Source organism: Engystomops pustulosus, chromosome 3 (assembly GCF_040894005.1).
Source record: "Engystomops pustulosus chromosome 3, aEngPut4.maternal, whole genome shotgun sequence".
Lineage (NCBI taxonomy): Eukaryota > Metazoa > Chordata > Amphibia > Anura > Leptodactylidae > Engystomops > Engystomops pustulosus.
In genome coordinates this window covers 94,074,739-94,305,140 of record NC_092413.1, presented here as the reverse complement: position 1 = coordinate 94,305,140, position 230,402 = coordinate 94,074,739, and the positions used below count along the sequence as shown (strand labels likewise).

Sequence of the window (230,402 nt, the reverse complement as noted above, 5' to 3'; positions counted from 1 at the left end):
CTCGCTCAAGTTGAAGCTATAGTAGAATGAAAATAATATAACTTTCAACAGAATTTCATATGTTTTCTTTAATACACATGAAGTCCTCTGTCAAGGTCCCCCTCCCTTCCACCCAGTCCATCTAAATGTTCACTTGCACAATAAAAAAGACTCCACAACCCAGACCCAATTCCATTCCACCATCTTCCTCATCTCTTGGAGCAGAAACAAGAAGTGCTAGCAGCTCGATTTAAACCACACATTTAAAGGACATCTAGCACCAGGATGAAGGATTGTAAACCAGGCACACTGACATACTGGTGTGCGCACCTCCTGGCAGGATCTGCTCTTTTTTAAGCTTTCTATGCCCTTATTTTTAAGAAAAAAGGTTTTTAAAATTATGCAGAGGGGCTCCAGGCTGCATTAAAACCTATGGAACCCACTGCTCTTCAGGCTTGTTTGCATAATTTTAAAAGCCTTTTTTGTCAAAACCAGGGCATAAGACGCAAAAAGAAGAGCAGACTGGCAGAAGGGGCGCACACCAGTATGTAACTGTGCTTGGTTTACAAACCTTTTACAATCCTGAAAGTTATCAGCTCTGAAGTTCCTATGAAACGAATTAGACAAACCATGGAATAACATTAACCCTACTGGTTTTAAAGACTATACATATCTTACATCATGTTATTTACCTGTTTTATGCATGTTGTTATGTATGTTCCCCACCCCTATAATATATGTTGCCCATCCTTATGGGATTGTCTCAGTTGTGCTTGGTGTTTCAGATCAGCCAGATTCACTTGAAATGGGCTAAACTGCTTGCAGAACATGTGAAAAATATTTATGACAACACTTTCCTATAAGGGGAAAGCAGTGTTAATGTTGAGCTTAAGTTGATTATCTATCCTAAGAAAACCTGAGCAACCCCTTTAAGGGCCTGTTTACATTTGCACTTGGTGTCTTAGTCTCAAGTACTGTCAGATCAGAATGGAAGAATGCAATGTAACTTTTTGGATAAATATCTTTGTCACTGGCTTATAAGTATTAGGCACAAAGCAGATGTAAACAAAACCTAAAACATGCAGGCCTACATTTACCAAACACAGTGAAAATGGCGCTATGTGAAGTTTGCCTGTGTAGAGTGTGCCAGATTCTGGCGCATGTTCCTCATGAATCTTGCGCCCTCTGCGCTGCCCTGATACAGTTCACCAGTTTTTTTTTGGTGAACCTTTAACATAGGGTGTGCTACACATTTCTATCTGACTTTGTATGTTAAATTTGGCGCACGGTCCAACTGATGAAATTCAGTCACCGTCCATTTCAGCGATGTGGCACGCCACATAACGGTCGCATGCGACACAAATGTGCACTCCTTAAATGCCTTTGCAAGCAGTTTGCACTGAAAAGAACGTGCACACAGCCCTTAGTAAATGTAGACCATAGTGTTAGGACTTTACTATGTAAAATGTATTCCTAAGAAATGCTGTTTACATTTCCTGGTTTGATTTCCATAAGGAGCAGTATTGTCATGGAGAAATTGAGCGGCTTATCTACACAAATTATGCACAAGTTCCCCTGGCTTATATAGTGATTGACAGCTGAGTGTTTGTTTGTGGAGACATCATCATTGTCCACGCAAGGTTACCATGACAGTATGTTGCATCGATAAAAGTTAGATCAATTAGCTCAGAATTTACCACTAATGCAACATCAAAGGCCTGTACCTCCAATGATGTCAAGCATAGATGCATGAAGAGAATAGAATACTGAAGAGAGATTTAAAAGCTTTCTTCTGGTAGGTCTTCTATAAAAGGGGCTGTCTTAGAAAAATCAAACTGGGAGAGCACTCCACAGGGTAAGTCATAAGCTGCCCATCGACTTCAAGTGATTATCTGATTGACAACTTATTGGTCCTGGAAGCTGCTGTGGTCCTTGAATCATCACTGCCAGGGGTGGATATGGTATTTTCGGGCCACAAGAAAAATTATTTCTGGATGACTCCCCAACTTATAACGCAGCTCTAAATATATCATATACAGTAGCTCCCTGATCTGCTGTACTTTTCCCAGTCAAACCTAGAAATAAAGAAAGACACTTGAAAATGTCCAGGTTTTTACTCGGTAATGTCTTATTTTGTTTGAATATGTACTCCATAAATTGTAAATCACTTCAAATATAATGGCACTATATAAAGATTTACTGTTATTGTTACTGTGTATTGTATAGTTTTTAGGCCATATTCCCATGACAGTGAAAAACATCCATGTGCAGTCATTTTTTAATGGACACATGACCACACTATATGCAATTATCTTTAATAAAACAATATATACAGCCCTTTTATTAACTTATTTTGTGTCCCTAATGTTAAACAGCAGAGCATATGCAAAATCCCCCACAGGGGCCTAGCCTTTCCTTGGGACCTGGAGGCAGCTGGGGCCCAGAATATCGAAGTGGGTGGAAATTGCGGCCTAGGCACGCTTGGTATGGGGACCGGAGGGCTGTCCTACAGCCTGGTAGGTCTCCAGCAGGTGGTGTGTGCAAGAAATATGGAGGGAGAGGCTTATGTCCTGGGGCAACCCCTAAGTGTGTCTAGAATGAGTTCCTGGGTAATGGATGGGAATCCTGTGGTGGTAACAGCCGTATCCAGGGATCAGACGGAGGCAACGTTGTGCAAAATAACTCACTTTTTTAATTGAACAACAGCAGGCAACGGGCCTTAACGGTCTCACACTGTCTCTCACAGAGACCCAATGGGTCCTGACAGATAGAAGGCTTTATTCGCAACTACTCCCTTGCCTACACATTGGCAGGGGTGTTGCACATGTCCTAATCTGAACAGTATTTTATGGTTCTATAGTTTAAAATATAGTTTTTGAGGATCCCTGAAAAATGAATGGCACAAAAATGTAATCGGCCATGAAAATTCAACCTTACAGTTACAAGTTGCAAAATTGACCAATTCTAATCAAACTTACATTTATGCAAATCCCATCCATAAAATAAAGAATATTTGTCAATCTCTCTCTAATTATTGCAGTGAATTCTGGGTACAACAGAAAAACTGGACATCCTGCAGCAATTCTGACCCATTTTCCCATCTTTAGGCCTCAAGCCCATTAAAGGAAATCTATCACCAGATCAAGGATTGTAAACCAAGCATACCGCCATACTGGTGTTTGTCCCCTCTGGCAAGATCTGCTCTTCTTTTAGCTTCTTATTCCCACTTTCTTTCTATTTGCATCATGTCCACGGCCAGGGTTTCCATAGCCCTGTGCATGAACCAGCTGCTCGAGCCACAAAAGGGCAGGCCAGGGCAGTCTTTTTCTATTATAATTGGGAGGTAAGTGGTACCCACCAGCTAATAAAGAGGAATCAGGTCAGTAAACAGTGCACGTTTGTGTGCATGAAGTCTTAGACTACATTCACACTGCTGTGTGCTCGCCCGGGCCATTGTATAGTGCTGTAGAGGCGGGGTGATGAGTGCTGCTTACTACTCCTCTCTCCATAGTGATGCACGGCGCACGGCTGTGAACACGGGTAAAATAGAGCATGCTCTGTCTTTTTATTGTGCACAGTACGGTACAGTGCCACACCTGTCTGTGCACCGTACCTTAGCTGGGTGCCATAACGTTTATGGGGACATATATTTGTATATACCTCCGCACACAGCCAGTGTGAAAGGGGCCTTTTCATCTGCGATACCTAGAGTATACTTTTTTAGTACTTTTTGAATTCTGTAACAGAATAAAAACATCCAAATGTTTGAACTGATGATTTTCTGTCACCTTACACAGCTCGGTACACCTAAGTATAAAAAAGGCCTGAGAGTCCTCACTGTATTTCTGCAATAATGCTAATAGTATGTAATAACACGATGATCATCACTAAGGTGTTAAGAAATTAAACAATAGAATCAGAATCACATTGGAGATAAATATCCCATTTATGACACATCCAGTAGGAAAACTGATGGTACTTCACCCACATGGAAATATGATTAGTTTATATGTGATTGAGGAGTTAAAAGGCTGGTGGGGGGCAGCTGTAGCCTGTGTGTGCTTGTATCACCTCATTCATTCTTTCTCTATTCCTGGGTGAGGGAACTGCATGAGTGCGGAGGACTGACACAGGCTGCAGCTGGCCTCCCTTCAATAGGACTCACCACATGCTGCTGGCATGGAGCTAGGTAATGTGAAATAAACTTATATGAACTACTGAAATTATTCAGAATTCACTTCTATCTGTTATGTGAAACTTTAAGAAATCTTGTTCACGACATCTGCATAGAAAAGCACATGTCTATGTAAATAGGCCAATGGTGCAATTTGTTTTTAATAATTGTATATCTACCATTAGGAATATACTAAATTAGTAGATCCTGATGGTAGATTCCTCAAATATGGTTCTTTTCTAAACAGTTTTTATATTTATCTAAACTGTACCCTAACTTTACTTCATGTTTATGCTATCCAGGGACGTGAATTCCAGGGCTAAGGCCCAAGTGGGCTGTGCCACCATGTTCAAAGGTGCATGGAGGCGCAGTGGGCAGTTCTTTCAGATGCTACTCAAAGCGTGGAGTAGCCTTAGCCCTGGAGTTCTATGCCCTGAGAAGCTTCTACCAGTTATAAGCATAGACATGAAATAAAGTTTAAAAACAGGGTGCTTTTTAGAAAATAATAAAAACTGTTTAGGGATGGGACACATTTGGTGTATCTATTGTCAGATTCCTGAGAGTAGATTTCCTTTTTATGGAAAACACTTACGGTAATAAAAATGTACCACCCTAATACTTTCCTACTGAGTCTAGATCTTCAATGTTTCAGAGCTGTGGGAACATAGCCTAAGGACAGCTTCACATAGTTTATGCGGTTCAGCATTTTACATTAGTATTTAAGTCAAAAGTGGGAGTGGATGATACACAGAAAAAGTATGATTTTTAACTCTTTTGTGTTTAGGATTTTTTTCAGCTCATTTCAACTTCCAAATACTGATGTAAAATACTGAGCAGAGTGCTGCAGAGTGGAGCTGTCCTAACATAAATACAGAGCGGTGTTGTAGTGTGTTAAGTAGAAGCTACGTAGCCCACAGTATAAACAGATGATAGAGTGGATTCCCTCTGTGACCACGACCAGGATAATCCTGCAGGGTTATATAGATGGTGTTCGGGATTATATATGAAAAAGTAAGACAAGATTACAGTCACATTCCAATATGAATGTTTAATTTGGACCTGTTAGCCATAAAAAGGCACTAGGAGCTGCTTACTAAAATATGCAGCAAATAACGTTACCTCAGAGGTAGCATTGTTACACTGCTAGCAGTGGCGTGCCGACCGCCACTGGCAGTCGGGCAGGGGCCTCTGTTCGTCCGGACAGGAAGCTCCTGCCCGTCCCTGTATAGCGCCCGATGCGGCCGTTTCCGGCCGCTCGAGCACTATAACTGGAGCGATGTGGCCGGAAGACAACCCCGGCGCACATCGCTCCATGAACTAGGATGCGCGGCCGCATGATGACGTCATCACGCTGCCGCGCACCCCTTCCTGCCCGCCCGCGGCAATAAGATAGAAGACACGGGACCCGCTGTCAGAGGAGAGTATAGTGTTTTTTTTTTTAAAGGGGCTTATTGTATAAAATCATTAATTTGATCTGATAACTCATTGTGTGTGTGTGTGTGGGGGGGGGGGGGGTTGGGCAAGAATATGTAATTAATTGTGGTGGTGAATATCTAATAATTCATTGTGGGGGGGGGAGAATATGTAATAATTAATTGGGGGGGGCAGAATGTGTAATAATTAATTGTGTGGGGGGAGAATATGTAATTAATTGTGGGGGGGGGTATGTAATAATTCATTGTGGGGGGGCAGAATATTTAATAATTCATTGTGGGGGGAGATAATATGTAATTCATTGGGGGGGCAGAATATTAAATAATTAATTGTTGGGGGGCAGAATATGTAATTATTCATTGTGGGGGGGGGGCAGAATATGTAATTATTCATTGTGGGGGGGAACAGAATATTAAATAATTCATTGTGGGGGGCAGAATATTTAATAATTCATTGTGGGGGTGCAGAATATGTTATAATTCATTGGGGGGGCAGAATAGGAAATAATTAATTGTGGGGGAGAGAATATGTAATAATCACTGAAATATCGGTTAGCAGAAAGGGTTTTGATGGGTTTTTTTAGGTATAATTGGGTGGGGGGCCCCATTAGGAATTTTGTCCTGGGGCCCAGTGGACTCTAGTTACGCCACTGACTAGAGTTATCGGAACCCTCTGAGAAAGCTAGCAGACACTGCCTTGCTGTACAATAGGATTGCCATATTCATGAGGGGGCGGGATTAGGAAGTGGTGACTGACCCATGACCACAGCAGTCACCCCCAACCTATGGAGTGGGAGGGTTGGTCCGGGGGAGAAGCAGCTTGGTCCGGTGTTTTGAGCCAAAGGCGCGGCAGTGTCTGCTAGCTTTATCGGAGGGTTCTGATAAAGCTAGAAGTGTAACACTTCTGCATCTGAGGTAGTGCTAGGAGCTGCTTACTTTAGCCTTTTTATGGGTGACAGGTCCTTTTAAAAGTAATTTAAAATACATTAGTTCCAAGCAACTGCAGAAACATGCAAAACTTTAGTTATATGTATTCTCAACAATAACTATGAGGTCCAGCCCGGACCTATGTCACGGGTACCCCCGCGATCCATGCTGCGGGTACACCCATGCTACGCTATATGGCGTGCCTCATCCCCGGACCTGTACTCACCTCTCCCCACTCCTGGTCCCAGGGTTCTTTGTCCTGGCTCCTGCTCCCGTCCAGGACTAGGCCCGCGTACGTCCCGGCTCTCTAGGGCGCACGCGCTGCCTTAGATTTAAAGGGCCAGCGTCCTTCCGATTGGTGCTGGCTAATCCGGCTCGCCCTTATAATCCGGCACCTCCATTCACTCTCTGCCGAATCTTCAAGTCATTTCCCTGAAGTGAAAGCCCTACTGTGTTTCCTAGTGTTTCAACGTTCCCAGGATTCCTCTGTGTGTCTGTACTCCAGTGTTCCTGTATCCCTGTGGCATTCCTGCATCCCTGTGGCAGTCCCGCATCCCTGTGATGGTCCTGCATTCCTGTGGCGGTCCTGCCGACGTCCTGCCATCCTGCCAAGGTCCTGCCATCCTGCCAAGGACCTGCCATCCTGCCAAGGTCCTGCCATCCTGAGATCTGTTCCTTTGTCTCCTGTGGTACGTCTGTATGGTTCCTACTTCGGTAATCTGTCCCTATGGTTTCCGTGCCATCGTGTGGTTCCTGCTTCCCTACCTTGGCTGCCACTGCGGGCCTAGTCGCACCCGTGGAACGACCTGGTGGCACCCCGCTGCAGCAAGACAATCCCGCTTTGCAGCAGGCTCTGCCGCAGACCAGGGACCACTTAGACTCCGGTCCCAAGTTGCGGCTAGTACCATCATTCCCTGCGGTGGTCCAGAGGGTCCATAGACTCTTTCCACAGTGACTCTCTGACAGTCGCCCAGCCAAAACGTGACAGTAAGATCATGAGTCCTGCCAAAGCCATGGTCAGAGCCAAGGATCCATACCAGCTTTTGGCTGACCCTCCCAGCAGTATCGCCCAGCAGTCTCAAGAGATTGCTGTCCAAAAGGAACTTCTAGACAAACTAGCTGCCACTCTTCAACGGATGATTGCCTTCCAGCAGCAGGGTCTCACGACTCCTCCTCCTGTTGCTCCAGTCACCCTGCCATGTTTTTCGGCAGTAGAGTCTCTACTCTAATTTTTTATGCCTAACAAATTTGATGACAACCCCAATTTTTGCAGGAACTTTGTTTCCCAGTACTTGCTACACTAACTAATGTCTTCCCAGTTTGCCACGAACACTCTAATGTGGCATTTGTCTTTTGTTTGCTCTCTGGAAAAACCCTGGCCTGGGCTACTCCTCTGTGGGATAGTGGTGACCCGGTCACGACTACCCATACCACGTTCCTGAAGAAATCTGGTCCGTGTTCGAGCAACCTCAAGTCCTGCACCCAAGGCTGCCCTCCCAATCTCCGGTGTGCCAAGAGCCGCTCCAGTCTCCGGTGTGCCAAGAGCCACTCCAGTCTTCGGTGTGCCAAGAACCGCACCAGTCTCCGGTGTGCCAAGAGCCGCTCCAGCCTGCGGCTTCCCAAGAGTCGTTCCAGCCTGCGGCTTCCCAAGAGTCGCTCCAGCCTGCGGCTTCCCAAGAGTCGCTCCAGCCTGCGGCTTCCCAAGAGTCGCTCCAGCCTGCGGCTTCCCAAGAGTCACTCCAGCCTGCGGCTTCCCAAGAGATGCTCCAGCCTGCGGCTTCCCAAGAGTCGCTCCAGCCTGCGGCTTCCCAAGAGTCGCTCCAACCTCCGCAGTCTCCTGGCGCTGTTCCAGCTTTCCAAGGGCCGTTCCAGCCAAAGGATGCCCCAGACGTCTCCAGAATATCCTAAACCTGTTCCCTGTCAGGTCCAAGCACTTCATTGGTGTTTGTCCTGTCTTCACTGTTAATGCTCTCCTCCTCGGCTGTCCTGTCACTGAGAAAAATTGGTGGAGGCGGAGAAAGAAGAAGAGGGGGTTGAAGAAGAAGAGGGGCCCTAAAAGTGGGGTACTGTCACGGTGACCCCGCGATCCATGTCTCAGATTGCAGCTGCACCTGTGTTCCGCTGCCACGCGGCTCCCCCGGCCCAGATCCATGTTGCGGATCGCGGGTACCCCGTCCCCGGACCTGCACTCACCTCTCCCGACTCCTGGTTCGGCTCTGGTCCCGGTGTTCCTTGTCCTGGCTTCCGCTCCCGTCCAGGACTAGGACCGTGCACGTTCCCCCTCTCTAGGGTGAGCGCAGGGATACTCTGTGGCTTAAAGGGCCAGCATCCTTCTGATTGGCACTGGCTAATCCGTCTCGCCCTTATAATCCGGCACCTCCATTCACTCTCTGCCGAATCTTCAAGTCATTTCCCTGAAGTGAAAGCCCTCCTGTGTTTCCTAGTGTTCCTGCGTTCCCAGGATTCCTCTGTGTGTCTGTACTTCAGTGTTCCTGTATTCCTGTGGCGTTCCTGCGTCCCTGTGGCATTCCTGCATCTCTGTGGCGGTCCTGCATCCCTGTGGCGGTCCTGCATACCTGTGGGGGTTCTGCATTCTGGTGGTCATCTCGAGGTCTGCCTTCCCGAGGTCCTGCCATCCTGCCGAAGTTCTGCCATCCTGCCGAGGTTCTGCCATCCTGTCATGGTCCTGCCATCCTGAGGTCTGTTCCTGTGTCCAGCTCCGGTGGTCCGTCTGTGTGGTTCCTACTCTGGTGATCCGTCCCTGTGGTTCCTGTGCCATCCTATGGTTCCAGTTTCCTGCTTCCCTACCTTGGCTGCCACCGCGAGCCTAGTCGCACCGCTGGAACGACCTGGTGGCTCTGGTGAAGACCAGGGGTCGCTTAGACTCCGGTCCCAGGATGCGGATCATACCATCATTCCCTGCGGTGGTGCAGAGGGTCCACAGACTCTTTCTACCGAGACTCTCTGACGGTTCGTTCAGCCGAACTGTGACATTAACACGTTTTAAAGCAGATTAAGTTTGTCACAAAGCAATTTGATTGCAGCATATGTTTAAAATAGGAGTGTCTAAGACAATAGCAGACAATACATTGTATACAGGTTACTAAAGGAATAGTAACTAGAGAACTGAAATAAATCTGTCCACAACGGCACAGAGCTTAATATTGTTTATTCATTTATTCAGTTACCTTATCTAGAAGGATAAGTTATTTCCTGGTAGTGTCATTGGGACTTAAAAGCATAGGGGATATTTATCAGGCATACAAGCCATGAAATAGATGCAATTCCTAGCACAATACCTGAAATTGCAATTATTACCCTCTTTACGCCACCTCTATGGTAAGTGAGCATGGAAGGGTGTGAAGGGGGGTGAGCATGTCTGGGGTTGGAGTGAGTGGTGTTCCTGCCCCCACGCCTGCACACTGCCTGTGGCTTATAGCACAGGATAAAGCACAATTCTACACAGGGCAGGGGCCTCCTAATATATCTAGTAGGCAGGCGGGTGCACAGTATGCCAGTGTATGATAGAGAGTAGATAAGGTCTGAAAAAATACTCTGGCCAAGGTACGGGCATATATTTATGATCAGGGTGAGGACCAGTTTTACATGGTCTGTATTTGTAATCCAAATTAAGTAGTTTATCCTACAAAGAGAATGTATTATAGGGAGATCTTAGTACATCTTTGTGTTTTTGACCAACTTTTGGTATTGGCTTACAAATATTTTTCAAAATACTGACCAAAAATTTGCTGTGTGAAACTTGCCTATGACTGGTTCTAAATAAGCTTCTGTGGTCCACCTTTTCTACCTTTATCTCTTACATCACCAAAGTAGCAACCACAAACATTTTGACTCTCCTACAACTCTTCATAAAATTAAGCTGAAACTGCTGATGCCTACAACACCACTATTATCTCAACCCTCGACCATACAGCCCCCCTCACCCTTATTACAACTAAAAGAACCAGAACAGGCAAGTTAGAACACCACCATAATGAAAAAAAGCTGCCAGGATTGCTGAAGTGCCAGGATTTCTGGAATAATTGGAATATTGGATCATCATTGGAATAATGCCTCCTCCAAGTCATGTTACTGTTAATCTTTTATCTTCTCTATCACACAATACCAGACAATTATATAATAAATGAAACTCCCTACTCTGTTCTCCTGAACCCCCATTCACTTTTCTCATTTCTGTCGAGAACTTTGCCACACACACTTAAAAAATAAAATTGACAGGAACAGCTTCAATCTCCAATCTCTGCAACTCCCCAAAGCTACATAGTGCCTCTCATGCGTTGCCAATTTCTTACACCTCACAACTTTTGCCCTCGCCCTTGTTCCCCAATCTCACCACTCTGCATTAGTAGTGGATTAAGTGTCCCATGATAAGCAAATAAAAAATTTAAAAAATGCCAGCTCACCCTCGAGGTATACTTCGAGTCAGCAATCCTCCCTGTGCACGGACCACCGTGTAAGCCTTCCACGGAGCAGCAAGGCTGTTTTCACTAGACCATGACTAAGTCAGTATGATGAAACGCGTAGGTCTGATGTGTGCCGTTTTCACTTTGCTGTATTATGGATTTTAAAGCATGGAAGTAAAGAATCATTGATTTTATCTGCTTCTCCCATGAAAGTGCTGGATTTGTTCTTGGATGCTATACTAAGTGTCCCATGGACACTGGGCTGTTCACACTACTTGGGCCACCCACAGCATCCAAACCAACATGTGCACGGATGGTAGGACTTAAAGGACATCTTCCACCAGATTTACTGGTCAGAGACTCTCACCAATGATATGCTTGTTATCTTGGGGGCTAAGTGGCACTGTTTTTTTTTATCTTTCAGGATGAAGTGTAAAACAACTTTATAAAAATTTGTTAATGAACCGGAGGCGCTCAGGCTTATGTAAGGCGAGTACCTCCTGGCTCTGTCTGCAAATAAATTATGCATGCACGCATTATATATATATATTAATCCCTAGTGCCGTCTGCAAGCACAGCAGACAGCTGGTGTCTGCAATTCCTGCGCATGCACAGTAACACTTGCGTTGCACAGCCGGCTGGAGACCAGTGCAGCTACGCAAGGAAACCTTGCATGCGCTGGACTTGCAGAAAGTCGGGTGGTGATTTTTTAAGAAGAGGGCATGCATAATTTATTGGCAGATGGAGCCAGGAGGCGCTCGGCTGATGTAGGCTATAGCGCCTCAGTCTCATTAGCATTTTTATATCAGTGTAAGGGACGTCCCAAAAGATAAGAAAACCGGTGCCACTTAACCACTTTAGTAACGAGCATATCATTGGTGACAGTCTACCACCAGTAAACTTGGTGGCAGTTCTACTCTGTATCCTCTATGTATTTTATATCCTTAATGTTGTACTCTTCATAAAACTAATTTAATGATAAACTTCAAAACATAGTAACGGTTATTCTCAGCGTTTAACCCCGTAATGGAAAATAGGCTCTACAGTTATAAAAATGGTAGCATTGACAAAGTCATCAAAAGTCATAAAAATTATACCACCCACAGCTACTTACACTGAAATATGAAAAAGTTATTAGCGTCACAAGATGGCAAGATGAAGATTTTTTTTTTTGGACAGGAGGTATTAATTTTTGTAAATTTGGTATCCCTGTGATCGCACCGACACAAAGAATAAAGTAGACCTGTCATTTGGGGAGCACAGAGAAAGGTGTAATATACAAGCCCCCAAGAATACAGCGCAAATACATTTTTTCACCATTTGCACTGCATTTGGAATTTTTCCCGTTTCACAGTACATGGAATGAAATATTAAATACTGTCTCTATGAAGGGCAATTTGTTTCACAGAAAACAAGCCCTTTTACAGCTCTTTACATGGAAAAATTATAGATTTTTGAAGGTGGGGAGTAAAAAATGGAAACGCAAAAGCGAAAAAGGGCAACGGCGGGAATGGGCTGATAAAATGTACAAAACAGAGCCCCCCTTTAATGAAATGTCAACAGCTGAGACCGCCTTTAATGAAATGTCTACAGCTGAGGCCCCCTTTAATGAAGACTTTTAGAAATATGCTAATTAGCCTTAGGTAACCCATGTATGTCACACACAGGCAAGAATCAGCTATAGAGGCTACTCTTGATGTACCATGCTGCGCAAGAGCAGCGGCGAAGCTACCAGGACCCCGGCAGATACTCTTGATGTATTGGGCTGCACAAGAGCAGCAACGGGGCTATAATATGCCAGCGCATGAGCGCCAATGTATGATAAATATCCCCCATTGTGTTGGTTAGAGGACAGTAGGAAGGAGAAGATATGGATACATTAAGAGCCAAACATGTTTGTTTAACCCCTTCAAGACCAAGTTTTTAAACCTCGAGTCGCCATATTCCGACAACTGTAACTTTTATACTTCAGTGTATGGAACTGTGTAAGGAGTCATTGTTTTCACGAAATGTGATGATGTTTTTATTTATACCATTTCAAACTGTACAATCTTTTGGTCACTTTTTATTAGAATAATTGTTTTAATATTTTGATAGATCAGATGTTTTGTGATGCAGCGATACTTAACATGTTTATGATTTCACTTTTAATGCTGTAGGTGTGATGATGTGGCAGTATTAATTCGGCCTTCTATAGTTTGTTAAACAACGGTGGCTGTAATTTAGTGAGAAAGCAAGTTCATAAAGTTCAGGTGGTAAAGTGCTGTCCAAGTAGGCCACCACCTGCTGGTGCAGGGTCTGCTCCATGTCCTGCTGCTGCTGGTGGCGGCTACCCTCCTCACTAGGCGGGTGAAGGGAGTTGCTCATTAAGGAATCCAGACTTAAGCTGCTGCTTATGGAGCTGCTACTGCTCCTACACCCCCAGCAGCAGCCCTGGCAGTAGTACGTGAGCAATGGCTGCCAGGAATCCCCCGGTCAGACCTGACAGAGGATGGACAATGGCACACATAGGCAGCGGCCAACTGTGTGCACGATATTTCTCTAGAGTATGCCAGGTGTTCCTCCCTCAGCAGCTGGAAAAAGTCGCCCATTTATGACCAGTTGCGAGGGTCCAAGAGTGGAGAGCCAAAAGTCATCCCTTTGCTGGATGTTGACTATTCGGCTGTCACTAGATAGGCAAAGCAGCATGCTGCGGGCCATCTCTGCAAATGACTCTGAGGGACTCCCGGCCTCCATCTCCACTGTATACCGCCACAGTGCTTCTGGGTCATCTTCAGTGAAAAAACCACTGATTTCACCAGACTCTGCTTGTGCTCCAATGTCCTCCTCCTCCTCCAGTTCAGCCCCCACCGGACTCATGTGGCCATGAGATGTAGTCTCCACTTCTCCAGTGCTCAGACCAGACAGATTTTGCAGCATGAGTTCCAGGACATGAAGCAGTGAAATGACGTTATTCATTCCGCAGTCCTGGCGACTGACAAATAATGTGGTCTCTTCAAAGGGCCTGAGCAATCGGCAGGTGTCACACATGAGCTGCCAGTGGCTGACATCAAAGTTATACTGGGGAGTACTTTGTTCCGCTTGCGTCATCAAAAAATCATTAATGGCTTTTCTTTGTTCATACAGACGGTCTAACATATGGAGGCTGGAATTCCAACGGTGAAAACATCTCATATCAGACTATGTTGGGGGAGGCCGTTCTGACACTGCAACTCAAGGAGGTTGTGCTTGGCTTTGTAAGAATGGCTGAAGCTCATGCATAGTTTCCTGGCCATTTTTAGATTGTCTTGCAGATGGGTGGAAGATTTGAGGAATCTGTTGACAACCAGATTGAACACATGTTCCTCCCATTGTCTGTCACCATGGTTCAGATTTTTAGTTGTCATGGAGAAAGCCACACATTGATTTCTTGTTGCATGATGCGGAACAGTTCCTCCTGTGTGTGACTTTGTTCGCCCAGGCAAACCAGGTGTAGAACTGCGTGACACCGCTGTGCCTTGCACATGTGGTATGGTGGAGCAGCACTTGTGGAGGCTGAGGTGGTGGTGGAGAAGGAGGAGTAGGAGAAGGTGGACACTGGCGCAGCAGTTTGATAACGTGGAGGAGAAAGCTGCGTCTCTTGTGGAAGTTGTTGGTGTGGTTGGGTGGGAAGCATATTCACCTAGTGGGCTGTAAAGGACATGTACTAGCCCTGACCGTAGTTACAGCTCCACACGTCCACGCTGCCGTGCACCTTGGAAGAAACTGATATGCTCAAGGACTGGCCCGCCTTCTGTTGTACATATTGGTGAAGGGCTGGCAGTGCCTTATCGGAAAAAAAAATTGCGGCTTGGAAATCTCCACCTCGGTTCGGCACAAGCCATTAGTTCTCTGAAGGGTGCATACAGTTGTCTCTTTGTAATGCCTTCTTTCAACGATTGCTGGCGCCATGCGTAACAAGGAGTGGGAGATGATGTCAAAGACAAACAGATCCCTTCGGCAGAGGTGCTGGAGCCTTGACTGGCTGAAATGGCATGTGTGCCACTAGGTTCTTCTGCAGCTGTTGCTGCGGCGGCAGGATGGACCTCCACATATGTTCCATGTTTCTCCCAGGCCATTGGATGGTGACGCTGCATGTGTTGACTCAGGGCCATGGTGCAAACGTTAGCTCTCTGGCCATGCTTCACTTTCTGCCCGCAGATTCTACATATACACACGCTCGGCTCCTCTGGTGTGTCACAATCTCAGGGAAATAGTCAGTGGACTCCCTGGACCACCACGGGGGATAACAACACTAGCCGCAACCCGGGAGCGGAGACTAAGTGAACTCCTGGTCTTTGCCAGAGCCTGGCGCAAAGCGGGATGGCATTGTTGCGGCGGGGAGTCACCAGGTCGCTCCGCGGGTTCGTCTAGTACCGCGGTGGCAGCCAAGGTAGGGACACGGGGACTACGGAAAGGCAGGACCACGGGAAGGCAGAACCATGGGTGGCTGGCAGGACCTCGGACTGCCACAGGATACCAGGACCGCCACAAGATACCAGGACCGCCACAGGATACCAGGACTGCCACAGGATACCAGGACCCCCACAGGACAACAGGAACGCAACAGGATACAAGGAGCGTCACAGGATAACAGGACCGCCACAGGACACCAGTACCACCACAGGACACCAGGGCCGCCACAGGACTGTCTTCGCCAGAGCCCGCCGCAAAGCGGGATGGTCTTGCTGCGGCAGAGAGTCACCAGGTCGCTCTGCGGTTGCGACTAGGCCTGCGGTGGCAGCCAAGGTGGGGACCACGGAAAGGCAGGACCACAAGAAGGCAGGACCACGGGAAGGCAGGACCTCGGATGGCTGGCAGGACCTCGGACCAGGATACCAGGACTGCCACAGGATACCAGGACCGCCACAGGATACCAGGACCGCCACAGGATACCAGGACCGCCACAGGATACCAGGAACGCCACAGGACAACAGGACCGCCACAGGATACCAGGACCGTCACAGGATAACAGGACCGCCACAGGACACCAGGACCTCCACAGGACACCAGGACCGCCACAGGACAAAGGAACACCAGGGAACACCACAGAACACGGGAATCACAGAATCCACAGAGGCGTCTGGGAACGCTCGGGAACACTGAGGACTTTCTCTTCAGTAACAGGACATGAAGATCCGGCCGGGGATCCGGGGAGTAGCCAGGCTATATAGCAGAGCCAGGAATGCCAGCGCCAATAAGGAAGATGCTGGCCCTTTAAATTCTTAGAGAGTAGGCGCGCGAGTGCCCTAGCGGCGGGAGCGCGCGGCCTACATAGGAGACAGACCTGCAGCCTGGACGGGACCGCGATGGAGCCATCAGGAGCCAGGACAGGTAAGTACTGACCCGGGGGGAACGGGGCAGCGGCAGCAGAGCATGGGTGCACCCGCGATCCGCAACATAGATCGCGGGGACACCCGTGACGGAAGTAGACCGGGGACATGGTGTGAAATGGTGTCTTAACAAAAAAAAAGCACACCACTGAGGTGGTGATTTTACTGCCAACACTTCTAACGCAGCTGCCTCGTTAAGCCCCTGCTTACTTGGACCTCACTTACTTGTTGCTCTCAACTTTAGTAACAAAAAAGTATTGGAATTTGCGTTATACAGATACCCCACAATAAACACTCTGTAATTGGAGTGAAAAATCACTCTATAAACTATGTGGATTTGACACTTATTTTTTGTTCTGAAATTCGCATTATACAGATACCCCACAACGAGCACACTGTAATTGGAGCGAAAATTACTCTATAAACAACGTGGATATGACATGTAAATCTTGCTCTAAACTTTAACAACAAAAAGTATTGGAATTTGCGTTATACAGATACCCCACAACGGACACCCTGTAATTGTAGTGAAAATCACCCTATAAAGAACGTGTATTTGACACTTATTTGTTGTTCTAAACTTTAGCAATAAAAAGTATTGGAATCTGCGTTATACAGCTACCTCACAATGGACAACCTGTAATTTGAGCAAAAATTGCTCTATAAAGTACGTGAATTTGACACGTATTTCTTGCTCTGAACTTTAGCAAAAAAAGTATTAGAATTTGTGTTATACAGGTACCCAGGGGCGGACTGGCCATAAGACCCACCGGGAAAAATCCCGGTGGGCCGATTAGTTTTGGGCCGGTCTGGGGTGCCGGTCTGGGACTGGTGGGGCTGGTGGAAAAATAAAAACACATGAACTCACCTCTCCGACGCTCTGACGCTGCTCCCCTGCTTAATCCCAGTCTGGCCGCGGTGACAACAACGTAGGCGTCGGTGTCGCACAGACCATGACGTCGGCAAGCAGCTGACGTCATGTTGTGTGCGACGCCAGCTATGGGACTGGGGCTATGGGCTGGCTGGCTGTATACTGGGGCAGGGGCTGTATACTGGGGATATGGGCTGGCTGTATACTGGGGCAGGGGCTGTATACTGGGGATATGGGCTGGCAGGTTGTATTGTACTGGGGGGGATGCTGGCTACTAGTAATAGTAGCTATATTCCTGTACATAGGGGGTAGTGTTGTAGTAGTTATATTCTTGTACATAAGGGGTAGTGTTGTAGTAGTTATATTCTTGTACATAAGGGGCAGTATTATATGAGTTATATTTTTGTGCATAGGGGGCAGGATTATAGGAGTTATATTCTTGTGCATAGGGGGCAGGATTATATGAGTTATATTTTTGTGCATAGGGGGCAGGATTATAGGAGTTATATTCTTGTGCATAGGGGGCAGGATTATAGGAGTTATATTCTTGTGCATAGGGGGCAGGATTATAGGAGTTATATTCTTGTGCATAGGGGGCAGGATTATAGGAGTTCTATTCTTGTGCATAGGGGGGCAGGATTATAGTAGTTATATTCTCGTACATAGGGGGCAGGATTATAGGAGTTATATTCTTGTGCATAGGGGGCAGGATTATAGGAGTTATATTCTTGTGCATAGGGGGCAGGATTATAGGAGTTATATTCTTGTGCATAGGGGGCAGGATTAAAGGAGTTATATTTTTGTGCATAGGGGGGCAGGATTATAGTAGTTATATTCTCGTACATAGGGGGCAGTATTATAGTAGTTATTTTCTTGTACATAGGGGAAGTATTATAGGAGTTATGTTCTTGTACATAGGGGAAGTATTATAGTAGTTATAGTCTTGTACATAGGGGGCAGTATTATAGTAGTTATATTCTTGTATATAGGGGCAGTATTATAGGAGTTATATTCTTGTACATAGGGGGCAGTATTATAGTAGTTATATTCTTGTATATAGGGGCAGTATTATAGTAGTTATAGTCTTGTACATAGGGGGCAGTATTATAGTAGTTATATTCTTGTATATAGGGGCAGTATTATAGGAGTTATATTCTTGTACATAGGGGGCAGTATTATAGTAGTTATATTCTTGTACATAGGGTGCAGTATTATAGGAGTTATATTCTTGTACATAGGGGGGCAGTATTACAATATATTTTACTTAGGGGCAGTAGTATTATAGTAGTTACATTCTTGTTTATTGGAGAAGGTATTGTAATATGTTTTTAGTGTACATATATGGCAGTATTAAGTTGTGTGCTCTTAAAATAAAAGTATTATTCCTTTACAAGGAGGCAGTATGAGTCTCTTTCTCTGCGGTGTACATGTTGATTTAGACCATCTATTAACAGTTTGTATGGAGTTTAGTAACGCCACCCACATCACAAGGCCACGCCTACTTGTTTTGACCCCGCCCACAGAATGGGGCCACTTTTACAGTTTTTTCCAGGGCCACTTTAAATTCCCAGTCCGCCGCTGCAGGTGCCCCACAACGGACACCCTGTAATTGGAGCGAAAATCACTCTATAAAGTACATGGATTTGACACTTATTTGTTGTTCAGAACATTAGCAACAAAAAGTATTGGAATTTGCATTATACAGGTACCCCACAGTGGACACCCTGCAATTGGAGTGAAAATAAATTGATAAACTATGTGAATTTGACACTTATTTGTTGATGTGAACTTTAGCAACAAAAAGTATTGGAATTTGCATTATACAGATACCCCACAGTGGACACCCTGTAATTGGAGCGAAAATCACTCTATAAAGTACATGGATTTGACACTTATTTGTTGTTCTGAACATTAGCAACAAAAAGTATTGGAATTTGCATTATACAGATATCCCACAATGCACACCCTGGGGAGCAGAAATCACTGTATAAACTAGGTAGATGTGACAGGTATTTCTTGCTCTCAACTTTAGCAACAAAAAATTATTGTAGTTTGCGTTATACAGATGCCCCAAAACGCACACCCTGAGAGTGGTCCACAAATCACTACAGCAGCTGTGTGGATATGAAACAGATTTCTTCCTACTGGATTCAGTAACTAAAAAGAACTGCTATTTGGGTTATACCGATCCCCCGAAACGCACACCGTGGGAGAGGGGCAGAAATCAATACAGCAGCTGTGTGGATATGAAACTGATTTCTTCCTATTGGATTCAGTAACTAAAAATGAACTGCTATTTGGGGTATACAGATCCCCCTAAACGCACACCCTGGGATTGGAGCAGCAATCGTTACGTCACAGTACAGTAAAAGCAGCTAGACACTACAGACAGCCCATGCAGTGTGGAATGCCGAGATTGCAAATGGCTGACAGTTTTTATAGGGCTGTCACATAGGGGCATCACAGTTTTTATAGGCTGACAGTTTTTATAGGGCTGTTTTTATAGGGACATCATATAAGCTGATTGGCTTACAGGTCTCCAGATGTCATCGAGGGTGTTCCTTTCTCCTTCCCAGAGTTCTCTGTCCCATGCAACACGTTGTGCTCGTGCCCAATTAGCTAAAAAAAAGGGGGGGGGGATTCGTTCCCACGAATCAGTGCAAACTTAGGGTTCCTGACTAAACGAATTTTCCGTGAAATTCGTATCGAATTCCACTTCATTCGAATCGATTCACCCATCTTTAGTTACGACTAACTGCCAGGACAATATGTGTGCATTGTACCAGTTTCCACAACTCCTATAATCTCTTTTGCCATGCCAGTGTGTAGACAGTGAAAATTAGGCAAGAAACTAGTATGATATTCAATCAGCACTTCAGTAATTCTATAAGTTTACTTTGTTTGTTGGAACATAGTTTAATAAATATATCAACAGAAACTGCAAGTAGCAACATGTTTTAATAGAAAAGCCTCTTAGTCAAAGGTAATCACATAGATTACCAAGCAACATGTAAGTATACAACATGCACCATTTGCTTTACTTTTAGTGTTTAGTTGAAATCAGTGCCATATGCAGAATTGTGTTAATAGGGTATTTCAGAGACGTATGTAAGTGTTAATATTTTTACCAGTTAGTGCTCACACAACATTTGCAGCTATAGTTACCGCCCCAATAACAATTATTTCTAAAGCTATTTTCTCAATAACAACACACAATATGAGTGAATGGTATTGGATTGTAAGATACCATCAATGGTAACTGTATTAGCAGTGACTGCAAACTTGTGAGTAATGGTAGATTCAGATCTCCACTTTTGCGCTAAGGTTTTTCTTGTCTGCATTACAAGACCAGCTCAGTCACACTACAGACACAGTAGTAATGGGAAGTCAGGCTCTTATGAGTGATCTGGCTCATTAAGCACAGCTCCCTATTAAATGTATAATAGGGAGCCTTAGGCCAGTCACCCCTCTCCACACCACTTTTAACCCAATTATTATCTGGCTAAAGGGAGCGCAGTGAACTTGGGGTTAAAGGGGTTTGTCCATGAAAGAAAATTTTCAAATTTCAATCTCCGGAAGTTTATCTTACCTGTTGGGATCGTCCTAGTCCTACCACCGTTGTCCGGTTGCTGATTCCTCTAAGGACTAATTTACCTTAACGATATGGCCATGATGGGGTTACTCTCCCTTGTGCGCATGTCAGTGTTTCCCGAGACTCTAGCCCTTAGCGGAAGCCGCAATGTGCGGCGATGCTCCGCTGTGACTTGGCGATCGGAGTTAACCCGTATTAGTCCCTGATTGGATTACACAGGGGTGTGTTTACAGGGAACTAAAACCCGTTTTCTTTATCACGGAGTACTGCTTCATCGTTTGCTACAACTACTCTCTTGTCTGCAGTAAGTGCACCAAAAGTACATTGCATACCGCATCCTCTCCTCCTCATTGAAGGCAAGATTAACTTCTCCCATTTCCCCACCCATCCCCATTACTAGATAGTCTAGTTCTACAAACAATTTTATTGTTCATGTTAACAATATATGTACCTACGTTTTCTCACTGTGTATGTTCTACTGGAAGAATATTTGCCAAGCTAATGGTAAATTGCTTTATATATATACAGTATGCAGAGATGCTCTTCTGTCTACCTTGATCACTTTGACTGTTACCCAATAAAGTTTGTTGTATTCTATATTGATACTGTTTACTGCGATATAAAATTTAAAAAAAAAAACAATAAAAAGATTTTAAATTTAAAATTTGATTAATCTCATGATAGCCAGGAAGCTGGTGCTGTTTCTGGGTCCAACTAAATTTTGCAGCCAGATCTTGTTGCAGTGAGCTCTGCAGATTTTGTGGCAGATAACCTTTAAAAAAAGCATCAGAAAAGCGAGTGTGGGAACTTGGTGGCGAGTGTGCATTGATCCGAAGTGTGTGCAGTGTCTTAAGTGTGACTTAGGTTTAAGGGAAGGAGTACTTTTTGGATCCAGTAACAGATAGATAAGTGCATCTACATTTTTATTTCCTGATATTCATTGTGTGATCTTTATTGCAACCAAGTAGATCTGAAGGTATTTTACTTGCATAATCTGTATATTGTGTGGGGGGTATAGGGAGGCATTCACCTTGCTTATCTAGACAGTATAGTCACAGGTGCTGCCTAATTAATAGTGGGGTGTGGCTATCTAATTAGCAGCCTTTATATACTTTTGTGGTCAGTTTGTTTGGTGGTTTGCAGCCAGATCTTGTTGCAGTGAGCTCTGCAGGTTTTTGTGGCAGATAAGCTTTAAAAAAAAGCATCAGAAAAGCGAGTGTGGGAGCTTGGTGGCGAGTGTGCATTGATCTGAAGTGTGTGCAGTGTCTTAAGTGTGACTTACGTTTAAGGGACTTAAGTTTGAGGGGCTTTAGCAGGTAACTGCTGTATTTTGTGTTACTTTGACTGTAAATTCTTTTTTCTGTGCATATTTCTATTGTAATCACCATTAGAACAATGGACTCCATAAGTGGCATTGCTACACAGTGTACATCCTGTGCCATGTATGCTTTCCTTGAACAGCCGTTCGAGGGGGAATACTGCTGTGTGGGATGTGTGAAAATTGCTCATCTGAAAGCCCAAATTCTGGATCTAAATGAGCAAGTTTCAAGGCTGCAGGCAATTGACAATATGGAGCGAAGTTTGCTGCTCCTGGAGCACAAACTCTCTGGGGAAGATGGGTGTGGGGAGGGAAGTATGGAGGTGCAAAGTAAGGGGGCAGCTAGTTGGGTAACATGTAGAAGGCGGGGTAGAGGGAAGAGTTGTAGGGAGTCTAGTCCTGATCTGGTGCACCCCAATAAGTTTGCCAGGCTGGCGGATGAGGGGGATATCAGCTCTGGGGTAGCAATGCAGCAGCAAGACATGGGGGGTCATTTACTAAGGGCCCGATTCGCGTTTTCCCGACGTGTTACCCGAATATTTCCGATTTGCGCCGATTGTACCTGAATTGCCCCGGGTTTTTGGCGCACGCGATCGGAATTTGGCGCATCGGCGCTGGTATGCATGCGACGGAAATCGGGGTGGCGTGGCCAAACGAAAACCCGACGTATTCGGAAAAACCGCCGCATTTAAAAAAAAAATTGTGTCGCGAAAATTTCACTCACCTTCATCCTGGATAGGCCGGTGTATTTCGAGGCATTCCAGCGGACTTCAGCGCAGCAGCGCCACCTGGTGGACGTCGGAGGAACTGCTTTGATGAATCCCGTCCGGACCCGAATCCAGTGCAGAGAACGTGCCGCTGGATCGCGAACGGACCGGGTAAGTAAATCTGCCCCATGGTCTCTAGCGACCAGGGGACTGTCTGCTCCAGTAAGAAGGGTAATGGGAGCACAGGCAAGATCAGACAGGTGCTGGTAGTGGGAGATTCGATTATTAGGGGAACACACAGGGCAATCTGTCACAAAGACTGTGCATACCGAACAGTGTGCTGTTTGCCGGGTGCTCGGGTTCGGCATGTTGCGGATCGGGTTAACGGATTACTGGGAGGGGCTGGTGAGGAACCAGCGATCATGGTCCACATTGGCACTAATGACAAAGTAAGAGGTAGGTGGAAGGTCCTTAAAAATGATTTCAGGGATTTAGGCCATAAGCTCAGGGCAAGGACCTCAAAGGTAGTTTTCTCAGAAATTCTGCCTGTACCACGTGCCACACCAGAAAGGCAGCGGGAGATCATGGAGGTAAATAAGTGGCTCAAAAGTTGGTGTAGGAAGGAGGGTTTTGAGTTCATGGAGAACTGGGCTGACTTTTCTGTCGGCTACAGGCTCTACAGTAGGGATGGGCTGCACCTCAATGGTGCAGGGTAAATAGACAGTGTAGATAGAGAGCTGGGAAAAGTCGTAGTCCATGGGGGAGGAAGGGGGGCTGGAATGAGATTGGGGAATAAGAACAAAAGGAATACGGACAGGGAAAACCATATAAAGTGTATGTACACAAATGCCAGAAGCCTCACAAACAAAATGGAGGAACTGGAACTCTTGATGTTGGAGCGGAAATATGATATAGTGGGTATCAGCGATACATGGCTGGACAGTAGCTATGACTGGGCGGTTACTATAGATGGTTATAGTCTTTTTAGAAAGGATCGTATAAATAAAAAAGGGAGAGGGGTTTGTTTATATGTGAATTTTTGCCTCAAGCCTGTCTTGCGAGATGACATCAGTAACGCAAATGCAAATGTGGAGTCCCTATGGGTGGAGATAAGGGGAGGGAAAAAGAATAATAAAATATTACTAGGGGTTTGTTATAAGGCTCCAAATATAATGGAGGCAGCAGAGGAAATGCTGATAAGTGAAATGGATGGGAATTACCCAGATATTGACTGGGGGGCAGAAACCTGCAGGTCCTTCAAAGGTAGCAGGTTCTTGTCAACAACAAAAGACAATTACCTGTCGCAACTAGTCCTGGAGCCAACAAGAGAGGGGGCACTGCTGGACCTTATCCTTACCAACAGACCTGATAGGGTATCAAAACTACAGGTTGGGGGGAACCTGGGGAATAGTGATCATAATATCATTGATTTTGTATTACACTTTACTAAGAGTGTTAGTGAAGGCGCAACCAGCACTCTAAACTTCAGGAGGGCAAATTTTCAGCAACTAAGGGAAGACCTTAAAGGCATAGACTGGGATAATGTTCTCAAAGACAAAAGCCCCCCCAAAAATGGGACTTTTTCTCATATATTCTGAAAAAGTCCTGTGAGAAACACATACCTTATGGGAAAAAGCATAAAAGGAACAAGAAAAAGCCTATGTGGCTAACTAGTCTTGTAAGGAAAGCAATAAGCGAGAAAGATAAGGCGTTTAAGGTGCTAAAACGTGAAGGTAGCGATGAGGCATTACAGGATTATAGAGAGAAAAATAAATCATGTAAAAAGCAGATAAAGGCCGCAAAAATAGAGACTGAGAGAAATATTGCCAGGGAGAGCAAAAATAATCCCAAATTATTTTTCAAGTATATAAATGATAAGAAACTAAAAACAGAGAGTGTGGGTCCCCTTAGAAATAACATGGGGGTCATGGTGGAAGGAGATGAGGAAAGGGCCAATCTACTGAATGTCACCTTCTCAACTGTCTTTACCCAGGAAAATCCCCTGGTGGAAGACACAATGAGGAATAATGTCAATTCTTTTTGGAATGTCAACAGTTTAACCCAGGAAGAGGTACGGCGCCGCCTCGCAACCACTAAGATAGATAAATCACCGGGGCCAGATGGCATACACCCCCGGGTTCTGCATGAATTATGTATGGTGATAGACAGACCATTATTTTTAATATTTGAAGATTCACTGAGGACTGGCGCATAGCAAATGTGGTACCAATATACAAAAAAGGATCAAATAGCGATCCTGGAAACAACAGACCCGTGAGTCTAACTGCTGTGGTGGGGAAAATATTTGAGGGGTTTGATAGAGATGCTATCCTGGAGTATCTCACTGTGCACAACCTTATATCCAGCGTCAGCATGGGTTTATGAGAGATCGGTCCTGTCAGACTAATCTGATTGGTTTATACGAGGAGGTAAGTTCAAGACTGGATCTGGGGGACGCTGTGGATGTTGTATATCTGGACTTTTCAAAGGCATTTTACACCGTGCCACAAAAAAGGTTGGTATATAAAATGAGACTGCTGGAAATAGGAGAAAATCTGTGTATTTGGGTAAGTAATTGGCTTAGTGATAGAAAACAGAGGGTGGTCATTAATGGCACATTCTCAGATTGGGTTGATGTCACCAGTGGAGTGCCACAGGGGTCAATATTGGGGACACTTCTTTTTAATATTTTTATTAATGACCTTGTAGTGGGTTTACACAGTCAAGTTTCAATATTTGCAGATGATGCTAAGCTGTGTAAAGTAATAAATACTGAGGTCGATAGTTTAGCATTAGAGAGGGATTTGTGGAAGCTTGAGGAGTGGGCAGAGAAATGGTTGCTGAGGTTTAATGTAGATAAATGTAAAGTTATGCACTTGGGCCATGGAAACAAAAAGTATAATTATGTTCTAAATGGTCAATTACTTAGTAAAACTGGAGCTGAAAAGGACTTGGGGGTATTGGTGGATGGTAAACTTAATTTTAGTGACCAGAGCCAGGCGGCTGCTGCTAAAGCAAATAAAATTATGGGATGTATCAAGAGAGGAATAGATTCTCATGATAAAGCCATAGTTTTGCCCTTATACAAATCCCTGGTCAGACCACACATGGAATATTGTGTACAGTTTTGGGTACCAGTGTATAAAAAGGATATAGTAAAGCTGGAACAGGTGCAGAGGAGAGCAACCAGGATTATTAGGGGAATGGAGGGATTAGAATACAATGACAGATTACAAAATTTGGGATTATTCAGTTTAGAAAAAAGACGACTGAGGGGAGACCTCATTACAATGTACAAATACCTGAACGGACAGTACAAGGATCTCTCCAAAGATCTTTTTATACCTAGGCCTGTGACCAGGACAAGGGGGCATCCTCTACGCCTAGAGGAGAGGCGATTTTTACCATCAACATAGACAAAGGTTCTTTACTGTACGAGCAGTGAGGCTATGGAACTCTCTGCCGCAGGAAGTTGTTATGGCCGACTCTATGTACATGTTCAAGAGAGGCCTGGATACCTTTCTGGAGAGAAAAAATATCACGGGTTATGGGGATAAAACATTTATTTAATTCTTAAATGTTGGACTTGATGGACTATGAAGTTCGTCACAAATAAATGAAAGCTAATGGTCAGCAGCAAATGTGTATTTCAGCATGTGTCACCATATTTTGATGTAATTAAGGAGATAATAAAAAGCATTAGGCACAATAGTAAAGATTACATTTGCAGAGATAATGACACTGATACTAAATAGCAATAAAAGCTTACAACAATTATTCCTTTTGATCACATTCAGAAATAATCTTTCATTTTCTTATGCAAACACAAAACAGTGCAATAAAGTATCTTAGTTGTATCTCAGTTGTAAAATTATATTATGTAACAGAATGATTGATATTCTAACACATAATCAGGTCATATTAATGAAATAATATGGTACTAGCTAATAGAAACAATGAACTTGAAGAGTGCGGTAGAGGAAACAGAAAAGGCAATTAATTCTAATAATAATTTTTTACATAGAATACGTGGATTGAGGGTATTATATTGTCATTTGTTTTTACAAATTCATAATTGTTTCATTTTTAATCCGGATTAACATATCTAGGGCTGAGTTACCTTGAGCTTTTTAACCCTTTATAAGGACGCAAGTTTTTTTCGTTAATTTATCACTCTCCTCCTTTAAAAATCCATAACTTTTTCATTTTTCGTGTACAGAGCTGTGTGAGGGCTTATTTTCTGCATAACAAATTTTACTTCCCAGTGACGTTATTTATTATTCCATGCCGTGTACTGGGAAGCTGGAAAAAAAATTCCAAATGTGGTGTAAAACGCTTTTGCTTCAATTTCTTGTTGGCTCAGATTTTAGGACTTTCCCTGTGCGCTCCAAATAACAACTCTGCTTTTTCCTTTGTTTCGGTACGATCATGGTGATGCCAACTTTATATAGGTTTTATTGTGTTTTAATAAATTTGCAAAAATGAAACAAATGTGTATGAAAATTTTTTTTTTCACCAACTTCGGACGCTAATAACTTTTCCATACTATGGCGTACGGAGCTGATGTTTTCATTGCTACCATTTTGAGGACTGTACAACCTTTTGATTACTTTCTATTACATTTTTTATGTGATGTAAAATGGTGTAAAAGTAACATTCGGACATTAGGGTGCTATTTTTGTGTTATGGGGTTCACCGTTGTCAATAACCGTTTTTATATTTTGATAGATCAGGCACTTTGAGATGCAGCGAAACCTAACATGTTTGGGATTTTTACTGTTTATTACGTTTTATATCAGATCTAGCAAAAGGGGGGTGATTTGAATTTTTAAGTTTTATATTTGGGATTTTTAAAAAGACTTTTTAAAAACTTTTTTTAAACTATTTTTTAGACCCTCTAGGATCCTTTAACGCTAGATGGTCTGATTGTTCCTACCATATACTGCAATATTTCTGTATTGCATTTCAAATAAACGTGAGACACAAGATAAACCGGCACTACCTCGATCTGGTTCTCCCGTCTAAAATACAATTCCTACACACACCATGGGCTGTACGCTGTAGGTCCGAATCCAGGCAATGCAATCAAGCAGAAGATAAAAAGTAGAGCAGCACTCACCAAATGTGTTTTTCACAGCCTTTATTAGCAGAATAGTAATACGGACATGAAGCAGACCGTGACAGGCTATTGTATTACAGTGTATGGCATTTGTACAGAGTATTTATTACAATGAGCCACTGGCACATTGCAACAAAACTGCATATGCCATGTAGCCTTTGGTCTGATGAAGACCAGAGGCTGACATGGCAACTGATCGCCACTCCCCGGTGACGTTCCATGGAGTTAAGATCAGAACAAATATGGCAGCGCCCACATGCATTGGAAGGGTTAATAGCGGTATGAAGAGGGCTCACCATGTACCTGCACCTAAGAACATGAATGATGATCCGGCCCTGTGTGGATCACAGCGGAGCCAGGACCTGAGAGCTCTTGTGCTCCACTGTAACAAACAGTCTGCAGAGCAGGGAGGGGCAGATGTGCACATTTTTTATAAACGATCTACCTCTCTTCCTGGCAACCCCCTGCTGACCACCTTAGGCACTGTGTCCACAGTTCCTAATGTAAAATAATTTTTAGGTTTTATATTTTGGATTTTTTTAAAACTTTTTTTTTCACTATTTTTTAGACCCTCTAGGATACTTTAACGCTAGATGGTCTGATTGTTCCTACTGCAACACCCTCGCCGATGCAATGGCGAGGGAGTGTTTGCGAATACGTCCCACCTGCATGTACTCACATTACATTACATGGTCCTGATAGGACATAGGGATATTGCAGTGGTGAATCCTGCCTGGCAAGGCAGAGGTTAAGTATTTTGTATGATGCAAGATGCTGTTGTCCAATGATTTGTGTTACATCCTGTGCTCTGTAAGCTGAGATGTGATTGGAGGAGCAGCCACCATCTGACTAAGGGAAGGTAATAAAACCCCCTGGCCAGGAATGTTCTGGAGAGGATTCCAGTATGATTATTCTAGTGTGGAATCCTAGGAGAATCAGTGAGTGAGTGAGTAATCTCTGTCTAGCCCATACCAGAGCAGGAAGAGCTTAGCCCCTGCCTCTGAAGAGTGGAGCATCAGACTAGAGTTAGTGTAGTGAGGAAAAGGGGTATCATCTTACCTTTAAAGGTGATACCTGAAGCCATACAGGACAAGCTGAAGCTTCCTACCAGGACACAGCTGCCTCCCAGCCTGCCCTCTACATCCAGGCTGGTGAACTATCTCCTGAGGCTCCCTCCAACTCACATCTCAGCACTCCATCTACTTGTTAAAGGCACGTTGCTGCGGTTCCTGCGGTTCAAATAAAGAACTGTAAGTTGTTTTCTTCAACTTCTGTCTCCGTCTGGTCCCTGCTAATACGGCTGCCTTCATCACCGGCACCCTGTCCATCACACAGAGACTCACACTCGGGACATTAAGGGGTTGCCCCAGGGAGATCCGCTATAGCAGCCTCTCCCTCATCTTTTCTTGCCAACACCACCCTGCTGGAGACCTGCCAGGCTGTAGGACAGCCCTCCGGTTCCCCCGTACCAAGCACCGTGACAATAGCGTGCTTAGGCCGCAACCGCCAGCCACTCCGGTACCGCGGGCCCCGGCTGTCACCAGGCCTCACCTCAAAGGGCTAGGCCCCGGTGGGGGATGTTGCAAGTGGCGTCACGAACAGGATTGATACTTCTGTGCCTTATTACGGCATTAAAGACTTTCCTTTATTAAAAAGACTGTGCTGCCTAACCCTGCTGCCATTCGGGTTTAGGCCCAAGTATTTGTGTGTTTCTACATTGAACTTTATACTGCTGCCACGTGCTGTCGAGCGCCGCTCCAGCACTCAAGAGGTTAATTCCTGCAAGGACTGTGTCAGCTCTGCTACATCCGGCGCTGCTGCGCCTGAAGCATTTACCTCAGAGGCGTGTGGCGCAGCAAGGATTTCCAGCCCGCCAAACCCTCACTGGCGGGAACTCCAGAGGCGTCACAAGGCTCCGCCCCCTGCGCGAGTGGTGCGAACTACCGTGGAGGAGGAGCTGGAGCGAGTGCGGCCGGCAACGAAGAGGGTTAATCGGCCATCTTGGATTTCAGCGCAGGCCGCGCCTGAAGCCTGCCAGCAGTGTGCGCCTCATCCGGAGTTCCGGCGCACGTGTCCTGCGACTGGAGGAGAACACCGCTGAGCATCACCGAGCCCCTGCTGCCTGCCGGACATTGGGAACGGAGTCCTTCATGCACCGGAGCTGTCCTGTCACCGCGGCTGATCCTGAGTGAGTACCGCTGGGGAAGTTAAAGGGGGGTAGAGATTGTTTCCGATGCTAGGTTATTGGCTCACCTCCCAGGGAATAGTGACTGTGTCTTAAAGTGCCCACGTCCCATTCTAGCCATCGCCCATAGCAACGGACATTGTGTAACCCTACAGGCTTCCCTCAGCTAGGCCAGTCATGTCCACCCAGGACGAAGATACGGGACTGACGCAAGTCCCGTCCCCTGGTCCCTCCTCAGGGTACCGGAGCATGTTAAGTCCTCCAGAGAGTCCCTTCAGCCCTGCTACAGCTAGTGTCCCTGGGACTCCCACCATGATGCCTCTGACTATGCCCTACTATCTGGGGGCCCCCTGGTTACCCTACTACGAGGGAGAATCACATACTCTCCCTGAATTCAGGGACAAGTTGTTAGCCACCTTCGCCTTGCTCCCATTCACAGAGGGCAGCCTTGCTGGCATCCTCATCGGGCAGTTGAAAGGACCCGCTCTCCGGGAAGTCAAGTCTTGGCCCCGAGCACAGTGTCAGAATGTGGTCCAAATTCTTGATAGGCTACGCAACACCTTTGACAAGTGTACTGTCTCTGAGTTGAAGCAGAAATTCTTCGGGAAAAGACAGAAGCCCCAAGAGTCCCTCCGAGACTTTGCCCTCTCCCTACAGGAGACATGGAAGGCCATCACCTGCCTTGAGCCCAAAGACGCTGAAACCTCTGACCAAACCTTAAGGGAACAATTTATCAATGGACTTGTTGATAGAAATCAAAGGTGTCAACTAAAGATCATCTCTTCTCAACATGCCCAGGCCTCTTTCCTTGAGTTTAAGGAAATTGCCATTGACATATTAGGAGACCGACCACCTACTGGACTGCAGAAAGAGCCTGAATCCGTGGAAATGGAAGAATCTGCTCTCGCTTGCCATCCCACGCAGTCAGCATCACCTACTCCTGCGGCTATGGAAGTTACTGGCATAACTGGACCGGTCCCTAATCTGGCGGACACCCTGCATAAAATCCTCGATCGGTTGACCCAGTTGGAAGTGACTGTCTCCGCTATGAGGAGGAAACCTCCAGAGAACCCGGTACGGTCAGCTACTCCTCGTGAATCTCCGACTAAACAGCGCCCAAAAGAAGCGAAGTCGTTAAGCACCTGGAGTCAGAAGAAACCCCGTCAGCGGTGCAGCTACTGCCATAAATATGGGCATGAAGAGAATGACTGTCGTCAGTTAAACGACAAACCCTTGGAGCTAAGGGACGACCTCCAAGGGAAGAACTTGTAAGTCCCCGAGATGCTAACTGGATGCCCAGGTTCGTGGGGACTCGCCCCATGGTTCATGTAACCATCAATGGAGTTACCCTACCGGCCTTAATTGATACCGGCTCTCAAGTGACCACCCTCCGGAGTGCTGCCTTCGAGAAATGCAGAGGAAAAGCATCCTTAGTCCAGCCTCCAAAGGCTTACTTGAACATTATTGCTACGAACGGAAAACCCGTACCCATCCGCGGCTACTGGGAGCCCACGCTAACCATTGGAGACACTGAGTTAACCAGACAGGGCGTAGTGGTGACCCGTGTGCCCGAAAAACGGTAACTTCTCCCTGGTACTGGGTACCAATGTCCTCCGCAATTGCTACCCTGAAGTGCTGAAGGCTCTCCACGACTCCCTGCCAACAGTGCCCAACGGTTCCCGGAAGGTAATTCAGGAGACTATGCAGGTTCTAGCGGCGCAACAGAAGTTTGCTGGCCCTAATGGAGAAATCTGCAGAGCCCGGATCAAGGATCCCCAACCTGTCCGCCTTCAACCTGGGACTGAGACGCTAGTATGGTGTCGAGCCTGCATGGGCGTCCAAGGTCAAGACTACCAGGCGATAGTAGAACCTCTACCAGCTGATGAAGACCTGCCCATTCTAGCCGCCAGGAGCCTAGTCACGGTATCCCGAGGACAAGTACCCATTCGACTACTAAATGTGGGAGACTCCCCAGTGGACCTGAGAAAGTATCAAGCCGTAGCCACTCTCTTCAGTGTCCATCCTGAAGACTTGGTGGAAACCTCTCTGTCTGCCTCCCAACAGTTGGAAGTGAAGCAAGGTGATGAAGATGAGCCTGCCGAGCAATCCTGGTGGCTTGAGCTCAATATTGGAGACGACGATTTTACTCCTGCAGACCAAGTACAAGGTGTCCTGGATGTCGTTATGAAGCACCACCGGGCCTTCAGCAAACACCCACTGGATTTTGGGCAGACTACTCTGATCCAACACACCATCCCTACTGGCTCTCATCCTCCTGTCAAGGAACGATACCGGCCCATACCTCCAGCCCGTTACCAAGAGGTGAAAAAGCTGGTACAAGAGATGAAGACAGCCAACGTTATCCGGGAGAGTCACAGCCCATGGGCTGCCCCGCTGGTCCTTGTGAAGAAGAAGGATGGAACCCTTCGATTCTGTGTTGACTATAGGAAGATCAACAATATCACCCACAAGGACGCCTATCCTCTGCCTCGAATCGAGGAATCCCTCGCAGCCCTAGGGTCAGCTGCCTACTTCTCTACCCTGGACCTGACCAGTGGCTACTGGCAAGTGGCCATGGCGCCGGAAGACAGAGAGAAGACGGCTTTCACTACCCCAATGGGCCTGTTCGAGTTCAACAACATGCCGTTCGGGCTATGCAACGCCCCAGGCACATTTCAACGGCTGATGGAGAGATGTTTGGGTTATCGCAACTTTGAGACCGTCCTGCTATATTTGGACGACATCATCATCTACTCCAAGACTTATGAAGACCACCTCCACCATTTGGCTGAAGTCTTCCAAATCCTGACCCAACATGGGTTGAAGGTCAAGCCATCCAAGTGCCACCTGCTACAACCTAGCGTCAAGTACCTGGGACATGTGGTGAGCGCTCATGGAATTGAGCCAGATCCAGAGAAGATTGCAGCTGTCTACGACTGGCCTACCCCATCCACCGTACGGGACATCAAAAGCTTCCTGGGATTTGCCAGTTATTACAGGCGTTTCATCCCGAAGTTTGCCCAGCTGGCGGCTCCCCTGCAAGAGCTTCTAAGGGGCCTGCCAAAAGAGAGCCAACGTTCCCGAGTATCCATTGAGTGGACGGCCGAACGAGAAGCTGCCTTCCAGATGCTCAAGCAACGGCTGACTGAACCTCCGGTGTTGGGGTATCCAGACTATAGTCTGCCTTTCACCCTATACACTGATGCCAGCAAGCAAGGTCTAGGGGCGGTATTATCCCAGCTCCAAAACGGAACTGAAAGGGTCATAGCCTACGCCAGCCGTTCCCTCCGAGAACCGGAGCAAAACGACCAGAACTATAGTTCCTTCAAGTTGGAGTTTCTGGCGTTAGTCTGGGCTGTGACCGAAAAGTTCAAGGACTATCTAGCTGCATCATCTTTCACTGTCTTCACAGACAATAATCCTTTGGCGCATCTGAACACCGCACGTCTTGGAGCACTGGAACAATGGTGGGCCTCCAGACTTGCCAACTTCAACTTTACCATCAAGTACCGGGCTGGTAAGACCAATGACAACGCCGACGCTCTGTCCCGTCTCCCTGACCAGTGGGAGGGACCCTCCACGGATGCTCAGTGGGAAGATGTCGAGATGCCAGCATTCTATGCCCGGTTTGTGCGTCAAGATGCCCAGAGAGTTTACTCCCTACCGACAGAGGCAGCGCCAGCTACTCCCCAAGAAGAGTCAGAGCCCCCTGCGGAAAAGGACCTCTGGATGAGTCTTCAGGCTGATAGCCGTGCCATAGGAGAAGTAATGGACTATCTCTCTAGTGGGCGAGTGCCTGAAAGAATCCGGCGCAGAAGAGCTGATGGAGAACTGTCTCAATTGTGGCGCCAGAGAAAGACTCTGAGCATGCACCAGGGTCTGTTAAAGAGAAGAACTCTGGACCCTATCACTTATGACCGGCTGTACCAGATTGTGATTCCCAGGAGGGACGCCAAGATAGTACTGGAAATGTACCATGACCAGTCCGGACACTTTGGCGCTCAGAAGACTGAAGCCACCCTCCGAAGGCGATTCTTCTGGGTCAACATGAAGTCCGACATTGAAGCCTGGTGTCGAGAATGCCCAGCCTGCGCCATCGCTCGAGGAGAGCGACACAATCAAAGGGCCCCTCTACGTCCCATTGTGAGCCAACGGCCCTTGGAGATCCTGGCATTGGACCACGTGAAGTTGGAGCCCAGCAGATCCGGTCACAGTTATGCTCTTACGATCATCGACCACTATACCAAATTTGTGGTTGCAGTACCTGTCAGAGATCTGTCTGCAAGGACTACCGCAGCGGCCCTGTGGAAAAGCTTCATCCTCCCCTATGGCTGTCCGGACCAGATCCTTACAGACCAAGGAACAGCATTTGAGTCCCAAGTCTTCCAGGAGCTGTGCACTCTATATGGCTGCAAGAAGCTGAGGACCACAGCTTATCATCCCCAAGGCAACGGGCTGTGTGAAAAGATGAATCAGACTCTAATCAATATGCTGAGGACTCTGACCCCTGCAAAAAGGGCTGACTGGCCAAAACTATTGCCCGAATTAGTGTACCTGTACAACAATACCACTCATTGCTCCACAGGATACACCCCGTATTATCTGATGTTCGGGAGACACGGCCATCTCCCTGCTGATATGACCTGGGACATGGAGTCCCCTGATTCCCAGTCTTTACTCCCTCAGACTGACTGGGTTCACGAACACCAGAGGCGCCTGGCGGATGCCAGAGAAGTTGTGGATCTGCGGTTGGAAGAGGCCCGAGAGAAACAAAAAAGGGACTTCGATCGTAATGCCTGTGCTGAGCCTTTTGCCCCAGGAGATCGAGTGTGGCTGCGCAACAACCATCCTACCAGTAAGCTAGATGGGCGTTGGGAGCGTGAGCCATACCTAGTTAGGGACAGTCTCTCCCCTGAAGTCTACGAGATTTCAAGAGGAGACCGTCCACCACTCCGGGTACATAGGAACCGGCTGAAGAGATGTCTTCGTCCTTTTGCCCCTATGTCTACACCTCTCACTTCGACCCCCGACTTACAGACCTCCTTGTGTTCGCCTACCCCCAGTTTCTTGGAACTTGTGACTGTGCCTCAATTCTGTTTTGTTTCCACTCCAGTAAGAGGTACCTCGGAGAGACCATCATCCCCACCGCAGTCTCCAATACTGCTGCCTGTGGAGGATGATCCGGCTCCAGTGTCTGCAACCCCTGAAGCATCAGAGGCAGCTGAGACTCCGACTCCAGCGCTTGACTCAGAGGAGGACGATGAGGAGGTTGTTATCTTCTCCAGGCCGGAACTTCGAAGGTCTCAAAGGGAAACAAAAGGTAAAGCTCCTGCGTACCTGCAGGAGAACCAGCTGGTGACACGCAGAAGCAGGAGGCAGGTACGCTTTTCTGACACCGAAGTACTTACCACCGAAGAAGATGCAGAGTAACCCCTGAAGGGCTGTAGCCCACTTCAGGTACTGTACATATTGTGTATATTTCTGTCCTTACCCCAAAGAGCCAGAGACTTTCCTGAGACTCTCACCCTTATTTATCTCAGTCAAGAGACATACCTTGAACTGATTATTGGCCTGTGCTATGATAGCACCCTTCCTCTGCCACAGCAGAGATTCCTACCAAAGGACTCTGTCCCTCTACACAAAGAGGAGACCCTTTGCTTCTCAGTGCACTTTTCCCCACATCAAGGGCTGTACCCAGAAGATGGACTTTGTCATTAGAGACCTTCTGTGAGACTTTTGCCAGATTCTACCAGGAAAAGTTGCCATTTAATTTATTATCATTTTGCACTTAATGCCTTCCTTTTTAGGTACGGACATTCTGTTTGCACTTCCATGCCGTTTCTTTGCAGGAAAAGAGACATTTACTACCGTGCTACCCTGAGTAGCCTATCTACCTCTGTAACGTTTGTAACGTTCAAGATGTGTACCCATTGGGCTCCTAAGTCAATGTGATTTTACCAAATGTTTGCACACTGTCATATATGCCAGTAGTTTGCATTAACCCTTTTATAGGCTTTTCAGGTTGTAGTGTGGCTGTGTCGGACCGTCTTTTTGTGTAAAACACTGACCGCTACCTGATCCCTCAAACTGAGGTTTGCACGTGGGGGTAGTCCGTAAACTGCGGGTCCTAAGGGGACCGGGGGTGTTACAGAGTTAGCACCTGGATGCCACCCATACATGGGTAAGGATGCCAGTCAGGAGGTACTCGTGTCACATATGCTAACGCAATGCAGATATACACACTATATAATTGCCGCCAGGGAAGAAGCGTTGATAAAACAAATATACAGGCCTTGGTGCAAGGAGTGGATTACAGGACATGACACCACACCTTTCCTACTGTACAGTTCGGTTTAATGGCGTCAGCGACCAACTGTCATACAGCTACATGTTTTGTCTTAGTCCGACACCAACCCAGGTGCCTGTCTCCAGGACCATGGGCGGTTTGTCCCTACACCTCACATAGCCTGCACTTCCTAGAAGTGCCCTTAGCCCCTCTGTGCCCCAAAACATCTATAGTCGAGCCGAGGGCGGCTCTTTCAATTGCCCCCGGGGTATGCAACACCCTCGCCGATGCAATGGCGAGGGAGTGTTTGCGAATACGTCCCACCTGCATGTACTCACATTACATTACATGGTCCTGATAGGACATAGGGATATTGCAGTGGTGAATCCTGCCTGGCAAGGCAGAGGTTAAGTATTTTGTATGATGCAAGATGCTGTTGTCCAATGATTTGTGTTACATCCTGTGCTCTGTAAGCTGAGATGTGATTGGAGGAGCAGCCACCACCTGACCAAGGGAAGGTAATAAAACCCCCTGGCCAGGAATGTTCTGGAGAGGATTCCAGTATGATTATTCTAGTGTGGAATCCTAGGAGAATCAGTGAGTGAGTGAGTAATCTCTGTCTAGCCCATACCAGAGCAGGAAGAGCTTAGCCCCTGCCTCTGAAGAGTGGAGCATCAGACTAGAGTTAGTGTAGTGAGGAAAAGGGGTATCATCTTACCTTTAAAGGTGATACCTGAAGCCCTACAGGACAAGCTGAAGCTTCCTACCAGGACACAGCTGCCTCCCAGCCTGCCCTCTACATCCAGGCTGGTGAACTATCTCCTGAGGCTCCCTCCAACTCACATCTCAGCACTCCATCTACTTGTTAAAGGCACGTTGCTGCGGTTCCTGCGGTTCAAATAAAGAACTGTAAGTTGTTTTCTTCAACTTCTGTCTCCGTCTGGTCCCTGCTAATACGGCTGCCTTCATCACCGGCACCCTGTCCATCACACAGAGACTCACACTCGGGACATTAAGGGGTTTCCCCAGGGAGATCCGCTATAGCAGCCTCTCCCTCATCTTTTCTTGCCAACACCACCCTGCTGGAGACCTGCCAGGCTGTAGGACAGCCCTCCGGTTCCCCCGTACCAAGCACCGTGACAATAGCGTGCTTAGGCCGCAACCGCCAGCCACTCCGGTACCGCGGGCCCCGGCTGTCACCAGGCCTCACCTCAAAGGGCTAGGCCCCGGTGGGGGATGTTGCACTACCATATACTGCAATATTACTGTATTGCAGTTCAAATAAACCTGAAACACAAGATAAACCAGCACTACCTCGATCTGGTTCTCCTGTCTAGAATACAATTCCTACACACACCATGGGCTGTACTCTGTAGGTGCTCAGCTCCGAATCCAGGCAATGCAATCAAGCAGAAAAAGTAGAGCGGCACTCACCAAATGAGTTTTTCACAGCCTTTATTAGCAGAATAGCAATACGGACATGAAGTAGACTGTGACAGGCTATTGTATTGCAGTATATGGCACTTGTACAGAGTATTTATTACAATGAGCCATTGCAACAAAACTGCATATGCCATGTAGCCTTGGGTCTGACGAAGACCAGAGGCTGTCATGGAAACTGATCACCACTCCCCGATGGTGTTCCACGGAGTTACGATCAGAACAAAGATGGCAGCGCCCACAGGCATCAGAAGGGTTAATACCGGTATGAAGAGGGCTCACCATGTACCTGCACCTAAGAACATGAATGATGATCCGGCCCTGTGTGGATCACAGCGGAGCCGGGAGCTTGAGAGCTCTTTTGCTCCACTGTAACAAGCAGTCTGCAGAGCAGGGAGGGGCAGATGTGCACATTTTTTAAAAAAAATCTACCTCCCGTTCTGGCCACCCCCTGCTGACCACCTTAGGCACTGTGTCCATAGTGCCTAGTGGAAAATATTGCCTGGCTCAGTGACATTGTCATGTTTGATTACAGGCATGCACACCCCTGAGAACACGTTTGTATTTCTAGCTACTAATTCTCTCGTGTTGTGGACCTCATTCAATGGTATCCGCTATCCGTACCTCTTGTCAGGATTCGGGATGAGTGGATCCTATGGACCACCGTGGGAGGTGGTACTAGCCGACACCTGTGAACGGAATCTAAGTGGAACCTGGTCTTCACCAGAGAACGCCGCAAAGCGGGATGGTATTGCTGCGGCAGGGTACCACCAGGTCGTTCCACAGGTGCGACTAGCCAGTGGTGCCAGCCGAGTTTGAGGTACCTTAGCAGGAAAGAGTCTTGTGGTCAGTTCCAGGCACAGGGTCAGAGCAGGCGGCAGAGATGCAACGTCAAGTCCAATCCGGGGTCAGCAACGGGAGGTACAGGTAGATGGGAATGGGAACACAGGCACACGGGACACAGGAATGCAGAACACGGGAACTCCGGAGCAGGAACACACAGGAGCAGGAACTACGGGAACACACAGGAACGCTGTACACGGGAAAGCAAGAGACACAGGAATACAGGAATATCGCTCGGGAGCTTTCTAAGGTGTAGGAACAAAGATCCGGCAGGGTGTGATGGGAGAGGCAGGTTCAAATAACCTTCTGGGAAAATGGCCAGCCTCAATTCATGATGCGCTGGCCCTTTAAATTTCCTGAAGCCGGCATGGAGTGAGGACGAGATTCAGGAGCGGGGACAAGTGAGTGGCGCTGGCACTGCTTCTGTGGGCAGCGAGGGGCACGGGTGAGCAGAAATCTGACCATGGTCACTCAGGTGCACAACTCGTTAGTATCCTATGTAGCAATGCGCACGGTCGCGCGCATGGTAAGCGCCGAGCGCGTACCTCCCTGCGATACCGCGGTTTAAAACACTAACAAAAATAAGCTCCGGCACCAGCTCACCATGAGCTGGTGCCCGGTGTTTCCATCTGAAACCTGCCACTTCAAGTGGTAGGTTTCCTTTAAGTATTATTGTTATCCTTGCTACAAGTCATACTATTCTAATGTTATATTTATGTAACTATATGTAACATTTATACAAGCCATGTATCCATTGTTCTATTGTTAGGTCGATGTGAGTTTGCACATATAGTAATGTTTACTATATCTAGTTGATTATGTCACCTAGGTTGCTGTGAGCAACTCCTGTGGAACACCATCCAACAGCCACCTCTACCCAGTTAATTGTTGCCAGGTTCCTGAATAAATGAACTGTAAGTAGAATGATTGACATCACTCTCCGAGTGATCCCTGTGTAAGGCTGAGAACACCAAGGCTGATTCACCACCTGAGTACACCTACATCGCGGTTGCCCCAGGGAGAAACTTCTGATTCCTTTTATATATCAAAAAAGGAGAAAAAAAGGAAGGTTTCACCTCACCCTTAGAGGGTCTGTTAGTCCATTATGCAGGGATGACCGGGTGCTTAGAATCCACAGAAAACGCTGGTCTGGAAATCCAGAGCAGCACAAACAAAAAATTGAGCAGCACAAACCAGCACAAACGTAGCAGAATTGTTCGGCACCAGTTTGGTTTGGTTTGGGCAATGTGGGGGGCTGGTTGACCTCTGATGACCTCTGGAAACTTTCATGAATATCTTAAAAACGATAGCGGCACAAACGAAAATTTCTGCTGCACAAACCAGCACAAACGTAGCACAAACGTTTAACACCGATTTTGTTTGATTTGGACAAGGTGGGGGGGCCAACTTCACTCAGGTCTGACTTTTTCACGCCTGTCATTATTATATTTTGCACAGACCAACATGCCAAAGCTTATATGTTATTTAGTTAACTACTGTCATTGTATTATCTACAGTTTGCCACAAGATGGCCCCATATACATGCTGTTTACAAAGTAACACATATTAACTGTACAGTCTAAATCGAACATTGTAGCCTAGAAGACATACAAGACCAATTATGACTTAATATATGTTATTAAAAATTAGTTTTGCTATTTGGCAAATTGTGAGAAAAGGCACTTTCATTTAGCAACATTTGAGAATTTTATCAGTTTGCAAAGAAATGTACCACATAATAAATATTTTATTTTACTTTTGTTTTACATTTATGAAACTAAATATATACCATGTATATGCCATAGGTTTGAAGTGATTACTAATGTAATATTGTGACACGGTAATAAAATGACATGGTATGTTAAGAACAATGAATATCGCGGTCCTGATTCCAGTCCGCGGCCCGTGTGCACGTGCACCAGCTACAGGACCTTTAAAGTGCCAGGGCACCCTTAATTAGCACTGGCCATTTCCCAGAAATCTATTTAAATCTGCCTCTCCCTACACGCCCTGCCGGATCTTTGTGCTCAATGCCTAAGAGAAAGCTGTTCCCTGCAAGTTATTTCCGTGTTTTGACCTCCCGTTGTGACCTCAGACCTGCATCGACCTATTTCCTGTCCCCGACCATGAGATTGCCTGATGATTGTGTACCTTGACCTTGGCTGCCACCGCGGACAAGTCAAGCCCGTGGAACGACCTGGTGGTACCACACCGCAGCAAGACCAACCTGTGGCGGGCTTTGGCACGACATCTACCTAGCCTGGCTGCAGGTGCCAAAACTGAGGAGCACAGGAATAGTCAGAGGTGGAGAAGCTTTGCTTGCACCAAGGGACGCTTCCCCCAAGAATCCTAGGTGCTGGCGTTTCCCGGACTTAGGGGACGGACAGGACAAGCCCCAATGAAGTGCTCCGGACTGGCACAATACAGGCAGAGGTTCCCCTGATGTCTTCTGGTATGTTCCTGGGAGGAGAGTCTGGCTCTGTCCACCTGCACAGGCTCCTCTGCAGACGGTACAGCCGGAGGCTGGAGCGGCCTTTGGAAAGCAGAAGCCAGGCAAGGTAGATGTCGTGGACAGACTTGGGGTTTCTCTTGACATAACTCCTCGGCGCGCTACTTAAAAAAAAGCCCCTGCACAACTTGGGGTCTCCATCATACTTAGCCCTGATTGCCATCCGCATTTTAATGTACAGGAAGAGAGAGTTAACCAAACTCTGGGCTGTTCCTGTGGTAGAAGAGTTGGTGCAGCACCTCAGGTCTATTTGGGAACAGACTTGTTAGTCTCTACATCGGACGTCTGCCCGCACCAAAACCCAGGCCAATAAGAAACGCAGGCCTCCTCCAGTCTTCTCTCCAGTGTGACAAGGTGTGGCTTTCGTCCAATTATGTTGGGCTGAAAATCCCCAGCTACAAGCTAGGACCACATTTTTTGAGGCCTTTCGAGGTGGTGAAGCACATAAACCCTGTGTCATACAAACTTCGCCTTCCTCCCTTCATGCGCATCCCTAACTCCTTCCACGTCTCTCTCTTGAAGCCAGTCATACTGAACCGCTTCTCTCAGCAAGTGCCTCCTCCTGCTCCTGAGGCTGATTCCACCAAGGTCTTCAAGGTAAAGGAGATCCTGGATATGAAGACAGTGAGAGGTAAGCAGTTCTTCCTTGTTTACTGGAAGGGATTTGGGCCTGAGGAGAGATCATGGGAGCCCGAGGACAATATCCTGGACCATGGTCTCCTACAGAGATTTCTCCAGCCCAAGAAGAGGGGGAGGCCAAAGAGGGGGGTACTTTCACAGGGGTCACGGGTGTTCCCCATGCCCCTCTGTGTTTGCTAAAGTGCACATGCTGGCTTCAGGAAATTTAAAGGGCCAGCGCACTGTTAATTGCCGCTGGCCATATCCCAAAAATCTATTTAAATCTGCCTCTCACTGCATACCTTGCCAGACCTTTGTGCTCAATGCCTAAGAGAAAGCTGTTCCCTGCAAGTTATTTCCATGTATTGACCTCCTGTTGTGACCTCGGACCTGTTCCTGATTTCTCTCCTTTGCTGCCAGCCCTGACCTCTTGCTTCGTTTCTGACCTTGAACCTCTGCCGCCTGAATCGACCTATTGCATGTCCCCAACCACGAGATTGCCTGCCGATTGTGTACCTTGACCTAGGCTACCATCGTGGACAAGTCATACCTGTGGAATAACCTGGTGGTACCACACTGCAGCAAGACCAACTTGCTTTGCGGCAGGCTCTGGTGAAGACCGGGTGCCACTTAGATTCCAGTCCAAGGTGTTGGCTTGTGTCATCGTTTGCGGTGGTCCAGGGGGTTCACTGACCCCGAACCTTGACACTGTTCTGCTTTGGGCAATGCATGAAAATACACTGTTAATGCATGAAGATCAGGTAACTCTGTTCAGTTATTGCATTTACCATTTACTTTAATCCTTAGAGGCCTTAGAAGCCATTTTTAAATTAATTTGTTTCCATTTTTTAACCCCCACCTTTCAAAAGTATTGTTCTCTTGGCTAAACTTTCTATGTTAGTGCTGGTGCCAAGGCAGCTGTGAACATCTGACTGGTGGGAACCCGCAAATCAGAAATTGAGCTTGTACTTAGCTCTACTGACTTCTAGGCCACATACTTAAAGGAAATCTATCATCAGCAAGCTATATACACTAGTATGTCCCTATGGGGACAATAAAGTTTTCTATTGTATTTTATATGTCATGTCCTTGTAGAATCACAAACTCCCATAAAACTTTATTTTAGTTACATGCAAATTAGCTTTAAAGATTACTAGGTTATGGAGTATCATTCCCGAGTGGCGGGAGCTAAGGCTACTCCACTGTCCAGTTTAAAAGTACTGACAAGTCAGAAGCAGAAAATGTCAGAGAAACTACTATGGAGTACACATTGGCACACATTTACTAAGGTCCCTGCGCCAGTTTTCTGTCAGGCTTTGCACGTTATTTCAGTAACACCAAAACCTAATATATTGCATAAAAGAAGAGGGGAAAACCTTCTATGCAATCTTTATTATTTAATTAAAATAAAAATATATATCCAAGAAAGGATTGCATCCCACACTTAATATATATAACAAACCTAATATCAAATATAGTGAAAACCAGGGAAGTGTAGTGCAACATAAGCGAGGAACCCAGTGAAAACACATGACAGTGACAAGAAAAAATTAATATGAAATATGATAAAAAAAGATCAAATTATTTTATAACCCATAGAAAATATTAAACCCAAACAAATACTAAGCTGCTCCTCAAACTGACAAGTGAATTTCCTCTATTTACACACACACATGAGACTGCACTCCAAGGTAAATGTGAAAAAAACGGATGGGAGCTTTATTAGCCCCTGTTCAGGATCCTTTTTCAAGCAATGTGATAAATCAATCCAACACTCCATATATATGGACAACATCATAAGTCATGTGATCATATCAGGTGCATTTATAAAACAAAATTACACTTCAAAACATTCATATATGTGACACAGTGAACAGCTTCCATTGATATATCAAGAAACATCAGTAAATAACCCTGTGTAATAGCCCCATTTCTTTACCTTTTGTAACTTGGTGACAATAATACTATCTCCCTCAGCGTTCAGAAGTATAAAGGGCGCATGTGCGCGTGTCCCTATGACGTCAGGGAGCCATCTACCTATCATATACCCCACATTGTAACCGCCTCCTTCCTTCACAACACGCTGTGACACTTTTTGGCGCAGCCGCCTATTTCTGGCGCACACGCCATATTGTGGCGCATTCACTTACTATCTCATTCAACATCACTAAGCAGTTACCTAGGGTAACGATCACATGATCATTCCTACCAACGCCATTTTGTTTAAGGACAACTTGTCCATCAGTTCCACGGCTTATAGCCAAACATTACAATGCAATATAGAGTTGCATACAGTGTGTCATACTTTCGTACAGTACTCTCTGTAAAACTGCTGCGTACCTCATATCTTATGGCGGCAAAAAGAAAGAAAGAATGACCCCCTGCTCAACCAACACACATCCTCATGGAGGGATTTACTGTTAAAGGTTCATGGAATAGATGATAAAGTACATAGCCCCCATCTAAAATAACATAAATAAAAGAAACTATAGCGCCGTTGGAGATATTCATGTGTCTTCTTTGTGAATAACCCATAAGTGCTCTATACATATGTGACTTTTCTTCATGTGGTTTCTGTAAAAAACAAAATGAGAGTGTCAATTTCAATTTTTTCAATTTTTCACAAAATGGTACCGCCATGGGGTCCCATGTGGCCCCCACATATGCTAACATCTATATCCGGTACCTTGAGGAGCATGTCATCTATGTGTCGCCCCATTTTCAGAAGTTTCTGGAATGGCAGCGATACATAGATGATGTGTGTGTTATCTGGGTTGGTTCTGATACTGACTTATTGGCTTTTTTTGAGGAACTAAATACATTTGATCCCACTGTTAAGTTTACTCTAGTATATAGTGAGGGTTTGGAAACTGAGCTGTATCAAAAGCCTACTGATAGAAATAATCTCAAATTGTCTAAGAAGCTTTTCCCTCTGCATCAACGTCTTTCAGGTATTCAATGTAGATGTGGGACAGTACCTTAAATCTGGTAAGCGATGTAATAACAAGGTAAGATCATCAGGTTCTCCATGTGTCACTGGCTCTGCGATGTTCACGTGGATCCCATGTTTCCACTTGCGGTATGCAGCAGGCGGCTGTGTGAGTTACTATTTCCTCCAGATGGAAACTCGATCGCAGCCCTTTTGGTTCCGCTTTACTCCGTAGTGGTCCGTATAGGAAAGAAAGGGATACGGAAAAAATAGTGCAGCAGAGCTTCTATTTAGTGAAGAAAATGTTTTAATATTATACTCACAAAAGTAGATTAAAAAACAGGCCTTAAAAATAGATTGTGGTGCACGTTCGGCGTCAATACCCGACTCGAGTTTCGCCAGTAGCGGCTTCTTCCGGGGTGGCCGTCGTGCACAAGTTAGGATTTTTTATAGTTACCTATACCACACCCTTCCTTAAAGGGGAAGAGACATATATTACTATATACTCTGTGTGGTTACCTATACCACACCCTTCCTTAAAGGGGAAGAGACATGTATTACTATGTACTCTGTGTAGTTACCTATACCACACCCTTCCTTAAAGGGGAAGAGACATGTATTACTATATACTCTGTGTAAACCATTTTCGGAATTTCTATACCATTATGTGTAAAGTGTCAAATACAAAATATATACCACACCCTTCCTTAAAGGGGAAGAGACATATAGTAAGTATAGAAATATATAGTATAGCAATATATGTCTCTTCCCCTTTAAGGAAGGGTGTGGTATATATTTAGTATTTGACACTTTACACATAATGGTATAGAAATTCCGAAAATGGTTTACACAGAGTATATAGTAATACATGTCTCTTCCCCTTTAAGGAAGGGTGTGGTATAGGTAACTAAACAGAGTACATAGTAATACATGTCTCTTCCCCTTTAAGGAAGGGTGTGGTATAGGTAACCACACAGAGTATATAGTAATATATGTCTCTTCCCCTTTAAGGAAGGGTGTGGTATAGGTAACTATAAAAAATCCTAACTTGTGCACGACGGCCACCCCGGAAGAAGCCGCTACTGGCGAAACTCGAGTCGGGTATTGACGCCGAACGTGCACCACAATCTATTTTTAAGGCCTGTTTTTTAATCTACTTTTGTGAGTATAATATTAAAACATTTTCTTCACTAAATAGAAGCTCTGCTGCACTATTTTTTCCGTATCCCTTTCTTTCCTATACGGACCACTACGGAGTAAAGTGGAACCAAAAGGGCTGCGATCGAGTTTCCATCTGGAGGAAATAGTAACTCACACAGTCGCCTGCTGCATACCGCAAGTGGAAACATGGGATCCACGTGAACATCGCAGAGCCAGTGACACATGGAGAACCTGATGATCTTACCTTGTTATTACATCGCTTACCAGATTTAAGGTACTGTCCCACATCTACATTGAATACCTGAAAGACGTTGATGCAGAGGGAAAAGCTTCTTAGACAATTTGTGACTATAAGGAATACTGGACTCCCATTCCTTCCCTTCTCTCATTGCGCCGTCATTTCTGAACAACTAGCCTGATCTTTAGTTTCCAAAATCTTGTTTTATATGATAGAAATAATCTGTTGGATTTCTGTAGTGGACATCCAAGGAGCATGATACGGAGTCTCCCTAAAAGCCAGTTAATGAGGGTGAAAAGAATAGTAAGTAATGAAGAGAAGGTTGAAGAGGCCATGAATAATATGTGTATAAAATTTGAAGAGAGGAATTACCCCAAACTTCTTTTTCGACAAAAAGAGGTAGTAAAGGATATGGATAGACAAAAACTGATTGAAGTTAAAAAACGGGAGTCAGGTGGCTCTAAGCGAATTCGACTGGTGAGTACTTTCACAGAGGATAGTAACCGGATAGCCAGAATTGTAAGAAAGCATTGGCCCATATTGGGTAGTAATCATAATGACATACCAGAACTTAAAGAACCACCTCTTTTTTCATATCGGAGGGTGAAAAATATCCGTGACAGGGTTGTAAAAGCTGATGTGGGGCCAGGCAAAAAAAGTGTGCAGTCTTTTCTGAGCAAACCAAAAATGGGAAGTTTCCCCTGTGTTAGTTGTGTCAACTGCAGTCTGATGCTAAAAGGTAGTACCTTTATACATCCCACTGACAGAAGGGTATTTCATATAAGCCATTTCTTAACATGCTCCTCTGAGTATGTCATTTACATTCTTCAATGCCCCTGCAAATTAGTCTATGTTGGTGAGACTATTAATGAATTTAAAGGGGTTGTACGGGCGTTCAATGTAAAAATTAATCATCCTATCTTCTCTACTTAATGTTCCGCCTTTAATATAACCATGTCTTTGAATTTTCGGTGTATTAAATTTCATTTTTAAAATGTTTTAATACCTTTTATTGCTGGTGGCATGAATCAATGACTAAAGATGGCCGCCGCGCTCCGCATGAACACTTCACTTCCCATGATACCACACTCCCACGGCGAAGTGTTGTGCACGCCCACATTAGAAGCTGTTGTGCAATTGGCTGCGTTGCAGAGAAGCACAGCGTGCGCAGCGGGCGTCCACGCCATGTAGGTACAGCTAGTTCAATCTGGCCAGGCAGCGCAGCGTGAACATCACAGCATCGAACATGGTGAGTAGACGTGAAACACTCAAATTTACATGCATATATTCCTCCACCCAGTCAAACTTTTTTATTTGCATATAAAGTGCATTTATGTTTCTTTTATCCTGTCTGACACTCAATATAAGCATTATCCCCATATATAATCAAATCCATTGCCCGAGTATATAGCCAGCCAGCATTGCCCCAGTATATCTCAAGCCCACTGCCCCAGTATATATCCAGCCCACTGCCCCAGTATATAGCCAAACCCCTGCCCCAGTATATATCCTGCCCTTGCCCCAGTATATATCCAGCTCACTGCCCCAGTATATAGCAAGCCCCCTGCCCCAGTATAGCCAGCCCCTGCCCCAGTATAGACAGCCCCTGCCCCAGTATATATCCAGCCAACTGCCCCAGTATATATCCAGCCCACTGCCCCAGTATATAGCCAAACCCCTGCCCCAGTATATAGCCGAAACCCTGCCCCAGTATATATCCCACCCACTGCCCCAGTATATAACCTAACTGTATCACCCCAATATATAATCAACCTGCATCCCCCCAGTATATAACCAACCAGCATCCACCCAGTATATAACCAACCAGCATCCCCCCAGTTTATAACCAACCTGCATCCCCCCAGTATATATCCAACCTGCATCCCCCAGTATATAACCCACCAGCATCCACCCAGTATATAACCAACCAGCATCCACCCAGTATATAACCAACCAGCATCCACCCAGTATATAGCCAACCAGCATCCACCCAGTATATAACCAACCAGCATCCACCCAGTATATAACCAACCAGCATCCCCCCAGTACATAACCAACCAGCAAACCAGCATCCAAGCAGTATATAACCAACCTGCATCACCCCAGTATATAACCAACCAGCATCCCCCCAGTATATAACCATCCAGCAACCCCCCTGTATATAACCAACCTGCATCCCCCCAGTATATAACCAACCAACCAGCTTTCACCCAGTATATAACCAACCAGCATCCCCCAGTATATAACCAACCAGCATCCCCCCAGTATATAACCAACCAGCATCCCCCAGTATATAACCATCCAGCACCCCCCTGTATATAACCAACCTGCATCCCCCCAGTATATAACCAACCAGCTTTCACCCAGTATATAACCAATCAGCATCCCCCAGTATATAACCAACCAGCATCCACCCAGTATATAACCAACCAGCATCCCCCAGTATATAACCGACCTGCATCCCCCCAGTATATAACCCACCAGCATCCACCCAGTATATAACCAACCAGCATCCCCCCAGTATATAACCAACCAGCATCCCCCAGTATATAACCAACCAGCATCCCCCAGTATATAACCATCCAGCACCCCCCCCTGTATATAACCAACCTGCATCCCCCCAGTATATAACCAACCAGCATCCACCCAGTATATAACCAACCAGCATCCCCCAGTATATAACCAACCAGCATCCACCCAGTATATAACCAACCAGCATCCCCCAGTATATAACCAACCTGCATCCCCCCAGTATATAACCCACCAGCATCCCCCCAGTATATAACCAACCTGCATAAACAACCTTGCATCAAGAAATCTATATCATCTTTCAGATTTATCTTCTATCATCCATCTACTTATAATTTATTTCTTATAAATCCTCCAACAGTCACATATTACAGTCACATACCCGACGACTACTACACAAAGCGTTATTACAGTGTAGCGATCAAGGAGCTTTTTTTTTCATGTGTTTCTGAAAAACTTGGCATATTCACAAGTGCAGCCGGTATATGGCTATTGTGCCTGAATTTGTTATCCTTTGTAAGATAAGTGTATGATCGTTCATGGTTGTAAAATTGAAATAGCTAGGCCCCATGTTAGGCATTGAAATGTTTAAAACCGCACTGTAGCATTATTACAGGAATTTTATGATATGCAAATTAGCTTTTTGGACTCTTGTCTCCGGGCTCTGACTCTTCTCCTCTCTCTGGATGCCGGTGAACCATGCCACATTTATCTCTCTAAAGCTTTGAAATCCAGTCACACTGATTATGGATTAGAGTGAATGATATCTTTATTCAGCAGACAAATATAGTGACGTTTAGGGCGCCTTTATTCAAAATCGAGCGGTTAATCCGCCAATTCTCCAGCGCTGAACCTGCATAGCAGTCATGCATCTCCTATACTTTTGCAAACTGAGTCTGATGAAGGTCAGAGTTTGCCTGAAACGTCACTTTTTTGTTTGCTGAATAAAGATATAATTCACTTTAATTCATAATCAATGTGACTGGATTACACATCTTTATTTGCTTATGGGATTGGGTCCCTATCCAGAGCACCTGAATACACAAAGCCACTGGTGTGCGGTAGGACTCCTGGACAACATTTTTCTCTCTGCCAGCTCTACATCTCTTCAAATCATTGCTCTGCCTCCTTGCACTTATGGACATACAGTATAAACCTCTATGTTCCAATGGGAAATATTGTGCTCCTTTTTTTTTGTGTTACATCCATGACACGTGATTTGTGAGATCAATGCAGTTTAATCAGCATTAGAATAATTAAAAAATGTACATCATGTATGTGAGAACATGAAATCACAGCAGCCTCCATAGAGGATGAAGAGTAATATAAGTCCATGGAAGCTGCTATGACTACATGTGATAAGATCCATGTAGGAGGTACATTTTGCTATTGTTATGATGCAAAAATACCCAAGATTATGTCAATCTGGTCACATGACTTGAACTGTGACCAGTTAGGAGGCATAAGGCATGGGGAGGACTAGATGTGCGCAGACGACTGAGTAGGACACGCCCCCCTAAGATGCAAGGTATTATAAGACAAAAGGTGATTTATGCGGATCTAAGTCAAACCTTTTTAAATTATAATTTATTTCCCTCTACATTATCTAAAGGCTTCTGCTGCTTATTGCAATGATACTGAAGAATATATGTTAGAAGAAGATATCGTTTTAGTCACTGATGAGGTAAAAAAAAGATATAATATTTTAAAATATTTATGTTCTTTAAAATGTAATCTTTTATTAATAGCAATGTACAAATCTACTTTAAAATAGGTTAGTCAACCAGAGTCATAAGAAGAAGAAGTAGAAAAGGGTGACGGAGAAGTACCGACTACAGACAGAATCCACAGTGCGGTAAGAAAACTGTTGCCTGAACCCTGCCGAATATGTATCCAAACTATCTCAGATGTCGAACATGCATCAATAAACTTCCTTTTCCTTGATGCATACAACAAAATAGACTGTACAGCGCATTTTTAAAAAAGTGGAAAGTCATGTTTGTGTGGCTGCCTATTGGTACACACCTAAATATAAATTTTAGTTTATGTTATATTCATATATTTCGTTGTAATGTTTTATTAGGAAATCCAGGAATTGATTGAAGACTTGCGTTCCTCCATCTGATCCCAATACAGTGCAAATGACTTCTGCTTCACAAATGACCCCCAATGGGCACCAGGTGAAGAGAGACCACAGGACGACATGGACATCGAAGGCCGTCTGCTCAACACTGACTGGTGTCAGTGTACCAATTGCTCCCGAATGAATTCTGTGCCTGAATCCATTTTCTGCAGAGAGCCTGATGAACTGAGAGACCTCTTCAGTTCTGAGATTGACTGCATCACTCACCATGTTATGTTTCACAAGCGATGTCTTTCACAAGAACAACTGATACATACCTTATACCTAATAGGTACTTTTACTGGAAGGGTTCAAAATGTGCATGTTTAATTTTATGTGTGTTGTAAAATTATTATGTTCTACAAAATCTATTTTCCTATTTAAATTTTTTTTGTATTCTTCTTAGGGTGTTAATTTTTTCATAACATAATATAAATATGTAAACACTGTATCTACTAAAATATATGGCAAGTTTTTGATAAAAAAAAGTGCTCACAAAGCGTAGCTCGGTTTATACAAGAGTAAATGGAAAAAAAGTCAACTCACCTTCCAACGCCCCCCATCCGGCAGGTCCTTTTTTATCCATCATTGTCCCTAAATCATCTCCATCTACTTGTCCGTCACAAACACCGTGAGATCATCCGTGCACTGACATTATAATGTGTGTGCATGATTATACTATAGTCAATAGCAGTTACAAACTGTATTTGTTAAAAACAGGCTTCTTGGCTTATACTCATGTGATCTTTTAGTCGAGTATACATGGTATATATATATTTATCATTCTAAAATGTATTTATTTCTGTCTTTCTAGATCCTTACGTTATGCTGCATACAGATCCTACACTGCATGGGTACATGGACACCTTGGCAAGCATTACAGAATTCCCATTCCCTCTTGTGTGGTTTCTAAAATTCGTAATTCCTACCCTGAACAATCCGGACAATACACAGGTTTCCGTTATTACATGGATATGTCAATCAGTAACACCGAAGCAGAAATGAATTTTTTTAAAAAGTTGTAATGTTTTCAAATTTGTTATTTATGTTTATAAATATATTCTATTGTTATTTATTTGTTTTATGACAGATTTAGAGTTTGTCTAAATCTATGATCCTTTTGTACAATTGGTATTATTGTTCTGATTTATCAAGTTCGGCCTTATGCATCTAATCTGCATCTTTACCTAGCATTGTGTCTAGCCTACAGAATTTTTTATGTCGAATTTCTGTCCATAAAGCTTTCTTGTAATAAAACTGCTTGAAGATTTATCATTCTCTGGCTGTTGTAAATTTTATTAGCAATGATTCCTTTTTTCAATATTAGTGTTGTTCCCACGAGGATGTTTCTATACCTTTAATAATAGAAAACATTGGGGTGATGCGAGAAAGTAAAAAGCACAAAGATTTCCAAAAAGTGTATATAGATTTTTATTGGTTAATTTATCCGGATCAAACAAAAAAGCCACAATTGTGTTGTTAAAGCTTTATCACAAATCAAACTTTCTCACAAAAATATACGAACCTTTCTACTTAAAACATACAGGCAGAAAAAAAAAAATTATAGGGATAATATTCAACTCAGCAACACATATCTTGACATCCTCAGTCGTGAAAGGCTCTTTTTTTTTTCTAACAATCTTAGAACTATGGGCTATCACTATTTTTATGAATTGTTCTATAAACACATTTTTTTGGGGAGAATTTAAATTAAAAACGACTAAGGAATTTTTCAATCAATTCCTCTTTTGGGGGGCACGGTATTGGAGCAATATTTTTTGGTAGATTCACTGCTTCAGAATGCCATTCAAAATTTTTTTCACCAGCCAAGAACAATAGCACATCATTGTTGATAGCTCTCACAAACTGACTTGATTTTGGCTCATAAAGTACCTTGACTACCCACGCCTTACGAGCCTTGGAATATTCAATGCGATGTCTTTGTCGGTGTTGTTCTTCCGCTATTTCATTACCAAAACTGCCAGTCAGAGTCGCCAACATTTTCATTATGGTCTATAATGGCCAACTGCGTTCTTGCCACCATAGAATCATAAAAAAAATGCACCCTTTTTGGTCTATATTTTAAAACACTGGCATGAAATACTTCTAGGGCTCCAGTGTGACAGAAATTTGAGAGATGTCGAATATCCCTTAAAAGAAAACTATGTTCTATCACAGATTTAAATTTGACATGGGCTGCACTTTCTTCTTGTAGCCATTTAGTTGTATGGGGCAATGTAGGATGGCAACACTGATGGTATAGTTGGCCATCGGACCACTCATGTTTGTTTACCACATGTTTGCTTACTGATAGCCATTTTTCAACAAGTAGTTCTGGATTGCCCTCACAGTTTCTTGCACTCCACCACAAGTGATTTTTTACTGGGCCAATCCAGGCTGAAATTGATGAACATGATCTAACTTTAGAGGCAGCAAGCAATTTTTGACCAACAGATTTTGCCAAATGCCACACATCAAATTCATGAATAATGTGTGATAATTTTCTCGCACAAGTTTCCGAATTCCTACATGGCGATCCGTAGCTATTATTCCAACATTGACTCCTTGTTCTATCAAAGAGCATAAAGTCTTCTCAAAAGCTAGTTTTTCAAGTAAAACTGAGGTAGTGGGAGGTATTAGCTGTTCAACTGTAAATCCTACAATTTTTTGGCTTTTGACTTCCATCATTGTATAGATATTGTATTTAGTAGAAAAGCCAGGGCTGTCAGCCTGTCCATCTCCTGCTAAGAAAACAGCTTTGTTTCCATATGCGGATATAATGGTTTTTTGCTGATCCAAGCAATAATTATGTATTGGTGCATAAAGATATTTTCGTTGATGCTCATAGTATGTTGTATGTGATATCCCCAGTAAATTCAATATATGGAAGAAATTTGAAAATTACAACTGCTCATCAACACACTTGAAGAAATAAGAACATTGCCAGCTGGCACAGAGTTGATTGGAGGCTGACTACGTCATATACAGCTGATATGTCCACTCTGACATTGAACGTCAACTATAATTTGACTTCCGGACCTTCTTCTACGGAAATGGGTTAGTTTATCCTTAATTCGTTTTCTGTAAGGGCATGGAATCATAGAGATTAAATATTTTAAAGAACTTTTGAACACTATATATTTCTCTTCATCAGCATAACTCAATTCTGAAGAACCAAGCAATTCAAAGTTACTTGATGTTTCCACCAATGTATCATCAATCTCAGAAAAACAACTTTCTTCTTCACTCTCCTCTGCAATATTAGAAAGATGGAAGGAAGTATCCTGTTCGTGGGCACTGGGGAACGTTTCTTCAAGTAGATTTTTAAAGTCAGTTGAAATGTTTCTTAGTGATGAAGTACCCAAACTAACTTGGGGTTGTTCCTTGTTGGAGATGTCGCTTGTAACAATTGTCGTCATGGCCCTTTGTATGCCAATGCTACATTTTTTAATTTTCGAAAGGGACGGCCTATTATAAATATAAACTGGTTCAGTCATGACTGCACGTTCAGTGGTCTCTACAGATTTTGATGCTTGTTGCAGTATTGTTGGTATTCCTTGGATTGCAAGAGTTCCTGGATTTTGTTCCATTACCTCATGACACATTACAAAGGGCACTTCCACAATAATAGTGTCCCCCGCTTCTATCATAGTGGCTGGAACAGAGATTTGTTCCGGTGCTGAGAATTGGTAATTTTTTTAGTGGTGGTTATTTCTTGACTTTTGAGGCTTGAAGATGGAATTTGATCTGGAATGTGAAACAAAGTTGGAACCGCTTCTGGACGTAGTCTTCGCTTTGTTCCTTCGTAGAAATAACTATCATGTTCAAAGTGTTGTGAACACATCCTATACACATCAGTTTTTTTCCCCAAAATAATTTTTGCAACCCATGACTCAATGTTTTCAAAAAACTGTGGGGCTTGACGTAGCCATGCACGGATCTGTTCCTTGTCGTTTGGAAAGACGTGCATTATTTTTTTGTGGTTGGTAACGACCCATTTATGTGTGCATCCGGGTACTATGCAAGAATGCATACCGTTGGCACTGTTAAAAAATATATATATATATTAATTTTTAAACGACAAAATTTAAATTCTTAGCTTACTTAGTAGTACTACTACTATTACTACTATGAGTACTACTGCAAAGGTTCAAAATGGCAGCGAACAAAAAAAGAATTTGACATTCTATGACAAAGTCATAGTGATAGTGTGTGCAACAATTTTTCATTGTTAGTCTAAGGTATTGATTGCTTGAGTGGGCATACATATATAGATGCATTTGACCTTTTAAATTATTTATAAATTTATATTGTCAAGAATAATTATTTAATTTTGTTCAAAACTTACCATTGAACGACACTGAATATTGTCTCAGAATTTCAATCTCAGTAAGACAACCCGGGAAGATACAATATAAAAAGCCGACACCAATACAGTTGAGTTTACGTTGAGTTGAGTTTACGTAGACTGCAAAGCAATAAACATATTGTTTAATTAATTAGAATTTTTTATCATATAAATTTATAAAGACAAAAAAATATATATTTACATACACACCTACAGAAGACAACCCCCGGTAGAAGAGCTTTATCGTCCCCATTAGGAGAGTAGCTATTACAGGCAGGCTAGTAGAACAAGATCACAATGAAAGAAACTATATAAGATTGTAAGTCCGAGAAGGCCTTTCTGATATTCTGCAACAGTGTTCCATAGTCACATTAGCCCCAAGGATCATTGCATCATATATAGAGACACTATCCAATAGTCACATTAGCCACCAAGGATCCTTGCATCATATATATAGAGAGCCAGTCTACAATAGTCACATTAGCCCCAAGGATCCATGCATCATATATAGAGACACTATCCAATAGTCACATTAGCCCCAAGGATCTATGCATCATATATAGAGAGCCAGTCTCCAATAATCATATTAGCCACCAAGGATACTTGCATCATATATATAGAGACACTATCCAATAGTCACATTAGCCCCAAGGATCCATGCATCATATATAGAGACACTATCCAATAGTCACATTAGCCACCAAGGCTCCTTGCATCATATATAGAGACACTATCCAATAGTCACATTAGCCCCAAGGATCCATGCATCATATATAGAGAGCCAGTCTCCAATAATCACATTAGCCACCAAGGATACTTGCATCATATATATAGAGACACTATCCAATAGTCACATTAGCCCCAAGGATCCATGCATCATATATAGAGACACTATCCAATAGTCACATTATCCACCAAGGATCCTTGCATCATATATATAGAGACACTATCCAATAGTCACATTAGCCCCAAGGATCCATGCATCATATATAGAGACACTATCCAATAGTCACATTAGCCCCCAAGGATCCATGCTTTTTACTCAGAACCAGTCCACAGTAAAAAAAAAATTCAACACAGGTGGGTGCCTCACAATTGCTATTTGCCACTCTATAAGGTTATGGAGGAATATTAGCGAATAGTCCTGCTAGAAAATAAATGCTGAGTTGACAGTCACCTTTGCCCACCTGCCCAGTAGTCATCACAATCTGTGATGACTATAAAATAGATTGTTATGGCTAACAGGAGAATAAAAGGTTGCTTACCTCTCGGGACAGAGAAGGAGATGCTGGTAATAAAGTTCTTCCAGCTGCTCTGGCAGACAGTGCGGCTGTGTACCCACCCTGTACGCACAACCGCCCTGAACCAGAAAACTCACATGTGCGGCTAGCGTGCACGCACACACGCTGGCGAGTGCGAGCAGCATGCACTGCAGAGAGAGCCTTCTACGCATGCGCGTCGGAAGATGCTGGTCGTTACCTTAGAGATCAGTAAGTGTAAACAGCTTTGGTTTGGCAAACTAACAATTACATTATCTTAGAAATAATGAATTATTCGTAATAACTGTAAATTGGTGATTGCCAAATCTTTCTTTATTGCACCTTGTGGCTAGCAATGTCCGTGGCCATACAACCCCTTTAATGTGAGAATTAACCAGCATAGGTACACCATTAGAAAGGGAAGAGTGGATTTACCAGTTTCATCTCACTTTAAAGAAGGGAAACACAAAGAGAGGGATTTGAGATTCATGTTAATAGACCATGTCCCACCCCTGAGGAGAGGAAGAGGCAGGGAAAAAAAAATTAAAACAAAAAGAGCTACAGTGGATTAAGAGATTGGGAACGCTCAAACCAGGTGGCCTAAATGTAGACTATTCATTGAAACCAGTCCTATAAGACCGTCATCTAACATTGATACCAAATGATGACATCATCCAGAAAGTATAGCCATGTGATAAATCTATGAAATTTGTATAAGACATATTTTTAAAAAAAAATTGAAAAAATTTAAATTGACACTCTCATTTTGTTTTTTACAGAAACCACCTGAAGAAAAGTTACATATGTATAGAGCACTTATGGGTTATTCACAAAGAAGAAACATGAATATCTCCAACGGCGCTATAGTTTCTTTTATTTATGTTATTTTAGATGGGGGCTATGTACTTTATCATCTATTCCATGAACCTTTAACAGTAAAGGATGTGTGCTGGTTGAGCAGGGGGTCACTTTTTCTTTCTTTTTACCGCCATAAGATATGAGGTACGCAGCAGTTTTACAGAGAGCACGGAGTGCTGTACGAAAGTATGACGCACTGTATGCAACTCTATATTGCATTGTAATGTTTGGCTATAAGCCGTGGAACTGATGGGCAAGTTGCCCTTAAACAAAATGGCGTTGGTAGGAATGATCATGTGATCATGACCCTAGGTAACTGCTTAGTGATGTTGAATGAGATAGAAAGTGAATGCGCCAGAATATGGTGTGTGCGCTAGAAGGGTATAGAAATGGGGTTATTACACAGGGTTATTTACTGATGTTTCTTGATATATCAATGGAAGCTGTTCACTGTGTCACATATATGAATGTTTTGAATTGTAATTTTGTTTTATAAATGCACCTGATATGATCACATGACTTATGATGTTGTCCATATACATGGAGTGTTGTATTTATCACATTGCTTGAAAAAGGATCCTGAACAGGGTCTGAAACGTTGCACTTTTACCTTGGAGTGCAGTCTCATTTTTTTCTTGTATATAATCGTCTGGTGTGTCAAGACCAGGATATTGGGGTTTGCACCCACAAAGTTATTTGGCAATCTTGGTGCTGCTGGATTTTTCAAATGTTGTCTATATATATATATATATGTATATATATATATATAATATTAACACACGACATGTCTAATATAAATAAATATTTCATACTACTAAGCATATATTGTAGCATATAACTATTTTATAACTATTTTATTTTATAACAAAATGTATTAGTTTGAAGGATGTACTTTTGAATAGGGGGGTAATCATAGGGGGATACTAATAATTTTATATTTCAAACTCTTTTTTTTTATTTTAAAGCTTTATTAGTTACAACAGATTTACAAGTAATATAAAATTCAAAAATCAGAACAATTTTCTTAAAACAGTGTAAAATACATGGTTGTAGTCCAAATTTACCAATAAAGCATATTATTCCCCCTACCCACCTCCTGGCCCCCACACACCTAAACAAGGAGACTCAACAACAGAAGGAAAAACAAAAAAGAAACCAGGAACCAAAGGGATTTTCTTACAATAATATAATTATTGCTACCCTGTACATAACTATAGACCACCTTAACCGATAAATCTTATTATATTTCCTATCCCACCCACCCTGTACCTCCACCCACCCCTTCCCTGAAAAAGGAGAAAAAAAATTGTTATCAGAAAAGTTCATAATGCTTGAACAGAGCCAACACATCATATCTTTTTCCATTTCTCCAAATACCTGCGCACTTCTGCCAAAAATTCTTCAAAGGGCGGTGCCACTGGGCTACTCCACTTACATGCTATAATCAACCTAGCTAAGAAAAGGATTTTATGGACAACAAACTTTTTTCCCCCATTCTCCTTTTCTCAGTTCATAAAGACTAAGTCTGAAGACAAAGTCTGATCAGGGTGCGAACAGAGTTTGGTCAGTGGAAAACTGACATTTTTCATCAGAGTTCAATCAGTTTTCAGTCAGAGTTTGTTCAGTGTCTCAGTTTTTCATGCGCGTTTTCAATGCATTTTCGATGCAATTTCAATGCGTTTTTCACACGCAGATAATGCGCGTAAAAAGGACTCAGGACCGAGCTCTATCTTTTCTAAGGCAATTGATGGGTGAAAAACGCATTGCACTTGCAAGTGTCTCAGAGTGCAATACATTTTTGATGCGTCTACATAGACTTGTATGGTGCATTTTTCATGCGCGTGACTTGCAAAAGTAGAGCATGCTGAGATTTAAACGCGCGTTAAAAAAAATGTGCGTGTGTGTGTGAAAAAAAATGCAAGTCTGAAAAAGCCCCTTGATTACAATGGGTCAGAGTGCAATGCAAGTTCTGCGCATCAAAAGCACGCGCAGAACACGCGCGTTAAAAAACGCAAGTGTGGAAGGGGCCTATCCAATACACACTATCTGAAATTGATCTAAATTCACCAAAGTAAAAGTTTTCCCATATTGGGGAGAACCAAAAGATACCCTGAATACCCCTCATTTTTTTATACGCCTCCCCAACTTCTTTCAAGCAAACCTGCCATGTGAATTTTCCTATAATTATTAAACCTTAATTCTCCACTTTCCAACAAAGAAAAAATAGAGTCTCTAACACCCTTACTTAATTCAATTAATTTACCAAAAGCACTACAATTTCTCCGTGTAACTAAAAAAAGTAAGCCGTGCGGCCAAAAAGTAGCCAAAAAAATATGGAACCCCTAAGCCCCCTTCTTCAGGGGAGCAACAAAGACAAGAGATCCTAATCTTTACTCGTCTCTTCCCTTAGCATGTACTCAGCCTCTGGTAAGGAATGAACATGCACTCAGCCTCTGGTAAGTAATTAGTATGCACTCAGCCTCTGGTAAGTAGTTAGCGTGATCTCAGCCTCTGGTAAGTAATGAGCGTGCACTCAGCCTCTGGTATGTAATGAGCATGGCCTGTGTGTTATACCCTGTACCCACAGCCTCTATCTGGTGAAATGTGCAGGTATCTATGATCTGTATACATAGTGAAATAATGTAATAATGATGCAGAGCAGATGGATACCAGAATCTCTAAGTTCTGCTTCTATGTATGTTCTCCATAGTCTACATGAATGGCATTGGAGAGTGATCCTCTCATATCCAGGCAGCTCCTCATACAGTGATGTTGGCTGCATATGGCTTTTCTGTACACATCTTTACCTCATACTAATGTGTCCTTTGTGTTTTCACTAGACGTCCTCTCCTGTGCGGCTGTCACAGACCCCTATGAGAGGTGGAAAGAGGAGGAAAACTAGGCAGAGGTTATGTCCTCACTAGAGATGAGCGAACATGCTCGTCCGAGCTTGATGCTCGGTCGAGCATTAGGGTACTCGAAACTGCTCGTTACTCGGACGAATACTTCGCCCGCTCGAGAAAATGGCAGCTCCCGCCGTTTTGCTTTTTGGCGGCCAGAAACAGAGCCAATCACAAGCCAGGAGACTCTGCACTCCACCCAGCATGACGTGGTACCCTTACACGTCGATAGCAGTGGTTGGCTGGCCAGATCAGGTGACCCTGGGATAGACTAGCCGCTGGCCGCGCTGCTCGGATCATTCTGTCTCTGGATGCCGCTAGGGAGAGAGCTGCTGCTGCTCAGGGAAAGCGTTAGGGTGTTCTATTAGCTTACTGTTAGGCAGGAGTGATTCTCAAAGAACCCAACAGCCCTTCTTAGGGCTACAATAACGTTCTACTTTTTTTATTTTAATTTGCATCTTTTACCATTTTGTGAGGAATTAGCAGGGGGACTTGCTACCGTTGTGTTTAGCTCTTAGTGGCACACATATCCATAGCAAAGACCGAAGTGGGAAAATTCAGTAGGGGTTGGATTTCTATTAGGCAATAACTCAGTGTCATCTCATCTGGCATAGTAGTGTGCTTCCTTTGATACTTGGCTAGAAAATAGCCATAGGAGAATACAAACAGCTTCTTGAAGCCTACAGTAGCGTTCTATATATTTGATTTCTGGTTGATCTGCTGGTGGCTGTAGTTTCTGCAGTGCATGTACTTGCCAATTCTGAGCAATTTGTAGTGAGACTTGCGACCGCTGTGTTCTGCGCTTAGTGGCGCACATATCCATAGCAAAGGCTGAAGTGGCAAAATTCAGTAGGGGTTGGATTTCTATTAGGCAATAACTCAGTGTCATCTCATCTGGCATAGTACTGTGCTTCCATTGATACTTGGCTAGAAAATAGCCATAGGAGAATACAAACAGCTTCTTGAAGCCTACAGTAGCGTTCTATATATTTGATTTCTGGTTGATCTGCTGGTGGCTGTAGTTTCTGCAGTGCATGTACTTGCCAATTCTGAGCAATTTGTAGTGAGACTTGCGACCGCTGTGTTCTGCGCTTAGTGGCGCACATATCCATAGCAAAGGCTGAAGTGGCAAAATTAAGTAGGGGTTGGATTTCTATTAGGCAATAACTCAGTGTCATCTCATCTGGCATAGTACTGTGCTTCCTTTGATACTTGGCTAGAAAATAGCCATAGGAGAATACAAACAGCTTCTTGAAGCCTACAGTAGCGTTCTATATATTTGATTTCTGGTTGATCTGCTGGTGGCTGTAGTTTCTGCAGTGCATGTACTTGCCAATTCTGAGCAATATGTAGTGAGACTTGCGACCGCTGTGTTCTGCGCTTAGTGGCGCACATATCCATAGCAAAGGCCGAAGTGGCAAAATTCAGTAGGGGTTGGATTTCTATTAGGCAATAACTCAGTGTCATCTCATCTGGCATAGTACTGTGCTTCCTTTGATACTTGGCTAGAAAATAGCCATAGGAGAATACAAACAGCTTCTTGAAGCCTACAGTAGCGTTCTATATATTTGATTTCTGGTTGATCTGCTGGTGGCTGTAGTTTCTGCAGTGCATGTACTTGCCAATTCTGAGCAATTTGTAGTGAGACTTGCGACCGCTGTGTTCTGCGCTTAGTGGCGCACATATCCATAGCAAAGGCTGAAGTGGCAAAATTAAGTAGGGGTTGGATTTCTATTAGGCAATAACTCAGTGTCATCTCATCTGGCATAGTACTGTGCTTCCTTTGATACTTGGCTAGAAAAAAGCCATAGGAGAATACAAACAGCTTCTTGAAGCCTACAGTAGCGTTCTATATATTTGATTTCTGGTTGATCTGCTGGTGGCTGTAGTTTCTGCAGTGCATGTACTTGCCAATTCTGAGCAATTTGTAGTGGGACTTGCGACCGCTGTGTTCTGCGCTTAGTGGCGCACATATCCATAGCAAAGGCCGAAGTGGCAAAATTCAGTAGGGGTTGGATTTCTATTAGGCAATAACTCAGTGTCATCTCATCCGGCATAGTACTGTGCTTCCTTTGATACTTGGCTAGAAAATAGCCATAGGAGAATACAAACAGCTTCTTGATCTTGAAGCCTACAGTAGCGTTCTATATATTTGATTTCTGGTTGATCTGCTGGTGGCTGTAGTTTCTGCAGTGCATGTACTTGCCAATTCTGAGCAATTTGTAGTGAGACTTGCGACCGCTGTGTTCTGCGCTTAGTGGCGCACATATCCATAGCAAAGGCTGAAGTGGCAAAATTCAGTAGGGGTTGGATTTCTATTAGGCAATAACTCAGTGTCATCTCATCTGGCATAGTACTGTGCTTCCTTTGATACTTGGCTAGAAAATAGCCATAGGAGAATACAAACAGCTTCTTGAAGCCTACAGTAGCGTTCTATATATTTGATTTCTGGTTGATCTGCTGGTGGCTGTAGTTTCTGCAGTGCATGTACTTGCCAATTCTGAGCAATTTGTAGTGAGACTTGCGACCGCTGTGTTCTGCGCTTAGTGGCGCACATATCCATAGCAAAGGCCGAAGTGGCAAAATTCAGTAGGGGTTGGATTTCTATTAGGCAATAACTCAGTGTCATCTCATCTGGCATAGTACTGTGCTTCCTTTGATACTTGGCTAGAAAATAGCCATAGGAGAATACAAACAGCTTCTTGAAGCCTACAGTAGCGTTCTATATATTTGATTTCTGGTTGATCTGCTGGTGGCTGTAGTTTCTGCAGTGCATGTACTTGCCAATTCTGAGCAATTTGTAGTGGGACTTGCGACCGCTGTGTTCTGCGCTTAGTGGCGCACATATCCATAGCAAAGGCCGAAGTGGCAAAATTCAGTAGGGGTTGGATTTCTATTAGGCAATAACTCAGTGTCATCTCATCTGGCATAGTACTGTGCTTCCTTTGATACTTGGCTAGAAAATAGCCATAGCAATAGGATAGCATTGTTTGGTTTTAAAAACTCAAAAAAAAACAAAAAACACAAAAAAAAAAAAAAACACAAAAAAAAACAAAAAAAAGTAAAAAAAAAAATAAAGTTATAACTCTCATTTTAAAAATGTTTAACCCGAGGGCTAGGGGTAGAGGACGAGGGCGGGGACGTGGGCGTCCAACTACTGCAGGGGTCAGAGGCCGTGGTCCTGGGCGGGGTGAGACACCACCTGCTGATGAGGGAGCAGGGGAACGCCGCAGAGCTACACTCCCTAGGTTCATGTCTGAAGTTACTGGGACTCGTGGTAGAGCACTGTTGAGGCCAGAACAGTGCGAACAGGTGATGTCGTGGATTGCTGACAATGCTTCGAGCAATTTGTCCACCACCAGTCAGTCTTCCACGCAGTCCACCCATGTCACCGAAATCGCCACTCCTCCAGCTCCTGCACCTCAGCCTCCTCCCCCCCAGTCTGCCCCCTCCCAGGAAAATTTGGCATTTGAACCGGCATACTCTGAGGAACTGTTTTCTGGACCCTTCCCACAGTCACAAACCACTTGTCCGGTTGCTGCTGAGCAATTTTCCGATGCCCAGGTTTTCCACCAGTCACAGTCTGTGGGTGATGATGACCTTCTTGACGTAGTGGAAGTGTGTAAAGAGGTGTCCGACGATGAGGAGACACGGTTGTCAGACAGTGGGGAAGTTGTTGTCAGGGCAGGAAGTCCGAGGGGGGAGCAGACTGAGGGATCGGAGGATGATGAGGTGACAGACCCAAGCTGGGTTGAGAGGCCGGGTGAACACAGTGCTTCTGAGACGGAGGAGAGTCCTCGACCTGAACAGGTTGGAAGAGGCAGTGGTGGGGCCAGACGGAGAGGCAGGGCCAGAGCTGGTGCATCAGCGCCACTGTCAACTAGTGAAGCTCCCGTGGTGAGGGCTCTTGCGGCGAGGGCTAGATCTTCAGAAGTGTGGAGGTTCTTTAAGGAAACACCGGATGACCGACGGACTGTGGTGTGCAACATTTGCCAAACCAGGCTCAGCAGGGGTTCCACCACTACTAGCTTAACTACCACCAGTATGCGCAGGCATATGAATGCTAAGCACCCCACTCAGTGGCAACAAGCCCGTTCACCTCCGGCCGTGCACACCACTGCTCCTTCCCCTGTGTCAGCTGCTAGTCAGCCCCCTGCCCAGGACCCTGCCACAAAAACCCCATCGTCGCCTCCACGATCCTCCACAGCATCCACCAGCGTTCAGCTCTCCATACCCCAGACGCTGGAGCGGAAACGCAAATATAGTGCAACCCACCCGCACGCCCAAGCCCTTAATGTGCACATCTCCAGATTGCTTAGCCTGGAGATGCTGCCCTATAGGCTAGTAGAGACCGAGGCCTTTCGCAACCTCATGGCGGCGGCCGCCCCTCGGTATTCGGTCCCCAGCCGCCACTACTTTTCCCGATGTGCCGTCCCAGCCCTGCACCAGCACGTGTCAGACAACATCATCCGTGCCCTGACCAACGCCGTTTCTGACAAGGTCCACCTGACCACGGACACGTGGACGAGTGCTGCCGGGCAGGGCCACTATATATCGCTGACGGCACATTGGGTTAACTTGGTGGAGGCTGGGACCGAGTCTGACCCTGGGGCTGCTCATATACTGCCGACGCCGAGGATTGCGGGGCCTACCTCGGTCCAGGTGTTTCAGGCCTACTATGCCTCCTCCTCCTCCCACCCCTCCTCCACCTCCTCCTCCGAACTACCATCCGTGGGCACGGCGCCATCAGTCGGTAGCTCTAGGCACAGCAGCAGTGCCGTCGCTAAGCGACAGCAGGCGGTGCTCAAACTGCTGAGCCTAGGCGACAAAAGGCACACCGCCCAAGAGCTATTACAGGGCATCACGGCGCAGACTGATCTGTGGCTGGCACCGCTGAACCTCAAGCCGGGAATGGTTGTGTGTGACAACGGCCGTAACCTGGTGGCGGCTCTGCAACTCGGCAGACTGACACATGTGCCATGCCTGGCCCATGTGTTAAATCTGATAGTGCAGCGTTTCCTCAAGACATACCCCAATCTGTCTGATTTGCTCACGAAGGTGCGCCGCATCTGTGCGCATTTCAGGAAGTCCAGCCCAGATGCTGCCACTCTCAGGGCAGCGCAGCGCCGCCTCCAACTGCCCGCTCACCGACTGTTGTGCGACGTGCCCACGAGGTGGAATTCAACACTGACCATGTTATCCAGAGTTTACCAGCAGCGCAGAGCGATTGTAGACTGCCAGATGTCAACTTCCACCAGAACTGGTAGTCAGGTCAGTCAGCTTCCTCAAGTCTACAATGAGGAGTGGACGTGGATGTCTGATATCTGTCAGGTGCTGAGTAACTTTGAGGAGTCAACACAGATGGTCAGTGGCGATGCCGCCATCATCAGCCTCACCATCCCGCTGCTTGGCCTGTTGAAAAACTCTCTGGTCAGCATGAAGTCGGAAGCTTTGCGCTCGTCACAAGAGACGGGGGAAGAATATTCCCTTGTTGATAGCCAAAGCACCCTGAGGTCTGTTTCTCAGCGCATATCGGAGGAGGTGGAGGTGGAGGAGGATGAGGAGGAAGAGGAGGAGAATGTTGGCGAGACACAAGAGGGGACCATTGTTGAGTCCTTCACTGTTCAGCGTGTATGGGCAGAAGAAGAGGAGTTGGAGGAGTTGGAGGAGGAGGAAATGGACAGTCAGGCCAGTGAGGGGAGTGAATTCTTACGCGTTGGTACTCTGGCGCATATGGCAGATTTCATGCTAGGCTGCCTATCCCGTGACCCTCGCGTTCAAAGAATTTATTCCAGCACCGATTACTGGGTGTTCACTCTCCTGGACCCACGGTACAAGCAAAATCTTCCCACTCTCATCCCTGGAGAGGAAAGGAGTGTGAGAATGCATGAATACCAGCAGGCCCTGGTGCACAAGCTGAAACAGTATTTCCCTTCTGACAGCGCTAGCGGCAGAGTGCGTAGTTCTGCGGGACAAGTAGCGAGGGAGAGTAGGCGAGCAGGCAGCTTGTCCAGCACTGGCAAGGGTACGCTTTACAAGGCTTTTGCCAGCTTTATGTCACCCCAGCAAGACACTGTCACCTGTCCCCAGTCTCGGCAGAGTAGGGCTGATCTTTACAGAAAGATGGTGAGGGAGTACGTAGCTGACCATACCATCGTCCTAAATGATCACACAGCTCCCTACAACTACTGGGTTTCAAAGCTGGACATGTGGCACGAACTGGCGCTGTACGCCTTGGAGGTTCTTGCCTGCCCTGCCGCTAGCGTCTTGTCCGAGCGGGTTTTCAGTGCAGCTGGTGGCATCATCACCGATAAGCGTACACGCCTGTCGACTGACAGCGCTGACAGGCTGACGCTTATTAAAATGAATAAAGGCTGGATTTCTCAGAATTTCCAATCTCCACCAGGTGAAGGAAGCTCAACCTGAATAATTGATCCACTCCTCCTCCTCCTCCTCATTTTCCTCCTTCTCCTCCTCTTTGTACAGTAAAGCAGAGGAAACTGGCTATTTTTTGACAGGGCCCACTGGCTCTTGCTATAGTACTTCATGCATTTAATTTTTCTGGAGGGCCACCTACCCGGTCCTCTGTTTGAAACAATTTTTGTGAGTGCCACATACAGGCACTCAATCTATTCCATTTTACTGCAGGGCCACCTACCTGCACCTCTGGTTTGAACAATTTTTGGGACTGCCACATACAGGCACTCAATCTATTCCATTTTACTGCAGGGCCACCTACCTGCACCTCTGGTTTGAACAATTTTTGGGACTGCCACATACAGGCACTCAATCTATTCCATTTTACTGCAGGGCCACCTACCTGCTCCTCTGGTTTGAACAATTTTTGGGACTGCCACATACAGGCACTCAATCTATTCCATTTTACTGGAGGGCCACCTACCTGCTCCTCTGGTTTGAAACATTTTTGGGACTGCCACATACAGGCACTCAATCTATCCCATTTTACTGGAGGGCCACCTACCTGCTCCTCTGGTTTGAAAAATGTTTGGGACTGCCACATACAGGCACTATCCAAATTAAATTGTCTCCATAGCAGCCTCCACACGTTGTCTCCATTGCTACCTCCAAAAGTCGTCCATATAGCTGCCTCCATACATCGTCCCTTTATCAAACGAGGTGTGTCAGGCAGAAATTTGGGTTGTTTTCATGGATTCCACATCAAAGTTGTTAACTTTGTCGCCACCCTGCTGTGTTATCCACAAAATATACTGGCAAACTTTTACCATTTAGGGATATTATTTCAGCGCTTCTTGCGCATCTGTTTACATTCCCCTCACCCGGCATATCCTAAACTTATAAGAACGCTACTACACTTGATCTTATACAAAAGGTTCTTAGAAGTGCTGTTTGGGGAGTAGCCTAGAGACAGGGGCTTGGATTGGCGAAAGCTCGCCTGGCAGCGGAACGCCAGCTCCATGCGCATCATGCGCTTCTTGCGCATCTGTTTACATTCCCCTCACCCGCCATATCCCAAACTTATGAGAACGCTACTACACTTAACTTGGTGCAGGCTGGGACCGAGTCTGACCCTGGGGCTGGTCATATACTGCCGACGCAGAGAATTGCGGGGCCTACCTCGGTCCAGGTCTCAAAGGCCTACTATACCTCCTCCCACCCCTCCTCCACCTCCTCCTCCTCCGAATTACCATCCGTGGGCATGGCGCCATCAGTCGGTAGCTCTAGGCACAGCAGCAGTGCCGTCGCTAAGCGACAGCAGGCGGTGCTGAAACTGCTGAGCCTAGGCGATAAAAGGCACACCGCCCAAGAGCTATTACAGGGCATTCCACATCAAAGTTGTTAACTTTGTCGCCACCCTGCTGTGTAATCCCCAAAATATACTTGCAAACTTTTACCATTTAGGGATATTATTTCAGCGCTTCTTGCGCATCTGTTTACATTCCCCTCACCCGGCATATCCTAAACTTATAAGAACGCTACTACACTTGATCTTATACAAAAGGTTCTTAGAAGTGCTGTTTGGGGAGTAGCCTAGAGACAGGGGCTTGGATTGGCGAAAGCTCGCCTGGCAGCGGAACGCCAGCTCCATGCGCATCATGCGCTTCTTGCGCATCTGTTTACATTCCCCTCACCCGCCATATCCCAAACTTATGAGAACGCTACTACACTTAACTTGGTGCAGGCTGGGACCGAGTCTGACCCTGGGGCTGGTCATATACTGCCGACGCAGAGAATTGCGGGGCCTACCTCGGTCCAGGTCTCAAAGGCCTACTATACCTCCTCCCACCCCTCCTCCACCTCCTCCTCCTCCGAATTACCATCCGTGGGCATGGCGCCATCAGTCGGTAGCTCTAGGCACAGCAGCAGTGCCGTCGCTAAGCGACAGCAGGCGGTGCTGAAACTGCTGAGCCTAGGCGATAAAAGGCACACCGCCCAAGAGCTATTACAGGGCATTCCACATCAAAGTTGTTAACTTTGTCGCCACCCTGCTGTGTAATCCCCAAAATATACTTGCAAACTTTTACCATTTAGGGATATTATTTCAGCGCTTCTTGCGCATCTGTTTACATTCCCCTCACCCGGCATATCCTAAACTTATAAGAACGCTACTACACTTGATCTTATACAAAAGGTTCTTAGAAGTGCTGTTTGGGGAGTAGCCTAGAGACAGGGGCTTGGATTGGCGAAAGCTCGCCTGGCAGCGGAGCGCCAGCTCCATGCCAAGATCCAACTAACATAGTTTTAACTGCAGCACCTTTAATCTACTACTAGTTCACTGCCTCCATACATCGTCCCCTTATCAAACGAGCTGTGTCAGGCAGAATTTTGGGTTGTTTTCATGGCTTCCATGTTAACTTTGTCGCCACCCTGCTGTGTAATCCACAAAATATACTGGCAAACTTTTATCATGTACCGATATTATTTGAGCGCTTCTTGCTCACCTCCTTTGGTTCCTCTCTGCCACCCATTGGTTTGAAGCCTGAGTCCATTTAGGGTATGTCGCCATGACACTCTCTAGCCTGCTGCCGCTGCCTCTGCATGCCGTCCCCTATAGTGTCAGGGTCAATTATTGGATGTTTTAGATGCTATCTAGCTTCATTCTGTCACTCTGTCATGGCCATGCTGTTGCCCATAATTTTGGCATAATGGTGCGATTATGCAGCCTCAGAGGCATCCATGCATGCTGCCCCTGCTGTTTCCTGTCCATTTCCGTGGTGTTTCCATCCTTTTCTGAGGTTCCCAGGTGTTTGGCCAAGCTTCCCTGTGCAGAGCCTTGGTCCCCTTGAAAAATGCTCGAGTCTCCCATTGACTTCAATGGGGTTCGTTATTCGAGACGAGCACTCGAGCATCGGGAAAAGTTCGTCTCGAATAACGAGTACCCGAGCATTTTAGTGTTCGCTCATCTCTAGTCCTCACCCATTGTCTATTGAGAATGAGTCTTATATCTATTCTCCTGTGTTACCCCAGAATACAGATCCAGAGATCCACACAGATCCCAGATCGAAGCCTTCCTATCATGGATAATCTCCTTTTCTTCTAGATCTCCAGACATCATCCTCTATTGCAGATTCTAGTTTATAGGAATATTACATCTCAGAGATTAAATCTGATGACCCAGATCAGATCTTCCTTCTGAGGAAGGAGAATGTAACCACCAGTGCAATCAACTAAAGATCCTGAAGGGAAACCACAGGGAAAGCATGATTCTACTTTCCAGTCACTGATGATGACATCTTCCTTTCTCACCCAGTCCTGTCTATATATCTTCAGCGTGGATGGGCCACACCTGATAACGGCATTAGAGGTCCAGTGACCTATTGATCTAATCCTACAGTCTTTGCAACTACCGGCCATGTAATCTGTCACAATACCTATTTAATGCCTCTATTACCAGCATTAAGGATTCCTCTGAAGTCATGGTTGCTTTGGCAGTGGCAAAAAGAGCTGTATGGACAACCATAAATTATGCACGCTGTGTACCCAGGCGGGCTTGGCCCTATTGACCATGGCTGGCCCAGCCGCAATGCTAAGGGGACTCCCAGGCCTAGGAGGTGCGGTCCTGTCCCTCTATGTCCCTGTTGATGTCCATCCCTAGGCCTGCCTCGCCTGGCCAATCCACCTCTGTGTCAGGCAGTGGGCCGTCCTATCTTCTTCCTGCATGAAGACATGTGACATCACATGACACATCCCGGACAGCGCTGAGTAGAGGTCCAGGGTGCCTCCTCACAAAGGATACATCTGGCTCCACTAAAAGCCGAGGTCCAGGAGAATCCTCAAACCAGCCTATCATGTTCATGCTTGATGGTCAAAATATCGTCCAGGAGGACTGCAGGGCTCCAAGCACTGTACTTCAAGGATCATGTTACTTTCCTGCCCACCCTTCATCCAACGATTTCTACAGTCTTCAGAACAATTCTTTCAAACTATTTCATTTCAGAGAACTTTAAAAAGGGGGCAAATTGTCCACATGGATCATTGATTCCATGAGATGCTGCTGAGTCTGTCCGGTCATGAAGCTTCAGACTAGCTGAGAGCCAACTCTACATCAGCTTCTTTAGCTGAGCTCTGTCATGTCTATCAGTTCTACAGAGCAGCCACGTGGTCCTCTCCATCCTCATCTATAAATATCTGCAGGATGGACTTCTCTGCCTCCTAAGGTTCCAGCCTTACACAAGGTGGTGCTTCAGCAGGCGACTAAGATCCCTCCCCATAAGTACTGCTTGCTAAGTCCCATATGTGTGCTGCCGAACGGACGAAAAGGAAGGAGGAAATTTGCTTACCGAAATATTCCATTTCCTTTAGTCCATGAGGCAGCACAATGCTATTGCTATATACCATACAAGGGTTGTGTGTATGCTCCGGCTTTATATAGGTAGAGTCAGCCAAGACATGAATTGTTTCATTGTCTACTACTGCTTGTTAACCTGTTCTCTTCTGAGTTGTACCTAGGGGAAGAATCCCATATGTGTGCTGCTTCATGGACTAAAGGAAATGGACATTTCGGTAAGCAAATTTCCTCCATATACAGTATATAATGTGATCGTACTGACCTAAAGAATTAAGGGGACGTGTCATTTGGAACGCAGATATAACAACAAAGCCACCAAGAAAATGGTGCAACTGCTTTTCTATTTACCAATTCTACAACATTTGGATATTTTTCTTGCTTCCCAGTACACTGCACAGAATATTAAGTGATGCCACCAGAAAAATAAACGGAAAAATCATAAAGATGGAAACTCAAAAACCTGGACTTGAAAGGGTTAGCAAGTTATTGATAGCTTTTTTTATTACCAAGTTTTCTTACTTTTCACTGCAGTACTAACATTTTCCTGAAGGTGTTGCTCTAACATAACAAAAAAAAAAACTAAGCCAGAATAAGTAGAATGTTTTTATTAATATTGTGTCAAAATACACAATACTTTAGCATACACGTACAGGTACACAGTAAAACAATAGAAATATATAATATCAAAGAAAACCTATTTCCAGTGCATACATTAAACATTAATCGTAAATCACTATGTCTGCTATACTTATGGTCTAGATGAATGGTATAGTTATAGTATCTAATTTGTGTGTGAAACTGGAGACGATGGGACACATTTACTAAGGGCCGTGCGCCAGTTTTCTGTTGGTCTTTGCATGTTATTTTATGTGCAACCTGCACATTGTCTGCACCACATTTGTGTTACACGCAACCGTTTTGTGGCACGGCTGCACTATTCTTCACACGACACAGAGTTCTACACTGAAATGGCTTTCCGGTGTTCAGTTGGACCGTGTGCCAGATTTAACATGCAAAATCTGACAGAAATATGTTGCACGCCCCATGTTAATGGTTACACATTGAAGCTACTTTAACTATCCTGTTACCAGTGAATGTAATATTTGCCATTATTCTGTTGACACCAACATCTCAAGAATTTTGTAGAATCTGATAATCCCAAAAGTATGTATTTGGCTGTGATAAAATAATAAAATTTCCACACAAGACAGACAATAAAAGCATTACGTAATACCTATTAAGAAGAAATGTGTGGTAACACTACAGTACAGGGCATGGTCTTTGGAAAAGGTGCATGGCCTGGCAGAAAACAGTTTTTTTGGCGCAAAGAGTATCTGGTGTGCAACATTGTAAAAGCATGTCTAAAAAAAACACGACAGTCTTACAGTCATGTATCTGGCGCAGCACCAAACTAGCCAAAACAAGCTCTACACTGTTTGGGCCGGCAACACTTTAATAAATTCCACCCATTGTGCCAATGAGTTTCTCACTACTTGGACCAGGTACACAATAGTGACTACCACTCCATTCTACAATATGTTATAATGCTGATATCTCACAGTCCCACAGAAAATAATGGTTGCACACCACAGCTTCATTCACATTAAGGGACCTCAATTGATAAGATCCGTGGGCCACACAATTCAAACAGGTTAGGGCACAAGTGTTAAACCATCACACCATGTCTGTTTACTGCACAATATTTTCTATAATATTAATCTCCCATAAATATGAATAATGCCTTACTATTCAGGCAGAATGGCACTATTTAGGTACATGCTTGGATCACTGTGCGGTTAAAATGTCTAAAATTGCAAATCTGTTTTTGCCAAATTGTTCCCAATTCAACCCTAACATATGCATGTGCTGCTCACATGGAATGGAATACCTCGCTCTAATAATATAGATATAATCTAAAGATGAATAGTAATGACCACATTCAATAGTATGTTGGGCATGTTGAGATGTATAAAATATAGAAAACAGTAGCATCCATTACATGGTCATCTGATAAATGGGAAATATGAATTATCTAAAGTTTAGAAGGTATGATGAAAAAATGGAAGTAGTAAATGGAAGCATTGACTCAATTTATTAAATAGACTGTTATCATTGTAGGTTGAACAATTGTGTATACAGCATAATTTTACATGTATGGTTTGTAGTAACCTCACACAACCTGCAGATGTCACTGTTGTTAAAATAAACTGTAGACAGTGGTCCTTATTTATCAAAAACAGTACACACTAGTTTCCCTGTGTAGTGTGCAGATCAGTGATGGCTAACCTTTAAGAGCCTGAGTGCCCAAACTTCAACCAAAAGCCACTTATTTATTGCAAAGTGCCAGCACAGCACAGGTGAAAGGAGGAGGGCAAATTCGACTATCATTGTATTAACATTCTGCAGAAACATTCTTTGAGTCCTGTCTGGTGAACTTTATTCTGGGGTGATGGCTTGGGTGCCCACAGAGAGGGCTCCGAGTGCCACCTCTGGCACCCGTGCCATAGGTTCGCCACTACTGGTCTAGATTCATGAATTGTGATGCACGTTCTTTATGAATCTGGCGCTGCACTGCTCCAACATAGAGCACCAACATAGAGCATGATAATGCACACTGCAAGATAAATGTGGCACACTGTCTGAATGCAACCTTTCAGTGCAGAATTTTGTGTTGCATTGGGTATAGTGTATAATTACACGTGCAAGCAGTTTGCACTGAAAAGAATGTGCAAAATCAGACAGAAAACTGGTGCAGGGGCTTTAATAAATAAGAGCCAATGACCCAAATATAGGCCCAGATGTATTTTTCTGGCTGCCTCTGCACTGAAACGAACATCTTTGGAGCTTGCATATGTATTTAAGACACTGTGGCCCACATTTATTAAATCCCCTACACCAGTTTTCTGGCGGATTTTCCAGATTATTTTTAGTGCAAACTGCTTGTACATGTATTTAAGAAGTGTCTACGAGACACATTGGTGTCCCACACCCCATGTTAAAGGTGCAGCAAAAAAAGAAAGTCATGCACTCAGTCGGAGCTGTGCAGGGAGCGCCAGAAATCCGGAATCTGGGACCCTCTGCACTATACACGTGCACCTAAAGGGTGCTTATTCGGAGTTTGCAACACATTTTATACAGCAACTCAACAGAATTGTGTCACATGCTGTATGTTAAAGTCTTTGAAAAAATGGTTGCCATTTTCCAAGCAGTGCAAGGTGCGCCACATAATACCAGTATTCAATAATCTAGCGCCCTCTCCGCACATTCGAAAGGCAAACTGCACTTAATGCAGATAGTTCTACTTTCTATAAATCTGAACCAATATGGCTGCCTGTTCAATGAGTGAATATGGACAAATTGAGTGAAACAATGTTTTCTATCTACTCTACTAAATGACCACACATACCATACACCACAGATACAATCTAGTTGATTTATCAGATTTATCCTTCCATGACAGTTCAATGTATGTGTAAGCACATAATATCCATAATGTTTCTGCAGGAACGGCAAAATTATCTCATAAACACCCTGGTGGATTTGTGTCCTCACATAAAGACTAATGAATCAATTGGGTTGTGGTTATTGCTTTAAAGTCATATTTCTGTTACATCGCACATACATAAGCATCACAATAAAAGTAATAACACGTCAAGGGGTGGGATAATATTGTGTCACAGTTGTAATACTGTCTCGAAGACTCCTATCTTAAAACACCTAAAAGAGGCATGGCAGTGTTGTGGGGCCTGTTAGTCACAGCAGGAGGCAAACCTGGTTGTCCAAAAAGAGAATTCTGCCAGGTTAACGGATACATTATTGATTTTCTTGCAACACAAACTGGGAGGATCTCTAGTTAGAAAATGCTTCTAAATGAAATACTGTGTAATACAGCAGGTATGAAAGTGCTCTGTGTATAACAAACTGCACAAGAGCATGAGAGTTATGAGCAAAAAAGTATTATGGTTCAGTGTACCCGATATAGTATGAGGATAGGCTAGAATTATTAAATCAGCAGGGGCCCTCTTCATAGTTTACCACGCACAGATCAGGAGTGGTGGCTGCCATTACAGCTTTATATGCCTCAACCTTCTGGCCATGTGCAGTTCATCATTCGCATTGTATTTTTGGCTATTGCATGCAGTATACTTAGTGCATGGAGCATTACAACCATATCAGTTATGTTGGCTAAAGATACCATGCTTAAGTCTTCTGACGACAAGAGTTTGTATTCATGGTTTAAATGCCTATGGCTGCAGCTTCTAGGGCAGTGATGGAGAACCTTTTTGGGACAGTGCCGAAACTATAAGCTAAAGCCACACGTTTATGAAAGTGATAACCCCCTAACAGACTGAATCACAGGTCCGGAGAAGGGTCTACAACCATAATCCAGCTCTGTCCTTACCTCCTCGCTGCTCCTGCACTTCAAGTCACTTAAAAATAATGCTGAATTTTGTGCTGGGTGATTACCTCGGTACACACAGAGGGGGATCCAAGTGCCACTTCTGGCACCCGTGCCATAGGTTCACCATCACTGTTCTAGGGCATGTTGATTACACCTTTACCATTTAACAAGAAATTCTGTCTCATATCGACCTTAAAGCTTTATGGCCAGTTCCGTAGAAACAGGTGACTGCTGAAGTGTCACTAATCCAACAGCAATGTTGATATGCCGAAAGTTAATAGTCATGTCACAGATCTTTTGGGATTTAGCCCGTGTAAATATGCAGTATGGGATCCACGATCCCACTGGCTGCACACAGAGCACACACACAACTGGGCATAGGCCCAGTTGTACGGAAGTACCATCTTTGCATTAGATTTCTATATAAACGCAGGGCCTCCCATCCTCAGCCCGTGGGATCGTGCCACCATACGGCATGTTTACACAGGCCTCAGACGGTCATGTGAAACAGCCCTTAGCCAGATATCCTAGCTAAAGAAAAGCCATAAAATGCAGTGCTGTGAAGATGACCAGATGCAGCAGCCACCCAAAGTCATATGCCAAAGCCTTCACAACACAAGGTTGTCATCTGCTCCTGGTTGTAATTTAACTAAAGCTTCATTTATTATTTGTAGCAGGGATTTAAACACATTTTACATAAATTGAGTGCATAATCCCTCTAAACCATCCACTATGAAGAGTTGTACTAGGAACATGATTGTAAACTTATATTTATTACTTCTGCCAATACACCAATCTTCATGGAAGTCATCACTGTACTAACCACTTTATTGCTAAAATACTGTATTTGTCTGGATGTGTCATCTTTTTTAAGCAGATAGGAACAGTAGTGTTTTTTTAACTTTTATTGCAAACCCTTGGGTTTGGTCACAAAAAGGTACATTTCTCGTATTAATTACAGTACATTGGCATTATGGTTCATCTGTCAGTTTAAATATACAGCTCTTGTTTATATACAATATGCACAAAGATGGTCAGGAATGTCAAAAAATAAACATAAATAATGTATATTAAAACCACATATTACAGCTTTGAACCACTAACTGTGGGGCATTTTGGTCCATAAAACCGTTTCTAAAAATAGAAATCTGAATAGCAGCAAATGCTTTACTTCAAGCATTTAAAACAATGATCATTGCAAGCCCATGGCAATACACTCCATTAGTTCTATCTAGACAAAAACAAGATTTACATTAAGTTTAGCTTCCACATATGGAAGAAACAAAGTACAATGCCCCAGAATTAGCGTCACATTAACGTGTGAAAAACCACAGTCATACTGTGATAAGCATCACACTCATACCATTGTTCACTTGTAAAACCCAGAGTCGCCACTTAAGAACTTCCAGCTCATGTGAACAGTTCTCAAGCTACATGGGAGCTCTGAATCGAGAAAGGCACGTTGCAAAAAAATAAAAAAATGCTTCTTACAGATCCATCTCTTCATTTTCCTGTGTCTGCATTCACAAAGTCCTGGGCCTGCACTTGCATACAGGCTTTTAAGATGCTGACTCTACACAACCAAAAGCCATGCCCTTAATAAAGTCACTGGTTTCTCTTCTGACTAAGCTCCACTGTGCGTTCTTCCAGAAAAACTGGTGGTGTCAAAATTAAGGCTGTGATGCCGTCATGAAGGATGTGCAATTTTCTTTTCCTTTTCTTCTTGTAAAGGGAAAATTAAAACTGAAGTGACTCAAGATAACCATAGTAAGAATGTCCCTCAAAGAAAAGACTCCATAGGTGGGGCATAGGAGAAGCCCATAAAAGCATCTGCCGCCTCTTTAATGCTTGCTGTGATGAGGATGCTGTCAGGTGACTGGCCGATGGAATTTGGAACCGGTTCTTCCGTGAATTCAGGATCAAAGTGTTGCAAATCACTTGGGCCACTCTGAAAAACAATGATGGAGATGAGGCAGGATTAGAACCATGGACAAGCAAATTAATCTGACAAAACAAGATCATAGTTGTTACTAGAAACTTGCCAGCCATTTATTACAAGAAACCCCGACTATGTGAACAAGTTCAGTAATGGAAATCTGCACAACTGAAGAATACATTTGCATTTTCCAATATACACGCTATGTATTGTATCATTTATTTTTGCCTGCATCTGTACGGTAATTTGTAAAGTGCTGGCCCCGAGATGAAATCACAAACTATACACAATGGAAAAGTAAATTATGATGCACTTTATGTTGCAGATACAATGGCACCTAAAAACAAATTCTCCTATGTAAAAAGAAATATACTCACCACATTTGGGTTAAAAGGAGGAGTAATCTTCTTATTGATGAGATCATCCCAGTTAATTGGAGAGAAAAAGATGTGGGTCTTAATCTCCATCTGTTGGAGAAGGAGGAATTGGATTAGTCCAATCAGGAGTAATTAGACATGTGTCAGTGGCATGAGAATTTATATTTGGAATCTACTTACAAAGTCATTCTTGGCACCGAGTCTCTTAGTCCGATCCTTCTGCAGAAGGCCCTCCAGGAGGTTTCTGGCTGAATTGGTTATGTTTGGTTTCAGCTGTAGTGGCTTGTTCAAGATGTTATCATACATCTCAGCAGTGTTTCTGCTGTAGAATGGTGGCTATGGAGGGGAAAAAAAAAAAAAAATACTTAGGTTGGTACATTATAAAGAACCAAGTCAACTTAAAACTAGTTATCAACCATATTATTGCTAATGTGGATGTTCTACTCACCAAGCCATACAACATCTCATAGAGTACAGCTCCTAGGCACCACCAGTCAACTGTCCTATCATAAGGCTGTTTGTGTAGAACTTCAGGTGCAAGGTACTGTAAAGGAAGGAGTAACCATTAAGTAACATTGTATCAGACATGTCAGGGGTACAACTTCAAACAATGCACATGATAAGGAATAATCACAATACATACCTCAGGAGTACCACAGAAAGTAGAAGTTGTGCCATTGGGTTCTATATTCTCCTTGCAAAGTCCAAAATCAGTAAGTACAATGTGACCCTGTGAATCTAGTAATATGTTTTCAGGCTTCAAGTCTCTGCAAAAGACAGAAAAAAAAAAATGTACATGTATAAGATAAATGTTTTACACTGGTTAAAGTGACTGGACTAGCAGCGAGAAGTTATAAAAGGCAATTTTCTAAGATAGAAAGCATAGATTACCTGTAGACAATGTTCAGAGAATGCAAGTATCCCAGTGCACTGGCTATCTCAGCAGCATAAAAGCGAGCCCGGGGCTCCAGGAAGCAACGTTCCCTCTGGAGATGGTAGAATAGCTGCAAGAGAAACATAAGCAACAATTAAACTCAGGCAAGCAGCTGCACATACAACAATAGCTGGAAATCACTGGTTTGCCAACGACAGCTCGGACCTTGGCAGCCTTCAAGGAAGTCTAAATGTAGTAACTTTCCAGGACTATATTCTCTATCAGAAGAAGTGTATAATGAGCATGCTCCTTGTGACCTGCACTTACCTCTCCACCATTGATGTAGTCCAGAACAAAGTATAATCTGCTGGCCGTCTGGAAGGAGAAGTGCAGCCCGACCAAGAACGGGTGTTTCACATTCTTCAGCAGCACATTACGCTCCGACATTATATGTTTCTCCTGAAAGTAAAGGGAGGAATAAGGTTACCATTTCCAGACCAGATGCATTTCCAAAATAACTACAGCAAGTCACGGCATACAAGTAGAATTACCTCTTTTTTCTTTAAGATTGCTTTTTTCTGTAGGACTTTGACTGCATAAAACTTCTCATCAACATTGTGTCTTGCCAGTAGCACTTTTCCGAAGCTACCCTTCCCAATGATCTTCAGGAACTGGAAGTCAGATGGCTTGGCATGAGGATTGGATGAAGGTCCAAGGTTGATTTGTTGAGATGGACTGGGCTGCAAGAATGAAACACGCTGGTAACTACGGGTTCACAGCCAGACAGCAGTAAAGAATGTCGAAACTATAATATTTGCAAAACAATATTATAAATAAAGTGATAACATTTATCATTACTTACCGGAGGGGAGGAATTGCCATTTAGTAGTTCTGGCTCCTGTGGCTGTGAAATACTTAAGATATTTGGAACCTCAGGACTGGAGAAAGATAAAATCCCACCATTAGTAATAGCAGGCAGTGACCACTAGGGGGCAGATAAGTATTGCACAATATTACAGCTACAGCATTACTTTGAATGGAGAAAAACTTTGCTCCTTTCTTTGCATAGCTACAATGTAGCTGATAATCTAATACTATATCTACATTACATAAGTGCAGCATCTACTGTAAAGAATCAGTACTTACTGCTTGCAGGCATAGGAGTTGGTGGAGATCTTCTGAATGAAGTCATTCAGTCCCATTCTTCTCTGTTTCATGAAGGCTGAAAGATACAAAGAAAGAAGCTTTCAGTACAGCAGCCACAGCTCCATCTCCAGAATATCCTCCATAGCAGAAGCAGCCAGTGCACGGAGTGCAGTGCCCTCCACTCACCGATCAGTATTGCCACCATGCCCCTCATTTTAGAGTAAGTTAAAGTATTAGCCGGTGCGGTGTCAGACTGTACAGTCATAGCTGCTAGACTCCCTTCTCCTAGGATGGCTGACACTTTCTAGAGCTCTCTGAGCAGAGCGGGGCTTTATATAAGGGATGAGCTGCTGGGCGGGGCTAAGCACAATGAAAGAAACTTGGCACAGGTTCAAAGCGCCCAGATCCAGCCCGGGTCAGTCAGCCGGCGCCTGGTCATAGCCCCGCCCCTCGTGCGGGCATTGACGTCACACGGGCAGGGGGTGGGGGTGTGCGGTGTTCTCTCTCTCTCCAGAGGGGACGCGGGACTCTGTGTACGGCCTGTGCCGGGAAGATACAGGGCGCTAGTACTCTGCCTGCATAGTGCAAGGAGTAGCTACAGCCCCAGTACCGTACACAACACATTGTACTACAGCACAACATTACACTGGACGTGACTGGCAGAGTGTACCCCGCATATAAGCTATGACAAGCACAGGGCCAGGGGCGGACTGGCCATTGTACCCACCGGGAATTTTCCCGGTGGGCCGGTCGGTCCTGGGCCGGTCTGGGGCCGGTCCGGAGCTGGTGCGGGGCCGGTCCGCACTCCCTCCTTACAACTTTTAACATAATCTATAGTACCGGCATCGTACGATCGTACGATGCCGGTACTATTGATTAGTACACAGACGCAGCGCAGCACCGCTGCTTCTGCGTCTGTGTACACCCGCAGCTACACAGGTCGCGCAATTGACGTCATTGCGCGACCTGTGTAGCGTGGAGGAGGCTGACACTTACCCTGTCAGCTGTCCGGCCCTCCCTGCAGCTCCGCGGCTTGGTGTGGAGGCGCGAAGCAGTGACGTCACTAAACCCGCGCCTCTACACCAAGCCACCGAAGACCGAGGAAGCCACCGAAGAAACCTGCTCCAAAGAGGTGAGTATGATGTTTTTTTTGTTTTTTTTTAATGATAGAATGGGGCAATAATTATGTCTGGGGCGGGGGGTGCATTAGGGCTGGCAGGGGACATAAATTATATGTCTGGGGTGGGGGGGCATTAGGGCTGGCAGGGGGCATAAATTATATGTCTGGGGCAGGGGGGCATAAATTATATATCTGGGGCAGGGGGGCATTAATTATATGTCTGGTACGGGGGGGGCATTAGGGCTGGCAGGGGGCATAAATTATATGTCCGGGGTGGGGGGGCATTAGGGCTGGCAGGGGGCATAAATTATATGTCTGGGGCAGGGGGGCATAAATTATATATCTGGGGCGGGGGGGGGGTCATTAGAGCTGGCAGGGGGCATAAATTATATGTCTGGGGCGGGGGGGGGGTCATTAGAGCTGGCAGGGGGCATAAATTATATGTCTGGGGTGGGGGGGGGGGTCATTAGAGCTGGCAGGGGGCATAAATTATATGTCTGGGGCGGGGGGGGGGCATTAGGGCTGGCAGGGGGCATAAATTATATGTCTGGGGCAGGGGGGCATAAATTATATGTCTGGGGCGGGAGGTGGCATTAGGGCTGGCAGGGGGCATAAATTATATGTCTGGGGCAGGGGGGCATAAATTATATGTCTGGGGCAGGGGGGGGGCATTAGGGCTGGCAGGGGGCATAAATTATATGTCTGGGGCGGGGGGGCATTATTCTATATCTGGGGCTGGCAGGGGGCATTAATCTATATCTGGGGTAGGCTGGGAGTATAAACTCTATGTTTTGGGTAGGTTGGGGGCATAAATTCTATGTCTGGGGTAGGTTGGGGGCATAAATTCTATGTCTGGGGCAGGCTGGAGCCATTAATTCTTTTTCTGGGGTGGGATGGGGCCATTAATTCTATGTCTGGGGCAGGCTTGGGGCATTAATTTTATGACGGGGGTATGCTGGGGCCATTATTATTACACCTGGGTTATAGTCGGAGCTCTATCAATACTGGGGTGGGGGGGGGGGTAAAGGAGGTTTCAGGAGAGAATAGAAGAAATAAATTATCCTTACCATTACAGTTACATTATGGGGCACTATTTGTGTGGTACTAATATTCTTTGGGGCACAGTATTGGTGGTAGCAGAAGAAGGGACAATGGGAAAGTGCAGAACATAAGACGTCTGTTTGGTAAACTCTGCAGGAAAGCTGTGTACCTGGAGGAAGAGACAAGGAGATGGTGGAACTAATGGAGAAGATGAGGAACGAGAACAATCCGAGGAGACGTCACCTGATGTCACTGGATGCAAAAGGTGAGGATCTCATGTGTTTTCTGTAGCTGCATATGATACATACTGATTTTTTGCATGTTCGCTTCTGTGTATATATGTAGTATTATAGTAGTTATATTCCTGTACATTGGGGGCAGTATTATAGTAGTTATATTCTTGTATATAGGGGGCAGTATTATAGTAGTTATATTCCTGTACATAGGGGGCAGTATTATAGTAGTTATATTCTTGTACATAGGGGGCAGTATTATAGTAGTTATATTCCTGTACATAGGGGGCAGTATTATAGTAGTTATATTCCTGTACATAGGGGGCAGTATTATAGTAGTTATATTCTTGTACATAGGGGGCAGTATTATAGTAGTTATATTCTTGTACATAGGGGCAGTATTATAGTAGTTATATTCTTGTACATAGGGGGCAGTATTATAGTAGTTATATTCTTGTACATAGGGGGCAGTATTATAGTAGTTATATTCTTGTACATAGGGGCAGTATTATAGTAGTTATATTCTTGTACATAGGGGGCAGTATTATAGTAGTTATATTCTTGTACATAGGGGGCAGTATTATAGTAGTTATATTCTTGTACATAGGGGCAGTATTATAGTAGTTATATTCTTGTACATAGGGGGCAGTATTATAGTAGTTATATTCTTGTACATAGGGGGCAGTATTATAGTAGTTATATTCTTGTACATAGGGGGCAGTATTATAGTAGTTATATTCTTGTACATAGGGGGCAGTATTATAGTAGTTATATTCTTGTACATAGGGGGCAGTATTATAGTAGTTATATTCTTGTACATAGGGGGCAGTATTATAGTAGTTATATTCTTGTACATAGGGGGAGTATTATAGTAGTTATATTCCTGTACATAGGGGCAGTATTATAGTAGTTATATTCTTGTACATAGGGGGCAGTATTATAGTAGTTATATTCCTGTACATAGGGGGCAGTATTATAGTAGTTATATTCTTGTACATAGGGGGCAGTATTACAGTAGTTATATTCTTGTACATAGGGGGCAGTATTACAGTAGTTATATTCTTGTACATAGGGGCAGTATTATAGTAGTTGGCTTGTATATGGGAGAAGGTATTGTAGTAGTTTTATTTTGTATACAGAAGGCAGGATTGAATGGGTTATTCTAAATGTGTTATTGCAGCATTATTCTTGTACATAGGAGGCAGTATCAATATATTATATCTCTGAATTGTACATGTATGGCACAGGGGAAAGGTATATAAGGCTTATCGGGTCGTGTGTTTGCATCATTTACTGATCGACAGGTCACATTCTTTGCACATTAGATTCACTTACTAGCAAAACATGTTCTTGTTTTGCATTAAGGCCATCTACCAACAATTTGTCTGTTATAACCCCACCCACATTATATGACCACACCCACTTGTTTTGACTCCGCCCATAAAATGGGGCCACTTTTATAGTTTTTTCCAGGGCCGTTTTAAATTCCCAGTCCGCCCCTGCACAGGGCCCACGCTTCATGTCTACTTATTCCATGGCTGCCCCCACACAGTGCGGGTGGGAGGTAATGGCAGCTGCTACAGCCCACTCTCCCGGCTCATGTACGCAGCAGCCTCCTCCACACATGACACAGCGAGGATTCCCTGCTGGAGGAGGAACAGCTGTGCGCGGGAACACATCGCCCGGGGCTGCGCCTCAGGCACAATGTACAGCAAAGACAGTGAAAGACGTGCATAAGTCACTGCAGGAATCCTCCACCTATGTCATACTACAACATACTAACTCGGTCCTAGGTGATATTACAGCATATAGTCCTCTAACCCGGCCCTATGTGATAATACAGCATATAGTCCTCTAACCCGGCCCTATGTGATAATACAGCATATAGTCCGACCCTATGTGATAATACAGCACATAGTCCTGTAACCCGGCACTATGTGATAATACAACATATAGTCCACCCAATGTGATAATACAGCATATAGTCCTGTAACCCGGCCCTATGTAATACTACAACATATAGTCCTCTAACCCGGCCCTATGTGGTAATACAACATACAGTCCACCCTATGTGATAATACAGCACATAGTCCTGTAACCCGGCACTGTGATAATACAACATATAGTCCTGTAACCCGGCCCTATGTAATACTACAACATATAGTCCACCCTATGTGATAATACAGCATATAGTCCTCTAACCCGGCCCTATGTGGTAATACAACATATAGTCCTGTAACCCGGCCCTATGTAATACTACAACATATAGTCCACCCTATGTGATAATACAGCACATAGTCCTGTAACCCGACACTATGTGATAATACAACATATAGTCCGACCCTATGTGATAATAAGCATATAGTCCCCTAACACGGCCCTATGTGATAATACAACATATAGTCCACCCTATGTGATACTACAGCATATAGTCCTCTAACCCGGGCCTATGTGATAATTCAGGATATAGTCTGACCCAATGTAGCATATAGTCCTGTAATCAGGCCATATTTGATACTACAACATACAGGAATCTAGTCCACCCCTATATGGTACTACAGCATATAGATCGACCCTATGAAGAACTCGTTTATTTTCATTTAAACCGCAATACAGGCAGCAAGCAGACCTCTAGGGGGAGACAGGGAGTCGCACATTCTGCTCTCCATAGTCTCCAGGGAGGCTTTAGTTACACTTTCATACTTTTGGTTTGTTACAAAGTATTATTTTACATTCCTAAATGTAACAACGTTACTCTACATAGATCCTTCAGATATTCATTGTAACAAGTGAAAAGAGATCACTAGGCTTTACCATACCATCTAATACAATGTGAAATATACAGTTTATTACATTACTAGAATATGAACCCTCTTCTACACAGTCAGTAAAGAGCTGGCCACAGTAAATAACACATCCTCAATATGCAGATTGTAGTCTCCCCAGGTGTTAATCGCTTCTGTCCCATCAATCCGTCTCCATCTCCTCCCCTAGACCATGAAAGTTTGCTCAAGGCTCCCAGACAATACTAATCCAATAAAAGGATTAGCACATCAGACAGGTGGTGGATAGGTATATGACTTCCAGCAGGGTCAGCACAACACCAGCCCAACTTTCACTTGTGTACTAGAGTAGTCCCCCAGATCCTAGCTGCACTCCGTTACATCGATGCCCACATCCAAGATGCCAAGTAGCTATCCACAAGCTCTGTTCATGCTACATGAAGGAAAAGAACCTACCTTTAAGAGGCGACTTTTCTGTCTTAGTTCTCATGTTGGAATGCAGCTATGAAGTAGCAGTCATATAATCCACACAGTCTCCTTACTCCTCCCCTCAAGCCTCTGAATAAGATCCACAGAGTGGGGAAAGGGAGCCTCTGAAGAGCAGCCTGCTGCTTTATAGCACAGGGCAGATAAGTGTACAGGGAGAGATTGGCTGCCTACTACAGCATCACAGTCCAAAAGTCACCTCCACTGAGCGGCTCCTCTGCTCATATGGAAAGATGTAGGAACTGACACTTACACTGCAGGAAGAGGGAAGAGCTCAGGGGTCGCCTGTCCTCTCCTCTGGAGACTGCGCTGCAGCTATGTGGCGCCTGATGGTCACAGTCACTTGTGTCATCTGCATCAAAGTCAAGTTGTTGAGACTGGTTTTTCCTCCCGACCGGATACCTAGAGGGTGGAGCAGGCGCCCCCTGTTCAGCCCTGCCACCTACTAAGCATTTCCTCACAGGAAAAATACACTTTTCTGTAGTTTTTTTCTCATTTCCTTCCTCTCAGTGTAATCCTAGGCAATAACCCCTGCTATTAAAAGTTTGACACTCTCAGGAAAAGCTGAATGAAGTACAAAGCTACAACTACTTCATGAACACAACTACCACACTGAGCTGACTCCTGAACCTATAGATATAGAGTACGGAAGAAAATGAGAAGAGACATATTTATATATGAGAGGAGGAATGTGATATTGATGAATACATGAGGTGATATGAAACAAATCCATGGATAGAGAAATGAAAGAGGCCCGATCTAGAAAGAATGTCATATTGATGTATCGATAGTTTGATATGAAATAAATGGATATATTATTGAAAGGTATGCGTTAAATGGGAGATGGAAAAATAGTGATCAAGAAGGATGGATCGATAGGTAGATATGAAATAAATGGATATATTATAGAAGGGTATGCGCTAAATGGGAAATAAAAAAATAGTACTCTGGAAAGATGAATAGACGTTTTAGAATCCCAATCATAATGTTGAGGAATTTTACCAGAAATAACACTGATCAGTCAACCACAAGACCCCCATCCTTAGAAGAGAAGTGCAGAGCATCCTGTTCATCTAAACTTTTGTGTAAAAAAAAATAATTTATATATGTTGGCACAATACCAAGCCCAATGCTGTTTAACTCCTTTAGGCCAGGTTTTTCGGTCTTTTTGCGTTTCCGTTTTTTCACTAGCCGTAAATCTTTATTTTTTCATTTACATAGCTATATGAAGGCTTTATATCTGCAAGACAAATTGTATTTTTCTAGGGGCACCATTTAACACCTTACCAACATGTGTCGTAGTACTACGTCACGTGTCGGCTGTGGATGAATGGAGAGGGTTCACAGGCTTTTTCAGACTTGTATTTTTTGTTACGCACACACACGGGGTTTTTTTAACACACGTTTAAATCTCAGCATGCTCTACTTTTGCAAGTCACACACGTGAAAAACGCACCATATAAGTCTATGGAGTTGCATCAAAAACGCATTGCACTCTGAGACACATGCAAGTCCAATGCAAGTACAATGACTGAAAATTGATTGAACTCTGATGCAAAATGTCACTTTTTCACTGACCAAACCCTGATCGCACCCTGATCTTTTCTTTTCTTTATGGGATCCTCTCCAGATTTAGAGCTCATTCACACAGACATATCTGTTTTGAACCGGTTAAAAATGGATCCAATTGGTTCTGGTTCTATCTGCATATGTTTTTTCGCATCTATTTGTCATATGTTTTTCCTTTTATTCATGTCTGTGAAATACCTGATACATTAGTTGGAAGATATAATATTTGGTCTCCCAGGATCATCAGTGAAAAATAATGGCTGCACATAAATTTTTTTTGCGGACCCAAAAACTTCCATTGTAAACCATGATCTGCTAATGAAAAAAAAATGTTTCAAAGGACAATGGATCAGTTGAAAAAAAATGACATTTTAGAAAACATAGGAAAAAAGGTTTAGTTTGCTATCTGTGAAAATTTCAGATAAATCAAACTTATGTACAAATAAGCCCTTATTTACATCAAACCAGCACCAAAACTGCTATGTGTGAACAAGCCCTATTTAAGAGATCTTCCTCACTTTGTGGTAATTATTACAAGTGATAAGGAACAAAGCTGTGAAAATAATGAACATGACAATGGAAATGCTAATATCCAGGTGCCAGTTTCTCATTCCCAGAAATGTGATAAATACTGTACTATAGTAACATGAAGTAAAACAGGTTTCATTCTGAACATCAGGTAACACTGTTTCTTTCATTGTTTCTTTGCTGCAGGGGGGGCATGTGTCTGTGAAGTCAACCATTCATATCAATGTCACCCAAACCCACCAGTTTCCATGGGTTTGTTCAATAATATAATGTTACACATCTCCACTTTTTTTGCCATAATCCCAAAAATATACTGCACTGTCATAAATGTCTGTATCTCTAATCACATATACAAGACTTATATTACCCTATATGTGTGAGATATAGAAGTCAGACATATCAGGGAGATTTATCATATGCTGCTCCTCCATATTACCCTATATGTGTGAAATATAGAAGTCAGACATATCAGGGAGATTTATCATATGCTGCTCCTCCAGTGCCGTTGGATAAATCAAGACGCTTATGTCTCCTGCATGCAGACGCTAGCTGAAAGGCTATTGCATAAGCATTGGGCAGGAATTCCGTCCATGCGCACTTGGCATGGTGATGGCACAAAGGGCAAAGTTATCGCAATTACTGTTGTTTCACCAGTAATTTAAATTACTTCAGGGCTTCTACGCCAGTTTTATGTGTGAATTACTATAAAAAACAAAACTTTTCTAGGTTGTACTTATAGATGGGTATTTATCAGGGCTTCTGAGCCTAGACACTGGCATAGAAACCCTGAAATAATCGCAAATACTAGTTTAATGCTAGCATTTGCGATAATTTTCCCCAATCCGCCATCCCTCTCCCAGCAGGGAGTGGAAGGGCATGAAGGGGGGGGGGGGGCGGCTGGCGGGGCATGGGCTGTCACGTATGAAAAATTGCATGAGTGATGGCCTATGATAAATAACCCCCAAACACTGGTCTAGGATAACTTAAAGATCAACACATTGGCAGAGATTCATCAGAGATTTATTGTACACCAGTTTTATGGCATACAAGCCCTGAAACGCAATTACTTACTGGTGAACTGCCAGTATTTGTGATTATATCCCCCCTTTATGCCATCTCCGTGCCTATTGGAGCCAGGAGGTGAAGTGGGCACTTGTCTGCGCACTCGCTGTAGCTTGCATACATTTAGGTCTGAACATTCCAAAGCAGAATGGCGTAGAATTGTACACCAGCACAAGCCGCCCCTGTATGCATCAGGAGGCCGCAGTGGTATGATACATTCCCCCATTGCCCTTCTTTTTGTCGTGTATAGAGAGAATATAAATAGATTTTAAGAAATGGACATTTCAGCCAAGCTTACCTTTTTTTACACAACCGCTCATTGCCTTTGCCTGTAATTGTACTGTGGGTGGAAGTGCTGCTTAGAACCAGTGAATCATTTTTCTTGTTATTTAGTGAGGCTTAAGTCTTTTGATCACGAGCCTTGATAACTTAAAACTGCATATGTGAAAAACCTTTTTCCCTAGGTTCCACAAAATCTTGTAATTTACAATGCATACTTCTACTTGTGTTCTCTAGGTTCTGCAGGAAGATTATATTATACTGTACAAATCACCTTGTACTCCATGAACTCTGCACTGCTACATAGCTCTGGTTGCTGACCCTTGGTCTACATAACAGCAAGCTCAGAAAATGAGGAACCATTGTATTATTAATCTTGACCACAGTGATTAATGTGTGTTATTATTTATGTAACACCAATCCACTCACCTCACAAGAATGTGCAAAAAGTGAGTAAAAGAGGAGAAGAAAATGAAGGAGTTTTTTTTATCATTCTTGCACTTCAGAATTCTAGCTTCAATAATTTGGGCTCACTTGGACAAGAATGCTGTCTTTTTTTTTTTAATACAATCGGAAAGGGTATTCATCAGAGAAAATGACTTTACCCCAGTCCTCAGCAGTCCACTCCCTGTACCTTTTGCAGAATATCAGTCTGTCCCTGATGTTTTTTCTGGAGAGAAGTGGCTTCTTTGCTGCTCTGCTTGACCCCAGGCCTTGCTCCAAGAGTCTCCGCCTCACAGTGCGTGCAGAAGCACTCACACATGCCTGCTGCCATTCCTGAGTAAGCTCTGCACTGCTGGTAGCCCGAAGCTAAAACACTTTTAAGAGACGGTACTGGCGCTTGCTGGTCCTTCTTGGGCGCCCTGGAGCCTTTTTGGCAACAATGAACCTCTCTCCTTGAATTCCTTGATGATGCAATAGATTGTGAACTGAGGTGCAATCTTTCTAGCTGTGATACTCTTCCCTGTTAGGCCAGTTTTGTGCAGTGCAATGATGACTGCATGTGTTTCTTTAGAGATAACCATGGTTAACAGAAGAGAAACAATTATGCCAAGCACCAGCCTTCTTTTAAAGTGTCCAGTGGTGTGATTCTTACTTAATCATGACAGATTGATCTCCAGCCCTGTCCTCATCAACACTCACACCTGTGTTAATGGAGCAATCACTGAAACAATGTTAGCTGCTGCTTTTAAGGCAAGCCTGCAATGAAGTTGAAATGTGTTTTAGGGGAAAAAGTTCATTTTCTAATTGACTTTGCAATTAATTGCTGTTAAGCTGATCACTCATTTTGGAGTATATGCAAATTGCCATTATAAAACCTGATGCAGTAGACTTTGTAAAAATTAACATTCGTATCATTCTCAAAACTTTTCGGCCATGACTGTATATGTGTGTGTGTTTTAAAAAGGAAGATACAACAGGCCAATTTTAATTTACTCCACGTAAAAAATTATAACCAATTGGGTGATACTATGGTTGAATGGTTGAGAAATAAATGGAATGAAGAAGAAAACTGCAATAAAAAATGTGTAGTGTTGCATTAAAATCACTGACTCTCTTATATAGGGGTATGTATCTGAGTAAGATACATTTACCTAGCTAATATTTAGGACCAGTTCATGTTTGCAATTGCACATTGATACAGTTCATCCAGTGTATAACTGTTGCCAACAGGGGTGACTGACTTAAGGGACATTGTGTTATAGCAACTGCAAATCCAGCTAACAACAGAGTGGTTCCTTTCTGTCCTGGAGTTCACTGTCTGATAGCGGCCTATGGATAGGTTCATTGACCTAACTTTTTTAAGTATTTTCAGTACAAACAAATTTTGCACTTTTTGCCCAGTGTTTCCTAGTAATTGAAATAAGATGGTTAAATGACAGCAAGACATTTTTAATTACGGTAATAATTGTCCAGTAGTTTCCAAGTGAGTTATAAAGATTTACCAAAATATATTCTATGTAGAGCTATGGCTTCATAAACAATAAAGAGTTTCATGGCATGTTTTATGGCCAGAGTTCTTCATGTGTTACATTAATCTGTGTGCACTGAGCGCTTGGCTTTAACAGATTATTGTATTTTATTGTCCACATTGCATGGATAGTCATCTGAGGTGAGCATAATTTTATACATGAAATTATATCAATGGTAATTTAGTGTGTGGTCTAGTAAACCTCAATTTTCCAGTTCAATAGGCTTTTAAATACAGGTAGATGCCTTAAGATCCATTTTTCAATAGGCCTAAGCAGCAGTTTAGATAATGAAAATGTGTTTTCACCACCTGATTAGTGTGCAGTAATAGGCTACATTCACTCAACCTTGAGGGGGACGTATGTACATACATCCCCCATAAACGGCAAGAGCCGCATGGAACGATCTGGTGAGCACAACTTGTGCTCATCGTACCATTCCATAGCCGCAAAAAGTTTCACTCTTCTTCAGTCTGCATGTATTCTCATAGATTGCAAACTTTTTAGTCACGTTCAGTGTCACTGTTTGGTCTGTAGCCCTTTATTTAGCTCTTGATCACAAATCTAGGAAATATGCAAATACGTCTTCTAGCATGGCATTAGGAAGTGGTGGCGAACCTATGGCACGGGTGCCAGAGGCGGCAATCCAAGCCTTTCTGTGGGCATCCAGCCCATCACTCCAGCACACCAGATAGGACTCAAAGAATCTTGCTGCAGTTCCAAGCAACTTGGAAGCAAAGATGCTGCTTTCAGTCATATTTTGATACTAACTTGGCTACTTGGGACTGTAGGAAGAGGGAAAATGTGTAGACAGGGACGAATTATCTTTGGAGGACCTCCTGCTGGCCCTATGATTCTCTGTGTACAGAGGGAAACTGGAAAGATGTTAAAATGATGCAAAATTTCCCTCCTTCTTGCTACTCTGTTGCTGTCCTCAGGAGGCTAATATGATTGAAAGTTTTTCAGAACAGGGAGCAATAAGTTACTGCTTTAATTTTTGGTTGGCACCTCGCGATAAATCGAGGGTTTGGGGTTGCAGTTTGGGCACTCGGTCGCTAAAAGGTTTGCCATCGCTGGCATAAGGAAAACAATTCCTCTTTTAATTACCTTGTAAAGTAGCCACCTTACTCTCCCCAATGGAGCATCAATGACTGTGAGTATCCACAGGAGACCTAATTGGTAAAGCCTTTGTAAGGATAGCTCTTATTTCCTGACAATGATAACAAATTTAAAATGACATACCTTTTGATTAAGGTTTATAATGGTTGCTTGTAAAAATTCCCAGTCGTTTTTGTGTGTACATAGGGGCAGATTTATCAAGCTGTCCGAAAGTCAGAATATTCTTAGTTGCCCAGGTCAACCAATCACAGATCCCCTTTAAAATATTCATGAACACTGGTAAAATGAAAGCTGAGCTGTAATTGGTTGCCATGGGCAAATATGAATATTCTGACTTGATAAATCTGCCCCATAGTCTTTATTCTTTTATTCAGAATAAATTATGTAATTATCATAGATTTCTTAAACTGGACAAATACGTTACATAAATGTTAGGGGTGGGACCAGTATCTAATGTTTTTGGGGATTAACAGCCTTCTCTCTGATGAAAAAGGTTGGTCATGTTGGCAGTCTCTCTTTACCTCTCCCCATTGAGAAAACAACAGAGGTTACTTTATACTGGAGGGTCAGGAACATTTATAGGGTTAATAGTTATGTCAGTTGCATATCCATCCTTACTTGTGGGATCATAGAAATTTCAATCTCTTAAAAGGGGTTGTGTGAGGGGGGGCTGCTTAAAACGATAAACACTTACGCTTACTGCCTTGGCCCCACCCAGTGTCCAGCACCACGGTCTCCCAGACAGCTTCCGGTCAGCCCAACCCCTGTTCCAGAACTGTAACAGGTGGAAATTGGCTGAGGCATGGAGAAGCTGCGGCGTGGGACATCAGAAGGGACCGATGAAGTCAATACATGTTTTATTTTCAAGCATTAAGGCCACATTGCTGTTTTGTTATCTCTCTCGGACAACCCCTTTAATCATTGACAATTACTTCTCTATATTACAGTTTGTGAGTAATGTACAATACAATGAGATATATTGACCATTAAAGCTTTCCGACAAGGGGCATCAGCATGCAAATTGGAATATTTTACTTCCATGCTATTGTCATTTCCACCCCTTCTTCCTGACCAAGACACAACAAATGATTGTTTGCAAAGTTCCGATCTGAACAGATAACAGCAAATAAGGAACACAATGCATTGATGAGCAGCCTACACCAGTAGAGAACAATAAATTTAATTGTACTGAGAACATTTTCCTACATTTAAACAATGGTGTTTTATCTGTGTGGTAAATCATTCAATACTAAGGGACATGGAGTACTGGACACAGAACATTTCTGAAACGGAAATTCACATTTTTTATGTTATCCAGATAATTTAGTAAAATAAACATGCTTAAAATGTTTGGAAGCTATTACATTTTTTTTAATAACAAAATAACAGTAACTGGTTAAGGATTGTACATTTTCTCTGCAGACTAACAGGAGCTGAACGGCTATATGTTCCCCACCCTATAACTGTAGTTCTTATAATGACACCCACTGAATTTCATACACAGTTATTGTCAATATTTTATAATTTTATTATAACAAAAATAAGTGATAAAATTCTAAACAAGATAGAAAAGTATAAACTGTCCACTCTGACTGAAATTGCACCCATAACCAACCCAAGACTTTATATCTGTATCAAGTCACTGAAGCAAACTGAAGAGTCAACTTTATCTTCATCTGAATTTCCAATTTCTAATTAAAATTTACTTTTGTTTAACCCTTTCGCGATGACCTGTGACGTAACAACACGTCACGGGTCAGCCGCGGGTGCATGGAGAGGGCTCAAGGGTTGAGCCCTCTCCATAGCTGCTAAGTCTTTGCTGCATATCGCAAATGCGTTTTTTCGCCAATTTCACTGTATTTTAAATTTTTTTCCCGCTTCCCAGTACACGGCATGGAATAATAAATACCGTCACTATGAAGTGCAATTTGTTACGCAGAAAACAAGCTGTCACAGAGCTCTTTACGTGTAAAAAAAAAAAGTTATAGATTTTCGAATGTGGCGAGTGAAAAATGGAAATGAAAAAACAAAAAAGGGTGAGGTCCTTAAAGGGTTAACATATTTTGGTTGTTGGACAAATAAATACAATGGGCAGCTAAAATAGCACATAATGACATTTGCTAATACAGTCTAGTCATTTTGAACATTCTTGTTCATATTTAAAAACAACAAATCCGGTATCTTAACCCCTTAAGGACACAGACTGTTTGTACTTTAAGGCTCATCCCGTTTTTTTTTTTTTTTTAAATCTGACCAGTGTCTCTTCGTGTAGTAATAACTTATTAACGCTTTAAAGGGAACCTGTCACTAGGGACCTCATTTTCACTGTAAAAGGCCATGACACCTGCAGTGCAAACATGCCTTTCTGCCTTCTATAAGCTTTTGCATTACAGTATAATTGTGTGCTATAACTTACTCTTGCATCCTGACAAATTCCTGGGGTAGTCACAGGGGCTGGGCTTTAGTTCGGATGCATTTCAAAAAACAACATGCCAGTGCCCGGGGCTGCGCGACCTCCTCCGGCTGTAACACACTAAGCATTCGAAAATCAAGAATTTTTCCAAATTTTCACCAAATATCTGATTTTCTCATAAATAAATGCAAAACATACCACCAAAATTTTTCAACTAACATGAAGTACAAAGTGTCAAGAGAAAACAATTTTAAAATCACTTGGATATGTTAAAGCGTTTCAAAGTTATAACCATTTAAAGTGGCAGATTTGAAAAAATGGGCCGTGTCAGGAAGGTGAAAAGTGGCTTCGGCGTTAAGGGTGGTCATATTCAGGACAACATGGGACTACATTTATAGAACATTTTCTTCATACAAGAACATTTTTTAATTATGATTAAAGAAATGTATATATATATGGCAAATTATGCAATGCCCAGATAATAATGTCTACTGAAAATGTTCATACAGACTTCAAGAGACATTGACATGAGCCATTGACCTACTGTATCAGTTTAAAACTGAATAGGTTTTATTTATTATGGGAATATAGATTTCAGTCTGACTGCTGTTTATCTGACTGCTCTAGACAGATGCTCGACTCCAAAAACATGCAATGTAAACTTTAACTTAACTTATCAACTGACAATGTGTTTTTCTCACTGTATTAATTAGTCCATCCTCCCATACAGATTTATAACCCAAAACCAAACAAGGCCAAAGATTGCATCTTCTTTGTGCACAGTTACTTTTTTTGGGAAACGTGAAATCAGCAATCAAACATTCTTCCTCTCGTTCCCTAGAGTCTGGGTTATGCTTGCATTCCGAATCTGAAACACTAACTTGCAGCTCTCATGACTTTTATGGCATGCAATGTTTGTGGGGTTAATCCAGATAAATAGAACATTTTGATTACAATAGTAGACTCAAAAAAGTCACAGTAGGACACGAGATGATACTGTTAAGTATTATAGCCAAAATGAAGACGCTAATGGAATTACTGAAATCCTGAGATTTATTTCTAGTTTATTATTTATTTTATGTTTCGTGATCCATCTGCTGCTTGTGTTTGCCATCAACCATACATGGCAGAGTGATTGTTTTTCTTTCAGCTAAATATAAATTGTGACACACAAGCAAAGGGTATACTTCAGTTTAAAAACTACTTTCCAACTGCTGTACGACTATACTGCTCTGTGAGACGCTGTTACCTGTGACGGTCAGTATATAGTCAGCATCAAAGTGGCCTCTGCGCAAATTAACCATGTGATAGCTAGCCAATAGAAAAAAAGGCCTTCACAATCCATCATCTGCAACAGTTGTTCTAGGCCTTGGGCTGAGCTGAACTAGCAAAAAGATTATACAAATAGTATTGATATACACAGTGCAGGTATAGTGGGTATAGTTCCAAAAACTAGCACAGCTTCTGTGCCCTGTAAACAGGGGCATGGACCAGTGAAGTGGTGACAGAGGACATCAGAAGGGACAGCGGAGGTAAGTACAAGTTTATTTTTTTAAGCAGCCGTCAAAATTCATAAAGGTGCTATACGGGTACAACAATCAATTTAAAAGGACCTTAAATGGAACCTGTCAGCAGAAATTGACCTAATGAACCACTACCGATATGTTGTCATGCAGCTGAACACCTCCCAGGTCATGTTTCTTTAATGACTCAGTGTGGTGGCATCATCAAGAATATCTGCTTTGAAGTGGGATGTAAATTTATTGCTTAAAGTCAAGGAGGCAGAAATTTTAACACTGAAGTCAAGCTCCCTCTTCCTCTGGAAGCCCCCTTGATGGTCTTGAATCAAGAGACATCCCTAACCAGATCTCCAGAAGTCAGGTGCACTTCAGTGGTGTACTCCCCATCTCCTTGACTTTACACAGCCAATTTACAGCTCACTTCAAAGTTGATTTTCTGGATGATGCCACCACACAGTACCATGAAAGAAACTAGAAGGTGTTACGATGCTTGACAATACTCTGCTAGAGGTTTATTAGACCAATTGCTGACAGGTTTACTTTAAGTTAAAATGGAACTAAACATTTTAAGCAAATTTATGTAAATTCAGAAATAGTGCTAGCAAAAATAGTAAACAATATACCATAATTCAGTAAATCACCTCTCTTGAACACACATAAAAAAGTAAAATCACAAACATATTAGGTATTTCCACATCCAAAAATGTCTCATATATTAACCCCTTACCGGCATGTGACATAATAGTACGTTGCCTGCCGGGTGCGGGTGCATGGAGAGAGCTTATAATAAACCCCCCCCTAAAAATGAAATCACCCCCATTTCCTTAGAACTGATATAAATATAAATAAACAGTAAAAATCATAAACACATTATGTATCGCCATGTCCGGAGATGCCCAATCTATCAAAATATAATAACGGTTTTTGAATGTGTTTAAGCCTGTAACACAAAATAGCGACCAAAGACGAAAATGGCACTTTTTTGCCATTTTAAAAAATATTTAAAATTCAATAAAAAGTGATCAAAAGGTCATACATTCCTAAAAATGATAGCATTGAAAACATCATCAAAAGTCACAAAAAATGACACCACCCACAGCTCTGTACACCAAAGTTATTAGCGTCAGAAGATAGAAAAATATTTTTTTTTGTACAGGAGGTTTACATTTTTGTAAATGTACAAAAACATTATAAAACCTATACAAATAATTTGAAAAATGTTTTTTCGGCCAAAACACCTCTGTTCCTTGCCAATATAAGACCTTCCTTCCATTTGCATAACAACACCTGTCTAAAGGTATGTTTGCATTATACGCAATCTATGCAGATCGCATGCGCATAGCGGTCCCTGATGGAGCCAAGGAAGTGGAATCAGGGAGGCAGAAACAGCAGAGGTTACTGGGGCATGGAGTAGCTTTAGCTCCCGCTCACTGGAGAGGATACTCCAAGCCCATTTAGCCAGAAATGAGCATATTGGTTAGATAAACTAGTTTACTTTAGATAGTATACTAGGATGAGCGAAAGATAGATTAGGTTTAGAATGTAAGTGGGAACCTATCATCAGATCTACCTTAATAGATACCTTGGTAGTTTTCTGATGGTAGGTTTCCTCTAGTATGAACCTGAAGTGTTTCTTTAGGGAGTGAAGATTAGTTTGGATCTATACATGAAGTTCATGAACTTGAGAACTGGCTGAGATCACTTTCTCTTATCTAGCGAGGTAAATTAATTATCCCTTTATAAAACACACCTCTTCAACCTTGTACCAATCTGACCAGGTTAACCTGCACTGACAATTATATATGTGATATTTATCGCTGTGACTCTTCAAATTACTCACATTTCAAATTCTTTACATGCATCCATAAAAGTTTTGTCATCAAATGAATATAGCCTTACACTTCCCAGCATTATTTGACTTCCTGTTGAGGCTTAGTATTAAAATATCAATGAATCACAAATGTTCTGCTTTTATGTTGTCGTATTCAGAGGTCGCATTAACGCCTCACCACGCGTCATAGACGCGTGATAAGGCAACATTACCCCCCAAAATAATTGCCATGCGCGGTTTAGCGCGCGCTGCAAATGAGGTAAATGTCAGTAGCGCGATTACAGCGTGCGCCGAACAGCTCAGCAGGACATGTGACACAGTGATCAGTGTCAGGGGTGCGTCGGAGAGACCCCGAGTGAGAGCGCAGGCCCCGGGGGAGACATGTGGGCCCGAAGCTGCTGCTCCCCGTCCTGCTCCATCTCTACCTGCCCGCAGCTGCCTGCGTTTGTGATCGGCAGGACCTAAGAGCAGTGCTGTGTGAGTGTTCTGTGAGTGTAGCGTGTGCAGTGCTCTGTGAGTGTAGCGTGTGCAGTGTTCTGTGAGTGTAGCGTGTGCTGCGTGGTGAGCGTGTGCTGCGTGGTGAGCGTGTGCTGCGTGGTGAGCGTGTGCAGAGTGTGCTGTGTTGTGAGCGTGTGCAGTGTGTGCTGTGTTGTGAGCGGTGAGCGTGTGCAGTGTGTGCTGTGTTGTGCGCGGTGAGCGTTTGCAGTGTGTGCCGTGTTGTGAGCGTGTGCAGTGTGTGCTGTGAGCGGTGAGCGTGTGCAGTGTGTGCTGTGTTGTGAGCGGTGAGCATGTGCAGAGTGTGCTGTGTTGTGAGCGTGTGCAGTGTGTGCTGTTTTGTGAGCGTGTGCAGTGTGTGCCGTGTTGTGAGCGGTGAGCGTGTGCAGTGTGTGCCGTGTTGTGGGCGTGTTCAGTGTGTGCTGTGTTCTGAGCGTGTGCAGTGTGTGCTGTGTTGTGAGCGTGTGCAGTGTGTGCTGTGTTGTGAGCGGTGAGCGTGTGCAGTGTGTGCCGTGTTGTGAGCGGTGAGTGTGTGCAGTGTGTGCTGTGTTGTGAACGGTGAGTGTGTGCAGTGTGTGCTGTGTTGTGAGCGGTGAGTGTGTGCTGTGTTGTGAGCGTGTGCAGTGTGCGCTGTGTTGTGAGTGTGTGCAGTGTGTGCCTTGTTGTGAGCGGCGAGCGTGTGCAGTGTGTGCCGTGTTGTGAGCGTGTGCAGTGTGCGCTGTGTTGTGAGTGTGTGCAGTGTTGTGAGCGGTGAGTGTGTGCAGTGTGTGCTGTGTTGTGAGCGGTGAGTGTGTGCTGTATTACTGAAATTTTCATCCTCCTTGGGTAAAAATACTCCTCAAAAATGGTGAGAGGAGTATTTTTACCCTTCTGGAAAAACGTTAGTGCCACATTGATGTAAAATATATTCATTACATGTGTGTATTTTATCAGTGAGCAGTTGCTAAGAAATTTACTCAACAATACAAATCTCAAAAAGTGCCCCCAAAATCTATTTTTCCAAAACTGTGCCCACCCTCCCCTAAACAAAATACATTAAATGCTGTTCGTCCAGATACATTATAGAATTATAATTTAATCAGCTCCATCTCCTTGACTTACCACATACATTGCCCCCTTAAATTATATATAATTGGTCAGTAGATAAATATAGCACCTGAACCAAGATCAGTACATAAATACAGTATCAGAACATAGTTTAGTATATAAATACAGTACCATAAGCTGTCAAATAAATAGGTAGAAGGAGCAGCACTGTGGATAACCGGATTAAACCCAATGTGGGTGCAGGCTTCAAGGAACCCACTCAGGATCCCATATGCATACAAACTCCAAGGACGGAAGCAGCACTCCAAGATAAATAGTGAATGTTTATTCCACCAGTGGTAAGAGCTACGTTTCGGCTGACTCTATGCAGCCATTCTCAAGCATGCTTGAGAATGGCTGCATAGAGTCAGCCGAAACGTAGCTTTCCAGGGGCCTCGGTTATTACAGAAAGGGAACAACTCCATATGAAAGCCTATGAATTTAGAGTGAGATTTAATACAATGTGTGAGGAGTAACCCAGTACTTTTGTTTGTATATTTAATTGTATTTTTTGTGCGCCATTTACCAAACAGCAGTACCCCAAGACATTCACACAAAAGGACATTATACAAATTACATTATGTATATAGTATCTACATTGCATCCAGATACTATTATAACTATAGAAGACACAAATACACAACGAAGAGCTAGATTACATTGAAAAATCCAGCCCCACCTTGGCATTTTCACAAATATTGCTTGTTCAGACAATAATAAAAATAATAACAAGAAAGATTTAGAAAACTTTCGAAATAACTGAAGTAACGAAGAAGTCAGATTTCTGTCATATTTGTATGAACCCTCCAATTTTCATGTTTTTCCATCCCTGTTTTTTTTTATGTTCCAATTTCATTTGATATCTTGTAATATTCCCCTGGGAATAAATCATGTAAGTTCTGTAGCTGAGAATTCAGAGCTTCTAAGGTCTGTTTCATGTTCAAAAATATGTAGTTTCAAACCACAGATTTACAGAAATAGAGCAAAACTTTCCTTTACAGCTGCAACTGTTATATGAGTATAGAAAACACAACTTTCTTAAAGGGAATCTGTCAGGCATTTACTGTAGTGAGTTGCTCTGCATGATGAGTCAGCGACTCCTGTCAATTATAAAATGAAGCCATATGCTTACCATTGTAATCCTGTGAATTGAGTCATCCAGGTGTTCGTGAGCTGTCCTGAGTCAGGCTGCAGCACCACCTTCCTCCCCTGTCCTCTTGTAAACACGCCCCCTTCCACTTCTGCTCTTGTAAACACGCCACCTTCCTCCTCTGTCCTCTTGTAAACACACCACCTTCCTCCTCTGTCCTCTTGTAAACACGCCACCTTCCTCCTCTGTCCTCTTGTAAACACGCCACCTTCCTCCTCTGTTCTCTTGTAAACACGTCCCCTTCCTCCTCGGTCCTCTTGTAAACATTTCCCCTTCCACCTCTGTCCTCTTGTAAACACGTCCCCTTCCTCCTCTGTTCTCTTGTAAATACGTCCCCATCCTCCTCTGTTCTCTTGTAAACACGTCCCCTTCCTCCTCTTTTCTCTTGTAAACATGTCCCCTTCCTCCTCTGATCTCTTGTAAACACGTCCCCTTCCTCCTCTGTCCTCTTGTAAACACACCCCCTTCCTCCTCTGTCCTCTTGTAAACACGTCCCCTTCCTCCTCTGTTCTCTTGTAAACACGTCCCCTTCCTCCTCTGTCCTCTTGTAAACATGTCCCCTTCCACCTCTGTCCTCTTGTAAACACGTCCCCTTCCACCTCTGTTCTCTTGTAAACACCCCCCTTCCACTTCTGCTCTTGTAAACACGCCCCCTTCCACCTCTGTCCTCTTGTAAACACGCTACCTTCCTCCTCTGTCCTCTTGTAAACACGCCACCTTCCTCCTCTGTCCTCTTGTAAACACGTCCCCTTCCTCCTCTGTCCTCTTGTAAACACGTCCCCTTCCTCCTCTGTCCTCTTGTAAACACGTCCCCTTCCACCTCTGTCCTCTTGTAAACACGTCCCCTTCCTCCTCTGTTCTCTTGTAAACACGTCCCCATCCTCCTCTGTTCTCTTGTAAACACGTCCCCTTCCTCCTCTGTTCTCTTGTAAACATGCCCCCTTCCTCCTCTGATCTCTTGTAAACACGTCCCCTTCCTCCTCTGTCCTCTTGTAAACACATCCCCTTCCTCCTCTGTCCTCTTGTAAACACGTCCCCTTCCTCCTCTGTTCTCTTTTAAACACGTCCCCTTCCTCCTCTGTCCTCTTGTAAACATGTCCCCTTCCACCTCTGTCCTCTTGTAAACACGTCCCCTTCCTCCTCTGTTCTCTTGTAAACACATCCCCTTCCTCCTCTGTTCTCTTGTAAACACGTCCCCTTCCTCCTCTGTTCTCTTGTAAACACATCCCCTTCCTCCTCTGTTCTCTTGTAAACACGTCCGTTCCCTCCTCTGTCCTCTTGTAAACACGCCCCTTCCTCCTCTGTCCAATTGTAAACACATAAAATATAACACACAAAATATTGCCTTAATTAACCTCCTCTATACTGCCCATAAATTATATATGCTTCAGTCATAACTCTGAAAGGACATCCCTGTGTGTCCTGCAGGGTTAAGAATCTCCTCCTCTATGTAGAGATAGTGGGGAGCACAGAACAGTGTGGTCTCTGAATGTGACATTGTAGTGACAGTCTGTGACTGCAGCATTTAAGGGCCTATGGAAGTAAGGTCTTCCTCTGTAAGACAAAACCCTTTGTAGGACTCTGTGATATATTTATAACAAGCTTCTTGTTCATCATTCTGGGAAAAGTCCAAGGACTCTGTAACATATTAATCAGGATCTGCGTAAGAGCCTGGAGGTAATTAAGAAATAAAAAAGTCCATACTTGATATCTACTATTGGTCCATACTTCATATCTCCTATTGTTGGCAATAATTCTTATTCAAAATTGTGCATGTAACTATTTCTCCACTTTTGTGGCTTTGATCTAATGTTTTGTGTAATTCACCTAACAAATGTCACAAATTTTGAACTTCCGCTTTCATCTTATCAGTTTCTTATATTAACCAACAGGTTTACGAAAATGAATTATTCCTGCAATTAAGTTATTAAGTTATGTCATGGTCAGTTATACTGACTTATAGTGAGAGTTGCTCTTCAAACTAATAGAAAAGCAGGACCCCTTTTTACAGGATGATGGCTCTATTCCCTAACAAAAGGTATATCACAAGTTGTTTTCTGGAAGAAAAAAAAATATTTACTCTCTAGTTTAGGTCCTTAACCCCTTGGGGACTAAGCCTATTTTGGCCTCTAGGACGCGGCCCCATTTTTCAAATCTGCCCTGTGGTTATAGCTTTGGAACGGTAGAATATATCCAGGGGATTTTGAGATTGTTTTCTTGTGACACATTGTACTTCAAATTAGTTTGAAATTTTGGATGAAATCTTTTGTGTTTAGTTTTGAAAAAAATGAAATTTGGCAAAAATTTCTAAAACTTCTTTATTGTCAAAGTTCTAAATTCTCTACTCTTGATACAGATAGTCATAGCACCCAAATAAATTCATAACTTACATTTCCTAAATGTCTGCTTTATGTTGGCATGGTTTTTTAAGATTCCACATATTTTACTAAAATGTTATGAACCTCTACATGTGTCGGACATTAAGGCTCAGGGCGCGTTCACGCGTTCCGCTATCGTCGCGTTCATAACGCGACGCTAGCGCACAGTGGGCGGGGCTCGGGCCGATCGCATATGCGTTTCCCGGGAAACGCATGCGATTAATAACCCGATCGCATGCGTTTCTCTGGAAACGAATATGCGATCGCCCCAAACTCCGCCCCCTGTGCGATAGCATCACGTTATGATTGCGGCGCTAGCGGAACGTGTGAACACGCCCTTAATTCACATCATGTGTGAACTGCGTTTTAAAACACAGTTAAAAGGCTGCAGGGAGGGGCATGGTCGGATCACAGATGAGTCTCCTCTGAAATCAGGGACAGGTACCACGTGTTTTGCATGTAAACAATGCAATTCAAATGCTGCATGTAAAGGCACCCTAAAAGATAGTTCTCTGTCTACTAAGAATAAAAAAGAAGGACATAGATAACAAATATAAGTAGATTACCACAGTCACTGTGTCTGGATCTGTGAGCAAGTCTCCCTGGTTTATCATGCTGGATTTCTATGGTAGATTTCCCTTCATTTTGCTGGATTTCAGCTTGCATTACATGAGTGATTTTTCACTGTATATGCATGAATACAGGGTCCCATAACTGCCTCCAACACAGATGTGATTTCAGCCTTATTTTGATGTCATGCACAACTTCTAGTGGAGTCTACATTTATGCATAACATATACACATAAATTAATGAACATTAAAAAGAATAAGCACTAAAAAAAATATTTTTTGGAAGCAAATAATCACATTTAATACTAATAATGGGCTATGTAGGTACAGGTGCTAAAAGCTATACTATTAGTAACCTGTGATAAACCACATGCCCTGGTCCTACAGGGAATCAGCTGGATTTGTATCTAATGCTTCTAGGGATGGAAAAACCAACATGCCACATCCTTTACTATCACATTTCAAAGGTATCCGTCATCCACTAAGTATTTACTAATGCTTACACTGTGTAAAACTGTGATGTAAAATGTTTTACACCCTAATGCCTAATGTGCAAATGAGTGCAGCAGCTTGATTATGATTCATAGGCTGGCAAGAGAAGATGCCATATGTTGCATTTAACACAGCAATAATACACTATATAAGTAGGGGTGCAATGTTTTTCTGTGGCCGTTTCTGAGCTTAATATTTTTTAATTTTTTGGCACAAAAGTCATAGACCTCTCTAAATATGAAAAGATTGTTGTTTACCATTGCATTCTTTATACTGATATCTCCATGAATAAAGAGCATAGAAGATTGGAGCTAAGCATAGGACAGACTATACAGGCATACAGTATATAAAATTCCTTTCTTTCCTGCTATACCAAAACAGGTAGAATAAAATCATGGATGGAAATATTATTTTATCATGCACAGCCGCCTGTGACAGCCCTGATCAGAAAGCTTTATAACACAGATAACAACAGTTAGTTTTAGTATTGGTGCTAGAATGGTATCACAGGTCAGGGAAGTGATAGAACCATGGATATTATCTATAAGTAAAATTGCTATGCTTTGATAATAAAGCCAACCACTGGCCATACACTTTGGAATGTCTACTGCTGCATTCACATCTTGTTTTGCATATGTTACAATGACATGGTAGAGGGGATTCCCAATGTGTCCTTACAACAGGGCAAAGACGTATAAGCGGGATATGTTCTCCTGTGAACAGTGGCAGCAGGAAGTAATAGGCAATTACCAATGTTTAGGGTGTCTCCGAGCTGATGTCATTGTCCCAATATTGAGGGAAGTAGTACTGCTGCATTTGTCCCATAGACTTAAATGGCCTCCGCTGAGTGTACATGTCGCTCTGGTGCCTTCTGCTTCTATGGGTGCACACAGTGTTTACACCGGGAGGACAGGGCCGGTTCTAGATAAAGTGGGGCCCTGGGAAAAACTAAAAGTGTGGCCCCAAAATAAAACTATTTTATGACCAGTCACAGTCAGAAAGAGGCTCCCTTTCGTATGGTAAAACAAACTGTAATATGGGAGAATTTTATAGGAGATAGATGATGGGGAGATTGATGGGCAGCATCAATTTGTAAATATGTACAAATCCAGAATACTTACATAGAGAAAACATACTTTCCTAAAACAGTAAGATGTGAGGAGATCATACAGACCCCACATGTGTAGATTCACCAAAATATGCAGTAAAGGGAACGTTAAATCCAAAGGGAACACCAAACTGTGTGAGCGTCACACAGATCTATCATTGTATGTTCCCTTACACAATAGTAACCCAAATAATAACTATATATCCATAGCTAATGAGATAATAAAAGTAACGTTAATTGTGCGCCAATGTTCATCATATCAGTCAATTTTTGCAAAAAAAAAAAAAAATCCCGAAATAAAAGGCAATAAGAGAGAAAGCGTGTTCTTAAGTAGTTCTGCATAGAGAATGACTAAAAACATGAATATTAGTTGATATTATCCCTTCTCAAAATGTGGTAACATATAGGCCGCGGTCACACATATCGCTAGGCGTCCGTTCATAACGCGGTGCTAGCGCACAGGGGGAGGTCCTCGGCTCGAATGCACATGCGTTTCCAGAGAAACGCATGCGATTGGCTTATCGAACGCATGCGTTTCCCTGGAAACGCATGTGCATTCGGGCCGAGGACCTCCCCCTGTGCGCTAGCGCCGCGTTATGACGGACGTCTAGCGGTACGTGTGACCGCGGCCATAAAGTGAATATTTCCATCATCTGTGAGGTGCAGCATCTCCTGTGTGCAGCAAATTCTCCCTGCAGCCTTCTAGATAATAATCTGCAGAGGGGTACACTTCAGGGGGTTATATCTCTGGCTCTGTGACACATAGAACCTCACTTCTTTTTTCCTATGAAAGAAGAGAGTCTCCTATATGAATCTGAATACGAATCTTTTATATGAATCTAAATCTATGTTTCTAAGTGTCAGGAAAACAGAGATATTAACTGTTAAACTGCCGTTGGGAGATATATACAAATGTCACCTGATATTCTCACTTTAAACTGGAATATCTCTGAATCCATGGCACCTAGAAACAAGAAGAGATTCTCCTCTTTGCCCACCCATAGCGCCGGCCCTGCGGGAGGATAATGTGCGCACCTAACCAAAGTTAATTGATATCAGGGGAGGTCTAAATGACTAATCAGAAGCAAGTATATTGGGCCCAAAATGCCTACCAAACCAAAAGTTAGTGTTGGGAGGCGGAAACATAGCCTTGTGGCCACCAACAGTTGATGCAATGCAGATATTGGAATTTTAAAACAAAGTGCAAATGGGTGAGGATGTTTTGGTAGACTTGCTTACAGCTGGCAGAGGTTGAATATGTTATCAGTTGTATTTGTTAAGATGAATGGATGTATGGTTTGTGTATACTCCAGTATTAAAAAAAACATGTTAGGAATCTACAGGAAGAAGCAACAAGTTTCTTTTTTGAACCCAAAAACGGTTCCATTTTGTAACGTCTGTGCCTAAACGTCGCCCTATCCGTAGATGGCGGTTATTTGTGTGTGAACTGTGGCTTAGGCCGCGGTCACACGTACCGCTAGGCGTCCGTTCATAACTTGACGCTAGCGCACAGGGAGAGGTCCTCGGCCCGAACGCACATGCGTTTCCAGAGAAACGCATGCGATCGGCTTAACAATCGCATGTGTTTCCCTGGAAACGCATGTGCGTTCGGGCCGAAGACCTCCCCCTGTGCGCTAGCATCGCGTTAGTGCTTGTGTTTGGATTAACTGAGCCACACCCTGCTCCTTGCATTTCTGTCCTGCCCAGCAAGGGTTACTAGCCTGATGGACAGTTTCCCCAGTGTGCTGCTGGAGGCGTGTCCGGAAACGGCCTTCTATACCTGCCTATTCCCATCAGACCTTGCTGGTTATTTTTTAGTCTTGTCTTATCTGTGTATCTAGTTCAAGTCTTACCTGTGTATCTAGTGCTCTTGCTATCTTGTTTGGTGTTCTGTATCCGATTCTGTACCTTTGCAGCCATCTTGGTTTTGACCCGGTTTGTTTGTCTCCGCTTGTCTGCCTGTATCTGAACCAGACCTTTATATACCTGCTTGATCTTGACCTGACCTATGTATAATGTTGTTTGTCTCTCAGTATCGTTTACCACCTAGTGTTATCCCGCTCCTCCCGTCTCAGACCTGTGTTAGCATTCTGTGCACCAGTGTGAACACTGGTCTATTCCTGTATTCCGTTACCTGTCTGCTCCACCATCCAGCAGCTGCCAGATGAAGTAAGATTTCCTTGTCATCTTGTAGGGTCACTTTGGGACAATCAGTTAGGTTCCTGATAGTGGGTTCGCCACTAGGGCGGTTTATCTGCTTTAGGCAGGGCCTCAGCCCGCAGGGACGTCGCAGGGTGAGTCCACTACCACCTACCTAGTCTTACAGATTGTGCCAAGCTTGGTTGTGGTTGCGCAGTTGCACAAAGTACACTATAAGTGCATCTGTCTTAAACATCTGTTTGTGCATCTGTTCATAAACATGAATCAATATGCCCAAACTCACGTTTGTGAATTTTGTAAGTGAATGTAGCCTAATACTAATTTTTGGTCCTTTTTTAAGTCATTACTATGAGTCAGTATCATATGATTGCACTGTACCATATGATCCTATTGTGGGTGTAAGATTTCTCACTTGGTGTGCTAGGTCCTTTCCCTTGAAGCTTGTGTTCTAATCCGCCCTGAATTTCTAAAACACTAGAATTACATAGGTTGACTGTACAGTGGGGCTAAACTGTTAGTAGCCTATATGCTGTATGGTAAATCTGGCCAGTGGCATACAACCCTGGTGAATCCATCAATCATAGACCAGGCATTACCCAGATTTTAAGGACCACAGTGAAACTTTTTGTTTGCATTGACTAGTTCACAAATTTGTTATTGCATCAGTTTTTTGCATCAGTTACTGGGCCACATTGATTAAACTCTGCAACACAAAACTCTGCACCTAAATTGGCGTTTCAGTGCTGATTCACACCATGCGCTGCATTTTTGTGGAAAAACTTTAAGCACAATCGGTGCCTGCAAGGTGCGTAAGATTATTAAAGACCATGCACCAGTCTTTAATAAATCTGGCGCACTCTGCACATTATTGAGGCAAACTGCAGTCACAATAAATAAATGTGGCCCACTGTGAGGCAAAACCAGATGTGGTGAACACAAAGAGGAGGTGCACATCTTTCCATTTTACCTTATCTTTATGTAGTCTCCATTCATAGTCAGATTATGTCTTATTGTGTCTACAGCCTCATGATATCCACCACCAAATAAATTGACACTCTAACAAAACACCCAAACAATTGAGCCATATCTTAAAAATGTAAAAAATATATTATACCAGATCATTCTCATGTTGCTGGTTGTTTCTTTTTGTAAAATATTGAGGGTGCAGGCCTGTTCTAGACACGTGACGGAGCTATCTTGTGGATGACCCAGCGTTTATCAAATTTATTCAGAAATGCAGCAATCATGTAATAATGTAAATGACTCATTATATTTCAATTGATCCATTGTAAAGAGTTGGCTGCCAGTGAATATGATTAATGAAGTGAACTGCAAAAAAACGTGAACAAATGACAATTTTTATGATTTGTATGAATTCATTTCTCATAGCTTCTGTATCTTAAAAATCAGTATAATATTCATAATGCAGCTTCTCAATTTACTGCAATTAATTTGTTAACCATATATATACCGTACATAATAAAATATATATAAAAAACTCTGTGTATGTGAATGTATGCGTGAAAAAAAAATCTATAATCGTATATAGCAGGGGGACACATGTCTTTCTTGTACATCAGTGCCTTACACAAGTCACCACATGATAACTTATTTCACACCTCAAGCAGGCTCTGTTGTCTCGTGTGTATTATTTTGTCTAGTGTACCCAAATCCTGCTACGGACTGGGCTTGCATCTAATGAGAAGGGAGCAAACAAACAGGGCTCTGTTTCACTGAGGAAAGTAAAACGGTACAGTCAGCTTTTCAGGGCTGTGGGTGAGTGTTGTATCATACCGGAGGTTTGTGGACAACTCTATCTCACTTCCTGTGCCTTCCGGAACCCTTGGCTATGAAAACAATAACTAATTGACCTTGTCCTTAGGGAGTCTGGAATGTCACAGTTTATCACATTTCACATATAGTATATTCTGTGTCCTCATCATCACATAAAAGACAAATGCTTTATAGTTATACAAGGCAATTCATTTCATACTGATAGAACAAAGTTTCTTTCTTTGACTTTAATCAAGCACCATAAAGGACTTAGCCCAACTATTATCGACTGTGATCAGAAAACCTGCAATACCACTTACTAAGCCACTTAGGCAGGCAACATACAGTTGTTCCCCAGGACCTGCAAGCTAAGTCATGCAGTTTATCATTACCTTGCACACTCATACACCCTAGGGAAGCAATCTGTGTGTTAGTCATGATATAGCTGAGCTAAATCTATCTTAAAGGGGTTAAAAGTTTACCAGAAAAGTACAATACCCTAATAGTGTCACCCATATTGTGGTTGGTACAATTTAGGGTATCATACTTTTCTTTTCTTATTTGTGGCCAACCCTTTAAACATCTGGTTACACTATGTCAACTACTATTGAATAACAAACTACAGATTACCATGAAATTATTGCAATTACTGGAAGTTTGCCCCTTTATGTCACCTCCACCTCAAGCTGGCATGGAGATGCATGAAGGGAGTGCGGCCGGTGGTGGAGTGGACTGGCATGGGGTGTTTCCCTCCTGCATCTAAGCAATCACTACAGCATGGTCAACTTTCCAGAGTAAAAGTTTGTAGGCTGCGGCGCAATTCTACTTCAGCTAGTAGAATTGGCAGTAACAGTGTTAGGAGAAGTCATCAAATGCTGGTGCACAAGTTCTGCATATGATAAATGCCTCCCATATTTCCCATTTTCAGTAACCCAGGTTAAAAAAATTCCACATCTCTTTTTCCATACACAAGCTAAATTATATTTGTCCAACGAGGACGGGACTAGCACCACTAAGATAAATATAGTAAAGGTCAAACTCATACAAAATCAACCAAATATGGAATCAAAAGAAAAATTTTATTTGTACCATAGTACACCACAACACAAACAGACATATAAAAACATCTAAAAGTATGAAAAACACACAAACCCGTCCATACAGGAAGACCTAGCATATAATTGTGGGGGTCATCCTATCATACACCAGCTCCCCCTGCTATAAATAACAAGAGTGAAATAAGGTAAGCTCAGAACAATAGGAACAAAGCAGAGATAGTGTATGGATATATCATACCATAATGATCAATGCAAACCCATGCAGGGCTGTGAATCCTCTAGATATCTACCTGTAATGATGGAAAGTCTGGCAAAAAGAGGGGTAGGGGGAGCTGGGGAAGGAACCCTGCGTGTGTCGCCACTTCAGGAATGACCCCTGAGGAAGCCAGTTGGGTGGCGATACGAGTGGGAAGCACTGTTATTATGCAGTGTCTGCTATTTACATATATCTTAAAGGAGTTTGCCACTTTATAAGCAAAATTTCAAAACTAGTCGTATTGTAATAAGGCCCCCTAATATCGCAGTACCAGAAATAATAATTTTATGCTTACCATCGTTCTGCCTCTCACTGAAATATAGCTCTCAGCATTTCATAATCTATGCTTCGGCCATAAATGCCGTTTGTTGGGGAGTCACATAATGGGGCAGATTTATCAAGCTGTCTGAAATTCAGAATATTTCTAGTTGCCCATGGCAACCAATCACAACTCTGCTTTCATTTTACCAGTGCTCATGAATATTTTAAAGGGGAGCTGTGATTTGTTGCCATGGGCAACAAGAAATATTCTGACTTTCAGACAGCTTGATAAATCTGCCCCAATGTTCTTGTTTGGCAGTGTGCGCTTCTGCTCCTGTAATGAGTAACCCACCCGTGTATAGAGAGGAGGACATCCCGGCATCTGCAGCCATATGTAGTGAATGTGCAGAAACATGAAGTCAGTGTAGATGCCGGCATCTGAGCGCAGTCTGAATACAGAGAAATGCCCTGAATGGAAAGCATGTCCTCCTATCCAGTGCAGTCTGAATACAGAGAAATGCCCTGGATGGAAGGCATGTCCTCCTATCCAGCGCAGTCTGAATACAGAGAAATGCCCTGGATGGAAGGCATGTCCTCCTATCCAGCGCAGTATGAATACAGAGAAATGCCCTGGATGGAAAGCATGTCCTCCTATCCAGTGCAGTCTGAATACAGAGAAATGCCCTGGATGGAAGGCATGTCCTCCTATCCAGCGCAGTATGAATACAGAGAAATGCCCTGGATGGAAGGCATGTCCTCCTATCCAGCGCAGTATGAATACAGAGAAATGCCCTGGATGGAAGGCATGTCCTCCTATCCAGTGCAGTCTGAATACAGAGAAATGCCCTGGATGGAAGGCATGTCCTCCTATCCAGCGCAGTATGAATACAGAGAAATGCCCTGGATGGAAGGCATGTCCTCCTATCCAGCGCAGTATGAATACAGAGAAATGCCCTGGATGGAAGGCATGTCCTCCTATCCAGCGCAGTATGAATACAGAGAAATGCCCTGGATGGAAGGCATGTCCTCCTATCCAGCGCAGTATGAATACAGAGAAATGCCCTGGATGGAAGGCATGTCCTCCTATCCAGTGCAGTCTGAATACAGAGAAATGCCCTGGATGGAAGGCATGTCCTCCTATCCAGTGCAGTCTGAATACAGAGAAATGCTTTGGATGGAAGGCATGTCCTCCTATCCAGCGCAGTCTGAATACAGAGAAATGCCCTGGATGGAAGGCATGTCCTCCTATCCAGCGCAGTCTGAATACAGAGAAATGCCCTGGATGGAAGGCATGTCCTCCTATCCAGCGCAGTATGAATACAGAGAAATGCCCTGGATGGAAGGCATGTCCTCCTATCCAGTGCAGTCTGAATACAGAGAAATGCCCTCGATGGAAAGCATGTCCACCTATCCAGTGCAGTCTGAATACAGAGAAATGCCCTGGATGGAAGGCATGTCCTCCTATCCAGTGCAGTCTGAATACAGAGAAATGCCCTCGATGGAAAGCATGTCCACCTATCCAGTGCAGTCTGAATACAGAGAAATGCCCTGGATGGAAGGCATGTCCTCCTATCCAGCGCAGTCTGAATACAGAGAAATGCCCTGGATGGAAGGCATGTCCTCCTATCCAGTGCAGTCTGAATACAGAGAAATGCCCTGGATGGAAGGCATGTACTCCTATCCAGCGCAGTATGAATACAGAGAAATGCCCTGGATGGAAGGCATGTCCTCCTATCCAGCGCAGTCTGAATACAGAGAAATGCCCTGGATGGAAGGCATGTCCTCCTATCCAGTGCAGTCTGAATACAGAGAAATGCCCTGGATGGAAGGCATGTCCTCCTATCCAGCGCAGTCTGAATACAGAGAAATGCCCTGGATGGAAGGCATGTCCTCCTATCCAGCGCAGTCTGAATACAGAGAAATGCCCTGGATGGAAGGCATGTCCTCCTATCCAGCGCAGTCTGAATACAGAGAAATGCCCTGGATGGAAGGCATGTCCTCCTATCCAGTGCAGTCTGAATACAGAGAAATGCCCTGGATGGAAGGCATGTCCTCCTATCCAGCGCAGTCTGAATACAGAGAAATGCCCTGGATGGAAGGCATGTCCTCCTATCCAGCGCAGTATGAATACAGAGAAATGCCCTGGATGGAAGGCATGTACTCCTATCCAGTGCAGTCTGAATACAGAGAAATGCCCTGAATGGAAGGCATGTCCTCCTATCCAGCGCAGTCTGAATACAGAGAAATGCCCTGGATGGAAAGCATGTCCTCCTATCCAGTGCAGTCTGAATACAGAGAAATACTTTGGATGGAAAAGACATATCTACACTGACTGCATGTTCCTGCACATTCACTTCATATGATGCCGGCATGTCCTTCTCTCCATATACTGCTGGGCTTCTGCAAAGCCAGAGGCACTCACTGCCCCTGCGCTGCAGAGAAGTATAATAGAGCGTCTACAGGGGGAATCATGCACGTGCATAGCGCTTTACAAGAGCATCAGGTGACTCCCCAGCAGAAGCCATTTATGGACGGAGCAAAGATTATGAAATGTTGAGAGCTATATTTCAGTGGGAGGCAGAACCTATGATGGTAAGCATAACATGCCATTTTATGGGACTGGGTCATTAGGGGACTCTGTTACAATAACTTAGGACTAGTTTTGAAATTTTGCTTATAAAGTGGCCAACCCATTTAATTTACTGTTCAGGATTTGGAACTCTCCCACATTTAATAAAATAACTAAAACATAAATTTCTCTCCGTATCATTATTGATGTATGCTTTTAAAAATGAATTGTTACCCTTGAATAGTGTAATATTAGAAATTACTAGGTAATATGCCTGTGAGTTCCTGGCTTTTGCAGACAACCTTTCATTTACCGTGTTTGTATTCACCGCTTTTCACTTTACAAGATTGATATGTCAGACTTAGTCTCTATTGTTCATGGTAGTTCATTTCACGGTACATTAGTTGGAAAATTTCTCTGTCAATTATAGAAATATTGCAGCCGAGGCCTATCCTGTACAAATATCTTATAGTCCTATGTCCTGTGCAATAAAGAACAAATGTTGATCCATTCCGTTACATCCCCATCAGTCATAACATTATGCCATGGATGTGTCATGTGCTGCTGATTTGCTTTGATTATTTTAGGTTATTATATAGAGTTTCAGTTGCTTTGTTCATGTATGCTTATGGAAAATCTGGCATGTAGCTAATACATATTCTATTTATAATTGTGAGTTCTTATATGTTACCTTTCATGGTGGGAGAATGGTGGGAGATATGTGGGAGATGTATCAATTTGTCTAAGCGAGAAATTTGGAGTAATTTGCACCTGAAATGCTGTGCGCCACAATTATTGAAGGCCGGAAGCTGAACTTGGCCAGAGAGATGGTGGCGCAGGACACTGGAAGGGACCGTGGAGGTAAGAAAATGTTTTTTTTTTGAGCAGCCCCCTCCCAGCCACATATAATTTTTTTTCAGGTATCAGATAACTCTGTTCTGCCTCCTGTGTCCAGTATGTTTAACATTTTTCAATGGATTTCACCAAATGATACTGGGAAATAAAAAGTAAAGTTAACATGGACTTATGTGAGCAGGCCATAGACCATCTGAATGGTGCACCTTAAACAGATTTGTTGTGTTTCTAATAGACATACCCACAACTACAGGACAACGCAATTGTAAAATACTTAAAACATAAAAACATATGCAATGTAAAGAAGGCATATACCAGTGGAGTATAGACATTAAGACATTACTGAATGCGGATCGAATGAAAATGTATGATGACAAAAATAAAATTGATACAAAATAACAATAAAAATAGTAAATAAAAATAACAGCAGTAAGACAATCAAAATGTCAATAAAATTGCAGGGTGACATGTAAGGTAATCCAGATGTACAATCTAGGTAGACATTTCAGGCAACTATAGAATATTTAATTCTGTCATATAGCTATCATCAAAAATTATCTGAGTATAACCCGAAGAGAATACTTCATAGACAAAGGACTTCTCAAAATAATACAGATAGATAAGGTTCTGCAAGGGGAATGGGTAGGATCGGATTGGCTTGTACAAGAGCAACATATGTGCTGGATACAGACGGCAATATAGTGGTCCCCTAAATGAAACCACATCTGAATACAAAAAACAAATACCTCAATTTCGTCATTAAGTCCTTTCAGAGCCACAAACCCAAATTCACAAATTAGTTTAGATTCTCCTCCATCTTTCACCATCAAATGTAGTGCACAAAAACTAAATGAAGATGGATCTTTATAATGATATGTTAGAAAATGGTGGGATAGGGGAAGTTTTTTAACTCCATGTCTAATGTTATGCAAATCTTCTCCTACATCCCGTTTTAATGGTCTTATGGTAAAGGCTATATATTGTTTGGGCATTAACATTGTATAAAATAAATAGTTCCCTTACTATTTCATGTAAGAAGATACATTTTGTTTATGTTTGTGTGAGGTGGCTATGGAAGTTATTTCATGACTTCTAGGAAAAGATGTTTTTTTTTTACAAAACATGAATATACCACAGGGAAAAAAAATATGTTAAGTCCTGGGTCATCTGTCTTTCTGTTTCTTATTAGTGGGTGCAACTTAGAGGGCTATGTTTGGAGATTTTGTATAGATAATTGGTGGTTTACTGGGTAATATAGGGTTCAAATATCTGTCGCCTAATAGTTAATACCAATCAATCAATTTTATATTTGTATCGATAACTAAAGGTCATAGTTAACCGTTATCCGTTTGTTCCATGGATTGTTTACTTAATTATTTTCCTATCCAAATTCTTGGCTTTATGGTAAGCCACTTCCAACAGATTAGTATTGTTTGTCTGAAAATAGTTGAGTTATGTCTTTGGCCTCTTTGATGAACGTATCTATGTTGGTACAATTTTGTCTAAACCATCTAAATTGCCTGTAAAGGGTAGATGACAACTGCTGATTGGAATAAAGCTTTTTCTGGCTGTTGGTTTTTTGAATGTACTACACGTCTAAAAGGTAAATTTTTTTCAATGCTAATATTTGGTGTGAATTTTAGATTTGAATTAATGTTGTTTAGGCATATTATAAATTGTGTGTGCCCTCCATTCCAAATTAAGAAAATCTCCTCTGTATACCGCCTCTTGGACAGGATATTGGATTATTACTATAAATAGGTCAGCATAACTGGATACGAACAACCAGTTTTTAAAAGAAATTGGCTGCCAGATAAAATATAATTAGCGTGCCGATGCCATTACAATCGTCTACAACGGGACGCCGGAGATGGTAACAGAAAATACATGTCTCACATATAGCATGTAAAGTCTTCACATCTTCCAATATTTAGGTTACAACTATCAAAGAAGAAATGACATACCATATCTTCAAAACATTGTTAAGTTATCTACAAAACATTATTGTTATTATGTCAGGTAACATTCTGTACTGTGGTTCCAGAAAAAAAACCTCCACAACTTTCCATTGCAATTTTATACCATATTTTGTCTATTGATTTTATGTGTGCCGTTATCATGTGCATTAAGCTGGTGTCTGCAAAACTCAAACAAGGCAGGTACTGTACCCTAAGAAGCTTTCTGACACACAGTATATTTTCAACTCAAGACAAAACACTACTCATTTTGTAAGAATGGCATTATCAAGATCTATAATTATGATTAAAATTATTATGCATAGATGAATGATTACAAATTTATAAGAAAGAGACCTAGAACTACATCAATAACGGGAGACAGACTATTATATGCATATCCTTAGGACTGTAGGTCATATAATCATATGATGCTTTTTTTTACAAATATGATACATTAGTATCAGGGGCGCACCTGCCATGAGGCGAGTTGAGCGGGGCGGCATCGTGCTCCCTCCGGCCAGCACTGAGCTTCCGCATGCCGGACGGGACCACGTTGCAGCCCTCCGTCCGGCACCTTGCTCCCCGACGCTGCCGGCACCTTGCGCCCACCCCCAGCCACCGCCGGCACCTTGCGCCTGTCCCTCGCCGGCATTGAGCTTCCGGCTGGCATGCGGGAGTTTGGCTGGCATGCCAGCGCCACTTTCCAGCCGGGTACCGTGCTCCTGGCCGCCGTGCGACAATGTTCTCCCGCCCCCACTCCTCGCATACCTCCGCTCCCCGCTCCCCCTCCCTGCTCTGACTGCCCACGCTCAAGCTCCGGGCTCCCTACCCCCGCCCCGCCTCACCGGACTGGCTATCGAGTCTTCCCACTCCCGGCTTCCCCACCGTGCCACCGCCGGTGCAGGACAAAGCGCCGAACATAACAGAGAGGTATTTCTGTGTGTGTATATCTGTGTGTATAACTGTGTGTATATGTATCTGTGTGTATATGTGTATATCTGTGTATGTGTATATATATGTACATATGTGTGTATCTGTGTATCTGTGTATACATGTACATATGTGTGTATCTGTGTATATATATATCTGTGTATGTATCTGTGTATGTGTGTATCTGTATGTATCTGTGTATGTATGTATCTGTATATATCTGTGTATGTGTGTATCTGTATGTATCTGTGTATGTATGTATCTGTATATATCAGTGTATGTGTGTATCTGTGTATATATGTGTGTATCTGTGTATATATGTGTGTATATATGTGTGTATCTGTATGTATATATGTGTGTATATCTCTGTACATAAGTGTGTATATCTCTGTACATAAGTGTGTATCTATATGTATATATGTGTGTGTATGTTTATAAATGTGTGTGTGTGTGTGTGTATCTGTTTATATATGTGTGTGTATCTGTTTATATATGTGTGTGTATCTGTTTATATATGTGTGTGTATATGTTTATATGTGTGTATATATGTGTGTGTGTGTGTGTGTATATGTATATATGTGTGTGTGTATATGTTTATATGTGTGTGTGTATATGTCTATATATGTGTGTGTATATGTTTATATATGTGTGTGTATATGTGTGTGTATGTGTATATATGTGTGTGTGTATGTGTGTGTGTATATATATGTGTGTGTGTATGCTGTATCCACTGCTTGTATATGCAGCATTTGTGATATTTATCAGGGCTTCTATTTTGTACTACATGGCAGTACTCTGTATGCATTGTAAACTACTTGGTGGTACGCTGTATCTATTTTATACTACATGGTGGTATGCTGTATGCATTTTATACTTAATGGTGATATGCTGTATGCATTTTATACCACATGGCGGTACGCTGTATGCATTTTATACTTAATGGCGATATGCTGCATGCATTTTATACTACATGGTGGTACGCTGTATCCATTTTATACTACATGGTGGTATGCTGTATGCATTTTATGCTACATGGTGGTACGCTGTATTCATTTTATACCACATGGTGGTATGCTGTATGCATTTTATACTACATGGCGGTATGCTGTATGCATTTTATACTACATGGTGGTACGCTGTATCCATTTTATACTACATGGCGGTATGCTGTATGCATTTTATACTACATGGCGATACGCTGTATGCATTTTATACTACATGGCGGTACACTGTATGCATTTTATACTACATGGCGGTATGCTGTATGCATTTTATACTACATGGCAATACACTGTATCCATTTTATACTACATGGCACTACGCTGTATGCATTTTATACTATATGGTGGCACGCTGTATGCATTTTGCATTAATTTATTTTTACACCAAACCAATATGATGGATCTGGTTCTGATGCTCCCTGATATATTACTTAAGTTGTGTGTGGGGGGTGTCTCTCTATGGCTCGCACAATGGTTAGTAGACTTTTTTGGAGGTATTGCATAACTGTCACATAAGTCACATAACTGGGAAAACACCAGGACATAGGGGGACATTTCTTATACGCTGGCGCTGATGCGCCAGCATATCATTGCCCCGCCGCTGCATAATCGCAGCAGGATACATCAAGAGGCCGAACCCTCTTGATGTATCGGGGCAGGATTCTTCGCCGTGTTCATTTGACGCCAGGCAGAGAATGGCATAGAAATAAGCGCAGCTGGTAACTCCGCTTAGCCGGCCGTGCCCCCCCTCACGCCCCTTCACGCCACACTGCCGTGAAGGTGGCGGAGAGGGCTAAATAGTCGCTAGTCCTAGCAATAGGCTAGCATTTGTGATTTTTTTTCAGGGCCTCTGCTCCACTGACGTAGCGCAGAGGTCCTGCTAAATATGCCCCATACTCTGGGAAGAATGAAATCTATAGGTATGCTCTGGCCTACTAAGAAAGATTGAGTACTGGGCTCTTAACATGCATGTAAACGTTACTAAACAGTCTTGCAATCTGGGCCCGTATCAAGAATTTTTAAAAGTAATCTGTTGTAATTTGCTAAAAACAGCTTTCTAAAATGTTCTCCGCCGCATTTATCATAAGTTTAAAGGATATCTACCATCTATCAGATATTTCCATCTTTACAGAGCATGTTTACTACTTTCTATTTTAATCTGACAACCTAATAGATTATTTGTGATAAAACTCTTACAATACAATATAACTCAGTTTAAAGTAATTGCTTCTGAATCGGATTCTTTTCTAGTGGAGCTTTAGGACTATTTTTGTGTCGGAGCCTAGGCCCACTGGAGAATTCTCAAGCCTGATGCTTCAGTCCAAGCCTGGTTAATGGCTCCACAATTTGCCTACTTTAACAAGTCTGCTGCCTAAGAATAATTATTGACTCTGTCCATGCCAGCTCATTTTTATAATGCTGCCCTTTGTTGGGAAGGGCCTGAATTCTTTATTTATTTATTTTCATGAAATTGATAACATTATTGGGGATTCCTTGGGCCCACCAGAGATAATTATTTCGATGGTCCTTTCTCAATCTATACAAAGCATATTTATCGCTTTCTCTTTTAATGTAACAACCTGTTAGATTGTATGTGATAAAACCCTTAAGTCATACAATAGAGCTAACTTTGAAGTCATTGGGAGAGATTTGTCAGAAATGTCTGAGGTAAAACAGTTCTAGTTGCCCATCAGATCTCATCTATAATCTTATAAACAGCTGTGCAAAAATGAAAGCTGAGCTGATTGGTTGCCATGGGCAACTTGAACAGTTCTTCCCTCTGACCCCCATTGCTTCTAAACTTGGTTCTTTTCTAGTGGAACTTTAAGCGTATTTCTCTGTTGGAGTCAAAGCCCAACTTAGAATCCTCTAGTACCCTGCTTGCTCAGCCCAACACTGGTTATTGGATCCACAATTTGCCTAATCTAACAAGTCTGCTGCGAAAGAATAACTATTGAGTTGCAAGCCACATCCCACATTTCTCACCTCATCTCCTTCTTAAAAAAATCTTTGAATCTGCTTTATTTATGTAAATATAAGTCATGGTAATTTTATGTAAATATAGGCATAATTTTTTGCACATCCAACCACACAAAAAATACCGTAAATGATTAAAAAAGGTCACATTTACACCATCATGATACCATCTCTCCAAATAAGTTTTTATTCTGCAAAACTAGTCAAACATAAAAAATACCTATATACATTGGTAATATGATATATATACCATACAGTGTAAAGAACAAACAACTATAAAATTGATATTTTTTGTAACTCTCCCCCCCCCCTCCAAAAAGTTAACACAAGTTAATCAACCGGGTACTGCGACCCAAAAAATAATGTTACTGTATTCCTTTAAGGGTTAGTTTTCAAAATGGTGCTATTCTTTGGAGGTTTTTAATACGCTATTGTCTTAGTGGCTCAGCATTTATGACAAAGCATCTGGAAATCTGTTCCAGCAAAATCCACCCCCAAGATTCTCCTTCCCTTACAGTGCACTTCTACAGGAGTTACAGACCATGTGTGGGACTTTACTGCATTCTAGAGTAACAAATTATGGGTTGCATTTTCTTCTTTAATCTCTCCTGAAAATAAAAATTTGGAGGCCAAAGCAATTTCTTGCTTTACAAAATAAATCCCACTCAACCAATGCCAAGATTTTCTATGAGACATCTTCTTTTTATGAGACTTCTGTAGGGACAAAATGCCTGATAGATTCTCTGATTGGTGTATTGCCCAACTTGTGGGGGGTTTCAACTGTTCTGCACTGCTTTCTTGATATTAAAAGTGACTCCTCCTTAACTTACCTGGCTTCCCAGAATCCTGTGGTGTGCGCTGGGGTGTGCTCTGGTCTGGATGCATTTAAAAAAAAACTTGTGCCTTATCTGTGTTGCTCAATCACCCCTCAGCTCTCAGCTCCCACCTTTCTGCTTGTGTACAGCTCCTCCCTCCCCCACAGATGTCAGCTATGTCCATGTGTGAGTGAAGGAGCAGGAGGGAGGAGCAGAAAGGTGGGGGCTGAAATCTGAGGAGTGATTGAGCAGCACAGGCAAGACACATTTTTTATTTTTAAACCCGAGACTCACAACAGGATTCAGTCAGGAAGCTAGGTTAGTTAAAACACACAATTATATTGTAATGCAAATGCTCAGAGAAGGCAGAAAGGGATCTTTGCTATGCAGGTATAATGCTTCTGCTACCTGTCCCTTGTGACAGGTTCCCTTTAAGGGATTAAAGAAGAATGAAAAAAAAACAAATATTCATATGTAATTTTTTTTTACCTGAGTTATTACAACTGCAAAATGTCTTCTGATCTGTAGGGCTGAGAGCTTCTTTTTTGCATGATTTCATCACCTAAAACATAAAAATAAGAAGTATTATAATGTATACTTCTGACCAGTATTCCAATATGCAGATTAACTAACAAAAGTAAAAAAAAGTCATTCCAGGTAAGAAGAAGTCCTGTATAGTCAGGAAGTATACAAGCTCAGGCTGCAGAGAGAGGAAATATTATGCAGGACGGAGAGATGCTGGCCAACATCACATGCCCTATAGAGGATCCCTGCACTCTGCTTCTGCCACCTACTTGTGGACCTTAAAGGGAACCTTTCACCATATTTTCACCTGGCACCTTCTGTGTCAGGTTGTTTCACAGCCCCTCCCCTTTGCTCTGAATGAGAGCAGTAGAAGACTTCTGGTTAGATATTAAAACTGAGGTAAAGGGGTAGATAGCAATTGGGGATGCAGAGGTCTCAGAACACAGTAGTTTGAGGTAGATTAAGGAGACTCAGGATTGTGCTGGAAGTCCAGCCACAATCCTGGAATATAAGTGCATTTTTTACATAACAGCTGTTGCAGCTTAGCCTAAAAGTGTATAAGTTTCAGGTCTCTGTAACATTCCTTTCAGCTTAGACCTTCATAAAATAAAGACCCTTTCTTTGCCTTTACATAATGGTAGGGTTTAGTTTAGATTACATGTGTTTCATAAACTGTTTCTCACGGTTATTCAGGATGTTTATCGTTATTAAGAAGGCAGTCACCACATCATTTCTTCTTTTCTAAGAGCTGACTGTTTGCTTTTCCTTCATTTAGACATTTCAGATTTTTCCACAGTGTTAATAATGACGCAGTTAGGTCTATGTGATTTACACAATTGTTTAGCTTTTCAGTGTCCATGGAAAGGTTTTCCATATACAGAAGGCTATAGTAGGGGTCCACCCTACAATGAAACTTTTTACACTTCTCAATTTTGTAGAGTAAAATTGAAAACCCTATGGGAAGGATTCAATTATTTTCAGAAATGTTCTCAATGTAAGAAAGTCAAATGAATTAGCTTGATTTCATATATTGTATAATATAGCATCATTGCAGTGGAGTGGAGATCATGAGCCAGCTGTCAGTAACAGCCAAATTTCCCATAGAGAATAGACAATGGGGGTCATTTACTAAGGGCCCGATTCGCGTTTTCCCGATTGTCCCGATTTGTGCCGATTGTACCTGAATTGTCCTGGGATTTTGGCGCACGCGATCGGATTGTGGCGCATCGGCGCCGGCATGCGCACAACGGAAATCGGGGGGCGTGGCCGAACAAAAACCCGATGTATTCGGAAAAACCGCCGCATTTAAGAAAGGAAAATGTGTCGCTCAGGACGCGCTTACCTGCACTCAGCCGGCCTCTGCGAATTCCGGCGCGTTCAGATGCTTTTCGGCACAGCAGCGCCACCTGGTGGACGGCGGAGGAACTACCTTATTAAATCCCAGCCGGACCCGAATCCAGCGCAGGGAACGCGCCGCTGGATCGCGAATGGACCAGGTAAGTAAATCTGCCCCAATATGTTACCGTGTTGTGAAGTGGTAATAAAACAACAAAATGTGAAGAATGAAAAAACAATTACTCTATGCAAAAATTATTTGAAAATTAAATAAATATTTTTTTTTATTGCTTTACAAACCTAGTTTACTCAAAACCCTGAAAATATGTCAAGCATATTTGATAGTCAATGTATAGGTCATGTATCCCTATTAATGCGTTAAGCTGGGGGTTGGAATCTCAGGCTTCTTAAACACAAGGGAGTTTGATGTGTATAACTTGCATCAAATTTGTAGCGAGTTGGATGCATTAAACTCATCTTATAGTTTTATAGTTTATACGGTTGAAAAAAGACACTTGTCCATCAAGTTCAACCAAGGAAGGGTAGGGATTGGATGAGGAAGGGATTTAGGGGAAACAATACTATATAGCATAACAATCAATGTTATTTAGGTGTAAAAAGGCATCTAGACCCTTCTTGAAGCTCTCCGCTGTCCCTGCTGTGACCAGCTCCTGAGGCAAGCTATTCCACAGATTGACAGTTCTCATAGTAAAAAAGCCCTGTCGCCTCCGGTGATTAAACTTCGGTTTCTCTAAACGGAGACAGTGCCCCCTCGTCTTTTGATTTGATTCAATCTGGAACAATTTACCACCATATTTTTTGTATGGACCATTCATATATTTATATAAATTAATCATGTCCCCTCGTAGTCGTCTCTTTTCCAGACTAAATAAATCTAGTTGTTTTAATCTTTCCTCATAACTAAGACTCTCCATACCCCTTATCAGTTTTGTGGCTCTACGTTGAACCCTTTCCAGCTCCAGGGCATCCTTTTTATGGACCGGTGCCCAGAACTGGACAGCATATTCCAGGTGTGGCCGAACCAGTGCCTTGTATAGTGGTAATATTACATCCCTATCACGAGAGTCCATTCCACTTTTGATACATGACATGATCCTACTAGCTTTAGAGGCAGCTGATTGACATTGCATGCTGTTATTCAATTTATGATCTACTAGTACCCCCAGGTCCTTCTCAACAAGGGACTCTCCCAGATTTACTCCCCCAAGGACATATTTTGCCTTTGGATTATTGGCCCCCAGGTGCATAACATTACATTTATCCACATTAAACCTCATTTGCCAAGTGGATGACCAAACATTCAGTTTGTCCAAGTCACCCTGCAGCCCATGAACATCCTCCATAGACTGTATTACACTACACAGTTTGGTGTCATCTGCAAAAATAGACACAGTGCTATTAATTCCTACCTCTATATCATTAATAAATATATTAAATAGTAGAGGGCCAAGCACAGAACCCTGAGGTACACCACTCATAACTGGTGACCATTCCGAGTAGGAATCATTGACCACAACTCTCTGGATACGATCCTTCAGCCAGTTTTCAATCCAATTGCAAATGATTTCTGCCAAACCAACAGCCCTGATTTTACCCATCAGGCGTCTATGAGGGACAGTGTCAAATGCCTTTGCAAAGTCCAAGAACACAATATCCACAGCTGCTCCTCCATCCAGACACCTGCTCACCTCTTCATAGAAGCAGATAAGGTTAGTTTGACAACTTCTATTCTTAGTAAACCCATGCTGGTTATCACTTATTATTCTATTTGATGTCACATACTCCAGTATGTAGTCTTTTACTAACCCTTCCAACACTTTCCCCACAATGGAAGTTAAGCTTACAGGCCTGTAATTGCCTGGCGAAGTTCTAGAGCCCTTTTTATATATTGGCACCACATTTGCCTTGCGCCAGTCACTTGGCACCAAACCAGACATTACGGAATCCCTGAAGATTTTAGACAGTGGTACAGCAATAACAGAACTGAGTTCTTTAAGAACTCTGGGGTGTAACCCATCTGGTCCAGGAGCTTTGTACACATCGATTTTATTTAGCTTAGATTGGATAATGCCTACATTCAGCCAGTCTACTATATTACAGGGTGCATGACTCGCACTGGCACCACCCAAGTCAGAAGTTCTCTCTTCTATTGTATAAACGGAGCTAAAAAACCTATTAAGTATCTCCGCCTTCTCCTGGTCTCCAGTCACCGATGCCCCATTTTCAGAATAAAGGGGTCCAACCTGTTGTGACCCATTTCTATCGCAGTGTGAGCTGTAGGAACAAGGCCCGAACACCGAGCAACCAGAACTCATGTCACTTCGGTTCCGATTGTTCAGGGTTCCAGCATGGTTGTTTCAACCATTTCTACATACAAATGGGGGTTTCACTATCCGTATTGTGTGTATTGTAGCCCAAAGCTTCATAAAAAATACTGGTTTTGCACTGAAAAACCTATATTTTGCTCACTAAAGACTAGATATGCTATATGTGGAACAGTCCATAAGATGTATTAAAATAGATAAAATTAAACCTTAGCCTAAGATGGACAAATAGTAAACTCATATAAGGTTACTGCTTAGTGCTCATTTCTGGCAATATATTCCATGATATAGACATGCTTATTTCCATAGATGGCAGCCAGGGTAATTGGGACATACATGATGTGTGGCCACCTATTTTCTGCTGGTTCTTGCGAACACAAAGTGAAACAAAATGTAGGCACATGAGCAGGGAGCTCTCCCTATGGTATCAGGTGTATGGCTGCAAGCTTTTATGCCAAGGAGAAATAGATACATGGTGGAGGGATGAACTCAACATGCAATCCACACCGGGGGAGCTATTTTCAGTTGATTACATCCTGTGTCTAGGATTTTCCTCTCAATTTCACAACCAGAAAGGTACAATTGGCTCATTACTACTTGTACCATTTACAGCTGACGGGGGATATTCAGTCCATGTTAAATATCACTCTGCATAACCATGCTGAGCCATGCACAATAATAATATTCACTACTTAATAATTGCATTGACTGAAACTTCTTATATGCACAATTATGTGTATTTCTATTGGATCTATAAAAGCACAATCTACAAGTGTAATAAATCTACAAGTGTAATATGCTGAAAGCAGTAAAATCCTTTTCTGTCAAAATAATCTATAATGTACCAATTTACATGTTGCTATAATGTAGACTGTACTTGTCACCTATGGTTATACATTATTTATAGAGGACGCATATCTCAAAATCCTGGGAACTTTACGATTTACAGCATGATCTCTTTGTACAGGCGTTAGTGAAAGCTATGTAGAATTTACAGGGCAGATGTGCTGCATGCATAATGTGCTCCTGCCCCCACTTTTTTACCCCCAGCAGCCCACAGTTTTAGTTCCCCTCTCCTCCCTAGTCCCCCCCCTGCTGCCCCAGTTTTAGTTACCCTCTCCCCATAGTCCCCCCTGCTGCCCCAGTTCTAGTTCCCCCCCTGCAGCCTGCATTTCTAGTTCCCCTCTCCCCCCTAGTTCCCCCCTGCAGCCTGCAGTTCTAGTTCCCCTCTCCCCCCTAGCCCCCCCCAATGCCCCAGTTCTAGTTCCCCTCTCCCCTCCTAATCCTACCTGCTGCCCCAGTTCTAGTTCCCCTCTCCCCCAAGTCCCCCCGCTTCCCAGTTCTAGTTCTCTCCCCCTGCTCCCCCAGTTCTAGTTCCCTTCTCCCACACTAGTTCTAGTGCCCCCTCCCTCTCTAGTTCTAGTGCCCCCCTGCAGAACCTTGTTCTAGTTCCCCCCTGTTCTAGTTTCCCTCACCTTACTGTTAGCAGCTGTATTCCGCGGGAGTCTGTATAGAGGAGAAGCCGGAGGTCCTCCAGCTTCCCTTGTATACAGCAGGAAGGTCCTGCACACATCTTTTATTAACCCCTACGGGACTCAGATCTGGCCTGTGTCACTATAAGTGGTTATAGCTTTGGAACGCTATGAGATATCCAGGGAATAATGTAAATAAGATCTTGGCACTCCAAAATAAAATTAGTCCCCCTCTGTTGCCTCAGTTCTAGTTCCCCCTTCTGCCCCAGTTCTAGTGCCCCCTTCTGCCCCAGTTCTAGTTCCCCCTTCTGCCCCAGTTCTAGTTCCCCCTTCTGTCCCAGTTCTAGCTTCCCCCTCCCCTCCTGCCCCAGTTCTAGCTTCCTCCTCCCCTCCTGCCCCCACTTTTTTACCCCCAGCAGCCCGCAGTTTTAGTTCCCCTCTCCTCCCTAGTCCCCCCCCCTGCTGCCCCAGTTTTAGTTCCCCTCTCCCCATAGTCCACCCTGCTGCCCCAGTTCTAGTTCCCCCCCTGCAGCCTGCATTTCTAGTTCCCCTCTCCCCCCTAGTTCCCCCCTGCAGCCTGCAGCTCTAGTTCCCCTCTCCCCCCTAGCGCCCCCACTGCCCCGGTTCTAGTTCCCCTCTCCCCTCCTAATCCTACCTGCTGCCCCAGTTCTAGTTCCCCTCTCCCCCAAGTCCCCCCGCTTCCCAGTTCTAGTTCTCCCCCCCTGCTCCCCCAGTTCTAGTTCCCTTCTCCCACACTAGTTCTAGTGCCCCCTCCCCCTCTAGTTCTAGTGCCCCCCTGCAGAACCTTGTTCTAGTTCCCCCCTGTTTCCCTCACCTTACTGTTAGCAGCTGTATTCCGTGGGAGTCTGTATAAAGGAGAAGCCGGAGGTCCTCCAGCTTCCCTTGTATACAGCAGGAAGGTCCTGCACACATCTTTTATTAACCCCTACGGGACTCAGATCTGGCCTGTGTCACTATAAGTGGTTACAGCTTTGGAACGCTATGAGATATCCAGGGGATTTTGAGATTGTTTTCTCGTGACATATTGTACTTCAAATTAGTTTAAAAAATTGGATGAAATCTTTTGCGTTTAGTTATGAAAAAAAAAACTAAATTTGACAAAAATTTGGAAAAATTCCTTATTTTCAACGTTCTAAATTCTCTACTTTTGATGCAGATAGTTATAGCACCCAAATAAATTCATAACTTACATTTCCCAAATGTCTGCTTTATGTTGGAATAGTTTTTTAAGATTCCACTAGAATGTTATGAGGCTCAGAATTTAGGTATCATTTTTCCCATTTTTTGTAAAATCACCAGAACCCGTATTTAGATGGACCTGCTCAACTTCTAACTGACACTAAGAGGCCTAAATAATAGCTAGACTCATAAATTACCCCATTATGGAAACTACACCCCTCAACGTATGAAAAAACACTTTTAAGAAGTTTGTTAACCCTTTAGGTGTTTTATAGGGGTTAAAACAAAATGGAGGTGCAGTCTGCAAATTGTAATATTTTTTCACAATACACTCATTTTGGATGGAAAATTAAACATTTACAATGGATTAAATGAAAAAAGGCTCCACAAAGTTTGATACCCAATTCTTCCCGAGTACACCGATACCCTATATGTGGTGGTAACCTGCTGTATGGGCGCACGGCCGGGCATAGAAGAGAAGGAGGCGCCATGCAGAGCAGATCTGCTATGTCACATTGTACAGGCAATAATTTTTTTCTTTTTTTTATGTAGACCTATAGGGGATTATGTACCGCGGCTTGACCGTGGCGTGTAAGGGGTTAACTCCCGCAATCGGAGTCGGCTCCGATCGCGGGTGTTAGCGCAGGCTGTCAGCTGTGATAGACAGCTGACTGCCGCTGCTTCTGGTGCCGTGTGCTAAGCATGTAGCGCCGGGGACGCACTATAACATCCTGGTGCGCCTAGGGGTTAAATTTTTGCTGCGAATCGCAGTAAAAATTTAATAAATTCATGGTCCTTTGTCCCCTTCTCACCTGACAGGTGAGTTCCAGAGAGGACCCTGGATGCTGGCGGGACAAGATGCGCGGCCGCTAAATGACATGACACGGCCGCGCATCCTGGGTCAAAGTGTCCCGGCTGGGTTGCACTGTGACTTTCAATGGCATCGCCCATGTTCCAGGGGCCTCCTATCTGAACAGGATGGCTTGACACATGGAATATGACACCTGTAGCCCATGTTCTGCATACATCTGTGTGTGTAGAGGTTCTTGGAGTACTGACTCCAGCAGCAGTTTACTCCTCGTAAATCTCCCCCAAATTTTTGAGTGCAGTTATCCCAGTTGCCTGTGCACCTTTTTGTACCAAACTTTTTCCTTTCATTCAACTTTACATGAATATGCTTTGATACATTACTCTGTGAACAGCCAGCTCCATTAGCAATGACCTTTTGTGGCTTATCCTCCTTGTGGAGTGTGTCAATGACTGGCTTCTGGGCATCTGCCAAGTCTGCAGTCTTCCCCATGATTATGTTGCGTTTTGATTGCGTTTAACGCATTCTTTTTCAAACGCATCACAACAGCTGAAGAGGAGATTTGCCTAATTAAATGTTTTTCAACATTACATTTACAAAACACATACATTAACACGGTATTAAAGGAAACTTACCATTTAGAATGGCAGGGGTAAGCTGTAAGTACAGAGCACCAGCTCAATGTGAGCTGGTGCCGGTATTTACTTTCGTTAGTGTTATAAACCGCGGTATCGCGGTTTTAACACTTTTTAAACTTTAGAGCCGGAGAGGCTTCGGCGCTGCGCGCGACCATGCGCGCGCAACATCTCTGCTGTTTCCTCTGTAGGCGCGCGCACGATCGTGCGCAGCGCCAAAGCCTGTTCTGGTCTACAGTTTAAAAAGTGTTAAAACCGCGATACCGCCACAGCCTACCTGAGTATTGTTGCTGACCATGTCCATCCCTTTATGACCACAATGTACCCAACATCTGATGGCTACTTTCAGCAGGATAATGCGCCATGTCATAAAGCTGGAATCATCTCAGACTGGTTTCTTGAACATGACAATGAGTTCACTGTACTCAAATGGCCTCCACAGTCACCAGATCTCAATCCAATAGAGCTTCTTTGGGATGTGGTGGAACGGGAGATTCGCATCATGGATGTGCAGCCGACAAATCTGCGGCAGCTGTGTGATGCCATCATGTCAATATGGACTAAAATCTCTGAGGAATGCTTCCAGCACCTTGTTGAATCTATGCCACGAAGAATTGAGGCAGTTCTGAAGGCAAAAGGGGGTCCAACCCGTTACTAGCATGGTGTACCTAATAAAGTGGCCGGTGAGTGTACATGTTAACGTTGTGTTAACACATGCATTTTGTAAACACAATGCTGACAATAATGTAATTAATCAAATCTCCTCTTCAGCTGTTGCAATGCATTTGAAAACGCATGTGTTAAACACAAACACAACGTGTGAACACAGCCTATTTGGGACTTTGCAAAATGCTTAGGAAGTCTTTGCAGGTGTTTTGGTTTAATTACCGTATATACTCGTGTATAAGCTGAGTTTTTCAGCACAAAACATGTGCTGAAAACGTCCCCTCGGCTTATACACGAGTCAATATCGTCAAAAAATACTTAAAAAATAATAAACTTATATACTCATCCTCTGGTGGCCCTGATGTGCAGCGCTGCTCCCTGATGTCCGCGCCACTTGTCTTCAGGCGTCCGCGCCGATTGTCTTCCGTGCCCGTCTTCTTTCTTCTGCTGGGCGCCGCCATGTCTTTACCCCGGGCGGCGCCTAGTATGACGTCAGCAGCGGTGCGTCATACTAGCCGCTGGTCGGGAGAGAGCAATGGCGGCGCACAGCAGAAGAAAGAAGACGGGCGCGGAAGCCTGAAGACAAGCGGCGCGGAAGCCTGAAGACAAGCGGCGCAGACATCGGGGGAGCAGCGCTGCACATCGGGGCCACCGGAGGGTGAGTATATAAGTTTATTTTTTAATGCTGTTGGCAAGCTGTATACCACTGGGGGCAAGCTGTATACCACTGGGGGCAAGCTGTATACCACTGGGGGCAGGCTGTATACTACTGGGGGCAAACTGTATACTACTGGGGGCAAACTGTATACTACTGGGGGCAGGCTGTATACTACTGGGAGCAGGCTGTATACTACTGGGAGCAAGCTGTATAGTACTTGGGGAAGGCTGTATACTACTGGGGGCAAGCTGTATACTACTGAGGGCAGGCTGTATACTACTGAGGTCAGGCTGGGCTGGCTGTATACTATAGGGGGCTGGTTGGCTATATACTGGGGGGGGGGTCTGTGACCAATGCATTTCCCACCCTCGGCTTATACTCGAGTCAATAGTTTTTCCCAGTTTTTGGTGGTAAAATTAGGGGTCTCGGCTTATACTCAGGTCGGCTTATACTCGAGTGTATACGGTATTGTCATTTTCTGAGATAATGACTTATGGTGTTTCCTTGGCTGTTGGCTATAATCATCAACATAAATAAACACGTGAAAAAGTTCACTCTATAATGACTCAATATAATATATGGGTTTTACTTTTTGAATTGAATGCCCCCCCAAAAATTTCTGCTATTCTAATTTATTGAGAAGCGCTTGTGTATAGATAAATGTATATACTACTTACTCATATGTTTAGTCGCATTCAGAAATCAATGGTAGTTATGAGAAGAAATCATAAAAGAGGTAGCCAGTAGCAAATGAGTAAGATATCTTTAACAATAACTAGCAAAATACTTTTTCTGGTAAGACAGATGTAACAGCCACACACGCCAGACCACGATGGGCTAGCAGGGGCGAGTTCTTTTAGGATTCTGAGGGTGTGTAGTTTAGGGGATATAAGGCCCAGATAGATAAGCACATGTTCCACAGTCTCTTTGAACAGTTTATTCTCAACAGTATGAACATTTCACACAGCAACCACAGTAATAATAATCCAAGACAAGTTCTAGGGGCCGGGGCAGTGACTTCAGTACCTGATGTATGAGGCTGAGGTGTCTCTGCTCCAGTGTCCTCCCTCTGCAGATGTCTCTGGATCCTCTGTAGCTTCTGCAGTTACATATATTCTTTCTCTCTATCTTGTGCTTCCAGTTCTTTCTAATGTGCAACTAATGTGCAATCTCTTCCCAGCTTTGCTGAGGTGTTTCTGCTGCTACAGGTTCCTGCACTACAACCCAGACACTGGGCCTGGTCTGCACTGACCCAGACACAGGACCTGCTCTGCACAGATCTCTGCAAATGTAACAATATGATGTCACTACAGCAGCTCTGTTTAGTTAACTCTATAGTTGCTGTGTAGTAGTGTGATACACATGTGTATGTGCACAGTTTAGCTGTGTTTGTGAGGCAGGGATCTAGAGATCATGATACCCCTGTTTTCACTGGGCTACACAGAGAAGTATACAAACGTCTTTTCTAATTGCTGTGGAGAATAAAACGAATCTCTAGAAGATGTTTTATTAAATGCCTACTACACATGTTCATAAATAGTACAGCACAGCATCTTGGGAATTTAAATTGTTTCATTCTGCAATGGCAATTGTTATCTGCGCAATTCTCAACAATGCAGATGCACTTTTACAGGAAGAGTCTTGGATGGTAATAAATGCTGGCCCTAAAGAAAATCTACCATTTGATTTCATGTATTATGAACTAACCATACCTTGAGAATGCTATAGCTACACTGATGCAGAAAAATATCTTGTTTAATCCCTGAGCTGAGTGGTTTTGCTGGAAAAACAATTATAAAATTATGATAATGACGCTCTCTTGCTCCTTTGCCTGGCTTAGCGCTTTTCCTCTCACATTAGTTGTGCACTGCACAAGAGAATGATGTAATAACTGTGTTATCCCTGAGAGGCAGGAGTAATCAATTCCTGCACCATTCCCCAACTGCTGTGTATGAGTGATCCAGCTAAGGTTGATTACTTCTGTCTGGACTGTTCAGAAATCTCTGTGTGCTTCTGCATCAGTGTAGCTACAGCATTCTCAAGGTATGTTTGCTTCATAATGCTTGAAATTAAATGGTAGATTTCCTTTAAATAAATTGATTCTTAGTGCATGGCAGAGAAGAGACTGTTCATCCAACATCAATTTAGAATTCTATCTTTATGAATGAACAGAAATTGATCAGATATCTAAATGTAAGGGACACTTATGGCAATCACCCATAGACTATGGGGGAATTTATCAATTGATGGTATATTGTGCATCAGTGGTTGATGTTAACCCCACCCTATATCTCGAGAGGCTACAGCCTTCTGATTTATTTATGTAAAGGCTGCACAGCCAGATAATTCTTTGCCAGTTTCTGTATTTCTGCCTGTCAGGAACTGGCACAGCCTACTCTGCACCTATCCACACCCACTTGGCATGGAGGAGGCAAAAGGGGGGAAAGTTGCAATTCCTGATTGTGCACCTGAAATTGCAACTTTTTAAAGGCGTGTATGGCAGTAGAAGCCATAATAAATAAGGCAGATGTCACCTGGATGCGACTCCCCTGGACAACAGTTGACAGTTGTGTGAATATAGCCTAAGCATGCTTAATATGTACTGACGATCAATTTATTTCCAATTAGCCACTATTACGTTACAATAATCCATGTTATAAGGTCTTTTCTTTTATTCAGCTCCAAATATTACATTTTATGTTAAAATTGCTTTAACATGTAGATGTTCTCATGTACAAATTGAGACAAGCCAACACTGCCATTATCTGATTAAGTCTAGTTGTATTTATAGGGACAGTAGGTGACACAGTTCAACCTGACCTGCATGTGACATTCTTTAGGTTATCAGTAAGACACATATCACAAGCTGCGTTGCTATAGTGACTTAAAAACAAACTAGACAGCCATATGTCAGAGTTAACTTTTAATGACTGAGAAGTCAGCAAGTACATTGGAGGCCATTAATACAGAAGAATCAAGGTTGTTGACACAGTGAAGCAAAGCTTCACATGTTTTACATGAATCCATATAGACCTTGCTAACATTACATCTACATGGTTTCCATTATTGTAATAAATGTTGCAATATATTTTTTCAATGATAAAAGAGATTCTTTTCATACCATGCCCAATATAGAAGAATGCTGAAAGTGTTATTGGTTACTTCACGACTTACATAGATTCTGATGATTACTCAATAATGTAGTGTTGAAGAGGTTATAATAATAATTTGTACTTTTATAGCACCATCATATTCCATAGCACTTTACAAATCATGGGGGACATATACAAATAATAAAATAAGCCATTACAGAGTGAAAATATAGTCTAATGGAACAACAGAAGGGAGGACCGTGCTTGTAAGAGCTTACAGTCTATGATTATGAAGGGGGTGACACAAGAGGTATAAGAGCTTGTATAATGGTCCAGCCATTCTATATAATAGAACAATATAAAATAATTTAATAAATAAAAATGCTGCTGCTTAAACCAGCCATCAGCTGCCATGTTATATACAAAGTCCAAGGTCAATGGGGCTGCAGAGAAGCATGTAGTATTGTATTTGGTTTTTACTGTATAACAGATAGACATGGACAGGAGGCATACTGTACATGTAGCGCTTGTCTGAAAGACCAGCCTGGCTACTACATTAGGAATAGATTGTAGAGGAGAGAGTGGAAGACCGATTAGTAGGGAGTTACAGTAGTTTACATAAGAGTGAATCAGAGCGACAATTAGCATTTCAGAGGATACAATTGTAAGAAATGAACCAATTCTAAAGATGTTTTTGAGTTGCATGCAGCAAGAGCTTGCATGTGAATGAATATACAGGGCAGAGGAGAGGTCAGAGTCCAGCACAACCTCAGCACAGTGGGCCTTCTGCCTACCTATGGAAACACCTGCGATCGGGAATGAGATGTTTTGCGTTAATTTAATACAAAATACTGGCGGCTCATTCCCGATCGCAGGCGTTTCCATAGAAACACTGATGCGATCGGGCCGAGGCCCGCCCCGGTGGGCGCGACTTTGTCTGCGTTTGCGTTTGCAAGCGCAGACAAAGAGCAACGTGTGGCGCCGGTCTTAGGGTTTTGACGATACTAAAGACAGAAATGTAGAGGTCATGGTTGGGTCGGTTAGTCAATGGTGCAAAGAAGTTCAGTCTTAGAAAGATTAATTTTTAAAAAGAGACAGGACTTGTTAGAGAGAGCAGAGAGACAATCACTGGTGTTCTGAAGTTGGGCAGGGGTGATGTTACGTGCAAAAGTATTTAAACTGTTATCATCAGCATAAAGACGATACTGAAAACCAAATTTGCTGTTGGTTTGTCTGGCAAGGCAGTATAGAGGGAAAAGAGAAGAGGACCTAGGACTGAGCAATAAGGAACCCCGGCAGTAAATGCAGCTGAGAGATCCAAAAGAAGGAGAAGAGAATAGTGACCTTTGGATTTAGCAGTGAGGAGATCATTCGAGACTTTAGAAAGCTGTTTCAGTGGAGTACATAGTACAGAAACCAGATTGTAGGGGATCAAAGAGGGAGATAACGGGTCAGTCAAGAATAGACCATGTGTTCAATATGAAAGTGAGATTAGAGACTAGTCAGTAGTTAACAGCACTGGTTAAAGGGGTCTTCCCATTTTAGCAAATTAATCTGATTGTTTGCATTATAAATAGTTATACAACTTTCTAATATACTTTCTGTATCCATTGCTCACAGTTTCTAGATCTCTGCTTGGTGTTATTCTATAGAAAACTTCTATGTTTACTTCCAGTGGACAGAAATCTGACCATGATCACACAGGTGCACAGGTGCACAGCTCGTTATATCCCACAGCTCTGATTACTCAGTCATGCACCTCTATGACCATGGTCAGATTTCTGTCCACTGGAAGTAAACATAGAAGTTTTCTATGGAATGACAGCAAGCAGAGATCTAGAAAACTGTGAGTAATTGATACAGAAATTATATTGGAAAGTTGTGTAACTTTTTATAATACAAACAATAACATCAATTTGCTGAAATGGGAATACCCCTTTAACAGCCACTGATGCATGTAGTGGAGTGAGCAGAGGAAAGGAGCCTGGACACTTCTTCCTCTGTAACTGATTTAAAGGGAACCTATCACCAGGAGACCCATTTTTAGCACCCCCCCCCAGTCCCCACATAGTACATACACTGCCAAAGAGTTTTTTGTATGAGAAAAAAAAGATATGTTATATAGCACCACTCCTCCAGGTGTCCTTTTTAAATATATGAATAGCTCCCATCACTCACTAAGCTGAGTGATGGGCGTTTTCATATATTTGAAAAGGACAAATGGAAGAGTGGTTTCCCAACGGTGAGGGGGGGGGGGGTGCCAAGTGCCCGGTCACAGAGCACATGGCATTGAAAGGTGTTATAACATTTTTTCCTGTAAAACCTATTTTTTATACATATTTTTGGCAGTGTATGTACTATGCTCTGTGGGGACTGGTGGAGTGCTAAAAATGGGTCTCCTGGTGACATGTTCCCTTTAAAGGAAGAGAGTGAGGATGTGGTACTGGAAAGAAAGGAATTAATGAATTTAGTGGATTGTGAAATTTTTTCCAGGCGATTGTAGTCAATTTTATCTTTAAAGTAGGTGGCCATATCTTCAGTCCCAAGGCCTGTGACAGGTGGCTGCACCTTTGGTGTTAGTAAGGAGTGAAGAGCACCTTTTAGGGTTATTAGAGAGAGGGGTTATTAGATTAGTGAAACAGACCTGTTTGTTCATATGAAGGACAGAGTTATAGGTTTTAGTATAACTTTGTAGTGAATAAACTCTGCTGATGTGGGCATTTTCTCCAAAGATGGTTGGCACTCCTGGAGCACTGCGAAGGAAACGGTTTTGGGGATTGTGTCAAGGTTGCCGAAAAAGGTGTCAGGACATTAATATCATTGGTATATTTTTGGAGTGTAATTTGATTTTGACAGTTTACCTACAGCCCAGCTATTTGAGGGAATGAGGTGCTAAGACACACATTGAGGCAGATTTACTTACTCGGTCCATTCGCGATCCAGCGGAGCGTTCTCTGTGCTGGATTCGGGTCCGGCCGGGATTCATTAAAGTAGTTCCTCCGCTGTCCACCAGGTGGCGCTGCTGAGCTGAAAAGCATCGGAACGCGTTGGAGTTCACCGGGCCGGGCTGAGGGAAGGTAAGTGCAAGCTTTGCAACAGATTTTTTGTTTTAAATGCGGTGGTTTTTCCGAATCCGTTGGGTTTTCGTTCGGCACGCCCCCCGATTTCCGTCGCATGCATGCCAGCGCCGATGCGCCACAATCCGATCTCATGCGCCAAAATCCCAGGGCAATTCAGGGGAAATCGGCGCAAATCGGAAATATTCGGGTAACACGTCGAGAAAACGTGAATCGGACCCTTAGTTAATGACCCCCATTGTGACATCAGTGCCATACATTCTTGTGGTTGTATGTGGTACTGCACCTCCATCTGTTTAAGTGAATGTTAAAGGGACACATAGGTTAGGCTATGAAAACGAAGTCCTGGAAATTACCTTTAATTCTTTATTATCACTGATTACTGCTGTTAAATGAAATAGACGCTGTTATTAAAGAGTTTGCAGTAAATTATCTTCTAATTTACATTAGCTGCTGTTATTGTAGTCCTTGGCCCAGTAGTACTGAATCGCTAGAAATAACTTTAGAAATTAAAAGTTCCAATGGGAAATATTTTTTGTGCTTGATTGCTGATCAATAAATATTCATAACTACAAGACAAGTTAATTGAATTCAATATGGGTTTTTCAGACATGTGCCAGACACTTCTAATATCAGTACTGATAAGATCTTCTGTATCATCAATATGTACATTAATATACGGTGCTGAGTAATTATAAGTAATTCCAACAGGGTTACACATCTGCTACTTATTATTCATACTGGAAACAATAATGATTCCATAAAAATAATTGCATCAACACTATAAATTAAACAATTGTTTTTACTGTTACAGATGTTGGCATTGATCTGGTTCATAATCCATTGTCTTATTATAGTTAAGAGACCCTTGTACCATCAGTTCTAATTGAGTTTCCTTTAAAAGCCCCATCTTTCTATGCCAGGGAACACTACGACAGTGTTTTATTTATACATTTTCATAGGAAAAGCTTTGCTCTAAACTAATTACAGACATGAATGAATGCTATCGAGATGTCATTTGCAATGGGCTCATTCATATTAAGTTCTGATCATGCTCTCTTCTTGTTAAGATATTTTAGAACTGAATCAAATATATAACTGCTGAAAGGGAGCATTCAGTTACAGTAAGCCCTTGTTTAGTGCCTCCCTTTATGGAGTATAGATTGGAATACAAGTAAAAGCATTGTATATGTGATTATGTTACCAAGGATTGTAAGGTGGCTAGATTTTTCTTCCACTCTTTCTCTTCTATGATTTTAATGTAATTAATGCATGATACTAGCAGATAAAAGTTTTTGATACCTTTTATTGGCTAATAAAAAACGGATGATGACAATTGCAGGCTTGTGGAACTGTGTAGGTCTCTTCATCAGGCATGCCATAAGACAACATCTGAATAGAACACAAATTTATACACAAGTGGAAGCAGTAACATTATGGTTCATGAGACAAGTGATAAGAAACAGAACAGTGTAAGGAGAGAAGAGTAAACACTAGCAGTAAATACTGTAGCACTTGAGATTTGAGGTGGATTTATTTTCCTTTCATTGAGATCTGGTCCATAGTTGTGATGGCCATGCAGGTCCGATGAGAAGATTCCTTAAGAATCATAAAACCTTCTGTATGAGACTTGAAATTGTCTTTTAATATTAAGTACGTGCTTTAAAATTTTTGATTTTGTGGTGTAACATGGTCTCTCCATGTTTGCGTGGGTTTCCTCTAGGTCCTCCAGTTTCCTACCACAGTCCAAAACATACTGGTAGAGTGATTAGATTGTGAGCCCCATGGGGACAGGGACCCATTTGGCAAGTGCTGTGTAATCTGTGTGTGCTATATAAATAAAGGAATTATTTTTATTATTATCTTGTCTAATCTAAAAAGCCACATATAAATGTACAATGCATAAAATAGTTGAACCTGAGCCTACACTTTGTATCTTAATCTTACATGGGTAGTGACCGCAGAACAGTAACATATAATATCAAAACTAATATGTTGTTATCATCAATATTGCACACATATCATTGTACAGGAGAATGGGTATGTGTGCAATATGAATGAAAGCAACATATTATTGACTATGATTATTAATAAGGAAGAATCAGTATCTACCACTTTATGGTCACTGTATGGTAGAATACTGGTACACCTGGGTTGGGGGCCCTGGTGTGAAGCTATACTATCTGGAAAGTAGACAGCTCCATCCATAACATGTTCTGCAGGATGGTAGAACTGCAGATGCAGCTCTTATATATTTCAATAAGAGCTGCACCTGCAGTTCTTCCATCTGGTGTACTACACTGCTCTGTCCCCAGCAAGGTATCATACTCCCTGATCAACTGCTAATAATGTATCCCATTGTTAGTTCCTTATTAGGATCATTATAATAATAATTCTAGTATTTAGTGATAATAATTATCCTTATTTATATAGTCAAAGGAAACAATAGGAGTGAGGTCCCTGCTCGCAGGTGCTCACAACCTATGAGAAAGGAAGGTGACACAAGAGGTATGAGAGCCATATTTTTTATAAGAACAGAATTAAAATAATTGAATAAATAAATAAAGCTTCTGGGACCAGCCATTGGCTGCCATCTTAAATACAGAGTCCAAGATCAATGGGACTGCAGAGAAGCCTGTAGCTTTGGTATCTAGTATTTGCAGGGTTGAAAGACAGGAGGAGTAATCAGGGTATGTTAAAAATTTCCCTAATTTTCATGCAGTTAGGGAATGTGATAGGGGTGCCTGAACAGGTGGATTTGAAGAACATGTTTGACGCTTTGGTGGTTGGGTATAAGTCTGATAGACTGGGGTAGGAATTTCCAGAGAATTGGTGCAGCTCGGTCCTGGAGACATGCATGGGAGGTTCAAATTAAAGAGGAGAATAATCTAAGATCACGGTGGCTGAGTGGGTAGCACTTCTGCCCTGCAGCGCTATGGACTTGGGTTCTAGACCTGTATGTTCTCTTCGTGTTTGCATGGGTTTCCTCTGGGTCCTCCGGTTTCCTCCCATACTCCAAAACAGGTTGTTTAGATTGTGATCCCCATTGGGACAGGGACCAATTTGTCAAGCTTTGTGAAGTGCTGCGTAATCTGTAGGCGCTATATAAATGAAGAATTATTATTATTATTAAGAACACTGCGATGATTGAAGAGTGGGGTTTGGCTGAGATGAGAGGGGTGCAGCATTATGCAGATCTTTGTACTGTAGATAAACGTGATTAGTTTAAACTGTATTTGGAAGAAGTCGGGCAACCTGTACAGTGATTGGCACAGACTGGAAGTATCTGTATAGCGCCAGGCTGCTGAATTAAAATTAGATTGTAGAGGAGATAGTTTATTAAATGAGAGAGCGATTAGCGGGGCCTTATAGTAGGCTATACCAGAGTCAAGTAGCGTTTGAGAGGTTTCAATAGTAAGAAATGGGCAAATTATAGAAATGTTTTTGAGATGCATGCAGTAAGAGTATGCAAATGATTGAATATACAGGCAGTCCCCTGGTTACATACAAGATAGGGTCTGGAGGTTTGTTCTTAAGTTGAATTTGTATGTAAGTCGAAACTGTATATTTAATAATTGTAGATCCAGAAAAAAAAATTTGGCCCCAGTGACAATTGGAGTTTAAACATTTTTTGCTCTAATAGGACCAAGGATCAATAAATCTTCATTACAGACACCTTACAGCTGATCATTGTAGTCTGGAACTAAAGTAACATCCAGAGACCTTCACCAGAGGTCAGAGGGGTCTGTCTGTAACTATGGGTTGTCTGTAAGTCGGTTGTCCTTAAATAGGGGACCAAAGACAGTGGGCTTTCTGCCCCAGGTTATGGTGCTCCTACAGACAGAGTTGAGTTGGTTAGAAGATGGCAGAAATGCAAGAAGTTCTGTTTTGGCTAGATAAAGTTTCAAGAAAAGAGTAGACACAATGTTAAATACAACAGCTAGATAATCATTGTTGTGTAGTAAGGCAAGAGTGATGTTACGTGAATTAGTCTGGAGAGCCTACCCTCTGGAGTAAGAGCCAACTAGGTTTTATGCTTTAACAGCTATTTCCATTTTCACTACATTTATAAGTATGACTTTATAGAGTAAGAAAAGACCTTTCAAATGATGAAAGATTGCTGGAAAGAGATTTGATGTTGTAAGGATGAGATCATTAGGCCCTGACCTTCACATAAGTCGTTAGTATATACTGCAAAGCGAAGATAAATCAGCTGTATCCTCATATGTCTCCAAATACTGCTAAATGGTACTGTAACACTTATAGTTCTATCTACTCTAGGTCTATATACTGATAATTTCTGGAAAATAAAATCAAACATGACTAATCTATTCTGCACAAAGCTAAACTGGTACTTATTGACAAGAAAGGCCATGTAATTTCCCTGGATGTGCTACTTAACCGATTTTCTATCATTTTAGGTGAATAAACAATTTTAAGAATTTAATGTTTTTTACAATTTCACTGGAAAACCTGTGTGGGTAAAATTAATTTATCCTACTCCAGCTACATGTTGGCAGCCACAAAACTGAAGCTGCTAGTCCATTACCTCAGTGGTAACAGAAAAGGAATCGTTGTTGTTCAGAATTGTAGCTCTTTTTCTGTTTCTGTGACCACTGAGGCTATTGACGGTCCTAGTGGTCACATGTCTTTTGACAACTCTGGCCCAATTGCAGGCATAAGCAAAGAACAGAGAGGGGGCGTATTTTGGGCACAGACTAAGTACATATTTGCAACCTGCTCCTAGAGTTTTATTTTAGGGAAACTGAAAACCTCTTTAATGAGATAGAGGGATCTTCCAATATCAATGTTATATTCATTTGTGTCATATTCTGTTTTGGTTTTGAAGATAATGGCAGGTCTTGGGGGACAGTCCAAATATACTCAATTTCAATACAATATACAATATTTGATCTGATCATTAGCAATGTATACTTTTGTGCAATGTATTTTATATTTGTAGAGATACATTAAAATACTTATCTCATTTATATGTTGTCTGTTTTCAAGCGAGAAACTACAGGTTATGTCTTGCAGTTTGTATAAGCCAGCATCAATGTGCTCTGACAAACTACATGAAATGTTTGTGAAGTAGAAGCCTTACAGTAACTGGAACAATTATGTACATACAGACATGAGATTTTTCCTTTGTAAGACTATTATGATTATGTCTGTGAATCATCTTAGAAACCAAGGAGCAGCCAGTAAACAAAACAGTGATTATACTTCAATGATACTCGCACTGAGCGACACAATATAATTATCTGTCCTTATACCACCGCTGCACCTACTAACAGTTACTGTGCTCTATATTCTTGGAGATATGGATTGAAAGCCAGTTATGATACAAAAGAGGTATAATACAGTATGAATTAAGAAAAATCAATATAGCTACTTAATGGATTTAATTTTTACTGGATGAAACTGGATAGAATTCCAAGCATCTTTTGGCCATCATTGAATGAGCAGTGCTATGGATCTGCACAAAGGTTACTGACTCACATGGTAAACTGGTTTAATAAACCTACTCTGCTCTGACTTTATGTTATGGATCATGAGGGCCTTGGTAGTAGTAGGAAAACCTCTTATAGGCAATGGTGGTGGTGGTGGGGGGTTCCATTAAAGCAATGGGGTGGGGGTGGATTTACCATTAAGCAGGCTTCTTGCACCAGTTATATACTGCCTTAGGAGCTTTTTTGTATGTCAGATTTATCAATGTCTGCAAATTGGCACTTGAAACAATTGTGGGCCAATTTTACACCGGAAAACTGATGTAATTGCAATGATAAATTCCCCCCAAGGTACATGTATGAAAATATAGGCAGACCAGTAGGGCAGATTTTACTTATTGGGGTTGTTTGCACCTTTTCTTTACCCTCTTCTGGCAGTATGTAGCCGTATGGGAGAATGGAGGATCAGTACACTCAGCAGTGCACATAAATATTGCTGCTATTTTTTCTTAAATTGAAATTTTGACCACGCTTATCCAAATGGCACTTGTTCACTTTCCTACAATAATTACATTCTTGCCTGTTAAATTCAAGTCATACTATTCCTATTATTTCCTGGAACTCCTCCAAACCACACTGGAAAGGAGAGAACCAGGCCCAGAACTGCTTATGTTTGTGGATGTGCTATGTATTGGGGTATCTGCAGTGTGACAACACATGTATTATTAAAGACATCGATACATTTGCTTTTGTCCTTAGTGACTGTTCAGAGAAAGCAAATGTATCTGTCAGTGGAACAATAATCTTATTAATGTAAGTAATGCGCTTCTGTGTCAGGTTTCCTTTCTCTACGCTGCAGTGTGCTTGTTTTATTGCCAGCACATTCCACAACCCCTTTAAAAAGCGGGCATATCCTCTAAAGAATTACTTTTTAATGTCCTGTGGAAAGAATCCATTCTGAATGGAAAGAATGATGCTATGCAAAAAAAGGAAATCATAGTCTGATGTCCTCTGATGGCAATGGGTATGCATGTTGTGTTCTGTCTGCCAGTCATGCATTATAGATTATTGGTGTTACTCTGTCTAATGTAGAACATTTCTTGATTACATTTATATAATCAGCAATAGCATGTCTAAGAGAAAGAAGAATATATGGTAGGTGAAATTAATAAAAAGTTAACCAGAAATCATTTTTTAATAATTGCATTTCTATGCGCCAATATCGCAGGAGGAAATTGGACGGGCTTTACAATCCTTTGGCAAGGACACCTCACCGGGCCCTGATGGTATTCCATTTAGCCTCTATAAGAAGTACAGCAAAACACTCTTACCTATACTAACCAATGTTTTTGAAGAACTCATTTTAGAGGGAAACACGACAAACTCCATGGCAGAAGCTGGTATAGCCTTGATTTTAAAGAAAGATAAATGCCCTATGGATGCAGCCTCATACAGGCCAATCTCATTGTTAAATACAGATCTAAAAATCTTTTCAAAACTGCTGGCTTTAAGGCTGCAGAAAGTGATACCTGAAATAGTACATAGAGACCAAAATGGCTTTGTGCCGGGTCGTAAGACATGGTTCTGCATCCATAGGCTACAGGCGGCCATTGAGATGGGAGAGGGGGGACTCCGCTCCATCCTCTCAATAGACGCAATTAAAGCATTTGATAGGGTGGAGTGGAGTTTCCTTTGGGGCACAATGGGGAAATTTGGGCTAGGAGATAAATTTATTAATATGGTTAAAATCATGTATAAAGCCCCGACAGCTAGAATCAGAGTGGGAGAGAAAGAGTCAGAAATCTTTAGATTATCACGAGGTACGAGACAGGGCTGTCCTCTCTCCCCCCTTTTGTTTGCCCTGTACATCGAACCCTTAGCGACTAAAATTAGGAAATCGGGAGACATAATAGGCGGAGGAGCTGGTGGTCCTAGCGACAAAATCTGCCTCTACGCCTATGATGTAGTATTATATCTTCAGGATACCCCAGAAACAATACCAAAAGTTATATGCATGGTAGAAAGGTTCGGTGAGGTTTCCGGTTTAAGGGTAAATTGGGGCAAATCCAATATTATGCCCCTTGATAATATAGTGAAAGATTGGGTGAGTAAAGAGAGATATCTGACTTGCACTGACAGATTTAAATACCTAGGCATAGAGATTTCCAACAATATAGAGGAATTTTATCACCTTAATCTTGTCCCTTTAGTAAAAAATCTGAAGAATAGAATACAGAGCTGGAACGGACTTATGTTGTCTAAAGCAGATAAGATTGGCCTGATAAAAATGGTCCTCCTACCCCAGATTCTATACACCCTCTCCTCCGCACCTATATGGTTAGATCAATCCTTCTTCAGGTTAATTGAATCAATATTGAATGGATTAATATGGGGAAGAAAGCGAGTAAGAATGAAGATGGAGATGCTATATAAACCAATAGGGGAAGGAGGTCTTGGGATACCATTCCTACAAGGGTATTATTTGGCTGCACAGATAGGAAGATTAGTGGGATGGAAAGATAATCACTTGTTCCAAAAGTTGATTCGACTGTCTGAGAGTAAACCAGAATCCATGCTGGAACTACTAGAGAGCCCTCTTACGAAAGAGGAACCATATAAGAGCTGGGTAGCGGTAAAGACGCTAGTTAAAGCCTGGAAAAGTTTTTAAAAAATCTTGAGTATACAAGGATATATACAGGAAACTCCTCTTTGGACAACTGTAAGCTCTAAAGAGGAAGTGAGGATCTCAGATAGACTTTTCTGGTGGAAAGCCGGGGTTAGATATCTCTCTCAGGTTATGGAGGATGGCCACACTTTGCCTTTCACATCACTACAAATAAGATACGGTTTGAAAGAAGGGGACTGGCTACGTTACAGAGAATTAGATCATATAATTAAGAGTAAGACTCACCAATATAAGTTAAACTTAGAAACACACGAATGTTTGGAACTTATTAGAAGTACAAGTAATAGGAAAAGAATCATATAAAAAATATATAAATATATAAGAAATAGTTTCACTAGTCACTTGAAATATAAGGCACGAAATAAGTGGGAAAATGTTATAGGTGCACTGAATAAGAAAGAATGGAGTGAGATTCAAAAAAGTGTGAAGAAAAGTTCCATCAATTGGAATCATAGACTGATTAAATTTTTCTTTATTCACCAATTATATTATACACCGGCACAGTTATTTAAAATGGGTATTAGGAACAATGCAAATTGCTGGAAATGTCAGGCAGCAAATGCAGATTTTATTCACGTAATCTGGCTATGTCCCGTTATACAGGTTTATTGGGAAGAGATTTTTGAGAAAATATCAATATCCCTTGATATAAATCTTGAACCAACAATTACTACAGCTATTTTCGGGGTTGTGGACCAAGAACCGATTAAGACTCAATATGGAAAATTAATAATAAAATTGTTAAATGTGGCTTTAGTGTGTCTTGCCCGGAAATGGGGATCCCAGGACCAGCCTAAAATGGATAATTGGTTTAAACTTACTGGTCAAATTAAGAAATATGAACAAATTTGGATCAGTAATAAATCGTCTGAGAGACAGAGGGCTACAATATGGGACAAATGGTAATTTACGGGTCCTCTTCGTTTTGCTAGATTCCTAAAATTTTTTTTTTTTTTTTTCCTGCCAGCGGGGAAAGGGGATGGGTGGGGGAGATTGGCATAGTATGGGAAATATAATCCTTTTCTTTTTTTGTTTCTTTGTATATCTTCACGCGTAGGATAAATGATATAAAATACGTACATAAACATTTGGCTCTTTTTCATTCCTGAGCGTATGGTAAATGATGTAAAATATGTACTAAGATAATTTTTTTTTCTTTTTTGGATTCCCATACGTACGTTAAACGATGTAAAATATGTACATAGATATTCTTTTTCTTTTTTGTATCCTTACGTGTATGATAAACGATGTAATTTGGGTATACAGATTTAATGTCTGGTATTTAAAATGGGATTGTATGTATTTAATAAAGCTTTTCTAAAAAAAAAAATAAAAAAAATAATTGCATTTCTATCACACACATTTTAAAAAACGTAAAGAGTGTTCACTTGTTGTCAATAGGGAGAGAGGAGTATTCCACTGGAAGACAACTCTCCTGGAGGGTAATCCTACCTGAGAGCAAGAAAACAGGATGCTATATTGCAACATCACCTATTATTTGTTTTTTCCTGTATCAAACGTGAGAAGTCGCTGGCTGCGCTTATTTCTATACCAGGCCGAAGCCTCTGTCACTTTGTTGACATTTTAAATACTGTACTAACCATAGTATATAATGGTTTAAATTGCCAGGATTAGAGCTCATACATACACATTAAGGTGCCCAAAGGTTCAAAGATTGGATACACTTTATACAAGTTTACCCAATGCAGTTTAAAAAATTTTAGTGCACAAGTTCCATCAACTGTGAGACATTTACGTCCATCCTATTAAATTTCTTAAGCATCTGTTAAGCTGTAAAATGTTTATTTAAAAAAATATATAAAATAGACAAATATCTAATAAAAATTAAGATTAAAATATACTATTGAAGGGGTATTCCCACAAAGACAAGTTTCTTAAACAGACTCAGGATAACAAAATAACACATTCTCTAAATCACTGTTGTTAACAACAATACAGCATTTCACAGATATAAGTCCAACCTGTCTCTATCAGTCGTAGTGTACACAATTTCAGTAGCCCCTAGACACGACCCTGTAACTTCTGACTTAGGGTCGGCAGCCATCTTGCTTGAGGCTTCACGGAGCTAGTCTCTCTCTCTTCTTCTTGCACTCTAGCCATCGGCCATTGCATTGCAGGACGGACCTCACTCACTGATTCACACTCACTGACTTCCTGGCAGCATGTATACAGTATGAGGAGAACTACAAGCTACAGGCAGATACGATCTTTATCGTAGAGGGGGAGACATATTAAATGAACGTGTAGAAAACCCTTGTGCCTTCATAATCTAACCACATTCTCAGCTCACAGAGCTAGATGGATAATAATGTGTCTGCTTAAAGAGTGATAGGAGCAAAAACAGCAATAAAACTGAGAAATTTTGTAAAGTAAAGGCTAAAAAAATGATCTTTATTGTGTTGTGTAGGGGATTGCAATTTTCTGTAATGGGGAAAACCCTTTTTATTAGAATCATCTTTCTTCAGTGTTCTTTACTTTTCAAAATAACCAAAGAAAAAGGAGAGTTGAAAATTTAAATAGAAGTCTCCATTTTATTAAAGTTCCAATACACAAAATTCATAAAATTCATTTAACAGTGGATTGTATATTATAGCAGACCATATCTATTGGTTTCAGCCTTTTTGAGAGGTTTTCAAGAAGAAGATTTTCAGATGCAGATTTTGTGGTCCCATTGACCAAAGAGGCAGTTCCCATGCAGATTCTACTTCAAGATAGATAATTTAGCATTTTTTTTTTAGCAAGTGGAGTTTTCTAAGGGTTGAAATTAATGGGAGGGAGGGTATTGTAGCTGTATTTTTAGTGTCAAAATCCCCTTGTAAAGAAGCCTTAATGTGGCAAATGAAAGCAGTTGTCGTGCAACCCTTTTAATTTCATTGGAAAAGGCCTTTGGGACTAAAAAGGGGCAAGAACTTTTTCATTATTATTGTCTAAAAAAACAGGAACAAAAGTTACAATATATTTGTGATAAAAATGCTGATCACAGTAATAGCAATTGGCCAAAATGTTAAAACCACAATATTGCTTTACTTTCCCCCATTCACACACAAAAAAGTTGCCAATTTTAGGGGAACCTATTAACCATCATATTTGTATAGGGTGCTCCAACAACAGATAATGAATCAACCTATGGAAGTTGGAAGAGCTCTAACATGTATGGGCACTGTTGTTATACAATAGGGTGAAGGGTTACTGAATACTTTGCATGATGGATACTATTTATTTCAGATACGTTATCCATATATTACATTTACAATGTCTCAGGGTTGTCCTTAGATAACATGTGATAAGTACAGTAGCTGTTGGTGAGCATCAGCTGATGGTGACTTATACAGCTTTATTATTGAAAAAAGGACTTTGAACTTTGCCAGTTTTATGTAACATATGTACACACGGAAATATATAAGCTAAGGTCACTCAGTGATAAAGCCAGTATTTATAATGTGTTGGAATGTTCTGTATGATAAACTGCCAGGCATATGAATTTAAGGTTCTTAAATGGAACCTCTTAGGGTGATTTAAGGCACTAAACCACCCCCAAGTTATAGATAATACATCATATGCCCCCATTGAAGTTCCATTCCTTTCTATGAACTTAGGCTCAAAGCCAGGGTAAAAAAAAATGTGAAGCATTAGAATTGTTGGTCCCTTTTGATTTTTCTTGCAGTTGTCTTCACACAGGAATTGCTGCATACTTAGAGAACTATTCTCATCTGGGCATTGAAATTTGATTTAATTAATCTGTCATATGCATATATTTCTTCAATTTTATGTTATTTAAAGAAAATGACCTGTGTGAAGATAATTTCTAAGGGACAACATGGCTAGATTTATGGGAAATGATCTTCTCACAGGCGTATTTTTAAGAACATACAGTTGAAGAAATCTATGTATATGGCAGGTTAATTAAATGTCATATGAGAATACCTCTTTAACTTGTGTCCTATCCACAGGATCAGAAATCCCGATGGGCCAATCTGTTTGGGGCTGGTGGAGCCTGTCTGGGACTGGTCGAAAAATAAAAAAAATGTACTCACCTTTCCGACACTACCCCGCAGCTCCACTACTTAATGCTGTCTGGCAGTGACAGCATTGTGGGCGCTGGTGTTGCACAGCTGATGTCATAGTCTTGAGTTGTCACTACCGGCTGGACTGCATCAAGTAGCGGAGCTGCGGGGGAGTGTAGATTCCAATTTATGGGTTTTGCTTGGTTTACATTCCCTCATCCTGGTGGTAGATTTCCTTTAATAGAAATATCAATTTCTTTAATTTTTAGCACATTTGTTTTCACAATTTTATCCATTTGCATGTCTCTAGCGTGTGATATTTTGAAATAGCTTGTTAATAGTAATGTATGAGAAGAAAGTCAGCTGTAGAAATTGTGTGAATGTTCAAGAATTAGCTCAGCTTCCAGCATTTGGAAATGTGAACAATAATAGGAACTAAATGAACGTGCAGCTCTGCAAATGACATTCATCTTCACACAATATTTTCAGAAAAAAATATCACTACTACAATATTTTTTATGATTTCACTGATTTGTTTTTAGGAGTTTACCTACAAAACCGAAGTTAGTTGATAAAGAAATGAGCTACAATGGGACAATGAGACTACATACTATACATGTGGCGCTACACGTAGTCACTTACAGGTTGATATCTGATTGGAAATTATTTTATTATATGAGGGCGGTTCAATAAGTACCCGTGTTAGAAATGAAGTCATCATTTTTTTTTTAAATTTTATTTGATATTTCAACATAGTCCCCTTTTAGAAAGATACACTTCTCCCAACGTCCCTGACATTTTTTTAACCCCTCCAAAAAATAGGATTTGTTGAACTCTCCAAAATACGCCTCTGTCCTAGCGATGACTTCCTCGTTTGAGCTAAATTTTTTTCCCGCAAGCCATTTCTTCCTGTTAGGGAACAAGAAAAAGTCGCAGGGAGCCGGATTGGGTTAATACAGGGGGTGCGGCAGCAATTCATAACGCAATTCATGCAGTTTGGCGGCAACAACTCTGGATGAATGTGCTGATGCGTTATCGCGTTTAAACAGCACCTTCTTTTTCGCCAAATGCGGCCATGGCTCCTTCAATTTTTTTGTTGAAGCGGTCCAATAACTTGTGGATGTCCAGTGATCATTCTTCCTTTTTCTACAAAATCCATGAGGATGACGTTGCTTGCATCCCAAAAAATCGTCGCCATGACCTTTTTGGACGGTGGAACCGTCTCACCTTCTTTGGAGCAGATTCACCATGAGAAATCCTTTGTTTTGATTGTTGCTTAGTTTCTGGTGTGTAATGATGAATTCAGGTTTCATCAACTGTGACAACTCGACGCAAAAACTCCTCCGGATCTCGCTTAAATTGCTCCAAACACTGCTTCGAAGTTAACAGCCGCATCTGCTTGTTGTCCACCATGAGCAATCGCAGCACTCATCTGGCCAACAATTTTTTAATAGCTAACTTATCATGTAAAATATTAATTGCCGTTCCAGTCAACAAACCTATGGCCTCTGCTACTTCGCACACTTTCGTTCGTCGATCAGCGGGTATCATGTTGTGGACTTTTTGGATGGTTTCCTTGGTAACCACGTCTGCCGGGCACCCTGATAGATGGCAGCACACGATGATAACACCAACTTCCCTCAGGAATGCCCTCTTTCGTCAAACACAGGTACTTATTGAACCGCCCTCGTAGTAACATCTTGTGCATGTGCACATATTTATTGATTGTATAAATGAGGGGGAAGCAAAGTAAACAGTTGCACTCCTGTTCGGGTTCTTAAATGCAGGGGTCTCAAACTCGCGGCCCGCGGGCCAACTGCGGCCCGCGGGACAACATTTTGCGGCCCCCATCTAGAAAAGCACCGCCCGCCGTGTATTCACGGCGGCGGTCGGGAAGCGCTGCATGGAGAGGGCTCACGGGCTGAGCCCTCTCTATAGCCGGTAAGTCTTTGCTGCATATTGCAGCAAAGGCTTACCGGTAACACCCGCGATCGGTGCCAGCACCGATCGCGGGTGCTTTCACAGCGATGGCTGCCGGCAATGCTGCCGGCAGCCTCAAAAAGATAGCGGCGCATGGGCGCCGCCATCTTACCTGGGATCGCCGCTCCCCTTGACGTCATCGGGGGGGCGGCGATCTGTCTCCATGGTAGCCTCGGGTCTTCCGAAGACCCGAGGCTATTTCGTTTTAACCCCTTCATTACAATGTGCTGATAGCACATTGTAATGAATGAGGAGGAAAATCCCCATATACTGCCATACTGTAGTATGGCAGTATATGATAGGATCGATCAGACAACCTAGGGTTAAAGTACCCTAGGGAGTCTGAAAAATAGTATAAATAAAAAAAAAAAAAAGTTAAAAAAAAAAAATTATAATAAAAAAACATTAAATTTCAAATCACCCCCCTTTCCCTAGAACTGACATAAATATAAATAAACAGTAAAAATCATAAACACATCAGGTATCGACACGTCCGAAAATGCCCGATCTATCAAAATATGATAACGTTTTTTACAATGCGTTTAACCCCGTTACGGAAAATAGCGACCAAAGTCGAAAATGGCACTTTTTTGCCATTTTGAAAAATATAAGAAAATCTATAAAAAGTGATCAAAAGGTCGTACAGTCCTAAAAATGATATCATTGAACATATTATTAAATTTCGCAAAAAATGACACCACCCACAGCTCCGTACACCAAAGTATAAAAAAGTTATTAGCGCCAGAAGTTGGCAAAATCAAAAAAAATAATTTTTGTACAGGTTTTAATTTTTGTAAATGTATGAAAACATTATAAATCCTATACAAATTTGGTATCCCCTTAATCGTACCACCCAAAGAATAAAGTAGACATGTCATTTGGGGCGCTCAGTGAAAGACGTAATATCCAAGCCCACAAGAAAATGGCACGAATGCATTTTCATTGCATTTGGAATTTTTTTCCCGCTTCCGAGTACATGGCATGTAATATTTAATACCATCATTATGAAGTGCAATTTGTTACGCAGAAAACAAGCCCTCACACAGCTCTTTACGTGTAAAAATAAAAAAGTTATAGATTTTTGAAGGTGGGGAGTGAAAAATGGACATGAAAAAACAGGAAAGTGCCCGTAACCGGTTAATCCCCTTCCCTCCGGTACTTGAAGAAGATGAAGTCGCCGCTCTGAACGCACTTGGTGCAGGTCAGAGCGGCGACTTCATCTTCTTCGATGGGAGGGACACGGGGTGGCAAGTACCGGGGGGGAGGGGGGGATGGAGTGTCCCTGACTGGGCTCAGTGCGGTAGGAGCTTGGGACCCCTTGGTGCACAGGACACGTTCATAGAGAAAACACGTCTCCCCGCTCGGGGCTTTCCTTGCGCTGGGAGACGCCATGACATTTGAATCTGAATAATGATATTTTGTAAGCGCATTTTGTGTGGAAAACTTGATGCGGCCCAGCCTTACCCAGAATCTACCTCCAGCGGCCCCCAGGTAAATTGAGTTTGAGACCCCTGCTTAAATGGGTGTCTTTAGATATTGCTCATCAGTATCAGCTTATGAGGTTCAACACCAGACACCCCTACAATCATCTAATGTCAAAAGCCTTCAATATTTATTATATACAATTCATGTTGCTTGAATCAGATGGGTCTGTACACAGCCTTGTCATGATATTGTAGATCTAATCCCCCATTCAGGTAACCCAAAGAAAGGTCATAAATATCTGAAGTTTTTAAACCTCATTAAAGGAGCCCAAATGACCCTTTGTCATGTTGGTACTGCATAGTATCTTGTCGTTAAACTATGATCCTGTCCCTTGAAACCAGACTTTGTTGGCCCAGCAACCAATGAAAACTTAGTTCCTTTGTCTGACATTAAAAGGACAATCTTTAGGTTATACATTAGAAATAAGTTGGGTCTGAAATCCAGAGCATTTTCTTGGTAATTTTCACCATTAGGGTGAGTTAAAATATATACAAATACCCCCACAAATTAATTATTAAATAAAGAGTTGCCCCTTGTATATTACAGGAAATCTACCATTAATATTTAGTGGTATGAATGGTGCTAGAAAGCTTCCAGCAGTGTTATCACAGCACAAGATTTTTTCCTGTGCTTTAGGTATAAAATAAACTTAGATCTATTTAAATGAAGCAGAAGTGATTCAGGGACTTTGGAGCTCCATCCAGGCTCCAGGTTCTCTGTCTTCCACATGCCTCTTAAAGCACTTGTGACCTGCAATGGCCAGTGGCTTCATACATCCTTCTGGCTAGAAACAGATCATCAGATTGGTGCAGATGTTGGACTCCATGCCCCAGAAAGAAGCTGCTAAAAGTGAAACTGTAGTTGGGCTAGTGACAGAATGCAAAAATGGGTTATGTGTATTATATGATATGTCTGATTTTATGGGTGGTCTGAGTACCAAATAATCGTACAAGTCGACCCAAGTAAAACCAAGGCCCCTAATTTTGCTACAAATAACTGTGAAAACTTATTGACTCGAGTATTTGCCGAGTATTACTCCTCGAGTAATAAAATTCCCAAACCCACCATTGATGAAATGCCCTGCAGCCTGCCCCCCCCACTTATGAAATACCCTGCAGCCAGCCCCCCCCCACTTATGAAATGCCCTTCAGCCACCCACCTCCTATTGATGAATGGCACTGCAGCCAATGGGTGTACAAAAAAAAAACTTTCATATTCACCTTCTGGCACTGCCTGATGCCTCCCGTTCTTCTCGGCTCCCCGCGGCTCTTCTTTCATTCGGAGACGCGTCCAGATGCCCTCCAGCGCATCATAGTGTGCGCTGGCAGGAAGAGTGCATGGATGCATCTCTGCCTGCTTTGTTACAGATGAGAAGCTGAATGGAAGAGGAGCCGTAGGGAGCGGAGAAGCTGTAGGAACATTGGATAGTTATGGAAGTTTATTTTTTTATACACTCGTGTATAAGCCTGGGTGGTGTTTTTCAGCAGATTTTTTGTGCTGGAAAAACTCGACTTATACACAAGAATATACGGTATATTTTTTCAATTGTTTTTCTAGATAAGACCCATTATGTCCTTTGTATGGAGACCTTCACATCACCCTTTAAAAGATATAGTACAGATAAGTCTGCTTTTTTCACAAAACTAGCCCTATTCTGCTTATTTATGTGATGTCTGATGAAAAGGCAAGGCTTATTTGCCATATTAAAAATGGCATGTTCTGACAACAAATATATCACAAGGTATTCTCTACAGCAAAGTGCAATGTATGGAACTAGACTTTAACACTTAAAGGGATATTCCAGGAATCGGCATAATTCTTTTACAAATGGGTCCTTAAAATATAAGCTAATTTAGCAGAAAAATGCTGGCGACATAGACTGTAATGAAGATGGCCGCTGGTCACATGTCCACATCACATGTCCTGCACCTGCCTGGGCAGGTCATGTGAACACCACTATTTTGGCTGTAGTCGGTTGTTTGCAGTACATCCAGTATGGGCAGTGTTTTGGTGATGGCAGTTACACATCATTACTATGGTAACAGAGCTAGATAACCTGTTAGATCATCACTGGGAGCAGAGCATAAGAGGTGGGAGGAGTTACTGAGAACTAAAGGATCTTGGGACTTGTAGTTTCCAGTGGCAGCCATCTTGGTGAATCTGATTTAATGATTTGTGAATCATGAAATCAAACTGTTTAAACTTTATTTTGTGACTAATGACATTGAGCTTTGTTACATTCATTTATTTATAGCATTATGGGTTTTTGTATCAGACGTTCATATTCCCGGAATACCCCTTTAAAGCACGGACCCTTTTAGAATAGAGTAGAGCTAACATGTGGTTCCAGTCAAATTTATAACCATTCCTCACCTAATTATTGAAAGGTCAAGGATTTCACTCTGAAGCACCCTCCAAAGGAAGTCTGAAATATGATATGTAAGCAACTTGAATCCACCAGCAGTGTGTAGCTGGTAAATCCTGCCACTGACATAAAAAAGTATGTCAGTGTGCTTGGTTTACAATCCTTCATCCTACTGGTAGATGTCCTGCAACAAATATTGTCTTCTCTGAATTACTGAGATTTCATAAGGTCAGCCAATCATTTTTTTAAATCATAAATATAATATACACTAATCTACACAATTCTTTTAGTGGTCTCAATACCACAACTATGCCTATACTAAAATTGTCTCTTAGAAATAATACACTTACAGTGCTGCAGCATCTTTGGCTTTCCCAGTGGTGCATCTGTGATTCTTGAGAAGTTGTGTAGCTGGCAAACGAATGGCCATCTCGGTAGCTCTCACATTGTGAAAGCTCAGAATCCTCTGATGTCGGTGTTATATGCATCACAGTGGATCCAGGTGTGTATTTCAAGTGCTTATTTTGGTGTTTGTCCTTGCTAGATGATGACTTCTTAATCCATCGTCTTACCTAAAGAAGTTTCATAAAAAAATTTAATATTTCTATACGTTAGTTAATATATCATGCAAAAGATGAAACCAAACTAGTTTATGATAAAACAATTTTCAATACACTCGCCCAGATTTAACAAATGTGAAGCAAACTGCCTTACTGCATTTAAACAGGGTGCTGAAGTGCTGCGGCGTCATGATGTCAGTGCACGGCTGCTTCCTACTACCTCCGTCCCACAGCAATAAGAAGAGGATGTAGGAGCCGGTGAAGTTAATTAATTTTTTTGTTTAACTCCCTACATTGTACTGAACCGGGGCAGGGGATGGACAGTCAGTGGGCACCTGTAACTGTATTGGCCAGCGCAGGAGTTCCTGTGACTACTGGCAGGGCTCCTATGACTATATTGGACAATGCGGGGCTCCTATGACTATGATGGCCATGGGGGCTCCTTTCACTATATTGGCTACATTGGAGGCCCCTGTGACTATATTGATTACAGTGGGGGCCCCTGTGACTATATTGGTACAGTGGGGGCTCCTGTGACTATATTGACTATAGTGGGGGCTTCTGTTATTATATTAGCTACAGTGGGAGCTCCTGTGATTATATTAGCTACAGTGGGGGCTCCTGTAATTGTATTGGTAAGCATGGGGGCACCTGTGACTATATTGGCTACAGTGGGGGCTCCTGTGATTGTATTGGCCATGGTGGGGGTTCCTGTGACTATATTGGGTATTTTGGAGGCCCCTGTGATTATATTGGCTAGCGTGGGGGCATGTGTGCCTATATTGGCTGCAGTGGGGGATCTAAGCTTGTGCTAAGAAGGTGGAGCAGATGACGAGAGGAGCCTAAAATTGATGTGTTGCTATATCTGCAGAAGAAGCTGACATGGTGACCAGGTAGAAGAAGGAAATGAAAGAGACTCCTCCGATCAGACGTCATCTGTCACCAGATTCATAATTAGTGCTGGTATTATCTACGATGCAGGATCTCCCCTTTAGCTGTGTCTCCCAGCTACCTATATAAATACTATAGTGGAGCACGGAGGGAGTCCTCATTTTGGTATTAGTGTCCTATTACTCATTTTATAGCTCTTGTTTTAACTCATTTACAAGGCAAGTTCATACTTATCATCCTTATGATCACTGGCTATATGTGTGAATAATTGAGTACCACACTCATTGCAGACTTTCTACTCTTAAAACGTAAAGCATTCCCTTTCAAGCCTTCACAAGTCACATATACAATGTAACATGTGCAGACACATACATCCACTCACTTCTAAACCTAACTGCAGTGAGTAGAATTGCTACTGTGTGATCCAAGTAGCTTTGTTGGCTACGGAGCTGCTGATGTCAGTAGAATGCCTGTTATGTGTGTCTTAAAGATAGTAACACAGGGAAATGCAAATTCCAGCTATGTGACCTATTCTTGGCAATAATCCAAAAATATGATGAATTAATTGTAATAAATTGTAATATTCCAAGCAAAACTAAACCTTTAGAGCTATTTTTTTTCAGAAATATATAGTGCAGAATATAAAAAGAAATGTTCTTTTCAGCAGTCAGCAGTGTAAATAATAGATGTGTTCAAAGTCTAATACACAAAAGACTGATGGTATGAATTTACATAGCTAGAGAACATTTTACTTGACAATTCAGCTAAGTAAGGAGATAAGTTCCAGAGAGAAGCTCCAGAGTTTAAAGTGAGGCTCTGATGACAGCTGGACTGACTGCTCCTAAGAGCAGTGGACCAGTGGACCCCGTGACTGGGATCAGGGCCGCCGATAGGGCAGTACAACTGGTACTGCCCTATGGGGCCCGGACTCTAAGACACTAGGGGGGGGGGGGGGTCCGGCCGGTGGGCCGCAGACTGTGCGGTCTGTGCTGCACAATATGTGTGGGGTGGAGGCGCCGGGGGCCGCTGGTTAACCCCTTCCCGACGCGCGCCGTACTAGTACGGCGCGCGCCGGGTCCCGGTACATGGAGAGGGCTCGCGGGCCGAGCCCTCTCCATAGCCGGTAAGTCTTTGCTGCATATTGCAGCAAAGGCTTACCGGTAACACCCGCGATCGGTGCTAGCACCGATCGCGGGTGCTTTCACGGAGATCGCCGCCGGCAATGCTGCCGGAGGCTCCAAAAAGATGGCGCCGCATGGGCGCCGCCATCTTGCCGTGGATCGCCGCTCCCCGATGACATCACGGGGAGCGGTGATCCGTTGCCATGACAGATTCGGGTCTCACGAAGGCCCGAAGCAGTCTCGTTTTAACCCATTCATTACAATGTGCTATCAGCACATTGTAATGAATGAGGAGTAAAATCCCCATATACTGCCATATTGCAGTATGGCAGCATATGGTAGGATCGATCAGACAACTTAGGGTTAAAGTACCCTAGGGAGTCTGAAAAATAGTAAAAGTAAAAGTAAAAAAAAGTTTAAAAAAAAAAAAATTATAATAAAAAAACCTAAAAATTCAAATCACCCCCCTTTCCCTAGAACTGATATTAATATTAATAAACAGTAAAAATCATAAACACATTAGGTATCGCCGCGTCCGAAAATGTCCGATCTATCAAAATATAATTACGGTTTTTCACTGCGTTTAACCTCGTAACGGAAAATAGCGTCCAAAGTCAAAAATGACATTTTTTTGCCATTTTGGAAAATATAAAAAAATTAATAAAAAGTGATCAAAAGGTTGCACAGTCCTAAAAATGATAGCAATGAAAACGACATCAAAAGTCGCAAAAAATGACACCACCCACAGCTCCGTACACCAAAGTATGAAAAAGTTATTGCCGCCAGAAGTTGGCAAAATCAAAAAAAAAATTTTGTACAGGAGGTTTTAATTTTTTTAAATGTATGAAAACATTATAAAACCTATACAAATTTGGTATCCACGTGATCGTACCGACCCAAAGAATAAATTAGACATGTCATTTGTGGCACACAGTGAAAGCTGTAAAATCCAAGCCCACATGAAAGTGTTGCAAATGTGTTTTTTCACCATTTTCACTGCATTTGTAATTTTTTTCCCGCTTCCCAGTACGCGCCATGGAATATTGAATACCGTCACTGCAAAGTGCAATTTGTTACGCAGAAAATAAGCCATAACACAGCTCTTTATGTGGAAAAATAAAAAAGTTATAGATTTTTGAAGGTGGGGAGTGAAAAATGGAAGTGAAAAAACTAAAAAAGGCCAAGTCGTGAAGGGGTTAAGTGCGCAGTGCGCTGCGTACAGTTCTTTCATGCTTACCCTGCCGCCAGCGTCGCGTCGGTCTCTGCGCGCTTCCTCCTGGGCTGGCTGTGTGATCCCGCGAGATCCAGTGCTGGGTCACAGGTCTCGCGGGATCACACACTGTCTGCAGGAGAAGAAGGCGCGCGCAAGAGAACGAGAAGAAGACCGGAGCAGCCTTTTCCTTTTTGTAAATATATTTTGTGGCTGGGGCCAGAAGAGTGTGCCTTGTCGTAGCAACAGGCCTCAAACCCTGTTTGTGAAAGGTCACTGCGGGGGGCAGGAGGCTTGTTCGGTTTTGGGGTGTGTTGGGGCCCAGACACTTTTGCTGTATGGGGCCCCGAATTTCCTGATGGCTGCCCTGACTGGGATTGTCTACCTTCCAGCAGCTGAAGGAGCAGTTTCCCTTAGAAAAAATTCAGTGGAATTGCCATGAGGATTTATAGCAACACCTCCGTGACTGGAAGCCAAAACAAAGCCAAAGAAAACAGCCATTCTGGCAGAGGAGTATACAGGCCTGTTGACTCCACCCAGCATAGTGGGCAACAGCCCGAGGGGCAACCCGGTGGAAGAAACAAGGGGCATCTGAAGCCGCCCACTGCCCCCAGTAAGAAAAAATAGTACTCCCCTTCTGGCGCCCCCCGTGGCTCCTCTTCTATCTTCTGCAGGAGCGTGACCCAGCTCCAAGTACTGGGGCCATGGGCACACTATGACACGTCGCCCTAGTGACATTATAGTGTGTGTGCATGGGCCATGTGCAGGGAGCTGGGTCACGCTACTGCAAAAGTAACAAGAGGAACCACAGGGGGCACCGGAAGGTTAGTACTTAATTTTATTTTTTTAATGTGCTAGGGTTACATATATACAGGGGGAGGTGGCTGAAGTGTGTATGGACCACCTATTTCCTTGGAGGGGTGGCTGCAGTGTGCATGGGCTACATATATAGTAGGATTGGCTGCAGTATGCTGGGGAGGAAAGCTGCATTGTACTGGGGCTATATATATTGGGGGGCTGCAGTGTGCACAGGCTACATATATACTGGGGGGGGGGGTTGCATTGTGGTGGGGTGGGCTGTTTAAGGTAAAAACCGGGGATCATTGTATATATTTATTTACCCTGGGGGGGAAGGTGCGATTTTTGAGATTCTCCCTGTATAGCAAATTACCTAGAAACTGCTGTGAGTATACTAACCATTGCTGCTGTCACGGGGCCCACTAACAGCTGTTCTGAACAAGTGGCTGCCTGGTCAAGAGACAGACCAGCGGGAACTGAGAGAAAACATGGCAGTCTCTTCTATTCCATGCCATTCCATACTATATTCAGCAGTGATTCTGAAACTAGCCCGAAAGCTCTTAAGGAGCATGCAACACAGGACCAAGGATGGCTGTACTGGGTAGCAGTCCAGAAGGGTTCACCAGAGGTGTGGCCCAAGGGCTGACAGATAATGGCACAGGGAAATACAAAAGTTCTGCCCCCAAGTGCCCCAAGGGGTAGGTGTGATGAATATATAGAAGAATACAGGCAGTCCCCGGGTTACATACAAGATAGGGTCCGGAGGTTTTTCTTAAGTTGAATTTGTATGTAAGTCAAAACTGTATATTTTATCATTGAAGTTCTAGACAAATTTTTTCTTTTGTCCCAGTGACAATTGGAGTTTAAAAAATTTTGGTAATTGGTCCAAGGATTATCAATAAAGCTTCATTACAGACACCTTACAACTTATTATTGCAGTCTGGGGCTATAGTAAAGCATTCAGAGAGCTTCACTAGAGGTCACAGTGGGCAGAGGGGTCCGTCTGTAACTATGGGTTGTCTGTAAGTCGGGTGTCCTTAAGTAGGGGACCGCCTGTACAGCAGAGGGGCACTTGTCAGGCATTTTCATGTACATCAGTGCATTACACATGTCACTACTACCCCCCACCACACAGCCTTACCCTAAATTCAATCTTGATAGGGTAACTAAATCCATGGGGGGGGGGGTGCAAGTCTTTTTAGCTCTACAGTCTTTTCCCTCTATAAGTTCAAAGGATATATTTGTCTAGCATGCCCTTAAGGCAATAAAATGTATAAATTTAACCTGCATTGTTCTCTTATCTCAATTACAAAACCTCACCTCCGTGCAGGGCCGGCGCTATGGGTAGGCAAAATGGGCATTTGCGCAGCGCCCCCTGAAAGAGGAGAATCTCTTCTTTCAAATGAATCTAAAATTGTGTTTCTAGGTGCCATGATCCAGAGATATTCAAGTTTAAAGTGAGATGCCGTTGGCATTTTATCAGTTAACATCTCCATTTTCCTGACACTTAGGAACAAAAATTGAGATTCATATATCTTCTTTCATAGGAGAAAAGAAGTGAGGTTCTATGTGTAACAGAGCCAGAGATATAGCCCCCTAAAGTGTACCCCCCACCAGATTCTTAGCCAGCAGCATTTTGATAAGGGATAATATAAACTAATATTCATGTTTTTAACCATATCCAATCCGGAACTCTGTAAGAACACACTTTCTCTCTTATTGCCTTTTATTTTGTGATTTTTTGTGAAAATTGACTGATACAATGAACATTCAATCCTCTTTGCCTAATGTCGCTACATATTAACACCGCAATCTACAACATATCCATAAAGTTATATGTAACACCAAAAAACACACACATGTTCTGGAATAAAGTTTTCACACCATCCTCCATTACTTACACCTATGTTATGTTATGACGTTCTCACTCAAATTCTTATGAAGTATGAAGGGCTTTGTTATTGTGCTGCTCATACATTGGGGCACATCTAAAATTGATTTTTATTATCTCATTAGCTTGGTTTATGGATATATAGTTATTTATTTGTGGGAAGCACAGTGCAATTTTCGGCAAAAATAGTTTGGTGTCCCCTGTGGATGTAACGTTCCCTTTGCTGCATATTTTGGTGAATATACATGTGGGGTCTGTATGATCTCCTCACATCTTACTGTTTTAGGAAAGAATGTTTTCTTTATATAAGTATTCTGGTTTTGTACATATTTTAGAGGAAATTTTGAATTTCCGATGCTCAATGTGTGTCCAAGTAGCCATGTACAGAAGGCAGGCAAGCATGGTCAGACTTACCCCTGAGGAAGTCACCAGATAGGGGTTCGCTCCTCTTTCTCCCCCCCACGCTGACCATGCCTGCCTGCCTCCCGTACATGCCTACTTGGACGCACATTGGGTATCGTATATGTTAGGCTCATAGGCATTGTAGTAACAGGGCTGCTATTTTTTGCATTGGTCACTTTATCTGCTGTACTTATTTCATATATGCAGACTGTTCAAATTGTAGTCATACTTAACACCACATTATAAGTGTTTCTGACACTACTGTTCATCCAGTCAGTTTGGGAAAGGGAGCCCAGGGCAGACTTGGCCCTAGGAGGTCTAGTACACCGTGAGGGGTATACTTTTTAAGTGTTTTTATCTTCATGTTGTCTTGTTTACATTTTTGGTATATTCGATTCATTAATAAAGATTGTGTAGTATTTGGTCCATGATACGTATCCTACCTTGCCTTCTTTGTTGCCAGAATTTTTTGGGATAAGTGGACTACAGATTACTTCTGAATATTCGTAGTGCCTGTCCTATTTGCAGTTTGGTTATTATTCTGCATCAAGTCATTTCCCATGAGCAGGGCCGATTCCTGCATATTTGCTGCCTGAGGCGAATATTTTTTTTTTTAAATCAAAGATCATTTTATTAACGCAGATATCTCAGAGTAAATTACAGCTTTACATTTCAAGCATATTTCAAACTGCATCAAAGAGAAAATAATGATAATGCAATAAAACCCACCCCTTTTCCTCCCCAGAAACCTTTCCCTCCCTGTGATCTGGTCCACCGTTGCAATCTTCCTAACCCACTCCCTCCTGTCCCCACCTCCACTAGGATACCCCATCATTTCTAAACTCCTACCTCTCCCCCTGGTCTGGCCCGCATCCAGCTCCGCAACAATTCCTCCGATGCCATCCCCGGACATGCAAGCCACTTTCCCCACTGCTTCTCAAATTTATCCACCGCACCTCTTCTCACATACACCTTCAGCTCCAACCATATGGTATTATTCAATAATTTCTGCACTTCCCTCACCCTCGGCGGGGCAGCATCCAACCAGTGCATGGCAATAGATTTGCGCACCTGATATAACACCTTAGCAATCGCCAGCTGTTGTTTTTTATTAATCTCGAGCTCTCCCACAGACCCCAACATACACACTTTTGGATTCCTTGGCACCGCCACTTCAAACACCCTGTGTATCATTTCCAGCACTCTGTTCCACAGGTCATCCAACTCTCCACATGCCCAGAACATATGTAGATCGTCTGCATCCACCTCTGAACACCTCGGACAGCAGGCATCCCCCCTCAAACCCATCCTTTGCAACACCTGTGGCGTCCGGTATACTCTATGGAGTAAGAACAGCTGTGATCGCCTCTGTGCCACATTTATAGACAGCGTACTTGGAGATGACAATATTTCCCCCCATTCCTCGTCCTCCATGCTCCCGACTCTCTCCTCCCACTTTCTTCTAACCCCTGCCATTGGGTCCCCCAACACCTTATCCAGTAAGACCATATATAAAAGAGATATTAGCCCCCTCATATACTTAGCAGACACTACCCCCTGCATCACTTTGATGGAAGAAAACATCACTTCCTCAGGGCCGAATTGAGCCTGCACAGCGTGGCGAATCTGAAGGTACTGAAAGAACAACGAACGGGTTAGCTCAAATTCATCAACCAATTGCTGAAATGATTTCAGTACAGACTGGTCATATAATTGTGCAAGCATTTTTATTCCCTGCTGTTTCCACCCTTGCATACCTTCCAGCATATATATTTCCCCCAGGTATGGGTTATCCCATAAAGAGGTATATTTTGTAATGGGCCCTATTTCCATTATCTTCTTATAAGTTCCCCATATTTTCTGAACCAAGAGCACTGTCGGGTGTCCCCTAGCTACTCTCCCAAAGACCCCCGCCTCCAAAGCCGCCATTGGAGACAATGGACCACAGAAATGCTGCAGAACCCTCGGACACCATGACTCCGAGCCAGGCATATCCCACCCCCCGAGGTGCTGACATTGTGCTGCAAGGTAATATACCCATGTATTTGGGATTGCTAGACCTCCCTGGCCCTTAGGAAGCTGTAACTTTTCCAACTTAATTCTGGGGACCCCCTTCTTCCAAATCAAGTCTCTAAACAAGCTATGTATCCTTCGGAACCAAAACTTCGGAATCCAAACTGGTGCGTTGTGTAATATATAGAGTAATTGTGGCATTAAAATCATTTTAATGAGGTTGGATCGACCCAGCGCCGATAAGGGTAATTTATTCCACACCAACACTCGGGACCTCATTCTGCCCAACAGAGGGGCCAAATTCAAATCTATATAAGCCGCCAAAGATCTTGTGACCCATATGCCCAGGTACTTAAATTTCTCCACCACTGGTATCCCCCACCTCTGCATGCTGGTAGAACTAGATGCCCGTAAAGGTAGTAATGCTGACTTCGTCCAATTAATGCGCAGCCCTGAGAAGTCTCCAAATTGAGATAAGAGGTTCATTACCGTGGGCAAGCCTCGGTCTACTCCAGCCAGGAAAAGGAGCAAATCATCTGCATATAATGCGATCCATTCCTCCCCCCCGGTATATCTAAACCCTGTTAAGTCCGGGTGCTGTCTTATCAGGCAGGCCAAGGGCTCGATAGCCATAGCAAATAATAGTGGGGACAACGGGCATCCATGCCTCGTACCCCTTCGCAGGCACAGGCGTCCAGACACCATTCCATTAACTCGGACACAAGCCACGGGAGCCCTATATAACATCTGTACCCACTTTATAAAATGTGGCACAAAGCCCAGTTTCCTCAGCACTGCCCATAGGTACTCCCATTCTATACTATCAAAGGCTTTGGCGGCATCTAAAGATACCACCACCGCCGCCTCCTCCGCCACCTCCTGATGTACTTGTAGATTTAAAAACAAGCGACGTATATTAATAGCCGTGGATTTGAATGGGATAAATCCCGTTTGGTCGTGATGTACTACAGACCCTATTACCTTGCTCAGCCGAGTGGCTAATATTTTCGCCAGAATCTTAATATCAGACGTTAGCAAGGAGACCAGTCTATAGGATTCAGGTACTTGGGCCTCCTTCCCCTCCTTCAGAAGCACCACTATCAATGCCTCATAACATGAGGCAGGAAGACAGCCTTCCTCAAAGCATTCCTTTAGGGTTTCCCACCACTGAGGTAACAGGATATCCCCATACTCTTTATACATTTCAGCCGGTATGCCATCCATACCCGGGGCCTTCTCATTGGCCATGCCCATAGCCGCCTCCTCAAGTTCTTCCATTGTTATGGGTCCCTCTAACATATCCCGTGCCTCCAGTCCCAATCTGGGCATTGCAATCCCCCCCAAATATTCCTCCACTTGAGCCGTTGAATAGTTAACCCTGGATGCATATAATCTGGCATAGAAAGTTTCAAAGACTCCTAAGATACCCTTAGAGTCTGTAAGCAACTCCCCCTCCTCATTCTGCATACTATGCACAAAGTTATTTTCTTTTTGCCCCTGGGCCATCCTTGCCAACAACCTTCCCGTCTGTTCTCCTTCCGCATAGAATTGCTGCTTCAAGAACATACGTTTATTATCAGCTTGTTCTAAATGGAATTTTGTAAGCTGATGTTGTGCCTCCATCCACACTTTCTCAGTTTCCGGTGTACCACACATAATGTGATTCTCCTCTGACTCCACCACCCTTCTTTGTAAATCTGCGCCTATCTGCCTAGAAGTCTCCTTAACCTTTTTGATCTCGCTTTTACACCTGTCTCGCAAATATACCTTAAAATAATCCCACAATACCCGTCTAGGCACAGATCCTTCATTAAGGGCAAAGAACTCTCTCAGTTGTTCCTTCATTCGTACCCCTTCAAACAGTTTTAACCAAAACGCATTCAGTCTCCATACCCCACCATTCTTACTCACCACTTCCCTCTCTCCACTTCCATTTACCTGCATCACAACTGGGGAATGATCCGAAAGGGTTCTAGGCAAATACTTCACGTCCATCACTACCGGCAGCACCCTCTCAGAGCCCAGTATCATATCAATGCGCGACATAGTTCTATAAGTAGCAGAGGCACAAGAATACTGACGGACTCCCACGTGTCGTACCCGCCACAAGTCATGCATACCTAACTCTTCACACCACTAGGAAACCTGTCAATGCTTTCATCCAGTACGGCATTAAAATCTCCCATAATAATAAGTGGTGCCTCCGGTAAAGAGGACAAACGTTCCAATATGGCCCTCAGCGTTACGCTAGAGAAGGGTGGTGGAACATATACCACAACTATAATGCAATCCCAGCGGTATATTCTACAATGCACCCCCACAAATCGACCCTCAGGATCAGCAAAGGAAGCATGGCATCGGAAAGGTACTGATTGTTTGACCAACAAGCTCACTCCTCTCGAATAGGTAGAATGGAATGCGTGAAACCCGTGGCTAATCCACGAACGGTGCAGTACCGACACTGTATCCTTCGTTAAATGCGTTTCCTGTAACCCCATTATGGAAACTGAATGGTCTTTCATATTATTTAAAGATGGCCCTTTGTTTATTTGCAGCGCCTAAGCCCCGGACATTCCAGGACGCACAGTAGAAGATCTCACCCATCATATATGACCAGTACATAACTTCTTAGAGACCAGATCACATCCCTCCCCTTGCCCCCCCAACTTTCCCCCCCTAAACAGAACTGTAAACCTCCCCTCCGTAGAGGGTACGGGCTATCCTGTAGCCTCCTAGCCCTCAACCAGCCCACCAACAGTCTCCTCTTTCCTTTTTCCCGTAAGGTTACCCCTCTAACTGTCAGGGGTTCCCCCAGGGCAGAGTATATCGTCTTAACAGACAAATCACCCATTCTCATAACTGTAACTTAGCGGATCGCTCCTCCGCTTCAATTCCATTACCCCCCTGTACCTGTGAGAAAGAAGAAAAAAGGGGGCGGAATAATGCTAGATATAAGCAAAAACAATTATATAACAGCCTCTTCAAACTTCAGCAGCATTTTCCTCTCCACCCCACTCCAATTCAGATATTATAGAAGGTCCGCTTCCATGCCACAACACTGTCCAATGAATATTAAACCAAACGTATTAGTCCCCTGGTAGCGACCGTGAACCCCACACAGTTCCGTGTTCAGGCGTCCTCAGGATTCCCCACAGGTCTTCTCAGCCTTTGCTCATTGATGTCTAGCCAATGAAGTGCAGCTCCGGGTGTTTCAAAAAAATGTGTAGTGCCCAGGGCTACAACTCGTAATTTCGCCGGGTATAGCATTGAATATGGCACTGCGAGCGCCCGCAGGCATTTCTTTATATCCAGAAACTGCATCCGACGTCGTTGGACTTCCGCAGAGAAATCTTGAAAAAAGGCAATCCGGGCACCGTTTATCATTATATCCTGGCGCTCTCTGGCTTGGCGCAAGATTTTATCTCGATCTTTATAGTGTAGTAGTTTCACCAGCACAGGACGTGGTGGGCGGCCAGGCGGGCCTGGGCGAGTAGGGACTCTGTGTGCCCTTTCCACCGCAAACAGCGGTGTTAGATTCTCTCTGCCGAATGTTTCCAAGAGCCATTTCTCAAAGTAGTCATCCGGGTTCTGCCCCTCCACCCGTTCCGGCACCCCCAACTAGCCGCACATTATTTCCGCGCAGTCTATTCTCCAAATCATCCGCCTTTGCTTGAAGGAGCATAACTGCTTGGGAATGATCCCTCACCTCACGCTGTATTGGGGGAAACATCTCTTCCACTTCCAGCAATCGCCCTTCCACTGCTGTGGTGCGTTCTGCCACTTTATGCACATCATTTCTCAAAAGCAAGATGTCCTCTTTAAGGCCCCCCACTTGGCCAGTTAGCTTAAGCAGAGTAGCAGTATTCTGTTGCAGGGCCCTCATCACATCAGCAATCGTTGGTTCAGCAGTTTCCTCCCCTACCATGTGAGCTTCTCCTTGCTCCCCCATCTCCTCCTCACTCTCATCCTCCATCTCCTCCTCTGCCAGCGCTGCGTACCTGGACCCAAGAGCAGGGCTCCCCGGCTGTGGATCCGACCGCTTTCCAGGGGTTCTCTCCCCCGACTGCCTTGCAAAGCTGCCGAGGCGCGCTGCTGTCTCTGCACGCAATCCCCTAGTGCCTCCGCCTGGAGTCCGGGCGCCATCTTGGATCGTGCGCTCGGCATGTTTGTCGGCCGAGCGCTTATTTCGGGGACCCGTCATCTCCTCAATTCCCTGCTCCGCTTCTTCCGCAGGGCTCCCGGCACCGGATAAGCACTTTATCACCCAGGTACAGCGGGGTCAGAATGGGTGTTCAGGATACTTGCGGAGGAGCGCTCGTATCCCACGTCCTCCTACATCAAGCGCTAGGCCACGCCCCGCCTGAGGCGAATATTAAAATGCTAACACCCCACTAACAACTAACATCGCCAGAGGCATCTCCCTGACACTGTGTGACTGACTACAGGTTCTGGGAGGCATTAGTGACATGTAGTACCTTATAGATGACAATCTCTTCCATCAGGAGGACTTCATTCCGGATTCTCCAATCCATTACGTATCACTGGGGAGTTCACAGCCGGATATCTTCAGCTCCGTGCAGCACATCTCCACCCGGCGTCCCTAAAAATACCACAGTCACTTACAGTATAAAGTCTCCTGGATAACAACACTGCGCTCCTAAATATTATATACCCCTCACAGCACAACTGACCGCGCTCTCCCCACATATAAAATATCCCTTTATATATATATTTCTACTGGAATTATAGCGTGTATAGCACCAATCAATATACAACACCCCCAATTTATTAATACAGACACCCTAACATTTGGTTTAAATGATGCAAAGTAATCTATGGTATCCTATAACTAATATATCCCACCCTGTTATTATGTTACATGATTTTACATACAGTGCTCCCCTGACCAATGTGAATATATAGCACCCCCTAATATACAGCCCCCCAGCTTAGTAATATACTGTATCCCATATACAGCCCCCCAGCTGAAACCTGGCTCCATATAATATATACTGCATCCCCCCCCCAGTATAAAACAATTCTGGCCCCATAAAATATATACAGTAACCCCCCCCCCCCCAGTATAAAACAATTCTGGCCCCATAAAATATATACAGCACCCCCCCCCCAGTATAAAACAATTCTGGCCCCATAAAATATACACAGTACCCCCCCTCAGTATAAAACAATTCTGGCCCCATAAAATATATACAGTATCCCCCCCCCAGTATAAAACAATTCTGGCCCCATAAAATATATACAGTACCCCCCCCCCCAGTATAAAACAATTCTGGCCCCATAAAATATATACAGTACCCCCCCTCAGTATAAAACAATTCTGGTCCCATAATATCCATATAATGTATACAGCACCCCCCCACACAGTATGCAACAATTATGGCCACATAGAATGTATACTTTACTCCCCCCTCCCACGATAATGACACCTCCCCACTCCTCCTTATTGGCCACTTTTAATTAATGAAAGTACATGAAAAATAATAAAATCATACTCACCTGCAGGCAGCTGCTCCCTCGGCGCGCGGCTCCGGTCTTCACGCGTCGCTCCGCATATAAATTGCGCCTGTGTCTTAAAGAGACAGGCGCGATTTATTTAGCAGGTGGGCGATTCGGGCGTTAACGGCGCCCGAATCGCCCACTTTGGAGCGGCGAATTTCGCCGCCCTTTACAGGGATCCGCATTCTGCCGCCTGAGGCGAGATTTTCATCTTGCCTCATGGCAGATGCGGCCCTGCCCATGAGACTTTCCAGGGCAAAGACAGTTGAGTAGGAGACATTCAATAGATCCTCATCCCCCTCCATCATGACCCCAAAGTAATTCCTTAAAGGGCCCACACTCTTCACTTTTAAGTTTTTTACTATTTATATATTTGTAAAAGAATTTGGGATTATTTTTACTTATCGTGGCAATTGGATGACTACAATTGGAACAATTGAAAAGTCTTGTTATATGAATTACCATAATCATTAAAGTGGATTGAACCATGTATAAGAAGCGTGATATACAGCGAGAAGAACTCATCAGCACATGCCTTTAAGAAAGGTTGAACACCACAGCAATAACAGTGTAGCAACATTATTCCAACTCTGCAATACTTGACAAATTTGAACAAATTTAAAACATGTACTTGTGGGCATGAAAAAAATAAAAATAAATGTATCTGTCCTGTTTCAGTTCCTTTTTCCCCCATCACATCTCTGGTTAGTTTTACGATGCTCCCTGAACACGGAAAAACCTGTTAATATATCAGGACTGTGAAAGCCAACCTCTAGTAGTAAGGCTAGGTTCAGTTTATAGAAACAAATACTAAATAGAAGATCTCCCATCTCCCATCTGAAGCTCTCCTTTCAAGAAAAGGCTAGGTGCACACCATGTTTTATGTATACACTGAGTGTATATTCCAGGAAAGCTCCCAATGAATATGTATACATAGACATATACTAAGACATAAGTCATATACTGTGCAAAAAGCAGGATGGAAAGACATAGCAATCAACGTCTTTCCATCTTGCTGCCTCCTGCTAAGCACTCAACTCCTGGGAATTGGAAATTAGGTAAAGAATAACAATAGTATCAAGAAGTACATATGAGTAAATCAACCAAAACAAACAATGGAATTTAATGCAATCTTCAGAGTTTTCTGTGTGGTGTGGTGTAGTGTTTTGCATAGCACAAAAAGCACTTAATATTATTCCAATACATAATTGTGCCGATGGATCATTTTGTGTTTTGTTTTCATTCCAAAAATGTATTTTTTGTGTTCAATTAAAATAAAACAATAAGGGATCCACAAACCAGCACCCAGCTTGTTTCTCTTGTTTTACGTTTCCCTGCAGTTAGGAATAGATCTGTTCTTTGTTTAGTTTTCTTTGGAAGGAGAAATGTTTTACATAGACTTTTGTAGAGAAATTTTCCATGATGCATGCAAACGTGTTTCTGATTTTAAACTCAGATTTTTCTGTTTGGGCACTTTATACATTATGTTATCTTAGTTTCAAATAGTTCTCTGTGCACATTTTCATTTAATAGACACCTGTTTTTTTCCTGGATAAGATTGTATATACCATGTTCTATTATGCTGTGGTTTAAAGGGAACCTTTCATCAAGAGCCCATTTTCTAGCTCCACCTAGTTCTTATAGTAAAACAGGCTTTTTCCAAAAAAATGATAAGTTAGATCAAAGTTTACCTTTCTGTATGAAGAGCTGTGTCTTTAGTCCCATAAGAGTGTCCAGTAAGGAGTGGGGCAGACATGTATGACATCCTAAGTGGGAAAGGGATTGGAGGGTTTTTTATTTGAAATCAATGCATTATCGAGCGGTTTCCCGTTGGTGGTGGTAAACCATTCCTCACTGGTCACTCCCATGCGACTTAGGAAACAGCTCTGCATACAGAAAAGTAAACTTTGATCTAATTTATCTTTCTTTCCAAAAAAGCCAGTTTTACCATAAAAACTATTTGGCAATTTGTAAATTATTCCCTGGGGGGATGGGGGATGGCAGAAAAAGGGCTCCTTTTTTCAGGGCTGGGACTGTTTTGTATATCAAATTGCTGAAGGGTTTATACAAAGTACTTCCACCAATCAGATTATCGTGGCTGCCCTTGTTCTTTTAGTGCAAAAAACCCATCGGAAAACCCCTTTAAGCATAATGAAAATTATCAGAAGTTTTAGAACAGCCTAAGTCCTCATGCACAAGAAAGTGTGCTTAACCCCTTAAGGACCAGGCCCTTTTTCGTTCTTGCGTTTTTATTTTTCACTCCCCACCTTCAAAAATCTATAACTTTTTTATTTTTCCATGTACAGAGCTGTGTGATGTCTTATTTTCTGCGTAACAAATTGCACTTCGTAGTGATGGTATTAAATATTCCATGCCATGTACTGGGAAGCGGAAAAAAAATTCTAAATGCAGTGAAAATGATGAAAAAACACATTTGCGCCATTTCTTGTAGGCTTGGTTTTTACAGCTTTCACTCTGCGTCCCAAATGACATGTCTTCTTCATTCATTGGGTCAATACGATCACGGGGATACCAAATTTGTATAGGTTTTATAATGTTTTCATACATTTACAAAAATTAAAACCTCCTGTACAGAAAAACAATTCTTCATTTTACAGTGTTCTTGCGCTAATAACTTTTTCATACTTTAGTGTACAGAGCTGTGGGTGGTGTCATTTTTTGCGACTTCTGATGACATTTTCAACGCTTTTATTTTTAGGACTGTGCAACCTTTTGATCACTTTTTATAGAATTTTTTCTATTTTTCAAAATGGCAAAAAAATGCAATTTGCGACTTCGGGCGCTATTTTCCGCTACGGGGTAAAACGCAGTGAAAAACGGTTATTATATTTTGATAGATCGGGCATTTTCGGACGCGGCGATACCTAATATGTTTAGGATTTTTACTGTTTATTCATATTTATATCAGTTCTAGGGAAAGGGGGGTGATTTGAATTTTTATGTTTTTTTAATATAATTTTTTTTTTTTAACTTTTTTGAATTTTTTTTTTTTACTATTTTTCAGACTCCCTAGGGTACTTTAACCCAAGGTTGTCTGATTGATCCTATCATATACTGCCATACTGCAGTATGGCAGTATATGGGGATTTTGCATACCATCTATTACAATGTGCAGATCGCACATTGTAATAGATAGCCGAGATCATGATAGCCTCGGATCTTTATGTGATCCGAGGCTGTCATGACAACGGATCGTCACTCCCCGGTGACGTCACGGGGAGTGACGATCGGAGCCAAGATGGCGGCGCCCACGCGCCGCCGGCTCTTTAATGCCGCCGGCAGCTTTGCCGGCGGCAATCAAAGGGTTAACACCCGCGATCGGTGCAAGCACCGATCGCGGGTGTTAGCGACGGGCATTTGCTTCATCATGAAGCAAATGCCCGGTGAGTATGAAGAGGGCTCAGCCCGTGAGCCCTCTTCATACTCCCCCATGCGCAGCAAGACGTAAGGGTACGTCTTATTGCGCTATGGGGTTAAAGGAAATCAACCATTTGAAAAAAATTAAAAACACCGATAAATACTCACCTCCTCTTCTCTTGATGTTGAGCTCGGAACATGCCGGGATCACCTAGTAAACAAAATTATACAAGATGTCTGGCGTTCTGGGCTGCTAATTATGCACAACCCTGCATAATTAAGCAAGCAGCTCCTAGCGCTACTTAATTTTTAGCAGTGTTAAACTGCTAGCTGACACTGCAGCACCATACCCTCAGAACGCCGGACCGCTGTAATGCTATTCATGAGGGGGCGGTCCGAGAAGGCATGAAGCCTGGCAGTCACCGTCAGCCTATGGGCCTATGAGCCCGGCTGATCACCATAACGTAACTCTACATCAAGGTGTGGTTACTACCCGGCTCCTATGACATAGAGATATGTCAAGGTGTGGGAAGAGGTTGGAGAGGACCTCTAAGAAAAACACTAGGATCTGCTTATTAAAGTAAGCAGCTCCTAGCGATGCCACGTTTATAGCAGTGATAAACTGCTAACTTTATCGTAACCCTCCGATAAAGCTAACAGCCTTACCATGGGAACGCCGGACCAAGCTCATAGTTCAAGCCCTCCCACGCCATAAGCCAGCGGGGACTGCCGTACTGTAGCTGCCTTACTAAAAATGCGGTAGCGCTAGGAACTGCTTAATCCTAGTCCTTTTTTTAGGGTTAAAAAAGTTTTTAGTTCAGTTTATTAAATTCATCAAGAAAGTTAAAAACAGCCATCACTTAAAAATTCTCCTGTTACCTACCTTGGATCTAGACCAAGCGCACTCCACCTCTCGTCCAGCACGGAGTTACTATGTACATGCATTCTTGTGGGCATAAGCGTCTTTTTTTCTAATTTTTGGTGTATCTTTTTTTAGGGTGACAGGTCCTCTTCAACCCCTTTCCACACCTTGACGTAACTCTACGTCATAGGAGGTGGGTAGTAACCCACAGTTATGTCATGGTGGTCGTTTGGGCTCAGAAGCTGAACCCAGGCGATCACTGTGGGATTCTGCAGTAACAGCATAGAAGAAAAACTTTTTTATGGAGTGCTGCTTTGTTGCTATTTCTTTTTGTGGATTATTATGACGTGGTTGGCTGTTTGAAGGCCATACACTACTGGTTGTTTACACAAATGCTGCTCCAACGCTTCCATTGTTTCACTTGGCTCTTTCCCCAAAGGTATATATATTCTTTGTCAGAATTCCAGGAAAACACCAAGACTCCAATTTTGAATAGGTTTGCATTCAGACTCCAGGTCCGCTATGCGGCTTTTCCTTCTTTTCATGCACGCACAAATCCTCTGAATGTGACTTCACTACAGAAGATAATATATAAACATAGCGTAGCAGCAACAGCAGCAGAAGTCCTTATGATGTTTTGTTGCAATGAAATGAAATACATTTAGGACAGATTGGTCAGTTTAATATGGGTCTAAAAGTGTCCCTATATTTTACCTCTACATAATTTACCAAAGGTATAAAACCTCCACAAAGCAACATTTTCATAATCAACATTCTTCATAATTGTCTTGATTATATGATAACTCTTCCCCAGGTTACTGTTCCCAAATGTTAATTTACGTTCAGTGTGAGGCCCAGTGAACAACAGTAACTGGTCAGAAGTGAGCACCAAAGTATTCACTAGTGGGAAAGGTCATTTTGGCACATAATGTAGAGTTAAAGTGTTACTGTAAAGTTACTGACAAAAATAGTGTTAGCACAGCTGGAGAGAGCCTTTGATAACAATTCCAATGATACCTGTATCATGCTGCTGGCTTTCTCCTGGCCTGAGATAGATCTGGTATATATAATAGTGATAGGTCGATCGCGAAAAAGCTGGCACAAATAGCTGGCTCATTCAAACGAATGGCTCACTAATGCCCGCCCACAAATGGGAGCCGTTCAGGAGCCAGAAGAGCCGGCTCTTCTTAGTGAGCGGAGCGTAATGAGCTAGCTCATTAAGAAGAGACAGAATTCCAATCATTAATCTATAAAATTAGATTCAGAGTGAGCTAATTCTGATGTGGGTGGGCACTTCCTGGTTGTGACATCAGTTCACTCCACTGAAGCCAGAAGAGGAGAACATGTCTGTAATTGGCCAATCAGAAGCATGTGATGCTTAAGACATCACTGAAGGTCCTTTGCATCAAACTAAGTTATTTCAAATGCTGCAGGACAGCATGTTTGTAATTGGCTGGCCTGAAGCATGTGACGATTCACATGCTTGTGACATCACTACTGGCCCTACAGGCTATCTCAACAAGCCTCCTGTTGTCTCTAGACAAAAATAGAAAATAGAGATAATAGTCAGCTCACCAAAATCCAGTAATCATGTTTATGAACACGGTGCACGGAAGTAGAGGAGCACAGGATGCACAGGATAGGGCCTAACTTACTGATCAGTGGGGGTCTCAGTGATGAGACCCCCACAGATCACGAAAACGAGGGGTCTGATGGGGTCCCACGTACCTCCGTCTGACCCCCCATCGCTCCTTCAGAGTAATGGAGCAGATAGCCGTGCATGACAGTTTTGCTCCATTAATCTTTATGTAGCTGACGGAGATGGCCGAGCGTGCCGCTCAGACCCCAACTGATCAGCAAGTTAATGCCTATCCTGTGGATAGGGCCTAACTTGTGTTTATCGGAAAACCTCTTTAATGAAAAAGTATTTTTTTTTACTTTGCCTTTTGATCATATGTATTAACATTTTCTCCCTTAAGAGCTGTGTTTTATCTTTATCATATGGTAGCATTCATTAATAGAAAAAATGTAATCTTCTATCTAAAAATGTAATCTTCAATGTAAACTTACATTGTAGAAATAATTAAACTTAAAAAAGAGATTGGGCATGTAATCTACCCAACCTTAACTAAAATATGTATTAAATAAAGATGATTGGTCATTAGGCATCACACCCAGAAGTGGCACCCAAGTAAAGGATGTAACTGAGAATACTTAGGACTGTTAATAGAGAACATAATTCCGTAGAGGCCAGAGTGTACCCATCTCACATAACTAGCAAAACTCACGTTTCTCTCACCTTTCCTTTCAGCAAACTATCATGAAAGCAGGCTTAACTTGGAACAATTTGTGCCCATGGCATAGAAATATTGTTGAAATGATGACATAAAGTACTGTAGTTGAAGTGTTAATGGAAAATTAACCACCTTTTATGTATCTTAAATAAAGATAAGTGGATTTGTTTTAAGTACAATTCTATAAACATTCTAGTGGATTGCATCTAATCCACTTTCAATTCCTAAATCCAGGAAAACCTGGTGCCACCCGGGTGGGTCAGAATCTCAGGCCCTGGATATGGAAACACAAAACAAAGGAAATTTGCCATTAGCAAATTGGAGGTAATGTATTAAGGATGCACATTTTCCCCACTGGTGCGTGGCACACTGTATTTAATAAGAGGTTTCTGCTATATAAATATTGTGGCCTCGCCCACCCAACTCCACACCCACTCATACCCAGCTGAGTGAGAGTCAGAAAACTGTGTGCCAGGTATTATATTTCTGTAGTTGTGTCACCATCACCAATAGAATACCAACTGGAAATATTATAATCACATGTTATCAAAATGAGCCCAAGAGCAAATCTGATAACATCTCTATTTTATTGAAGTGTCTGTTCTTCTGTTTATCCATAATGTTGGAGATTTATCAAGCTGTCTGAATATCTGAATATCTCTAGTTGCCCATGGCAACCAATCACAGCCCAGCTTTCATTTTACCAGTACTCATGAATATTTTAAAGGGGAGCTGTAATTGGTTGCCATGGGCAACTAGAAATAGTCTGACTTTCAGACAGCTTGATGAATTTGTCCCAATATTCTGCATTATTTGTGTTCAGATTTCATTATGTATAAATAATATAATTCAAGTTAACAATCTAAATATAAATCTATGGATTTATTGTATGAATGCACAGTGCTGGTTATCACTACTTGGATTCTGTCTATGCAATAATCTATAAAAATGGCCAATTTTTTCTTGGCTATTATAATAGACTGTATGGTGGCACACCTACATCATTGGCAGCAGACTTCACAAATGGAACAAACAAGTGCACCTGTCAGAAGGGAAAATAATTACTCATTCACTAATGTTTCTTACTAAAGTTTATTATGTTGAAATATTATTTGTATTGAAGGTTCTATATAAAGTGTAACTGTAAAGTTACTTGACTAAAATATCACAGCTGGAGAGAGCCATTTCACAATGATATCATGCTTTTGGATTTTTCCTAGCGTGAGATCCAACTACATATATCTATCAGCCCTATGTGTAAAATCCTCCCAGCTCCACCTAAAGTGCGCAGGCACTTTCTAGTTGTGACATTATCTAAGTGCAGTGAGGCCAGAGCCCTGAGAGCTTTTACATGAATGTGTAGAAATAGTCCAGCCAATCAGGACATAGAATCGGCGTTACTGCTTGTACAGAGATCTAGTGCAGAGCAAGGCAGGGAAGACACAGAGTTGTCTTCCACCACAAAGAAAAAGATATATTAAAACATGACCACCTACACTATAAAACACACACATACACAGTATATACATATATATATATAACAGTAAAACCTATCTAGAAGTCCACCTCTGTGAGAGCACCCCTAAAAGTTTAGAGAGCTGCCTTTTAAGGCCTACCTTGGAAAACATATTTGCATATTTCCCAGAATCCCCAGGGGAGCATCAATGGCTATAAGTCTCCACACTCCTATAAGGCAGCGTTAATTGTCAAACTTTCCATAAGGAGAACTCCTACTTCTTGACTCTAGTCAATAGTCTCTCACTCAGCCAAACCAATTCCCTACACTGTACTGAAGAGACCCAACCAAGTGAAAACAGTGCTGTCTACAGTTGGGAACCTGTTTCTTCTAGAATAGTTATACTAGTTTGGCTTAATCCCACATCTTGTTATCAGGCTTCTTGTAAGCCATGCATTGTGTTAGGGGGCTGCCATATAAAGTAGCAAAAGGAGGCATTGTTTTCCATTTCCAACCTTGGAAAACACATTTGCATATTACCCCAAGACCCCAAGACGTTTTTTTTTTTTCAATTCAATGTCTAATTTTTTCTCTCCATTTTTTTGTCATTATACTCTGTGGAAGCTGCCCCCTATCTTCAGACCACTCCTTTCTTGTGCAATGAGGTTGCACTGTATATATAATGTGCTGTATGTGCAAGATCTGATAGCCACTCATTAGAATTGATGGGAGCCTAACCTCTGTCTTTATGTATGCATGCAAAGTCCCACACATACACAATCGTGCTGCATCCAAACTTTTAAACACAACCAGCTCTGCTATATACCATTCCTAGGGCAGCACAAAGGTGCAACATCAAAACTCCACCTTTATTTCTTTTTCCATGCGATTCCTACCCTGCCTCCAGCACTTCCCCGTCCTCAAAGCCCTGCGTGTATCTGGAGGGAGAAACGCGCATGCGCTGCAAGTAATGGCGAGGTGCGCACCTTGTGGCGCATTCTTGGTGCGCAACTCTCCCTCTAGATATGCGCAGGGCCGGAGAGGATTGTCCAAGATTTCGGACGAGATCGCAGAGGACGGGGAGGCGCTGGAGGCAGGGAGGAATTGCCTGAAAAGAGAAATGAAGGTGGAGTTTTGATGACGCACCTGGCCAGAGGCTGGGTGCATGCTTGACTAGTCAACCCCAAAGCCCGCCCCCCGGACTAGTAGATGACTTGGAATATAAGGTGATATATCAGCATGCAGCCGGCACACCAGCATTATAAGAACATGCCTCGACAGCATTTACTACACCCTGTAAGGTATGTTTAGGGGTTTAACAGGCATCCCGCTGGTGACAGGTTCCCTTTAAGCATATGTTTCAAAAATATTGAATATATTGTAGTATTGATGTATTGTATTGAGGTTTAACATTACAAAAATTAACATACTTCTGATCAGTTTTGAATCTAAAAATAAAAGCATAAGTACAAAATCTGTTATTGAAATTGTATTGAAACCCATACAGGAAGCCTAGGATTAGGGTATTGTTTTTATAACATAGACTACATATTTCATGCCTCTCCGTAAAATAAAATCTACCATTGGAATCAATATATATAAGTAGATCTGATGGTAAATTCCTCCTGCCAATCTCATTCCTAAACTGTATTTGGCTACTCCAAATACAGATAAACATTATCTTTGTGTTATGCAATCAATGTTTTTTTGTAGTTCTTACTTCTTTTATGGCAAGTATGCCAACACTGTAGGATATTGTTTCTGAACCTAGCAGGGTACCTGAACGAGTTCATTGTAGTAACCTGAATATTTGATTGTTCATGGTGAAGAGATTTTGGGCAGAACATCAAGAACATTTTGGCTCTCAAATCAAATGAATCCATTTGAAGTCACAAAAATACTTTCATTTTTTTCATTCCTTTATTTTTTTTTTTACCTCACATGGCAGGAGAAATAAATAACATCATCAGCTGCCGAGCACAATACAATCCACTAACATCCAGTTACACTGCTAACATTGCACGGACATTGGTACTATTAGAAAACTCTATTGTAGGGAATATACCGTATGTCAGCAGTTTTGGCCATAAAAAGATGCAGACAGCGTTGGGTAGCATCCATAGAGATCTGTGTAACCAAAACACTGTGTGTGTGTTGTAAGTAGTGACTGGACTGTGAAAAGTGAAGTTATAATTTAGGTCTGAAACTCTTGCAGTGCCCTGGGCGGGTCTTTCACCCTGAAGAGCTTTCTACACTCTACAGTTTGCTACTCTACAGCCTCTACCCTTTACTAATAGTATCAGGATTTTGATGCAGCTGTGGAACTGTTCATTGCAAAGAGAAAATAGCTATTTAGGCTGAAAGGCTCACCCAGGAATTTCGGATTATAAGCTTACTTTTCAGAGTCAAACGTACAGACGCAAACGTACAGTTACTCAGCACTTTTAAAAAAAAATAAAGAAATTGTCATTGCACTGAAGAAGCTTTCTAAAAACTAGCATCACAATAAACTACATAATGTGGAGGTCTCCAGGCCCTGATACAGCAGATAACACATAAATGGATATTTAGCAGGTCTTGTATGCCAATTTTTAAGTGCAATTTTAAACCAAATATGGCCTGTCGTAGAGATTTCAATGTGCATAGACCCTCCTGCAAGACCCTCTTGATATATCTGGCCGGGGTTACATTATGACAATCATTATAAAAAGAGTCTGCATGCAAAATATTAAAGTTGGGTACTATTATTATTGATTCATTTCCATCACATATACTAACCCTTCCGCGTTGCAGTGTTTTTCCATACATTTTTTGCTCCCCACCTTCAAAAATCTTTTTCATTTTTTCATATACAGAGTTGTGTGAGGGCTTATTTTCTACATAACAAATTATACTTCTCAGTGACGTTATTTATTATCCTACGCCTTGTTCTGGGAAGCTGGAAAAAAATTCCAAATGTGGTAAAATTATCTAAAAAAATATATTTACACCATTTTCTTGTGGACTCAGTTTTTACTGTGTGTTCCCAATGATATGTCTGCTTTAATCTTTGGATCAGTATTACCACAGTGATACCTAATTTATACAGGTTTTATTCTGGTTTAATTTTCAAAAATGAAAACAATGGGGCAGATTTATCCAGCAGTCTGAAAGTCAGAATATTTCCAGTTGCCCATGGCAACCAATCACAGCTCCCCTTTAAAATATTCATGAGCACTGCCCCAATGTGACGAAAATAAATCTTTTTGCCATTTTTGATGCTAATAACTTCTTCATAGTTTGGTTTACGGAGCTGTGTAAGATGTAATTTTTTGCCAGATAAGTTAATGTTTTCATTGCTGCCATTTTAAGGACTGTGTAAACTTTTGATTACTTTATGTTAATTTTTTTATGTTATGTAAAATGGTGTATAAGACATTTGGGAGCTATTTTCCGATATGGGGTTCACCACTTGGAATAACAGCTTTTATATTTTGATAGATCAGGCATTTTGGTATTTGGCAATACCCGTTTGTGATTTTTACTATTTATTTCTGTTTATTTTAGGTTCTGTTCAGTTCTGGCAAAAGGGTGATGATTTGAATTTTTTTTTTATTATTCTTTAAACTTTTTTAAAAAAAATTTCTACTATTTTTTTTAGACCACCCAGGGTTTTTTTAACCGTAGATAGTCTGATCATTCCTACCATATTGCAGATATGGCATTTTTACATAGGATTCATTACAACACGCCACTGGCACAATGTAACAAATCTGCACAAGCCATACAGCCTTGGGTCTGACAAAGACCCAAGGCTGTCATAGCAAGCAATCACCATTTCCCGATGACGTCACGGGGGGTGGCAACCTCAACAAAGATGTGCCACCGTCTTTTAAATGCAGCCAGCAGCTCCACCTGCGTTGATCAAGAGGTTAATATTCACAATCGGGGCCATCACCGACCTTGAGTATTAGCTGTAGGTGTTTGCTTCAATATGCAGCCAACCCCACCTCTGTATGACAAGGGCTCACCCCATTAGTAGTAGCGTTTAGAGTTTAATGTAATGAAGACAAACCCAGTTATTGGTTTCCACGTGGCAGTATTTTGGCTGTGATCTGTATGGTTTGTAAATCAGTGCAATCATCTTTCATGTGGCACCATGGACCCTGAACACAACATTTAGAAGGACTCCAAAATCGGTCTAAAATCCAGACGAGAATTGACAGCTTATTAAAAATGTTAGTTGTCCGGAAGTTGAGGAAAATTATTTTTATTCTTTTTGTATGAAATATTTACTTTTGAAGTGTATGGATTGATATAAAATGCTAAATTATCTTTTTTCATTCCTGCTGCATTGCAAGATCTGAAGAGTCAAACATATTCTCCTTGTTGTTTTGATCATTTCTGTACAGCTGGTATCAACCTCTGGCAGCTTCATTATTTATTAAAGATTGTAGGACTACATGGTATAGAAGTGGGGATCAATGTGCTGACTTTAATGGTGGTGCTATATTGCACATCTCATTAATAGATTTACAGGTCACTGCCATCTTAATTAAATCTTTATGCAGAATTATTTCCATTTGTTATTCCTGCAGACTAAGCAGTAGGATGATGTCATATGGGAGATCAATCAATGCGTGCAAATGTTCTGCCAGCATCTTAAACCTATACATACTAACTAGAATATTTTTAGCATTTGACATATTTGTGTTCATTAAGCTGTTACCTATACCCATAACATCATTGTTGGCAGACTCACTGAAATTACATGTAATTAATATAAGAACTATTCCTTCACAGTAGAGGTATCAGGCATTCCACGATTTTTAAGAAAAACTATATAACATCCCAGACTCGACCCAAAAATTATCAGAAGAAGAGTGGAAGTCCAGAATAGAGGGGTTCTTGAGCTCATGTGGCTTGCCCAAACTGGGAAGGGACCAAGCCCTTAGCTTAACCAAGCCATTTACAGTCGAGGATTTGAGTAAAATGCTAAAATCCATACCCTCTGGAAAGAGTCCAGGGCCAGATGGCCTGCTGATCTCTTACTATAAAATGTTCCAAACCATTCTCTTACCACATTTCACTTGCTTGTGCAACGCCATTATGAAGGGAGAGCAATTAACTTAGCAATCCCAAGAGGCCCACATCACAATTATACATAAGGAGGGGAAAGACCCCAAACTTTGTGGTAGTTACCGCCCGATTTCACTTCTTAACAATGACCTGAAATGGTGGGCCAAGGCCATGGCAGAACGCCTAAAAATTATTTTAACTGACTTGATAGGCCCGGAACAAACAAGTTTTGTAATTGGTAGACAAGGCAGGGATAACACCTGCAAACTGGTCAGAATAATAGATTTGGCTGCTAGACAAAAAACCCCATTAGTCCTTCTTGGTACAGATGCCGAGAATGCCTTTGATCGGGTTAGTTGGCCCTTCCTGACAGCTACCCTATCTAGCTTTGGCATCTCAAACCAATTTGTCCACGCTATTCTGGCTTTGTATAAGGCCCCTACTGCACGTATAAGAGTCAATGGCACATTTTCCACCTATTTTAACATTAAAAATAGGACTAGGCAGGGGTGCCCCCTATCCCCTACATTATTTATTCTGATCATGGAGACACTTATCAGGAAAATTAGATCCGTTCCTTCGATAAAAGGCTTCCAGATAGGAGATTATATCCACAAAACAGCTGCTTTTGCAGACGATCTATTGATAATAATGACTAACCAGTCCCAAGCCCTCCCAATGGTCACGGACCTATTCTCAGAATTTGGAAGGTTGTCTAATTTTAAGGTCAACTTCTCCAAATTTTTAGATTTTAAACATTACCCTCCCAGAACATGCTATACAGAAACTGAGTCAGAATTCACCCTACAAATGGCAGAGACGGAGCATCAAATATTTGGGCATAAACCTCTCGCCGGAAGTGAACAAGCTTCCAAAAACATTTTTCACAAAGGTGGCCAAAGTGTTCGCTAACTTCCTTTGGCAAGGAAATAGAGCCAGATTGCCCCCGAGATTACTTGCATGGCGAGCCAGGTTAGGCGGCATAGGATACCCAGAAATGTACAGCTATTATAAGGCTACACAGCTGGCTAAAATGATTTCTATCACACAATCTCCAGAAGCGAGTCTGTATAACTCCTTAGAGAACTCCACAATGTCCGAGTGGGATAAGATACGATTGTGGGGTTTTGTCCCTTGCATGAGGGAATGTTTCAGACTATGCGAGAACTGAGAGATAAGATAGGAGTAGGGGGAATACCCTATGAACTGCTCCCTCTGAGCCTCCCTATCTGGTGTACCAGGAGAGACCCCACTCAGACTCCTTTTGGAGGCATCTCCATCACTACTCAGTGGCCTCCTTTTTCGCAGAGGAGGATTTGGTAGATGAGCATCTGCTGCCAAGAACGACAGGACTTTGTTTAAAAACTTAATTCATATCCGAAGCTTTACAGACGTATGTAATAAATTTTTAACGTCATTCTGGAAAAGATCCCAACCTGCTGACTGGCTGATAGCACTAGCCAATAAAAAACCTCTGTGCAAACAACTTTTATCGAGTTGCTATGACGCAATCCTACAGTTGGGGCAACAGGAAACTATGTCCACCAGTGGGAAAAGGAACTACAGACTTCCTTTTCTAAAGAGGAAACTGAAGCGCTACTGTGCAACTCTAATGGATATTCCAGATGCATTAGAATGAAAGAAAATCAATACAAAATAGTCACAAAATGGAATAAAACGCCCTCATGGCTACATACAATATACCCAGACATCCCCAGTTCGTGTTGGAGGTGTGGGTTGGACACAGGGGACATGACACATATTTGGTGGTCCTGCCCAGTTATAGAGGACTTCTGGGATGCAGTTCTAGAGGCAACAGGGAAAATATGCGCCAAGTCTATCCCTAAGTCACCTAAGGCATCCCAGACCGAGGTTTTGTCTCGGGTCGTAACCACCTTCATACTCACCTGTTGAAAGCAGCCAAACTACTTATCCCCAGGCATTGGAAATCCTGTACCCCCCCCCCCCTATAGACACCATGGCTAACCTATAAAAGCAAGACAACCCACCGATGATGCTCTTCTCGTCTCGGGTTTTTCCCTTTTTCCATTTCCTATCTTTCTATCTACCCTACCATCTGAATGTCGCAGCAGAAATCAAGACTCATCAGACCAGGCAACGTTTTTCCAATCTTCTACTGTCCAATTTCGATGAGCTTGTGCAAATTGTAGCCTCAGTTTCCTGTTCTTAGCTGAAAGGAGTGGCACCCGGTGTGGTCTTCTGCTGCTGTAGCCCATCTGCCTCAAAGTTCGACGTACTGTGCGTTCAGAGATGCTCTTCTGCCTACCTTGGTTGTAACGGGTGGCGATTTGAGTCACTGTTGCCTTTCTATCAGCTCGAACCAGTCTGCCCATTCTCCTCTGACCTCTGGCATCAACAAGGCATTTCCTCCCACAGAACTGCCGCTCACTGGATGTTTTTTCTTTTTCGGACCATTCTCTGTAAACCCTAGAGATGGTTGTGCATGAAAATCCCAGTAGATCAGCAGTTTCTGAAATACTCAGACCAGCCCTTCTGGCACCAACAACCATGCCACGTTCAAAGGCATTCAAATCACCTTTCTTCCCCATACTGATGCTCGGTTTGAACTGCAGGAGATTGTCTTGACCATGTCTACATGCCTAAATGCACTGAGTTGCCGCCATGTGATTGGCTGATTAGAAATTAAGTGTTAACGAGCAGTTGGACAGGTGTACCTAATAAAGTGTCCGGTGAGTGTATATCAACGTGTCCAATCCCTTGTTTTGCTAAGAAATGTATGCACCACTTTGACTACGAACAGGCCTGTTCTCTTCCTTTGCATTCTCCAATAAATTGACTTTGCAAAACAATTGCATGAGGCCTATTGGGACTGAGATTTATCTAAGGCAATTCAAAGTCAAAATTCTTTCCTTTTATACCTTTATTAAGTATTATCTTCAGAGAATGGGCTCATAGTGTTCCAGTAAGGTGGCAAAGGATAGGAAAGATATGGGGGGTCATTTACTAAGGGCCCGATTCGCGTTTTCCCGACGTGTTACCCGAATATTTCCGATTTGCGCCGATTGTACCTGAATTGCCCCGGGATTTTGGCGCACGCGATCGGATTGTGGCGCATCGGCGCCGGCATGCGCGTGACGGAAATCGGGGGGCGTGGCCGAACGAAAACCCGACGTATTCGGAAAAACCGCCGCATTTAAGAACCGAAAATGTGTCGCTCGGGACCCGCTTACCTTCACTCAGACGGCCTCGGTGAATTCCGGCGCGTTAAAATGCTTTTCAGCGCAGCAGCGCCACCTGGTGGACGGCGGAGGAACTTCCTTATTAAATCCTGGCCGGACCCGAATCCAGTGCAGAGAACCCGCCGCTGGATCGCGACTGGACCGGGTAAGTAAATGTGCCCCATGGTCTTTATAAATCAGAAACTATTACACGTGTTGGGGTAAAAGAGACAAAGGCAGAAGCTTTTGGGCATTCTATGCTGCAGCTCAGCTTCCACAAAGCTATCCACAGTTTTACTATCTACTGAGCTATCCTTTTCCTGCTCCTTTTTGCAGCACCGTTTCAACCATGGGCAAAGGGTACAGTGGCATAAGGCTATCTGCCACCAATGGGCCTCTATGTCAGTCCCAACATCAGCTCTTTCTTCCCAACTTTAATTTTACATTCTCTGGATAAAGATAGTGTTGAGAACCACACCAGTAACAGTCTTTCTTTGTAAGTGCTCTATGTATGTTTTTCCTTCTGCCTACTGCTATCAAGCATATTGTGGAAGATTTGGCCCGGTAGAGACCGTGGTAGCGGGGTGCTGTGATGCAGTTCAAGACAGTGACACCAAGGTACAGTCCAAACAGGTCTCGCCTGCGTTTATTGCAGCAAAAATAAACCAGCCTTTACATTCAGGTATTTGAATAAACAAACAAAAACCTACCCGTCAGGGTGCTAACTATACAAATAGTCCACTAACTCACACTATACAAAGATCACGTGGCTGCTCCAGGCACAGAGGTCAGGGCTGTGTCCTCTCAGCCTCCTTCCACAGAGAGACAACACACTCAACTCTGCTGAGAGATTTTATGCAGGCTCATTAGTCTGCACCCATCACCTGTGTCCAAGGTGCTGGACAAACCCACCTCAGCACTAAGGCCTTGCATAGAAGCAAAACCTAGGGGAAACATACCGCCCATCCACAGTTAACCCCTTCAGTGTCTCACATACCCTCCCCCTCTGTTTGACCCTGTGGGGACGAACACTTTTGGCCATCAGACAGTGGGTACGGGATAGGGCATCGGCATTCCCATGCAGCTTTCCTGCTCGATGTTCCACCGTGAATTTAAAATTCTGGAGCATTAGGAACCACCTTGTGACCCTGGCGTTCCTCTCCTTGGCCTGACTCATCCAGGTTAGGGGAGAGTGATCAGTCACTAGTGTAAACTGCCGCCCTACCATGGCTTTAGGAGGTTCACGTGGTATATCTGTTCGGGTTTCCTCCTCCCCGGCTGAGATACCCTGTAGGTTACCTCCCCCACTTTCTCCATGACCTCATATGGTCCTTGCCATTTTGACAAGAACTTGCTCTCCACGATGGGCACCAGAACTAGCACTCTGTCGCCTGGGTTAAAGGTCCTGAGTCTGGCTGACCTATTGTAGACCCTAGACTGGGCCTCTTGTGCCCTTGTCATGTGCTCCTTTACAAGGGGCATTACCGCCGCTATGCGGTCCTGCATAAGGGAGACGTGTTCTATCACACTACGGTGGGGGGTCCTCTCCTGTTCCCAGGTCTCCTTGGCTACATCCAAAAGCCCACGTGGGGAACGGCCATATAACAGCTCAAAGGGTGAGAAACCCGTGGAGGACTGGGGAACTTCCCGTATGGCAAACATCAAATAGGGCAACAAACAATCCCAGTCCTTCCCATCTTTGCTGACCACCCTCTTAAGCATCCCCTTCAAGGTCTTATTAAACCTCTCGACCAGGCCATCTGTCTGAGGATAATACACAGAGGTGCGGAGCTGTTTTACCTGTAGTAACCAGGGGTGCACCTAGCCTTTCTGCTGCCTGAGGCGAGCTATAAAAAGACGCCCCCCCAGACATGTAATATATCATGGAGTGTCAGGACCAGACGCAATCATATTGGTTTAATGTGAAAATAAAGCAATGCAAAATACGTAGAGCATCCCACCGTGTACTATATAATACACACAGCGAGCTACCACGAAGCACAAAATACAGACAACAATCCGCCATATAATATAAAATCAATACAGCGTGCCGCCATATACCATATAATACATACAGCGTGCCACCATATACCATATAATACATACAGCGTGCCCCCATATACCATATAATACATACAGCGTGCCGCCATATACCATATAATACATACAGCGTGCCACCATATACCATATAATACATACAGCGTGCCACCATATACCATATAATACATACAGCGTGCCGCCATATACCATATAATACATACAGCGTGCCACCATATACCATATAATACATACAGCGTGCCACCATATACCATATAATACATACAGCGTGCCACCATATAATACATACAGCATGCCACCATATACCATATAATACATACAGCGTGCCGCCATATACCATATAATACATACAGCGTGCCGCCATATACCATACAATACATACAGCGTGCCACCATATACCATACAATACATACAGCGTGCCGCCATATACCATACAATACATACAGCGTGCCGCCATATACCATACAATACATACAGCGTGCCGCCATATACCATATAATACATACAGCGTGCCACCATATACCATACAATACATACAGCGTGCCGTCATATACCATATAATACATACAGCGTGCCGCCATATACCATATAATACATACAGCGTGCCGCCATATACCATACAATACATACAGCGTGCCGCCATATAGCATATAATACATACAGCGTGCCACCATATACCATATAATACATACAGCGTGCCACCATATACCATATAATACATACAGCGTGCCACCATATACCATATAATACATACAGCGTGCCACCATATACCATACAATACATACAGCGTGCCACCATATACCATACAATACATACAGCGTGCCACCATATACCATATAATACATACAGCGTGCCGCCATATACCATATAATACATACAGCGTGCCGCCATATACCATATAATACATACAGCGTGCCGCCATATACCATATAATACATACAGCGTGCCCCATATACCATATAATACATACAGCGTGCCGCCATATACCATATAATACATACAGCGTGCCACCATATACCATATAATACATACAGCGTGCCACCATATACCATATAATACATACAGCGTGCCGCCATATACCATATAATACATACAGCGTGCCACCATATACCATATAATACATACAGCGTGCCACCATATACCATATAATACATACAGCGTGCCACCATATAATACATACAGCATGCCACCATATACCATATAATACATACAGCGTGCCGCCATATACCATATAATACATACAGCGTGCCGCCATATACCATACAATACATACAGCGTGCCACCATATACCATACAATACATACAGCGTGCCGCCATATACCATACAATACATACAGCGTGCCGCCATATACCATACAATACATACAGCGTGCCGCCATATACCATATAATACATACAGCGTGCCACCATATACCATACAATACATACAGCGTGCCGTCATATACCATATAATACATACAGCGTGCCGCCATATACCATATAATACATACAGCGTGCCGCCATATACCATACAATACATACAGCGTGCCGCCATATACCATATAATACATACAGCGTGCCACCATATACCATATAATACATACAGCGTGCCACCATATACCATATAATACATACAGCGTGCCACCATATACCATATAATACATACAGCGTGCCACCATATACCATACAATACATACAGCGTGCCACCATATACCATATAATACATACAGCGTGCCGCCATATACCATATAATACATACAGCGTGCCGCCATATACCATATAATACATACAGCGTGCCGCCATATACCATATAATACATACAGCGTGCCCCATATACCATATAATACATACAGCGTGCCCCATATACCATATAATACATACAGGGTGCTGCCATATACCATATAATACATACAGGGTGCTGCCATATACCATATAATACATACAGGGTTCTGCCATATAGTATATTTTTCATGGTGGCACGCTGGATGTACACACATACATACTGAGTATACATACAGCAAATACACATATATAAACAGTATATATAGCAAATATACACACACATACATTTACCACATACAGAACATATATATATACAAATATATACAAACACACATCTATACATACGTTCATACAGACATATATATACATACATACTTACATATACAAACATACATAGAAGTTATCTTACCTTTTTTCTTCTTTCATCATCGGCCATGTCCTCCAGGGTTTTTTTTGCCGGGGAGGTGGGAATCTTTGCGGGGGGGGGGGGGGGATCGGAGCCTGGGGGGGACCAGCGTGGACTTTGTGCTGGAGCAGGTACCTGTGCCGGCAGGTGGATGTGCCGGCGGGCAGGTGTATGTGATGGGCGGGCCGCGGGACGATGTGCGCGCGGGTGGACGTGTTGGGGGCGGGCCGCCGGGGGAAGTGCCGACATGCGGGGAGATGTGATGGGCGGGCCACAGGGCAATGTGCGGGTGGATGTGTTGGGGGCGGGCCGCGAAGGGGAAGTGCCGGCATGCGGGGAGATGTGATGGGCGGGCGGCAGGGGGAAGTGCCGACATGCGGGGAGATGTGATGGGCGGGCCACGGGGCGATGTGCGGGCGGGTGGATGCGATGGGCGGGGGAGTGTGCCGGCCAGCGGGCGGGTTGATGCAATGGGCAGGTTCATGTGGCGGCCGGAGGACATGCCGGCAGGCGGGAGCCCGTCGCCGCCCCCTCATCTAGCAGGAGGCGCACGCCTGAGGCGAGAATCTCAACTCGCCTCATGGCAGGTGCGCCCCTGGTAGTAACTTACACATCTCCTTCATTACCCTAGACATGAATGGGGTACCCTGGTCAGTCAAGATTTCCTTGGGGAGGCCTGTGCGTGAGAACACCTGGAACAGCTCCCTAGCAATATTTTTGGAGGAGGTGTTCCTTAATGGAATCGCCTCGGGATACCGCGTAGCGTAGTCCAGGATAACTAGGATGTATTGGTGCCCCCTGGAGGATTTGACTATGGGGCCAACCAGATCCATTGCAATCCGTTCAAAGGGCACTACTATGATTGGTAGCGGGACCAAAGGACTCCTGAAGTGGGAGACCGGCGCAGTAAGTTGACACTCAGGGCAGGAGCTACAATACCGGTTTACCTCCTCCCACACCCCGGGCCAGAAAAATCGCTGCAGGATCCTCTCTCGGGTCTTCTCAGCACCTAAGTGCCCTCCCAGCACATGTTTGTGTGCCAACTCTAGCACCAGCCTACGGTGAGATTGGGGTACTACAAGTTGCTCAACCTCCTCACCCCGTATCTGGTCGACCCTGTACAACAGTTCCCCAATAATCACCATTCGGTGATTTTATCAGCCCCTGGTATTTGGAGTACCCCATTTATCACCTTAACATTCTCCCGTGCTTTAACCAAGGTAGGGTCCTGTAGCTGTGCAGCCCCAAAATTTTCACGGGAAATCTCAAGGTCCAGCATGTCGGCCACCTCCTCGTGGCCCTCGACCTCACCAGCTAGGACCTCTAGGGGAGAGAATTCATCACATGGGGTCACCCCTACTGCTGGTGTGTACATCGGCCTCAAAGGGTTCAGGGGCCAAGGCCGGACATACCTGATGTCCATTATCTGCAACAGCACCTGAGGTGGGTCTTCATCTCCAGAGGTCCCAAAACACCGGTAAGTCTCTGCCGATAATAGCCTCATGAAAAAGGGTTCCCACCACCCCCACTTCATGGGTAACAGTACCACAAGGGGTATGTAGGTTGATGACAGCAGTGGGATATTCGTGAGTGTCCCCATGTATACACAACACTCCCACTCTCCGCCCACTGTATAGTCCAGGATCAACCAAAGTTCCCCGCACCAGGGTGACCAGACTCCCTGAGTCTAGCAAGGCTTCCACTGTGTGACCACCGATTGTGACCATGCATACTTGGGGTTCTGCATCCGTGACTGACTCAGCCGCCAGAACTGGCCGGGCAAACAGTGACACTCGCCGGGTCTGGTTGCAGTCCATTGGCTCCACTGACAGTGGACAGTTGGCAGCAATATGGCCCATTTCATGGCACCGCCAGCACTGGATACGGCCATGACCTCTGTCACGAGCCTCACTGGGTTTCTGGGTATCCACGCCCCCCAATGAACCCCCTCCCAACCTGACATGTCTCCCCTTTTCCGCAGTAGCAGTCTTACCAGCTGGTTTGGTGACCCTGTCACTGGCACTGCTTCGTGTCGGAGAGGTAAGCAGAAGGTCCTCCGTAGCCCGATACCTCTCTACTAGGGACACAAGCTCCTCAGCTTTTGTGGGACCGGCCTGTCCAACCCACCGCTGGAGCCGAGAGGGCAGAGAATGGGTGAATTTGTCGAGGATCATTCTCTCTACCATCTGTGCGGGGGTGCAGTCCTCTGGTTGTAGCCATTTCCGGACAAGATGTATCAGGTCATGCATTTGGGAGCGTGGGGGTAATTTTTCTGAGTAAGCCCACTGGTGGACCCGGCTGGAGCGAACTTGAAAGGTGACCCCAAGACGAGCCAGAATCTCCGCCTTTAGCTGGGGGTACTTACGGGCCTCCGTTTCACTCAGGTCGTAGTAAGCCTTCTGCGACTCGCCGGTCAGGAACGGTGCCAGGACATCTGCCCACTGCTCAGCCGGTAACTCCTCTCGCTCAGCTACTCGCTCTAACACTGTGAGATACGCCTCCACGTCGTCGGTCGTCGCCATTTTTTGTAAAGTCTTTTGTACTGCAGCCCGTGCGGAACGCTGGACAACCGGGTACCCTTGTAGACCAGTATGGGACCCCTCAGTAGTCGTCACTTGCGGTGCTGCCATAATGCCAGAAAACTTCTCCATCATCAGCTGGAACATGGCTCGGGACTCTTCCTGCTGTTGCTGGAGCATGGCTTGCTGCTGGCGGGACCTCTCCTCCTGCTGCTGGAGCATGGCTTGCTGCAGCTGCCGATTAGCCAGGGACTCTTCCTGCTGCTGCTGCCGATTAGCTCTGGCCTCCTCTTGCAGGTATTTAATAAAGTCCTCCATCTTGGCTTTATCCTGCACTTTGCCTGCTGCTTTCACCCAGGCCATGCAATGTTGCAGGATGTAGCAAGCCTTTCAGGTGTATGTCTTTTTGAACTGCCCGCAATCCGAAGCACCATATGTGGAAGATTTGGCCCGGTAGAGACCGTGGTAGCGGGGTGCTGTGATGCAGTTCAAGACAGTGACACCAAGGTACAGTCCAAACAGGTCTCGCCTGCGTTTATTGCAGCAAAAATAAACCAGCCTTTACATTCAGGTATTTGAATAACCAAACAAAAACCTACCCGTCAGGGTGCTAACTATACAAATAGTCCACTAACTCACACTATACAAAGATCACGTGGCTGCTCCAGGCACAGAGGTCAGGGCTGTGTCCTCTCAGCCTCCTTCCACAGAGAGACAACACACTCAACTCTGCTGGGTGATTTTATGCAGGCTCATTAGTCTGCACCCATCACCTGTGTCCAAGGTGCTGGACAAACCCACCTCAGCACTAAGGCCTTGCATAGAAGCAAAACCTAGGGGAAACATACCGCCCATCCACAGTTAACCCCTTCAGTGTCTCACAATATACACTATATACATAGCACAGAACTACTACTCGTATTTTGTATATATGAGCACAGCACAGTACTTCTTGTCTTATCCAGTATATATGGGCACAGCACAACACTACTACTCTTATCCTGCATATATGGCCACAGAACAGTGCTACTACTTCTATCCTGTATATATAGCCACAACAAAGTACTTCTACTCTTATCTAGTATATATGGGCACAGCACAACACTACTAGTCTTGTCCTGCATATATGAGCACAGAACAATACTACTACTTCTACCCTGTGTATATGGGCAAAACACAGTACTTCTACTCTTATCCAGTATATATGGACACAGCACAACACTACTACTCTTATCCTGCATATATGGGTACAGAACAGTACTACTACTTCTACCCTCTATATATGGCCACAACACAGTACTCCTACTCATATCCAGTATATATTGGCACATCACAACACTACTACTCTTATCCTGCATATATGGGCACATCCCAGTACTATTACTCGTATCCTGTATTTATGGGCAGAACACATCACTACTATTGTTATCATGTATGTATGGTCACAGAATAGTACCAGTACACTTATGTATATATGTGCACAGTACTACTTCTACTACTACCATGTACATATGGGCACAGTACAGTACTTCTACTCATATCTTCTATATATGGGCACAGCACAGTTTTACTACTCTTATCCCATATATATGGGCACGGTACAACACTACTACTCTTAAACCAAACTATAGAAAACAAGCAATCCTTGACTTGTCAAGAAAACAGTGGGTTGTTTCATTAGAAGTTCAGCTGTTACAACGGCTACTTAGTTGTGGAACTACATATTAAGGCTCCATTTGTATATGACCAACATGAGTGCCCTATGAAACAGATCAACACTGAGGACATGGTTTTAACTACCTATGTAGTGTGACAAATGGCGGATGAGCACATAAACATCTGTTAGGCTTCATGCACATGACCGTATGCACAGTGGCATAACTAGGAGAAGCAGGGCCCCATATCAGACTTCTGCATGGGGCCCCCCTTCTCACTAAAGAAATGTATATATTTGTATACTCACACATGCAAGTTATAATCACACATTTATACACGAATATAGAGCATATATACATCACATATATGGTATATGCATGTTATGCTGTACAATGTGACTTTGTAAGTAAATGTGCTGCAATGTGTGAGCTAGCCTCACAAACCAATACTAGCTCACAGCACACCTTTATGGTTATGTGCATGAGGCCTTAGGGTGGTGGAGAAAACAACATTGTAAGCAACATATGATAGTGGCCATACAGAAGGCAACTAGGTAAATGCTTGAGAATTCTCACTGAACGCCAGCCTGTACTTCTACCTGCTATTGTCTACCAAGATGCACTGTGAATGGACGCCTTTTGGATGCAGATATGAAAAATTGTGCATTTCAGCCATGGATAATGCGTAAGTGGAAGGAGACCCAACCCCATTGTGCTATATTAACCAGTCCTTTCTAGATACACCCCTGAGGAGGGGGGTTGCTGGATAAACTGCAATCACTCGCTTATTTTTATTTTGTTATTGGAGTTAGACTTTATTTTGCTTGGTGCCACCTACAGAATTATATTGCTTAAAATATTATGACTGCAGTACTTTAGGTTGCATGGTACAAACAGTGAAATTGTTTTGGAGTGAACATAGATCACCATGTCTAGTGCCACCCACAACTATTGATGTGCAATTTGCATATCAATTAGACAAGTTAATCTGACAATCAAAGCAGATCTGGAAGTTAGTATAGTGTATGCCTGATGAGAAAACTGATTTGCATATATATTAAGGTATTACCCACATATAAAGCCTCTTACACCATACAAACTGCTTGAGACTTGATATCTATACCATAACACATTTTCCAAAACACACAAAATTCTAAATATGGGCAGCTATTATAATCTAACTCTAATGGTGATTGGACTATAAAGGAAATTTCTTGCATACCTTTAGTCACGCTATGCCCTGTAATAAATGGATTCAATTATGGATTAATGTTTCATCAGTGGCCTCAGTCATTTGTTATTTGACTGCCAACAATTATAAGTAAAATTTATGCTGTCAGATGTGCAGCAGTTACAAATATAATGGCAACAATTAAAAATGTAAAAAACAATAAGCCCAAATAAGCATTTGGGCTTATTAACCTTAACGGACATTTACCACCAGAATCAAGAATTGTAAACCAAGCACACTGACATACTGGTGTGTGCCCCCTCTCTAGATCTGCTCTTATTTAAGCTTCTTATGTCCTTGTTTTTAAGAAAAGAGGCTTTAAAAATATGCAAATGAGCTTGAGGGGATCCATGCTTAGTTAACACCTATGAAGCCTCAAAGCCCTTCCGACTTTTTTACATAATTTTAAAAGACTTTTTTTTTTAAAAAAACGGGGCATAAGAAGCCAAGAGAAGAACAGATGTTACCAGAGGGTGCATACACCAGCATGTCAGTGTGCTTGGTTTACAATCCTTTAAAGGAAATCTACCATCAAAATCAAGCATGATAAACCAGGGGCTCTTACTCATAGTGGAAAAACAAAACCAGATCCAGCTTGAGGGAATCACTTTAGAAAATCTTCTTTATTTTGCTTGTAAAAACATCCAGGTATACAACGAATAAAAGTGTTGTCAACGAGTTTCAAGCGGTATAACCGCTCATGAGTCATGAGTAAGTGCGGTTATAAAGTGATTCCCTCAAGTTGGATAGTTTTGTTTTTCCACATTACTGTGCTCTGGCAGTAGGTTGATCCGTGCAGAGGGATACTCATTACTGGAGGTTGGTAAGCTAGAACAATAACTTTTTGCTCTTACTCATAGATCCAGGCACCGTGACTGTGGTATTGTTCTTATATTTGTTATCCATGGCCTCCTTCCCTCTAAGGGTACATTCAGACGCCCGTCTATGGGGATGTATATGCGGCTGCAAGCTCCTAGAGCGACTATTGCTCCTTGTTAAGCATTTTGATGACAGTAAAGTCTGTTTTTTCATTTAGCACATACATTCAATGATATTGTATAGTAAAGGATAAAGAGTCAATTAACCTTAATGGGGTACATTAATATCATATCCAAAAATGGTGCATAGGGAGGGATTGGGTGGGAGCTCTGGTATCCCTTTTGTTCAGGTATACAGTATCTATAGCATTAACGGAAAAGGTAACTGATCCAGCTCACCTCCAGCCTCGTATACCATGGAAATGGCACGGACTCCGCCGCGTTTGTCAAGGTTGAAACAACGTGAAAAAACTTTCAATGATCCAGCCAGGTTCCAATGAAACTTCAGACTTTATTTTGTCAAGATCGTGGTTTGATTAAGAACGGCTTGACCGTTCGAAACGCGTTGGATTGAAGGGGAGCAATGAAATCATACTGTAGATGAACGATCTTGACAAAATGAAGTCTGAAGTTTCATTGGAACCTGGCTGGATCATTGAAAGTTTTTTCATATCTAAAGCATTAACCCCTTAACAACTAGGGCCTTTTGGGGATTTTTTTTCCCAAACATTTTGCCATTTAAAAAAAAAAAAATTAATAAATAAACACAAAACTTTACAGCCAAAATTTACAACTAACGTGAAGTACAACATGTGAGGAAAATACATCCTAAATGGGTTAAAAACAAAATGTGTTTACAGGACTGTGCTTTATGTGCAATTGGTATCTCTAATTAAGCAAATTAGATTGTGAAACTTACCACTGACTATACAAGTATGGAAACAAGGAACTGGGACACACACGTGGATCAATAATGCAAAAGGTATTGGCTAGAAGGGAACTCCTATTGAATGTCTCCCGCAAGAAATTTGATTCAAATCCCCAACAACACAGAACTCACTGTCATAACAATCCTGAGCATCTCTGGTGACAAAATGACATCATTCCACACTAAATACAATGCTCTTACCAGCTGGTAGAAGTATCACATTTACTGGAGCATTATTATATTTATTAGTCATGCAAATTATATATATATATATCTCTTTTAGGTGTGTTGCTTTTTGTTATGATTGTTTCTTCCGTTCCTTAGATCTTCACCAAAGATATTCATTATATCATTGTTCCTACCATAACATTACTATACTTATATTATGACTTCTATTCTTGTATTCTTCTTATACTCTTTTGACCTGCCTGCAGTAACTTTTACCTTAGTACAGTATGTCATCAATAAACTACTGGACATTTTTACCTGCTTATATATATGTAACAGTATACAGCCTTAAGCACTGGCAATAAGAGCTGATGTAACAACTAAGTAAAGATTGGATCAGGGATGCTTGTGTGTTAGGAAGAGGGACATTTATCTTACACTAATTGTTTTCCACAAGGGCTTACAGATAGAGCAGAAACAAGTTTTATATAATAACAAAGCCAGCTCCATAGCTTCTATATGACTGTATGGCCTGCATAATGAACCCATGCAGTAGAAGTTGACAATACAAGGCAGTTACGGGAAACTTGTGGCCACTGTTATGGGTCCTGGAGGTCTAACTCTCGTTATCAGGCATTAATCAAATAGATGGAAGATAAATGTAATTTATAGGAAACCCCTTCAATGACCCCATGCATATCATAGCCAAATGGGAGAAGCCAACTACTGACTTCTTTTTCTTCACATACTTTGGGCTCAGTCTTTCCCCAAATTAGTGATTAACGCAATGGGGCACATTGACTTATGACTTTGCTCCGCTTTGTGCCACACGTTCGCCGGAATGTTCATGTTCTTCATGGCTAAAACGGCTTGCACAGGTATTTAAGAAGTGTCTGTGCTGCGATTTTGTCACACATGACCCTTTTGTGGCGCAGCTGTGCTGGCTTCCATGCAACACAGATTAAGGGGCGTGCCGACTGATTTTATCACTAAAATAAACTCTCCACTGTTGCATTTGTCTTTTGAGGGCGATCAGCCTTCTTTATGGACCGGAGGGTTTCAATCTGCAAAGTCAGTGACAACTGGAAAGTTAGGCTGCCAGTTATATAGGGTTTGTCAGGTGTTAAAAGGGGTATTCCCATGTGGGAATTCACATTTAATTTACTTCGTTTTCCATATGTAAACATTTCTTCAATTGGATGTTATTAAAAAAAGGTTTCTGTGTGAAGATAATTTCTCATACATGTAGTCATGTTGTCCCATAGAAACCAGATAGCTTCCTCGGATACGACCACGTCACACTCTGGCAGCAGTGGCCAGAGATGTGCTATTGAGTCCTGTCTTACCACATGGCTTCAGCTATCATGCAGTAACTCCCGGACATTTCATATACAAACACCCTTTGTGTCTTTGCGCAATCTCTTCCGCAGAGGTGGCGGTATCTGAGGAGTAAGTCTTGTTTCTAAGGGACCATACGACTACATTTGTGATAAATTATTTTCACACAGGTAATTTTTTTTTAATAGCATCTAATTGAAAAAATGTTTATATATGACAGATTAGTTAAATTAAATGTGAATGCTGAGACGAGAATATCCCTTTAAGGAAATTAGCACCAGGTGTCAGAATAACACCAATAACTTGCAGGTATCTGAAAATGTTCTCTAATTCTGATCAGTGATTTGTTACAACTATATAATTTACATTTTATGCCGTGCTTTAGAATATATACAACTTATGAAATAAGCTTAAAATACTAATTTTACTCATGTTAGGACATATTCAGATAGGACTACACAATGACCTGTGACAGAAATCGGGGTGCGGGCCGTGGGACCATCCAAGTGATTTAACATTCAAATTGTGTTGCAAGATCACGCATTTACATGCACCATGAAGAAGAAAGTGAACTCTGTCGGACCTATACAGGGCAGTGACACATGCAGGATATCGGGCGCACAATCTTAGTGAATCGCGGCACAGTGCATTCTCGTTGGACAATGCGCTTTCGGTGAACACCTCCGGACGGGTAAGTAATTGCGCTCCATAATGTGGATGAGTGAAGAATACACAGCATTATATTATTATTTATATTGTCATTCTACAAATAAGGCACATTTTAACTTGTCACAAGATTTTACCTCATTAAACTACTAGCTCCCTCTGGTAGAGTATGAAATGTCCTCTCTAGACTTCCTTCTCTTGTGGAATAATAAAATTTAATGAGTGTCTAAGGCATACCGCTGTGTACTGGAGAGGAGGAGGAGGTGACTCCTCCTCCCTCCATAGAAAACAGTGGCACACGTCCGCACACTCGCAAAAAGATAGAACACATGTGTGGCACCGTACCGCCGCCGGGCCACCACTGCCATCTTTGGGGACGCATATGCGGCCCCAAATTTGCAGCCGCATGTACGTCCCCATGAACGGACGTGTGAATGAGCCCTAACTGTTACATTCTCACAAGTTACATTCACACAGGCTAGTAGGGGTGTGAGAGGCAAAATGAAAGTATCATCCTTACATTTAGGCTATGCTTGACTTTAATGAGGAATATATTGTTTTATATTAATAAGATTTTTCCCAGCCTCATGCACTAAAGTATAATGCCTGACCTCATGTTAAAGTGATAATACAATAAAATAAAAAGCATGGAAATGAAAAAGCTTTTCAGCTCTTGGGAATGGAGCTCATCTACCTTTTATGCCTAGGGGCCAGGACCCAATTGTTATGCAGCTTGAATGATCTCTGCAATCCATGTGGAGCTCTGCCCATGTGATTGCAGCCATTCCCAAACTAATTTATTTTTAATAGCAGTGAATGGCTATATAAATATATACCGGAGTTAGGAGCTATGCAGCGGCCAGCCTGCAATCTCACAGATTTGTTATCTGTTTTATGTATTGAAGGTTTATTAAGCAGCAAACCCTGGTAGGCCAGAACTCATTCTACAGCACATTTACTTTAGAATGTCACAAGGTGCCTTATGTCTTTGTTATTCATAGTGCATAAAATGTGTTATGACTTGCATATGCCTCAGAATACAAAGTATCAAGATCTGTTTTTTTCTCAGCTTCAGACACAGCAAATAGTATCACAGTCAATATTGTGAGCCTTGCCCATCTGTCTGCTTCTCGAAGGACATTATCACAGTTGGTTCCATTAAACAGACTTATGGAGTTAAAAAGAAATCTATTTATATATGGCCAAATTCAGTACAATTCTCACTGTCATGGGAAGGATAAGTCTTCTGTCTGTTCTGAGTATATTATTATTTTATATGTAGCATAAATATAGAAGTTAGATAGACAGTCATGAGAATAATCATATGTTTACCGTTTTTCTCTTTTTAATGCATTTTAAGGCAATTATGTAAAGATTACATCCATACTATCCTGTAGCCTACGCCCTTTATTCAAAGGGTCTCATTTATGAAAATTAATGCAGAAAGAGAAGCAATAGGAGCGAACAATAAGATCTCAGCTTTCATTTTCAAATGAAATCTACAGATACATTATGGGGCAGACATTGATTAGTAAAATGTCATTTATCTAGCAAGCAGCACTAAATAAGAGTCAATAAAAAGTCACTGATGGGTGTACATATAAAATAGAAGTTACCATAAGAAGAATTCATTTTAGTTGTAGATGTAGAGGAAGGATGTGTTGAAATGATTAAAGTACCGTATATATTCACATTGGCCCTAATGTTATTATGCCTTCATGTACCAGACCTGTAGTCAAAGGGCCACTTCAATTGTGAATTAGTCACTTTTTGTCAGCAAATGTCCAAAAGGTTCTACAGGAACTCTGATATTTCTTGAAACTTAAAGATGAGCTAGGAGGTAGCACAAGTAAGAATCATTTCAGATTCTTGGCCAGAGCATAGCAGTAAATATTAGTTAATACTTTACCTCAGCTCCATATCCACCAAGTTCTAGTGGTTGTGCAGCTGATCAATGATCTCCCTCTGATCTCTGCTTTCTGCAGTAACAATGGCTGATTGGCTGTTGCAGATACATGTCCCAGTGGTGGGATGTCTTAGCTGCAACAGGAGGTAGATACTGGCAGAAATCCCCATTTAACTGGAAAACTACCAGTTAGTTTGCCAAAAAACAAACTAGACATACTCACGTGCGCTCCTCTTCATTCTGATCTCGGCGCTAGTCTTCTTTAATGTTGACACATCGGAATCGTCTAGAAAAAAAGACTTATAATTAGCAGGTCGGACAAGGTGTCTGGTACTCCGGTTGCTAATTATACATGCCCTCACCAGCTCCCTCTCCCATGCTGGAAGTGACGTTAAGCGAGAGGCATGTATTATTAGCAGCCCGGAGTGCCGGACATCTCGTTCCCGTGCTCCTGCGTGCTAATTATATATCTTTTTTCTAAGCGATCACAGTGTGTCAACGTTAAAGGGAACCTGTCAGCAGAAATATACATAATAAACCACTACCAGTATGTTGTCAAGCAGCTGAACACCTTCCAGATGACATTTCTTTCATGGCCCAGGGTGGTGGCATCATCCAGAAAATCAACTTTGAAGTGAGTTTAAATTTGCTGTATAAAGTCAAGGAGGAGGAGAGTTTAACACTGAAGTCAAGGTCTCTCTGTCTCAGAATTCCCTTTTTACTGTAATTGATGATCCTGCACCTTGCTATCCAGATCTACTGAAGTTTGGTGCATGATGTAATTTATGGGAGGGGGCAGGGAAAGCTTGACTTTACTGTTATCTCTCCTTGACTTTATACTAGCAATTTACATTTCACTTTAAAGTTGATTTTTTGTATGATGGAACCATGCTGGGCTATGAAAGAAACATGGTCTGTAAGATGTAAAGCTGCTAGACAACATGCTAGTAGTAGTTTATTAGGCCATTTTCTGATGACAGGTTCCCTTTAAAGAAGACCAGCGCCGGGATCAGAATAAAGTGGAGAGTAGGTAAGTATGATGATTTGTTTTTTGGTAAGCTTACTGGTAGTTTTCCTTCAATGAGAATGTGAAAGGTAGTCAGAATGACAAAAACATCAGTATCTTGGCTGTGTAGGTGAAGCGGAGAATAACAGAGTGCTCTGAATATTATAAATCCTTCACTTAGGTCACAACTAACAATAAGTAGTAGGAATCAGGAATATAATCCATGTTAGTGCCGAATACAACTCAGATGCACCTGGAAGTACTGTCATTGTACTGAAGGTCATTACCCTATTATCTGGCAATATTATGCTTTCAGAGCAGTCAGTTTGGGTAAAGGGCAGTTACACTTGTTGATTGTGCTGGTTGCACATACTGCATCTGAAGACATATGCTGAAACCTCTCTTCCTTGTTATACTGTGATTAATCACAATGGGGAGGTTTATTTATACCTTGTCAGCATATTCCATTATGTGCAACATTCATGTTATTGTTCTGCCACGACAGACACCTTTCACATGTGCTATTATTTGTGTCACTGACAATAATCCTCAAATGTGATGTCAAAGGGACCAAAAACAAGGGATCACATTCCCCACAATGTACGCACATTCATAAGGACTACAAGTCACTATTAATATTTGCTTATATCCCACTGCTAAACTTGTGAAAGATGTTTAAAACCTCTGTATATAGTATTATGCTGATGTTGTATGTTCTGTATTTTGAGTAGTTAACTTTATCTTTAACTGATAGGCACTGTATTTATGTATATATATATCAGTACAAAGAGCGTGGCTGGCACTTTGTATTTGATATTGGGCGTATTTTTTAGTTATATTTGTTTATTGTGCAATGTGGGAAATTTCACATATACATCTACTAAGGCGAGTCATACCGATTATTTCCTTATACTGCCTTTCCAAATATAAATTATATAAAAATATATATTATATTGAGGTTACAATGTGTTTGGATACTGCAGGAATAGGTTTACATGCTTTAAAGCTAATTTTTGGGCAAGTACCTTCCTGTCCAGTTACCATTGTGTACATTGTTTTGCCCTACATATGAGTTTCCATTTTTTTGTCTCACATTGCACTAGAAAGAACGTGCAAACTGTTTGCACATGCATTATTAAAGTGTCAGCGCCAGTTTTGTGTTGCGGTAGAAAACAGTGTTACTGCTTAGTTTGACCTGCGCCACAATACAATGTGAACCACAAGTCTCTCTGCGCCACAATTCTGCAGTATGAAAAAAGTACACCATAAAAAAAAAGTTCAGATTTCCTGAGCATTGCAGAGGGAACTAGATTCATGTAGACTGTGCAACACAATACACAAATCAGGCGCACCCATCACGCTACACAGGCAAACTGCACATAGTTGCACTGTTTCTAATAAATGTGGGCCACTGTGTTTCATCAGTTAATTGTGTTTAACCCCTTCCCGCCGCAGCCCTTTTTCGTTTTTGCGTTTTCATTTTTCACTCCCCACATTCAAAAATCTGTAACTTTTTTATTTTTAGATGTACAGAGCTGTGTGATGGCTTATTTTCTGCATAACAAATTACACTTTAAAATGGTGGTATTTAATATTCCATGCCGTGTACTGGGAAGCGGGAAAAAAATTCCAAATGCAGTGAAATTGGTAAAATAAACGCATTTGTGCCGTATTCTTGTGGGCTTGGATTTTACGGATTTCACTGTGCACCCCAAATGACCTGTCTACTTTATTCTTTGGGTCGGTACGATTACGGGGATACCAAATTTGTATAGGTTTTATAATGTTTTCATACATTTAAAAAAATTAAAACCTCCTGTACAAAAATTTTTTGGAGGATTTTGCCATCTTCTGGCGCTAATAACTTTTTCATACTTATGGAGCTCTGGGTGGTGCCGTTTTTTGCAGATTTTAATGATGTTTACAATGTTATCATTTTTAGGATCACTTTTTATAGAATTTTAAATTTTTTTTTAAATGGCAAAAAAGCGCCATTTTCGACTTTGGGCGCAATTTTCCGTTACGGGGTTAAATGCAGTGAAAAACCGTTATTATATTTTGATAGATCGGTATATTCAGATGCAGTGATACCTAATGTGTTTATGATTTTTACTGTTTATTTATATTTATATCAGTTCTAGGGAAAGCAGGGTGATTTGAATTTTTAGATTTTTTATTATAATTTTTTTTAAACTTTTTTTTATTTTTATTTTTACTATTTTTCATACTCCCTAGGGTACTTTAACCCTAGGTTGTCTGTACGATCCTATCATATACTGCCATACTACAGTATGGCAGTATATGGGGATTTTACTACTCATACATTACAATGTGCTGATAGCACATTGTAATGCATGGGTTAACCCGAAGTAGCTTCAGGTCTTCGTGAGACCCGATGCTATCATGGCGATGGATCGCCGCTCCCTGATGATGTCACGGGGAGCGACGATCCTCAGAAAGATGGCGGCGTCAGCGATCAGCAGTAAAGCACCCGCGATCGGTGCAATATGCAGCAAAGACTTACCGGCTATGGAGAGTGCTCGACCCGCGGGGGTTAACTTTGCCATTTACCTTTTATTAGCAAATTATAAAAGTTATGCTTTAGAGGATACTTGTCAGTAACATCTATCTTTCTTTGGTCTTTCTATATTTATTTTAGAAAATATTTGTGCCATGTACATAAGGTACAATAGTAATAATGTGGCTATAAAGGCAGTGGTCACAAAGGGTAGCAAAGTATGCTTTGTTCACTACCCAGATATTTCATAAACTGTACATTTTTAGTTTGCTGTTTGAGACAGGCACGTTGTATATCCCTTCTTATAAAATGCTACCTTTAAATAATGAGATGACTGCCCAAGTTATATATTATAGAGCAGGTCCTATTTCTGCCTGGGTTTCCTGTTCAATGCACCTGCAAGGAGTCACAGGGGTGGAGAAGAGTCATGCTAGGATGACTCTCATGTATCGTACCTTTATGTATATAAAAGTGCTAACCTTAATAAGCCTCTGCTTTTAGCCTTAAAGAATCTAACTTTCCAAAGAAATTCACTTTACCAGGTTCTTTAGCATAGGACATGTGGTGATTGCATGTTCTGTGTGTATCATCAGTGTGCATTGTCTGTGTGGATGAGGTGCCTACGACCTTCTTAGCTGAAGAGAAATTGTGGGTGGTGGGAGTGGGAGGAGCTTAAGGGCTACATTGTGAGGACTCCCTAGTGTAAGTGTATCCTGTGACTGGACTCAAGAGTGGGGGTTTATCAAAGCATCAGTATTGCAGGGTATTATAATGAACAAGCAATTGTTTGTTCATTTCCCATAGTAGGACTAATAAATAGTTAAGTATTCCCATGATGACAAGATTCTTAAATATACTCATGATAACAAAATAACACATTCTCTAATTCATCGTAATTAACAAAAACACAGCATTTCACAGATCTAATTCCAACCTTCCTCTCAGTCAGCCCTTACAATTGTGGTTCTACCTGGATAGAACCAAAATGTTCTGACTATAGTCAGATTCTTCTCATGAATAGCTTTTCTTTTCTGCTCTTTGCCTCAGCCTCCTGTCCATCCCCGACCCAGCATTACAAGACCATCTCAGACACAGGCACTTCCTGCCAGCAAGCAGCAGTGTGCAGAGACTTACTTTACAAGCTACTGACAGATAAGGTCTTTATAGCAGAGCGGACTGTGTGTTTTATTGATTAAGTGAGGGAGCAGAGCTAAGAGTGTCATTATGTTTTATATAAATCTCATTAATTTCATCATTTATGAGTTTCTGAAATTTGCCTCTGCACATTGAGCAGAGACTCAGCTGTGAGCACTCTCAGCAGAAGAATGGCTACATAGCAGGAGCACGCACAAGATGGGAGGAACGTCAAAAGTTCCTCCAGTGAGTGAGCTGGCCAGTACAGACTGCATAAAGGAGAAGAGGCTCCTGAATTCCACAGGAGTATCAGGACAACGCAGGAGAAGTCCCTATGAAGGTAAGTAACCTTATAAATAATTGTTAGTCTACCCGAAAGCCCCAAAAATTTAATTAAAGGGACCAAACCCCTTAAAGTAGCACAAAGCATTGTTTTCCTTTTGCCACCATAGTAAACTTATTTCCTCATTGTTATGTGAAACTGAAATTGAGGCCTACCTTGGTGGGGCAAATAAACAATTATCAAATATACAAGAGGAAGACGATATTGCAAGTTAGTCAAAGTCCTTGCTTGGTATCTTCAGCAGCAGTTACTTTTATCCTTTTGGCTATAGGAACCTTAAAGAAATTGAAATTATTTGCCCAAATGTATCAAAAACTGTGCAGTTTGCCTGTGAAGTGTGCAGGGTGTGGCGGATTGATAAATTGTGGTGCACGATCTTCATGCATCTGGCATCCCCTGCACTGGTTTGGAAGAGTGGACCATTGTTTTTCTGGTTCACTTTGTTCATGCTGCAGAATTGTGGCGCAAACAGAATTGTACCGCACCTCGAACTGCTAACCTCGAAGTGCTAACACGCCCCATTGGGTGCATATTTTTATGTTGGACACAGTGCAGACACGACACAAACCTTACTGTGGGCCAGTTTATTCAATTATTTAGCATCCATATTTGAATGAAATACGATTTGTAACCTTATCTATTTTGTACCTTCAATTTTGTTACCATACACACACTAACACTAGAATGTCACTTGACTTGCGTGATGACGCCATGCTGTGGTCTGAGTCACATGTCTTCCTCATACTAACACTTAATCATGGGGAGTTTCATTGTCTACAGAGCGATGGGATCAAACAAGCATAATATATCTTTTAGATATCACCCGTCATTTATGGGAGTTTATGCAGGTGAATAGAAAACTGGCAGCCAAGAAATGCGCCTGGTTGTACTGTACTGTGATCCAGAATAAGCCTAGTCACTAACTTGGTCTGGGTAAAGAAGGGTCTAACATCAGTTCTGCTATTTGTAAAATTGGTCTTTTCCACAGAATCGCAAAATAAATGGTGTCTTGGTACTTATGTAATAATCATAGCTATTTAAACTCACTGTGAAATTTCACAGACTTCACCTATCTGTTACACCGATAAGTCTCTTAGATAACCTCTATATATATGTGTGTGCATATGTCAACATTTGCACTTGTTCCTAACTAGCCCATGAGATACAGCAGCCTATTACTAATACATAATGGGATTATCATGCTGCAAATTATTACTTTATATTTACTATATATGAACCCATATAAGATGACTTTATCACATAGAACAGGCTACGAAATAATTGGCAATAATGTAGTAGATTTTACTTCAAGCCATACCCCATAATTTTCTTAATAAGCAAATTCAGCATATTATAGATTATTACATATTCTGGATTATTGGACAGTAGGAAAATAGATAAATTAAAGCATGATAAGATACACACTTACTCATACTTATCACCGTGAGAGTGATAATCTTCTAAAATTTGTTATCCATGGCGTTCTTCCTTCTAAAATCAACTTTTAAAACAATGCTAATGACTCAGCAGGGCTCTGGGGGGTTGTTACCTGAGCCCCTCTGTACTCTGACTTCACAGGCTATTACACTGTACAGAACACTTCTTCCTTCTCACTGTGTGGCAGGCAGGGGGAGGGGAAGTGCTAAAGAAGCAGAGGAAGGGGGAAGTGCTCCTGCAAAGTACAACAACCTGTGAATCTACAGCACGGAGGGACTCTGGTTACATCCACTAGAGCCCTTGTGGCCATTTACATTTTTTAAAAAGTTAATTTTAAATGGAAGTAAGCCATGGATAAGAAGATAACCACAGTCACAGTACCTGGATCTATGAGTAAGTGTCCCTGGTTTATCATGCTTGATTTTGATGGTAGTTTTTTTTTTAACATGCTACTTTAAAATTCTGGATTATTGAATGTCAGATTAATGGAATGCCACTATTGATAACACTGCCAGTTACTTTCCACATCAACATGGAGACTACCAACATGATGGAAAGTTACTTTTTTATATTTGTACGTCGATCTCCTGTATCAATGAAGAACATTCTATAGAATTACTAGTTTTACCAGTACTGTATGTGCTTTGGATAATACCTAGGAATATAGGTATATACCGGATTGAATGAAGAATACAACATTAATCAGAGAAAACTACAATGCAACATAAACTCGTCATTGTAGAAATAATATAGGGGCTTCTTTACTAAGGTTCCCGGAGCCGCATTTTCATCGGGTTTCCCGACTTTTCAAGGATCGCACCGGGGATTTAACATTTAAATTTGTGTCGCAAGTCAAACACTTACAAGCACCAGGAAGAAGAAGGTGAACTCCGGCGGACCTAAGCGGGGAGCGACACATGTAGGATATCCAGTGCATTATCTTCAGGGATAGTGACTCGGACGGGTAAGTGAATGTGCCCCAACATAGTGTCACATTAATATTCCAACAAATTCTCAAACCTGGCATTGTAACATTAAGAGTCATGCAGAACTGATTAATATGTGCTTATTAAAGGTTTAGGATCCGTCTAATTTCTGTATTATGTGAAATTGTTATTCATAGAAAAATTGCTCAAGATTCCTCTGCTGTACCAATCCTCTTTGATCCCGTGAAGTCTGCAGTACGTGACCTATTTTCAGCTCAGGTAACCTACTAAAATGTGTTTCAACATTTCTGCACACCAAATTGCCTTAAAGCTCATACATACTAAATATACATCATCTGTAATATACAATGCATACCAGTGTATCAAACACAGTAATCAGGGAACAATAGAGATTGTAAAATGGAGCTAAATGGGAAAAGAAGATTTGGTAAATGTATTAATTCACAATGATGTTTATCCTAAAGTACATTTATGTAGGAGAATAAATGGAATGAAGCCACCATGCTGCTTACTATGACTTGGCCTATGTTGTACCTAGCTGCAGTCTCTATGATGTCATCCAGTTTAAGCACTAGACTGATTTTATCAATGGAAGCTTTTTGAGCGTCCTATTACCACAACGGCGTCTTATACATATTACTTGACTTACTAGTAATCCCTCTGCATGCACCACATCACTGCAATAGAAAGCGTCAGTGTCATATAAATCAGATAATCAAACATACAGCCTTACCCTTTTTTTAAAGAACTGAAAGGCAGAACACTTCTTGACTGGGAATCCATTCATGTCTTTGTTGACCATTTTCCTCAATGGGAAGCACCCAGAATAAGATCCAGAGTCAGACACTTGCTTAGTCACTGCATCCGTCCTTCTTTGCATCCAATGTGATCACAATATATATTCGGAGAGAAGAAAGATCAGTGAATTACAGACTTGCTTAGCCACGAGTTCCTGAATCCTTATCCTGATCCACTCATTCTGCACCAGTTACTGCTGCAGCCTTTTGCAGCCTGCAGTGAACAAGCAAGACTTTTAATCATTCATTAAATGCACAGACATGCTAAACGCCGTATCACAGCAACTTGCTGAACAACCCATAGACAGAGTGATGAAAAATTGAGCCATCCTGAGTCCTACATCATGCGTTCATAGCCTAGCAAGTGTCATTGCTCCCTCCCAGAGCCTGGATTTTACTGTTCCTCAGGTGACGTGATGCTCTGCTGTTACAGAGATGAGAGCTCTGATTCTTCAGCCAGCTTTTTTTTATTGGTTACTATCCATTGGGAATAGCAAAGACATAGTGAGAGAGAACAGGAGATGGAAAAAACCCATAACTAATAAGGTTACCAGATACAAAGGCCTTATACCACGCAATAACCCAGAGACCCAGAATTCCCCAGAGACAGGCACATTTGTTCAATGATAGCAGAACGTTAGCTAAAAGTTAGTGACGATTTGAGTACAAAGTCTGGGCTATATGGATTGTGTATTTCAGAGTGCAGTAAAATAACATGTAATAATGGCATATAAATTGTGAATATAATCACATTCACGTAACTGGCTAGAAATAAGAATTAAAGGCCTCATTATAATAAAAATGCCTTTTATCAAGCATAAATAGGAACTCATAAAAGAAACAAAGTAGACTGGCATTGTAAAACTGAGCCCTCAAATCCTAACAGGTTGACTCAACTCTACTATATTATGTACAAGCTCCCAAATGGGTTGACTCAACTATACTATATAATTTATCAGAGGTGTAACTTGAAGCTACAGGGCCTCAATGCAAAATCTGTAACACACCCTCTAACTACGATGTATCATTTATATTACTCGTTGCAATGGCCCCAGCGCGATTGTACCTTCTGCATCCCTTACAAATGGTAAAGGAATGAAGCTGCACTCCAGACACTTAGAGGATTAATGCTTTATCTACCTATGCTTCATAGAAAGGCAGTCTTTCAATTCAACAAAAGATTAATTCGCCCACATGGCAGAGGCCACTGATGGGCTGCAGCAATGACTTGCCATCAGGGCGTAACTTGAGGGGGTGCAAAGGGTGCGGTCGCAAGGTGTGGAGGGGGCCTCTCTAAGCAGGCACATTATGCTCCATCTAGTTCTGTGGGGTGGTTACATTATTTGGGTACAGGTGTATATACACTTTCATCAGGCTTCTGTACTAACACACTGACACATAGAAAGAGAGATGAGACATATGAGAGATGCGTGACAATACACAGAGGCTGAAAAACTTTTACACTGTTACACTGAGCCCTGCTACATCTGTGTTTTCACAGATATGTGCCTGCCTCCCTCTTCCCCCGGATCACTTATCTCACTTGTAGTTTGCAGCTTCCCTCTGCTCACGAATCAGGAAGTGAATCAGTGAGTGTCTCTGCCAGGGGCGTGGCTACAGGCACATAGCAGAAAGACGCAGAAATTCAGCAAGCCTGAACTGCAGTAAGTATTGGTCACACCTACTCAGAGACTTCATATTTCCCTGCTGAAGAATAATCCAAAGAACGTGGTCAATAATGGTTAATGACCCGTGATCACTTATATTCTTAAGGCAGAAAAATACATACAAAGAAGTGATCTTTTTAAAAAAGATTTTTTTTAAATAAAAATTTTTTATTTTTTTAAAATAATTTATTTATTTATTTTTTTGACGGGCCGATCATGTGACGGGGCGGGGCACACAGACCCACTGGTCCTGCAAGGCTGTGCACGGGGACGCTGTAACTGGGCCCCCACAGCCCCCACCTGACCACCAGTCCGTACCAACAATTTAGACTAAGGTAAGAACACAATTTTTTTGGGCGCCCACCGTTGAAACTTTAGCCCTTATTAGATTTTCAGGATTGACAATCAGTATACTCCTTCCCTCCTTTATAATAGGGATGGATTACCCCTGTGTTTCCCTTACCCACAGTAAAGGTAGGACTTTTCAAGCGTTTCTTTGTTAAACGCACCACCCACTTGTTGCTTTGACTGAAACAATGTTGTATGGTTATATTTATTAAGGACACCTTTTGGCGCACCGCAATTTTCCCCTGATGAGCCCTGGAAGGGTGAAACAGGTCCTGTCGGGATTCGGTCGCTCTGATCCCTACGTTGTGTATTGAATTTCCATAGGACTATATACTGTCCATAACTGTATACCAGACTCTTTTCAATCTTTTTACGGGAACCACTCCGGTGGTATAGGCTTGTTTAATAGGGCCATCCAGCCAGGGACAGGTTCCTGTCGGGGTTGTGGCCAAATAGGACCACGACTCCGAGGTTAGGTTCTCAGGGTATCAGAGAAGTTCAACTCAGGGTGTACCAGGGAGAGTGACATTGTCATCTTGACCCCATTCTTGACATCCGTAAGTCCCATCTTATCCTGTTTATACTCACCTATCCTCTTCACACCTTTTAAGACACGTTGTGTCTACTTTTCGGACGAGCACTCTGACGCTTCTATCTTGAGACAAAACCAATGAACAAATTGACACGCTCAAGGAAGTTGGATAGTGTACATTGATGACTTATGCTGCTGAGCATTCAAGGTGAGCCTGGTGTCTTATTGTCATGTGAAACCTTATCCATTTAGGCCACCCAGCTCACGTCTTGCATTTGTCTATTCTTTTCTAGATGGGGTTCATGCACTAAGGATTCTACATAGCAGCAGCTATTTTGTACCACTTAATGTTTGTATATTTTATGAGACTTCTCAGTAAAAGTTAAGTTTTAAAAAGATCACTTCTTTGTATGTATATTTCCCTGCTGGAAGCATTACTTATGTATATCTTATGTCATATTAGTATGTTATAGAGCTGAAGGCATTGAGCAGATTGTGCATATATTGGCCCACATTTATTAAAGAGTTTGCGCCTGTTTTTTGCACTGATTTTGCACTAAAAAGAACGTGCAAACTGCTTGCACATATTTGAGTGTCTGCGCCAGATTTGTGTTGCGGCTGCAGTGCTTAGTCGGAGCTTGCAACACATTTATTACATTATTAAAAAAAATGGTGCACACTTCCAGAGCAGTGCAGGGTGAACCAGATTAATGAAGACCGTGCACCAGTGCACAATCCACAGGCCTCCTGCACAGAGAGCACTTTGCAATAGTTTTGAAGGCAGTATTTTATAAAACAGAAGGAGCAGATTGTAAATAGTGTCCTATCTACAGTCAGTGGGCCACATTTATCAAAACGAGTGCAGTCTGTACTATGTGCAGTTTGCCTGTGGAGTGTGCAGAGTGCGGCAGATTAATCAAAACTGGCTCATGGTCTATATTACTCTGGCTCCCCCTGCACTGTTCGGGAAGTGTGCAACATTTCTTTTTGATGCACTTTGTACATACTGCAGAATTGTGGTGAACGTCAGTAATAAATGTGGTACAAACTCATACTAAGCACTTACATACACCCCTTAGGTGCACATTTCTTCTGTCTGTATGTTATAACAGAGGAGAAGCTGATCAGGTTTTACACAATGTCCTATCCAGCCTCCTGATGTATTTGGTGTGCTGGCTACTCTTGTGTACAGCTCTGCAGTAGAATTGTGTTATCACCAACGACTCTTCAGGCTTGAGTGGTCGCTGGATGTAATGAGTGTGCAGGTACTGGGCAGGATAAATATTTCCACAGACTCTGGATTATACACATGATGAAATCTCAAATTCAATATAGGGTTAACAAACACAGCAACAAAGCATACCAGCATAATAAATACAGTGATGTCACAATACCGAAATAACAGACAGAGGCCCACATTTACTAACTACGTGCAGTTTGCTTTACTAACGTACTCTGGGCCACACATTCATGAAGACCGCAGCTGGCATCCTACAAAAAATATCTTTGAAGTGAGATGTAACTTGGTTGTATAAAGTCAAGGAGGTGGAGTGTATAACTCTGAATTTAAGCTTTTTGTGCATGAAAATGGTCATAATAATCAGAATGCCCCCTTCTCCTTCACTGTAATGGATGCTCCTGCATCTAGAGACATCACTAACCAGATCTCCTAAAGTCTCATGCATAGGGGAGTAGGCGATTAGAGGTGGATAGAGCTTGACCCAATGTTAAACTCTCCGCCTATGTGACTTTATACAACCATGTGACAGTGTGTGAAACAGAGCTGCATGTGTCCAAGACAGTGAATGCAGAAGTCTCCTGCACAGAATAGTGAGGTACAAGATCTCTCTGTTCCCTATCAGTCCCTCCATCCCAGTCTGTGATTCTACAGCACTTTCTCTGTATCTCTGCACTCCATGCTGCTCCCCTCCTCCACCTTGTCATTGTATCAGCTCTGTGTAGAAGCTATTAACCCTTACTGCTCACATAGCACAGGATATAGACTGCATGTAACTGGGTTACTTATGATTACTTTCACTTGCTCCTTGCTCCTCCATGTGATGGAAGTTGCCAGGCTGTCACCATATACATCCTGTATGTGCACGGTGCAGTGTTCAGTGGATTTAGTTGTGGAAAACTAAATGGATTTAATGCTACATTGCTTTTGAGAACACAAGGCTGAACTCAGAAGCTGAACTCATTATACACATTAGAACTATTTTGTCTGCAAAACAGATAAGGCATACAGGTATTTCCCAAACAAATTAAATGTGCAAATGTACAAAATAATTGTGCAAAAAAAATTAATTGTAATTGTACTTTTGTACTTGTACCCAGGGCCGCATCTGCCATGAGGCGAGATGAAAATCTCGCCTCGGCCGGCAGAATGCATCCCTCTTTAAAAGCAGCATTTTGCAGCTCCAATGTGGGCGATTCGGGCGCCCACCGGCGCCCAAATCTCCCTTCAGATAAATCGCACCTGTCTCTTTAAGAAACAGGTGCGATTTACATGTGGAGCGGCGCAGCGCCTTTACGGCTGCTGGCGTCGCTCCGTACAGTGCAGTGACACAGGCGGCGGATGATGACGTCACGCGCCTGTGTCACTCAGCGGAGCCGCGGCTGCCAGAAGAGCCGCGTGAATATGGGAGCCGTGCGCCGTGGGAGCACCCTGCCATGAGGTAAGTACAAGTTTTATTATTTTTATTGTCCAATTATTAATTAAATGTGGCCATATATATATTAGGGGGCGATTACTGCTGTAACGGGGGGGGGTCTTCTATATATACTTTTTTACTGGGGAGGCTGTGTACATTTATAAGGGGCCAGATCCCATTTTCCTGGCGGGGGGGGGGGGGCTGTATATATTTATATGGGGGGCCAAGTTCTTATTACACTGGGGGGGCTGTATATATTTATATGGGGGGCCAAATTCTTATTACACTGGGGGGGGGGGCTGTATATATTTATATGGGGGGCCAGATTCTGTTTATTCTGGGGGGCTGTATATATTTATATGGGGGGCCAGATTCTGTTTATTCTGGGGGGCTGTATATATTTATATGGGGGGGCCATACTCTGTTTATTCTGGGGGGCTGTATATATTTATATGGGGGGCATACTGTTTATTCTGGGGGCTGTATATATTTATATGGGGGGGGGCTGTATATATTTATATGGGGGGGCAGATTCTGTTTATTTTGGGGGGGGGCTGTATATACAATGTATATACAATACCTGTTGAAGTATTGTGAAGAACAGTTATTAAAAGGAATGTATCAGTTGTTTTCTTATTACTTTTTTTCTCATCTGTTTTTATTTTCTGATTGCAGACGATCTCCATGGTCATAGACGGAGTTGACTCATTGAGCCCTATGGAGAGATTTCTTCAGACATGTAAATATTGTCAGCAATGGAAACAATACTGGTGCTTTCCAGAAAGTAACTCCCTTCTACTGTAATCCTGTCCATTATGTAGATGAGGTAACTGTATAATAAGCCATTTTTATCTATTATTAGTCACCATAGTTTTTATTTAAAATTATCATGGTTAATTTTAAAAATATTTCCTAAAAATTCCTAAAAATAAGTCATGTTACAAATAACATAATTGTAGCATTTTTTAATTTATATAAGGAATCTATAACAACAAATTGCTTTTTATGTAGGCAGCTCTCACAATTTATCTTTATAACCTATGGGCAAGAACTGACAACTAATAAATCAATTCAGGTATTTTAATAGTAACTTGAATCATAACATGAATTGTGTTCTGTGTTTATTTATTTCACCATAAGAAATCTTTGTTATGATGCTTTCTCTCTAACATGATAAAAGCATATACAAACACAATAGCTGGGATATGGCATATTTCACAGCTTTCTGCTGTTCCATGGGTAATAAAAATCACTTTACACGACATAATCAAGAAATCACACTGAAGCCTCCTGTGGTGCTTTTATTTAATTTAGTCATGATAATGTGAACTAATTCTTAATGTTTCCAAGTTTTAAACTGAAATTATTTCATCACTTGTGGCAGCATGAGACGGACTCTACAACCCACACAAGTGGCACAGGTAGTGCAGCTCATCCAGAATGGCACATCAATGCGAGCTGTAGCCAAAAGTTTTGCTGTGTCTGTCAGCATAGTGTCCAGAGGCTGGAGGCGCTACCAGGAGACAGGCCAGTACACCAGGAGATAGAGAGAGGAGGCATAGGAGCTCAAAAACCCAGCAGCAGGAGTGCTACTTTCATCTTTGTGCAAGGAGGAACAGTGGGAGCACTGCCAGAGCTCTGCAAAATGATCTCTAGCAGGCTACAAATGTGCATGTGTCTACACAAACAGTTACAAACCGACTCCACGAGGATGGTATGAGGGCCTGACGTCCACAGATGGAAGTTGTGCTCACAGCCCAACACTTGGCATTTGACAGAGAACACCAAGATTGAGAAATTCGGCTATGGTGCCCTGAGCTCTTCACAGATGAAAGCAGGTTCACTCTAAGCAGATGTGACAGACATAACAGAGTCTGGAGACGCCATAGAGAGTGATCTGCTGCCTGCAACATCCTTCAGCATGACTGGTGTGGCAGTGGGTCAGTAATGGTGTGGGGTTGCATTTCTTTGGAGAACCGCATAGTCCTCCATGTGCACACCAGGGGTAGCCTAACTGCCATTAGGTACCAAGATGAGATCCTCAGATCCCTTGTGGAACCATATTCTGGTGCGGTTGGCCTTTGGATTCTCCTAATGCAGGACAATGCTATACCTCATGTGGCTGGAGTGTGTCAGCAGTTCCTGCAAGATAAAGGCATTGAAGCTATGGACTGGATTTCTTTCTCCTGACCTAAATCAGATTGGTAACATCAGGGATATCATGTCTCGCTCCATCCACAGATTGCAGATTGGTCACGTTGCATCACAGACAGTCCAGGAGTTGGCAGATGTCCAAAGTCTGGGAAGAGATCCCTCAGCAGACCATCTGCAACCTCATCATGAGCATGCCAATGAGTTGTAGGGAGGTCATACAGGCACGTGGAGGCCACAGACAACACGGAGCCTCATTTTGACTTGTTTTAAGAACATTCCATCAAAGTTGGATCAGCCTGTAGTGTGTTTTTTGTGGCCTCCATTGGTTAATACATTTGATTTCCATTGATGATTGATGATTTTTGGTGAATTTGTTGTCAGCACAGTCAACTTTGTACATAACAAAGTATTTAATGAGAATATTTAATTCATTCAGATCTAGGATGTGTTATCTGGGTGTTCCATTGTTTAAATGTATATACTGTATATATATTGTATATGCTGTATATGATAGATACAGGGCCAGCTCCAGGTTTTAATGGGCCCCTGGGCGATAGAGCCTCAGTAGGCCTCTTCATGGGCTGCCCTACAGTACCCACTCTTCCCACCCCACCCCTGTAGCCACACTGCCCCCTCCCCCTGTAGACACACTGTATCCCCCCTCCAGCTACACTGCCCTCTCCCCTTCCATCTACACTGCCCCCCTCCCCCTGTAGACACACTGTATTCCCCCTCTAGCTACACTGCCCCATCCCCCTGTAGACACACTGTATTCCCCCCTCCAGCTGCACTGCCCCCCTACCCCTGTAGACACACTGTTCCCCCCTCCAGCTACACTGCCCCCTCCCCCTCTACTACCCCCCCTCCTCGATCTACACTGCCCCCCTCCAGCTACACTGCCCCCCCCCCCCTCCGGAAAAGAAAAAACCTCACCTTCGGGGGAACGAGGAACAGCTTCCTTCTTTCTTTGGCATGTACCCGCTGTACGTGCCAGCTCTAAACCCGGCACACGTGATCCGATGACATCATCATGTCAGCTTCGGGGGACCAGGACAGGTGAGTTTCGAACTCTGCCTCTATGCTGCTTTCCTGATGAGCGCAGCATAGAGCCTGAAAGCAACAGCAGCCGGAAGGGGATCATTTGTACCAGTGTCTTACAGCGACACTGGTACAATTGATCCAGGGGCCTGAGTGGGCCCCTCCAGCTCCACGGGGCCCTGGCACTTCTCGTGTAAGCCGGGTGCTGGCGCCGAGCCTGGATAGATAGATCTTTAGCATCAAAATCATTCTAAATATAGTGTTAGACAATGACATAAAGGTCGCAAAAATGGAACAAAATAACACCTAAGCTATAACACAGTTTTCCCACATTAAAATACAGGCACAGACTGAGGTGCCAAATACATGAGAATTATTTAGAGGTTCTAGCATCTTCATAATTTTAGTGCATCTTTCACACCAAAATTGGCGTAGATTTCAGCTATAGATTATAGTTAATCTGGTAGGCCAAGAAATACTCACCCCAGCAAACCAATTGTCCTTCTCTGCTCAATTCAATGGCGAGCACCAAAAATTTAGACTTTTGAACCTGGCATGAAACATTGGGCCAACTGTTTATTTGTTCCACAAAGAATACAGGTCAGGAATGAGAAAGAAGGACTTCTGCTGGAAATAAGTTGTGCTGAGAGAGGAGGCGAGTCCTTTCCTAAACCCTTCTTAGCTGACTTGAACCCATTCACTTCTATTGTGATGAAAGGTACATCTACATAGTATGTGTGATATAACATGTGTCACATAGTATGTTTTATTATTTATGTGCACAGAAACTCCGCTTGACCCAAAGTCCAATTGGATAAAAACAATTGTGGTCCTCTAAAAACATGAAAATTGTTTTTATTTAACTTTTGTAATTGATAAAGAACTTCTACCATGCCCCCCCTTAGACCTCTTGATGTATCTACTGGGCAAATCTATGCTATGCCCGACCTAGTTAGTTTCGCGTAAAAAGCTGCAAACAAATGTTCACCCCGTGCTGGCCTACTTCGCCGTCAGCCTTGATTCCCCACTCCACGCCAGAAGCACTGATAAATGTCTCCCATCATTCCTATGTTAAAATGCGTTGCTGTTTTGTACTTTAAATAAAGCCTACTCAGACACCCACAATTACAAAAATCCATTGATTAAGGGAACCACTATGCCACTAGAAGAGTGTTTTAGAAAATTACCAAATTATATCAACATAAAACGTTTATTTTGCAAAAAAATTAATGAACATATTTAGAAAACAGCAATGACTGTATCACAGAAAGATTGTAATTACATTTTCAGTAGGAAGTGTACAGGCTTTGAATGACCTCATCACATCTGTGGCTGCAGGACATCATTAGTCTCTCATGCCACTCTGGTGTGATTTTTGGCCACTCTTGGTTTCTTGGTCATAACTTTGTCATGAAGGATCAGAGTCTTTCTATTGGATTTAGGGAGCATTCACACGGTGCTAGGCCCGCCAGGCGGGCATACCGCGGTGCGCTGGAGAGAAGGAGGAGGTGACCCCTCCATAGGAAACAGTGGTGCACGGCCACACACTCGGGAAGAGCATGCACTATCTTTTCACTGTGTACAGCGCGGATTTATGGAAGGAACCACTTGTTGATGAAGAAGGTTCTGCTACACACTTGCGTGTGAGAGGTCTGACTCCAGCTGCAGAAAACATTCCCCAACACTTCCTCCACAACTTTTACCCAGTTTCCCCATCAGATCCAAATGAAATAAACTTGCTTTCATCATTATAATGAACTGTGGACTACTTCTCCTCTGTCCACACAACATGCTGCATAGCAAAGTTAAGTCTAGCCTTTTGATTGTTTCCGCTAATGAGAGGTTTGGTCAAGGTAGATTCATACCCTGTTCAGTGTTGAACTGGCGAGCAATTCCAGCTGCAGTGTTGATTCTCTGCATTATCCTTTCTTGAATTAGTCCTTTGACTGCGACCAGGCTTCTTGGGAGACATGAATGATTTTTTGATGTTGTAAAGATGATATATTCTATAAATCACAGAAAGACCAACTTCTCTTGCTATGGCTCATGGGGTCACCCCTTTGCCCATCATCTGGACAACCTGCTGCCATCAGGTTTCAGTCACCTTGGAATGGTACACCATTTTTACTAAGTAAGGGAAAGAGGAAAAGTTAAGTTGCCAGTTAATTAGGATTTGTCAGATAATTAAGGAAATTAGCATCAGGTGCCAGATTAACACCAATAACTTGCAGGTATGGCAGGGTGCAATCTTACATACTGCTAGCGCTGCATATACAAATGCAGGGCTAGTATTCGGGGACGGGCCTTGGCCCGATTGCATATGCGTTTCCATTATTGTTTTAACGTATACTTTGCATGCAGCCATAGATTGGTCCACTCCCGTATGCTTCACTACGTTTGTAAATGCAGCTTAGCGGTATGTCTGACCGCACCCTGAAAGTGAGATCAGTGTTCTTTGACAATGATTTCATTTAGATTTGTATTTTGTGCTTTGGAATGTATGTTGTTCTCTAATTTTGACCTCCAGTATATAATATATAGTATATATTTATATATATGGCGGATTATAATATAGGCGTCAACCACCCAGGACCTAAGGACCTTTCGGGGACCATGGTCACCCATACCGCTTAATATTTTTTGCACCGCTTGACTGGAAGCAGGAGCTGGCGGTTGCATTGGTTTCATCATACAACTCTGTACACCAAAGTATGAAAAAGTTATTAGCGTCAGAAGACAAAATTTTTCTTTCTTTTTCGTACACATTCATTTAATTTTTGAAAATGTATTAAAACGCAATATAACCTGTATAAATTTGGTATCACCGTGATCGTACCGAACCAAAGAATAAAGTAGAGGTGTTATTTGGAGCGAAGAGTGAAAGTTGTAAAAACTGAGCCCACAAGAACGTGACGCACATGCCCATTTTTAAAAAAATTTTCCACATTTGGAATTTTTACCAGCTTCCAGTACACGGCATGGAATAATAAATAACACCACAGGAAATTAACATTTGTTTCGCAAAAAATAAGCCCTCGCACAGCTCTGTACACGTAAAATGAAAAAGTTATGATTTTTGAAGGTGGAGAGTGAGAAATGAGCAGAAAAACCCTGTGTCCTTAGGGGTTAAAGCAAATCTACCATCCCTGAGTTGAGTGGTTTAGCTGAAAAAAACAATCAAGAAACATAAGCAAAAATTATGATAATGAGACACTCTCGCACCTTTGGCTGGCTTACTGCTTTTCATAAGCTGAGAATACATCATCACTATGTTGTGCCTGACAGGCAGAATATATCAATCTCTGAACCATCCCCCAGCTGCTTTCTATCCAGCTCAGGTTGATTAGTCTTGTCTGGATAGTTCAGGAACCTCAGTGTGTAATGTATTTATGTACGACACCCAGCTTTTCCAAGGGTCTGAATTTTATAATTAATTTCTCAGTTCAGGGATTAAACAAGATATGTTTCTGCATCAGTGTAGCTTCAGCATTCTCAAGGTATGGTTCACAATCTATAAAAACAAATGGTAGATGATTTTTGATATTGTGGGGATGGGGCAGTTGTGAACATTTTTCTAACATAGTTCATTAACAAATTCTCCTTAGTTTGTAAAGTAACAGGTTGTAAAAGGGCCCCCTAGTTATAATGTTACTTCTACGTTGCTAGGGCAAATCTATCAACAGGATTGAAGACAGATTTCTATCTTCTCTCCTGTTTTCTACAAAGTTAACCCTTTCTGCTCTCTCCCTGTCAGCAGTATGCTTTAAGCATAATTTTCAAGCGTCAAGCTGAAAGGAAAGAGGTTAATCCTCACTACCAGAGTTGTTTGACCAAACACATGGAGACTAGATGTAAGTTCATGCAGCCTCCATAGACACACACTGTTACATGCTGGAATACACATCTCTATGGGAGGGAGTAGCTTGATTTTTTTTTACAAACAAAGCAAAATTTATTAATAAAGTGTATTAGATGTTCACTACACCATCCCACTCACAATATAAAAAATTATTTCAAATGACGGTTAAGCTTTAAGACACAAGGCAAGTGGGTAGCTATTCCTCTCACCAAACTACAGGAAAGGTAAAGCCTAGCATTTTCATTATCCCCTATCCTAACCTTCTTCCCTATCAACCACTTTTATATGCTGTAGCTCTGTCTTTTTCCTTGGATTTTGATATTATTAGGGAATTATTTACTGTTCGCCCACTAAAATAAATACTCATTAGACTTTGGAATTGCCAACGTTTTTATTTATGAAAGTTTTGTAACGGAAGAATCTAATGAAATAAAAAGTATTCTAACAATAAATCATTTTGGATGAAAATGATCGGATTCAAAGACCAGTTTAATTTGGCATCTCTCTGCAGGGTATAACTTCTTTGTATAGGATGTTTACAAATTTAATTCTGGCATAATTATTCCTCATCATGGCATTAATATGCGGAAAGTTCTTCTAATGAATTCAATTATCTAATTTGCTGCAATACATTATGTGTACTCCCTGTGCAGGCAATATTTTACGTTCTAATGAAGCGTTTGTCTATGAGCCAAACCATATGACACTGACAAATTGTCTGCCTATGAGTTCATATCCAATGTAGACAAGAATAATTCTCCAAGAACTGGGTTAAAGTACCCTGGAGAAAGCACAGATGTCTGCCCAAAGACAACTAGTGACCTAGGATGAAATTGGGCTAAGGATACATGCTGTGATGCCACATTTCCAGGTAATATGCTATGCAAGATATGAATTCATACAATAGAAAATGGTAGCCAGCACTATAATTAATGGAATATAAGAGATTTATTGCATTTTAATATGGATTCATTTACCAACTTTCCACTTGCTCCCCCCAACCGATTTGATGTTGTCCTAATCCCAATGCCTAATCCCCTTTACAGAGATCTGGACTTCTCTGCAATCTTGGAGTAGGCCCAGTTTAGGTGGCAGCTTAATGTGACAAATCAATATATGCAGGTGCAAAGCACCTGGGGTCAGCCAGAGAGTAGTTACAGGGAATCTAAGTTCAGAGCAGACAGATCAAATATAGAATACAAGCTATAGGTCAGGTCAAGCAAAGGTAAAGGCCAGAGACTGGGGCAGGCAGATCAGAGTCAATTCAGTGTAGGAAAGTTCAGAAGCAGAATTGTAGTCTTAAAAACAGCCACACACAACAATTTCTACCAATCGGCCACCAGCCATACCCCCTTCATGCTCACTTTTCATGGAGGTGGTGAAAAGGGGGAAATAATCACTAATACTGGCTGCCTAGTAATTGTGATTATTTACAGGCTTTTATGCCATAGACTTGCGTAGAAGCCCCTATGACAGTGGTGGCGAACCTATGGCACGGCTGCCAGAGGTGGCACTCAGACCCCTTTCTGCAGGCACTCAGGCCATTACCCAAGAACCAAACACTGAATCTTCCTGCAGTCCCAGGAAACTTAAGAGATGCTGCTCTCAGCGCTATGTTAAAGCGACACTTTATTGGCGGTTTGGAATTGCGGGGAAAGTAAGAAGGTGTTGACAGAACTGCATTATCTTTGGAGGTCCTCCTGCTGAACCCACCATTTCTTCCTGTACAGAGAGGCCCTGGAGAAAATCTATAATGATAGTCTGAATTTTCCCTCCTGTCAGCTGTATTGGTCGATACAATTAAGAACAGAAACAATCAGTTACTGTATATAAATTCCATACTGGCACTTCACGGTAAATAAGTGGATTTTGGTTGTAGTTTTGGGACTTGGTCTGTAAAAGGTTTGCCATCACTGCCCTATGAATATATTCATAATTTATTTCCAAAGCAACAAAGGTAAACATCATCCATTTCTGTTAACACTATAACCCTCACATTGCATCTTGCATCGAATAAACTTTTTAAAACATAAAGACCATATTACAGCTGATTTTCCCCACAAAATACAATTTTTATGATTATTTGTAATTGTTATCTGAAAAATTGACTGCCCAGAATGTTAGCACAATAACAGTGTAACTTTGGACACCTCCATATCATATTGAATATCAACTATAGTGTATCAACCATTCCAAACCTGTCATATTGATAGTGCTGCCCTAACAACAGGCTGCACGTATATATATATATATATATATATATATATATATATATATATATATATATATATTATTACATTATGTCACTGATCATTCTATGTTGAGTGATCTAGGTGGTCCTGCTCAGTGATTGTACATACAGATATATGGTAACTGCCAAAGAGTAGAGGCTTTTAATCCCTAATGGCGACTGCCATTAGGACTTCTTGGTGCAGTGCGTCAGAACAATATCTATCTGCTCAGCCTGTCCTGCAGCTTGTAGATGGGACTGCATTTTCATGGTAATGAATTCCCTCTAAAGATAGAAAATATGACCATATGAATAATGGACATGGGATTACTTGTACATGAATGCCTGTTACATAATGCTTTATATATTGTATTTTTGTATATCTCTGCTTGTTTTATAAAAACCCTATCTTCCCCAGTGCAATTGTTTTTGTAACTAGTTTTGCTGGAAACACAATATTGTAGATAAAACAGGGTAAGTTTGCAAGACAAGATAATGTAGTCAATTCTATAATATGCATGAATCTAGACGTCAAAGCAAAATTACCACAAGACTTCTTGGGAAACTAGGTCCTTTCATTAACCAATGATGTTGATGTTTATGCACTTCAATTTTGTTAGTCTTATCATGGGAAAGGAATGCACAAATGGAGCACATTCCATGTGTTGTAAGAGTTTTGTCCCTGCTGGGGATGTTTTTATTCTCTCTGTAATAATCCTGGCCACTCCATTGAGTTTCAGGGCTGGGGCGATTTCAATGCTTCACTATGCAACTGAATGATTGCATCATTTGTCAGGATTAAAAGGCTCATCTTGCTTGTTACTTGCCAATCGAAATAAGAAGGTAAGTATATTTTGAATTTCCTCATAAGGGGTTTTTAAGGCCCTCACAGTTAATTGTTTGCTCATATTACTAAAGTGCTAAGCAGTTCATAGTTCACACTTAGATAATATGTCCACACAGACGGTAACATGGTAATAGCCCATTCCCCCCAGAGCTGATGAGCCCAGACCTCTTGTGATTCTTTACTTGTTTAGTGTCTGTTCAATGGCTGCATTCAGGACAGAGCTCTGAATGGAAACTGTATAGTTATTTTACTCTGGAAGCACCATCCCAAGTTGCTGTTCAGTGAAGAGCATTCGGTTGCAAGATTTTGCCTGTGCTGAAACAGATTTGGCTTTAAAAAAGTTTCCTATAGCAACCAGCAGAAATCTAATTTCAGCTCTTGCCAATGGTACACGCTGTAACTAACAGTAAAGACATGGAGTCACTGTTTAGATTTGAGTAGGAGCTTGGAGAAAACTCTAAAGGACTTATCAGTTTTCAATTGGAAATGGTACTCAACTATAGGTCTACCACCAGATGGAGGCCATACTTAGATAACATACAAAAATGCACAACGGAAAGCAGCAAAACCCAATTGGTATATAATAGAGGCTGTAAAAACTTATGAAACACAAGCACACAAACACAAGGTGCTGGATGCTCGATGTATAGGCTAAGCACCATCTGTTGACATGTATATGTCCCTTTAGTCCACACAGGATGAGTCTTCAGCTGAATTTGGATCCTGCAAAAGCTGCAGCATAAATTGAGATGTGGTTTGAAAAGCTGCGGTACAGGTCAATAGGTAAATTATCTAAATAAAATTTGGATAAACCTTATTAATTCCACTTGAATTGATCATTACAGAAGATAAACCAGAAGCACATCCTTGTCAGCTAACCTACTGCAACAACAGTATGCTCAAGCAACACATGAAATGACCATTGCCTTGTTGCACTCGTTCACCAGTCGTTTTAGGATACTGTAAAATCTTGCAATACTGAAGAGCAATTCTCTTTGAGGGTGTCCATTGATGCACTGAGTATGCACTAACTACCTGGCAAAAACTATACTTTGTATGAATAGAATTCACAGATACTGAATATAAAATACACATACAGTCATATAAATAGAATGTACAGTAGGTAAAGAAAGTATTTCGACTGCTCTTCAGTGCACGTCAGAGCACACAAGGATCATGAGGTCTAGGGAACTGCTCAAGGAGCCCAGAGACAGAATTGTGGCAAAGCACAGATCTGGCCTAGGTTGCAAAAGAATTTTTGCAACACTCAAGGTTTCTAAGAGCACATTGGCCTCCATAATCCTGAAATGGAAGCTGTTTGGGACGAACACTACTCTTCCTTCACCTGGCCGTCCAGTCAAACTAAGCAATCGTGGGAGAAGAGGTAAAGAAAAGTTCAAGATCACTGTGACTGGGAGATGAGAGAAAGTTCCACAAAGTCAACTATCACAGCAGCCCTCCAGCTGGGGCTTTATGGCGGAGTGTGCTGATGGCAGTCTCTCCTCTGTGCAAGACAGATGAAAGCCTTCATACAGTTTGCAAAAAAACACATGAGAAATAACTAATCCCAGAGATCCCAGACTATGAGAAATAAGATTCTCTGGTCTGTCAACAAGAAGATTTAACTTTTGGTGTTAATTCTAATCAGTATGTTTGGAGAAAACCAGGCACTGATCATCACCTGCCAAATACAACCCCAACAGTGACACATGGTGGTGGCAGCATCATGCTATGGGGCTGTTGTTCAGTTTCAGGGACAGGACGACTGGTTACATTTGAAGGACAGATTAATGCGACCAAGTGCAGATAAATCATGGATGAAAACCTTTTCCTGAGTGCTCTGGACCTCAGACTGGGTCAAAGGTTCACCTTCCAGCATTTTATCAGAGAGCAGAGTAGTTTCCCATGAGAAGCAATCAGAGCTCAGCTTTCATTTTTCCACAGCTCTCATTGGTTTCCATGGGTATCTAGAACAGTTTTACCTCAGACACTTCTGATAAATTCTGATCTTTGAACTTTTTTGATCTCATCAATTGGCTACAATGTAACAAAGAGTGAAAAATTTAAAGAGGTCTGAATACTTTCTGTACCTGCTGTATAGCTGCTACGAAATGATAATAATCTGAGCAATTTGACAAAAAGACCTTTGATTTCCAGTTGTTGTCTTTAGGATTAACTATACATACAGTAAAATATGTCGGGTATAAACGGTACAACCAGGAGAAATGCATGTCATGTCTTAGGGGAATGTAATGAAGAATTCTGGAAGTTATCAGGAATAGACATGTGATTCAGGTTCCAACAGTGTAGTGTTGTGTAATTATGACTTACGCACATTAAGCCATTGTGAAAGGTCTCATCTGCAATCAACCATCGTATCAAAGGCTTTTACAAAATGGAGGAGATGATTTGTTTTGCCACCTGTGGTTGGTACTTCTGCCAAGTAAATTTTTGCTGATATGCTCATAAATGTGTTCTTTGTGTAATGTTCTTTACCTGCACCAATTTACCGCAGTTCTTTAATCAGTTGGTATTGAGCAATTTTTAAGTACTTTGAGACTTTTTATAAAGCTTGTTTAATGTGCTGCAATACTACTGATCCCAAACGTGACCACTTGAAAGTAACATAACTTGAACTCAGGAGCTATTCAACAGAATATGCATTTAGAAATGCACTACATACACACTTGTGATGTCCTGTGGCCTTCACTTATTATCCTAATAAGGTAGATCCCATGGTAGATCGCTGCCATAACATAGATCCCCATTGTTTTTTAATGAAAATATAGAAAGTATAACCTGTGAAATTAGTTATGTTATTTATGCAAATGAGCGCTGGAGGCTACTGGGGCGTGCAGCTGCCTGTTATGATGCCGCCTACCACCTTCTGTACAGCACACTTCCTCTGCCCCCTGCGCCCCCTCATCTGCACATCCGGACTACTATGCATGCACAGTAGCTCTGGATTCAGAGCCGAGGTTGCGCTACTCTGTATAGACTCTGAAGTCGGAGCTACTGCACATGTGCAGTAGCCCAGCTGCGCAGACGAGTGTGCCCAGAAGGCAAAGAAAGGTTGCTGTACAAAAGGTGGTAGGCAGTGTCAAAACAGACTACTGGGGTGTGGAGTAGCCTTTACTCCCTCTACATGGTGGGGCTACCACCCCAGTAGCCTCCGCCACTCATTTGCATAAATCCTAATATAACTTACTGTATTTAACGGGTTATACTTTATATAATGATTAAATAAAAAAATGATGGGTATCTATGTTATAGCAGCAATCTACCATAGGATCAACCTTATTAGGTAGATCCCTGATGGTAGGTTTCCAGGCTGCCCATAGACTTTTTATGCAGAGTTTATGTGGTCCTTATTCTGCAAGGATGCACCTGTACGTTCTACAGAGTTTTGCTGTCTACAGGCATCTTGGTGGTCTATTTTGCTAAAGATCCCACCTAAAGAAATTATAATTAAGGTCTAGACTCAATGGAGAAGACATGTCAATGGAGAAGACATGTCAATGGAGATGCAACAAATTCCTGTGTCTGATCAGTACTGCAGTCACATATTAACCATCTAATATGTGAGACAACATTCAGCATATGAAGTGTCATTCACAGAGTGTCTATAAGACAAGTCTGCCTTCCAAATACAGGGTAGCAGTGCCCGGGTTAGGGGAACTCGGGGGACTGCTCATACTGATCCCTTGCAATAGGGTCCATGATCTTTTAGTTATGTTCATGTCCCCACCTCCATTAATGGAAATTAATATGAAAACGCTTGACCAAGATGAACTGAAGTAATTACCTTTCTATGCCTATTGCTAGCCTAAAGAGTTTTGTATACTTTCTGGATAAATTTCATAAATGTCATCCAGTTCCTTGTTATAACCTAATAATGAGTTTTTTGTCTCATAGCTTATTCTAACCAACTCGAAGAGGATTCTGTCATCTGTAAACAAGCTATGACATCAATAGTTACCCATAAGGATGGCCGTGTCCTCTAATGCACAGGTGCTGGAAGTTTTCAGCCCAGGCACAGATACAGGATGTCCATGGCTTTCCTGTATTTTATGTATCTGCATATAATTTTGTACACCAGCTGGAGCATAACAGTGAATGACATCAGCTGCTGCACAATGTTGATCCTTGATAAACTTTGCTATTAATCCAATATAAATACAAACAGTGTCGGACTGGCCCACCAGAGTACCAGAGGATCCTCCGGTGGGCCCTCTCTCAACCCAATACTGAACCCTAGAGGTCCATGAGAAAACAAAACAATTTGAAGACTGCTAAAGTATATTTGCTGGGGTGATAATGAAGAATGGGCCCCCGGATTGATTTTCTCTGGTGGGCCTAAGGAGACCCAGTCCAACACTGAATACAAATCACGAAAGGACACTTGCTATGATTGCCATGTATACTGAATATTGCAGTACAATAATGTAATTGCAGTACATTCAGAATTGAATTGTATGGGCCATACATTATCTTCCACGTTATAACTTGAAGGTGAACATGAGTCATTCAGATCTTGGCATCTAAATTAAGGATATGCAAACTTCTGAATGATCTAGCTTCAAAAAATCAGAAAGCACACAGGAAGGTAATATCTCTTTTGCAAACACATGCAAATAAATGTATCTGATGGAGCATGGTGTAAATATATACAGGATTATATACCATTGATATCATATATATTTACATATTATTCATGAAATCATGCGCGCATCCTGTATTTTGTAAATTCTGTCAACACAAGGAACTTTATAAAGTGCATCTCAATGGGAGAGCAGAGATGATATGCTCTTTATTATTTTTAAAGGCCCCCAGCCATGTATAAAAAATTATATTCATGGACAACCCAATTTACTAGCTTGAAAAATCCTGTATAAATCCTTCTATTTCATCATTAGATGACAAGAAGTGACATAAAGTCGTTATGAAAAATTTGGTGGACTTGTTCTACAGCTATAGATGTGAGGAGGTAATGCATCCTGTACTTGCTGATAATTTGTGTTCTAGACTTAGAAAAAATGCAAATCATGAAAGTACAGTGAGAGCTAACTGGTCAGCTTTCATTTCACAAAGCAGATTTATCGCTAGTGTTTTGACCAATGACTCTCACAGGTCATATACTTATGCACAGAACACGTTTATTGCTTATTCTTTGCTCTCTTAAAGAAAATCTTAAATTAAATTATTTGTATTTACTTAAAGGCGTAGCCTAGAGTTCATGGACTTTAATGCCTTAATTCTACCCACCATGTCATCTGCCTATTATTCTCCTGCCAGTGTGGCATTTGGCCTCAGGTTATTATCAGTGGTGAAAATGCTTTTACAAAGGTAATACCAGCAGAGGTGTAAGAAATATATACAAAGAGGTCTCATCCGGATGCGTATTCTTTTTTTTAGTTTTGGGCACAGGTGCTCATTGCAGAATTTGTGTATTATAGGTCACAATATTAGGTAACAATGTGTTCACTTGTCCCCTCACTGGTGTTCCCAATCTCATGGCTGACTGGCCAACTAGGATTTCTCCATGGAGAGTTAATGGTCTGTAAATACTAAATACATAAAAAAATGCACGAAAATTGAATAGTGCAAACTCTCAAGGACCTAATGGGGGTCATTTACTAAGGGCCCGATTCGCGGTTTCCAGACGTGTTACCCGAATATTTCCGATTTGCGGCGATTTCCCCTGAATTGCCCGGGATTTTGGCGCACGCGATCGGATTGTGGCGCATCGGCGCTGGCATGCACGCGCCGGAAATCGGGGGGCGTGGCCGAACGAAAACCCGACGTATTCGGAAAAACCGGCGCATTTAAAACAAAAAATCTGTCGCGGTGCTTGCACTTACCTTCACTCAGCCCAGATCGGTGAACTCCAGTGCGTTCCGATGATTTTCAGCGCAGCAGCGCCACCTGGTGGACGGCGGAGGAACTGCCTTAATGAATCCCGGCCGGACCCGAATCCAGCGCAGAGAACGCGCCGCTGGATCGCGAATGGACCGGGTAAGTAAATCTGCCCCAATGTGTCCTGCAATAGAACTAAAATATTGTATAGGCCTGCTACTAAGGCTAGGACCCATCTACTCGGATGGAGCAGGATTTGTACAAATCTGTTTGTAGAAGGAATATGCAAACAATGTTGCAGGGTGCCAAGTATCAAGGGAAACTATACACATTGTATACTTTTAGTGCTCTTTTCTAGGTTATGTATTCCTATAAAAGTGCCATTACAAATTAGACTTCTGTTACATAGTCCCACCAATTTTGGTAGGAGGGGCTGATAGCATAGAATATGTAGTATGTAATATTGCATGTATAGCATATGGGAAATCTGGTAAGAATAGCTGTCATTCCAATGAGACTATGGTGAACAGCTACTAAAATTGTATGGCCAAAATGTAACAGATCATGCTGTATTAAAAGTTCATCTGCACTTTTTAAAAGAAAGTCATACAATGTATACAAATATAATGCCCCTGCTGCTTCAGAACTTTGACATTA

At 42.6% G+C, this 230,402-nt stretch overlaps 1 protein-coding gene and 1 long non-coding RNA gene across 6 annotated transcripts; one reads left to right on the top strand and one right to left on the bottom strand.

Moving 5' to 3' along the window:
• Window positions 1–76,180: 76,180 nt before the first annotated feature.
• On the bottom strand, window positions 76,181–208,625 carry SGK1 (serum/glucocorticoid regulated kinase 1). Of its 5 annotated transcripts, XM_072141484.1 has the most exons (13): window positions 208,497–208,625; window positions 154,624–154,845; window positions 120,959–121,031; window positions 79,624–79,699; window positions 79,340–79,415; window positions 79,029–79,217; window positions 78,805–78,936; window positions 78,495–78,607; window positions 78,247–78,370; window positions 78,052–78,147; window positions 77,784–77,939; window positions 77,604–77,693; window positions 76,181–77,238 (listed from the first exon to the last, which is right to left on the bottom strand). In XM_072141484.1, exons 1-13 carry the CDS (start codon window positions 208,563–208,565, stop codon window positions 77,071–77,073), a joined length of 1,584 nt encoding a protein of 527 aa, XP_071997585.1. In that variant the 5' UTR covers window positions 208,566–208,625; the 3' UTR covers window positions 76,181–77,070. The 5 variants fall into 5 exon arrangements, with proteins under 5 accessions (XP_071997585.1, XP_071997586.1, XP_071997589.1 ...); XM_072141485.1 differs by lacking the exon at window positions 154,624–154,845 and having other exon boundaries at window positions 208,497–208,580; XM_072141488.1 differs by lacking the exons at window positions 154,624–154,845; window positions 208,497–208,625 and adding an exon at window positions 131,140–131,251.
• On the top strand, window positions 80,481–90,352 carry LOC140121644 (uncharacterized). The gene is made up of 3 exons (XR_011854146.1): window positions 80,481–80,755; window positions 81,941–82,049; window positions 88,962–90,352. It is a non-coding gene; the product is annotated as an uncharacterized lncRNA (long non-coding RNA).
• Window positions 208,626–230,402: the final 21,777 nt, after the last annotated feature.

Coding starts and splice junctions, on each gene's coding strand:
- SGK1 (XM_072141484.1), bottom strand. CDS start 208,565: ATGGTCAACAAAGACATGAATGGATTCCCAGTCAAGAAGTGTTCTGCC. Junction 154,846..208,496: donor TTCAGTTCTTTAAAAAAAGG/GTAAGGCTGTAT, acceptor AAACTTCTTTAG/GTAAGACGATGGATTAAGAA. Junction 78,937..79,028: donor CAATCTTAAAGAAAAAAGAG/GTAATTCTACTT, acceptor CTTTACTTTCAG/GAGAAACATATAATGTCGGA.